We start from the raw sequence: 224,735 nt of genomic DNA on the forward strand, positions 1-224,735 counted from the left end.
ACTACAATCATGTGTACAGCCAACACTGCACGCATGACAGAACTCAAACTAGATCTGGTGATTTGTTTGATTAAAAGTGCACTTTTTGCCTATTTTAGACTTTCTGTTATACTTTAAACTCGGTCAACCATATGGCAAATTTATTGACGACCCTATGGCCTATAGTGACGGGGATACATATGAAAGCCTATATGCTATATTATAGAATTATTCTTACAAATATCTTTGCAATACGTAAACAAAGATTAATCTGCTGTATATAAGTTATTTCTGCTGAATAGATGATCGAACTATATCCTTTAATAAAACACGAAAAAATGTACACAAACCATCGCACGCCAAAATGATGTTCATCGTGCTTTCTGTTATACTGCAAATTAACTAAAAGAGCGAAATATTTTCGTTCTTCCAAGCTAGTCTCCATCGATTGCGCATCTCGGCCTCGTTTCTGTCGATCGCGACGACAAAATTGAACAGGCGAATAACCTACTCCCGTTCAGTTATCGTTAATCAACGAGAAAAATAGTTAAGTAAGCTGAAGCGAATGCCATCTTCCGACAGTCGTAAATCTTTAACTAACTATTCCATTTCGAACTTACAGTTATAACGTGGTTGTGATACGAAAATAAAAACCTTTGCATGCAGTTAACAAGACAATGAACGCTTGTTTAAACATGCAAAGTTAGAAAAATAGGACGGTAGTAAATGGAGTGATTTATTTCATGAATGGGCAGTTTCGTAACTTGTACCGTTGCTGACGGTGCACAATAAAAGAGGAAACAATGTACTGAAGTTTTGATTGTTTTTAAATACTTGAAAACTTTTGTTTAGAAGACTGAATACGTTTAAATCAAGCAATGCTTATTTATCATTGGAATTTGGCTATGTCTCGTTATTGCAATTCTTCATAAAATAATGCTAAGTAAGCAGCAGAGAGAGACGTGCACAAACAGCACTTTGCTTTGCTGCATCTTTTGTCTCATCAGGAAACATTGCGTCCCATTAAATGTATTGGATTTCTTGGCATCAAAATCAATTCTACGCATCGATCTATGCAGCAACTTTCGTAACGCAACCTTAAGCTAGCACGCCAACGTTACGTTTAAATTCGAAATTTGGATGAATCCAATATATTTAGATATCGTTTGAACCTACTTATAACGACTTGTTATTAATTACAGCAACGTAGACAAAAGTGTTACCGCTTTAACTCAATGCGGTTGGTTCAAAGCAGGTTAGCCATGTGCTTTATCTACAAATTGCGTTTTTACTAAACCTTCTACTCTAATTGTTGCGTCTCGATCAACTAACGCTCTCCAACTCTGTTACAGGAAATTAATTCTGCATAGGATGCAATTCTCATGCCTGTACTTTTGACAACAAACGTCATAAGATTATGAATGTGATATGCCCTGCCGTGTGATAAAATAGATGATGTGTTCAAACGCTACTACACTTACAAGGACCTTCAATTAATTTTCGCTAGCAGCGGAAATAGCCAAAACCTAACAATCGGCGTCGGTTGTCGGTTATCTGGTTACTTGTTCAGTTTATAACTTTACACTGGTGACTTGACATGTATTGATTTAAATAATCACGATTTTATTTTAATCTTAACAAACTATTCAAAACTGTTTACAGTCATTTTACTTTTGACTTTTTACAAAATTTTCAAAAACGTTACGCTCATAAAAGTACAACCCTTCGGCTTTGGTACAGACGTCAAATATTGTCTTGAAAAACAAAGTGTAACGGATTTTTGAGCATAATTTCACGTGATGCGCGAAGTAAAACAATTTTTAAAAAAGTGCTACAGCAGTTCTGCGTTTGGGTCAGACATGTTTTTCACAAGCATTATGCTGCTAAAAAATGTGTGTTTCGATTTGATTGGTCGACACGAAATCGTCAGATAAATTTCTACCCATGACAACGCGATCATATGACTCAGAACACGAGGATTGTTCGTAAAACTTTGTATTGTATTCAATTGGTACATATACCAAAAGGTTGTACAACTAGCTTTAGTAAATAGTCCAATGCAAATAGAGAAAAGATTCACTGTGGAACTGCACGAAATTTTTGATTTAAACTCTAGAAGCGCATTTGAACCAATAAGCGTTATCTCTTCTGCAAAAACAGGGTATTTACCCACTACGCTGCCTTTGAGAAGCGTTTTCTTTGGTAAATACCAGCCGCTGTATGAAATCACAAGACATTTCGTCACCGTCACGCACCGCACGTGATCCATTATGACGTAAGCTCAAGACCACTGTTTACTTTTCCAAGAAGCGAGCACATGACAGTGATCAAAATCTTGTACGCTACATTATTTAACTATATGAGACAATTTTAATCGATTACAAAATTCGTTTTTGTTGTAGATATTTAACTTAAGATTTGGGTTTGGCTTTACGATATGCGAAGCAATATTATCTGTAAAATATTATCACTGATAAAAAAATATAACCTACACCTCCTTAACTTATTCTTCTACCTCGACAGCTTATAAGTACTTTTCATTCTACAATTTTATCTTATTTTGCAATGATGGTAAGGAACAACTGAATGAAGAAAGTTAAACCAAACTATCTCGCGAAAAACTGCATAACTTGTAGGAATAAGGCGTCAGCATATTCTGTTCGTTTACTGATAAAGTGATAACCATACGGTGCGAAACCTTATGCTAGTTCGTGCGTTTAACTAAGGGCGTCCTACATCCTATTCTGCTGCAATTTAGACCCTCTAGTCGCCGCATTTAACTTTATGGATGACCGGCACTTCCCGCTGCTTTCCATCTGTAAGCCACAATATTATATAGAATCGATAAGCCACGGTTTTTGTTGACTTGATGAACGCCTGTCAACTCCGTGACCTCTCAAGAAACGCCAAGTTGACCGAAGCGAATTATGAATGAAAATGAAAAACGGCTTGGCCCACTAAGGTTGCACAATTCCCTTGTCACAAAGAATGGTGTTACATAACCACCATAATGATGAGTTACATAATTGTAATAAACAAGAGGTTCTGTTTCACAAATCGAAATTGTTCAGCCAAAAACACACTTTGTAATCATTATAAGTTTTTCCCTTCTGCAATTTACTGTTAGTGCAATATTGAACACGTCCTGTTAAATACTACGTGGTAGCAATGGCTTCGACAATTGCAGTTAAACACATATCTTATTCACTTAATGCTTACAAAAGTTTCGGATAATAATCGTATCATTTATTCTTCAGAGCGTAGGTCGAATCGATAGAATCAGTGACCCTCGTCATACAGTTGCGGACATATTACTTTAGAGTTAGACAAATACGGCCAATCTGCCATCAAAGACCACATACGACAATGTTCCAAGCGCACAACATCAGAAATCAATATAAACAATTTAGTAAAATAAAAAAGTGTGCAACAAATTACGAGGCCAAAACTCACGAAGCTTTAATAATTTAATAAAACAAAGTAACCTACCCCTTCACAAACAGATTTTGGGGAACGAAGCGTCCTATAAAATTTTGAAATTAAATATATGTGCAATTGTACACGGCCGATACATGACTAAACTTTTTGCGGTTCTCGTCCAAACAAAGTTTTGTATAGTCACTAGTGAATTGCAATTTACCCATCGTGTTATATATTATTGAGTACTTTACGTCTTAGATCTTGTTTAAAATCTATTGTTCTTCTGGTAACAAGCCGCAGTTTCCCGCTGTGCTTCAATTACTACTTTTCACCTTTTGTTTATCGTTTTAATCCATTGTTTTCTGGGGATTTTACCCGATGTTTCAAACTGCAGCTCTCAAACTAAGCAGAACACGGGGCGTTTTTGAAGCAAAACGTGTTCTACTGTAGTGTATGCATACTAGTATACGTCTAAATTTCATTGGAGTCAACCTACGCTCTGAGGAAGGATGATTCTATTATTATCGGAAACTATAGTCAACACTGTGTAAATAAAATATCTATATTTAACTGCAATTATAGTAGCAATGCTATTTCGTGGTATATGAAAGACAGTTCATCTCTCCCCACGTTTGATTTTGTTATATCAAACACAACTCAAAGCTAACTTTTAAAATGATTGGCATTCACGTATTCAGTTCTCCACTGTGTGCGCAAATTCAAAACAAATATGGAATAAGAGACAGAAATAAACAACCAAGTTGCGATGGCGGAAGTTTTTTCAAAGTGGGAAAAAGTTTCGCCCTCGGCGCTTTATTGTTCCGCCATCGTTGCACTGGTGTATTTAGGATCGCCTTGAGAGATTCAATTTTTTGAAAGTTTAGTATAGCACGGAAACGGAACCCAGAATTTTGCGCTTTAACGCCTAAAAACGTTTGAAAACGCATCGAAATGAAATGTATTCTCATATCTGTATGTATAGTAGAATAGTAGATGGCAATTTATGACGTACAATTTTGAAACGCCGTATAATCCACTTTTTGTACTTTTTAGAAAAAAATCAGTTAATTTTCTGATGAACAAAGCTTGTATTGCATTGGGCCCTTATTCGTATTCAAGTCATAACGGGTTTTATAATGTATACTCCCTCTCAATGTCTGCCTTAATAAATATGAATAACTTAAGTTTGTTTTTACAACTTGACTACACAGTACACTCCGTATCAACAACGACAATGCTTGATTTTCCTAGTTGGAAGTACAGTAAAGCATTGAAAACTTTTTCTCACCATTTGACAAACAGAATAACAAGCAACCTGCTGTTCTTGAGCTCATTACGTTCTTGTTCTTGACGTCAAAATTGTTCAATACTCAATCCTGATATGAGAATGTTAACTGGAACAAAGAAAACCCTTTATTGTTAACATGCGGAGTCGTTTTCGATTCAATCTAAAAGGTTTAACCATCCTACCATAGCTACCATACTTAATTCAAACGTCAGCTATCAGCTTATCAAACATGTTGATTTTAGATTGCAACGTCATAGCCTTCGCCACTTTCATCTTGATTTGCAACAAGCTTGCCATACCTTTTTGGTAATGACTGATTAAATGCTACAATATTATTCCGATTTTCTTTGGTATAGCCTACTTTACTGCCAAGTGACAACTATTCTGGTCAACTTGCTTTAGGATTTGCCCTCATTTTAACTTCAGCTGTGCTTCCAGTAATCTATTGACTTAACTCGGTCCAGTCAATTTGAAATCTTGTGCACTTCTTTGACACAATATAACTTTTAAAGTGACGAAACAAAAAGAAACCAAAGCTGCACCACAAAAATAAGGAGGGATTCGTTTCTCGCTGTCTGCTTCAACAACGCATTCTCTTGATACAAGATTACTGCAACATTGTAACAAGTTTAACTTTGTTGTAAAGTCACACTACAATGCCAGTGGTGTTGACGTTTTGCATTAGCCTTAATGAAGCCAGTCACTATTCTATAGGAAAAAACATCGTACGCTCGGAACTATTTTTACATTCTTTTTGTGAACTTAATTTAAGTATTATCGCATAGTAACCTAAACCTAGCTAAAATCTACTTTCTAATTTAAGTCTAGCTTCAATTAAAATCTAATAATTTTTGCATATCCACTCTAAAGAGAGGTAAGGTCGCGAGTCGCGACCCCGAATTTAGAAAGCTCTGCCGTAAGTTATGCCATGATGGTCGTATCTCCCTGGTTGTATTTTGTGACAGGCATACGCGTCCATTATCACATCATTATTTATTATCAGCATAGGCTATGCACGATTTCGAATAATGTTATGCTAATAGAAAGAAGAAAACGAAATTAATTACAGATATGTACGCCCTTAAGCAAATTATAAAATATAGGTTTCATAACGGTTTAAAATAATTTCTTGTATTAATATTTTGTTATAAGTTGCTCTTCTTCAGTATATTATTTTCTATTATCTATTTTCTACACTCCAAACGATTAAAGTTTGTCTGCTTAAAATTTAACTTTTGACCAACACAGAAGCCACTGAAATAGAATATTGCTTCCTAAGAATTTAATCTTGTCTTTAGCCTGTAGTTTGCAGTTTGTCTCCAGCAAAAGCTTTAGTTTGTAGTTATAGCAATAGAAATGGTCTGGGTTCGTGGAGAATTCCTTTCGCTCGTAAATATAAGCATAAAATCTGCTTTTGTCCATTTTGAACATTCAATAGAAATTAGAATTTTTATGGACAGTGATTTTTGAATAAATTCTTTCACAAATATAAAAACCAATCCTATAAGAAGTCGAAATAATTGTTTTTGTGACTCAAGTCAAGTCAACCAAAATTTCCACGTTAACACAGTTATTTTCAGCACTTAAACACAGGTCAAGTCTTTCAAAAACTCGCGTCTTTCCATCTCTACAACACAGAAGTTATCAGATCCATGTTGCTTCTTAGTTCTTACATATGAAACGTAACAACTAATATTGAAGCTGTAAATTAACCGTTTGTATAACCGAAATTAGCTTCAATTTAATTTTAAATGATTTAAAAACTTTTATTTTTCGGAAACTATTAACATGTTTTCATTGTAAATGTTAATTTTGAGAAATATGTTTGGAAACACAAATCTTGCCAGTGCTTGACTTTTCAGATTTTTAGATCCAGAAAACAAATGAGATTTTTAAAAGCGGAAAAGCCTTCTACCCGTGTAGATTGCACATATTGCCTAAAATTGGGTTAGCCTAGGAAAAACTCCGTCGGATACAAAAAGTGAAAGCCATACGGTAACAATACATCGACGCTATGATATAGTTCTATTATGCTATTAGAGTATTAGTGGGCTTGATGCTGATAGGCTACTTTGGCTGATCACTTGAAGACAAAAAAGAAATACTTCAAAACGCCTTTTGTTTATCACAGTATCATCTTGTAAAAAAAATGTACACTTTATTGTCTGGTTTATGGAAATACACGTTTCAAAAAGATGAATATTGTATACTGATTTTAGGACTAGACAATGCTGGAAAAACAGTAAGTTTGAAGTTATTGCTTGTATATTTATGTTTGTGCAATAGCCCAGTTTTCTATATATACTGCTAGAATTTCACGTTTGTCAGTAAGCTAGTTGTATCTTGTAGACTTTTGCTATACAATTTAGGCGCTGAAATGGATAGCCCACATTGCAATAAAAATGCAACAATATCCCATTTTTAAAAAGTAGGTTACTTGGCGTTACGTCTGAACGTTAGCGGTCGACGGCCGTTACTAGTGGAGACTTGTGGATAATATTTTACCTTTTGGCAAGCTGGAGCTGTAGTCTACTACTTAAAGCAGGGGTCGGGAACCTTTTTGGCGAAGGAGCCATGAAAGCCACATATTGTTAATTTTATTTCCGTTAGAGCCATATAATATTTTTCAACATTTAATGCAACTAACGTGTGCATTTTTAAGCAAAACCAACTATTTTAGACAACGGTAAATGTCTGAATTTACTCTTTAATAACATGCTAATTACTGTTAATGCGATTTCTGGTGCTGCATGGTACAGAAATTACAAAACTACAAATAACAGAAAAGTTTTATTCGTAACAATTGTGCTAAGAAATGCCAGCTTAGATTTATCTGCAAGCCAGATGCCGTCATCAAAAGAGCCATATCTGGCTCGCGAGCCATAGGTTCCCGACCTCTGACTTAAAGTAATGGTCGGAAAGCTGGGGGTCGCGGCTGAATTTTGAGCTTTTAAGAAAATTATTATGGGCCACATAGCTATATTATATCCTGTGATAAAATAAACTGGGTTGCATAATACTTGAACAGTGTTGTTTCCAATTTCCCTGGGCGTGGACCACTTTAGTAGTTTCTTTGAATAAGGCCGTCATCGAGCTACTTCATCATGTTTATTTATGCGAGCCAGTGAACAGGTTAAGAGGTTCCAAGCTTTATTTTATCAGTATCGATAATACAATGATTTCCAATAAATTTGAAAAACAGAATCTTAATTCTGAACGGCATAATTGACATGTTAATCTTAGGGTACTATCTAAAAAGGAACGAGTGCTAGTGTGATCCCAACTGCTGCATAAAGGCCACGATACAACTTGCAAAATGCAAAACAATGGGTTTGCCAGCATTAAATTGTCGCATAACCGTTTCTGAGTAATAGTAGACAACTCATAACAGTACATTGATAATGCAAGTTTTTTCATTTGTTAACTGTTTATTGATTGCCGGTTATTTCATTTAAAAGCAAACTTGTAAGCAAACGAAAGTGTATTATTAGATTAAAAGTTGACTGAAGATAAATTTTAAACTTTAAGCTGATACTGTCTGTTGCAAAAACAAGATAAATTCACAAAAATTGTCTTTTATCCATATTAATTCCTGCACTATATATGTTTAACATGTAATGCTTTCAATTACTATCGAAAAGAATTTGGGCCATCTCAATAGAAGTTTGCTAACTACTGACCACAACCATTACTTACAACAGCATAATTACTCATTTTTAAAATTTGTGTATTTGTGATATATGTTTATTACATATTTGCTTGACTTCAGACATTTCTTGAGCAAACCAAAACAAAGTTTACCAAGAACCATAAAGGAATGAATTTGAACAAGATAACAACAACTGTTGGATTAAACAGTAAGCACGCCTGGTGGTGTAACTGGAAAGTTTGCAAAGTGATTGAATAATGTTGTTTTTCTTCAAAGAAAATGTGTCGAGCTAAATGCGACTCACTTTAATGTCTTAGTTAGGGGACGAGGTTTGACTTTTCCAAAATGTATGTGCTGATGCTTGATTAGAGCAGTTTTTGTCTGAAATGTTCACTTATCAGCCAAACATTGCAAACTTTCTAGTGTAGATGTAATACAAGTTGCCTAGGGCTGGCCAGGTGAAAAACATAGCACTCAAAAATAAAACTATGATAACTATTTTCACAGTCGGAAAAATTGATGTTGGCGGCGCACGTCTTATGTTTTGGGACCTAGGGGGTCAGGAGGAGCTGCAAAGCTTGTGGGATAAATATTATGCTGAATCACATGGTATCATATATATTGTTGACTCTGTTGACAAAGAAAGATTGCAGGAATCAAAAGTTGCTTATGGTAAAATTTATCAAGTATGATACATATTTAAATCCTTTGCATGAATTCTCATACATGTTAAGTTAAATAATGACTTTGACACTATGGTGCCTTTTGCCTGTTTTTCGTTTTCAGGTCAAAAGTGTTGACTACTTTCAGCCGTGACATTTTAATGGGCATTGCAATGTTCTAAAATCTAAAAACCTTCAGTTGTTTAAACTATGAAATGCCTCAGACATATAAATGTGAATGTAATCACTATGTTTGGATTTGAAATACTGCTGCTTCAACCAATACGGTAACATTTAGAAAATAAATATGCATTATGGCTTTCTCTGATGATTTTAATGTTATTTGCAGATAAGATGCTTCAGAGTGAACACCTCAACACAGTGCCCTTGCTAATATTGGCAAATAAACAAGACATTTCTGGGTGTCTGTCAGTTTTAGACATAAAGCGAGTTTTTCATGACAGCTCAACAAAAATTGGTAGTCGTGATTGTATGATAAGGCCAGTGTCTGCTCTGACAGGGTAAGCTGAAATTAGAAATAACTGTATATGCCTGGGAAGTTTTCAGTTCTTGTAAGTGTCTTTGTACCAGTGCTTCTCACGTTACCTTACCATTACAGCTTTTTGGGTTATACTTGATTACACATACATTAAACATTTATCTCTCTCATTCCCATACCTTAGAATATATATTACTTGTTTATAGACAAGGAGTAAATGAAGGCATAGAGTGGATGGTGAAATGTGTCCAGAGTAATCCATACCGACCTCCCAGGCAAAAGGCAATAACTTGATTTGTCTCAAATGACTTATTTCTGTTCTTTCTGATGCTTCTAGCAGTTGGTAATGGAATGGTTTCTGCTCAGTCTTCATGCACTGCATGAATAATTGTGTTTTTGTGCCTTTACTCCAATTACCTTTTTTTGGGATTTTATATTAAACCCATTCAACTGTGCAATATAACTGCGCTGTATATACACTGGTGTTAGTGTTTTTTTTGTATTTATTACTATCGCATATTGGGTATTTTGTTTAAGATGGAGCTAAATGCTTGCAGGTTTTCTTTTTTTTAAATACAAATATGCTTCTGTAATGATATTTTTTTCTTGAGTTCATGAGAAATATTTTGAGATGGCTTGCAATATTCCTGAATACAAAACTCTTTATATCTGAAGTTCTGAACGCTATGTCAGATGTTTGGTGAATTACCTAATCACATTATGACATACCATACAATGCCAGCGCTTTGGGTGGCAGGTTGAAAATATGGTGGGCTTAGCCTCTTTTAGTAGGCTGGTGGGGTGGGTAAAGCACATTGATAAATGGGTGGGCTATAAATTACTTTTTTGCCTAATTGTTAACCTAAGCTGAAAGTTTTCAATCACACACTACCCTCAAACTAAGCCTGATTTATCAACTAAGCTAACTCCAACTGATATCAACAAATTTGAGCTATTTGATTGTGTGTCCTCCTCCATATTAGCCTAATTATCCTCTAATAACCTATGTGAAACAACTCTAACCGCCGGTGAAATAGACATGTTGCTTTCAATATATTCAGCTAAAATATTATGAAGTTTTGCTCAAGGTCGTTATTGTATTGATTTTTTATTGTCATTTTGTAACACGCAAAGTTAAACTTTCCTAAAAGTGGCAAAAGTTACCTATTTTGAAGTCATCTTTCCATTAGGTAGCGACAAGTGGAACTTTACACCACTTTTGCAGAGGAGGTTAATGGTGTTGGCTTCGAAGTTAGTCAAAGTTATGTGGCTTATCCATTTACAGACAAGCATTATGAGCGACAATTACACAGAAGATCATGATCAATATGAAACTAACTCGTACATCAGTAAAAATATGCTTAGATTAGCAAATATTATGTGTTTGGTATTGTGACGGTTACGTCACGAGTCATGGGTTGTTTTGTAAATGCTGGAATTTTATTTTGGGATCTTGTGATTCAGTTTTTGACCAAACTCGAATTCTCCTTGATGACGTTCAGATAAATTACCTCGCTTGAACTAGTGTGCCATATATATACTGTTGTAATGTTTACAATCCCTCCTTTTACTCTTTCACTTGTTACCAAGAGCAATGTAACATTCAGTTAGCTTTGCCCAAAGTTGAAAGCCTTTGTGTCTGATAATAAATAAAATGGGAACTTTATCATTTAGTAATATGCATAGGCAGAATTTAAGCAACTAACAACATTGTCACGCCGTTTGAGAAATGAGAACTCATATCACGCAGAAAGCAGAAGTAAAACAAGTTATCAATCGTCCTCGTTCATATTGTAAGAATAGTCACCAGTGTACGCGGGCGAATATGTTTGTTGGGTAATACTTCACACAAGTAATACTACAGCGAATCTTTATTGTCATAGTACCAGATTCACGTAAAGGTAGCCTATAACATAGGTCTACAAGCGAACTTTTACATTTTAAACTTTTACAAAATCAAAAGTAGTCGGTCACTTTAATCAGCGTTTAAAACGCTTACTTAATCCAATAACAATATACCCTTTTATGACCGCAATAAATTTAAAATGACCTAAATGGCACTACTTCCATCAAAAGGGCACCTACGCCTTTTTACCTTCCAGCCGATAGACAGTGTTGGTCTTATTGTAAATTTGTTATCCGAGGATCTTATTCTTTTGATTTGATCAAATGATTATAAACACGGACGCCTTTCAAGACAACCATACTTTACTCAGATTTTTTCCCGTTACGAAGCCACAGATCATACAAATGTTTTAAAGATCCGTAATGAGACGCTTTCGATCTTTGGCAGTTATTGTACTGAAGAGGACTTAATAATTTAGTGCAAGCTTTGTCATGGTATACATGAAATATTCCTGGGTCCCTGCTTTTGAAAACGTTGAGTCCATTTTTTATAATATTTTTCACCTAAATAAAAATATATTGTAATGTATAGGCCTACTGTAGCATATAAGCCTAATGTCTATACGTACGCTATATGCTATGTTGAAGTTCAAAGAGTTGTTTGTTATAGGCTACGCACCATTATTTCGTCCTCCAAACCCCAGCCTTGAATATTCAGATCAAATCCTTTTGTTTGTGAAAAATCGCTTTTATAAATAGAAAACATGCCGTAACTAAACTCTCTCCAAAATCCATTCTCTTCATCGAAACTAAAAAATGGTTTATCACTTTTTTCTTCAAAGTTTGTTAACTTTGGATCATGTTGGCTGAAAAATGTCGGATAATAAACTTGATTTCCTTTCACAGTATTTTTGCGCAAGCGTTCTAAAAGCCCAGGCTTAAAAATAAGATCTACGTCGCAAAAGAATAAAATTTCGTTGTCATCTACTACAAACTGAGAAGCCTTTTGCAAGCCAAGTCCTCGAGAAAACACGTCTCTGGTGACGTACACAACTTCTATTCTAGAATGTTGGTAAGACCGGTTGGTATTTTTCACCATTTTTGTGATTTGCTCCTCGAAGGTGGATTTATCTTGATTTGAGTTATAATATTTGGTTGTCCATTGCTGTTCAGTTACATCATCGAAGAAAAGCGAGATAAAAAGATTAACGTTTTGATCAGTTTTCAGAATTGCGGTTTCAAAATGCTTTAGGAACATCTTAAAAGTATTTATTCTTCCACTCAGAGCCATCAAAAAATTGACCCTTGTTTTAGAACGATCGTTCATCACTCTTGAAAATGCAATACTTCTTGGAAAGAATTGCCTACCCAGCATCGACAGAAAAACCTCTTGCTTTCTTCTGTTTTTCAATGTTGCAAGAACCGTACTCGGGAAGTCGTTTGAACTTGTAGGATCAACCGAATGATAAACGTTCATTAAGGTAATATTTAGGGATATTAATTCTCTGTTGGTATAGTGTTTTTGTTTGCCATATTTCAACTTCATTTGATAGGCTAAATGTTCTAGTATCCGTGAAAATAACTTTGTTTTCTTGGAACGTACACGTTGTCTTTCGTAATAAAATCCATTTCCAAGTATTGCATTCCATGTTAGTTGCCTTCTACGTTCCTGGATAAAATTAAACGTGACAAAAGGGCTAACGACAAACAATCTTGATGCAGTTAGGCCATATTACATTTTTCAAGGCAATGAACTGTAGCCTTTACCTTTTCTAAATCAAGTGCTTCCTTTTCTTTTTCGAATCGTATTGCTTTTAGTATAAGAGCCTCCAACTTTCGTTGTTGCACCATTTTCTGGAAAAAATACTGGTAAGTCGGGTCTTTGTTGGCATGAAAGATTATGCCATCGTCTGCGAAACAAAGCATACTTGATGAATAAGGTATATAGGCAAGTTGATATGTTATAACAATGTCGGCTCGGTATAGGGAAACGGTAAGTTATAAGAGCGTCGGACTCGTATTTAAGCGACTTGGTCCACTGTCGCTGTAACACATGTACGCTTTGCACAGATTTTCCTCATTCAGAGGATAAAAAACTAAAATCATGTTCTAGTTCTACCACTGCGAAACAGATTAAAAGTAGTATTAGTCATGATCTCTTGCCTCTTCTTACCAAGACTTTCTCCAGTAATTTCCTTGATGTTTTCTCCATAGGATGACAAAGAGCCACCAAGATTATAGTTTTGATAAAAGAGCCTTTTTCCATCCAATGCGGTTGTGCAGTCAATGCCAGCCACTTCATAAATGCAACGGCTTATTTCAATGTCATCATGTATGGTGTACAAATTTTGTAAACAATGGCCAAGATGAGGTCCAAGTTTCAATAGTAATGACCTTGAAAAAATAGCACCAGGACCACCCTAAAACAAACAAGGAAAACTGACATGCCGTTTGCAAGCTTGCTGTCTTATTAAACAATTCAGCTAAGCAACACACACCAAGCAGAAACTTTTTCCCCACTCGATTAAATCTTCTTTACTTTTCCCGAACCCAGGCTGTCCAATGTACCACGGTTGAGATGAGTTGACTCGATTTAAAAATCTCCTCAGCTTTTGACCGTTTGCGTAAGCATCGTCGTCCAAACGTACAAACCAGTCGTACCTTTAACCAAAAAATATATTCAAATGTTCTTAGAACTAAGTATCAAAAGAAGTGCCGAGTCTTACTTATTGATACGGAAGCTGTGCATGAACTTTAGCATCGAATAAAACTTCTTCGTCGGCGGGTAATCGTGATCGTTCAACCCCGGTAGCTGAATGACTCGGACTCCATCCAAGTAGCCGATGACGTAATTTGACTTCGGATCAAATGTTCCCTTGTTCCCCGCAAATATTTCCACAGTCACATCAGTGTGATTTATCCAAGTAGAGAGTGAAGCAGCAATGCGTGTTGATAATCTTTCCTCAGTTGACATAATTCCTAATTTCGTGCAGTGAGTATAGGAGTTTGAGTGAGGACGAATTGGCAAACTTAGGCAAACACCAGAAAACCATTGTTTGCAATAAAATACAAACGTTGGAATAAAAAACATTTCCAAAAATTAAATCAAGTTTTTTAAACATTGAACCTGATTGTAGGCTAATCGTTAATTTATTCGTCCAGCCTTGGATTTTGAAAACTTGGTTGTGAAATGTAATGTATGCATAATTAAGGTGGATAATTAGGCGTCTGGCCATACCGTATTGATTGCAGTAAATATAGCAGGGGTTGTACACAAAGCTATTAGCCTAATTTCCTAAAGTCTTTTTCAATGTAAGATATTGTTACAGCACTTCCTAAATGGCGGAGGATATTATCACGTTTTGTCATATAATATTTTCTGGCGTATTTCTCCAAATCCTTTGCACAGTTAACGGCTGATGCACCACAGCAGTGCATTTATTAGTTTTTGCAAATAAAAGAATCAGAATATATCGTATAAATGATTGTCCATGCTTTTTGCAACTGCATAAACTGTCTTTAATTTGCTTTCGACTACGGAGTTTCTGAGTGTTTTCGCCTACGGTCGAACTCTCGATCAAGGTAATCTACGGGTGAAATAGTTACTTTAATATAATTGTATACTTACCAATGTATATGCTACTTTCTCTTTCGTTTGTGCGTTGTTTAAAAAACGCAGGAGTATGTGGATAGCTATATTCCTGAACAGAATTTTTACACCGAGTAGCAAATGAATTAAAGACGAACATTCCAATTAAATATCCAAAACTGAGTCCGACAAAAAACTTCAACCTTCAAACCAAAAAAAGTTACTTCATCCCTTTACAAGATTGTACGACATACTCTGGTGAATGGTAAACCCCGTACTTACATTGTCCAAAAGATGCTTGCCAAATACAGCCGCCGTGGGATGCACTTAGCCATTCCTCTACACTCTGAAGCTAGAAGTTTGCACATTAGCAAGTCCTTTTCAAAGGATTCCAGCTCTGCATTCATTTTTGCGTATTAGAACCAGAAAGTATTGGTTTAGTTTTAGTGTTCGATCGTTATGCAATAGTTAGGTTAAAATGTTTAATTAACCATCGAACCCTTTACCTTCTTTTAGAAGTCTTATTCCTGATTTGGTTGAAATGATGGAACAGTTTACGATGTTTCCCTTTTTATTTACAACGTTTCCCGCGGTGCGTTTACGGCTCTCAAACATAGTCTATTGAGTGCAGCGTTACAAATTTCCTTTCTGGGAAAACAGCAGTCGTCTGTCATTCGTGCTAGAGTAATTGCGAACACGTTTCCGCCCTAGTACTTGCGTCCTGTACTCTATAGCACCCGTTTCCAAACTATTTCCATTCCATTCTAATTGTTTCACAAAACTTAAATGTATATAGTTATGCAAATGTATCTGCACAGTGCAGTTTTTTATATCGGGAATTCTTTGTATCAATACAAGGTTTGGAACCATGTACACATTTTGTTTCAACATATCAATCTAAACCAGAGGTTCTTAAACTGGGGTCCGTGGGCTCCTTGGGAGTACGCGAACTAGTTTTAGGGGGTCAATGAAGTATGCAATAACACAGGAGGAGTAGGTTTTTGAAATTGCTACTTTAGGGTTTTAATTTGCATTTTTGTCAGCTTAAATATTGTTAGCATTACACCAGATGTAAATAATTTTTGACTTACTAGAACAGTGGTTCTTAAACTGGGGGGCGCGCCCCCCTTGGGGGGCGTGTAACATTCACAAGGGGGGCGCGAGAGATGACAAACTGTCTATTATATGAGCTATGTCTAAACATGCTTTCTTGACTTTCGCTATAGGTTCATTTTTACAAAAATTTTAAAGTGTGTCACGATGGCAATTGTATTTTTGAAATTTGGATTCTGAAATACGTCAATTGTTACGTCATAATCCTTGGTGTTTCTCCGCATTGAAGCGTATTGTTTTCGTTTACTCATTCACGCACTCCTAGCTCGACTAGTTCTCTTGTGTTCTCTTTTTGCGGTGACCTGTTTTTTCTCACAGCGGGGGGCGGCGTAACAAGAAAAACTTTTACAAATGTATCACTTGTAGAAATAATTAATTTACACTAAATGCATTTTCTTTAGTTTTACAATTATGATGTATACAGGAAGCCAGATGTTTTTGCTACTAACCTGTAAATATCCGATCAGTTTACGACGTATAATTTTCGAGTCATTAACGATTGAAAATTTGTGTGCAGTGTCGGCAACACATAATAAAAATAGTAATGTCAATATTATCAAGTAAAACTTAATTTTAGTATTGATTTAATAACCAGGTATTTTAGTAATTAAACTAATTGTATTGACACAAAATGAGTGGAAAAAAGAGAAAGTATGACCAAAATTATCTGAAGTATGGCTTTATAGATACCACAGTGAACCGAAAAGTCGTACCGCAATGCGTGATATGCTTAGAAAAGCTAAGCAACGACGTTTTGAGACCAAGTCGTTTGCAGCGTCATCTTCATGAATATAAAGACAAAACCTAGGAACAAACTTGACTGTGAAGCCGACCTTAGATGTGCATTATCTTCTACAAAGCATCGAATTAAACGTTAGGTTTACCAAAAACAACTACATCCTTCATATTAATGAAAGTTAATTGAAAATAAATTGTTGTTTTGTTTAATGCCTTTTTATTTTGCAATGAGGTGGGGCGCGAAATTTTTAGGTACCGTCAAGGGGGGCGTGTGCCAAAAAGTTTAAGAACCCCTGTACTAGAAAGAGCTTTTTCTCAGCTTTCTGGCAATATGTGGGGGTTACTGCAGTTGCTTAGCCAGGGTCAATAACAATTTGTCATAATTATCGATAAATGCATAATTCCACCTTAAATTGAAACAATGCTGATGATTTCTAGCTTGGCGTTTCCAGATATTATCGCATTCAATTGTTACGTACGTTTATTACGTCACTTTCCACATTGTTGTTTTTGCCGCTATTTTAACATTGTAAAATTTTATCAGTTGCAGCTAGGCCAACGTTGCTCAACTTATCTAATTTCTGTAAAAATTAGCCTTATATCTAATTAACTTATCATCCCATATCAAGAAATGTCAAAGCAAAGAAAGTGCAGTGAAGAATATATTTCCTTTGGGGTCCACGCAAGCCAAAAATTTTTTTTGGGGTCCGCGCTAAAAAAAGTTTAAGAACCCCTGATCTAAACTTATCCGCAAGCCATAGGTCAACTTTCTTATGGTGTCTGTAAGTCTATAACAACAATAAAACTCTTTAAAATATAATAAACAGTTTCCAAGCGTTACCATTGTCCGTTAACAGGTTGAACTCAAAGTCGTCAAACTCAAATCGCAAGTCAGGTCATTTACGTTTTATGATTCAAGTCAAACAGAGTTATTTGGAAAAATAAACTGTTCATCAAACATGGCAGGTTACTTGTCTTTTTGGTTGTCAATATTTTCCAAGATAGATATTTAGAGAAAATACATTATAAAATTCATTATGACGTTAGTACGATACGGTCCTTACGCGATGCAGTACAAGCTTTTTTATCAGAAAACTTGACAACAGTTCTTGCAAAACATGTATCAAGTAGGTTATACGACGTTACAAAATCGTTGTATCCGGTGTTTCAAAATTGTACGCCATTTATTTCCTGCTTTTTGATTTGTTTAGATAAGTAAAAAGAAAAGGTTTACATTTATGCAGGTTTTGATTAGAATACATTAATGCATAAAAACTGCCTGAATATAGATTTAAATGCATTATAAACAATTGTTTAAAACGTGGTTAGTTATAGGATGGTTGTCATATAGCTTATTACTTTACTTCAAGAAACACTGTGTGTCTTTTGCGGAGCATTAAGAATTTAATTCATGAAACAAATAAAAAGGAAATGCTGTAGGTTTATATTTGATATTCACAATGTTTTTTAGATGTTTGTCTCTATTTATTCGTAAAAAAATACAGTCAGATAAAGACCAATACAGGTAAAGAAAAAGGTTTGCGCAAAACCTGGACGTCTCCCAGGGAGTCCATTTTGAGAAGGACTGGGTTATTCCACTCTCTTCAGCTAAGTTATGGAAGGAAAAGTAAAAACCAATGTGATAAATCAACATGCCAAGTGCCAAGACAGTATTCCATATTCCATTTACGGTTCGTATAAATAGGAGAACACTTTTCAACCCAAGCGTTTTTATGTTGTTTTTGAGGTGTAAAAGCGCAATTTTTGGGAAAGCTTTCCCATTTAGACGGCGTAGGCAAACGAAGGAATTTTAAACCCAGCTTTCAAAGCATTTGCCCCTTCTCTTAACGTAATCCTAAATCGCCACTGCAAAAATAATAGATATACAAACTGCGTTTTAAGGTACACTTCTATGTTTTTGAAAAAAGAAAGAAAAATTTGTTTCATATTAATGTTGAAACATAATAATCAATAAGAACCGACTCAAACCAAGTCAAGTTTTTACCTAGTCTTTATATTGACCAAAATCAAGTCAAATCTCTTATGTAATTTCCTAGATAATTCAAGTCAAGCAACATCTTTTCAAATGTGACTCGAGCCGGAGTCGAGTAAAGTTAAACTGACTCGAATCATTACAACTCTTTTGAACTATAACAACACAGTGTTTCATCTAATAGTTAATCAGCCAGCTACAAGTTTTTATCTATGAAGGTGCATGGAAAAACTATTTATTTAATAACTAAAGCTTACAGCGATCGAGTGCATGAAATGAATTACATCAGTGAAAGAATAACACTTAGAAAGCCATTTCGATCAAGCAAAACATAGCTAAAGATATATTAAAGAAATACAATTTGAAGCAGTAAAATAGCAAGAAACCGTACTGATGCAAACAGCGTTACATATTTGCTGATAACCTTTTGCGTACCAAGTTAAGCTGTAATTTATGTCAAACACAGTGCAATATACAAAATACTACATACTGTTGTACATGGGGCCATCACAATGATTGAAGGAAGTGTACATAATATCAACAGAGAAACAAAAGTTACTTTCATTGCACTGCTTTTAAAGTTTAATTCCACATCGTTAAAAATTAAAACTATTGCAGGGTCAACTGTCAACTTAATCTTTACAATATATAATAATAACTACAATATCGACTACATACAGAAACCCTGGTTAGTAGCACAGTATTCCACTAAACTGAAAGTGTAATAGGCCCTACTACCACAAATAAATGTAGGTAGCCTACATGGTTTTACAAATACAAATAGCGGTTATTTAAATATTTGTTCTATAAATTCAGCCGGGGCTTTAAATTCCAAAAACATTATTACTGCACATCAGAACAGCTTCAAAACTGAGCTTATTCGTTGGATCAGCGTACTTCGTGTAATATGCTAAATGCCCAAAGTATCTATAATAAATATCTTAAAATGAATTGTAAATGCGCCAGCTAGCGTACACGAATACGCTTACTACGCCAAAAATAGTTACAGCACGGATAAAGTTTCTTTTTAGGCAACTCTCTTCATCGTCATCATTAACATCTTCAAGGAGTCTTTTGCAAAATACTTGAGGAGTTACATCTTCCATCGCTAGACAGACAACGTCCGCAACATCTTCGTCCTCTGGATCTTCTTCCGGCTTGGGAGTATTTAGTGTAGACTTTCTGTTGCAAAACATTACCGCCTCACTGGTGGCCCGCAAAAGATGCAATCCTGAAAATACCACAAAGAGAAGAACCTAAAGCCATGTTACACCCACTCAGTAACAAAAGTAACAAAACAAACACAAAACTAACAAGATAAAAAGAGAAAAACATTCAACCAGCGACACATTTACCTCGTCGTTGTCTCACTGGAGCTTTCTGGAGAGACCCAATGGAAGAGCGTTGTGGTCCCATCACAAGTTCCTGTATTGACTCGGAACGATTAAATGACTGATATATCGATTTTTCAGGCTCTAACGAAAATTTTTCGCGTTTGTCTCCGGTTCCAAACCAACTCCATCTTGAGCCAGATGTGGAAGGTTTAGCTATGTCGTCATTTTTTATCTTGAGTTCTGGCGATGATTGTTCTTTCGAAATCTCAACAGCGGTTACTTTCTCACCAACGTTGTTTTCTTTGGCAGATGTTCTAATATTTATCTCACCATTGGCTTTGTGGTCATTTGGTTTCAAAAGATTTCTTGTTAAATCTGAAGACATTGGAAGCTCATGTTGGGGAGGTATCGTTTCTTCCTCTTCCTCAATTCTTTGCTTGAATTCTGATTCAGGTTTCGTTGACTTAATGTTATCTTCAATATCTTCAGAAAGGGATGGAGGTTTTGATTGGCTTTCATCTTTTGTTTTGTCGAGATCACTGTCTGCAAAAGAAGAAATTTCCGACTTGTCGAAATCTTCTGCTGTGATAAGCACTTCCGGTGATTCATCGACGTCGTCAATATGATTTACGTTATCTTTAAAATTCACCTGTAACGATAATTTTCCAACGTCGGCGGCACCATTTAATAAACCAGACAATTCAGTTAATGGTGCTTCATGTAACCCAAACACCTTCTCTTCTTCTCCTGCGACTGAGTCATCTCTTTCTTTGTCATCATCGAACGCATCGATCATGTCACTACCAGAGCTATAAGAGTGGTCAACAAACGTTGCACCAGGTTCAAAACCTTCGTTGTCGTCAAAACTCACAATAAACTGCGACCGAGATAGGAGGGACTCTGTAGAAGTGCTGTCCGTTTCATTCGACGAATCATATTCCTTGTCTACGCCATTCTCCACAGGATGTTTATCAACAATAGAACCCTTTTCTATAAGCGGTAAAAAGAATCCAAACACGTGCTCTTGGGGGACGCTACATGTACGCTTCATTGGTTCGACAATGAACTCATTGTCATCGTGCTCTTGGCCGAGCATTGGTTTGCAAACTAACGTGAAAAATGAGTCGTGTGATGTCGACCGCATAAGTGTACTACCAACTGGTTCTGTCGGAGAATCCAAGAAATTGGTTGAAAAAGATCTTGTCACTGGTATTAATTCTTCTATTGTACATTCTATGAATTGTTTTGAAGTCAATTGATCCTCTCCCGAAACCTGAGTTTTTGGGTATTTCTCATGAATTGCATTTTTTCGGGATCCATTTTCCTTTTGAGCACAGATAGCTGATGATTGATTTTCTTTTGCAACATCTTTCACCTGAATGGAAACAACAGATCGAAAATATTTTTGAGGTTCTAACCATTGTACGGTGGTTTGAGACCTTTCAGTTCTGTCGAAACTGCCAGTTACGTTGGCTACAGTTGTTTTATTGTCTACTATTTTCACAGCGAGTAATGCAGACGAAATTGCATTGTCAACAATGCCCCCGGCAAGCTTGTCCCTCCTGACCGAAACGTCAGTTTCCTGAAGCATTTCTAAAGCGTTTGAAATAATCCTTTTTGCTTCAGTCTCGGCAAAATTGACAATATTGACGCATTTTCTGAAAATTTCAGAAGCGCACCTGTCACAAGCATTTAGTCTTCTTACGCTTGCTTCCACGTCTTGCAAAATCAACTCGCATAAAGTGCAGCTAAACTGAGCAATGTTATTTAGCTGTTTCCCCGTCTCTGCGGCTGTTATGTGGCTCTCAGATGAACTCTTCAGCAACTGAGAACTGCTTTCTTGTAATACATAGTTCACTATGGTCTGTGCCGTTGTGTTGGCGAATGTTTTCAGGGCTTCTATTTTGGGATTTTGCTTATCAAGGCTGAAATTTGATAATGTGCAGTCAGATGATTGAACTTTCCCAGCACGCCGAAAGTATTCCAGGACAAAGGCAACCACTTCCTTCGAGAGACTTTTGGACAGATTACTTAACCGCGAACTTGGTTCCTTGTTATTGATCTCATGATGAGAGAGAACAGAACGCGACTGAATCAGGTTGAATTTATTTGAATATTCGTCGTCGTCCAACTCTAAATTTGTGGGGACAATATGTGTCTGTGTTGCAACATTTGATGCAGAGTCATTTGAAGGTGGAAGTGTTTGACTTTTTTGACTGACAAAAACTGTTAGTTCCGTCTCTGTTTGGGCGGCTTCAGTATTCGAATGGTTGCTGTCGACAAAAGTCTTACAGAATTCAGGTAACTCAACAGCAGCTTGATTTAATTCAGGTAGCTGTACGTTTGAAAGTAAATTAGTGTTTTCAAATAAAACCATTTCTTCGGGTGCCTTTTGCGGGTTAGGGGAATGCACAGACTTAACAGTTATGTTTAATTGTTTGCTTTTAGGTGTAAATGCAATTTGCGAATCTTCTGGTACCGAAAAATCGTCAGAGGAAGACAAGTGAGATTGGACACCAGCATCTGCGTGATCGTTTTCGGGCAATAAAGTTGGCTTACTGTCAGCGATCGAAATCATTACGCTTGTTGGTACTTCAACAACAATATCGTGTTCTTCCGCTTTAGAAATTTCGTCAGTATTATCATCCGACACAGATACAGGTAAGTTCACCTCTCGGCTATCAAGAGAAGTTGGCGAATTTATCTCGTCATGATTTGCATTGAATTCCACGTCAGTCAAAGCTACACTGCCTTTGTCACTTTGAAGCCGAAAGAACTTTCGTTTCTTACCGTCTTCTTTAGAATCTGTATCCGAAAGAGATAATTGCAACTGCAAAGAGGCGTTGCTCACTTGCCGGATAAACTCTTGCTTTGGATTCTCCTTGTCACTGAAATCAAAACTGTCCTGTCGATCAGGGGTGGTGTTGCCACTAGTAGGCAGATCATGCTTCGAACGTAGATAACGTCGAATCGATTCAGGAATTGCGCGAGGCTGACCTAACTTCTCACGATATTTTGAGTACATTGACATGAGATCGGTTGAAGGCTTCTTGGTAAAACTTGAAGAAGACAGCGACCACATGCTTCCACTGTTGCTTCCAGTTAGGTTCAGAGAGTTTGTATAGAGCCAACTTTTCGGACTTGTATATCTAACGCAGGAAAATACAGGCGACTGAGGTTATCTGTTGAACTATGAATGCAAGTTTATCAGCGCCATGCATTTGTTTTTGTGCACAGGGTGACTGCACATTGAAAGAAATTAGAGTTTACGCCACTCTAATCTCTAGTTACTCCAAACATTCAGCAGTTATCTAGCTTGGGCTATAGCACACTTACGAAGTCTTTGCTCTATCTGTAAAGACAAGGTCTGAAGAATCAACATCATCAATGCTATTTTCATCAAAATTGAGCAATAGGTCCAGCGTTATCTTGTAGCAACTGCTGCAGAGTAATAATTGTGACGAGTACCTACGTGAACAAAATATTCATTTAAATCGTATCTCGAAAACTCCATACATCAGAATATGTTTATCGAAATAAGCCTGTATTAGAAACACTTTGTAAATAATTAATTAACCAGTTCGGTGCCCGGTATAGGATCAATTCAACTATGTACTTCGTCTTTCAGCTCATATATGTTTAACTCCCATTAGAAACTCAAGTCTAAGCGAAATCATATTAATTCAGCAAGGTTTCAACCCTCCACAGGTGAGCAATCTGAAAACTTTCTAGCTGTGGGCCTCATATTATTATGGATCATCTATATTCTATAGTACTCTAACTGACTGCATAGTCAATCATGATGGAGTAAACCCTGGGTTTATCGATCGCAAACAAGCATCCATACCTCTTGGAGATGTCGGAAGTGTCAAAATGTTGTCTCCATGCTCTTGGAACTGGTTTCAGGCGCTGACCGGGAAGTGGCCCGACATGAAAAGGTGCGCAACATCCACTACTTCCTCCACCAAAGATTATTCCACTTTTAACTTTTTCGAAGTGAGCGGCACACACCCTGTCGCCTTTTGTCAAATTACATCGCTACATATACAAATTACATCCTATAAGTAATTAAAATATACAACCAAACTTATCCTGAGCTAACACGTAGAATAGTTTAGCCTATGTATATTATAAATAAACTTATTATCATAAGTATCTACCTTCAACAAGCGGGCTTCGGTAATCTCAAATAAATCGTCATCATTATCTTTGCAACAGCACGGGGCGCTGAGGTCAGTGCGATTCTCGCAGAGCGCGCAAATAAAGTCATGGCTACAAAACGAACCGGAAAGATCCATTTTCAAGACATTCGTCTGTATAGCCTACTACTACAAATACCTTACAGCCCTATACACCAAACATAACATATATTTACAAAAATACTTTGTGAAATTCGTCTTTAACAAAAAAAATACATGCCATGTCACATGTATTTTAACCAACACAGCGTTATGATGATATACCTGCAGTAAATTTTATGTGGTAAAACAACATTCAATTGAACTATACCAACTGCACATTTTACTTCGGTTAGCCGAACTTACGAGGTAGTTCTGACGTTTTTGTTGATGTTGCAAAAATTGTTCTCCAAAATGAACTAAAATGATTACACCGATATATTACTTTGTCAATATCACATCAATATCACACGCCTACTGTAATTGTTGACAAACAAACTATTCGTAACTATCCATCACTATACGTATACGTCGTAATACTTAGTTTCGAACAAAATGCCAGGTGTAACCAGTCGTGCTGGTTTGATAAGTCAAAAGCAAACAAGTCAAAGTTTCTATCGCCAGTTGGTGCTTTGTTTGTACTTGTAACAATCAACCCAATGAACCTTAGACTTAGAGAATTGCGCTTTTCCTTACTGAGTTTTCAGAATCTGTAAGAATCCCAATCTTCTAAAATCTCACGGTTCGCAGCCTTTTCCGCCATTATACAGCAACCAAAATAGCATCAATAATGATAGGATAAGCCAAAATATTCACCCAGTGCGTTTTATCGCAACACTTAACCAAGATATGTGGCTACCAAGATAATATCGCCGCTTACTTCTCTGTTAAGCTTAGTACTGTCAACAGCGAGCAGGCTGTTGGCTTGCTACGTTGCTACAAATTACCCTTGGCAACCTAGCCAATTTACCCTGCCACCAGTTATTTATGTTTCACTACATGAAAGCATAAACCCACAGGTGAAATTTACTTTAGCACATTTTATCGGTGCTTAAACTCACGTAATTATCCAGTAATTTAATTGAGCTCGAAAAAATGGTTCTCATTTTAATTTCTAACAACGTATGAAATCTGACACGCGTTTTATATTGAATTAGTTAGCTGGAAATAACTAAATTTGCAACAGTCATGTAATTACATCGCTTGCACACACAAGCAAGCAGGTCACTCACTCCAATACGAGAAAATACCATCGTATCAAGAAACTTTAACTGATATAGGAGGTTCGTTCAAGCAAAAACATATCTGCCAAAGTTGAACAAAAGTCTTCCACAGATATAAACGCATTTGGTACTCTGCTAAAATATTTTGATCGACCCTTCCAGCGAAAACGTGCAAAATAGTTCTTTTGTGCCTTAAAAATAACTTCCCTATGCCATTCGCCATTCTATTGTACTTGTGTTAGACTTGCTGAAGCTTTGAATCAGGACTAAATACATACAGTATTGTATAGCAGCCGCGAATCAGGCGGAAAATAACCTGGTAGAAGTTAATAAATAACTACCAAACCAGTACCCCGTACGACGACTAAACATATTTCTCAAGTGTGGCCTGAGTAAAAAAATTATAACGATTCGATCTGTCTAAAACAGACGCGCTATTATTTACAACGGCCAGATCTACACTGTGATATCAGGTTCTTTAACAACTATTTACAAACTCCAAATCTTGATATTTACAAAATCCTATCGAAGAAACGACTGATATTATTAGCATGGTGGCGTAGGTCAAATGTGAAGCGGCTGTAATACAACTATGAATACAGAGCTAACCGTCACGGACGACAGAAAACGGCAAAATTTGAAAAGGATTCTTGTAGATCTATCATAGAACTTTATTTTAAAATTAAGTTTTATACTATAAAGCCTATATCTTCCATGAAATTTTGCTCCAACTGTCAACACGGGCTTGAAACTTCTGCAAGTCGAGATAACTGCAATGTTTTTAAGACTTGAATGAACTACAGCTTACACGCATATGTAGTGCTTATTCCTAATGGAGGTTTATTTCAACGACTTAAGGCCTGAGGCTAGCATCAGTCCGACTTGACCGATAACGTTGTAGATTGCTGATTAAACGGTTCCCACAAGATGCCAAATCTTTTTGCTCATTTTCAAGAACATGAGGAAGCGCGCCGTAGTTGTTATTTCAGATCGTTCTCCCTCACAAAAAACACTAATCTGGTTAAATTTAATCATGTTTAAAATGTAGTTCGAGGTTAACTTAGCAAGATGTAGTACCGTCCGTGTAAATATTGTAATTAGATAAGGGAACAAGCCACGTGTGTAGTGTGGCGATATCGTTACGAAATTTCTTCCAATTAAAGCAGTTTAATACAAAGTAAATACCACGACAAATAAAACGCGGAGGATTACATTTTTGCGTAAAATAAGCTCACATTACATAAAACACTGAATACCAGCAGACGACAAATTTAACCTTAGCAATCATTTCCACCATGCTGAAAGTTTAATGCAGGCTACGACGCACATCACAATTCAAGACAAGTGGTTAAATGTAAACTGTTTTATGCAAGCATTTTTTTCTTTAATACGTATGCAAGTTGTAGGGTTCAAATTTTGTAGTCTGGATTATGACTAGCTCAATGATACAGGAAGAAAAACAAAGCTAGAAGCTATACAGTTTACATAGAAATCAAGACAAACATTTTCGCGTTTAAACGTATCATGTTGGCGTGCGTAGTTCCCGAAACACGACAGCACACAGAATTTAAAATAGACGTCCGAGTTGTTTACGATGGAAGCGAATCCAAAAGTCGTTTTACGTGTGCCATGACGTCACCTTCAAAGTCACCATGCAATTCCATGACGTCGACCAGTTCGAGCAGTGACTCGCAAACCAAAAATTCATCCTGTTTGAAAAAAATTATGTTAAATTGATCAAATTTTTCTCTTACATTCACAAGAAAATTATCTACCACCTTTTACTTGAGTTTATGTTAATTTTTTAAACCATGATTATAGTAAAATAAGTTAAATTGCAAACCTGAAATTTGTGCAGCATTTTCTCTGCAGTGTCTAGTAACTGATTGTCGCTGTGACGTATATAGGTGGCGAGTCCAGTGCTACCAGCATCCACAGGAACGTGCTACATCAACAAAAAAATGTATCAAAACAAGAAATGGTTTCAAGCGGCATTGTAAAATGTCAAAACCTACCTTAAACAAGATGTTGACTATTAAGTCCACCAAACCAAAGAAAAGAAGGTAAGATTTATAGGCTGAGAATTCCTTTATATCACGATCTGTCAGTCTGCTTATAGCACTGCTTGACTGGTGACGAGCTTGAGCCAGCACCATAATGCGGTCGAGAAACTTGATTCTAATGTATCAAAAAAAGGACGACTTTTACATACAGTTGCTTTGCTATGACGACAGGAAAACAAAATATGGAACAACTTTTCTAGCAATATTATCTATTGAGCGGGCCGAGATTCAAAGTCACCTGTCCTTCTTCCATTTGTTTCTTCCGTGGAAAAACGGGAAGAGGGCGGCGACAAAAAGTGGACCTTCCACTTCATATGCGGAATCAACCCACTTCTCTGATGGGGATGCCAGAAAGTCGCTGATGATTCGCTCCTCACGTGACTGGCTGCGGGTCCTACGTGAAGATAATTAGACTTAGCATTGCATTTGCATTGTGTAATATCAGTTGTACGGTTTGCAGATGAAACAGCAACAGAAAATAAGTTGAGCTACAACCCTTAATTTTTTAATGCCACAATGGAAATTGAAACCCTAAGAAATGTGATGTAATCATCATTTTGTTATTAACCCGCCAGGTTAATATCTAATCGAGGCAACCTATCTAACATACGTGTTAATCACATAGAGGCCTGCATGCATAAGGTATGGGATGAGGTTGATGTTGGATTGTCTTCCCCCACCCCCAGTCTCTTCGCTGAACGATCTCTCGTTAGCAAATCGGAGGAGGAGCAACTTGAGATCGTGCACGTTGCTGTGGAAACCCGGCTCTCGTTGCCCAGTAGCATCTTGGATGTAGGTGTTGTGCCTGTGGAAAAGCAAGAGCCAGTGATGGATTGTTGAGATGTTGAGCTTACAATGGATGTCACGATCAGTGGAACGATTGGATAAAATTTCTCAATTAAAAAACTCAGCAACAATAACTGTCCAAATTCATGATCACAAAAGCGTGTTGTCAATGATTAAGTTGGAGAGATTAAAAAGAACACTTAGGATTGGGTTATTCTGGATGGGCTGACATTAAAGTAGAAAATTTGCTTATGAGCTGCACTTCCTTCTGTAAAAAGTAGTGACGGCGCAGAATCTACAACCAACAAGGACAGTCTGATAACGTTAAAATGTTTATCCAGGAAGTAAGAACTCCATAGGCTGATTTTTGTGTTTACAAAATCTGCCCAATGATATCACTTGTATTTACATATAACGATAAAAGCTTGCGTCGACCTACCTGGCGAGACAAGATGCGAACGCGGCTTCAGGCACCTGCGCCCCCCACAATGGGAGGAGTCCGTTACATTTCGTGCTGGCGTTCTGTAATAATGCAGAATCCCATTCCTCCCTACCACGAGCCATCCTCACCTGAGCAAATCCAACGAATTAAAGTTGAATTCAAGTCACATGTTTAATTATATCCGGGCTTCTGTTTGCTAGGAAATTAGACGACAACAAATGTTCATTAAGATAAGCACCTGACAATTGCTAGAGCACCATTACTCGCAGTCGCAATTTTAACTAGAATATTATGACGACATCGGAATATAAACGACAAACAAGTGAAACACGGACTCACATCCATTACATTTGTTAGTCAGTAGACATAATCTAATAAAACAATAAAACTTACCGCTGACGTATGACATTCGTAATGAACGACATTAAAATGAGAGACGGTCGAGTAGCCTTGTTGCTTCCGTGGCTTATTCTCGTATTCTTCTAGCGGACAACGACGCGTGTAAGTGTAAACACCAAGCACCTGTCGAAAAGGTTGGCAACGTCACAGAATTGATCTTTACTTAACGTCAAAAAATAGCAAGAACTCAAACGAATTACTGACTAGCTTATCATTGGAGGGATAAGAACTGAATTGTTACCTTTTTAGGTTCGAATTTGTAACCTTCCCTGCATATAATGCAAGTTAATCCCGATTCCTCCACGAGTTCTGAGATCTGCTGCAGGATGGTCGACTTTGAGATGACCTAAAAATAGATTGTGACGAAATTATTTGACAATTTGATTTGTGATGAAGCTTGAGCAGAGAACAAACAATAAAACAGTTTTTAAAATATGTCTGAACAGATATTACTGAGACTGTTAGTTTAACGTAAGGACAGACAACGGCGGGTTCTAGCATACCTGGCCTTTATCGTTGGTATGCATTCCAAGGGATCCAAGTTGTTGCTGACGGACAGCCATTGCCTTTCTCTTCTTCTCTGATCTCGTATGTCGTCGGACCTGGGATTGAGCAAACTTTGTTATGACGGAGAACCTGGCTCTACACCCGCAACCTTATTGTAACGTCGAATACAGACATCACGCTCCGCTTAATAAATCTCTCAATATGTGATATTAACCAAGGTCAATTGCAGTTATGACATACAGTTAATCTGCACAAATGATTCCGTTGTTGAGCTAAATACCGGGATTACCGGTGTTGGGCCAAGAGCGCAAACAGTAGCAGCATAATGCTTGTATTCAGTATAAGCCGGAAAAGTATGAAAAAAACTCATTTCAATACGTCTTACCTCGCTGATTTTATTAGCGACATCCGGGTGTCCTTGCAAAGCTTCCAAAACATTTTCCGCATGGGAACCGATACTACCTTCGGAAGATATCTACAACAAACAGGACAAACGTTGGTTGTTGGCCTGAACAGCATAGCGCTCGACGTCAAATTTCATTTGAAAAGATTAAAGGCAATCACCTGTTCCATCCTATGCAGACCAGGTATCGCAGTCTCGGCGACCAGTTCCTGTGTAAACTTATGCTTCGTGCACAGACCGGTCAACATGCGAAGACAATATGGCAAGCCTGGTCGGGTTGTAAAAATTTTCCAATCCTCGGTGTCGAAACTAATGATAAAAGCGGTTTTAAAAGTGATAGGATATTGTTGTATCAGCACAAACACTACAATTTAATGGAATAAGCTATCATTTAGCTAACTGTAGTTGATTTATTGAACAAGGGAATATTACCGAAGTGGCCAAACTTGCTAAATAAAAGAGACATACATGATAAAGCTATTAGGTGGGCCACCCTGGTTTATTATATAACTACATTACTCTACGCACTTTCTGTGTTCTGGTATATGTCTGTTTATATAGGCCAAGGCGTCACGGACGATTCCATTTTTAACAATCAGGTCTTTCAGCTGGTTACCGCTGACGTTAAACTGAATACCGGCTACAATTTCACAGAAGCAATTTAAGTAAATGGTGTCATCGTCAGAATGGCTTTCGTCATACCTGCAACATAAATGGTTTTGTTTTGAACCTCTTTGCACTGATACCTTTCAAAGGAATCTTCTAACATTCCACCATTCATGTTTAAATAAATAAGACAAAAAGATTTTCTCCTTACTTCTCAAAGTTAAGGGCAGATATGAAATGGTCAATCAACATTTGCATTAAGTCGGGGTCACCAAATGACAAGAACGGAATAATTCTGAGAAGACCTTGCAAGATGTTGGTGTGGCTTTGAACGAACTCACTGTCAATCTTAAAGAAACAAACGAGTTCTAGTTATGCAAAAATTTGTACATGATTATTAATTTATTTATTTTCTCCTTTTTACATTAAATGATTCACAAATTAGATTACCTGTTGGAGCAAGAGCACCAATTTCTTTTTATCCCCTGTAAATACATCTACTTCAATTTGATCCTGGTTAGTTTTATCTGCAGAAGCTTCTTCCAGGATGCTCCACATGATTCGGAGGAGCTGATCTATCAGAGATACCCCTTCTTCTCCAGCCTGTAATCCCTGGATAGATTTTTAATTAATTTTTTTCATCAAAGTAACAAAGGCCGTTTTTTCAGCTGTATATAAATTACAGCTGAACAAGCGCTCAGTCGTGAAAAGATCTAAGTGTTGTTTAGTTACACATTCACTCACAAGATTCAATGCCCCCAGTAGAGTATTCAATGTATTTAGATTTGGATGAGCAAGATATTGTCGATTCACTTTCAGCTTGACAGCATGAGAAAGCAATTTTAAAATTACTTCCACAAGCTGTCTTCCATGCACCAGACTCTTCACAGATTCTAGCCTTGACAGCATCACCTGCAAACAGTGTGCAATATGTGGATAAACTCTCATTACAATCTTAGGTTTCTCAAAAATTCTTTTCAGTGACAGCTGACTAGTAAGAAAGATACATCCATAAATTTGTATGAAGTTATGGTTATCAGAAGCCAGAAATCTTTCTGAAAATAACCTATTTATAATTGTGGTAGATACGACTGCTAAGTGCTCATATGATTAACTGCAAAGTGCATTTTAATATACGATGACCAACTCTATATGATGAAAAACTGTAGATGGTGTGTTGACTGTTTCAAATTGGCCTACTGCATGGTACAAAGGGAAAATCATTTCACCAATTTGCACTTTTAAAATCTACAACACAATCGTGCTATTTAATAAAATGATCACATGACAGGTTAAGCAAACAGCTCAGCTGTTAAACCAATAGAGATTTTGCCATCCCTTTCTACCAACGTTTGTCAACCGGCTAAAAAGCAGCAAAACATATTAGAACTAGAAATGATTTTGTAATTCCCGCTGTAGCAAGAGGGAATGCAGCTGTGAGGTGTCTGGTGTAAAAAACCAGCCATTCTATTCACAGTTGTAAAAGTTGACTCATGGGTGCTTGAAAGCATGTCATGAACACATGCTATTTAGAGCACTTAAAAAGAAATAGAAAATTAAAAATCACTACTGAGAAAGGCTCTTTGCATTAACTGTAGAGTGTTTCTATACAAGGCAATAAAATAACTGTATTGAAAAGAAATATTTTGCTGGCTTACAATGCAATTACATACAAATATTAAACACACAGCAGGATATCTGAAGAATGTACAAGGTTCAGTATATTTGGTAGTTAAGAGCAGGAAGGAAGCAGTTGCGTCATGAGTACCATGCTACCTGCTTTACAGTTACCACAGCGCTCATGTTAAGAGTAGGACATGCACAATTGTGATGGTTTTGGCAGGCAGCAATATATAGTTATTAATGTGTGCCTTATCTATTTTCATATAAAATTTGGGTAGGTTACGAAATGAGATATTTACTACAGAAAACATGATGACGTTTCTATTTAGGCTGTATAAAGCATACAGCTACGACTATATTACTTCTGATAAGTTGATAAAGACATTTTCACCGTTTTAATAGTTATGAGCCCAAATATAGTATCATTGGTAAAGCATAGCTGCAGAGTTGTAAAAAACCTTGCACATTTTTTGTTTGGAGTTTATATGAAGTACACATAAAGTGCACGGAAGTGTTCAGCATTACATGCTAGTGATACCTTTGAGAGATGCGGTCGCGGTTACGCAAAAACAGTGTACAGCTACTGCAGCTACTTCCGGCTAAATCTTGTTAAACAAGTTAAGCCTGAAAAAGGTCAATTGAAATGTTCAAGCAGAAAGTGGATTATTGTGTTATATTCATGACAAAATGGATGTGAAAGGAAATGACAAGTGGAAATTACGTAGAATGTTAATAATGATGATTTCTTTGTAGAAAGTAAGTCTTGGCAAATATGTAACTGATATTTTTTATACAAGACGACATGGGAGAAGTTACACCAGTGTGAGTAAAAAGTTGAATTTTGTCTTAATCATTACTAATATATCTGTACAGAGACAATTATAATTATGTTAAGCGCAAATATGTTCCATACTTTATGTTATGTACTGGTAGTTCAAGTCATTAAAACGTTTTTAGAGAATAAAAATTTGACTGATCAAAAAGAAAATATCAGCATTAGCCTGTTTACAGCCCACATATTTTGCCATAATAACACCACAATTTCTTGGCAGGAAACGAAACCAATCGCAATCCTTCACAGCAAAAAGCGGTTTTGTAGACTATGACTATTTAATAAAAGTGGTAGTGGTTGGTGACTCTGGTGTGGGAAAAAGTCAGCTTGTGGCACGATTTACCAGAAATGAGTTTACTACAAACAGTCGGCAAACCATCGGAGTGGAATTTGCAACAAAAACTATTGACGTAAACTGTAGGTTTGCAAGGGAAATTTGTCACCCTCAACTTTTTGTAATAGCGTTTTATCAAACGACTTGTTTGTGAACTCCTTGTTATTTCTACAAAAACATCATAGAATTATTTTGAATGATTCAAAGTTATGTTTTAATTTTTAGCCAAAAAGATTTGCGCCCAGATGTGGGACACAGCAGGAGAAGAAAGATACAGGGCACTAGCATCTGCATATTATCGAGGTGCAGTTGGAGTTCTGCTTGTGTTTGATGTGACAAATGCCAGGTCATTCAAGAACCTTGCTCACTGGCTATCAGAAATAAAAGCATACACTGTGGACACATGTCAGGTAATCCTGATCAAAATAATAATTAATGTTACAGCACAGAAAATGTAAAGCAATTGGCAGAAAATACAAAGCAAAAGTAACTACATGTAAACAAGTTTTGGATCAAAGTTCACCATATTTTTTTTAACACATGTTGACCTATATATTGCCGGTTACTTTCAGATGATACTCGTTGGAAACAAGATCGACCTACAAGGGAATCGAAAGATATCCAACGATCAAGCAAGAGCATTTGCTGACATTAATGACATGCGTTACATGGAAACGTCAGCACTCCAGTGCACGAATGTCGAGGCATCATTCACGTCACTAGTTTCAGACATCTACCAGAACACAATAGCAAACAAGCAAGGAAAAAACACAGTGGTCAACACAACGACGGGCAACAATCGTGGTTTAAGGGTACGAACTGAGGACGGCGTGGCGGCAAGTCGAATAAAAACAAAGTGTTGTTGGGCGATGTAACTCATTGAAAGTTGTTTAAAGACTTTAAAAAGCAATTGGAGTATTTCTTAGATGGAAAAAACTGTGCTGATGGTTAAACACCTGTATTGACATTCACTGTTCATAAATCTCGTTTACTGTTTTCATTACATACACATTTTATTTTATATGAATTGCTTCTGTTTTGTGCAAAAATTGTTTTCAGCGCAATATATGCTTTTTCCATAAACACGTGTGTGTCAGTGTCTGGTTTGCAGGCTTTGTCAGATTTGTGTCTTGAAAATGTCACGCCACACAAAAAATCAATCACGCAAATAGCAAAAAAATATATCTCGTACTGTGAACCAAAATGAAAGGGTGTTCTGTGTATACTGTTACAAAGCAATGTCAACATACTTTTAATGATGGATGATGTATATGACAAGGTGGTTTGGAAAAAATTAAATGGAAACTTAATTGTGTGGTATTTGTTTCAATGGCAAAATATGTTACATCTGCCTAGTAAAATTGGTAAAAGTGCTTTGTCCAGTTAATAATTAAAATTCACAAGCAAGACCCCTATGCGTGCAATCTGAAAACAGAATTAACAAAATTTCATTAATATTGACAATGGTACGAGGATAGAAATTCTAATTACCTCAATTCCACCACATTCACTGAGAACACTGGCAAGTTTGTAAACCTCTTCTTCATCTTGATCGGTTTTGTCAGAATCGAGTCTCTCAACAATATCTTCTGTGGCTTCGCCGAGAAGACCTCGCATTCGATATACGACATGCATCGCATCCTCCTGGATATCGCAACACAGAAATATTATAACAAATTACAACTTTGGAACTTAATGTTAAAACGGCTGGAAAAACAGCATAGCCAACATATTTACTAGAAGCATGGCAGCTCACAATTTATTGTGCACAATGTAGACAATAAACGTGTCTGTTGCTATGCTTAATACACATAACAATAATATTTTATTTCAGCTAAAAGCAAACGTTATTTCACTTACGTTCGCAAAATTGTCAAAAATAGTTATTACCTCATTATGGTTTGGCAGCCAAATTTTCTTGTACACGTCACGTACGGGAAGATCAAGTGCAATAATCTTGTTATTGATAAGCAATTCCATTCCACTGTCATCTTCAAGCAGTGCTATGAGGTCACAATCTGGGAAGAGAAGTAAAGTAACGATAATGACATGAAATAAGCAGAAATTGTAACTTAAATATCGCAAGTATGTATTTGTGTGCCTATTAATGTAATGGATTTTTTTAAGATGGATGAATTTTCATGCGCTGCTGAAAATTAATAAATACCTCGGCAGATTTTGTTTTTCATATCCCTCATAAGAGGACCAAGCCCAGGTTCGTTGGATGAGTACGGATTTCCCACCATTCTCCCCTGAAGGAAGTCTTCCTGGAGTGGATCCTTATCCAGCGAAAGAAAGAATTCACTCGTGTCAGTTTCTTCCTACAAACAAAAAAATAATTAAATATATTTGCCGCTATAACTCACAAGCTATGCACTGTCAATATTTTTCTTTAATATTCATACCACAGGAAAATGTCTCAGGCAAAAGTACAAATGAAATTCAGCAACCACTCACCGGATATATAATATTTGCCAAACGTTCAAATATAAACTGCGGAGTCTTCAGATCGGATAAATCTTGTTTCTTTATTGCCTCGATGCAAACTGCCATGAAAGCACGTGTCTCAGATTCAGTGCCTGAGAGAAGGATTGCTTATTAGATAACAAATTATACTTAACGATGATAAATTGCTTACTAAATGCCTACACCAGAATATTTTTAACTATGTAGGAAGTATCCAAAATCCGTAGAAATATTGAAGTGTTTTCCATAAATTCGTAGATAAATGGAGAGTGTCAATTAAAAAACATTCGTGTTGGTGGAGTTGGTTTAAAGCAATAACAATTTAACTAACATGCTGATGCATGTGGTTCATGTTTACGGTGTTTAATCTAACCCATGCGCTGACTTTATTACAACTCTACAACTTTACATTGTTTATCCATTTACGAGTATGTACAGTGTGTACTATTGTCTGCAGTTGCTTTTAAATACATCTACAAATAAATAATTAAACGAAGCGTGTTAATCGCCACATACCAGTTGTAAGTTCTTCAAGAAGTTCAAGCAGAACCTCTTGGGCTTCGTCAACCAAATTGGTTCGCTGGATAACAAGTCGCCGCAAACTTAGGTAGCTATTCAATACTGTGCCGACAAGACTGCTTTTGTAATGTTGACGGACATGTGATACTTGAACCATTTCCGAAAGAAGCTCTACAGTAAAAATAATCAAAAAAGGTTATAGATAAAACAATACTCAAACAATCATAAAGTGGATTTCTTGAAGCCTCTTCTATCACATCATACTTAAGGTCACAAAAGTTCTTTACCAGTCAATTCTTTGAGTGCGTATCCTTGCTGTAAGTGTAAGTTCAAAGTGGTTTCCTCTAAAACGGCAAGTTTTGCAATTTCCTTCTGAATAAGGGATCCTAAAAGCGGTAAAGCTCCTCTAGCAGCCAAGTAGACCTAGCAAATAAAACAAAACACAAGGGAGTAGTAAACTGTCCTTGCATATGTGCAACTCGTTTGTTTTAGCTAAGCTTACCCTCCACTGCTTTGGTCTGATCTGTTCCTGATAAAGTGCAAGAAACTCAGCTGCAGTTTCACCTACGGCTCCAAGCTCAACAAGGTAACTGGATAAAACGATAGGAAAATTGCAAATATTCTCATACATACTTCTTGTTTATGTATTACCATATTTTTTAATGGGAACAATCTTTGAATGAATAAACAAACCTGGTGAGTAAATCAAGAACTTGTGGTTTACGAGCAGTATTCCGTGAAAGACTGGTAACAACAGCACAAGCTGCCTGACGTACAGATCGTGAGGAAGAACAAAATAACATCGTTCTTAAAAATGAGTTCTTTATGAGTGAAATCTTTTGTGGGGCCTAAAATAAGATGAGTGCTGATGTGAGTTGGTGACAAAATAAATGATAAACATTGGAAAATTTCATTTCGCCGTGTTAAAATGAAAATGTTTGACAAATGCAACACTACCGTTTGCTTTTTCTTAAGCACGGCATTCTTCCATTTTTCAGCATATTTTTCAGCTAAAAATGTTTCATGGACAATTTCCTTTCTTGAGTCTTTCTTCTCAGCAGTACCTGGTGCTGTGTTTCCCAACAAATAATTTTAAAACTTGAAAATATCAAAACTTTAAAGTAAATACTCAGTTCAAAAAAAATTTCAGCAAAACACTACTAATACTGCTTTCAAGCTATTGTTTTCAGCCATAAGTTAAACTACCTTGTGACTTTGCGTTTCTCTGCTTCCATTCGGTGTAGTCATGCTCACTTTCAGACTTCATCCATCCCTTGCTCTGGACAGAGAGGTATGTACTGGACACCAACTGCTCATCTTCACTACCCTTTGGTGACACCTGGAATGTCGAAAATTGGAAGTTGTAAATGGTGTGGGCAAAGAAAGGTCTGGTTTACGTATCAGTACAACTGTATGTTAAAAGCAATAAGGTTCAAGTAACAAATGAAACTTGTTTATTGCCTTACCAATTTTCTCAGCATATGCACACATGGTAAAGTTACATTTTCAACCACGGCAGGTGATCTTATCCGCACGGCTTTTTGGAACAACTGCATAGCTAAACAATTCGACATTAATTAACTATATGAATAACTTTGTATAGTTCTGCATAGTAGTACATCCAGATACCACAACAGCAGTTTCTCGATCCAAGTAGCATACCTGCTCTCAGTCGAAGCTGCCACAAATTGTCACGAACGTTTAACATAAACATCAGTAGCTGCATTTCGCATGCAACTGTAGATGGTGGCAGGTCATCTCCATGGTGACTGATAGCGCCAATGATTCTTGTCAATAACAAATTGTTTAACTGTTCACTCGCAACACGGTTGTTCTTCACAAGCTGACTGATTAAATTCTGCACCTAAAATATAGATCGTGTCATTTTTAAGTAACATGTCATTTTTTAGAATGACAGGTTACTGATACATCACTATCACAGAAAAAGAAATTGACTTACCTGCTTTTTCGCTTTTGTGGTTCCTCGTCTAACATTGAATGCGACTAGCTCAGGGATTATTCCGTTTGATATAAGTAATGGTTTTGCATGTTCATTAGTTGCCAACACTCGCAACAGTGTCAGGCAATGTTGAGCACATGATGATGCACAACCAAAACAATTTGGTGCACTCTGACACCAACTGGATGACGACGATGGAACATGCTGTGAAATTATTTAAATTCATTTTATTCACAGTCTTTAAGAAGGACAGTGTTAATTGTTGTGGTTAAATACCAAGCATAAAATGAACTTTCCCTGGTGTTATTTCGTTAAATAAATTAAATGAATCTTTTATCACTAGTTTTACTCGAATTTTTATGTCCGAGCTAGGTATGCCACTGATGGCAAATTGTTGCCTGCGATCATATTCAACAATTTCGCTGCGGGATGCCAGTACGGTTCTCATGATCCCAGAAAGTTCTTCAAACAGAGTTTTGCACTCCTTGAAATAAACAACATCAACTAACTTATGAACAATCAACAAATTTCATTATCAAATAAGCACTTGATTCACAATCTTGATAACATGATATTTACCTGGCAGTACTTCTTGGCAAGTTGCTGGATGTTGCTGCTAACAGACGTGTTGGGAGATACTGCAGGACCGCCAACTGCGTTGCCAGTGGGCACGGGATGAGCACCCTTGGTTGGAGCTTTCTTAGTTGCAACTGTGATGGTGCTTTCTGTACTCGCAGTAGATGCTTCAGAAGTCTTGTGTGAAATCTATTATTAATAATTATTATTAATTATTATTAATATATTAATGTAAGCGATTGTGTAGCACAGCCCTCTTTAACTTTTCATTCTGTGGTAACCCTTTCAAAAATTTTCCAAGAAAATTATACTGCATACTGACCAGGTTAAATATTACGGGTGTAATAATTGATATTTCACATGGTTCAGACTCATGACTAAAGACATCACTTTTCTTAGCCTAACTAACATAAAATACATTCTTCTTTCTACAAGTACCTTTTGCAACAGTGCTTCCAGATGTGGTTTATGAGCATTAAGTTGGTTGTAAACTGTGTCTGCTTTCTCCAGCAAAGTAACAACAGTTGCAACCATCTTCTTTCTATCCTCATCATTCTCTACACATTGAAACATTTCATGGTCATCATATTGAAAAAATGGCTTCAACAAACACACATTATCAAGTAATCAGCCACATATGACTGTTTATCAGTTCAAAGAAATATAATAATGTTAGTTAAAAGTTGATATGTTAATTGATTCATCAATAGCCAATCTATATATACCAATGGAATCCACAGCACAACATGGACGGGCAGTCACAGATATGTCAAACTTGGCATATTTTGAAAATCCACAAACATTACAAAGAAATGGATCCTTTTCATCATAATTTATGCTCCTGCATTTGTGACACTGAAACACATTCTCGCCGCAATTGCCACAGATACCAGGGTTTGCCTTTCAATGCAATTGATTGACATTATTTACTTTGCTAAATTAATCTTACGCAGGCTGGCCATAATTCATCAATGCTATTGTAAATAACCTGTTATTAATTGTGATGAACAAGTAATGCTTACCAAAACTTATTCTTAAAAGACACCAATTATTGGTTTAACACAAGAAATAATCACCTTTAGAAAATTAGTAAAATAGTTAACATGCTATAGTGGTAACTTGATCAGTGAATCGTTACAAGGCATTACCTGTACAAAACTTGTTGGCATAATATTGCAATGTGAGAAAATAAACCTACCTGCACAGATGCGCTGCAACGTGGACATTGAAGGGTTTCCACCGAAGCAGAAACATTTTCATAGAAATCCGTAAATTCCAACATCAAGTTAGTTGCAACTATAGGTAGTGGCAAATCAAATCTTATTTCCGATTCTCCCTAAATTACGTAAGATTGTTACCGAAGTTTCCAAAAAGAATTGCTAACTATTTATTGAAAAGCACACTGTGTGAAATTTGGTGATAGAAATAATTCAATAAAACTTTGTGTATGTTCAAGTCCTGACTTGTGGCACGGTGACAGATTTCGCACGATGCCACATTGACGGGTTATTCTTCAGATCAACCACTGCTGGCACCTTCTTATTGTTGTAATACAGCACTGCAGTTCTTATCTACAAAAAGCAATCAGGATTAAACACTACATGTTGAAATACAGAAAATATTGAAACAACCACAAAATCAAGGTAAAGTTTGTACTCGAGTGACAGGCACATTCGAAACGATTTTCGTCTTACCATTTTTGTTCTCTTAACATCAGTAACTTTGATTGTGATTTTTTGAATTGTGTAGCTGCCCACCAGCTTCATTATCTGTTGTGTTGTTGTGTATTTCGTGTCTCCTTTGACACTTGCAAGTTTTATGTGGTTGAATGGTAGTTCCGGTTGATTGCACACAAGGCATGGATTGTTTTCAAGATAAAAGCCGTCAAACTGGACATAATCTGCCACAACAACACAATTTCCTTAATGCAATCGCACTAGCTGAGCTTGGTGCAACAATACACAAACATAACCTTTAACAACTATGTAACCAACAAAAAGTAAAAAGGTATGTAGAAAAACGTAGAAATTATGTAGCTTGTGTACAAAATTTACTTCAACTAGAAGTTAGTTTATAGAATCGATATCAAAAAATATCTTGACAAAATATTCTATTTCATTTAAAGCTGGTAATAAGTTTTCGTCGCATTACTTGCAAGTTGACTGTACAAGATAGCATTCTGGTGGTTTGCCAACAAACGATTCTGTTGTTGAAGAACATTGAGAGTAGCATCTGTAAACTTCTTTGCAGCATCCTGCATTAATACAAAAGATTAATTCAGTGTTTCACAAACCACAGGTTGTGGTTTGAGAAACCCAAAATTGACCGAATTTGGGTAGCTTGGATTGTGCTATAGGTTAAGAGTATGATTTGCAATGAAATGGAATATACAGTAGCTATTACTTTTTGAGGTTGCACATAATCTGTCAAACAGTTTGATGAACAAAAAAAGATTGTCAAGAAACTCTGGATTCATTCAATGATGAGTTTAATACTAAACAATATAACTAATTTCAAAAAATTGTATGATTTGTTTGCATACCTGTGAAAGTACATTATTCATAGAAAGATAACCAAGCAAATCAACAAACTGGAAAGCTTTGCGTCCATAAGTGGACACCAGAGGCCATAATGTCCACATCATGTTTAGAAGCCTTTCTTGGACAGCAGGTCCAGTATTTCTGTATTAGTAATAACATTTCATTGCAAGTATTACCAACATTATCTATCCAAATGTTGTACGTTCTGGTTAAAAATTCTACTAAATCGATGTTGATGAATTATTTCACACAAAATGATGTACCTGTAGAGATTAAGAATAAATTCATGTGCACTCCAACGCACAGATGTTGTATTCATTGCCAGTAAGAAGTGCCTAAAAAACTGCTGCAAACAATCATCAGATATTTCATTCAGAACAACCTGAGAAAGCTGCTTTGCCATGCCCACTGAAGACTTTGATTCTTTACCCGAGGTTGGTCTGCTACTGGTGGACATCTTAGCTGGGGGTTTGAATTTCTTGCTTTTATCAGGGGTGACAGAAATGGCACAGTTAAGCAGCTTCAGAGCGTTGGCGGCCACGCTGTCATCAGCACGTACACTGGTGTCAAGCAGAAATGGAAGACATGAAGGATTATTTACGCAATACTTCTGCCAATTTCTGGTGCGATTTTCTGCAATCTCACAGCACTTCTTGATAACTTCAACAAGCTGTATGAGGTCATCATAGGTTAAACTAAAGCCCAGTGCCATCTCACTTCTGCCTGACTCCTTTTCTTTCCATTTACAGAGCTTGTAGCTGTCCTTGATGTAGAAGTCGAGGGCATACATATCCCTCTCTTCTCTGTACTTGTCCTGCAAAAAGTAAAAGACGATAAAAGGATCGACAAGATACCAGCAAATGGAAACTCTTGCTAAGAAATTTCAACGCTAATAACCTTTTGCTAACTTTTCAGCATAAATATTTTCAGTGGAAGTAGCCGTTAACTACATAAAAAGGATAAGGACAATGGACAATACCTTTGATCCGGTCACATAGAGAAGTAGCTTTCGAGCTCTTCGACGAACTAATGATGGCACTCCGGCAAAGAGCATGTATTCTGAAAGGAGTTGCTTCCAGTTTTGGCCAAAGAGACTAGATATGTCAGAACCAACTTCATTAAATTGTTTCCTGACTTGATAAGCAAGGTTTAAAGCCATTTCCGTGATCAGACGCAAATACGGCTCAAATATGGCTCCGGCGTGACTTTGCACAAACTGGCGCAAAAAGAATGGAGCCATGTCGATGGAAGTGTGACTGTGTGCAGTTCTTAAAACACTTGTTGAAACTACAGGGTTCTCCTTTTCTTTTTGCAAATCTGATTCTTTCTTCCAATGGTCTTTGTAAAGTACACTGCAATAGAAATAGTTGTCGTATGTGTTTTTAAATCCTTGAAACTGTTTAGGTAAGCAACATGCCACTGATATGTACAAGATGCAAATTGACGTTTTACAGTTTAAACATTACAGTGATGTCCTTACAGCTATAACCTCAAAACATACCTTAACATGTGGTGGCAAAGGTCCACTAACTTTTCCCGTGTCAAAATGCTAGCTGTAGTCGAATGAAACTTTCCAGAAGATTCAGGAGAATGTTCTGTTTTTTCACTTGTTTCGGCTGTCGAACCGCTTTCGGGCTTTTCTGAATCATCATATGCACACTGGGATTTGGACATCATTACGCTGAGCAACCTCATCATGATCACAAATACCTGGGAGGTTATATGGTGGCAAAAACGTTTACTGATGTTTCGCAATAGAAGACAAGAAAATCATTTATAAAACATCAAAGAAATAAATAAAGGAAAAAATTTTGAAAAATACCTCATGGGATGGTGTTTGCAGAGCGATAGATACATCATCTTGTCCATAACAATCTGTCTTCAAACGAGTGATAATCGTGGTCACAATGTGGCGATGGAGAGCCACATGCAACGCATCATTGTAGTTTAATGTGGTGACAAGCATGGCAATTACCTTGAAATGTGTCACCATTATTATTCAACGCTGGTACTACACAGACAATTGAAAAATTGAAATTACAAAAATTTGTACTAAAAAGATTCTAAAAGTTGCCAAGTTTGTTGAGAGCTATTTCTTCTACCTGAAAAAACGGAATACTTTGTTCCCCTCCTAATTTTTCCACTTCAGCAATGCGAGAAAAGAGATTCTTCAATATGCTAATCCTTAATTCGGCAAGTCTTTCTCTGCCAATCATGTCAGCATTTTGACATCTCGGAGTCGAAGGTCTCGAAATCTCAACGCATGATGATTTTGTTGCTTGCTCAGTTTCTTCTTCTTTGGTGGGCAATGATGAACTTTCATCCAGGGTAGGAGTAGGATTCAGTGAATGGTCACCTGAGTCACTTGCACATGAACTCCCACCATCTGACTGCTGTAGCTCCTGATTGCTGGAGCTTTGCTGTGGGGTTGGTAGAGGTTCTGACCGGGCAACATCCTGTCAGAATATAAGTCACTTGTTAACACTTGACAATTGCAGTAAATCATTTAGAAAAGAACACGCTGTAACTGGGCTTACAATCTACTTTAACACACATACGGAAAATAATGAGCCTCCGTACACTATAAGAGCAATTCATATCACTTTAGATTCAATACAGTTTACCGGATCGTTTTCATGGTGTTGTTGTTGAATCTGTTCATGTTGCAAAGATAAAGCAATCGCATATTCTACCATGGCCTCATCATCAGCATCTGGAGGAAGTAGATTGGAAAAATCCATTCCCATCAGCATCCTTTCAAGATCAGGAGTATCTTGCTCATCCACCTCGACTAAGAAAAAACTTTGAATAAGATTTCAAGAAAAAAAGTCAAACTTTTAAAGGTCATAATTACGTAAAACAAAAAACACCTTCTGCGTGTGGAACTTCAGCAGCCATTGCTCTCATCATATCCATTCTTAGACTTCTTGAAGCTACACTTGGTTGGTTTGAATCATGAGCGGCATCCACACCTGATCCTCCAGCCTGGTTGTTTAGAAGAAGCCGAGAATACTCACTTGCAGCAGATTCGGCAATTGATGCTGCAATATCCTGGAAATTTCAAAAATGCAAAATCTTGTTACATAGTATTTGGTCTGGGTTATTTAGGCAAGAAGCTGGATTCTTAAAGAAGTTAAGGTCACACAGATAAGGAAACTCACCAAAATTGCCGTACATACAAAAGTGTTCACCTGTTGATAGAAGTCTGGATTGTTTTGCATCGCCTCAGAGTCATCAACAAATTGGACATGTTCACCCATCAACTCTTCTTCAACTGACATACCAACATCGTCTGCAGAAAGCACAGCGAGAATGAAGAAACCCAATATTACCGTCCAAGTGTTGCAATGATTAATGAGGGAAATCTTAATGCAGCAATACTTTGAATGATATGAGAACAAACCATTTTCAAGATCTCCAAATTCATCATCGTCATCATCATCGTCATCATCATCGTCATCATCTTCGTCATCATCTTCGTCATCATCATCGTCTTCATCAGGTTCTATGTCACCCATTGTCTCTCCTCCAGCACTTTGACTACTGACATGGGAGCCCGGCCTTTCAGCAGCTGCCTGTGCCACAGACATACCTCGCCCAAAACCAGCAAGCTAGAAAAAATAAATAAAATAAAGCTAGGAAAGCAGTCAAAGAGAGCAACGAGCATACTTAGGCAGGTTATTACTCCCATGCGACATTGTCAGAAGTCCATATTCACTTGTTTCTAAGTTGTTTTTCACTTTTATCAATTTTCATTTCCCTGTTTCTTTATTATCGCCAAACGGGAAAGGTTGGTGGTTCAGTGATTTGTACCTCGGGTGAAATTTATGTAATGTGGTGTGTCTTTTGTTGAGTATTATTTTGTCATAATCGTTTTTGCGCGTTTAATTGCCTTAACATTTTACCGCTAATAAGTTCTCTAATCACTTCCAAATTTCCTTTTTTCTATGCACAAATGAGACACAAGTGCTAAACCTCACAATAATTTAACAATGAATGTATATTAAAATAAGAACAACTGTATGCCATAGTTCGCAGAAAAAAACTTCTAAAACTATTATTTTCTCAAATAAAAACTACAAAATAACCTAGTTTGCAGAAGTAATAAAATACTTAAAAAACTTTAACATTAACAACATAATAACTACAATAATGCTTATTAATCAATACAATTACTGTAGTTACTATGACCGCTTGATATCCTTGCAACAAACAATTTACAAGCTTTAAAAAGTAGTTATCAATTAAAAGTTAAAACACCCACTCGAGGCTGAGATTTGCTTAAAGATTCAGAGTGTGGTGATGCGGAACGAGTGCTAGGTGGAGTGTCAGTCGACTTGCTCGGTCTTCGATGAGTGATGGTGTCATCAGATGATGTATCTGCTGTCATCCTTAGCAGTCTTGTCAACGCGGACTTTGCAGCATAGCTCACTCTCGGATTAGAATGAGTCAACAGGTCAAAGTAAATCCTAACTGATGCGTCCACAGAATCTTGCACAGATGCTGAAATGATGTACAAAAAGTGTCAGCAACAAATAGAACAAAATATAAAAATAGGAATGTCTGGTGAAGTCTTGATTATTATCTTATCTCTCCGGGAATTTGCAATTGTTAAAAATTGCTAGATTGGACAAATGATAAGAAAATACCACGTCTTACCTGAAATAGCGTGAACGATATCAACCAATGCTTTCACTGTCGTCTCTATCCTTGTCAAACCAGGTAGGCAAGAAGGTGCCAGCAATCTACTTCTCGGTTTGTTTCTCAGCAACTTCCAAAATGCTTCAACCATTCGAGTTAGCAGTTTCTCATGGAACAATCTACAAACATTTGATAAAACGGTTCGATAAAATAGACTGGTGTTGCAGAAAGATACTAAGATGATGAAAAAAACTACCCGAAATTTTGCACAGTATCATAAATAAAAGCTACCTTTTATCCTTTTCAACCAATGAATTCACTTCATCTACATTTTCCTCCAAATCAATGATCTGCAAAGCCAAAGAAAAATCACAGTGGTATTCACCATACTGTTTCAGAACTATAACACTAGCAGATGCTTAATGATTATAGAAAAGTACCAAAACCTTGATATCAGTCTTTTCCTTGATAACATCAGTCTCACTGGCCAAATTAAGTGGTCGATGTCGTGCAATATGCGACAAATTAGAGAGCACCCTCTGAAAGCTGTCTTCATCAACAAAAGGTACTGAGATCAATGAAGATCTTCCGAGTGCAGATGGTACCACTTCATTCTTCAATAAAGCAGCAGCATGACCAAGCAACACTCCATCCTAGAATTATGTATCAATAAATCTAAATTACTGGTGTACGAAAAATATTGTAATAGGCATCACCACATTAATACAACACATCAACCACGTAGAGTACATTACATGAATAATACGGAAAAGTGCAATTTAATTAATTGTGCACTACAATACAATATCAATATTACCAGGAATTTGTGGCAAGTTGCTTTTGAAGCAAAAAGCCTCACCATAACATGTTTTACACTTGAGTGAACCTTCTGTGAAAGAGGCTGAACCAGAAGGTCAGAGGTTAAATCAAGGGCAAGTGCTCTAGACTCTGCTCTCACCAAACCCTAAAAAAATACATATTAGCTTTAGTAATTATAATATGCGATTATTACATTTATAGATTTTTGAGCTATCGATGCACAAAGTGATGGACATGGTTCAAATTGATACCGTAAGTTTATCACTGAAAGAGCAGTTCAAGGCTGATAGACAGGCAGAGAGCAATTCATCGGCAGTGCCTGTCAAATATAACACAGTGGAGAAAGTGTCACACAATATTTGAGAAACAAACATCATCACAACTTTGTAAGAGCAAACCATTACTCAGTGTAACTACAGCCATTCCCGCATCATCACTAGAAGCTCCTGATGTAACTGATTCCGTATCGCTTCCTCCACCTCCAGTCTTTGACTTAGATGGACTCTTTTTGCTGGCTGCAGTTTGTGCATTGCTGCTACTTTTACCTGATATCAACAAGTTCAATTGAAAAACGGTCAATATAACAAACTTGGTGATCTATTCTCCAACCCTTTCTGTGGAAACACTTTCTCACCACTCTCTTCTAGAGGCCAGCCAAATGATTCCTTTGTTTTTCCATAAACTTTTATGCTGTCGATGACATTGTAGTCTTCTGGGTCTTCAGAAGGGCCACACAACAGGATAACCTAAAATAACACAAACAAATGAAATAAATAACAGCCACAATACCTTGTACTGCTAACCATGAAATATCTTGGCAAACCTTGGAATGGTGCTTCAGTGATTCAGCTCTGGACAGAGGTATATCGAACCATCGAGGTCGAGAAAGTCGTGGTCCAAGGGAAAAGTATCGCTCTTCAATGCAAAAATATGTTGGTGCTCTCAATCCACTTTGACTGCCAACCAGCACACGAAGACCAGTGATCACCTGTATGGTTATCAACATAAACGATGAAATACTTAAGACTAACACCATTTTTTACGTTGACATGTATAGGAGAAATGCTAATACAACATGGTATTACATGATAGAGGGTAGGGAATTTTACCATGTTTGAATTCTTCTGTTTAATTTCTATACCGAAACGTCGCTTCCCCATCAAATACATTCCTGTCAGAAACGGTAAATATATTTTTTATTACATAGAAATAAACTGAACGTTATTGCTATGCGGTGTTATGTTATTGCTATAGGCATTAGTAGCTTAAGTAGAAATGATTTATGTACTTAAAATACCAACATATATTAGTTAATTAAAACAACAACTACATCATACCCGTGCTGTTAAGTCTATTCTTCATCTGAGCAGAATTATAAACTTCCAACAAATCACCTCCAAATTCAAGGTCATTGTTGTTTATCATTTGGCAGGATTCAAAGAAATCAATTGGAAATTGGACATTTTCATCACTTTCTCTTTCTGCAGCTTTTACAAAACAAATATGGAGCAGGACATTATGCATATGAATAGTACAAGTAGACTTAAAATTTTGCAAAGTTTGTTACAAAATTAAATGTATGGCATCAGTTGAGATGAAAATGAGACAATCCAATAAGATTCTTACCTTTTGACGTTGGCTCAGCGGTTGATTTCATTTGCTTACTGTGACCTATAATAAATGCATTTATTTTTATGACACAATTCTTATGCTTGGTGCTTTTAAAGCGCAACAAAATCAACCACTTCAATTTGGCCTATAACATCGAAAACCGGTCATTAAAATTGCATAGATCATTGAGTTAAATTGAGTTTACCAAAGATATGTGTTGGTTGCAGTTTAGGATTAAGCCAATAACCGGTAGTTTCCGGTGATGCAAGGTATATTCTGAGGGATCCATCTTCACAAAGAACAATAACAGTCGTACGTTCTCCACTCTCATTTGCTCCCGATGATGAGCCATGACGCACAGCAACCAGGTCCTGAACTTTTGACTTGCTAGATGTCAGCTTTGAAAACATAATAAAAATAAATACAATAATTTGCATTTACATGGAAAACTATGTCCTACAATGTGACAGTTCTTTGAAATATGACCATCACTCCGGCAGAATCGTTCAAAGCATTTTAAACATGAAGGAATGCTTCAGTTCATTAAGTTCAACTCACCTTGATCTCTTGCAGTGATATTTTCTCTGGTTCCACCATGATCACAATAGGGCAAGTACTTGTCTGTGCAAAGCAGGTCACGATGCCAGGGTGATTGGTCACCTCTGACCACTCGTACAAGGTATTTGAACTATTTGACCCACTTCGACTCGAACTGTTGGTACTGCCTGATGGCTGTGGAGTAACAAAGATCAAACAGAATAAAATAATGAGTCTATGGCCTAACAATGTACCCAGAAAGTTATGTAGGTTCCACCTTGTAGTCAATGCAAAACATTTTGGTCACACTTTCAAGTGAAGGGTTGAGTGAAGCCGCAAAGTTTCGTCCATTGCTGTAGCTGAAAAACAGCAGCTGCAATGCGTGGGAGTAGTAGACTGATGATCCACCACCAGCAATTTGCCCGTTGCTTTCTTTTAAATGTTCATGGGAGACCTTTAAAAAATTGAAAGCAATATTTTCTACAGAGAAAACAGAGACGGGCAGAAAAGTTTTCCAATCTTTCAAAAATGAAGGTTTAAATGATGAAAAACACATACTGGCAGACTATTGGTCAAATAGAATGTGCCATGCAGTGCCAAGCTTTCATCGTTCAACATCTGTGTGTAAATATGACCAGTTGATGACATAACGATGATGCAGGTATCAGATGGACCCTGAATTCCCCCAATAAATGCAGCATCACGTATCTTCCCAGTAGGGAGCAAAAAATAGAAGCAAGGTGAAAGAATGTCCTGCAAAAAACCAAAATCAACAAATAATTACAAGTACTATCTTGGTAATACTATCAATACCGCCGAGTAGTTGTTCAAAAAATAAGAATTCATTCTCATTTTCCAATATTGCTAAAAACAATTACCGGTACATTATATAATAATCCTTAAGACGCAACAACAACTTCTAAAAAGCAAACCTTAGCCAAATCAAAAATCTTGATAAACTCGGCGGTGACAAGAGCAAGCTGGGTACGTGAAGCTGGCAGCCATACAGCCCTCACTATGTAGTTATTGGTGGCGAGTTGTGGGTGTAAAACGAGGTGCTGGGTGACAGAACCAGAGGGTGCAGAAGCTTGGGGTGATGAAGCAAATGTAAGAACGTGACAGTCTTTGAGACCACAGATGGCAAGTACTTCCTCATTACATGGATTCGCTGTGATAAAAGTACTGGGTCAAATGCCAAGAAAGTTTCTTCAAATGCTGTTGCTTAATTGAATTTGATTAACGGCCTGTGTTTTTCATTATTTAACAATTTTAAAGAAATCTAAATATGTCTGTGGTTAAACTAGATCATACACTCTAGACCAGGGGTGTCAAACTCAATCGCACCAGGGGCCAAAACTCAAAACTTATTTAACGCCGCGGGCCGTAAGGATAAAACTTGATTGAACGTTTCGTGACACGAGTACATGAATTGGAACAGGCAGCGAAACAACAACAAATTTTTGATGATTTTGACGATTTTTGACTGAGCTATTTTTGATTATTCTTCTCATACATCATTATGTTTCATCATCTCCTTGCAAAAGCATTAAAGAATTAACAAACAATAACGAAAAAAGCAGCCCAGATTACAAGCGATAGAATAAATCGATTTGTTCTATCATATAATGGGGCAACTGTTGTGTTGCTGTATTGTGCGATTTGTAATATTCTTGTTTCTTTCTTGAAAAAAGTAAGTTATACTGTACAATGATCTCGCGGGCCAAATTTTATTGTAAAGCGGGCCGGATGTGGCCCGCTTTACAATAAAACTTGGCCCACAATGCTATTTTATACATTGAACTATTTCCGGCCCGCGAGATCATTGTACAGTATAACTTACTTTTTTCAAGCAAGTAACAAGATTACAACAAATCGCACAACACAGCAGAACAACAGTTGCCCCATCATACGATGGAACAAATCGATTTATTCTATCGCTTGTAATCTGGGCTGCTTTTTTCTTTATTGTTTGTTAATTCTTTAATGCTTTTGCAAGGAGATGAATGAAACATAATGATGTAAGAGAAGAATAATCAAAAATAGCTCAGTCAAAAATCGTCAAAAATTTGTTGTTGTTTCGCTGCCTGTTCCAATTCATGTACGCGTGTCATGAAACGTTCAATCAAGTTTTATCCTTACGGCCCGCGGCGTTAAATAAAGTTTGAGTTTTGGCCCCTGGTGCGATTGAGTTTGACACCCCTGCTCTAGACAATGACTGGTGCTCCAGTGGTTAAAACAAATCGTTCGTAAAGCAGATAAAATTGCCAGTACCTGTAATTTTGATAACTGCAAACGGCATAGCAGTGGTGGATAGACGGGTAAGTGTGAGCTTTCTTTTGCTCACATCAGGCTGCTTTAGCAGAGCTGCGAGCTGCAAAAGAGTGACTTTGCCTTTTTCGTGGCTGACAGCTAAATGCTGATGACGACCTTTAAAACAAAATCTCTAAAAAGCAAGGCTCATGGACAAGCTATATAAAAACTATTTTTAAGGCTGTAAAAACTAAAACAAGTCAATTAGAGCATTTCAGGGAACATGGTAAAAATTCAATCAATATAATAGCTACTGCGGGAATTTCTGTGAACTCATCCCTTTCCCAAAGACAAAACCCAGACTGACAATATCTCGACAACAAAAAATTTTGCATTCTCAACCAAAAACATTACGAAAATTTAGGATAGCATCATACAGAATATTGCCAGGTTTGGAAAGTGGTTTTCAAGAAAGTATAATAAACCTGGATTTGCTACCTGCTGATGTAGAAAGACAGCACATGGCGACTCGTCGAATTAAACGAGCGTTGATCAGTTGTCTTATAGTTTGGCCCTGCAAAGATTAGTTTGATTAAGCGTAATGAAATTCTTAAGCTGTCCAGTTTCACTTTCTTAATTCTGCACTGTATCCAAGGCATGAATCAGAAAACTCACAAAGAGGTTCTGAGATTAAACAAGGAACAGTTGATTTAAGCTTTTTGATTATTAGGTTGCTTCATTGCATTGTAGCTAAGCACCATTGCCCAAAAAGCTTCCAATGCTAATATATCTGTTTTTTGTATAGAACCAAATACTTTTGTCTACCATTTGTGGTACCTAATAAATGTGTAACTGCTAACCTGTTCACCACTAAAATTAGCTTTAACATTTTCGAAAGCTCCTTCCTGTGACCCTAATGTTGGCACCATGAGTGTATCAACCAGTATTGTAGTTTTATCTAGTGAATGCAATTCCTCCATTGCCTTTAGTGCTCTCATTGTACTGTTAGCTGCAAAATTTACCAAGTAGGCATATAATATAATATAATATTCTCCAGAACAAGTTGTTATCCTATAACAAACCAAACTAGAGGTAAACAGTCCAAAAAGAAGAAACCTACTTACCGGCATTGAGCTTGTAATGTTCAGTGGCAGCAACACTTCTAATGGCTTGTAGAACTTGTAAGAGAGTCGTAACGACTCCTGTGACTTTCGGTTTGATTTCGACAGTCAAAGACTTTTCAAGTCCCAACATCGCTAACAATTTTTCACGGCTGCCCTCAACTGTTATCAAGCTCCTTGTACGATTCTTGTCAGCTCTTGTGAATTATACAGATACATTGTTAGTTAGTATGATTATTAACTAGGGATAAAAATCAAAAACATAGTATGCATGGTAACATGGGTTACTTTTCTTTTATCTTGATCATATTTTGCAGTCGCTGAGCAGCAATAACTGGAGTTCCTTTGCTTGAGTTTGAAGCCTGCTGCGGTAAAACCAAGTGCTCATGTTATTTCTTGAAGATTGACACAACAAGTAAAATTCAAAGGAAAAGACCAACAATGTGTTAAGTTAAGTATAATAATTAATCAACCATCTTGAAAAATGTCAAAATTTAGCTCGGTGTATTCGAACTACATCTTTTAAGCTTTTTAACTTATAACGACGATGATATAATTTGACTGCTGGTATCAATATGCATTGCCACAAAAAACATCAGTAGACTAAAAAGTGTATGTATTTGCCTGCACATACCTTAACTGACTTTTGGGATGTTGCAGATCCAGATGTACTGGCTGGGATGATAGTGCTTGTGGAGGAGGCAGATGCTGATACAGAGCGAGATGTGTCCGAAAAAGCAGACACTCCAGAAGCTACTTTATCACTGCCGGGAACACGTTTCACCATAGCCTGGAATGGTTGAAAAAACCATGTGGATTACATTGCTCGACTACTACAGATCAACTCATTGCTTAGATATTGCCCACACAAATTTAAGTGGTTTTTAAAGATATCCAAGGTTTAAAAGTGTGACATTATTCTTCTACTTACTCTGCATGATTTATCCTCTTTCGCTCCACAGTCACAGAAAAAAGACCCATATTTTGAGTACGTAAGGTCATGACCTTTGTGACAAACCTTAGCACATACTGTGCACACACCCACTCCGTCAACCATTTCACATGTGTGACAGTGGTACCTGGGATAGAAAAATTACATTAATAAATAAAATGTATTACTTATTATTATTAATGCTTCCTTATATGTAACTTTTGAAAAGTTTTTTTTGTCAATCAATGAATTCTCAATGAAATTCACCAACTTTAAACATACCAATGCTGGTTCATGAATTTCTTCTGGGTGATGGTGTAAGTACAAAGTTTGTTCCACAACCCCTCTTCATCCTGAGCACTTTCATTTTCTTCAGCAGCCATCATGTGAGCGTCTTCATCATCGAATTCAAATTCATGCTCACAGAGTGCTTCCGTGCTCTCATCCAAAATTGAATCTTCTGCAAAAGATTATCCTGCTTTAAACATATAAACTAAAACTTTTTTAAATTTGTCCATGAAAAATTGGTTGTGCTTAATAAGAACGCCAAATTGGTCATAAAACTTTCTTGTGCGCATTATTTTTATACAACACTACCATCATCTGCATCTTGAGAATCTCCCTTTCTCAATGCATTCAAGACATCTTTGATATAATGCAGAAGGGTGCATGATGTTGATAAAGCTCTCGTTATATTGTTCTGCATGCAAACATGAATTAGTGACACAGCAAACACATAATAATGTTTAAGATGCTCTGCAAGTGTAATAAAGGCCTACCTCTGTTTGGGAGTGCATTTTCTGAGCACAATCTTTATCCTTCAAAAGTTCAAGAAGTGCATCAAGCCACCACAGTGCATATGCCATCAACTGGCAGTGTCCACTGCCATCTCGAGCATTTGCCAGTGTAGCGAGGATAGTTACGAAGGTTGGTGAAACCAGCTGTAGAGTTACGCTGGCTGCTTGAGAAGTCATGTCATTAGGCAAGATGGCTTTCATTAACGTCAAGGCCAAAGTTTGTACATTGGAACTAAAATAAAGACAAGACAATACTGTTTTAATCTGAAAAACTTTTCCCTTCCACCAAATCGTCTGAAGCCAGCCAATTTCCATAAAACATAACAAAACAATTTCCCCGAAAACCACCAAATAATCCCAAATAACAACAGCCCAGACACTCAGCTTCCATTAAAAGCCATTGCATACAATCAAGAATGTTTTGGTATTTTACAAATTTCAAGCGTCAAGCAGGAAACTTTTAATCAGTTTTCGAGAAAGTGAGAAACCCCATGTCATCTGTTGTGATATTACTCAGTAATTTTTTTTTTTGCAAAAAAGGAAAGGTAACAATATGAAAAAACATACAGTAACTCCTCAACTTACGAACGAGTTATGTTCCGAACGGCCGTTCGTATGTTGAATTATTCGTAAGTTGTTACTGTACTGTTTTGTAAGCTGTTTTTTTATTTTAAAGACACAAAAATAAAATAAAAACAGGAAACGCAACTGTCTCTATTCGTTACATTGTATTTACATGAATACAGTATACAAGTACAGTATGTTATGGAGTTACAGCGGTCCATCGACGTTAAGTGCGGTCAGAATGGGAGGAAGTGTCTATAGAAAGCATTGGAGATGAAACACTTATGTACAGTATGAAGCCATTGAATTTACGTTTTCTTGAGATTTTCCACAGATTTGACGTTTTCTTGCGGATCATCTCGCTTCTTGAAGAATTGGTTTAGGGAAGTTTGCACTGTTTTTCTTTTCTTCTCATCGTAGATGATGCAATAACATTGGAACGAACCACGGACGCTTGTTGCTACTTTTGAGAATCGCTCAGCATTGGGATCCTGATTCTCAAAAATAGCAAGACCTTTCTCCACAAAATTAAAACCCTCGGCCATTTATTTCATTTCAAATTTCTTTATTTGGAGAAGCTCTTCTTCTTCTTGTCTTTGCATGGTTTCCCATTCCATTAGTTCTTCATTCGTTAATTCTTGTGAGCATGACTCGAACAGCTCTTCGAAGTCCTCTTCTTCCAGGTTAATGTCCAACTTTTAAATATTTCAACAAGATTTTCAAGAATTTTGTTATTCTCGTCTTGCTGAAATTCTTGAAGATTGTTGGCAAACTGTGGACACAAAGCCTTCCAAATACTTTTCACTGTCGTATGAGAAACTTCACGCCATGCAACATCAATGTGTTCGATACAAATGCGGATATTAAATTCTTTCCAAAATTCCGTTAAGGTCATATTAGCATCACCCTCCACTGCGTTCAATGCTTGCTTGTACACATGACGTGTGTAATATTTCTTAAAATTGGCAATAACACCTTGATGCATCGGCTGAAGGAGTGAAGTTGTGTTAGGGGTAGATATACAACCTTCACATCTTAATCAAAATCATCCAAGTGTGGTAGGTGGCCAGGTGCGTTATCTAAGATCAGGAGAATCTTGAAAGGGATTTCCTTTTCCCGGCAATACCTCTTCACCTCAGGTATAAAGTAATGGAAAAAACAGTCCTGAAATAGAACAAGTGTCACCCAAGCATTTTTGTTAGACATCCAACTTACGACAGAACTCTTCGTGATGTTCTTAAATGCCCGATTCTCAGCTCGATAAACTATTGGTGGTTTTAGCTTGAAGTCTGCCGAAGCATTGCCAACCAACATCAATGTCAGCCTATCTTTCGCAGCTTTAAAGCCTGGCATCGTCTTTTCTTCATGGCTAATATACGTTTTCTGTGGCATTTTTTTCCAGAAAAGGCCAGTCTCATCAAGGTTGCAAATTTGTTGGGGAGCATAACCGCCAGTATCGATAATTTGTTTTAGGGTAATAGGGAATTTATTGACAGCCACTTTTTCGATACTTGCTGCTTCATCGGAAACAGAAACATGATGCAATTTTGCTCGTTTCTTGAAGAGCTGAAACCATCTGTAACTTGCAGTAAACGTTTCCTCTTCTGCACCTTCACCAGCTATAGCCTTCAGGTCTTCGAAAAGTGACTTAGCATTTTTCTGAATCAGCACGAAGCTAAGTCTTACACACCGCTGCTACTGGTGCTCCATCCAAAGATTGAGAAGTTTTTCTATTAGCCTTCCTCTTTTCTTGCTATTAATCGTGGACTGCATAGGCACTGCACTTTTGACATGCTCCATGATACGATCTTTGCTCTTGTAAATCGTAGCGATAGTGGAACGATTCATGTTGTAAGAGCTGGCTACATTCACCATTTTTTCACCACTATCAAGCTTCTTTTTTATCAACATTTTTGTTTCCATCGAGATAGCTTGTCGTTTTCTAGCACTACCACTCACATCACTAGCCTTAAGCTTCTTACTATCCATCATTTGTGCACCGCAGAATAAGTTAAAAGAATTGAGTCTAATCAAGAGACAACTCTCAACCAACGTTCGGAAATTCTAGAAAAGTGCATGTGATAATGTTTGCACCCACGTTACTTGGAGCGTAGACAATGGATTTGTGACGTAAAAATATGACTGCTTCATAAATTTAAAACGTTTTGTGAAAGCAGTGGTGAAAGTATGTTTGGTCATCGTGAGTTATTTAAAAAATAAATAACTATTCGCCCATTAGATAGGATCGAACATGTGTGCGTTGCAACAATTTTGATGTGCTTCGATGTTTTTAAGTGTGAATGTTCTTTACTAGATTTGCTTGAATTACTTAAGTAGTTTGATAAAAATTACAATAAAATTTCATTACTTGAACCCAGCACTAGTAGGGTCATACCAGGAAGGGAGTATCTTTCATGCATCAATAAGCATTATGAATGAGCTTCAGCTTGATGATTGGAGGTTTACTACTGTACGCAGTGCACGCGGTTAATATCGTAATGGGTAGGCCTAAATACGAAACTGAATGTTCGTATCTATTAATGTTTGTAAATCGGATGTTCGTAAGTGGAAGAGTTATTGTACTGTAATATTCACAAGTATCACCATATGTCAATAAGCTGGACAGAAAAACCAATTGTAATTACCTTTTTTGGCTGACAAGAAAATTGGAAAGTGTTAGCAATGCAAGGAACATATCATCCTTGACACCATCTCCACTTGGTGAAACCAGGTCCATTTCAAAATTTGCAAGCCAGGCTCGCATTTCTGGCAAGTCAAGATCAAGTGTGCATAGCTGGGCACATACAGGTGCCAGTCGAGCATGACTTTCAGTGCCAGTGTTATTACCTAAAACGGTTAAATTATAAAAGTTTTAGGCCTCTAAGGTGCAAGATAAAAACAACTTTATGATTTAGTATTGTTATAAACTCAGACGTTGATTCAGCGATCTGCATGGCCATATTGCACAGAAATGGGCAGTGACTATTTATTTTAGGAACTGGTTCGCACCTGTTCTGCACAGCTTGGCAATAAACTGCAGCAGGTGATTTGAATACTCCGGAGTGGAAAGTAACCTGTTACTGAGTAGCAAGTCCAAAATCGAGCCGGAGTGATTTCCAACATTACCTACGATAATAGAAAATTTATAAGGTTTGAACAATCTAATCATGTGCCAAATGCAGTACAACCTAAAGTAATATCTTAGGAAAAGTAAGAGTTTCAGTTTATCAAATAAATCATCTCCAACCTTTAAATGAAACATTGTCTTCCTTTGAATCACTTTCTTTTTTGTCAGATCCTTTTTCTTCATTCACTTTCTTCCCGAAGGCATAAAATCGACACAAAGCTCTAAATTTAAAAAAAAAAGAAGCATCAAAAAGTTGCAAATTGCAAGGTTGTATCCTGGTAGGAGAATACTTGGATAATCAGCAATCAATACAGCATCCATGCTGTATTTCAAACAGTCCTCTCACCTTTGCATGCTAGGGTTGGTTAAAGTCTTCTCAAGATAGGCGAGATAGGCATTAGCTACACTTTTTTCGATCAGGCCAGATTTCGGATTAATGTGCTTGGTAAGAATCTCATGTATAGCCTGCACAGTAACAAATAAATGTTTATTGGTAAGATAAAAATCGCAGGCCATTGCATGTCAGATATACATATAACCTATTTAATATATGGTATAGTGTATTTTTAAAGTATGATATGCAATAATATACTATAGTATATATAACATATACATTTACAAGATATTTTACACATAAAACAGCTGTCATAACAATCATTAACAATTAATTGGTTGCACAAAATCACCTTAACAGAATAGAAATTAAGAGTGTCATTATATGCATTGGAGCCGCTGGGTCCACCAGTTGATTTTTCCAGAGCTTTTTTGATTTGGCTGTGACCACCCAGGCATGTCATGTCAGAGAGGAGTGGTACAAGCGTATCGCAAACAAGGCCAGCATTGGCCGATGATGAGTCTCGAACCCAGCAAACAAGATCATCACATAACTGATGCTGGCGAGGGAAACAACAAAGATATTTTGTAACTGTGAGCGGTAGTTTTAGACCAAGATACGATTTAAAACTATTGCTATCAATAAATATTTTTAATCTTGGTGATCACTGTAGCAAACGTAAAAACTGTTTTGATATTTAAATTGGCAATTACCATAGTTACAGTTTTAAATACGCTGCCTCATCAGTCTAATGCATGGTTAACTAAACCTACCAATGGATCTTGTAATAGCATTAGGCTTAAGGTATAATCCTCATCATAATCGCCCATCCCCACACTGCAGAGTGCTTTCAGGTGGATTTCCATCGCTTTGTTAACACTATCATCAGACAACTAAAAAATTACAAACAAAATCAGACAAATTGTGCTGCAAGCATCAACAGAGCAAATACAAAAATGCAGGGAATAACTTGAAAAATTCAAACAATTTTATAAAGTTAATGAAAAGACAATATGATGTATGCTGAAAAAAACAACATTAAATGGCTTCTAAAGCACCTTGTCTTTGATATCTTTGATCTTTTGCCTGCCACTTTCCCATGCAGACAAGACCTTGCTAATGGCAGACGGAATCGGTATCTCAATAGCACCTTCAGTTATCCGAGTTTGTTCGATATTCATGCATGCCAGTAGAGCATCAAGAGCTTTAATAGATGAACCCCCACATGAATCCTTAGGGTCAACTTTCATTGCAAGTTGAAGAATGTGGGACCTTAAAAATTTAGTGGGTGAAGTACATAGTCATGGAGTAGGTTTCATAAGGTTCAATTTGGCCTTAACATATGAATCCTTCACGAAGGAGGTTGTGTTTTTATTACTATTTGTTTGTCAGCCAGTTAGCAAAACTACTCAAAGGCCTGTCGTCCAATTTTTATCAAATCTTCAGGATATCTTAGCAATGAGACAAAATCCGATAAAAATTTAAGCTGCATTTTCCATAACAAGTGGTAGCAATAAGAGGCTTTATCCACATAGTTGCTGATGAAGCAACTACTTTCACTGTGCTCATTGTTACAACTTGGTATAATGACAATAATTTTGCACGCTTAACTTTCAGAAAGAAAAACAATTTAAGTTATACACAGGATAAAGTATAAACAACAAAAAAACATAATTTGTAGTTCATCATAGTAAAATTACCTGCACATGGTTGCATGTTTTGTTACTGCAGAAAGGACAAGAGGCAGCAAAGCACTGGAGAGAGCTGCAGTTGTTTCAGGGTCTGCGGCACTGTCCATTGTTTTGATAAGCTTTGACCAGATGTGACTTTGAGCCAGGGTGGTCGCACATTCCACTACCATCAACTAAACACAAGATATAAACATTTGTTTTAATGCTGGAAGAACCTAGCTATAGCAAGTAAAAGACACAACCAAAACACTTAAGTGGTAATAGAGTTTGTTGGAAATGACATTAGTTTAGCATAGATCATGGGGCCGCAAACAGTTTGTTGGGTCCCACAGTTAAGGTTGCGAGAAATTTTTTAAACTTATTCAGTGTGACAGTATTGCTATCATTTAATCTGCTATCGCTATGTTGCAGTTGCTTCACGTATCTGCCTATAATCCTCACTGCTGGAACAGTTTGACAGTGCTATTTAGGAGGTGTATGTGTGGAAAAATAAGATTTCTCTGATTTTGAACTCTTGCAAAGGGATTTACTATTTAAACCAATCAGAGGGCAGCATGGTTGGTGTTGTTTTTTAGACTTCGGATGACCTAGCAGTTGGCACATTCCAGTTCCAGGTTGAATGCAGAATTTAGATAAAAATTGTCATTAAAAAGGGAGATATGTGTGTGTTTTTAGGCTAGAATATCTACTTTTCATTTTGGGCGTAACGAAAGTTTGGGATATGTGATTTTTTCCATACTTCAGTATGATATAGTCTCAGAGAAACCTAGTTTACAAGCAAACTTTCATCGGGCCCTGTGTGGTGTTTTTCAAGTGATTGCATTTGTATTAATTTTATTGCATAAAGAAATAAGTTCAGAAATTAGCCCCTTTTCAAACACATACGCCTCCTTTAATGTTTTCATGCTCAGAAAACGTTTAGGTCATGAGATTTTAGAACTAGTTTTTGTGGATTACGCCAAAAAATAATTGCTGACCCTTGACATGGAACACAAGGCCTGCATTAGTAGTGTTTATGCATTTTAAGCACCGAAGAGCAAAGTTAAAATTAATGATGATACCATAACTTGTTAGAAACACACCAACCAAATTACCTGCATTGCACTTGGAAAAGAATTATTGTCAGATTTTTCTGCATTAGCGATGAAATGTTTGCTTAGGTAATTTGTGGTTATCGCAACAATCGTCTTCAGTTTAAAATCCTTATCCTGAATGTTTTCATCGACGTTCAATGAGTTGGTTGAGACAAGATGAAGAGAAAATAAGGTCTCTGCAGCACTGCTCTGTGATCCTGATTCAACCCTATGGGCGACAACAAAGCAAAGTGTAACATCTTTTTTCTGCACGAAAACTTGACTCTTAGTCTTGTGCTGTTTTTTCCTTTCTTATGGAAGTAGTATTCATATGAAGTTTCATTAAATATAAATATCTAGACTTACATCTTTTTAAACCCATTAGAAGGCGGCAATGCCTTTGCAAGCCTCCAAGCTAACTGCAGACAATATCTGATAACTTCATGTGATGTTGTTTTGCCCCCATCAGCATCTGTTACAGAAAAAATTGGATAGGAACTTTCCTTCATAAAGAAATGTACTGTGTATAACTGTATATGCCTGTATATGCCATACCTGATTTTTCAGCTTTGCCATTTTTGCTTTCTCTTTTTTTACAGTTTTCAGCGTTTTCAAATGCAATATATGATCCAGCTTCAATGCACTTGATAGCAGATGTATAGAATTGGTTGTAACTATCCAAGTTATGCTGCAGGAGATGCAATGCCTAAAACGTTGAAACCAAGCACTGTTATGTCAATGTTCACAAGGTTGAAAACAGAATTCATTTCTTGAATTTTTTTTGATTTAATCTGTATCTGAAACACTAGCACAAATGCTGTATGCAGCATGGTTTCAAGAAAGATAAAATAACAACTATAACTAAAAGAAAACCATACTGTTTCATCAACAAGACTTTTCTTTGTTTCAAATGGATACATGGACTTAGAACTGAGTTCAAAGAAATGTGACGATTTGCTCTTCACCTAAAAAAGATGAGCAAAACATGTTACAAAAATCGAATTATATACAAAAGCATTCTATTCTAAAATTGGTGAAATGCGGTTCAAATTTTAATCACATATTTGATACTAACTTGATCAGAAGATTTTTCTTTTTCTTTTTCTTTATCAGAACTTGATTTCTTTGTGGAGAAAAATATATAATTTTCCTTGTCTTTTTTCTCAGGGGAGCTGATCTGCACCTTCGAAACACCCTCAAAATACGCAAACTTTTTGACCATGTCGTATTTTTGCCGAGTTGTCATGAAGTTATTTGATGACATCAAACCATGAATAGCGTAGAAATTCCAACGGACCTAACAAAAGCACACACTCAGTAAACTATCAGTTAAAACACGATAAACAAAAGCAGTCACCCCACTTTTGCGATGTTCACAATTTTACACAAGCAGAGCCAGGGTGGCAAAACTAAATGTCCTCTCAAATGCAAAATCACAACGAACTTGTTTTAACAGTTCTTCCGATGGGGAGGAGTAGTGGTGAAGAAGATACTCCAGCAAGAGAATAAGCCTGCTTGTAGATATCGGGTTATTCTTCGGAATCTTATCAACGGACGATGCCACCTACATGAATTGAAGACAATATACGGTTTGACTCTAATCATTATACATGACAAGGTTGGTAGGCGATCAAATATCATCTGTAAATATCACTTCCTATCGCCATACACATTAATGTTATGTAATATGAAATACTTCACAAAGTTTTTTAGTTTATGTATGAAATTTCAAATTACTCTTAAACTATGACACGTGCCTCTAGTTATTGTATAATGTATTAGTTTCAAGAGCCAAATGATTTAAAACAGAATTAACTACAAGATCATAATCATTGCTGCTCACATATTTCAAGAAATTTTCCTTTCCAACATCAGTAAGTGTGTGAAATAAGAACACTGCAAGCTGAAAGACTTCAACTTTAATGTCATCATTGATTTGGAATTCTGTGTTGGTCTATAATATAACCCATTTCGTTAACCCAATATCATACACCATTGATTCACTACTTGGCAGTCTAAATTGTATATTAACACCACATACAACTGCAACCTCTGATGTGGCTAAATGCTAACCTTGTAATAGTCAACAAGAGAGTTCATGAACTCAACGACCTCCGTGTTGTCAGTGTCATCAGCCTTTGCTAATTGTTGTTCTCTAATTATTGTCTGCAAAATAATTCATTACAATATAATAATACATAGTTTTACGCACTTCGCTTTCGAGAAGTATTTTATTACTGAATCAAGTTCAGTAGTGCACGTTACTTTTATTAAATAACTCTACATATATACTTTTGGTTTCGTTGGGTTCAATGGTGGTACTATTTAAATATATATGGCTGTTGATCATGGGTGGCCACAAATCAATATGAACGCCATCAAAAACCATGGCTAATATGACAATCATTTGTTTGCAAACACTTCCAGGCTGTAGCATGATGCAATAGACTTAAAACAAGAATAACTTCATAGTCCAACTGTAGGCTTAAATGTAAGTCGCTGTAATGACTTATTTGTATATTAAAACATGTTTGAATGATTGTTCAAACGTTCAGGTGCAAAAGCCATCATAAATGTTTTAACTTTAGGCTTCAAAACTTTTTTTAAGGATTTGAAACTTTGAATTTCAAAAAAAATGTGCTAAGCTAGGTTATTCCCGGAATACTTAACTATCTAATAAAATATATTTCTATAGACGACCAGCAGTATTTATTGAAAGGCTGTTAATGCTTAATAGTTATACAGATCTTAAAACATACATTATGTGTTTGAGAACTTAAACTGTTTAACACATGAACTGGCCTACTACATTCAGTAATTTTCATAGAAGCTAACATCATCTGAACAGAGTATAAACTTGATTAAGTCATTACTTTGAAATACATGTTGTTTTCAGATAAAACGACCTAGACATAAACAACAGGCAAGAGCAATAGGAAATGACATACATACTGTAAAATAACAAGCATACCATACCATACCATACCAGTGTAAGGTGTAGTTATACAAACACATTCATCTGTTACAGACTAGAACTGTATATATTCCCACAAAACAAAAATGTAAGTGCTGTTACCATGATAAAGCCAATCAGGCTTTAAAATCGTTTGGTTTATTCATAGCAAGCAATTATTACGAACCAGTGCAATACCCCCCACGAGATAATACAACAGATTTAATTTTAGAAAGTTAAAGTTGCCGGTAGTCGTTACGCCAATTTAACCAAACTTGTTAGTTACTAACTTGTGCTAAAACCGACAGAGCCATTGGACCCAGCTTCAGTTTACTACCCTCTTTCAGAGACAGGGGTACTGAGAGTATGATTTTGCCAATATTCTGCCGTCTTTCTGCATTAAATCCACCACAGGCCAATAATTTCTGGATAAGATCCATAAGCACAATACCTGTGTACAATATTTACTGAACAACCAAAATACATAACAAACTTTTAGACAACTAACTGAAGGCCTAAACAATAGACAGTTCCAACATTCTAAAGATTATTTTGGCAAAAGCAGCAAAAGATAACATAATCCAGGCTATTCTAAACTTACTTTCTGTTTCAACAACTATGCCAGCTCCATCCAGCATGGATAGCATAACTGAGAGTTTCTGAAGGAGTTTATCAGTAAGGTGCAGGCAAAAGTAATCTTTGACAAATTCATTATGAGAACAAGCAAAACCATCTGCCAGGAGCTTGAGCACAGCACAACAGTGAAGCATAATCTACAATAGAAGCTTTGATATTTCAACTCTGCCTAGAGGCTAGAAGTACCACATAAATTGTAACATTCTATTGGGCGTAAAGACAAAACTTTTTAAGTAACATTGTACAGTTGACAAATTTACCTCTTTTTCTGATAACAGCGGAAACATATTCTCAAAACAATCCAAATCATTGTGGCCTTTTGTTGCTTTAGACCTGCTCAAAATAGTAATATTAAGTACGAGTCTTCAGTGGTTTCAAGGGAAACTGTTTTGTTCCATTAACCTTACATAGAGGCCAGTGCTGTAACCAAGTCATTTGTTTAAGATTCGAGTCAAGTCAAGTCATTTGGGAAGTTGACTTAAGTCAAGTCGAGTCAAATTACTAATTGGATAAGTCAAGTCAAGTTTAAATATAATGCAAGTCAATAAATTAACAACTAAGATGTAGACTTGCTTTAAGTTTCTTTCCGAGACTTGAGTCAAGTCAAGTCATTTTAAGCATTGACTCGAGTCAAGTCAAGTAATTTAAAAACGTGACTCGGGTCATTACAACACTGATAGAGGCCCTAGTTGGTATACGGTAATATGGCTAATACATTACTTGTTAATTGGTGTATTTGTTTCCAGATATGGTAGTTGAGAAGCAGGAACAATACAGCTCTCTTGTACTGATGCTGAGCCAGCATCGTCGTTGTCTTCATCCCCTTTCATTAAGTCATGCATGAACTCTCCCAAGAGAGAAACCCCCTCTTTTGTATCATCTAAAGAGTAAAACAAAAAACTTTAACAAATGACCAGATGTACGACGATTCATGTTTTGATGTCTATGACAGTTTTTTTGTTGAAGTTAAACCAAATTGATAATAAAATACATCTAACATCATTTTCAAAAACCTGATTCATCTGAATCAACATCCATGCTACATGAGCCATCGTCAGTTGCATCATCGTCGTAATAACCAAATCCATCCTCTTCATCGGTAGAATCACTGGTTACTTTTATAGCTGCAGATAAGTTAGATATATGAAAAGCTAGCTTATGTCATCAAAGTTTGTTTAGGTGGGATTACTCTGCAATGGGTATTGTGTTTTAGTAAAACTAATTGACTTTCACCATCAGTTGTTGTTGTTGTTGTTGTTGTTTTTGCAGTTTTATGATTGTGAACTCTATCACAGCAGCTGTAGGCAAGATTCACCAGCAATTGCACAAGGTCACACTAACAAGTTGAAAAACGAATTACAAAAGTATCACTTTACATCAATGAAATACAAGGCATACAGTTACAAACCAAAGTAACACCGTTTAATAACTTTCGACCTTGCAGGCCTAGAGTTTATAGAGAATGCTAAAGTTACATTAAAAGTTATTTCTTTGAATAACATGACAAACATGAACATTAGGAACAGATTTCTTCCTATGCATTTGACCTCTGTAATCTGGAAACTTCGCTATTCGACTATGACACGAAAATTTAGAAATGGTAATGCCAAATGAATAGAAAAAACACTCCCTAATCTGGATTACAGCAAGTGTGACATATTTTATAATCCATACATCCAGTTTTCATACTTCTCACACTTCAATGTTTGTTAGAAGTGCAGTCATTGAATAATTTTCTAAATTACTTCAACCATTCATTTTTGATACAATAGAATCTTAGTAATAGTTTTTTCCCGTGCCTTAATCTAGTGTAGTCCTAAATACTCTTTTACAGAAATTGATTCAATACAGTTTCGTTCCTTTAAATTTGGCATTTTCTCTAAGTTGGCAAATTTATTTGTTACCTTTTGGTTGTTGACTGAGTCAAGTTCTATTTTATAGAGCTCATCAATAAACTCTGTGAAAAATCTTACTGTAGTATTCTTTCGATTTTAGTTATCCAGATCTCTCACTAAATTGACATTTTTTATGCCATGGTGGGAATTAACGAGGTCTGACTGTGTTATCAAAAAGCAGGTATTTCATCACATAACAAAATTATGTTTTCTACAGTTGCACAGCTTTATGTAAGGCCAAAAACGAAATTGGATAAAAAAACGGAGTGCAGATTTTGAACGCATTTTAAATGCCAGTGCACAGAGTACAAATGGGCAAAGATTTAGTTAATGCACTTTGGTGTGGATAAAACATATCCAAGAAATAATTTACGTAATAATATAACCTACGAAAAATATCGGTAACTATATGATACTTTAGTTATGTAATTATGAAAGTTTTAAAATTATTGTTAGCTATGCGCAACACTAGTCCCAAATGCTGAATTACTTGATGGGAGAGGAGTGTGAACTGGTAAGTGGGGTTGTGTTGAGTAGAAGAGGCAGTCCCATCTTGCTGTTTATTCTGCTTCACGTTCTGTGAGACGGAGTCACATTCCTTCAACAGGTCTTGAAGTTGCTCAACTAACTTAGTGGACAGTGATATCATGAGGGTTGAGCTACAAAAACCATCATGAATTAAATGTATTTAGTTTACTAACCATTAAAAGATGATTTTGCCACCGAGTATCAGGTGTAAATAATTGTAAAGACAAAATCACTGCAAAGTGTATGGTACTACCTACCTAAGTTTTCCTGCTTGCTGTTTGGCCTCCTCCGTTGAGTAAAGTTTATCAATAGCTTCAACACCTCGTAGCAGGTAGTAAGTTGCCACAAGTTGGAAATTATAATCAACTAATCCAGTGAAACGAGCTGATGCCTTTAAAGGGGTCTTCATTGCATCAAAAATGGTAATCTAAAATTTTACGTAAAATCACAATGCTGTAAGAAAACAAAACAAAGAGTTTCACATAACTGCTAAATACAATATGAATTTTTGATCTTACACTATCTTTAACAACATGTGCAGCCGCCACGTCTCTTATTTCTGTGGAGCGATCGGTCACAGTATCTCCTGTAATATGAACAGACATTTAGCAATAAAAGTCAAAATCAATCAAATTCTGATGTTTGAGTAAAAATTATATGCATTCTGACCAAGGTCAATAATAGCAATAGCAACAGCTACACTTATTCCAGCGCAGATACAAGTAAGCATCACATCAGTATGAGCAACCAGCTCATCTTTGTTAAGCAGATCAATAAAGGGAAACTTTGTTGCATCTAATATGAGCTTCATATTGCTTTGGAGGGGTCCAAGTCTACAAAAACAATTGCAAAGATATGAATCAAAACATTTTAAAATATCTATATATATATTTATACATACATATTAATTTATTGAAACAGGACATTGTAAATTGTAATAAATTTATAGAAGTAAAATAGCAAGAGTTTTGATTTTATATCGCTAGCGACTAGCTTCAGAAACAACATACCCATTTTTTACAGCCATAGCATCGTTCATAGACGTAGGCAATACCAGGCTTTTCTGTTCTTTGCAGCCAAAACTATGGCTTGCAGCACGGTGGCGCGCCACATATCTCATCAAATAGGGAAGATGCAGAAACGACTTAAACAGTGAATAACTGGCAGCCAGTTCCTGCAGAGCCCTGATGTTCATAGACTTAAGTTCTTCAGCTACATCTTTACCTTAATTTTTTTAAAGAAAAATATTAATTACGAGTTTATAAATTTAAATAAATACTTCAAGATTAAAGTGGTTTAAAACCTAGACATTCTTTTTAACAACTATGGTAACAAATGAACAGTAATATACATTGTACATAAAAAATTACCAGTGTCTATTAATGATAGTGACACATCATCCGCACAGTCGGTTGACAAAAAAGAGAACATGTCAGCAGCACTGAAAGCATCTTTTTTGTCTGTGGTATCTTGTGTGGTATCATCGGTGCTCTTACTAGCCTTCTCAGTTTGTCCAGCTTTGATAAAGTTAGGATTATTCATTAACTAAACTATTATAGAAATATTGTGGCAAACAATAGCCAACATACGAAAAAAAACTGCAACAGCCTGCTTAAAATAGGATAATGCCCATATAAATCACGTAAATTCACTGCCATTTTCAGCCTAAAACTGCAATTTTAGCATATTAGGCTTGTAATTAAAGTTTTTTTACTTGACCATGAACATATATCTGCACAAACATTGATTTCATACATCTTGCACAGTATTTACTATTCACAGTTCAAGGGTTAAACGTTTCTGAAATTAACATTTCACCATATACTGCATATCACAAGACAAGTCATAATCTTGAATTGCCTGCGATTAAAGTGCATTTATCAACGACTTTTTAGCATGAGCTCAAGACCAGCGTATAAAAACAGTGTCGCAAATTTAACAAAGTTCTTTAACTGCCAAATGACATTGCACTACTTAATTGTGACATCAACAAAAAGACAACTTACAGTGTGGGAACAGAATACCTGGAATCCAACCAAGGCATTACAAACAGTCACAGCAAATGTGTTGAAATGAGGCAACGAATTTAAACATTGAAACATGTTAAATGCTTCCTTTCAAAGAAAACGTTAACATCGTGTCTTTATTTCATTGTAAGTAACCATCCCTTTCATTTTCATATATTAATGCCAGGTCAAAACTCACAGCGTATTAGAACAACAACAAGGTTTACTTTACTTATTTTATGAAAAATGTTAGGCTAATCAAATTAAAGACAGACATCATTTCCAAAACAACGAGTTCAAGCCAAGCGAAACATCGAAAAATTAAACAACCAAAAGGTAAGTTTTAAGTTGTTTATCTCCTAAAAAGCATTCCAGTTACACCTAATGCCAATAATTTGTTCAATACCGCTAACCTACACACAAATATTTTTACAAGCATGATATAAGATAAGTTATTGTGCACCAAAAGTATTCTAATCATGCCGACTGTTAATCATCTTCAGTAATATGTTATATGTGCATTCCTTTCAAGCAAACATAGTTATAGTCTGATTAGCTTTGTTTCGAGGCCAGTAGCATCTGTGTTGTTTACCACTAGTATTTTAATTCAAGTAATATGAAACATTTTATAATGACTATAATGTTTTTTTCAATTCTACCATTAAGTCTACTGACTGTAGGATGGGCTTACATTTATGACTTCAATGTAGGCTTATAAACTGTTTTCTACAATGTTAAACTAGAAAGATACCGAAAAGGGGCATACTTGCTTCAACTGACTTCTTCACTGACATAGGAAGGCTTGCAGATTTTATCATGGCTGTATGAGTGATGACGTCAGAACGATGAAAATCATGCTCTCTACCTGTTTTAGACATACAAAATCTATTAACAAAACAAGCAATACACAAAATAACTACTTGTATATTTAAACATCAACTTGTTGCAGACAATAAAAGAAAGTGTAACTGCCTACTGCCAACAACATAACCAGAAAAATTTTTGTATTTGTATGAAGTCTTCATCTTCATGTAAGAAAACCATACCACACAAGCCTAAAATGATGGTGATGAAATTGTTTAGAGTGACAGCGCATTGAGCCACAGAATGGGAATCATAATTCACAATGCGATCCATGCAGAACTCGAGAATGATGTGACATGCTTCTATAGCTTGCCTGAGATGGTCTCGTGGTACTAAACAATTCATTGATCAAATTTTAAACAGAAAATACATAGAAAATAGATTCTGTTAATAACATGGATTATACCTTGCAGGACATTTTTAAACCCTGGATAATAATTTCATTATATAACATACCGGTACATAACAACTTACTAGCATCAAAATGCTGTGACAATGTATTTCCAGCTAATGCAAGAAAAGACGAGTAGAAACATTCGTGCATTGCACCATGGTCAAATATTTTTTGTTTGCTGAAAAAAAAAAACAATTACATATTCTGAGAGTTATTTGAAAGTTGAAAATATATAATTGCCCACGCTTAACTTAATTTACATTACATTACATTTTGTTGCAGATTTATGATGCACAGAAAACTAGGCAAAAATCCACACCTACCTGTGAATGATAGCTTTAACAACTTCACATGCATCTTTCGTAGAAAACTGTCCAGAGCCACCACTTAGTAGTGGCTGCACTGCTAAATCCCAATCAATCATAATTTGACCATAATAGGTCAAAGAAAACAATGTCAGAATGTGGGAAAATGATAGGCTTATGGCCTCTTATACAGGAAATCAGCATTAAGTTACAGGTAGAATTTAGATGCTTAACTTCGAACAACCTGATTCATGTTTAACATTCACACATTATTAGGTTACATACATCATTTAACCCAGTGGTGTTCAATCTTTCATGGTTTGTGGTCCCCTTACAGTGACCTTCAAAACACGTGGCCCCCTGCTCATCAATAAAAGATGTAGATTGTTGATTGCAAAACTCGTTTTACTTCACTAATGCGTGTGCAGTAACCTTCGCCCGCTAAATTTGCACAACAACCACAAAAACGTGTGTCTTGTTCTGCCTCATCTACCCCTACTACTACACTATAGCTCACTAGTGAAGCATCTGTTCATGGCCCCCGGTTGAGAAACCCTGATTTAGCCTTTCGACTGCCTACAGCAATGAGCTAACTGGTGGTTGGAGATCTGGCCCACCAAAGGTGGCACTTTCTTCGTTCAGAATTCAGGACTTGGACGGCCAGTTAACATTGGAGTGCAGCAAGCACAATGGTATGGTATCATGTAGGCTAGGCCTATTCTTTATCTTCAGACTGAGGAATGCCTTTGCAAGACTTAAATTAGAGGGATGATTCTTCGTTACTCAAATCCCGATTATCCACCTAGCCGATGTGTTATAGGGAGAAGTGTGGTATGTGTTAACGGCATGTTCGCACGAGACTTCTTAACATGCACGCCAAACTTTTTTGGGTCATTCCATTATATGAACATTGGTTGGAGTCATCCTACTTCCTTATTTACTTAAATGGTTCTATTCAATTTTCTAAGATGAATGGTGAAAATCTGACAAAAAATCTGATTAGGCCTAGTTGTTGTCAAGTTATGGGCAAAAACGTATAAAAAAAGCATAGCAATTTAAACATCCATACCAAATGATCAATCATGAACTACAGCGAAGTAATGCAAAACATTAGGTATAAAATCAGCAAACAAAACAAAAAATGATTAAGGTTGCAATTAAAACAAATTTTAGATTAACCCAACAGGTACTCAAACAGCACACCACCTACCACCAGCGCGACTGGAAATGCAAATGCAATGAATCAAGCAAAAATTTCAATCGATTCTGCTGAGAAATCTTACTCGGTGTTTCCACTTTTTTATTTGCTTATATTAACAGGAATATAATCACCTTTACGATGGTATCTAATTTACTTGTCCCGGTTGGCCGGAAATAGTAGTAATTTTGAGCTAATTAACGTGTACTCTAAAATGACGATCCTAGCGCGACACGATAGAAATGCAGTGATTCCAACAAAAACTTTAATCGATTTTGCCAAACAATCTATGATGCTATTACCAATGATGCTAACTTAAGACTACAATTTGCAGTAAAGTTTGTTGTGTAATTTGAAAACTTTCCGACCATGCCCATGAAGCAGTTCTTCTTTGGTCGTTGGATTTTTTTCCAGGATCTTCCCCAGTAGACATATGATAGCTAGTTTCCAGTTTTGTCTGTGTGAGAAAATTTTGCAAAGTATTGTAAGATACGTTTTATTTACCACCAACACTGTTTGATATATAACGTTGTTACCGTTTATATTTCACCACCCTAAGCATTTTACTTCTCATGTTTTCTCTATTAATTATTTTGCCATCTAAGTTTTATTTGTGCACTTGCTTGCACCCCGCCGTTAAGCGTTGTGTGAATTTTACGAGGGGTTCATTTTTAATTAAGATTTGCTCGTGTGCCTCTGTGAAAAGAGTAAAAACATAGTAAACCTTACCTAAATGTTTTGTTGGTGTCGGGGTTCACCGTCACTGTGGCATAAAATCTGACTTGAATTAAGAAAATTTGGTTTGGTGACACTTAATCACGCGACACTTAATCACGCGACGCTTAATCACCGACACATAATCACTAGGACATTTAATCACGCGACTGTTAATCACGCGACACATAATCACTAAGACATTTAATCACGCGACACCTAATCACTAGGACATTTAATCACGCGACATTTAATCACACATTTACAGTATCGTCTACCGTACACACTAGGTAACAATGTCATGCATGGGAAATGTAAGCAACTGCACGAAGATAACTAAAATCTCGCTTGACAGATAACGGTCAACTGTGTCAACACGATGACTGTCATCGTGTTGGTGATATTTCTGGCTAAATATCAAAGAGTTTCTAGCTGGTGGAAGTCAACTTTAAACCAATGTTTTCTGAATTTGACGGTTTAATTTAAATTATCATTAGAATTGTCGCGATACCCATCTATGCGTATATGTGGTGTACTTCGCTTTTGCAAAATTTTGTTTTAAGAAAGGTAATAGGTAAAAAGTTTTTTCTTCACGTCAGAACCGTTTTGATGGTACTTTGATCAAGAGCTTCGGTGACAATAGAATAATGTTACATATTACATAGGTTATACGTAGCAATGCAAAATGACATGTTATTTCCTGATTGGCTAATGTGTTTCTATAAAAACTAAGGTTTGGTTAAAATCTCCCCTTCTTGTCTCTACACATAATATCAGTTTTACCTTCTGGACTGTTCATTACTGAATTGGAGTTATAGTTTTGTTTAAATGTGAAAAGATGATAAAAATGTTTCTAATGTGATACAACTTACTTCGGACAATATAAGAATTAGACTTTATGAAGCTGGTGTTGATTTAAAGAAACATTATAGAGAAAGCCGGCGCAACGGAGTCAAAGACAATTGTCGGGGAGTTCTAAAAGAAAGACTAATAGCCTTTGGCTTTAGGCCAACCTTAAAAGCAATCCACATCGTCATTCCCACAGAGAGATGCACATGAGCTTGAATTACTGAATTTTCCTCACGCTTTTCCGACATCCAAGTGATTATGTGTCGCGTGATTAAATGTCGCGTGAATAAGTATCCAAGTCGCGTGATTAAATGTCCTAGTGATTATGTGTCGCGTGATTAAATGTCCTAGTGATTATGTGTCGCGTGATTAAATGTCCTAGTGATTATGTGTCGGTGATTAAGCGTCGCGTGATTAAGTGTCGCGTGATTAAGTGTCGGTACACCGAAAATTTTTTCCTGTTACATCTGTACATATTCGTGTTTTTGCATAACCTATGTGTTATAAAACTTGTATTTTTCAGGGTATTCGTACGTAATTTCTACTTTACAATTTTTTATACTGATTAAAGTTTACAAAAATATAACTAACACAAACAGTGTGGTATAGATTAATTCTTACTTGCGGATGGAAGCCAAATTTTTAAACAGGAAGAGTACTATATTCTTCTTACATTACATTGCGAGTAGAGTTTTTCGGATATCAACAATACTCATGGTACTATTATATCCCGATATTGCTGTTTTAGCTAATCGGTTAACCGGATAATAAACAATAAACACAAAGCAACCTTTATCCTAATTTCTAGTAAAAAATAATGTGTCGATTGTAAAAACGTTCAAGTGTGACGTAGTTTTGTTATGAAAAACCACATACGGTATGTGTACAAAATTTCACAATTTCTCAATATTTATTTAGTATTATTTTTTTTTTTTAATTTTGTAAATTCAAAAGTGTGCAATCTATCTCAAACAACTTTCTTTAGAAAACCACTTAGTCCTCATATTACAATGCATTTACTTTAAATTATTAAATGCCTGTTAACTGTTAAATTTATAAAATTTTCTACTGTGTATTGTTTGTGACATAACAAAACTTTCAACATTTAACGTCTTGTAGAGAATAGAGAATGAAAAGCTGTAAACTAAGCTTTTAATTAAGTTCAGCATGGAGTCAATCACCACTTTTGTTCTGTTAAACTACCCGTTTCTGAAAACAAAAGAGTTCAAAATTTGCTAAAACGCCATAAAAACGTAAAACGCACTAACAACGTTATGCATTTGTTATCCGGTTAAAATAGAGTCAGTTAAAATAGGCAAACTTTTAACATGTATTTAGTTAGTTAGTTTTAACTGTTATTGATACAAGGGAGGTGGGTCGTAACCAAAAGTGCTCAGTGACTGATAGACTGCCGTTGGTGACGTAATCAATAGCAGCTTAGTTTTTCAACAAAATGAGCGGTTGATGTGAATTTTTTCAAAGAACAGTGTGTCTTGGAAAAGGTTAGAGTATTCTAACCGCACGCAACAATAGAGTCAAATAATATGTAGTAGGCAGCAATGGTACCTGAAGCCTATATTCGTTATCAAGAAGAAATAGGTAGCTGACTTTGATTTTGAATATAAATTACTGTAGCGTATACTTAAGGCTTTATTGAGCTACTTGTAATTTGAAAACACTATTTTGTTTGTTTTCCAGTTTCTTTTAATACAAAATTTTGATACTGTGTCAGATTAACGATAACAATTAAATTGGTAACCGAATCGAACCCGAATATCCATCTTTGGACATTTAATAGCTTAAGCATAATAAAACAGCTCGTATTTGCGATTTCAATTGCTACAATTAAAAAAATATTCCATAATTCCTTCGCTTGCAATAAATTAGTGCAGTATTGATTTCTTCCGTAATTCACCACTTTTCGTAAATTAGTGTTGTGTTCCTCATTCCGTAAATTAATCTTCTCCACGTATATGTTAGCCATGTACTGTATGCTAATTTTCGCATAAGCTTGTCTGCTTTTGGCATACCAATTAGCCTGATTAACCAATCTTGGTTGGCCAATTGTTAATTCAAAAAAAAGTATGGGCCTACTATAGCCTAGTTTAGGGTTATCGTTGGTGTACTATTGGATTTGGAGGTAATGATATCCTACAGCTTCTTAGCTTACCTCTTACATTTTTAGGACACACTAAAAGGTTGAAATGGAAAACAGTGTCTCCCAACTATAGGCTAGGCCTATTGTTTCCGTTTCGGGCTTTTAGCGAGATCCAAATTTGTTTATTTAACGTAAACTTTGCCTGGCATTTTTTTTTGGTTCCAGTAAACAAATGCACAGGCACAACTAGATGTCGTAACAATTTGAGTAGCTGTGCATAACCGCAAGAATGACATAGGCAAAGGAGAACTTGGCTATGATTAGAAATAGCTGACATGATGCTGTTCATATACTGATGTAGAGGTTGGGGTCGTTTTAGGATGTAGAGGTTGATGCCGACAGATGCAGATACAGATGCAGAGTTTATCGGTCTTAGCTTACGTTACGTTATTGACTTAGTTAACCTACTACATTAGTATCTGACTCTATTGTTGCGTGCGGTTAGAATTCTCTAACCTTTCTGATAGCCGAACGTTCGTATTATATTATAACAAATACCGTTTGCCAGAAAAGGCTTTTATTGTAGGTGCTGTACACTTTCTCAATATTACAAATAACCGAGAACACAAGTCATGTGACTGTTTACACGATGTCTACTGATTCAATCACCACAACTACAGTAGTACGGTATTACATATGTCTATAACTTCGCGTCTGTGACTGAGGTTCTGAGGCTCTGAGGGAGTCTCACACAAAAGTTCAAGCTTATAAAACGTGCTGCGATGTGGCGGAAATATATGACAAAAAAGGCATGAACATTTCAAAGCGTGTGAACGTGAAAATCGGTGTGTTTGCAATGCAAATTAAATTTGGTTAAGTTGGAAACAGTTACTTGGAAGCGACCTGGTAACGTACTAAATAAGGAGCTTTCACACGAAGTTATTCGTAGCAAGTTTTCAAATATACCAACGGTAGTTTGCAGTGTTCTGAAAAGGCAAGTTTTAAACTCCATTTACTAGCTGGAAAACTCTTTCATAAGAATGATGTGGCGGGACTGAAAGTTTAAAAACTCCAATTGTTCTGGAAAACACATTTCTACGAAAGACGTAAGGATTTTACAAAAGCGAGCCAAGCCGCCACATTCCTCCCCCGCTACGGAAGGAATAAGATGACAATTAACATGTAACGTACTGAAGGTGGCAATGGCGAGCAAGCACAAACAAAAAACTGAAGTTATATACAAATGAATGAACTGTAACATATGCTTAAAATAACTGATGGTAATATAGCTACATGTTGGAGGGTATCTCCAAGATTAACCGGGCATGCAAAAATTGTTTGAACTGTTCGTATTCCCGGGTTTTGTCCGTAACCCCGTTGGATATATACTTCATCAAGGGGGCCATGTGGAAAGCAGGTGTGGCTGCTACCATGGTAAGGATTTTGCTCATAAACTCAAAATCAGGAACCAGCTGGAACAGTTCATCCAGCTGCTGGAACCAAAGTAGTAGATCCTCAGCCGAAGTGGTTGGCGGCGCAGGAACCGCAAGGGTCGGCATTGTAACGGTTGTTTTAAACGGCCGAAATAGTCTATGTACTGGTTGTAACACCGTAGCTTGTATATCTGCTAGATCAGCGCTCTGGGGCATGGGGGCAGGAGCGCCTTGCTCCCCAGGTCTGACGATCGGCACATACGGCGCGGGAGATGATTGTTGAACCGGTGAATCGGGTGAGTCGGGAATCATCTCAGTAACTGAAGTGATTTCGTCAATTTGAACGTCAGCGGAGGAATCAGATACCGTCGACATACTGAAGTGGTTTTGGCAGCAATGGTAGTGGCAGCAAAGTCTGTGGAGAAACTAAAGGGGTAGAGGGTAAATTTTTTGCAACTGCACCTCCCCCTATTGAGGTGGGTTGAAACAGCTAAACTCATGCACAGGAATAGTTAGCATGCAATAAGGCGGGAAAAGTGAAAACGATACTAGCACAAGAATAAGCTACTAAGCATGCAACGAAGCAAAACGGTTACAAAATCGAAAGCGGCGACAAGGGAAAACGGCAAAATTGTACATGCAAAGGACATTATCGGTATTGAAGCAAGGTGATACACATAGTGAAACTTAAAGTGTGTGGGTGCTCGCGAAATTATCACGAGAAGATGAAGCGGGCGGTGCGTCATCAGCAGATCCGGACGGAGACGGTTCATCACGAGAACGCCGAGGCAAGGGCAGCGGTTGTGGTAGTTGAGGTCTTGCAACCGGCGCCTGCTGTTGGTGGCGCCAAGCGCGGACACGGGATACAAGGGATCTGGCATACTGCAAATGGTGCGGAGACGATCGGATAAACCCGATGGTATGGAAGAGGGCCCACATCATGGCAAGGAGTTGCAGGATGAATATAAGGGCTGAGAGAAATGGATTCGTAATTTGCGACAGAGCAAGGAGTAACGTTTGTTTCGCGGCGTGTGCGAATGTGTCTGCGACGTAGGATCCGTTGATCATAGTTTCATCAGTAGTAGTAGTAAGGCTTGTCATGACATGTCGCATTTGTTCCTTGAGAAGGTTGGCTTCAGACATAGAGCTGAGCAGCGATTGTAGATCAGTAAACGAGTCAGAGTCAGGTAGCTCGTTGAGAATTTTCTCGTAGTCGGGTGCCTTGTAGTTGACGTGTATAGGCGACAAAGGTAAGTTGAGTTGATGCACCTGCACATGTTCGTGCGATAAAGTATAGTTGTGATACAGGACAGTGTGTCCCAGAACTCGGAAGACAAAACTTCTTGCTGGTCGATACGATTCCAGCAGGTGCACTCCCGGTAGGACAATGTTGTCTGAAATGAGTTGGCCGTATTGACTGTGGCCGTTTTGATCGCGATATTTGATGAGAGGACGTTGGCTGAATGCGTTTCGGTACGCAAGTGACGGTAAGACGGTACCGTTGATAGAGTGACATGCTGCTCTGGACATAAAATCTCCAAGGCTGGAACCCATGGTTTGATGTCCAAGAGTAGTAGTGAGTATCTCAGTAGGGAAGATCTTCCCAATTGCTTTGTAGAGTGTGCCAATTAGCTTCGTGAGTTGGCAATGTAGGAACTTGTTCTCTTCGTTGAAGGTAGTGAGAACTTCTGAAATAAGGTCGTCCTGTTGTGTGTCGAAGGTTGCAAAAAGTCGCTCGAATTGAGAGTATGGCGTTCGAAAAGGGGCACGCCTTAGCCGGTTAGGACGAAAAAGAGCGAGTCTGTCGAGCTCTGTACATTGTTGGTAGCGAAAGATAAAGTTGTTGTTGTCGCAGTGAATATGTTTGCCATAGCAGTTTTTCGCACGAGAGGAGCATTTCCTCCAGTGATGTACCGAGATCCCGAGATCAGGTAAGGAAACTCTATATAAGGACGTAGAGTTGTAATGGAGGAGCATCTTGTGAGTCCCGAGAGGCTTGGTTGGTGGGCAGTTGATATGCGAAGGTACTCGCCATATAAACATACGATTGCCCGTTAAGCAGTATCCACGCCCGATTGAGCACGATGCAAGAGATCCAAGAGACGACGTCATTGTGTCCGTGACGTAATCGTAGTAAATTGTAGTGTGAAACAAGAAGTCGTTTGTTACTGTTCCAGAAGCTGAAGTCGGCCAGACAAACTTATAATGGACTGCATTGCGTGTTGAGTACGCCGCAGGATTAGACAGGATCAGCGGTCCATGTGATGAAACGTTGGTTTTATTCCACGACGAACATTCTGGGTTGTACGGTGGGTGTGCGTCAAAGGTGTTGGCCGATTTTTGATAACTCCCAAAAAAGAAGTAAGTAGTGCTCCAGGAAGTAATCTGTGAAGTGCAAACTGTTGCAGGAATCTTCTGGAGATGCAGATCTGGAGCAAACACGGTAGCAGAGCAGTTGTGTATGGAGAAGGGTGTCTGCGTTTGACAATGTATGTCGTCATCAAAGGTATATAACCCGAGAGAATGCGAACGCTGACATAACAGAAATTTCTGTGTATCCGGATGAAGATTCGTCTGAGCGGCGGATGTGAACAAAAAGAAACATGTAAGCAGCAGACAAACGAACATGTTGTGTTGTTTAGTCAGAGAACCGTTTCGGTGGAATGATTTTGCGACCAGTCCGAGAAGTCTTTACAACTTCAGGCGGTTTTATAGAAGCAGGAGCAGTGACAGTAGGTGGTGTCGTTTGCTGTTTCGCTGAAGTAGCGGAGACTGACTGAGGAGCAGGGTGTCGAGTCTGCAAAGAAAAATTTTGTTGATGCGAGGAGGATGATGGTGAGGGAGCATCAATATCAATTGTATAGCTAGGTTTGAGACGGTCGAGTGAGACGCGATCCGGTTTGCCATGACGGGATATTACAAAATATTTTTCGTATCTTTCCAATACTGGAAAAGGACCAACATAAGGGCGTTCTAACGCACGTTTGACATGATCGCATCTAACATAAACGCGGTCACAATGTTTCAAATCCGGATGCACGTAGGACTGCATGAATTTTGTATGAGCGGTCGTTGGAGTAAACTGAAGGTCGTTGATGAAGTCTCGGTAGGCACCGAGGTAGCTGGATGTAGGAACTGCAGAGGTAAGCTTGGAATCAGAAAAGAAACCACCTGGGAGCCGTAAGGTGTGTCCAAAAGCTAACTCAGCAGGTGTACATTTCAAATCCTGGAGATAGCGATTACGCAGGGCCAAGACAATAAAACCTAATTTGTGAAACCAACGTTCAGGTTCGTCTGAACACTTGATGGCGCGCTTGATCTCTGCATTTGCGCGTTCTGTAATTCCATTGGAAGTGGGGTGGTAAGCTGTAGTCAGATTGTGTTGAATACCAAGCGAGCGCATAATTTCTGCCCAAGCGGAACTTATGAAACATGGTCCACGATCACTTGTGAGGATGATTGGAACACCGACCAAGGAACACCAGAGATTAACAAAGTAAGCAGCAACGGTTTCCGTGGTGGCATCAGGGATTGGTATCGCTTGAACGAAACGCGTATATCGGTCAATACATGTAAGGATGTATTTGTAACCATGGGAGGTTGGTAGTGGTCCAATCAAGTCAATTGCAACATCAGAAAATCGTCCGTAGGGAATTTTAAATTTCCCCGGTGCGGTTTTAGTGTGGCGGAAAATTTTTCCTTCCTGGCAGTTTGGGCATTGTTGAACCCAGGTAGCGATTTGTTTACACATCCCTATCCATATAAATCTTTCCTTGATGAGCTTAATTGTGGCTTTTTTTCCAGGATGCGATAAATTATGTAAGTGCAGGAATACTTGACGTTGGAAGGAGGAAGGAACTAGAACACTCTCTGTGTCAGTGGACACGTCACAAAGGATGGTAAGGTCCTTATTGGGCAGCTTGCAGTCCTGGAGTTTGAGTGATGTTGTTGCGGTGCGTAGTCTTTGAATAGCAGGATCATTGGCTTGAGCTTGTGCTATTTTCTCATACTCTAAAGGAGGCGGAACGTCCGAAAGAGTATTAATGTTGGGTGCCGAAGGTTGAGACCTTGACAAGAGGTCCGCCACAACATTGGCAGAGCCTTTGATGTGCTCAATGGTTGTTGTATATTCTGAAACAAACAACAATTGCCGGAACTGTCTTGGAGAGTAATGTTCGGAGAGCTTACTGAGACTTGAAACCAGAGGGAGATGGTCTGTACGCAAAGTGAATTGTCGGCCTGTCAAGAAGTAGCGGAAATGACGTATTGACTTGTAAGCGGCCAACAGCTCTCGGTCAAAGCAACTGTATTTACGTTGAGTAGCGTTCAGCTGTCTTGAAAAGAAGGCCAAAGGAACAAGTTGATTTCCTTGCAATTGCTCTAATGTCGCTCCAATACCGGTCAACGAAGCGTCAACTGTTAGATAAGTTGGAGCATGGAGTTTCGGAAACGCTAAAGTGCTAGCATTTGCAATAGCTTGTTTGCTGCTGGCGAAGGCGCATTCGGCTTCGACATTCCATGTTAAAGGGGCCGCGCGTTTGCTGCGACTGTTCGGAACTAGCTTGTAAAGCGGTTGTAAGGTTGTGGAACAATGCTTCAGAAAGCGAAAATAATAGCAATAAATTCCCAAGTAACGTTTCAGCTGTTTGCAGGTTTGTGGCTGTGGGTAATCAAGAATGGCCTGCACTTTTTCTTGAGTTGGTCGTATACCCTCAGAATTTATGTGATGGCCAAGGTAGTCAAGAGACTCGCGGTTGAATTCACTTTTGTCTAAATTGAGCGTTAAGCCAAATTCCTCAAGTCGTTGAAAAAGCAACTTAAGGTGTTCAAGATGTTCTGATAGGTTACTACTTCCAATGATGATATCATCGAGGTAAGCAAAGATTCCAAGGTGCTGAAGGGGACGTACTACTTCCCCTATTAGTCTGGAAAAGGTCCGTGGGGCGCCCGATAAACCGAATGGGAGTCTTGTGTATTCAAATTGTCCTAGGGGGCAAACAAACGCCGTTTTATGGACATCTTCTGGAGCCACTTTTATTTGATGAAAGGCGTTTTGGAGATCGCATTTAGAGAAGACAGTTTTACCATACAAAACCTCGGAAAAACTATGTAAGAACGGAAGAGGGTAACAGCTGTCGATTGTTTGTTTGTTGACTAATTTATAATCAACGACAAGACGATATTTATTGCCAGAAGAGCCTTTAGGAACGAGCAAGGCCGGACTTCCATAAGGAGAATCACTGTAGCGGATAATTTCTCGCTCCAGCAAGCTGTCAATTTCTTTCTTCAAGATCTGCATTGTTTCTGGGCTATATCGACGTGGACGTGCACGTACAGGAGAACCTGTGGTATGGATGTGGTGAACGATGGAATGCTTCACTGGTTTAACAGCTGACATGGGTTTTTGCAAGTCTGGAAATTGATGTAAAAGGTCTGCAACAGGATCTATCTGGCTGAGAATGGATATGCGAACAGGATCACTTTCAACAGGCTCTAACGTATATTGCTGTTGGTTCGGTACATCTATCAGATGCTTGGCTTTAAGATCCAAAACAAAGTTGTATTCAGTGAGGAAATCCAGCCCCAATATGCAAAAAGGTGTGTCCGCAAGCACAAATTCAAAGGGATAAGAAAAACGAGGATGAAGGGAAACATTAAGTTGTGTAGTGCCATACGTAGTAATTGGCGTGCTGTTAGCAGCGAAAAGCGGTGTTTGCGGTTTGCGGTTTGATACGTCAGCTAAACTAGCGGACAAAAGAGAAGTTGCTGCCGCGCTATCTACATAAAAGTGAATACTATTGGCGTGATCATATACAGTTAACAAGGGGCAGCCTCTTTTTATTGTTGATGCGATCGACGGGACTGACGGGGTTAATGTTGCGTCGATCGCCACGCGTTTTTTGTTGGGCGGGATTGGTTCTCCCACATGCTACAACTTGGGTGACAGCGGCGCGCATCCCTACCGAAGCGGGCGTGGTAATAACATAAGCCATTAGAAGCATCAGACGCGCAAGGGTAATTGCTACGTTGGTAGTCTGGTTTCTGAAATGTGGGGGATGAATGTAAAAAATTATATTTGCGTTGGTTTGCAAAAGAAGAACCATTTTGTCGGCGATTATCTCGATTAAACCCGTTGTTGCTGTATGATTTGTGAAACTGTCCATTGTTTGTGCGTGGTGATCGTTGTTGCCATGCTGAGTTAAATGAATTGCGTTGGTTTGGCGTATTTTGATTTGTGAAATTCGTATTTCTTTGCCCGGAACTCTTAGATTCGTTGTTAGCGTTAGATCGTGTATAGCGCGGTGGTTTAGACAATTGAATTTGCTGTATTTGCGGTTGCATTGGGTAGTCAATGTCATCCGTATCAGTGATGGCAAGGGAAAGGTTGTGCGAAGAAGTTTTTGGTTGTTTAAGCAGCAAGATTTCGTGGGCTCTGCTTGCAAGGTTCTGGAGATCGTGATGTTCCACGCTGGCTAACGCAATTGCGACGTCTGGTGGTAACGCTTTAAGGAATTTAGCACGAATTAGTTTGACGACTGGCGGAGTAAGATTCTCTTGACCTACTGCGCTCATTAATTCGCGCATTAAATGTTTCGGGGACTGATCGTGCAGCGTCAGGTCCGCCAACAAAAAATCTAAATGGTCCTCACGTTTATCAAAGTTTCTCAAGATTTCATTGATCAATATGTCGTAGCAGTTCTGTGCTGACGCCGAAGGTAACCGAAGGAGCGCGAGGTCTTTCGCAGGAATTGCCTCTACCGCCAACAAGTAACGATTAGTTTGAGAAGTGATTTGATAAAGAGAAAATTTATGTTCAAGGTGAGAAATCCACGCTTCGGGATTAAATTTCCAAAAGGTAGGAAGTTTAACGTGTGAAAACAAATCGTTTCGTAAAGTATTGTTCTGTGGTTGCGCGTTTGTTGGTAATTGGTTACTAGTACCCAGACCAGACGGACCAGCAATGCCATTATCGGGAGTATTTGCAGATCCCTCCCCGTTTTCGTTCGACATAGTTGTATTATTAATTGACTCGTTGGAACGGTCGGTTGATCGTGTGCTCATGTGGTATTCTGTCTTAGCTTTGCCAGGCACCGAAGTAACTTTTCGTTGTGTCGGCACAGGTTGTGACATTTATCAAAACCGATAGAAAATGTTTTAGGCGGCGCACCGCAAAAATTGTTCACAATTGAACCAAAAAATACTTTACAACAAGAAACTTTTATTTCAAACTGCAGCACAATGCAGCACAATAAGAATAGCTTAAGCTAATTTAATAAGGTACAAGCCGATGAGCATGCATTTACAAGCTATGGTTGCAAGTAGTTGTATAAAAAGTGAAAAATCCACTTACCAGTGAAGAACGGTTGTGCGAATTGCGAGAGTGTGAGAATTGAAACGCGTCGTTTTTGACACAAGATCGTCAGTGATCACTAGAACGTCGGTGGTTTATTAGAACGTCGAAGCGTCGGGTTGTCAGTAGAACGTCGGGTTGTCACCAGAAATGTCGGTGGTCACTAGAACGTCGGGGTCATCAGAAATGTAGAGGTTGGGGTCGTTTTAGGATGTAGAGGTTGATGCCGACAGATGCAGATACAGATGCAGAGTTTATCGGTCTTAGCTTACGTTACGTTATTGACTTAGTTAACCTACTACATTAGTATCTGACTCTATTGTTGCGTGCGGTTAGAATTCTCTAACCTTTCTGATAGCCGAACGTTCGTATTATATTATAACAAATACCGTTTGCCAGAAAAGGCTTTTATTGTAGGTGCTGTACACTTTCTCAATATTACAAATAACCGAGAACACAAGTCATGTGACTGTTTACACGATGTCTACTGATTCAATCACCACAACTACAGTAGTACGGTATTACATATGTCTATAACTTCGCGTCTGTGACTGAGGTTCTGAGGCTCTGAGGGAGTCTCACACAAAAGTTCAAGCTTATAAAACGTGCTGCGATGTGGCGGAAATATATGACAAAAAAGGCATGAACATTTCAAAGCGTGTGAACGTGAAAATCGGTGTGTTTGCAATGCAAATTAAATTTGGTTAAGTTGGAAACAGTTACTTGGAAGCGACCTGGTAACGTACTAAATAAGGAGCTTTCACACGAAGTTATTCGTAGCAAGTTTTCAAATATACCAACGGTAGTTTGCAGTGTTCTGAAAAGGCAAGTTTTAAACTCCATTTACTAGCTGGAAAACTCTTTCATAAGAATGATGTGGCGGGACTGAAAGTTTAAAAACTCCAATTGTTCTGGAAAACACATTTCTACGAAAGACGTAAGGATTTTACAAAAGCGAGCCAAGCCGCCACACTGATTTGATAAAGATATAGTACTGGTAACACATAATATAGTTTGCTTAGATATAGGCCTACATACTGTGAAACAAAAGTTCAGTTGTTAATGAATAGAATATAAATCAATGCTGCCCACTAAGCAAGTGTATCACACTTATAAAGCGTTAAACGTAAAAAATAAACTGTGTTTCATTTAATTTGTTTGGACGCTTATGAAACAAATCCAATAAATGATAGAATTGCAGAAAATAATCTATTGGTTGAGAAGAGAATAACGAAAAAGACAAGAGAGATAGTAAGGTTAGCATCGAAATATCATGCTGAGATCAGTGTTTGGCGAGATTAGTGGTTACCTTACCAAGTTTGTCTGTGCGTATTTTTTTGATGGATACTCTGTACCACGAGTATATGCATATAATTATTTTCAATTTCATAAAAAGCATTAAATCAATTTTAATGAGACCCATTTGCTATCCATTTTTATGTTATAAAGCTCTTGCTCTCCCAATAGCCAATGAAATTTAATTACTGTATCTAGTGCTTATCTAACAATTTGTAATAACCCAAAAATAGTGTAATTCAAGAAAACCACACAATTCCTGCTTCACATGTGCCCAGTGCAGGTGTTCTATTGTCGTTTTTAGTCTAATGCATAACATGACATCTGGCAATGTGATCGTTGAAATTCGATAAAAATTTTTGTGATAAATTTGTCACCATTCTAACTTTTAATCAGCTCAAGAAGACCATGTCTTTACTGACTCAGTTTAATAATTGATAATTATGCAGAGAGCAAGAAGTGGGTGTATACTGTATATACTATTGTTTCGTTTCTCGTTAGGCAGATTTATGTTTCATAAGGGTAGGTAATGAGAATTGAGGAGATGATAGATGAAATTACATTTAACTGAATATCTTTTCACAGTCTGTCTATTTGCCTTCAACTTCTACTTTACCAAAACCTTTTGTCTATATATGTGTTGATTACTGATTTTACAAATTATAATCTATATATGTTAATGCTATGAATTTGCAATTAATTATGTTCAATATGTTCTTTTCAATTCAGACTCACCCTTAAAATACACATTCATAAAGAATTGCTATCGGTATGATGGAACCAGGAGGTGCAAGCAATAAATTTAATTCATTAGGTGGTTTGCCATTAGGAGGGCAACTTCCAATTGACAAATCTGGTCAGAATGCGCTCAACCCTAGCCAGCCAAAAGGAATGCCTCTTTTACCAGACAATTTACAGCCTGGCTTGGTGAAAAATATGCCTGGTAATTCTAAGCTACCCGATCATCTGGGCATAGGTGGTTTATTTGCTTTTCTATCAGCAGCAAAACCCGAACAACAAGCTGCATTGGTGAGAGGACTTGGTGGAAATGAGTTTTCAAACCTTAATCAAAGAACTCGACCAATTGGTCCACAACCATCCGCATCTGCTGTTTCAAAACCACCTTATGTTGACATGTTAAATAAACAAAGTAAAAGCAATGAATTTCAAATTCACAATGAAGACTTCCCGGCATTACCTGGAGCTGCGGCCATGAATGTCATGAAAGCAGTTTTTCCCGATCAGGACGGAAGAGGAGATGAAGCAGCCGACAAGTTCAACCCTTTGGGAAGTTTACAGCTAGGTGGGCAGATTACAGTGGATAAGTCAAATCAACCATCCGCACAACAAAAAGGCATGCAAGTTCTTCAAGATAACACCATAAAAAATATTCCAAACACCATGTTGATAGACCAGTTTGGCATCGCCGGTCTTTTTGCTTTTATCAAAGCTGCAGAAACTGACCCAACTTTGGTGCATTTAGCACTTGGCAATGACTTAACCACGTTAGGTCTTAATCTAAATTCTCCTGACAACCTGTACCACAGATTTCAGTCACCTTTTTCCAGACAGCCCTGTCGTTTGCAAGATCTAGATTTCTTTGTACCCAGTGAGTACTTGACAAATGCCCATATACGAGATAAGCTTGCACCAATCAAGTTAAATAGATATGGTGAGGATCTTTTGTTCTACGTGTATTACACCAATCCAAATGATGTGCTGCAACTAGCGGCGGCAGCCGAATTATACAACCGAGATTGGAGATTTCACAAGCAGAAACGAATCTGGATCACACGCGCACCAGGAATAGAACCTCGCATGAAAACGAGTACTTATGAGCAAGGTACCTACTATTATTTGGACTGCCAAGAATGGAGAAAAATCGCAAAAGAGTTTCACGTCGAATACGATAAACTTGAAGAGCGTCCTCATTTGCCTAAGCTTATGTCATTGCACTTTCCTGGGAATCACAATTTTGAATAGAAACTTAAACAAATGGGGGTTGAAATTCAGTAAGTATTAAAAAGTGAAGTTTTTGCAATATGTGCTGTGCCTAATATATCTTTGATATATAAGTATAAGTATGAGCATATTGGACTGCTAGTTAAGGTATATATATTTTGTTTTGTTTGCTTACTAGAAAGTACAGTATATATAAAAGTCTGTCAATACACTGGTTTCATGCTGATGTATTTGTTTCTTTCTGACATAAAAGTCAAAAGCAACATTGGCAACCAGTTCGTGTTGAAGGGCATGTTCACTTTCTTTGGCATTCATCTTAACCTGCTAAGTTATTGATATTTATGCATATAACCACTTTTATTATTCATACAATTGAAATTAACTAAAGATTTTTTGCTGTCAAATGGCTTCCAGCCTTTTTAAATATAGCTTATGGAGCTTTACTAAAAAGTAATCCATGAAATTCCATTGTGTATATCTTGAGTGGCTGAAGTTACGCAATATAGGAGTGGTATTTGGCAAATCAAAAATTCACAAGAGCTACTTATTTTGCACTGAAAACAATATGCCTGAAAGCAACAATTATGAAGTGGCAAGTACAAATCATACTAATTGATGGGTGCTTATATTTTGGAAAGTTTTTTACAAAGCTTATGTGTTGGCAACTGATTCCCTAAGAGAAGCTACAAAATTATGATTACAAAAATTTTTCTGTTTACATACATCCTTTCCAAATTTCCTGAATGATTTTAAAGCTTTTTCTTTTTTGGTTGAGCCCTAATATGATCCAAGTTAACTTTTGAATAATCTTCAGTTTAAACACAATCAGCCAGAATTCCAACGAATTTTTATTTTAGTAATCAGAATGTTGTAATTTTGTTGCAACACTATCAGAATCACATACACTAAAAGAAACAGAATAGTAACCAACTTCAACAATATTAAATAGCAATGATGAAATATTGTAGTGGGGTCAATTGCATCTCTTTCTGTCAAACAAAGCTTTTGTTAGAAGTTGTTTTGTAGACGTCATTTTATAAAGGCTGTTGCTCATTAACAGCTTGTAGGAAGTACAATCATATTTAGGTTACAAAAAAAGTTGTTGCTGGTCTTAAAGTTGAAAGCAATTTTTCCAGATTAAATATCACCCTTTCTTGAACATTGAACTGCATGACCTTTACTTGCGTTCAAACCTAAAGTAATTTTTCTCTGTTAAATGCTACTGTTATTGACACTATTACTATACTATACTATTATTATCAATTTTTAACGAATGGCCATAGATCCATATCATTTGCTTTGAGTTTGTAAACTCAACTCTTTTTTGCAATTCTACTTATCTCTTTAACTATATATATATATATACAGGGTTGCCATACCGTCCTTATTTCTAAGATTTGTCCTTATTTTAAAGGTCCGTGTCTTAGAAAATATGTTTGTCCTTTTTTTCTAAGAACTGTCCTTATTTTCACTTGTGTCATTATTTTCGTCCTTATTTTTGTCCTTATTTTTAGGGCAGAGGTTCGTATTTTGGGCATTTTGACACCTTTAGGATACCATTTTGTACCAAAAAGATACCAAAATTAAGAACATGCAGATAGTGTCTTGTCTTTTTTTTAGGAACATTGGTTGCTTTCTCTTGTTGTGCACTTTTTAAGGTGGTATTCGTCTTTCATTTCCTAGTCGTCCTTATTTTTGAGTTGAGAGCGATGGCAGTCCTGTATATATATATAGCTTTTTAACTCAAGTACTGTAATTTAATGGATTCCTTAAACTTTAAGCTTCTATTGTATTATCATAATAAGCATGGTAAAGGCCATACTAACTGCAATTATTTTGCATATGTTTTGTAGGAATACAGCTGCCAGTTTTGTTGATGTTATCGACACTCATGAAGAAAAAAGTGTTTATAAGCCATGTTGTTTTTCACAGGAAGTGGTTAGGAGTTAAGTTTCATGTTGGCATGGTAACAACTTTGCCCTCATGTTTATTTTTGTTGCGGATCATGTTCAGTGAATAATTTTCCAAAACTGGCAAACCAAGTTGGAAAAAACCTTGGACTACTCGCAACTTTTTTAGCAAATATAAAGGAGAAAATAAAAATGATTGCATGATGCATACAGGCTTTAAGATATTTTCTCAAATTGCAAGTTTTTTTTGATCTTATTTGGTTGAAGCTTTACTGCTAAAATGGTTTCATCAGAGTTTATGCTACACATTTACACAAAGTCATTCGACCAAGTTTGAAAAAAATATTAATTTGTTATTAAAGAATACTAATCCAAAGAGATATTATTTCCCCATTTCTATGGTAAGAGAACTTCTTATTATCATCAGCTTCGAGCATGAGCGAATACAAAAATCCTTAGCTCATGTCTGGTTCTTGTTTGTTTCCAACTTGCAGTGAAAGTTTTCTATTTAAAATGTATGTCATGTGCGTTTCTTCTATTTGTTTGCTATTAAAAATCTTTTCCCGTGAATCAATGACTATTTTCAAGCAGAAATACATTCACACAGCTCAAACAAATGACAGAAAATTATATTTTGGAAATAGGTTACTGGTAATTATGCTTCAGAAAACTGAAGGGCAATAATTTCAGAAATTTATCACTTGCGTTGATCAGGCTAGTGGAATTCAAAGAAAGTAGTATATACATACTTACTAAAAGATTATAGTGAAATGGTAAAAAAATTAAACTTATAAAATGTAGTTCTATTATACAGTACAACCAAAATATTAATTGTTTCTGAGATTGGTTTCCGGCATTTTGCGATTGGATTTGATAAAAATTTTGATGTTCTCTTAATTTTTCAGAATTTTTAAATCGTACTACTTTCAAAAATAGTTTGATACTTACCGATTGTCATCTGCAAAATCTAGTCAGTCCAACAATAAATAAACACGAATTTAAAAACTGTTATTGTATTTAGGTGCTATCAATACTTGAAGCTGATGCAAAAACTGCTAAAATGTGCGGTGGGTCATTTATATGTAGGAACGAACATTAAGATTTCATACAGAGCTTGTTGTAATTTCACCATTTTTGGTACTAACTTCCCCACGTTCTATGTCTTTTGCTTTCACTGGTACCTTCATTAAGCGCTTAGAATTAAGGCAGTACTTCTAAAATCTAAACATTTATTGGTTCAGTTCATTCACCATATCAAAGGTTTTCCACATCCAAGCAGACCTTGTGAGTAAAACTTGCTCAAGCACTTGTGCGTTATTGGTGAGATTGCTAAACAAGAAAATAACAATTAAAACAAAACGTAAGACAGTCGTTACTAAGCTATACAATGAAGTAGTAAATATATTAAAAAAGGACGGCGGCCCATTTTAGACACTTTTACGGAAAGCCTTCCAGCATACTCGTTCACCCTTGATTCACAGCTTTGATTTCACTCATCCTGGTGTGAAAAGTTTGTAGCGTTGCCATCATGATCGCTAGGTGGCGACAGGCCACCACGTTGTGTTGCCGAAAAAAGTCTAATATCTGAACCATGCCCATCGTTATATTTTGTGAAGTAATAATAGCCGCCACCTTCGTCATAGTTAAGCCATAATTTTTCGGTTATGCCACTATTTTATGGCAATCATTGTATAACCACCACACATTAGAAAAAATTCTTTCTCCTCTATACATATTGACAACTACTTTTTGATTTAACACCAACTTGTTTTTGGACTTGCCTCTCACTTAAAGGTATGTGGGAATACGGAATAGATTACCTATATCCTTCATAGGCTACCGGTAAGTTTACTCGAGGATATTTTGGTGGTAACTGGTAATTTTGTGGTTAATATTTACTTGTCGGCCACACGAAACATTCTATTCATACTTAATCCAAATATCTGAGTCATTCTTATAGCTTCTTTTGTGGTAACGAAATAAGAATCGCCACCTATGTCATAATTAAACCCTGAATTTGTGTTTTTTTCCGCTTATTTATGGCAATAACTGGTTAACCGCTACATATTACTACAAAATAATTCTCGAGTATTTTTACTAGTAACTACTATAGTACTCTTTGATCTAAAGTCAACTTGTTTATGGACTTACCCTCTAATTCAATTTTTGGATTTCTGAAATTAGGCCTATGTAAGCAGTGGTGTATGGACAATGTTTCCTTGACTTTAGCAAAACAAATACTTGCAATACAAGATTGCAGAATGCGGCCGAAATGATTCGGTTATTTTTTGAAAATATTCGGTTTCGGACCGAATCAAAAAAACGCAACTCGGTACACCCCATGGATGGTGTGCGAAACAAAAAAAGGCAAAGTTTATTTATTATTGGCTGCTGAGCGGGAGGGAGGAATTTTGACAGTGACCGTTGTGACGTGTTGAATGCGCTATTTTTCACGTTGATAATTAATTAATAACCCTCTGGAATCTGGAAATAGTTTTACCACTTTTGCATGATGATTTGGCTTGTATTACCTGGCGTTACTTTACGAAGAAGTCGGTCAGTTTGATTTATCCATTGCCATTATTATTAGGTATAGGCGAGACCGGGATACAGTGAATCACAAATGTTTCCCTCCGTGTTTCTTCAAATAATAAAAAACTTTTCGTAAAACCTTTAATTCTTGTGATATGATAGCATCCAACTTAAATTTTATTTGGCTTTATAGAGAGATCTTCATCGATATTGTTTATTAAAATATTTTATTTTAAAAGCGGAAAACAAATTGATTCAGTATGGAACGATACCAGCACACAGTGAATATGCCATGAATAGGTCTGCATGCACAGTGAATCAAGATTATGGAGTTAGCGTATTTGATGTCATTTTTTTTCTGAAAATGGTGAGACATATCTGTACGGTTATTTCGTTACTATCTCCGACTCCTTTTTATGAAAGTCGCTGGGTAGCAGTACAGCAAAAACTTTAATGGAGAAAAACCCTGACATCATTGCGAAACTGTGGTCTAAATTTTATAAATGGGTTGATGTTAATCTTTATAATATGTCAAGTATACTTTAGATAAAATTACAGTATCTATCTACAAGTAATAGTTGCTGTGATTTTCTCAATACCATTATTCTTCCATTTCTTTGAGACGAAGATTTTAAATATGGTTCAGCATTTTACTCGTTCGATTGAATTAAAAGGTTCTGCTTTGGAGTCTTTCTTAGACTTATTCATAGAGTTGTAGTCGCAGTTTTTGATCGTTTGAACCCTGTTTCAAAACAAGGTATGGTAATTAATTATTGACAAACTGATATGAATTATGTCAAATATTCTTGTTATGTTATGCAACTTTCTGAAATCACATTTTACCTGACCTATGATTGGTTGAACAGAGTTATAAGTCGGGCCGGGCTTTTCGGGTCGGGTTTGGGCCGGATTCGGATTTAAGTTTGAAAAAAAATCGGGCCAGGTCGGGCCTGAATCTATACTCACGTTCTGCCACAGCCACGACAGATTTGTGTCGTAATTTCATTTTCTTTCTACAAATATGCATGCGCGCTTAGTGCTAAAAATCTCTCGCAAATTAGAAAGGATGACAGTCAAAGAACGACATTTAGTAAATTTAGTAAAATTTTAGTAAAATTTACGGTAGTAAAATTAACTTTCGGGTTTCAAATAAATTTTCGAGTTCGAGTCGGGTTCCGGCTTATATTTTCGGGTTCGGGTTAACAATATAAGACTCGTTTACAGCTCTGTGGTGCAACAAGATGTGTTTGCATTTCATCAAAAAGCGCTGGCGTACTGCAGTCTAAGTCAATATCATTAAGGCTACTTATAGTTCGAAGTCTACTCATATTTGACATACCTTGACCTGCAGGAGTTTAACGGTGTTCTCGTTAAGCAATTCGTACCAGTTCCCTGGCAGTATTGCATTGTGTCAACGAATAAATGACGTATATTTCTTAATGTTGCCGATTGTTTACCATCCACAATCCTCTGAGTAGAATCAAACAAGCGAGCGAACTCGTCACAGCGATATTCAAACGTGGTGGAATGGCTGTGTACAGAGCATCTAAAAGACGTAAACAATACGCTAAATTTCGTGGATTTCATTTGATTAAAAACATACAAACGACTCATTCGTGTATAAAAAATACATTATGGCCATTTCGTAAACGCAGATATTACAAAACGGTTTTTGAATATTATATTTTTTAAAGTGTGGTAATATTTCAAGGGCACTTTCTTCAGAAAGAAAACAAACAAACTCACCATATACACTTTGTTTTTACAGCAAAAACATTTCTGTATTTAATTTGTAATGAAATAAGAGTAAGCGCCATAGAAAAACTAGAAATTACGATTAACATTTTTTGCACTATACTATAGCTGAGAAAGTGTACTGTGATATTGAATTAAATTAGTTGCGTTACAAAATTATTCATGTCGTTTATAAAATCGCAATGGGCGACCCTACTGAAATTTTACTTTTCAAAACAAGTGGGGTAGACATACTTTGGTTCCTGCTTTGTTTGTTATAAGACTTGACAAATTTATTGTTGCTGATTAATTATTATAATGTGCATATGAAGCGACCTACGTGTCAGCTCAAACGAATCATATCTAAAGCACACACAAGACGCAAATGCTTTCGCAACTTGAAAAGAAAGTCTTTCGTGGTAACTTTCGTGCATTGAGATGGAATGTATATCAGCAGTGTTGTTAAACACACGACAGGCCACTTCATAAATTTAAGTGAAAAATTTATGATGCATTATATTTCAATGCAAACAGGGTTTCGGCGAGCGCGCGGAATTAATTTCTTTTTTGCGATCGTGGCGAACAAGTCCGTACTTGTCTGCCGCTGGACTGCTATGCATTAAGTCAACTTCGTAAAACCTTTACGGTCGATTACGACGCCTAAAGTTCTTGAAAACACATTCTGCGTCAAGTAGCGCCTCGTGCGCACGTGATCTGGTCCAAGGATCAAATCAAATGTGTACTTATGCAGGTTATTTTGCTTGCGCGGGCGGGTACGCACACAAGTAGCACACCTTGTAAAACTGCTTCGAGTCACCTTGTAACAGACACCGCTTGCTTCTTTAGATTAAAGAATAAACACCAATTAGATTATTAACTACCCACCTGCGCACATCATAAAAAAATCAAAAGACACTTGCACACCAACTACAATTTCTTTGTTCACCAAAGTTGTTACTGATTTACTTTATAACACATCAACTAAAAAATTTCATAAACACTAAAGATGTTGTGAAATTTGTGGAGGCGTCTTCGTTTGCGGTCTTGTGACACTTCAGGAAACGTTTTAGGGGAAAAACGTTATTAACAGTTCATTTCTAATAGGTGGCAGCTTGAATATAGTTTGAAAAAACGTTTAGTGTGGCTTTGAAATAAAGCGAAAGAACAGATTACAAGTAAACCGCAGTTGTGATTTCAATATGCTTTCAAGTTATCCTTGTTTGCTTTCTTATTGTGATCCTTCTGTTTTTAGAGTCCAGGTGATTGCCAGTTATTGTTATTGTAAGTCTCTTGCAACAGGCTTCCTGTAACAGTAACATAACAAGACTGAGTAAACTGGAAGTAGAGGTTCGCGTGCTTGTGATTTAGCAAGCGAAACAATTCTCAGAATCGCCTGAGATTGCTCGATTAATGCAATGAAATTGAAAGTAATTATACGAGCATACAAGGGTGCAAAGGGCTGAAAGCGGACGGTTGTCTGCCGGTTTGAGTTTGTGCCAAGTGCCTGATGGCAATTACGCATTTTGCAAATTTTTATTGTCAGCTTGAAAACTGATACAAACTGTATTTCTTACGTTGTTGCTATGCCATCTTGTGAAATCTATACGTTTTGATGAGGTCGCAAACAAACCTGAAAGTTATAAGGAAACGTGCGTGTCTCCTGTCACTTATGTTATTGCGCTTTGCTATTAATCCCTAAAGGTGAGGCGAGAGATTTAACGCAAATCCTTAAGAAATCCGAGGAGGACGATTAATGGAAATACATGGGCGTTATATCAGATGAATCGTTTCTTAAGTAACGCATTATTGTATTGTTGTAACCAAATAAATCCTGCCAAAAGACAAATAACTTTTCCCATCGCTCGAACAGTGCAGTATTTTCATTTCTCGTAAATCGTATTACGCTACACTGCCGCCGAAAATATTTGCATTGCTGGTAAGGTAGTTTTTTTTTATGACTATATACAACAGAAACTGCAGTTACAAGCAGAAAATTTTACAAAAAAGTTTAGGTTAAATCATAAACAGAAAAAGGTGAAACCAGAAGGGTTAGAAATTTCAAATGGGTGTTAAGCGAATTCAATGGTGGCCTGAAGCGAAGGAAACAAAAATGCTTTGTCAGACTACGATTAAGTATTGTAGACTTATACGCATTTAAATGCCTGTCTACACTCTACCTCTCTCTCAAAATTTGTTTGCGTAACCAGTAAGTTTGTCACTAGCTGTTGAGTGTGCAAAGCTGTAACTTACGCAAGCTATGCAGAGGAGAACATGCCAAATACCGGGCAAGTTGGTACTTGCTCCTTAAAGCAATCTTTTATTAATAAACGTCAACAGCCTATTGTTTATCTGCAGTAAATTAGGTTGATAGATAACTTCGATGCAGTACCCAAGGTGATTAGTCGTGACCTGAAATCTGAATGGTAGGAGATGAAAGTTTTCGCGGCACACCTTCAAAATTTATGATCCGAATAAGTTTTTACACATATTTAGCCACCATATAGTGACAAAAGTTACAGGAAACGGCACTGACTGACATATAACGCGCATTGTTTATAGCTCCAATGGTGCGACTGGCCACAAAAACTGGCATAGATTTTGGCCTATTCAAGTTGACTTCATCGGTTAATGCAGGTTTGTACTTTGCGCCGCTGAAATCGACGAAGCAATACATGAGAACAGTTAGAAGCAACGCGAGATCGGCGAGACCTCCGTGTGAATTGTGCGATTTACGCGTTTTTACAGGAAGCTCTTCTAGAACGAAGTCTCCGGTATGATTTATTTCATCAAAATTACAAAGTTTGAAGCTGTGCAATGTCCAAGATAGCTTTAACATAATGGTTGCAATACTGTATGACAGCGAGTGGAGTTTCGTGCAGTAAACGTTAAACCGTTGCACACCACAGAAAGGAAGTATGCGGGGCAAGTCTAAAATTAATTAGTTGAGTTTCGGGAACTACTTTGGTGTGAGACTTTTATTTATTTGTCTTTTTTTTCACCCACATGCTTAGATGTTTTGCTGCTTGAGACGGAAAGATTACAAGAAAAGCAAACTCCGTTTATTTTTTCTTTAACGTATGCAACCGAAGCTCGTTTGAATAGTCCGTTTTTTATAAGTGAAGATTTTACTTAAAAAATATAAGCCAGACCTAGGATAAAACTTATGCGTAAACTTCAAGATAACTTGAGGTAACCCGTGTTTAAACCAGATATATTTGCATAACAACGACACTTCAGCCTAGGTTATTCAAAGTATAAATCGATGATTTTATAAACAATTTTGATGTTTTTAAGTTAAGTTGCGTTAGGTTATCGACAAGACACTGTGTGTACAGGCGAAAAAACAGTTCGTTGATTTAACAAGGAGGTCCATAAGCACTTAAAACATTTCTTGTGTTCTGAAATACTTAAGTTTTATTTTTGATATAACACACTTAATTGTTAATAACACACATTGCTTAAAACGACAATTTTCGTTAGTGCGCAAAGTACGTTTTGTGCCTGAATAGTAATTGTCTTAACCATATTAATTTCTTGTCATATCTCAATCGGCCCAAGCAAAGTTATAAAGTATATAGCTTCACGATGGTTTGTTGTAAACATAGAATATTACGCAATTTATATTGGAAAATTCAGATTTCTTACATTGCTGATTCAACGTGTACGTAATTTTAGCAGCGCAGTAACTAAACCTGTCATCAATTCTATTGCTAACAAATTCTAAACTTAATTTGTCCGTGAAACTGCCTGATAGAAACTAACAACAGTGAAAATTTTAATAATTTCATTTCGTTCATTGCATTGTTACCCACACTTCTTGAAGGGAAACTATTTAACTTTTTATTTTCAAATTGATCTTCTGAAAGGGTCGGATGCAATGATCTACTGAATAAGCAGTGGGAATGCGCTCGGGATAATAAAAAAGAGAAAAAATTTCTCATGATTTTCATGCGCAGAAATGATACGGTGACGAGAGAAAAAAGTAAACGTTTGATGCTGGAATTATACCACGCGTCGCCGCGTATGAAGAAGTTTGATTGGTTATGACAGAAGCTTGCAACGGAGCGTTTTCCCCTGCCAAAAAGTTTAGTCAAGGCAATACTCAGTCGTTCGTTATAACTGCTTAAAATTTCTGTACGCAAGGGTACGTATAATTTACGGAGTTATGTCAATTACACATGTTGTTGTTACTGAAATGAATTTAAGTCGACGTGTATTTACTTTAATCTAATTGAACTATATTACCTATTTATCTTAATCAGTCTTATTAATTCTGTTTTTCGCAGACGGTGTTTGTAAAATAGTTTTAACGAAAGTGCGAGTGCATGCAATTGCAACGCGTAGTTTTATCCAAACGAAACTGTTGAAAGATGATCTCACCAAGACATCAAAGACCTAAGGACAATTGCGTGGACCAGGAGCATTTGTGCTTGCCTTGCGACAACTTGTCTTTCTCTGAGTCCGCGAAAATGTGGAATGACGACCGAGATCGCGAAATGTCTGGCGAAGCGGTCGATACTTCGGCCGAAACAAACGATGGCTTCTGTTCTGACGATTCTTCGTCGAGAGTGCGTACTGTTGAAGATCTTCGATTCAATGGCGATGTTAACCAACGTGATAGCCCCATTGATTCTGAAAACGTTTTTGGCGATGACGACGGAAAATCGGTGGACATGAACTGCGATGGACCGACGCAAAGTGAAGACGTGTTAACCAAAGCCAAGCGAGCTCGGGTTGAAAATATTGTGACAAACATCAAAGATAAGCCGGGTAAGCTCTCTTCCCATGAGCAACGTCTTAGTTCAAGGTCGTCGACGGAAGATCAAGACAAAGCAGCGGAACAAGGGATTTCAAACCATCCCCAGCCAAGAAAACGAAGAATGAATGAGAAAATTCGAAAGTTACAAGAGGAGGTCGCTTTTCTTCAGAAGGAATACGACTGTGATGTAAGTTTAACTTTGCTTCTCCTATCAAGACATATATTAATAAAAGAATGTTGAAGTTAACGCCGCATCTATTTAAGTGAAAGCCACGGCCGAATTAAGAAGCGTATTTTGTTTGTCACAAACAGTCTCGAGCTCTGAAAATTGATTTGAACCAAATAAATTGTAGGCAGTTGTACTGTTGTATATACTATATAAGCAACTTTTTTAGATTAAACATTACAATAACAATTATACAGAGTTATCAACGCTCGTTTGTTGACACTGAAACTTTACTTTCTGTTCCAATCAAGTTAAACCATTTCTTAAATTTTTGACTTCTATACTCATTACTTCCTGCAGTATAAAACTGTTCAATCGCCTGACCGAAATATCGAAATTCGCGAGGAAGAAGAATGGAACTCAAAGTCGAAACGATTTCGCATTTCAACCAATGCCCAAGCCAGACAGTCCCCGAAGCAGGACAACAGCCAAATAAGCAGCCCTGAGCCGCATTTCAGAGGGGCAATAAACGTGATCGTTCCACAAAATGGCTGCACTAGTCAGTCCGATGAGCGTTTCGCCGTAGGCAAAGCATACGACGTGCTGGTACAGTCCCTGAAGCAAGAACTCTCTTCAGTCCTTGGAATAGTTGTTGAAAATTCGGCTAAGCGGGTTCTCGAAGAATTGCAACTTAGCATTGAGCACAAACAGCGAAATGGTTTTGTTTTTCAAGATGAAACACGTAAAAAAGATACGATCAACGACAATGCTTTCAGCTTTGAAAAGTCGAGAAAGGAAGCAAAAATTGTTAGCCCTGCTGGTAACCCGAGAAGGAACTTGGAAAACCATTCATCCGGCTTCGCTGACAACAGTGCAAGCAACAGTATGTCATTCAAGTTCGGAGTTGTTCTGATAACCCTATGAATGAAAACAGCTTGAAGAAAACTAAAAACGTTCTGTTTTTTTTAGAAGAAGTACAACTGGAACATGGTATGAAAAGTTCTCAAATTAGGTCGGACCAAAACATTTGTGGCTCACGAAGCTCATCGCAAATGTTTTCTAACTTCACGTTTGCTGACGGCCAATTAGACGTAGGATGGAAAAGTGAAGATACAATGAGAAACGATAAGAGAAGGTTATCGACCTCCACGGAGAGCTTAAGGTAAAATTTACCAAATACCGTTTTGTTGATATAGATAGAAGGTTTGTGTTTATTATGAGGGACTCGTTGTATATTTTTTTAGTGTATTGAGAAGTATTTTTGAATATTAATCAAATAGAAATAGTGCGGACAAGAACGACGAGCAGACCGAAGCTTTATCCCTTGTTGTTCGCAAACCTACCGCCAGCACGCCGAACTCTGCTTACTCAACCTCGCCCAACGGAGATTGCTCCTTTATCCCGCTGGATTCAAAATCACAGCACTCTCCTTACCTTCACTTAAGCAGGAAGGAAGCAGACTTCAATCTCTCTCAAGCATCATCGGCATCTTTTAGCCCCGAAAGTCGATCCCCCGAGAGGAACCGAACACCTCCCGCTAGTTTCCTCAACTCAAAAGCGCCTCCACCTTTTAGCCACTCCTTTTTCCGAGATGCCAACCTTTACCCACCAGCCTCAAATGCTTTCAGACATCCGTTACGTCATCACCCGCTGACGTCACCGTACAGGCCCCACGACGCCATTCTTTCACCCACATTAATGAAGCCCCCTCCGTTGCCCTTTTACCCTACCACAAATCAGACCCAATCAGTTTACCCGTTCACCTCCAACCCGCTTCCCTTTCCCATCCCTTCTTTCTCCTCCTTCCATCAAGGAGCTCTTGCCAATGCTCTGGCGGATACCTACGGCAGGTTTCGGGACAATTTCGGACCTGGCATTGCCCGGCCGACCATTTCCACGCGCACGAGCACGAGAGAGAACAAAACCATGGGTAGGATTATTCTTGCACATTTTGAATTTCAATACATCTTTATATAGACATAACTTTGGATCCAAGTGATTTGTTAATGTAGAGACCGTGGTTACAGACTTTCAATGTTGTTTCAGGGTTGCCAAAGGATCGTCACGTGACTAAAGCGGATTCGTCAGATTTTCGAAGTTCAGCGGTCGACGTGAGCCCTTACTCTACTGCTTCGATATCCTTTATGTTGTCGTTAGTCGGACATGTTTTACTTTTAAGGGAGCACTTAGGTCACTCGATCCTTAATTGGTCCGATATCGTTCTATAAAATCGTGCCCTATATTCATTTATGGAACCAAGCATTAGAGTCGCAGAAAAGTTAATTAATTGGGCGACGATGCTTTTAATCGATTAACAAGCATTTTAAGAAATTGATCAAGAATCGTTCTAATCTAGAGAAATCCAACGGTCTCAAACGACAATTTTTATCGGCTTTTCTTTCAAACCGGGTAATATTTGAATGGCACTTATCGTGATTAAGTCACACATGAAACTGATGATGAAGTTAGTCCGATGGACAGTCATAGTCGTAAAAATCAAAGCCCAAAAATCCTAGGACGCATTTTATTAATTACAGTTTTAAATGGAATTTTTATCGCATTATACCATTCAAAAATCTTGCAAATATTGTGACACAATCCACCTAAATTGGAGATAATTTTAGAAAATCTCTGTGGTACCACGTATAGCGAAGTTAATCATATCCTTAATCCCATGAACAGGATGCTCGAAAAATATAAGTGCATGGTGAAAAGCGGAAAGAGTGATATCTCACGTGTGCTGTTGACGATTCACTTGGAAATGGAATGAAAATCGGAAAGGTTCCGCCTTAAAGTGAAAGTATAATCAACGTACAAATATAACAGCAAAAGGCTAATAAAGAACAACTGACTTACATAAGCATCATGCAGTTAGTCTAATATAAAAAATGCACATAAAACCTTTATTTTACGAGCATCGGGGCGAACGACGTATCGCTAATGCACTCAGATACGTCGTCCTAAAGATTTAAAGACGGTTTAATGTGTAACTAGACTTGCAAAATCTTGCAAGTGCTGACGTAGTGGAATATAACGCTGTTGTGGAAGCTTTGATATAAAGGAAGGCTCGCATGATATGAACATATTGCGATTAGATCGCTTAGGTGATCATATTGCGTTCTATAGAGGAGCTGATTGCTTGTTAAAACACAATTGACACGTCGATCTCATCGTAACGGTAATTGACGAAACAGCGAAACCTGTAGGAATTTTTGACGGATTAGTAACCCTATCAAAGGAAGCGAGTGGCTCTAACGCACGACGATTTGACTCTTTGTTGGTATTTACTATTTACGGGAAATTGACATGTGCTCTCTCTAAGTTATTCATGAACATAACGCGCCGCAATTTTCCAAGCTACTACAAATGACTTTTAAATCACGATACATACTGGATAATGGCATAATCGCCTTTACCGTATCTTAGCTCATTTAGTATTTTGTCGCAAAATTTTAATGAAGAAGCATGTGGCGAAACAATTTTGAAGTGCAGAATTTATTAAATGTTGATATTTTTGCCAAATAATCAATTTTTTGTTTCAATTTTTCGTGCCAAATTGGTTTTTGAAATAAATTTAGCATCATACTTAGCATCATTATACGCTCATCCCAATTTTAAGCCATGTGTCATACGTTTGCTGTTTTCTTAACTTTTACCTAAACATCCAGGAAGGTTTAACGCCACAACATCTGAAAAAAGCAAAGCTCATGTTCTTCTACACTCGCTATCCAAGCGCCAATACATTGAAAACCTACTTCAACGACGTCAAGGTATGCGATCATCATTAAGTAATATAGCTGTATTTTAATATTCCAGTTAAACGGCAATGTAGAAATAATTAAAGAAAAGTGGTGGTGATGCGATAAGTAAATGCATAAGGCGATATTTCACTACAATTTGCTCTGCGCATTTATTCGAAACTGAATTTTCTCCAGTTCTCTCGAGCGACTACCTCACAGCTTATCAAGTGGTTCAGCAATTTCCGCGAATTCTATTATATTCAAATGGAGAAGTTCGCGCGCCAGGTTCTCAGCGACGGGCTGACCGACGTCAGCCAAATTCAAGTGACTCGGGATTCAGAACTCTTCCGCGTGCTGAGTTTACATTATAACAAGAGCAACGACTATAGGGTAAGTTTTGCTCTCTGGGTTTTCGGTGCTAATACTATGCGTAACAGCTACTACCAGCATCGATAAAGTGGTAATATAGTGTCTTTGTCCTGTAGCCAGAAACACCAGCACAGTCACGCCCATAATATATTACTTTCAACATGATGAGATAACGTTGTGGCGCTAGTCAACTCTTGCATGTTTCACATTTGGCAAGAGGTTATTTCTGATGACGCATTACAAGAAGACTCATGACGGGTCTAGCAAATGTTTTTAACTTGCTAGATCGGGAATGGCCGTTTCGCATGTCACATTTATTGTTGTCTGCAAAATCGCGTCACGGGATGTCTTGCGTAAATGTGAAGTCGTATACACCTTTGCGCAAGCCCCTATATGCGCAAGTGCGGCCAAACAAGATAGATAAATACATGGTGGCCGGTGGCTGACCACTTTATTTACGCCGACCTCATGCTCTTCCGGCCTTCACAGTACTTTAGATCTGCGAACTCAAAAAGATTAATTGGCCTCTTGCACGTTTAAAGATCCATAATTTTTCTTTTGGTGATACGCTAGCGTCGCTCTTTGATTTGATAGATGAGATCAGTTTCCTATTCATGTATCACTAAATGTGAGGCTGTGTATTTCCACATGCTATAGGTTGAACAGGTTGCGTTAAAAATTTCCAAGTTAACAATTTTCAGTGCAACTGCATGGATGATAAGTCACAGCGTCGAAAGACGCTTTACTTCAAAGCCTCGTTGAACGAGCAATGTTACAGTTACTAATTTCTATGTGTTTCGTTGCTTCGTGTCGTGGTGTATGTAGTTAAGTGGGTGTCAAGGGTCCTGGAGTTGTACAGCAGCAGAAATATCCGCTCTTGATCCGCTTCCCATTCCACAGGAGGCCACTTGTACCAGCCGCTATCTTATCTTCCCCGCCCCTAGCCCAGAAACAGGTGGAGTCGGCAAATAACTTTAAGCCTCTTGAAACCCTACCTAGAGCCGCGATCGCTACAAACTGGAGATATAGAGAAAGACGCACAATCATCTCTCGTCTTTTGTTTTAACAACGTATTATTAGAAGACTTATGTTGAAACAATCGATAACTGAAGCAGTGATCGTGCTTCGAGGGACACTATCGATCGATCGAAAAACGCGACACTTTTCGCATATTACTTATATTTCTTGTTTGTCATCTTCAAAACTCTACATCCGGCATATTCACTTGAAAATCTTAACACGTTACTTCAATTGAAATTTATTCGGGGCTAAACAAGCCCTTGTCTTAAAAACAGCCACTCGTATTTGGAACAGAATGACACGCAAATTCGAAACGTATCCTTCCGCGGTTTAATACAACGTTGTAAAAATCGCTATTAGCACCGCGCACTTGTCAACGGCTACTTGGCCCGTTCGTCTTCAGCATTTGTGTCGCGATGTTACCATTTCTTTCTCTTCATTCAAATACTTAAAGTGCCGTTGATAAGATAGTATTGTATAATCTGTTATGGTTTCTTATTCATATCGCGGTTACATACCGGTTTATGGTCATTTTTTATGATCTTAAATTATTTTACAAAACAAAATATAACCATGGAAATTGGCTTTATTACAGCGTTAACATCCTGACGTTAATGTTATTGGGCTTATACCGATAACTTAAAAGGTGAACTTTGGTAGGTTAAAAGGACTACTTGGTTAATTACTCGCTAGGTCTGACAGACGATGGGTTGTCATTTCCCTAATGCGTCATAAGGCTCATTGCTTACTTTACCCCTCAAGGTCGATAGTGACTATGTGTCCTTAACTACGTGCACAAGCACATGAAAACCTTGTAAGTTTTTTGGTATCCGTTTTATCGCTAAGTTCATTTAAGCGGTTCATCATCCTGCTTCAAGAGACGGGATTTCCTGTAACGACCACTGAACATTGGGGGTCGATCATTTGCCCTTTTCTTCCTTGTAATTCGTTGCTGTTTGTGCTGTAACTATCGCGATTATGACGTTATCATTGCTTGTGCAGTAATTTCAAATCGAGAATAACAAGGCCGCTTACAATGGCAAGCTTCCGGTACATTAGGAATGACCGCGCTCCAGCCAAAAATGCTTTCAAACATAAATTACTCTTTCGAATAATCCTGAATTATAATAAGTTACTTTTGGTGGTGAAGACTTGTTAACTTTCCATCTATTCTCTGACGTTAAACAGTATATATTTACCTTATATCAGTTATTTTCGCTAACACGTTGGACACGTTCGAAATGTTAATTTAATGTACAGTACATGTTTTGGTTGGGAAATTTCTTGAGCGGCGGTCATCATTTCAAAGTTATCGTTCCGCAAGAATTTGTTATGTGAGTAGTTATCTAGGATCTGTAGGTGAATAGAAACTCACACATGCATTCACTGGGCTAAACATTCAGTTGCATTGTTTGTATTGCTTTGTCTTCCTTCTTTTGCCGAACGTCATCGAAGCTACTTGAAAGCACGGAAAGACTTGGAGGTTTTATAGGTGGTGATAATAAATGGAAGGCAGAAAATATCCCTAAGGAAGTTGAAACCATACACCGTTTATGTGCAAGCGTCAAGGAAAGACGCGTGGGCACAAATATTGCGAATACTTTGGTACGAGACTGCTAGCTGTATGAGACATTGTTGTTGATTCTAAAAAGCATATTAACCAAAAACTTAAATTAATTATGCAACTCGCTGGCATAAGGTACGGCGACCGTGCTCGTGCCACTGCTTTGGCGACAAAAACTATTCGTCAGCGGCATTTAACATCGCTTAGGTGACGTTATTAGCGATTAATTCTAGGGCGCTACTACAAGGAAACGTGATATTTTACTCTACAATTTCCCTACAAGTTTATCACGCTCGGGATTGCTGTCTATATGACGATGCGTTATCCAAATTAATCATTTAAAGGCCGACACATTGCTAGAGAATAATGAAGGAAATCACTTTATAGCCGATTTATTTTTTAACATACACTAAAACGTTTTTCTGGTATCATTTAGGCTACTCTGCAAAAATGAAGCCATCAAAAAAATTTACTGTAAAAATCAAACATAGTTACAGATTTAACAAAAACTGCAATAACTGCTACACGAAATAACTTTTTTTTTGTATTTTGGTCTGCCTACAGTAAGCAACCCGATGTCGACATTTTGTCATTCTTGATGTGGAATTTGGAATGCGTTTCTATTCTCAACTCTTACCTGATTTTAAAACAACGTGAAAAAAATTAATTTTCCTTTTCGACATAGAACTCACCCACTCAAACTTCAGTTCAATGTTACGCTTCTCAAATGAAATTCCAAAATCCAAAACAGAAAGATTAAAATGGTGGATAAAAGCTGGTACAAGTATAGATAGGGTACAAGCTGCGTTTCTTGCTGTGACGTCATAAGAGAATACTAAACGTGATCGGGAGAAATGTGCGTCGAGGTCGTTTCCCTGTTTGTTCATCTAGGACTGGGAGGTCTTTTAAGTAAATATTTCATACTAGCATGTGATTGAGGAAAAAACTTAATGGATTATTTATTAGTTTCATTTCTTGTTTTTGATGTTTCGACATGTTCCTTAACCATATTGCGCTTGGTGCCATGCTACACCTTTACTCATAACAACGTTATTTTATGTCAACACTATATGGCAATGCTTTACAAACTGAACATTTCGAAAAAAATTCTACTGCGACGTAAATGCGATTTGTCTGCAACTTTTGACCGTAACTTCTTGCAATATTACACTTAAGCTATAGTTATATAGACGTCATATAGTCATTAATAACAGCAAACTCGTGTAAGAGATGGCATACGTTTCAGGTTCCCGAACAATTCATCAAAGTTTCGCAAAAGAGCCTTCATGAGTTTTTCCTCGCAATACAATGCGGCAAAGACCATGATCCCGCTTGGAAGAAGGTGATCTACAAAGTGATTTGCAAGCTTGATCAAGAAATTCCAGAGCTCTTCAAATCTCCCAACGTTCTTGAGCATTTACATGAGATTTAGGCAGGACTCTATATACTATCATATAGTTGGACCAAATTAAATCATTCTATCATAGGAGCTTTTGATGAATATATTTGTACATTGTCAATACCTTCTCATAGTTGCAATCTTTGTACATGCGCATGTATTTTGTTGCTCTTATCAAACTTTCATGTATATTGCTCTGGCGTTGAACCAGAAGCTGAAATCTATTGGCCTTTATACTGCCCATCTGTTCGTAATCGTACTAATGCAAGCGAGTGTCTTGTGAAGTAGAAATTAAACCTCATCTTTGTAAATATCGTCAATAGTTGCATTTGAAAAATGAATCATAATGCGAGATGTACGAATTTACTCGTCCGATATGCGATCATTTTCCAGATTTTATATAGTTCCAAATATTTACATGAAGAAATATGTATAATGAAACATGAAAAAAAGTGTTTTGCTTGTGCTGCAAACCTTAATTACGTGCAATAATCATCCGGGAAGCTGGCATTTGATATAAAATAAAACAGGTTTACTCGTTGGTGCTTGCTGGACTTTTGGTTTTGGTTTTTTTGTAAGTGCATAATCGTGTTACCCTATATTTATTGTGAGGAAAATACTGCTTAAATAAATGAACGATAACTTATTTTAAATTTATAAAATGAAAATATAGGGTAGAGCCTGCTGGTAGAACCACCTGGCCGTCCTCAGTTTGGTAATGGCAATATTTCGTTTGGCGTTTCCAGTATCCTGGCTGATGGTCTCTAAACTGTCAGATGGTCCCTTTTTGTTATTTCCCTTGTTCTTGAACGAGACAGACATTCAGTTGCTTTGTGGTTTAGCCATTGACAGTTAAAACACGTCGTCGATTTCTCCGTAAGCTGATTTCGCGATTTTTGGTGCCTAGGTTTAGTAGCGATTGGTCTCTCCTCATCAGAGAAACTTTTCTTTCGACCAGGTAGACAAGAAAATTTCTGGAATACGAAGTGGCAAACTGCTTTTTCATCAAAAGCTCTTTCAAGCTGTCGCAGCAGTATTGTTTCGCGTTTATAGTCCAACCAACTAATCAAAATAATTACTTAGGTGTACAATGTGCATGGGCTCTCGCCTGCTTCAGGCTCAGCTTCCCGAAACCTCAGTTAACAACTAAACTGTGTAAAGTTGTATCGTTTCAGCAGCGCCACCTTCAGACAATTATATGTCCAGAGCCTCAGTCTTGCAAAAGCCTCGAGTATAGAAGTCCAGCGTTTTTTCCGGAAATAAGAAGGTTGCCAACGTTTGTTTACGCCTATGTGCCACAGCAATGCAGGCTACCTGTCGAACTTTAGCAGATAGTTATCACGATAGTCCTTGCCATCAACAAAGATAGGTAGGCTAACTTACCGACATTTCGTTTGAGGGTGAGCGGCCCGATCGTTTACCTGACTGCGATTCAGCACTTATCATGGAGCTTTAATTTTCTTCTCCTCTAACCTTATCGTTAGTGGCTCAAGGTCGCGTTTACCTTCCACCCCTATGCGTCACTTTCTTTCAGCTCGTTTAGCTTGAAGTATTCTTGCTTTGTCTTAAGCAGTGCAAACCATCGTTTCTCCCTCTCGTCCACCACCTTCAGCCATTAAAAACTTCAGTCCACTTTTGTTTATCATCTACTGTAACTCTATATGTTTGGCACACTTTTTATTTGCTTACTTTCCGCAGCAACTTGGACGCCATTTTGGTTTATCGACCTCAATAAAAATAGTTTCCGGACGAGCCCCAAAATTTTTACAAGTTGATTACTGAGTGAAGGATTTTTTTGAAAAATCTTTGCTGAATTATATTATTATACCAAGAGCTTGAACACCAGAATCACCCTTTACTCTAGGGAGATCCTGCATCCCACAATTTTATTGCATTTAATGACTGAGTTATGATTAAAAACTTTGCGTTGTGGCAGCCACATCGCTACCACGCGGTGAACTAGTTGCCACCACTTGGACATATCGCTTTAATTGCGTTTGCACTAATTGTATGATTGTATGGCTGGCATTTGTTGATCGTATATACTATATAACTTATATTTGTACATGTTAACTGCTCGTATTCGACAGAGTAGTGCTATAGTATTGCAGCACGACAATACAAGTTGGTTTTTAGCCATCTGCCTTGTTCAATAAAAGTACGCTCGGGACAACTCGTACTAACTAGGAAGAACGTGCACCTTGATAACCTACCGAGCGCCGCAGCGTTAAAACAGAAAAGCTTTTATTCTCACAACAGAACTAGAATGAATGCTACAGTCCAAAAGAAAACCATCGCCTCCGACTTAATTATCACCGATAAGTTTAGGGCAAAACATTAATTATGGTTAGGCAAGGAAAACAGCGTATAAATTAACGTCATTTATCCACAAACTTGTAAGAAGCTCTTTAACTTGCAAGCAAGGCAAATTAAGGAGCCGAAAACCCTTGTAAAAAAGGCCAATTTCCTTCTTTGTCATACAATACAAGTGAAATTGCAATTCCTAACAGGATCCCGCATGGGTGTCCCTGAAATTTTGCGTGTGGTTTTAGTACGGGTATGCCGTAGGCTATTATCTCATAAAATCACATTTCTCCAGCTTTTGCAATAGCCTGTTAAACTCAAGACTACAATTCTTGGCTATAAAGTCGAAATTCATCAATTTTTGCTACATTTTAGGCTAATCTAAATATGCAACCTGGAAGTTTCTTAAGCGCCATTTGGTAGAGTAGTCTTATTCCTACATTGTCCATGCTGGCCTCTGATTGGTCCTGTAGCAGTAGCTTATGCAAACGCCCTAAAGTTTTTAGCACGCCATCTGCTATAGGGAATTCCCAGGCAAAAACAAGCACCGACCGTTCTGACTTTTGATTGGTCTAAGAATTTTTTAAAGGTGACGTTAAAGGCCAGACCAATTAGTTTTACGGTTAATGTTATCAAGAAATTTCTTGATTGAATTATCAAAGAAAAAAAAGAAATTATCAAGCTGGAACCGTGCGAGTGCTTCTGCCTTTACTTGCTGAGAAAACCTATGCGATTGCCATCAGACCATAAAATTTGAGATACAAACGCTGATGCTTACCAATTCTTGACAAATGAAATGATCTATGTGTAAGACACGATATGCTGTGACAGGAAAGAGAAACACAAATAGGCGAGTACATGCAGCAAAAAATTGTTGCCAAAAGCGGTGGTTTACGTGGAATGTCTTGAAGAATATTAACGCCTTGAACTGTGATATAGTTGAACATTTGGCCACGATTAGATTTAGACACATATTCACAGTATCCAAAATAGAAAAAAATATTTTTGTTGCCCATTTTGGAGAAAAAATTCTTGCGACCATATATATTATTCGGAAAAGCGTTTTCGTTTAAAATACAGAAGTCTAGTTTAGGCATTTGATAAGTGACTGCAGTTAACAAACAGCTCATGCAAATAAGCTATGGACGCAACGTATAAAATATATCACTAACACTGTTTGGCAAGGTTAAATAAAGATACACAGGAGCATAATAGGCACAGGATCTGCTTACTACTACATGGATACTGCATTTAAACACGATACAAAAGTGTTGTACACTATGGACAACACAGGCCAAGGCGACGGCAAATGCAACTGGCACACGAAAGTACACATCTATTGAAACGTTAAGTACGACTGAAATCCCTGGGAACCTGGCAAGCAAGTGGGGTAAAATGCTAAACTCGTTGACGAAAAGCATGGCCTTGAAAAGAAAATTTCAATCGGACCTATCTATCTTGTTGCCTCAGACGCTGCTGGTAGGCCGTTTGTTGCTTGTTCAACAACTCTATGACACCGAGAAGTCTTTTCAATGATGACTGAAAGTAGAGAAAAAATAGTAAACTACCACAGAATTACCAATGCAAAGTCAGCTCAAACGTGGTATTTTTATTCCTAATAATTTCCTAACAAGGCACCTCTTTGTTCGAAAGTGCTTGAAGTTCTGATAAATGCTCTTTGCATATTTGATAAAGGGAGGCCAAATCCCTTGTGATATCCAACTTCGCACCATACCGGTCAGCAACGTGCCTCCCGCTTGAAGGCTGTAAATGTAAATCACAGTAAGACCAACCAGAAAAGCTGAATGTCAATGTCAATGTCAAGTACACCAAAGAGGATTAAATGAAACGTTTCAGCGCACGTTTACGTGGCGAATTTGATCACTTGTGGTGATGTATGACTAACCGGAATGTTGCGATTTCCCAGCTCTTCTATAAAGTGGACAATTTTTGGTTTATTTTCCACGATAAAAGAATTGACACCTTCCATGTAGTACTCTTTTGCTCCGAATTCCACAAGGTTAGCGAGATTCTACGATTATTGATAGGTTAATGTTGACAGACAGAAAATATTGACCGGCTTGATAGCGAAAGTGATTGAGAAAACAAAACACATTGATGATACATGAAATTATATACATAGGAGTAAATGCACAACACAAAGGTCGCTCTGTAACCTGTATTGACTTGGCAACAAGCAAGAGACTTCTGGCAGCTGTTGGCGATGGCGTGTCGGAAATCATGTTGAACATCTTAGGATTAATAATGGCGGGGCATATAAGCCGTAAGAACATGAATCCACTAAAGATGATAAAAATCACTAAACTTTCGCAATATCTGTAGCATTATTTTCTACTTGGATACGAGAAGAAATTAATAGTAGCATGCCATTGACACATCACTTTGCCTTTGACACATTAACACATCACTTCATATAACTACACTGAGTAAGTTGTAAGATTGTCGCAAAATACCTTACTACACGCACTTTCACCAAAGGATCATCTGGCCACCTTTGGGATACACAGTGTTGCAGATGGCCAAACACATAACGCAGTTCTTTGGGGAATATCGACTGACTGACGAGGATTGACGCAAGTACCGCCCTGAGATAACCGAGTAAGGTTTCTTTATTTACAGCAATCTCTTTTTCTTCGCCATTTTGTAGTTTTGCTGGATTTAGCTGAAAAAAAAACACTTCTTGTTGATATGGTACCATAATCTTTATCCTCGGACTGAGAATGATTCATCATCACTCGATCCCCGGTTACGGAGCCAGCTTTTGTGCAAGTTCCGATTCACACATATTTTTTATTTGTTTTTTTTTAAATTTTTATTTATTGTATTGCCCGAGTCAGTACCAACAATGAGAGCAAGCGTTGTTAATACATTGCCCAATAGCTTTAAAATAGTAGCGCCACTGGACATCGAATTCATGCCGCATTATTGCTAGCCCAGCGCTCGAACCTGTCCACTTCCGAGCCGACAACGCTACCGGTTGTTTGGATAAAGGGCATCAGAAATGACATTTCAAGTGCTTATAAAAATAATTATTTTTTGGCACAGTTCGGTTCCATAAAGTTTAAACACACATCCAACACTGTTCATTTGACAACAACGATAATGTATTTTTAAGTTCACAATAATATGAGTGAAAGACACGCATCAAACTTAATGCATTTGGAACACGAAGTTAGTTGGAGGTTTCACAACTAATCACTGGGGAGACCAGTTAACTTGGCTGTTAACAGTCTGACCAGTCAACAGTGCATATTTACCAAACTAACCTCACAAGACTGACCACTTTCCACGATTTGTTTGACCACGTCCTTTAAAGCAAGAGAAACAAAGCTAGGGCAGGTTGCTCTCATGTATTGTTCCATGATAGTTGAAGCAAGGGTGGTGGCTCGAAATAAGGTGCCTGGTTCAGAATCTTTGCAGCGTATTTCTCGTTCATTTAAGCTCAAGATTAAATCGGTTTCCTTACAAATAATTTCAGTTTAGATTTAACTAAAATGAAATTATTCCATTTTTCAGATGTAGTGGAAACATCTTACTTTTACTTAGAAAATAAACTCAGGTCAGGAACAGACTCACACTTTTAGACTGGCGAAAAGTTCTTAATAATACGCTGGCAAGCACAGTTCTATCCTGGCCACATACTTGAGCCAATGCACAAACCACAGTCATATCGGTAGTAACAAGCTGCAAGTAAAATGCACAAAAAGCTTATTATAATCATGTTTATGATTAAAAAATGATCAAAAATTTTCAAAAGATGAGGCAACGTGAGACTTACGTCTTTAAGCAAATTGTATTCCTCTGCAGGCATGATAAGTTCATTGCAATACCTTGCACGCACTCGGACAGAACCACAAGAGGTTGATGAGGCGCTCACAATACTTCCAGTGGAAGATGGCACTAAACTATACCTAAGTAAACAAAACTAGACATTATTGCAAAGCTATGACATGTCATAACTTCCAAGCAAAGGTTCAATAACTGTCAGAAGGCCAACGCCTTGCAAAGTCTTTGTTTAAAAACTGTTAGACAAAAATAGTAACAATCTGCAGTTATGCAGGTTATTATTATTCATGCTCGCTAACTGATCAACAACACCATGGGTATGACTAAGTAGGATAGGAAATGCATACGACACAAAGGACAGAGCCTAAAAGTAGTTAATTGAACTACCTCGTTGCAGCAATTAAAAAGAACACACATGGTATAAATAATATCAGAAAAATGGCATCAGACTTCAATATAAGGAACTACTGGTTTGCACTCTTCAAAATACCAAAACTTCATTCAAGCACTCAGCATTTGGACAGCAGGCTGTCGGCATTTACCAAAAAACATACCCATGGCTCCCTACTGCACAATAATATTAGTGGCAACACCAACAACCAATTCTAAGAAATGTTTTTATAATATTGACCAGCACTCCGACAGTAAGTAGACAGCACCATATGCAAACAACCCTATGCCATCTCTACAAGCATATTATTCAAGAAGGGCAGATTCTAACTATTATATTACAATCACAACAATAAACATAATAACAATAGAACCCATGGTAAATGTTTTTTGGTATTATTCATTGCAGTAATATCCTAGATTAGATAAGTTAAAGATGTTTGTTTGAAGACAATCGCATCAAAACTAATCACAAGACTTACCATTCATCGACTGTCTTTCCAGTGCTCAGTTTCCTGAAATGAACGGACACTTCACCGATACTGGAATGTTTTGATCGCTTGGCTGCATTATGCACTCCAACAGTAATGGAATCAACATCAGGTGGAATGTCACTGTATAAGATTAAACAACAACATGAGCTTACAATGAAATTTAAATGAGCACAAACTTTTAATACATGTTACCGTGGACCAGTGAACATAACAGCAGAATTCGATTTCATTAATAAGATGTTCGTAATACCATATATCATACTTATGTCACAAGACCAACAGCCTACTCACTCAAAAATGAACTCTTCTGTCCAAACAGGCTTCAGGCCTTCCTTCACTTTGGTACGTCCAACATGTACTGTGTTTAAAGAGAGAGTACAGTATGGCCTGCACGTTGTCCTGCTGACCAGCTTGTGTGCTGCCTCTATCGTGACATGAAGGCTTCTGACCTGTATTAGTAATGGTGAACAGCAATAAGGCAAAAGTTTTCATCACACTAGAACCATCCACTAGTGATGCACAAAAATTTATAAGTTGGTAAACAAAGTAACACACAAAGTAAAATGGCACAGATGTTGTTGCAACAAAAAACTGTACATAAGCATTACCCAAATGACAAACTACTTGCAATCAAATGCAATCAATGTTAATTGCATAGTAATTCATTCTATGCGGACCGTGAGAATGTAGTACCGTAACTATGGATCAATTACAAGTGCAAATTATACCTCATGATTTAAGAAAAATGATCACATACTGATGAATTAAACACAGCCAAACTTAAAAAACAGACAATAGTTCAATGTATATATATGTATTACAATAACACATTATGTGCTGTTAGTATAATACTATTATATCACTGTTGGCGTAGACTGGCATACATGGATGGATTGGATGCATATCTTTTATGAGTAAGAATTCAAGCCAAAAATGTACCAAATAGGGTACTGGTTTCATTTCTGCCACAAACCATTTTAAACGTGACAATAGTTCACATATTATCACACGCACGTTCATAAGTCACAGAATGTTTGTTTTAGAAACAAATTTTAACATAACTTAATCCGACAAATTACAAGAATGATCGTGATACTAAATATTAAAAACAACCACAGTCTCATTAAGGAACGTGTAGTACAACAATTTAAGCCCTGAAATCACCAGCCATATGGAAAAAGAGGTCTAAAACGGAAATTATGTTCTTAGATATGAGGAACTATTAGGCAAATCCAATAACTAAGAGTGCCCTTTGAAAATGAGTCATTCCACAAAATTGCTGAGAAACAAAAATTTACACAGACGTTTCTAACAAGAACAATCAAAATTTTTTGAAATATGCCCTACCAATGACCATGCACCAACCGGATCCTTATAGTGCCAGTTATGCTACGACTCAATATCTAAACATTCATTAAAAAGTGTGCATATCAGGCTACAATAACCAATAAAGTTAAATGGTATATATATACAACCCGTTTGTCATAACCAAGAGTCACGTAGACTTAAAGCTATGAATTATTCATAACGTGAAAGCTTTTCTCCATTCCTATCTTAAACCTGCCACCAAACAAGCTTATGCAAATACTACCTGACGAGCACTGTTTGGCTTTGGCAGTGGTTGACGATTCGGTTTGGCGCAATTTGCTCGTAGCAATTTCATCCAATCCTGCACATACAAAATATTTGTCTAGTTTAGTTGCAATATATTTTATCTTTGTATTTATCTGATAAAGTTTACCTACAAAAGTTGTAATTTGAATAGCTTAATTGCAATGAAATACGTAAATTAATCACAATAAGGGACATAAAAAAGAAAAGCCAAACATAACCAGCCAAACAACTGAGGCCTAACTAAACCCAACAGGAAACACAAAGCTTTTAAGAATACTAAACAGCTTTGGTGCCGTAAGGGCAGATTGGTGGAGTACTTGAGAGAAACTTGATCAAGCATGTTGCAAATTATTGTATATATAAACTAAAATCGTCAAAGTCAGGCGCATGTAAGAGAGAAAAATGACCAGGCATATATAATGCAAATTCACAGAAAGTCCAACCATATCCTGAAATGGCAGCAACTTCAAGCAGAAATAACACAACAGTGAACACACAAAGTCAGATACACAGCTAACAGTGCACTTGTATTATATAAATAGTGTATACGTGATGGTAGTTTTATTTATCAACTTTAAAAGCCTATAAATAAATTTTATAACAGGTCAGCAGATTGTATGCAACTTTAATTAGGATTTACACATCAGCTGATAAAGTGTAAATGTGTGTTAAAGCTAAAAAGCTGTGTTATTACCTGCGCTACATCTGAAGAGTCAGCACAAAAATATGATGAAGTTACTTCATTGAGGGCCCTGATCACAATTTGAAAACAATGTGGCCTGTAATATAAACAATGTGGTCATTAACAAAAAACAACAACATAGTACAAATTCTTTAATTGCCAATGAAAAGCATGGTGGTATTAAAAGGCAACAAATTTAAGAGAAACAGCAAATTACTTGCTTTCCTGGAAATCAGTCAGTTGGCTGCAACTACTATATAATTATGGTCAACTAACAACCCAATACAAATTTTTCCCAAGTCTATGTCAGCTTGGCCAACATTGATTAATTATCAGCTTTTAACCACATACCGGCCAAAATAGCTTTCATGAACAGGATACACTGCTCCATAGCTGAGGTCAATTAGCCCTTTTGGCTTTGTTTTCTTTTCATGTTCAAAATAATATAAATGCTGCTTTTCTCCATGTAAAACAAAAAACATTGACTTCCATTTTTTCATGTCGTGGCCTCGTTTGCCCATGCCTATCAAAATATTTTAAGCATTAAGTATATTTTCATTGGACTAAGGTTGATGAAGTTAAAAAAGTCATCTTTGTCGAAAGAAAATTGGTGCGGTTACAATGACGCAGGTGGTATAAAAGCTACATGAAGATAGAACCTTGATACCTCAACACGCACAACTCACATGCCGAGACAGCAAAATGAGTATTTCTCCTTAGAAGCATGTGCAATACGTGAAATGTGACACTTCATTACTACATGCAAACACACCCACCTTTCTTGTAAAGTTGTCCTTTCTTCAAAACACCTGGCTCATTTATAATTGCTCTTGAACCAAGCTGATCTGATGCAGTAGCCCTGGACAGTGTTTCATAAATGTCAACATGACACTGCCTACTTATGTCAGCTGTTTTTGGTACCGCCTGTGTAAGAGTTTGCCCTTCCAGAATTTGTTCATGAATATAGTGATCAACTATGTCATCAATGCTTAATATATAAACAATAACAGTTGTGAATATTAAAACACTTGAAATAGTTTAGTAATACCCAAGTCAAACAGACTAATACAACAAGAAGAGGAAGTGAGAATTAATAATTTTCAAAGGTATTTTGCACCAAATAACGTAACAAGATTACCTTCAAGGCATGCATGCCTGTAAAAAAATTCAGTTTTACACTGGTTTTATTCAAAACATATGAAAGAAAAAAATCAAAAAGCCAACCTTTCATATGAACGACCACCCATTTCAAATCTGTTATAGCTCTTGCGATGAATTTTAAATCGCTGTATTTTGTTTTTCGTGAAGAAATAAAGGACATAATCACCAGGAGTAGAATCACTTTCCCGAATCAAGTAACTTCCATTGCGATTAACTACACAATGTAAACAATACATATACATCAATTTATGATAAGTCACAAACCCTGGGAAATTGTATACGTGTAAGCACGTCAACAAACATGCAACGAGCCTAACTAGCAACGTTTAGAAATAATGATTAATGTCAATAAAATTAGCTTCAACTAATTATAATAAGTTAAGTAGTAGCTGCAAATGCAGCTTTACGTCAACTACCAATAATGTGAAACAAACATCTCTGCAATGGAAGGTACTTAATAAAACAACTTCAACCATAAATGAGGTAAACACGATTCACATAGGCCCTCACATATAAGAGATTGTACTTGGTGGTAATCTCATTAAAATATTTATCATTTATCACCAAACAATTTCAGCTGACGAATAGTGGAAAAATAAAAATAAGAACTTCTTAAAGTAACTTCTTTAAGACCACAAGAACAAACCATACGGTATGTACATTAAACCAATCAAAAAATTAGTGGTTACCAATTTCTGATAGTTTTGCTATTAGTCATACCGAACGCTAGTTAAAAAAATATTTAGATTTTCAGTAAAACTAGCACAACAACACTAAAAAAGACTGTCCAATGATTACATCACAAAGAGAAATATTGAATCTTTAACCTGCAGACAATAAATTATAAGCTTCTTCTTTGCTGATGTTAGCATGAAACCATTCTTTTCCTTCGTGTGGGTCTATATCCCTTGCCACATCACGAACCAAATCTAAGAAAAACCAATGAGAATGGTGGGCATGTAAACCAAAACAAACATCAAGGGACTAGGCTACAAGCTTTCACTCTATGAAACTGCCTTATAAAACTTGGATATGAAAGAGCTGCAAATTGTTACTGCCGAAATTTTAGATGTTAAACATACAAAATATACAAGTCATATTATGAGCAATAAAGCTCACCTCTAAACACACATCCACTTTCATTTGTTCTTAGTGAAGTCACCCACAGCCACTTGCCATCCATCCATTCATTATGAACAATAAAGATATCGTCTTTTTCGAACCTGCAAGATTATAAATATGTCAACTATACATTATGGTTCATAAATCACTAAACATATACGGATATTGTAAAGTAAAACTTCTAAGTTTCCAAACAATTCGAAATTAAGTAGGAAAATTCACCGCTTGTAAAATCTAACAATTACTTCTCTTTTGGGTAACGGTAAATACACTAATGTCATAGCATGTAATAACACGATAAAACTGCAGTTTAACTCACGAAATCTCATCATTATCAGCATCTGGATATCTTTGGTATGGCAGAATTGCTTGGACTCTTCTTCTATCATCAACGGGCTCAGGTGGAGCGACCGTTTGTTGCAACACTTCACCCTAAAAAATATAAATTGGTCACCTCTAACAAAAGAAAAACATGCTTTATGAATTCTCAAAGAATTTAAAATGAAACAAAAACTAGTGAGCTTTTCATTGCAACTATCCAAGATATTTTAATTTAAAAGTTACCTCAAGCAGACAAGATCTAAACATGTAGTATGCAACTAGCTGTTCTAGCGATTCAAATTGTCGCCCTCCAATGTAGAAATCCCCACAGACAGAAACAATCCTACCAACCAAAGACCCTAATATTAATCCAGACAGACTCAGACTATTGACTGAGTTATATATATTGACCTTTGATAGCATCAAAATTATGAACTTCTAGAAAAATCAAGCCTTTGGCTTACCGAAAATGGGTTGTTCCACTATTTTCACTCAGGAATGAAAGTACATAGGAGCCGGACTTACGTTCACTCTCTCGGACAAGAAAACATCCCGGTACATTAACTTCAAGCAGTCGTTCTTCTGCAATTCGTCGATCTAATTTTCCATGATACCAACTAAAAATATTACTTATCATTATTACAAAGAATGCTGAAATACATAACCAAATAACTTTATTCAATTCAGTATAATACGGAGACAACATTCAGTCCAGGATGCGTAGTTCTATTACTGGAATAATAGTAAACTTACCACTGTTGTGGTGGTATATCCAGATGATCACCGTCCACAGAAAACTCATGACTTCCACTCATCATGGCAACTAGTTCATCTTCATGTACTTCATGGTCAAAAGACCCTTCACCATCGTCAAAGTTATCACTTCCAATACTACTGTGCCACTAAGTACACAATGATACAATTGTAGCTTTGTATCAAATTTAGACTTGACAGGACATTAAAGTGTCTAATGTAATTATTTACTAATTTTAATGACTAATCATTCAACTTATGAATTTGTAAGATCATATATATCGTTGACATACCAAATCACAGTATACAGGAATAACACTCCATGTGTTACAGAGTAAGTTATCAATAAAAAAAGTAGTAAACTACGATATACTTAAGATGTATTACAGATTATTATGACATAACATAGTTTTACCTGGCTATACTGTGCTGTAGCCATTTGGTTGTACTGTGATGATCCAATCTGGTCATACTGAGATTCCATTTGATTATACTGTGAAGCCATCATACCGTGTGGCATGCTTGAAGATTCTTCTAATGCTAATTACTATTGCACTTAATAGTATATAAGTTAAACATCACTTATATGCTTACTTCAAGCAAGATTTGCTTATATCGCATCAAACAACATTTTGCTTTAGTTTACTACTAAAATAAGTTCTATAATGTGAGTGCAATCTAAAAACAAATAGATTGAAGTAGAGGCTACTAGGCTAACAAGTAGGTGCGAACAGACAATCTTAAATCTTTCAATTGCCTATCTTCCAAACAGGAAAAAAGCACATTATAAGTTAAGGTTATAAATGAAGTTAAGTTAAAGTTAAGTTATTAATGTTAAGGTGACTAAAAGCTCATTTGTTACTTCAACAATAATAAAAATTCTACCAAAACACATTCAATGAAATAAAGTGAAAAACAAAAGCTCATTGTCACAAATACTGTGGTAAAACAGCAATTTTAAGCTTATATCTGTATCTAAATTATTTTTGTAATGTGTACTGGTAAATATTCTATTTTTTTCTGCAGTTACACGGCCAAAATAGGCCACAAGAAATACAGTCCAATAAACAGACATTACACATCCATACCTTTACCCTTAAAGAATATATCTTTAAAATATTGTTGCAGTATGGTGATTTGCAATCTGTATTTTTTATAAATCCATTCTTTCCTAAATGTACAACTATTTATTAAAACTTGCTTCACTAGGCAGCTAATAAGCTCTGTAGTAGCTTATTTGGCTCTGTGGTGTATCCGGTTAATTAGAAGTGTTGACTTGCAGCTGCCTATAAGCCTAAAGTATTCAGGTTTGATACCTCTCAGCACTATACTGTTGTCGACACGCTGTACAATGACTTGTGGGCAAAGCATTAACAAAACACTCTTGTTTCAGGTCTGTGGTTTTGTGAGGTGCCATACTGTCACTAAAATGCTGACTTCTCAGTGGAAAACAGGAAACAGGTGCACATGATTTATTTCCTCATTTAAATTTGAACACCTATAGCCTATTTATAAGTTAATCGACTATAACAATATAAGCTCAAGACTATAATAAAATATTGCCAAAACTGCACAGCATAAATAGTGTAAATATAGTGTAGTGCAGCTTCTAACACAACAAATTCAACTCTTTGCATATTTGCACACCTCGATTTTCTGGCATTGCACTCATGAAATTTTGTCAAATATTATCATACGAATAAAAAATATAAATATTACCATTAAAAAATACGGTGCATTTTAGAGAAATAAACATGAAGACGACGAAATTCAACATCTATGCTGCATGCCGATGTCTAACCCACAATGAACTGCAGCCTACATCGACAGCCTTCCAGAATAAAGCAAAACCGCAATTCCCATAAAAACTCAAATAAATTCATTGATGGATTTGAGAAATTGTTCAACAGCGCGGGCTAGTGGCCAGTACGAAATTGTAAGAAAGCTGTGATGTATTTGTAAAATGAACAAAACGAACGTTATGTCTTACAGTAGCCATATCCCATATTTTATTATTTAGTAGGACATGGACACAAGCTAATGGTATACGTAATCCCAAACAAGTAAACTTTGTGTGGAGCCCCAAACCCTATTTGACCAGTAGGAACATGAGACATGAAGTCAGATGCAAGTTGCTTGTTTTTTTTTTCTTCACAGCGTTTTGTACACGATTCTTCGTTATAAATCTACATTTTCAAGTGAGCTAACACCAACAGACTACAGGCAGCAGAGCCATAATCACTTGAGGCAGTAACTCGACTCAAGACCGACTCGAATCATTTTTTCAAAATTTTTGACTGGAGTTTTTTTCTCAAAAATTAGCCTACCTAAAAAATTTAACTTCACTCGAGTAAATATTTGAAATGGCTCTGTAATCTGTTGCGGACATTAAGTAGGCCTACCATACGTCCTCTTTTAGGAGGATTTGTCTTCTTTTTTCAAGAAAAGTGAATGGTCCTCCGAGGACGCTCAAAAATGCCCAAATGTCTTCTTTTTTCGCATTTCGAGTTAGTTGCTTATACTTTCAACAAAACTTTTAGGCGAGACGTTGTATTTATTTCCAAAAAATTACTGTAGCCATGAAACATGATGAATTGCTGGTTTAAAAAATGTTTTCCAACAAATTGCCCTACCAGCCCTACCTTTTTGATTGTTATTGCAAACATTGTTCGACGTTCTCTGTAACATTTGGGCCTTTTAACATGCGAGGATCTGTCGCAATTTTTCTGGCACGAGTTCGAACTTAACAGACCGTAAAGAAAGTACCGCTAGTCGTTTCGACAAGTTCGTGGTTTTACATGCGCGCATGTTGAGTTAAGTTCAAACTTGGGGTCTGTTAAGTTCAAACTTGCGCCAGAAAAATTGCAACAGAACCTCACATGTAACAAGGCCCATTAATAAAGCAAAGATGTGAGTTTTGTAGGCCTAGCCTACTATTAGTGTTACTTAGGGCTACCATATATCCTCTTTTCTAAAGAAAAATGAATTGTGCTCAAAGTATAGCCTACTGAAAAATGTCAAAATGTCCTCTTTTTTGCATTTTGTGCTTTCTTGCTTATATTTTCAACACAATTATATTTTTATGTGACTTTTTGGGTTCCACGACAATTAACCGTGGGAAATTGACCGCGAACAAACTCACCGAGGACAACTGACCGGGGGACAACTGACCGTGACGTAAATTTACCTAGAACCAACTGACCTTAAATCATATTATTACTTTAATCATATAATTTGAATAAACAACAATGCTAATATGCGTAAAAAATAAAAATAAAATGCGTAGCGTTTGATTTGTGTCGCCGGCCAATTTGTTGCCGGTCATGCAGTTGACCACGACCAATTGTCGCCGGTGAATTTGTTCACGGTCAATTGACGTGATCCCGACTTTTTGGCATGAGGCCTTTAAGTCAAGTGACATTTCGGCGACAGCATGAGGTCTAACCATTTTTGTTATCATTGTTTTGATTTAGACAACCATAAAAGCTAAATAAAGCTAAGCAATAACGCCAAAGAAATATACTGTGTTTTCTGATGAACTGCGGCAAAAGTATCCTTGTTTCAGAAAAGGGCGTAATGATTTTGAAGCTGAATGCATTACTTGTGCATATGCGTATAGTTATCCAAAAACATGTGATAAATTCTTTAAACGTAAAACTCTATTTGCATTGTACTAGCTGGCGAAATTGTCCTCTTTTTAGGCGATGAAAATATGGTAGGCCTACATTAAGCCAATATTTTGTATGCTGGCTAGTGCTAGCTAATTTGCCCTTGGTGACTTGGTGCAAACTTTGTATTTAAATTCGCTGTACCTTGATCGTTTCTCCTCCATTCCACGATCTATTACCATTTTACGGTTCTTACTTCTTACTAACTGCGGAAAACGAAGCAAATTTTGAAAAATTTTAAACGTATTTTTGTTGACATCAAAAACAGTAGCCTATTATTGCTTTTTGTATGGCTTGGTTTCTTATTCGTAAGCTTATATAAATTGACTTGATTTGACGTTTTATTTTCCAAATATCTTGATTTGACTGGAGTAACTTCTTTCAAAACAGGCTTCTCGACTTGACTTGAATTTTAAAAGGTCAATGACTTGACTTGAATTGCGACTCGAATTTAATGAGTTGGTTTGTGAGAATGAGTTATCTGGAAGGCAGCAGTTAATTGCATTTGAGGTGGAGCTTGATTTATTGCTTGTGAAGGACATCAGGTATGTAATTACAGAAGATGCAATGTTCCAAAACAACCACAATAGCTCGCCTATGCAATATAATCAACTTTGCACAAGAAACATACAAGGCGAAAGTAGCAAGCAAGGCACCCCATCCGTCTACTTTCCGCCCATTAAAATGGTCCAGAGTTCGGGAATATTTTCCCAGTGTAATGGTTGAAAGTATGCTTTTCTTACCCTAGAGTAAGACATATGCCTTTTGAATGGGGAGAATTTTACTTCGGCACAAGTATGGTTTGTGAACCCCATTCGTCTATTTTTCCGCCCATTAAAATGGACCTGCTTTCAGCAATGGGGTTTCCCACAAACCATATTTCTGCCGAAGTAAACATCTCCCCATTCCAAATGCATATTTAGATCTTACTCTAGGGTAAGAAAGGCATACTTCCTGCCATTCGAATGGGAAAATATTACCGCATTTCTAACCATTTCAATGGGCGGAAAGCAGATGAATCGGGTGAGCAAGGAGTGATATGAATGTCTAATCGTTGGTAAGCGATCGAGGTAAGAAGGTTATAAATGTGATGCTGTCACTATCGGCTTTTTCGGTATTTTACACATTTAAAACCAATTAGGTTTTGAATAAAGTTATTTTTCCGTGAAGATTAGCCAATACTGGCTACACAAAGCATCAGACAAGAGTCTCAAATGGATCAAATTATTTCTATTATTGTCAGCAAGCCCATTTGCAATCTGGTTTCAGTTTTAAAGGAGAATAATTTATTTTGTCAGAAAGATAAGTTTATAGTTCACTGGTACGTAGGCTACAGGTTTTAATACTATACATTGGGCTGCTAAGTCTTCCATTTGCTAATATTTAGTTTTTAGCTTAAAGAATATTTTAGTTTAGTGTCTAGGCCTATATTCTATAATAAGTTCATTGCAATATGTTGTGATCATGTTTTCATGATCATGACTTTATTTCAAGCAAAGTGGTTTTAATTTCTTTTCTAAAATATTAGTTTCGACAAACTTTCTTCTAATTTGTCGTCCGTGATTTAATTTTGTTGTTTTTGGACTTTTTTCTAACGTCTGTCCTCGTGTCATGACTTCCGAAAAGGTCACAATATAATAGCCTACACTTCAAAGCATGAGAAGCAAGAACGCACGAACTTTGCTTTCATTTTTGGTGGTTCGGTTTTAGATGCATTATATTTTATACTTCTTGCAAGCTATAACTTCTATTTTATAGTTATTTTTTGCAGCCATCGCTATACGTACAATATGTATTTCAAATAGGCTATAATACATTACACATGGCATTAATTTGGATATTGTGTATTTTCTGGACATCTACCTTAGGTAAGTAGCTTAAGCAAAGTAGCCTATATAAGGTCAGTCATTGCCAAGAGATGTAAAACATATAATTGGTGATATGCAGATGTTTGTAAGAAAGTACATAGGCCCAGTATAGTATAGGCTATAGGCTATGCGGTATAGCCATGGGCACAAGCGAAAGAAAAACCGAACGTTATTTTGCACGTATAAGCTATGTCTTGCTTTGTCACTTCGCACGTTATTAGTCTGTGTCGCCGAATAGAAGTCTTTTTTTGACTTAAAACTTACTTTCTATTGTATATCCGCTGGGAATCTGTATTTGCTCTTTGCTGGAGTGCTGGTTATCGTGTCAGAATTTTTCCAGTAGAACACATGATTTCAGTTTGTTTAGTGCGTTGAATTTTAGCCGAAAACAGATTGCTTAAAACACTTAAGTGTAACAAAATTACAGTATTGGAAGTCGTGTTTATATAGACCTGTCAAAGTGTTTGCCTTTGCTACAAAGGATTTGAAGAATGATTTAAAGTTTCTGCTTAAATGAAAAATAGTTTCAAATAGGCCTATTTCAAATCACGATTTTCGTGATTTGTTTAATAAACCGTGTTTTGCATAGTTTAGTTTGCGAAATAACTGCTTGTACAACAATTTATGAAATTCAATATTGTTTTCTGTGCAGGCAGCGGTAATTGCACTAATAACAACGACTCGCCAGATTATCGTGGAGATTATTCGCCGTCTAATTGTAATGGTTCCAACGAACGACCATTGACGCCTTGGACGGAGAACAAGACCCAACCGAGAATCGCTTCCACCATTTCTGATTTGTCTTACCAAACGTCTAATTCATTCTTTGTCAGTACGATTCCAACTATAGCTCATTCCATCAATGCTTCGTCAACATATAATGATCATTTTCCCTGCACCAGCTCGTTCTTGTCGGATATTATACTTTGCTTGGAAAGGCTGTCAGAGGTTTACGCTAGGAAATTTTATAAGTCAAATGTGACCTCAGCACACATAATTACTATAAACGAAAATGTGACCTTAGAATATCATTACCTAAATTTCCAAAATCATACCGAAACTGGACTTCAAATGGTTTTTGTTGATTCGGAGAGAGATCAGGACCAAAGTGTTATTTTATCAGAATCGACTCTACAAGCTTTAAATGCCAGTGAAGGTCTCATTATGGTCGTCCATGGAAAAATGTCACAATCACATTTTCTACAACCCAAGATTTTGAAAACTGAAAAGCAAAAAACGAGCGATTTTACTGAAAATATGATAGTTTCTGATACGATCATTATCAGTGTCTTTGTGTTGAAAAATACATCGGCAGAAGATATTTCTCCTCTTCAAAAACACTCAGTTGCTGTTGAGTACACCGTTACTGTGCAGTCCAATTTCGTGAAAGATTTGTGGGATCAAGGAAGAAAAATTATCACCGATGAGCTAGACTATGCATGTGTCTTCTACGACACAAACCTATCCGACTGGTCGACCTTTGGTTGTGAAGTATTGTCGTCCAGTGGGAACAATTTGCAGAAAACATGCAGCTGCAACCATACAACTGCATTTTCCATAATGCTTACCGTACGAAGTATTAAAATACCGGCAAGCTTGCAGTTAACAACCAGGATTTTAGAAGCGGTCTCAATCCTTGCGTTAGCTATAACCAGTGCAACAGTTGTAGGTTTTAGAAAAGTTTTGCCTGTTGAAAGATTTGTGACGGAAATTGGCATATCAGCGTCGCTTATGTTCATGCACATCTTTTTCTTGATGGGCGATATTGCTGTGGCCGTTCAAATGGACATAAATTCAACAACTTTTTGTGAAATTTCTGCTGTTGCTGCCCAGTATTTCACCATATGTACTGTTGCGTGGATGCTTAGTGAAAGTGTTATTTTGTTCATGAAAACCCGAAAATCAGTGATGAAGTTTAACGGTAAATCGTTAACGACGAAACTGTTAATATCCGGATGGATTATCCCCTTTTTGTATGTTGCTGTTTGTGCGATTGCTGGTTTTATGACTGATAGCTACATGCGGAATGTAGCAGGTGAAATTCACAGCAGTATAAGTTGTATTGGTCCCGAACAAAAATATTACGATCAATGCTGGATAAGCAAGGATATGTCCCCTTCGATTATTGTACCCGTCGGACTGATTCTGACCATAAATACTGGAATATTAATATCCGTTGTTTGGGTCGTAAGAAATCTGTCGTTGACCGCTAAAAACCTTCAACCTCGCCATATGACAAAAAGGAAAACAAGCTTGTTTAGTAAACAGTCAGAAAATGTTGCTGCTTTGCGTGGTGCTCTCCTTCTGCTACCAGTCATGGGAATAACTTGGGTGCTTGGGTTTCTGGTCAACATTCCACGAGCCGAAGTGGTATTGGCGTCAATTCATGGCGTTATTAATGGCTTGCAGGGCTTATTTGTTTTGATAATTTTTTGCATTAAAAATAAGGAAATGCGTAAAGCTGCGATTCGCTTAAAAGAAAATATGAGTAGAGATCTGACATAACATGTTATTTGCTTAATTTTTATCTGACGCAGTTGCTCGTCTTCACAGTTCAGCGATACAGATGTGTTTTGTGTTAGATAATTTTATACGAAAAGGTCCAGAAGACTCAATGGAGAGGGATGGGCGTGTTGAAACTTTCTGGCCCAACCTTTACTTATCTCTCATATGTTTGCAACATCTCCCATATGATGACAACACAATATATAACATCGTTATCACATTGATAAAGATTTACATGTTGATTTAACCAAAATTTTGAGAATACAATCAGATGACTTGAATAAAATGTTTTATTTTTTAGTACAAAGTACATGTATTACTTACCAATTTTTAAGTGTTTGTTGCGTAATTTTTTTATTAGATATATCCTTTTGCACGAGCGAGCTTGTTATTATGAAGTATTTAAAAATACAAACAAAGTTACGAGTTCTTGCCAGCATCTACAGTGTCGAACTGTCGATGCGTGCTACCACGGATGTAACAAGACCCAGGTTCAATTGGACTGGCCCTGATGAACAGTTCCAAATTCGGGTAATAGGCCTTTAACCATAACAAGTCAAATAAAAAATGGTTGTCCATTGGAACATGCGCAAAAAACAAGCTCGGTAACCGGGGCTCGAGCGGTGAGGAATCATCGCCGAGTTTAAGTCGTGCAAAAAACTTTCATCACACTTCAGACTGTGAAAAATTATACCAATTATTCCTGCTGAGGTGATATTTCCATATATATAGGGTTATTTATTTGCGTGGTGACTAACGTATACACGTTTCTTTCGTTTAGACAGGATGTCAGACATTGATCGTGTTTTGGTTTTTAATATAAAACAACAGAATTCGGTTGAGCATCAAGAAGCGAGATTTTATTTATGGCAGCAGAAGAATACCAACAAATTGCAAACGAACTAAGGGCGTAATGGCGAATGACATCGAAACTATAAACGTAAAAAACTGCACTTCAGTTTTCGAACGTACCTATACAATGCCGTATAATGCTGAATAATAGGCAAGTGTTGCCAATGTACTAGTTAAATCACGTTATATAAATGTGCGCATAAGAAATAAATGTACTGCTTTCTCCGTTTTCAAACAGGAATAGGCTTAGACAAAAAGTTGCAACGAAAGATATTGCTATAACAAAACTTAGCAAATAATGCTGCATTAAAGAACCCAATTGGCGATAAGCTTTCATTGCGATGATATAAACAAAAAATCGAGTTAGTCCATTAGCCTTACAGCTATTTTTACGACCACTAAAGCAAAGCAATGTCACGATGCTGCAATATAAAATTGAGAAAAAGCGTACGTTAAATCGTCTTTAAAAATAACTGTGTATGCAATAAGCACAACGAAGCACATGCTTTTCATCTGTAAATATTTTTAGGCATTTCCTGCACTTAAAATCGGAAATATGTTCATAAAAACTGCAGCCCAAATACAAAGACAAAATAATACAAACATGCACGATTTCTGAACTATAGAGTAGAGATGGAAAAGTAAATACGCGTAGCAAAACATATAAAGCAAAGATGTTAAAAGAAAGCCTATTCTCAAATTAACGGGACTGATGACAAGCAATACCTACAAAAACCCTGGAACATTAGCATTCAATTATACAAGATCAACAGATGATCGCCCACTAAAATCGAGCTGCACCACAGCACAAGGCAAAACTACAGAAATATTTGCAGGTCGTTTTCACAATTCTGGAATGCATCGCTATTGAACAATTAGGATACACAAAAAATTAAAAATTAAGGAAAAATCAAGCAGCATAAAGACGAGTACATTGGCAAAAATGTAATGCTATGTCGGGGCAGAAATGAAAATTGTAATCGAATTAATTAGGTTGGAAGCTTGATTGTTAATTTTGGGCCTTTGTTTCGAAAACTTCCGCTCTTCGGAGCGCTTCCTAGTGGTTGTGCACTCTGCACACTAGGTTGGGAATGTGACGTACCTACCTTCCGTACTACATGACCGTCGTCATCCATTGCTGACGTGTCAGATTCGCCTGCAACACAGTATCACCGAATTATAACTGAACATTTTGAAAATCAAGCGATGGAAAGATTTAAAATATCCATTTTATTCAGTTTTGCAAATGTAGTTAAACAGTCAAGGGCGGCTTAACAATGCATAGGCCTATTATTTGTTTGCCACCGAGTTTTCCGATTTGGGAGACTACTTGACTCAATCTTAAACACTCGTCTACATCCGGTAACAGCCTGTCAATATTTAGATTAAGATAGCGTTTTGTTATTACAAAGGTTGCACCAGCTACCACTGAAATATATGGGCGCTAGAAACAGCAGCGTGCTTCGAGCTTTTCCGCTTAAAACGGCAACAGTAAGTGCGCCAAAGTGTTTCGAAGACAGACTTTAAACGAATTCCTAAAATCGGTCGGGAAATAAAAATCCTTAACCCTGAAATGGCCCGTGATTTTCCGCAGATAATATCACTAACTGCCTGCTATATTAATCACCTACGAAACGCAATCATATACATAGATCACTCCATCTAAAAGTGGAACAGAAAAGGCTCATACTGACCCGATTCGGTATCATGTATCCCGTCCGCCGAGGTGGCTGACAATGCGCTGTTGAGAGATTGTCGACTTGACACTGGTGTTAGTCCTGGAATGTCAGCCATGAAGATCGTCATAAAGGCATCGATGGATTTGACGATAATGGAGGCATTTTCCAACGACGCGACCTGTTTAAACCATCGCGTTATGAAAAAGTGAAAGTTAAATATATTTATGGTTAAAATTCAAGCTACTGACCTTTGCAAATGGACTTGTAAATCTCCACATACCACCAAATCCGATGCCTAATCGAAATAGCGTTGATAAAAAGGCGCATAATGACATTGATAAAATAACTACAAACTATAATAATGGCAAAACATCTTGGCAATGGTTTTGCTGTTGTTACTTTCAGCTTTACCATGAATTTTAGTTGTAAAACATACTTTTGATCACACAATACTCGGATATAGTTTAGGATTAACAAGTCACATCATTTACTTTGCAAGTAAGACCGGTGCCTGTGGGTTTGGTCCGGCTCTTTATATAAGAGTGCGTTGTGCACAACCAACTGAACATGCGACAATATCAAAGTATCTTCGCAATGGAGAAGGACGTTGTTTATTTTATTGTCAATGAGGCTGTACCTGAATAGTGATAAACACGACTTTAGACTTTACAATGAAACGGGTGAAAGTTTCAAAAACAACATAAAACATTAACTTGAAACCGATGTTATCAATAATAATGTCCTTTCCATTAGTAGATGTGTCAAGGTTGAAGACAGAATTACTTACACTATAGGAAATACAGCAGGAAAAGCGACGCTGGCTTGCGCAATATATTCGTAAACGACATGCACATCCGCATTGGTCGGGGTTTGCTTGACTTGGGACGCAAGAAGTGACAAAAGCAGAGCCTATGAAAAATAAAACTTCATGACACGTTTCTAATTTACTATGTGTTTCTATGGATCTCGTTTGGAATTCACTATGTTGAATGGTTAAGTTTAAGTTTTTTAGTAAGAGTTTAGAAATTTGGTTTTATAGTTCTATGAAGTTTTCTATTATACCTGGGACTTCTGATCCAGTATTTCGTCATCTAACAAAACATTATTGGTAGGGTCGATGGAATGTTTACGTCTTGAAGACCTCACAGATGATGATGTAGCGTGTGAGCCGCTGCTTGTGCTACTATCAGAGTCGAGTGACCCTTCGCCGACCTAAGCATGTACAATTTGTACATCGGCTCCGATTACCATAAAAACTGTGGTTCAAAAGTTAAAAATCTATTTGTGTTTTGTTGATTATCTTTAGTTCTGATAAAATTTCTATCTGCACTGGGTAAACCAAAATGTCTACGCAATGCAATCTCAACTCGAAATAAAAATAAATAACTTCATTCGCACCTTTCTCAGCTTTGGAGGTGTCGTGCCGCAGTCTTTGTCTGGACGTTTCGATAACTTCATGGTAGCTTTCTTGTCTGGAAAAAACATGGCTTTTATTTCAGAGTCACGAAAACGTATAACTATCCGGTTTTAAAAAAAGTGGTCCAGCTTCTTACCAAGAGAACGTCGGCTTTCACAGCTAACGTTCGCGGTCCTGTGTGTAACGAAAGGTGCTACTTGATCTTCCGGAATACAGTTCTGTAAACTGAAATAAGACGAAACATTCACGCATCTGCGTGTGGCCGTTTCCATAAATAAGTTACAACATATTGCAAAACAAATAACTTTTATTGAAAAAATTTTACAAATTAGTAAAAATTAGTTTTTTGTAAACATGAAGTTTTCAATGAACATTTTTTATCGGTGAAAATGGTCCTTAAACATTTGTCCTGACATGCCTATGAGACGTTTTTCTATGAGTGTACAGGGATATAATAAAACTTTAAAGCTAAAAAAAAATTGTTATGATCTTATTTGCTTCACATGCAAAAAGCCTAATATCATTGCCACATAGCAGAAGCTGATTGATTCTGACATCATAAATCGTGCAGGAGGAATAAAACCTAAAGGCTAGACAACAGTCAAAATATGCTGCATGATATATCGAATTACTGTGATAGTTTTGTGGAATTTCATTGGGATTGGACAGAAAATGGAAGCCCACTAACAAGTCTGTGCGCTACCTTCGCGATGAATGACTTCCACTGTCCGAATTGGTCTCAAGGTCGTCCACCTGACCTAGTCCAATTTGTCCCGAGGTTATCCCTGCGGGACGTGGACCGTTGGAAACTTTTGACGACGATGAAGAGTTGTGGCTGGCGATAGAAGAAGATTCTGACTTCTTACGGGAGACACAATGCCGTTTGACTTCCACGCTTACTGGGAGAAGAGCTGTAAAAAGAGATACAGCTGATAAAGAGAAATTTCATGCGCAACCTAACACGCAAAAACATTTATATAACCAATTCTTCGTTGGACTCATTTTTCTCATTTGTCATTTTTGTCATCATACCGGCAAGATACGGTACACTGTCCGGGTTCACTTCGTACTTGTGACAGGACCTATATCTTGCGACCAGTTCGAGCGAAAATTCCAGAACCCGAATGACGCGGGCGACTACAACCGAATCGGAATGGCGGAAACCTTGTCAAAAGAAAAGTGAAAGATAATTAAATTGTACATTTTTATTCGTTAACCAGCGTCAGTGACTTCACCGCGAGTCATTTACCTTTAATGAGGTGGATGACGAACGCGTAGTGGAAATTTGATTTGAAATCGATGTTAACAGCAACGTCAAGTTGTTGAAAACAAGCTTCAACACTTGCCCTACAATGCATCAACACAGCCGACGGCGCCTGCAAGTGTATACAAAACGTAACACACGTCATCTCCGGTAAACTTTGAATTCAACCCAATGCAGACAAGACGTCAGTAAACGTTTTCTATCTATACAACAGTGTTTACTGCATATCTTTGAAAATGGTCCGTTTCTTGTCCCGACCCTTGTTTCCGACTGGAAACATCGAAACTACTCAATTGTAGTAATTTACTGATTTGTTAATGCTATTCCCAAACTAAGTGAAGCTTTTGTAATATATTATTATTTATTTTTCTACCTCGCGTGTAGTGAAATAACTCCGATCTTATAGGAATATAAGTACGACTGTTGACTGCTCTTTTCAAAATGTTAGTGGTTATAGAAGTAGATCAAACGAGCGGCTGACCCTTTAACTATACAGTGTGTAATAAAAAGATGTCTGATTTCGTCGATACCTGCAAGATAAAGGCGCCCATCTCGTGCAAGTGATGAAGATTCTGCTCCACCAGCGCGACTCCCGAAGAATAGAGCTTCTCCTCGTTCAGCTGCATTGCACAGATTCCGATCCAAAAAAAGATGCAGTGGAATTCGTGGTTCTGTGTGTGAAGGAGTATTTTAAACATTGTTGAAGCCAATCGGACGAAACCTCGTCTTTATGGCATGGCTGATTGGTTAAAATCTCACTTACAGCACTCAGAATATGTTGAAGTCTGGTCAGACAGATAATGGTTGCTTCAAAGAGAACAGGGTCGGCATTGCATTCCAAAGACTGTTGCGTAAAAATACATTGCTGGGACACTTCACAAACCCAAGCCAAAGAAAAAATGTACTACTGTACGTAGCACTAAAACAAAACGGAATTCTTACGCACCCTTCCCATTATTTCGAAAATTTGCTTTATCTGACGTTTTGAAACCCTTTTACTGATGCATCCCATGACGACCAAGGCGCGAGGTTGAAGGGATGGATTGTACTGGAAAGCAAACTTCTGCGTCAGTTCTTGCCAGTCGTACAACCAGTCAGCTGCTGGCATATGCTTGGCGCAAGCCTGAATGCACAGTGATGGAATACGTTTGTGTGGGAAACTTTAAGGTGTTTATTAGTTACCAATCATAGGCTTTAGTCGCGTTTTGACGCTATGAAAATATTATAATTAAAAATATTTTTAACAAAATATTGAATTATCAATTATTAATCAAAAAGGCATTGAGCATATCATATGTCATTGTGTATACAGTTTTCAATTATTACATACGAGCTGTACAAGGTATTAATATTGTTAACATAATTGATAACTTTCTCAAGCTAACCTCCATTACTTCAAGCAATGCGTCTACGACCTCATCAAGAAAGCTGAGGTTGACGAGGTCATCGGCAACGCTCGAAGAGGTCGCCGCAACTGTGCTGGAATCTTGTGGTGGCATATCTGAAACAGAAGGCCGACCTGGATATTACAATCATCATTGCTTTCTTTGAAAATATTGACTGCTAAAATAGACAAATTCAATACCTTGTACAAAGGACTCTGGCTTAAAAGCAGTGTCTGCTGCTGATTTGACATTTGGGATGCCGAAAAACTGGTAAAACTTCGGCAAGTCAAAACCAGTCAAACTCAAGCGCAAAATCCTCTGTGTGTCGTCTGAAAGGGATAGTAAAGAAGTGAAGTCAATTAAAAGCAAAAGGGTAATTCAGTTGATCCAAAAGCAACAGTCTAACAGTTGATCTCTCCAACTATGAAAATAAGAGTTTAGTTATCATTTGCCTTGAAACTCCAGCTGGCGACAAGTGAGCAACGAATGAATAATGTTGATGACCAGGCCGTGGATTGACGCTCTCAATGAAGCAGGTCCGGTTGAAAGGAGAAGAGAGACCAAATGGAAGAGGTAAGGCAAGTGAGTTGCAACATCCAAGTTGTTGTTAAAGGACAGCATGAGAAGATACCTGGAAAACGCAGATGAAACTAAGATTATCCTGAAGAGTAAGCAAAACCTAACATCCTTATCATAAATATACTATGGTTGCAACCAGGCATAATAACATCAAACACAACGGTCAACTGGGGGAAAATAATAACATCAAACAATAACATCAGTTTGTGTCATAATTGTTCCTAAGTAATGCAGCAATTTGTAAACTAGCAATTGTCAATCAGTGCTTTTCACAAAGTGTAAATTCCTTTCCCATTGCCCTGATTAAGCTAACCTGAATAGGTTAATGAAACGTTGGCAAATAAAAAGTTCTTTATTTCACCAGTTGAGCCTTGTATTTGACCCTTATAGTATAACATCCACATTTATCAAGCAAAAACTGTACCTGGCCAGAATGGCTATTTCATCCCAATTTTTATGTTTCTCCAAAGTCGGGGTCGGTCGAAGGGAAGTTTTGTCCACAATATGACACAAGCGATTTATGATTTTGCTCGAAACCAACTTCATGTTATTGGCTGCTAATGCTACAGAGGTATCAGCCATCACTTCAGCCTGGCCGAACAAAACTGATGTTGAAAGATTATTTAAAGGAACTTTCTCTTCTAAACGATGGAGATAACAAATAACTATATTGTTTTTCGTACGTACCACCGAAAGGTTAGTTTTTATGAGAGAAAAAGTTACACAAATATAAGAAAACAACCACCCATACCCAAGGCAAACACATATTAAAAATATATATGCACAGAATAAGAAACACGGCTGTAACAAAAATTACAAAAAACCAAACCTTCACGGAGCCAAGACCTCCTTGTGAGCTTGTCTCAATGAACGATTCCAGAATCATGTCGATCAAGCCAGACATCTTGCCAAGATTGCCCCAGATTTTGGTCTGAACACTTGGATAGAAGTTCTTCTCTGCTATCGTGAGTTCAATAAGTTGCCCAATAATGGCTTTAACCTTCACAAAATTTATCAAAGCATTAAAATGTACAGTTCATATGGTGCAATTAGAAATCTATACAAGATAAGATAAAGGTACTGCAACTTACCTTGCTACGTTTTGTTTCATCTGCATTCGAAAATGCTGGAAGATTAAACAACCAGGGCTCCATGTATTCAAGGCATAAATTCTTGAGTTTATCACTGGACGAACAAAACCCTGAGAACATAATTTTCTACTTGTAAATACACAGAATTAATAAATTAATAGAAAAAATCATATATCACCAAAAAAAATTGCTAATAATTAAATTGTTATATCAAACTATTGCACATAGTACAACAAGTGCTGTATTTGCAAAACCTGAAACATTATTAAAAAAATGTTAACTGAAACAAAGTGTTAAAAAATAAAGAGGGAGACTTTCGACAAAGTAACGAGTTTGGACAAGTGAGGCTAAAAAAGATAAGAGAAATATGCAATAATTACACCATTGTCTTAACTTTACAATTAAAAAATCAGCATGGTAAAATTAAAGAAAAGCAATACATACATCGAAAACTAATCACAGGATTTAACAGGAAATCCAAAAATTTTAATTTTAATAAAAATGATGAACCGAAACATGTCAGTTTTTGTAAATACAGCATACATATACCTACAGTTGTTGTACTATTTGCAACAGTTTGGAATAACAAATCAATTTTCACTATTCCCAAATCAAACGACGATTTTTTTTAGCTAGAAATACGATGAATCCATGCATAATTACCTGCGATGCATTCTTTCAAGAATTCAAGCGTTAGGTGACTTTCATTTTTAGCCAGTGTGTTGCTAATTGAAACAATAAACAACGTGTTGTTCGCCGGAATGCACAAACCTTCAGACTCACATAAACGACCTTCCAGTTGAAGATAAAATGACTTGGTAAGGCAGCATAAGAGGTTGTAGGCTGACAAACGAACCATTGGATGAGAGCAACCTAACAAAAATCAATTACATTTAATAACTAAATTGCGTTGAGAAATTACCAATAATATTTCAAAAATGAAGTCATAACTTTACCGATTGCTAAAGCTGATAATTTTGCGAATGAGTTTAGACCAGAGACGTGCAACATACGGCCCGCGGTACCTATTTATGCGGCCCGCTTCCCGCACAGACTTCATCAAGTAGGCCGTTATATATAAATACTTTTAATGGTTGTGTAGCCCTCAGCATCCTTACACTTGTACGTTGTGGCCCTTTGCTATAAATAGTTGCTCGCCTCTGGTTTAGACCAAACAAAACATTTTCTTGGACTGACCAAAGTTTAGTAGTGCCATGTTCAGCAACGTCCCCGGGACATCTTTTGCACTTATCTTATGGTGGGTTGAAATCTCTGGTTGTGGCTGGGTTAGCTCCCACCTTGCCCTAATATGACGAATATCCTGAAATAGAAAAAGGTGGTTCAATAAGTGAATTTCATTCAGGCTTTCTAGATGCAAACATAATGATTGTATACAACTTGATGTTGATATGACCTTGATTTTTGATATTCTTAGTGTAATTACAATAACATAAATGTCACATCATCCCCGTACTAAATAGTAACAATAGTAATACAACAAGACAATTACTTCTAATATTTTAGATGCTTCTGGATGGGTAAATAGCAACACACTGTTTCCAACAGAAATGGTGAATCCAAACGAAGCACTTTCTTCGGATGGGTGTATAAGTTCAATTTCGTTTGAGTAGTATATGTCATTCAAAATGACATCATAACCAAGCACCTAAAACCATTGATTTGTATTGCTTATAATATTGCTCATATACTTGCTAGTATCACAAAAACAGGACATGAGAAAAACGTTCAGAAAAACAACTTTAACATGTCTGGAAATTTATAATAACCCAGTGAAGTGGAGAAAACTAGTGAGAGGCATTAAACATACTGTGTCCTATATATAAGTATGAAAAAAAAGTAAAACGGAATGTTTCAGGTCATAATTTGACTTCCAAAAAATTATAACCAGTTTTTTAAAACACCTTAGTTCTTTCCACCATTGTAATCTGTACTGCCTTGCTTCCAACTTTGATATGAACCTTCGTATTGCCCGAGCTGATGAGAGAAAGGTTTGATTACAATATTTATAACTCAAAAACATAAAACGTTTCAAAAAGTTGAATGCAAACATTAACCGGAAAGCATTGCAGTATACTGTCAGGTCTTCATCAAGACCTCGTGTAGCTGAAGGAATTTTCTGACGATCTAGTTCAATAAATTTTTGGAGTTCCGATAACTCTTCAATAAATTGAATCCTGAAAAAAATGATAAAAATCCAATAATATGACTGTCTTCTTAGCACACAATTGTACTTTAAAACTTTCTGGTGGCTTTACTAAAATTGTTTCAGTTCTGTTACAAGTTAAGTTATTTCTGAATTAGGTAAATTGGATAAATTACTCTATCATATAGAAAATTGCTCGGATGGAAAGTCTGTGTTTCACTTGAAAAAGGATATTTTGATTATATTATGTTATTCACCAAAACACAAGATCAAAAATTTACCAAATCTTAAATATGATATTAATAATTTTCTCTTGAAAACACGCAGAAACCAATAATGTCGGAAGCAATCGATAATCACCCCTTATGTTCTTTGATAAGATTAAAAGTAGACTCATTGTATTTGACATATTCCCTAAACCATGTATTGGGATTGTAGATGTATGTGTTGTCCAAGTTTTTGTAGATAGTTTGAGGGTAAACAACTAACCAGTTGGATAGAAGGCGTAAGCTGCAAAAAGTAACTTTTACAAATGATTGCACACATAATTACACTTAAGATGTGAAACTGGCAAAAGGCCAGTATGTTTTACCACAATTCAATTATTGTACTGTCTAGGTTGTAAACATACTTAGTTTCAAAGACCGTAATGCTGCTACCTGTTTTTTTGGCTGACATGGGTCAAATCAACGATGATGTCAAATTTTCTGGCGGAATAGGGCTTCAGTGCTTGCAATATATAAAACATGAGAATATCTTCTCTTATATTTGCAGCTACATATCTTCGTGCAATGTAGTAGAACACCGGATAGCCCATCTTGGATCTACCAAACTAAATTATAAAACAACTTAGTAAATTTATGAGCACAAACTCGCACTAGTAATTTCATTTACAGTACATAACCTGGTAAAATATGTTCAGTCCTTTGACCATCTTGTACTCCTCAGAGTCGGCTGCTTTCCGTTTGGTCATTAATTCTTCAAACTTGCAAGGGGTTATGTTCTGCCCGGTGATGCGCGTCTCTAACACAGGTCTGTTTGAAATTTGTCAATGTGAGCAAGACAAAACTAATATATTATATAATTTTGTTTGGGCAGAGCTAGACCTTACATATTTACCAAGTGGTTGAAGTGGACAAACGCAGGTATAAACATTTTATTGCAAAACCATAATTTTTTTCAATAAAATGTTTATACCTGCTTTTGTGGCTCTCATTGTAATCACTTGGTATGAAATATATTATACATCAGCTGCATGCATAAATCAAAGAAACAAATTTATTTTACTATAATAACTAAAATTTTGACCTTAAAATTAATACTACCTTAAAACAAAAGAATTAATAAGAAAATCAATAAGTAACTATAAAGTGACTGTTCCAATACACTGGCCACAGTTAAATACGAAATTATTAACCTCTCACTTGTAAGTCACTTTACTAACCTTGTATATTCAGGCGGACCAAGGTAAGCAAGCAGGGTAACCATTTTATCAAATGGACGACGACCTACAGCTTTTGCATTTCTAACAAAAACAAAACTGTTTATACTTGAAGAATAATGCAAAATAGAGATCTAAGAGCTTTTTCAGCAAGAGCATCAGATGTTGTGCTAATGGTAAATTAATAAGTAGAGCACAACAGTTTAACTTTGTTTATGATTATGAAACAGCAAACTGGTACTAAAGATCTTGACCGTAGAAATCTTTATGTTGCCGATTCTTATAGTTCCAATTCTTTCAAAATACCTGCTCTTTGCAAGAAATTTTCCTATTTTCTCCTGATCATTCCATAGCAGTCTGTGAAGTGCTGCTACATTAGTATCATTCATGTATGAAGTGTTGTGAACTATGTTTTCAGAACTTGAACACTCTGGTGTTGAAATTTGCATAAAAAATCTGAAAACAAATAAAAATCTGAAATTAGAAGGTTGTAATTAAAATGTCTTCAACCACAATGCGTGACAAACCAGACTAGCTTATGTATATATTTTTAATAATAACCATAGACACGCCAATAATTCACGTATTTTGTTCTACTTACTGCTGGCAAATATCAAATCTTGCCCTAACAAAATCATTAAAGTGTTTCATGTGTTCCTCTTTGGTAAAAAGTACATGATTGGCAATATTCTGCATTATCTAAATAAAGAAACATTGTATTTTCAATAATTTTAAAAACGTCGCAATGTTCTCAGTCGGTTATATATCTAATCTATGCTATACAAGCTACAAACCTTGCACATAAATTTAAATGCTTTGGCTAGGTTAGGTGGTGGCCTCTTGTCACATAAACCACAGTCATAGGGTGTAGCGATGGCAGGGTTTAGAAAACGCAGGAAGACAGCACTGGCAACAGCACCTGTTCCGCTGTCATGAAATCGTTGAGACACTACTTGGTAGAGGCAGTGACATACACTTTTCAACTGAGGCGGAAATCTAAATTTGTCAATAGATTTTGCCCACATTAGTCAAACTTAAAAATGTTATCCTTAATTAACTATCAATTTAATTATTATTACTGTATGATTAATTTTCTCAACTGTTGATAAAGTATTACTAAATACAGTATATGCTGTAAAAGTTTTAATATACTATAGACAATCAATATTAAAGTATAAAATTTCTAATTAAACATCCCTCTCAAATCTAAATCATTTGATGTTTTGTAATATGACCAAGAAAGCCGCAGCGATGTTTTCTACCATTTCTGCTCTCTTGTTGATTTAGTGTACAAGTTGTAACTCCAATGTATCGCCTCCAATATTAGGATATTAAATTGTTGTGACTGATTAAACTTACTTGTCAGTAGATGTCATAATCCTGCTGAAAAATCTTTCAGTCAACTTCTGTAAATTCGCTCTGCACTGCATAATATCAACACCAGGTGGTATCCTTTTCTGGTCAACCTGAAAAAAATTGCAACAATTTATAATAAATAGTAATTTTTCAATATTCTGGATTATTTGGAGTTAAATCTTACATCATACTGCAATGAAGCTACTTCAGGTGTGAGACTCCAAGCCATTAAAGGTTCCATCAAATTATGCAGGTAACTGGCTCCATAGACTTTGAAGCAGAAAGTCATTATCTTACTTGCGAGTGAATTGCCGCGAAACAAGGTCTGCACACTATCTGCTTCTTCGACCTGTTGTAAAGAAAATTGAAGAAAGTTTAGTTTCAAGATGGAGTTCCAAGTCTTGAGATTACATTAATTATGCAGTACGAAACATATTGGCAATGTTTCCAGATTAAAAAGAATCGTTTGAAATGAAACACCATCAATTTTAAGAACATTTTGGCTGTTTTATCTATCCTCCGAATTACAAGTCGCTCCAAGCATTATTTACCACAGTATAAAACAGAAATTAAACAAACAAACCTCTTTTGTGAACATATTCCAAAGAAGTTGATACAACAAGTGTTTTGCATCAAATAATGTTACGAATACACGCGCAAGTTCATCCTACAAATATACAAACGCTAAAGTTGAGAAAAACAAAAATATATGTAGCCAGTGACAAATAAGTGCAATGCCATATATGGATATTACTAAACCAAATACAAATTAAACGGGTTAATGTGACTGGCTATAAATAAAGACAAGAATAAAACAACAAAATTGTGTACCGCGTATGTTGTATGCACAACACTAGCTAGTCCATTAGCAATAGGAAGTTCACCATTGTCTCCCATCATGGTGACCAACTCAACCAAGCGCTCGAATCTTTCTGCGAGAACTGAATCGCCGAGGCTGTTAAAACCACATGTGCCTTGTTGCAGGATCTTAATGAGAACTTCTAAAAAAGCAGCTCTGGTCTGAACATCGTTGTGATAGGCAAGACCTTTGAAGTGAAATACTTGAAGTCAGAACGACAACCACTGCTAGCAATTGTTGGTGATTATCACTGTACATTAAGTAATTGTTTTCACTGATCATTGCTAACATGTTTTAGTTATTTTTTACAGGCAACTTTAAAAGAAATGATTAACTTACTCATTGCATGTACCAATCCATATTCGATATTCGCACTAAGCAAATTGGACATAGCAAGTATTAAAGCGTCACGTAGTGCTATTGTTTGATGAGTGTTTAGGATATCATCTTCAATAATGTCACTATCAGTGAACTCATCTCTACACTCGCCCAGTAATTTCATAAACAAAGTAAAATACCTAGATGCAATAATAGTTAATTAGTAGGCTAACTACATTTGCTGCACTTTATACAGACATGTTGCACAATTACCACAGGACATAATGTTAATGATAGAATAACTCACTTGAGAAAGAGCTGTGATTTTGCATGAGGCACATCTCCTCCATCTCCTTCATCCGGATGCAGAGGGAGTCCATTGAGCAGCATACCAACCGCTACAGTAGCTGATTCATCAAGATCTCTTTCACCATTTGAAAGTAAAAAATTAATACCAGAACCATAAAAAAACACTTAAAACATACTCTGCAAAGTGAAATGCTTCACATCAAGCAATCAGCAAAGGATTAAATTTGCACCTGAAGTCAGATTTATGAAGGCTCACTGTTTGACTCGATGTCATCATCCAATCAGTCAGATGCTCAACAAGCTTATTGCGAAATTGTATTTCAGAGAGAAAAAATAAATCGTTCTTGCGATTCATCATCTATTGTAAACATAGGAGCAAATAAATAAAATGCTTCTGACAGAGAGATAGTTGAATAAAATAAGATCTTTGAATATAGAAGCAATCTGTGTTGGTTTCATGGTTGTTGAATGGTAACCACACATACCTCTGCAACCATTTTGCAAAACTTGATCCTTAGTTGCACAGCAAAGTTAGGATTACTGCCACTAGTGTGTCTAACATATCTGCAAATCAAATGCTCCAAAAAATAATAATGTCATAATAGGATTCATAATAAAAGTCACAAACTTCAAAGCAAAAAATGCAGTTTAACCAAATTCTTTAAAAACTATTTTAGTCACATGCAACTCAAAACAGTAAAATAATTATTAGCACAGCTGAACCATGTACCGAACTATAAGCAGCACCGTTGACTCAATACTTTCTTCACTTAGGTAATCTGCATCCATTTCAGAACAGTGCTCAAATATACTTTTCAGGACAGAAATGATATACTGAATGAAAAGGTCATTGTTCATGTTCAGTTGAATCTGCTACAAACATAACATTCCATAAGAAATTAAGCATAAAAGGTTAACTTTGACAATTAACATGTAATAACAATTAAAATGTAATAAAATATTCATAAAACAGTAACCCTACAATTATGGATCGAAATCTATGATTTTGCTTTTCAGATTATTATTATTATTATTGTTATTGGTTATGACGTAAAATTACGCACTGTACGTTTTTTCTATGACCCTGAAACTTGGTACGAAGGTGTCTAAGTTCGAACTCTCGGTCAATATCATTGATTGGGTCTACTCGTGTATTCTATCGTGCTCTAGTGGCAAAAATTGAATACGTATGACTGCGATTTCACGTATTTTGCACACAGAACCTATCTGACGAGATGTAACTTTTCGAATCATCTTCGGTAGAAAAATCTTAACACTTCACCCTCTAGTGTAGAAAAACGGAATCGCCAACTCGAAGATTTAAAATTTTTTTAGAACGAATGTTTTAGCATGTGTGAGATCGAAACCTTGCACATAGAAGCGGATGAGCACGATCTATGGCCTGGTGCAAGCATTTCCGGCTCGGTGATGCACTTCGCCCTCTAGTGGCAAAAAAACTTAAACTTTTACGACAAGCCATATCTTTGTACTGTGTGCAGCTTTGGACTCAAAACCTAGAGGGTGTGAGCACATTGACGTTTTTAAAACATTTCTTTTTGTGTGGTATGCTTTGTAACTTTGCACATTAAAGCGTATGACCAAGATCCTTCACCATGAGGACGAATTACTGGAGGAGTTTATCATTTCGCCCTCTAGTGACCGAAATGTAAAATTACGAATAACTTTAAATCAGTTAGTTTCTTTGCACTGAATTTGATGATGGTACTTGACAATGACTGGATGAATGAGTCTCATTGCACTGTCAATGATAAGAACGCACTCTAGTGGTGAGAAAGGGTTTATAGAATAAAATTACTTCTGGGAGGATCTCTTGGGATGTGTACTTTTCTTGTCTTGCAGACCGTTTGTTTGGGCAATAACTTTATTTCAGATCAAGGTTTAAATGTTTTTTATGGTTGATATTTTTCTCCGATTTCGATCCATATGGAGATTGGCTCAATCTCTTGTTTACATTTTGTAGTTATGACTGAGTATCATCATGCCCGTCATTTAAACATGACTGGCAGTGTTTAATTCAAGAAGTCACTCAAAATATAGAGGTAAACAATAGCTACTTACATGACCCGAGGAGGAAAATAAAGTGCTTTTGAGAAGAAGGTTGATTTGCTGGAACAAAGTTGGATATAAAGCAGGATGCAGACTTACTCCCAAGAGATCCCTATCATATTAACATTAATACAAAAAAGTTGTATGAAAACGTCTGAAAAATATTAAGTTTTTCTGTATTAAATACTCTGAATGTTATATTCTATGTTACCTGATGGCGTCATTGATGTCCTGTTTCCGGGTGTTACAGTTGCCCAATAAGGTAAGAAGATTGTTTATAAATTTGTTGACGTGGGTGACAGACACGGTATTCTTCCCATTAAAATTCTTGTCAGGAAAGATATGATCACTGGCACCACCTACTGGTGTAGAGGTGGCACTGGATGATAAAGCAGAACTGGTGCTGATGCGTCTATCACCAGCAAGATTATTGGTGCCAGTAGCACTAAAGAAGATGCAGGTAAATAGGTCAAATAAGATGGCTACACTGGTATTAATGACAAGAATTCATTCACAAATGATAATTGCAAAACATAACACATATGTATTGCCAATGGTATGGGTAATTAATAATTATGGATAATCATCTGTATGACGTCTATCATAGCAAAACAAAAATTAACAAATAGGTCCAGATAACATTAGTCATATACATGCGCTGAACAAAATTGTCTTAATGTCTTACATCTGAGTTTCAGTTATTTTGATACAAACACCACCCAAAGCACACAGAAATCTTGTCATGTTCACCCAGTCCAAAACATCTTGCTAAAAAACGTGAAATAAAATAGCTCATGAATAATTGTTTATACATAGTGCCTTTATCAACACAAAATGAATGCCATTTAGAATAAACATAAGTTAAGCAATAAACATGGGCACTTTATCTATCAGGTTAGCATGTGAACTTGTTAATTACTATATTTGTGTAGTTTAATGTTGGTACCATCATTTTCCTTTGGAATTATTGGCGAAGTTATATCCTAACTGTATTTCATTAAACAGGTTTTTGTAACACTGTATTATACCAGTGAGATAACATCTTAGGCATGTATTGATTCTTCCCACCTTTGTAATAATTGACTTCCTTGATCCCTGCTTTAGTGCAGTTGGGCTTTCTCCTGCACTGGAAGAACATGCTGCATCTTCACGATTTTGCTTCAAGCTGAGCCAGAGGGAGATTCTTTTTTCCCATTTTTCCCTCAAATCTTCCCACGTCTGTGTTAAGGTTTAACAAAAAACTCATCCGCTTTTGAAGGAGAATAATTTCTATATGAAATTTTACCAAAGTCGATGAAGAATTAATGCTTATTGTTTTTACCTCTAAACAGGCTGGGGAGAATTTTTGAACATGAAGCAAAATGCTGGTGACTTTTTCCTGAATTGTTTTATTGCCTGAGAGCGTCATGGCAGCCATTGCCAGGTTCTGGTACAACTCACAATTCTCATGATGTGATCGAGTTCCAAAGTAGTCATCACGTGTGCACCTAAATCAAAGAGAAAACAGACAGTGACCTGGTAAAGTTTTTGAAACTTTTTCTACAATGTGAATTTTAAAAAGTTTCCAGGTAGTTGAACATAACAGTCAATTTGCCTTAATTCAAATTCTTCATGCAAGAACTGAAAGCAGGAGAGGGCCAACAACACTACATCTGTATCAGAATTCCACAAATGTCCCAATAGAGTGACTTCTAGCTTGACCTATAAAAACATAAAAGATATTGACTCATAGCAAATTATGTCCATCACAATCTAATGAATAATAAATTATACAAAAAGCAAACATTCCATGCAATTTAAAAAGATATAAAAATAACATTTCTCAGTATATTATGTTTAATGAATTAAATAAATACCTGTGCCTTTTTTACAGCTTCAGATTTTTGGCTGTAATTCATCTTATCAGGATTTTGAATGAAAAAATCCACACGGCATGCAAGTATTTCTTGTATCCATTTTAATGCATGAGAAGAAATTTCAGGTGATGTGGTCATCTGGTTCATCAACAATTTCTCACACACAAACTCCAACATTGAAGAACTGTAATACAATATGAAATCTATTAAAAGAGGAATACTAAAAAAACATATATAAAGCACAGTTTTGACAAGGTACATATAACTTTATATCTTCAAAATAGATCTACACATTACACATGTATGGATTCTAAAAATAAACAGTTGCCAAAATAAAATCTTTGCCACTTAAATTTAATAACAATATCGCATAATTGCAAAATTTCTGTGGGATAATCTCTTCACAACTCGACTGTAGAATAAAAGAAAACAAAAAACGTTAATGGCAATCATCAAATAAGCTCAAAAAAAGTCTGATTTAAACAAAGTTGCCCACCTGACTTGGGTGAAGGTATGCATGAGTGATTCCGGATTCCACAGCGGTATTACTTGGGGGTTATGCAAGCTTAGTAATGCATTCAAGCTTTCGAAAGAAAGCTGGATACTTGCATTGCTTTGCACTGTAAACAAGGACACCAGCAGCTTGAAAAACTGTGTTACTTCACTGTGAATTTGTGCATTTGTAGTGCCAAGATTCTAATAAAAGAAATGCACACAATGTGCAAACACAATTAAATTAAACAAAACAAATCCATTGAATAAGGTATTGAACACTTTCATGATAATGTTAAACATCATTATTGATCTTGTAATGTGACAACTCACAGATATTAAGCAGAACATATTATAAGACTGCACTGTACCTTCAAAAGTATAGAAGGGTGTCCCTGAATAAGCTGTATTATTACTTGAAGTAAATCCTTGTTGTTTGGTTGTTCATCTTGGGTCCTCTTTAGTCCAACATTCATTCGTTCCATTTTCTCACGCAGCAGCGACTAAAAAAGAAGTCTATAGATGTAACATGTAAGTTGTTATTAAAAAACCTCTGACTTGCTTTACTACCTGACTACTTCGAGGTGACGAGTATGGATGCCCCTGAACTTTAGTGACACAGTCATGAAATATCTTTCGAATGTCTGAGCCATACACGTAAAGTTGATCAATGTGAGGCCACCAATCCAAACATGGCTAAACAGTAGGCAATTGTTATTAATAAGAAATGTTACTCACTTTCTTCCATTAAAGAGCCTGCTTTGGGAAGCAGTTGACATGTTTGCAAGTCCTGGTTAAATGTCTAAATAAATATCGGCAGTATCTTTGAGAAACTGCATCCTTGTTACATCTTACCTGGGTAGAAATGCAATGCAGGGCTTGCACGAAAACCATTTTGAGATGAACACTGGAATTGCTTGAAGCGCATAATCTAGCAAGATTATCCTTGTTTGGATACAAGCGAAAAGATGAAACAAAACATTCGATCAGTGGCTTTTGATCACAAGTCTTGGAGAAGTATTTCAATCCATTCTCAAACAAATAAGTCTGAAAATGTATTTCTGGTGCCTTGTTACTTTGTTTCAAATAAACCAAAACACTAGTTTTGTTATTTGGGTAGGCCTATTTAACAGTTAAGTGTTAAGCAAAAGTGAACACTGAGAAAATATCAGTCAAAAAGTTTGAATCAACCTGAAGGTCTGGCAAAAATCCATTGACTAACTTATGCAGAGAGTGGGGATTATTGTTTCGTGGCTTGATGCACGAAGCAGCCTTCAGCAAACGTATGTATGAATCAGAGCAATTTTCATGGATATGGCGACCGACAACCGTCTTCCTCAATTGAATGAAAAGTTCATGCTAGAATGATAAAATAAATCTCAAAGAAAATGATTGAAAATAAATATAAGTATTTTTGTTTTATTTGCTTTACTATTTTTCTTTTACTTCTGGCTTCCTTGTAGTACTATAAACAGGAAGAGATTGAAACTTGATAAAGTAGCTTAACTTTACCTACCTTTGATGATTTAGCATTTTCAGTTCCATCAGCAACTTGTCTTAGAATATCCTACCAACAAAAAACAGATGACTTACTCAAAAGTAAAACCAAAGTGGTAGATACAAAATAGAAGTCAGTAAACACACACACGCATACAAGAAACAGCTTACAGGGCAAAAAATTAGTAAAGTTGTTTGCAGGGGCCAGCATGACGCAGCCTTCTTTTTCGAACCATCAGTAAACATGTCCAAAAGATCAAAAAGTTTTTCAGCTGCTGACGAAAGCTGCATAATCTTGTTTTGTTGATCTTCTTGTGACATTGTCTGCAACACACACAACAACATTAAATATGTTAAAGAGCCAGTAAAATTGGAATTCAAACAATTTGTCTGGTTGTAATATGAAAACCTTAAAATACAGACTGTTTAAAAAATGCACAAATTTATATACCTTAGAATGTGGGCATTTTTTTGAAAATTAAATGTATATAAGGGTTTCCTTTAAAGCAATCCCCAATGGACAGAGAAAATAATTCTGTGTAAACAGAATAACATATCATGCTTTTAATGTTGCTAATCCCCACTTTATAATGCCCGCAGGGCAGACTTATTTTCAAAGTTTTACCATGACCTAGAATGAAGATTAGCCAAACAGTGTGCCAAATGCCAAATGAAAACACATGCATAAAATCACTGTATATTCATACTTTATTTATTTAACTTGAAACGGCACTCAGACCTGCAATAGCTGGTTACTGGTTTCTTGTTGTTCTTGAGAGGAAATAGTTGAAACAGTTTCTGTGTTGAACAAAATGCTGAGTTCTGCTGGATATGAGCTAAGCCAGTTCCACAAAGTCTGAAACAAAAACTTACAATACTTATTCTAGAACCCATCCAATGAAAGCATAGAGTTGATATGCACAGTATCATTTAAAGGGATCAAGACTCAAAAGAGATAAGTGTGTAGCTGTGATATTAACATGCATCAAACAATGCTTACATGGTATGACATATAAGAAAACGATATATTATGTCGTGTTTCTACTATAACATAGTTGTACATACATTAAATTACAATGTAAAAATTATGTTATACTGCATGTGTTTCTCACGCCTTTTTCTGAATCACTCAATAAAAATGGTTTGCATGGATATTAGTAGTATATTTTCCCGTACAATATTTTAAGAGAAAATGGAAGAAACATAGACTTCAAAAGAGCCATAATAATTATTATGTTCTGTGCCCAATGCTGAATAATTTCACACACTGAGCTAGTAATTTGCTAACAAACCTAATATCATTTATTCATAGTTTTTACAAAGCCTCTTCTGAGACCAATCACAAACTAACATATTTATAAGTTACAACTGCATGACATGCAGTTGCACAGTTAGTTGTTATGCTATGTATTATTTGATATTATAAAATTTTCTAACATTAAAAGTTAACATAGGATGACATGACAGCACCTTTTCTAAGCTGGACAACAAAACATTCTGCACTGATTTCCGAAGGTTGCGAAATCGATGCACAATATCTGCACAAGAAACATTAATGACAAAATCAGTTCTTATTTGTGTTCATGTGCGTAAAGTTTCATTGATATGTTCAATGAAAGCGAGTTTGTGACATATCCTAAATTAAATTACATGAAAGTAACAAGGTATATCATTCTAAAACAAAACTATGTCATCATAGTACAAATACAAATGCCAAGATGTACCTTCTAGTAGTTTTGTAATTCTGGACAAATCAATGTAAATATGTTGGAGTAAATCCAAGTCACTCAAGTCAGCAAGATCGTCCATATTCAGATCGTGAATCCTATATAAAATCCGCCAAGAATTCAAATTAAAAACTGCAAACTATGCAGGCACATTTTGTGGTGACTTAATATGATGTACCGTACCTTGTGGATATCCGGCTGAATACAACATTGAAATTGTTCTGGCTTATGCAATATAATACTCGTGATGCTGATGCTTGTAATTGTGTGAGCACAGGCTTGTCATTAAGAGGTTGATGAAGTAGCTAAATACAAAACAGAAGATAATGAATATAGTTCTTGCATTCATTTTGGTTGTCTTTGGTAATAGGATTGTACCTGACATATCTCAGGCAAAAGCTGCTTCATCAAATTAGAATCATCTTGCAAAGTTGAGTCTTTCTGTGGAAAGTACCACAAACAGAAAACACTTTTATTACAATAAGTACAAGCAAAATTGACTATTCCAGCACGATTTTGCTGTAGAATCTTTTGTGGCCCTTTTAGTATTTTCTACTAATACGGGAGAAAAGAATCTGCTATAGTGAGATGGCAATATTCTGTCACCATACAGTTTGTTAGTATGGTTGATCGTTCCATTGCCTACAACCACCAAACAAACCATTTAAATTAATTTTAACACTTACAGTTGTAATGCATTTTTCCAGCAGATCTAAAACAATTATTTGAGCAGCATACAGCCTGTGTTCCTGTCTCTCACCATAAATCCTCTGAAAATTTAAATGTCAAGCAGATTAAAATGTGTGTTGATAGACAAAAGATTAGTTTAGACTTAGAGAAAAGCAAACTGTCAATATTTTGATTGTGTGAGTGGATTTTATTTTACATGGTGCTATGGAAGTTGAAACTGAAGGAGATAGCTAACACAAAATTGACAATAAATGACTGCACAATGATTAAAAAACACGATTTTCATCAACTTTAATAGATATGACAACATGACAGTAACAAACCTAATTACTCAGAAAAACACAACATATGTACCATGTATACACAACAAAAGTCTTACAATGCTAAACAACTTTTTTAAGCTGTTTGTGAGACCACTTATAATTGTTGCACAGTCAGTTTGACTGGTTGTTATGAGGCATTCTTTGTGCTTTTCAAATTGGCCAGACAATGATGCATTTTGAGTCACTGTAGCAGCAAGCTGCAAAAACATTTCCTCATGTATAATCAATCTTCCAAATATCTTCACACATTTTTTATTATATCATTACATATCTAAATTATTATTACTGAATATTGTATGTGCTACCCACCAGTTTGTCAAAGCGAGACAAAACTGCAGAAATCCACTCTCTGGGTCGATGGTTGGCCATATTTCCAACTAAAAAGGGCTGCAGAGATTTTTAATGACTAAAATGCATCTTTATCTTATAATTACTCCCTATAGGCGATAGCCTATCAGCATGCCTGATAAACTTGATATTTCTTCTAAACGCTCGCAAAAGTACCAGTATCTTTACCTATTTTTAGCAAAAACACTTCTGTAACAAAAACTAAAAGTGCTTGAAAAATATAAAATAAAACTTTTGTTGGCCTAATGGGACTGGCACAGAGTCAGGACCCAAGATGGAAACAACACCATTACACATGCACACACGAAAGTCAACTCACTCATCAACGTGCACGCCGAACTTTTTCATCCTGACGCTAATTTATAATAAACAAGCAAGGAAAAGTCAGTTATTTGAATGTTAATGAATAAACAAAGAATTGACGTTCACTGAACGCCAAAATTTGAGTTTTTATACCCACGACTTTTCGTCAAAAACTGCTGCAGTTTTCAGTTCAGTCTTGTAATTATAGTACCTAGCAGGCCACTTTGGATTAGGCCAAGCTTGGATACTTGGTGGCGGCCCGTATTTACCAGTCATCTTTTTGAGTCGAGTCAAGTCGATTTGATTTGTAATACAAGTCAGTTTAAGCTGTTACTCGGACAGTCGGGTCCAGTCAATGCATTTAACTTCGAATTTTCTCTGACGTCACACTATGCGTTGCGTACTTGCATTAAATTGTATTGTATTACAGTATTTGTATTGTTGTCTGAACCGTGTTAACCAAATTTTAAAGTAAAACAAGAAACAGGATATAGTTAGGCACTCTTAAGGTTAACTTTATATTTTTCGACACGAGCTTCTTCAGGACAGTACACCTGAAGAAGCAAGCTTATGCTTGCGAAAGCTCGTGTTGAAAAATATAAAGTATTTGTATTGAAATGTTAATTTCTCATCATTGTCCGTGGGGGAACGAAAAAATGAAACGCTCACCGGTCATTTGGTTATAGCGTGATAAAATAACAATTTCACCTGCAGACAATGAGTGGGAAAAAACAGCAAAGCCCGAAGGCTTAAAACGTGCAAGAATAATGTAACCAAATAATAAAAATGAATAATTGTTATGGTTAGCACGGCCACTACACCCAAATTGGTTTTCATAAAACGGGGGCGCGGAAAATGGCAGCATGGAAAATGACGGCAATCAGTGTTTCCGTTCAAAATGGCAAAAATATATGGGCTTATGTTGCATACGTAAAATTATAATACATGTGTAATAATTAATTATTTGCGATACATGTATCAGTCATATAATATATTATAAAACGCATTTACAAACTTCGCAGGGACTGAAGAATAATATGAAGAGGGACTGGAGGAAAGCGACGAATAGCCAGCCAGATGTTCCAACCTCGTCCGAAAACCCCAGTCAACTTGTCAGCAATGAACCACTCTTCGTAGTTTGTACTGCGAAAGGGACAATATCGTGCTATTGCCCTGTGGACATGCACGATTTTTCCAAGATTGCATTGACCGCATAGAGGAGAACTAATCTTTTTGTCCCATCTGGATATCGCGATTCTATTCTGTACTTAATGTATTTTAAGTGAACACTTATTTTTATTTCATGTTAAGAGTTTTTGCGTTATGGTTTGCTTTGTTTGTAAAGTAAAATGGTCCCAAATTGGGAGGTTTAGAATTACTTTCGCTATTATCTTCATAAAGTTACAGACAGCAAATTTTAAATACAGATAGTGCGTTTATAGCATACATCAAATTGATTATCAGGAAACTTTATTTAAATGCAAATTTAAGGTGGTTGTACACATAATAAGATTTGATGTGCGTATTAACGTACGTAAGCATCATGACCTTGGAACTTAGGTATAGAACCAAAGAGCAACTAAGCTAACACTAGTTTAGCCAACACTAAAAAACAGTGAGCCACTTTGTAGCTTGCAATCAATCCTTTTTCCGGCAGCTTGAGATAGCTATCCAATTTTTTGGTTAATCTAGTGAAGAGAGGTTTTGCCCAACAGTCTCTTCAGATATTTATGCTATAATTAAGTACAGCAAAACCGCAAAAAAATTACTATGCGCTAACTTCTTTTGCCAGATATTTGGTTTCCTGCTATCGCAAACACAGACAAAAGATTTGGATTTGCTTAGTATTGTGGTCAAGTAGGCTATTACGGTATGTCTAAGTTGTTTGAACCATAAGTAGCTGATATGAAACTATCTATGTTCAAAGTAGCTAATTTATATTCTAACAGAAACTTGCCGAAGAGTAGTGCAAACAATCAATTTTTCTGTTGGGCAAATGAATTAGTTAGGCTATTTGCGGCAATAATATGCATTGTTGGATTAATTTGTTGTTTGTGTCGGTCATGTTGCTTCCACTGTTAGTTAGAAGTGATCTTAGTCTCGGATCATGCAGTTTAAATTGTGATCAGGAAACAACTTCAAGCAGTTATACCCCAGTATATGAGCAAGGTCGAACTGGCAAAGCTGGAGCGAAAGGTGATAGGGGCGAAAAGGGTAACAAAGGAGACCAAGCGGAAGTCTGTGAATGTCAGGACATCACAGAACTAACTCGTAAATTGGATCAATTGCAAAGTAAGTGAAAAAGCAGGAATAGCACTTGAAATTGGACACTAACTAAACTTTAATCTTACTGTTAAAATTAAGTTTAAAAACTAGCCTATTTAGTCGCGTCCGATGAAATGGAAGATATTCTTGTGTTCAGGATATTTTAACTTTTATAACTTTGAGCTCTTAACATGTTGTCGAAAAAGCTTTTTTACTATAAGTTAGTATCTGTCATAACAAATGAATGTGGTATTCGTTATTCTTATAATATATCACATTCAACAACTACCATGTCATTACAGAAGCGCTCTCTTCAAACTCTTGTGAAGACGTCTTCCCTCGATACAAGTCGGATACTGGAGGAGTTTACAAAATTTATCCATTTGCTGGTGGCAGAGACGGAATTTCAGTTTATTGCGATTTTGTGACTGACGGAGGCAATTGGCTGGTATTCGCAAGCATCGGCAACCTACAACAGGCACTCAAAGTCTGAAATTTGTTGCTCTTTTCAGGTTTTTCAAAAACGAAAAGACGGTTCAGTGAATTTTTATCGCAACTGGACCGACTACGTTCAAGGATTTGGAAAGCTAGACGGAGAATTTTGGCTTGGTATTATAAATTGACTTTTGGTTTCCAAATGGATAAAAAAGTACACAATGCTTTATTTGCACAAACATGTCGAATTTCTCTGCTTGCATCGAAGTCTTAAAAAGTTATTTTGCTAACTGATGTAGGTCTGGATAACATTCATGAATTGACTAAAAATGGTGATTACGAAATGAGAGTTGATATGGAGGACTTCGACGGGAACACGAGATACGCCTTGTATAGGTACTTATTCTGTATTTTGTTCTATTTAACGCAGGTTATGCAAATTTGGTCTGCTGCTTTAAATGCCGAAATCGCAAAATTAAAAAACTCGGTACATAATAATATTTGGTGCGGTTTGTTGTTTGAAGCGGGAGTATACCAGCCAAAACATTTTTAAACATGTCATTAAAAAAGTTTTAAGACAGAAAGAAAAGTCAGATACAGTCATGTCGACTTAACATATCATATTCATAACTAAATCTAATCATATTAGTTCCACTAAAACAGTCTTAGCTTGCTTCGTAATGTTCAAAAATGTACGCCGACAGCTAATATAACCTAAATGATTAAGTAATAACAAGAATATCATTTTTGATTTAACCAACCTTTGAAAAACATTTTGCAGGAATTTTGCTGTACTAGAAGGAAGCAACTACACACTAACAATTGGAGATTACAGGGGAGATGCGGGTTAGATTTTCATTTTAGCTGTGCAAATCAAAATGCAAAACTTCCAACCGACCTTCTTGGTTATAACTTATATTGCTTTCAAGGTGACGGTATGTCTGGGCGTCAAAATGGAATGCGATTTTCGACGTTTGATAGAGATCAAGATATTTGGAGTAGGAATTGTGCGGAGAGCTACAAAGGTGGTTGGTGGTATGATAAGTGCCATATCGCAAATCCAAACGGCCGCTATTTGGGTGGAGATCATGAGTCTTTTGCCGATGGAATAAACTGGCACCCTTGGCTAGGTTATAACTACTCTTTGAAAAGATTCGAAATGAAATTGAGAAAAAAGTAGAGTTTTTTACCCGTTGAGTGATTGCTGCGCAATGCTTTTTGTGAATATCTTTTTGATGGTTGTATGAACGGCTTTTAGTTTACATTAACATATACAATTTGCTTCGCTATATAATGTATAATTTGCTAGGCCTATATATATACGTAGGCCAAAAAGCGAATGCCTAAGCCTATATAATGCTGTATAAGTTATACTGAATTGCATATCTGAGCTGAGTTTTAGAACCCAAATGCGTATTTGTGTATAATAAAATCTTTTTCCAAGTTATTGCTACGATGTGCCTGATAAACCCTATAATTGCTACCATTGCAAACGATATATTACCTGAGTAAACTTTTGGCTAATATTTCTGACTATGCGCAATAAAATCAAAAGCTCATTTTAAACGTAGTATGGCATTGGTATATGCCAAACTTGTACATCCTCACTTAATGTGGTTAACGTTTCCCATGTTTCTTACATACAGTTACGTGTTTGCAGATGAAGTTTATTACATGCTACTCTTAGTTACGTGGTCATCTAATTCTAAACCTAATTAGTCTTACATAAAAATTAAAAAAGTAACTGAATAAGTAACCAGGAAAACGATAACCATAGCTTAACGTTTTTAGATAATGTAGTGCACGCTTCTAATCGTCCAACTTTTACAAGCAAATTCTTCATCGTAAATTTAAAAAGCTATTCACGTATTAAAAGTGTTGAACAACTTTGTTTAGGCTATAAGGTGAGGTAACAACCAAGCATCAACGAAACATATTCAAGAGATTTGGCTGCATTGCTCACATATGACATCGCTGATTACGGCCGAATCTTACAACTCTTAACCTCTATGCTACAAGCTTAGATATGAGTATAAATGTTCAATGCTAGGAGCATACGGTCGCAAAAACAAAACCCATCTTGACTATTCATTCAAATTCTTCACATACATCACAGACCATTATGAGGCTTTTATAGAACAAGAAAGAAAAAAGACCATGACAAATACTATACGGCAGGGGTCGGCAACCTTCTGCGCACTGCGGACCCGTTTAAAACCGATTTTTTTTGCGGACCGGCCTTCAAAAAAACACAAATGTTCATTAAGTTGAATTTATTGAAGCTCATAGAAGTGGGAATTTCAATGAGAACCTTGAGCCTGTTTCGCCAAACGAGACGCTCCCGCCTAGGAATTATGTTACTCAATGACACTGGTAATGTATACCTCACGTCCAGTCTGTTTCACGGCTTCGTCTTTGTAGCTGCCGACCACTGCTATACGGTGTTTTGCACAAATAATAGAAACAAATTTATGAAAAGAGCAGTCTAAAATTTTATTTCATTCATTCATTCATTCAAATATTGTTTTATCATGTATGATTGTCTATTATATAGACCAGGGTTTCCCAAACTTCTTTGCTTGCGACCCCTTTCAAACTTCTGAAGTTTTCCGCGACCCTTCACGTTTAAATTGATTAGCAGTGCGAAATATACATTAGTCATTAGTGACATTTATTGAGATGCAAAGACTGAATTCAAGCAACCAGTACTCAAAGCCTACTTACTACTTTACACATAGCCTATGTAGGCTATACTGGAAACAAAAAAGCACACACATTTATTCAGTGTGATTGGTGCGACTGCTTTCTGCTACAAAGCAAGTCCAGCCGTGGCTCAATATATGTTAATGCTGGTCTCAAGGCGGTTTCAATGTTGATTAGGCTGGAACGATATTTTGTTTTGATTGTATTTTGTACTTCGTGTAAAATTGGTATACGCTTTGCGACCCCTGAAGTTCGTTACGCGACCCCTTGCGGGGTCGCGACCCCCAGTTTGGGAAGCCCTGATATAGACTATAGAGTATCTTCTTATTTCAACAATATTCCTTGGTTTGTAACCTTGATGTGGAAATGCGTTTGTAATCTTTGCTTTAAATCGGAGCAGATAATGCCGAGCGAGCAAAGCGATGTTGACAGGAGGTGAATTCAGCCTTTCTGCTCACGTATAGAAATTAATTATCAATCCAGTTGCAATCGTATTTTCTCATTTTTATATGTTTTGAAGTAAATGAAATAAAATTTATCAAATTCATAGTTTGACATTGTGTGTTGTTCCCAAAAAATCGGATACCGTTTTGAACACATGACGTGGACTATAAAAATATAATAACCAGCACACTCTCAATCAACACTTCCCTGTATATACAGTAGGAACATGTACATTGATTATGCAGTATGCCATCATTGTTTTTAAGGAAATGCTAACAAGGGCTGACGCCAGCAAAATAAACGAGATTGTTTTCCTTTCAGTTGTTTGCTGCCGCTAACAAACAGTTTTTACTCTCAGATTACTCGAAACGATTGAACTAAAAATTTCTTTAAGAGTTTATAAAAGATGTATAGATGTCACTTCTTAAACTGTTTATAGGCATAAAGCGGTCACGTGTTAAAATTTTGTTCAATTACATTGTTAAAATTTAATGTGCAATGATTTACAATTATTGAAGTTGATTAACATTGATTAATGAAGAAGTTTAGTTTGTAAAAGATGTATTTATGAGCATCAGTTAAACAAAAATAAAACGGTATGAGTTCTTTCTCACAATTTTGCCAGGTTTGAAGTTCCTCCAAACCCAAGAAACTGGGAAAAGTTTTTGCGTAAACAGATTTTTATGCGTCCTTTTTGTGGGCGTGTACCAATGTTTCTGTCTTAACGGAAGCTTCTTAGCAGATTTCGTACAACTATTTTTAGTTACAAAAAGTTACTGTTTAATAGGGTTAAACACTTCCTATAAACTTACATTGAAAAACAAATAACTGTTTACAACAACGTTATACTGGAAAAAATTAGAAGTTAGAAGAAACTTAAGTGACAATTTAAATCAGCCAGTTTATAAAGATTTGCTAAGAAATGGTGTTAATTTGAAATTTGAAACAATTTAAACTCATGCAGCAACCATTTGCATCAAAAGTAACAGCGTTTGTGCACTCCTGGGCAGCATGTCAAACATACAAAGAGACTGGTGTAGCCTACACCCTACAGTGAATCACAAATGTTTATTTTCGAGTTTCCTCGAATACTGATTTTCGTAGAATATTGAATTCTTGTGATATAATTGCATCATTTGTGTTTAATTCTATATTTGAATTTAGAGAGAGAATTTTAAGCAGTTTGTTTATTAGGATATTTCGGACAAAAATTGATTTTTTATGGACTGGTATGATACATGTAAGTTGTGAATCAAAACGAGATTATTATTGGTTTTTGATAGCAACACAAATAGTTTCTTATTATTATAAACAATCATGGCAACGTTTCAAACTGAAAAATCTTCCAGACATAAAACAAGTAACAGGTGACCCACAGGAATTGCGAACAAGTAACCAAAGGAACCGGTAATCATGTCTTTACGCCGGTATTTGGTATATGGTGCTTTCGTTGAATATCGAGCATTACAAATGCAATAACGTAAAACTTGCATTCTAATCGCCCATAGTTAATAATTTTTTCTAAAACTGAAGTTAAGATGTTTACTTGAAGTTTTAACATTTATTTGTCCTTGCTCATCAGCATTTTTATGTATTGGATTTTTGTTGAAGGTAAGCATTTCACAAAGCTTTATTTATAATTGAATCAACTTCTGAAAATTTTCAATAACGATAAAAAAAGAAACCAATACAAACCATCGTCCTCCTCTAATACCCTTGAAAACAAAGAAAAGTTGAAAATTACTGCTATTTTCTATTTTAGCAAAAACTATATACGAATTCTTGTCTTGTTTGTTTGAATACAAACTGTACTGTCCTTGCTCATATTCTGCAGACATCGGGGCATTGTGGTTTTGAGCTTGGGTGATTTTTCAAGTGATGCATGATTTATTCTTTAGTGTACAGTACGTATGCTTATTGCATTGAAGTTTTCATTCAAAACAATGCTGTTTGTCGAAGTTTAAGTTTGTAATAATATCGTTTTTAGACGTTAACGTTGGTAATGCTAGCCACTGTATTGATAACCGCAGTGACAATTATTGGTTTATACAAAAATTCAAAATCATGACAATGGTAGGCTTAATCGAAACTTTTATCTGAAAACACAAAGACGTTTTACTTTATTGTAACAATCAACTTGTTGTTAAAAAAAAATCGGACTGAAAGAACGATTGAAATAGTGTTCGGCTGTGGGTCCCATAACCTATTATTATAGGCCGCAGCTATAAACTGATGCAAATGAGACACTTGTGCTTAAATTTTCTACAAATCTTGGCACAAAAATATTTTAGCGTTGATTAAACTACATTAACAACATACTTGACCTGGGACAGACTTGTATTTACCCCTGCCTCAATGCCACCCCTGCCCCTGCCTAGCTACGGGCCTACGAATCAGATGTAACAAATGAGGTCCTTCAGGGAAAGCCTACATCAGAGCTTTTCTGCTATTTTTACGCAAAAGAAGTTGTCATTTTGTCAGTTAATGTTATAACGGGATACTGGTAGTGTTAACAATGAGTCTTTTTAACGCAATTTAATGCAATTGTGTTATAAGTTATTTCAAGTCATTATTATGAAATTTAAAAAAAGATGTCATGCCATGTGAGAAAAAAAAACTTTTTACCAAAAGAATTTGGTTTGTTTACTAAAAATTACAGCATTCATAACCATATATAGGCCTAAGTTAAATTTATGTTAGGCATAAACGCTCAAAATTTGAGGCTCCCAGCATGTCGCAGCGAGGAAGGCAATATCCGATGTCCTAATCATACTAAATGTATCCGAAGATAGAGCGTCCGAGATGGTAATCCAGGTTGTCCTGGAGGTGTCGAAGACTTACTTGGTATATGTATTTCTTGTTTTGTTATTAGCTTTTAAATAAATGTCCTCATGGGACCACACTAAAAGCAAAAAACTTTTGTAAGCAAAAGCACTACGTATTAGCGAGCTGTATAGTTGCAATGTTTTCCCCGAATTTGCATTTAAATTTAAACAAACAATGTTGTAGTAATTGATTTTACAATATCTTTCAATTCTTTCCGTATATAAAGTAGTAGCCTAACGGAAATGAAAACTATCCTACATTATGCTAGTACGTAAACCACATCCACCTTGGCTATACAAATAAATTTAACAGTATATGAGTAGATCCTTGACAGTGTAAAAACTTGCTTCCCCCTGCTACGCTGAAAAGTACCAGCACAAACGCAAAGTTTACATAGCTCACTCTTCATTCCGATACATGGAGTTCTCGATGGAGTAGCAAATTGCAAGAATCAGTCTGATAAATGTCCTGATACTTACTTACAAAACAGTGCGGTATCCTCCCTATCTTATAAATATATTAATATATCTTATAAAATCGACATTCTTAAACGTCCTCATTTGGATTATGGCCATTTCTGCTTTGTCGGGCAACACTGTCCTGGCTGGAAATACAACAAAACAGCTTGTTTCTAATTCAAATCGACATGGTGTGAATAAGTTTCCAACGCTGCCTATTGTCAACCGTCTTTTTGACGGTTTGAACAACCACTTTACAGCAATTGGTACAAGTCGGAACAGCTTCTTAGCGAAAATTTTCCAGAACAAGCACTTAAAGTTGAAGGATATTTTGGATATCATAGTTCCAGTGGACTTTGTATTTCGAAATTTTATAAATCTCAAGGTGAATATGGCAACATTAATCCGCTTACGTCAGCAATCATTTTATTCAACTTTATAGCAATGATGTACATAATGGGAACGTACATAACGATATACAAACATGCAAAAGCTCCAGGACCACAGAGAAACATAACTGACAAGAAGTTAAAACAACTGAGAAAAATGCAAAAAAAATCGCAATGCTGATCGCCATGGACATGTGTTGTTGGTTGCCTATTTGCATAATGACCTTTATCTGCATGTCTGGTGTTTCCCTTCCTCCCATTGCATATGCTGTATCCGCCATTATTCTACTTCCAATCAACAGTTCTCTCGATCCGATCATTTATGCCAATTGGGAGGAATGCTGTACCAATTCTTTGCAAGAAAGCTGTCATCGTTTATCGCCGACTTCAAGCTCTTTGTGGAAACAAGTCCCCTTCTTCAGAAACTACTCCCAAAGAAACCAAAACTAAGAAAGCTACATACGTGAAAACTACAGCGATCTGAAACATCTGTGAATCCTGAGCAATATCTCGTCTCGATTATTTCCATTTTCAGAATATATCGATGTATTATCTTTACAGCAATAACTGATTATGTAAATGGTGTTTGTGTTCAATCTTTTAATATCTTTTTTAAAGGTTGAGCGTTTATCGACTTTTCTCGTAACCATATATTGTTTACAAGATCGTTATAGCAAATTGAGACTGTCATTGACCTATGTCTTCAAGCCATTTGCTTCAAGCTTTCTTTCAGCTCTGCAGCTTTACGTAATGTTAAGACCGTTGTTGGTCAACAACGACGCTCCAAAAATATTGCATTGTCATAGCAGCTCCTTAGAAATGTGTTTTACGAAATTTTTTGTGTCGTGATAATCTGTGTATTTTGTTGTACATTTTATATCAACGTAAACACTGATAGTTATCAAATGATGATATGACATCAATGATAGTTATATGTATATTTATTTGTGTTTAATTGCACTATACAAAATATATTTGACTACAACCTTATATTCTATCTATAGTAATCTAGTGCTACACTATGTTTAAGAATTTAGATAAATGCGTACAAGCCAATTACCTGATTGTTACTTCTGATTATGCACTCAAATGCAAGTCTACAGTGTATTTTACAAGTCTGAAGGTATGCATTTGGTAAATTTGCGTTAATCGTGCTTCCTTTTGCCAATGAAGTCGGGCTCCATGAATATGGAATAACTAACATTATTTGGTGGTCTGCAGAGTGCAATCACGCCATTGCAATATCAGCTGATATCACGTACACAACTTGACTTTGTCACTGCGAGCCTTGAGTAAACATCTAGAACTAATACGATACAGTCACGTAAGCGCGACCCTACTTGACTATACTCGTAACGAACACATACACGTACATGAGGCCTGACAACAAAAGCAGACAATGACTCTTCTACTGTAGTTTGTCAGACACAATAGAAGTAACGACAACGTTATCAAAAGCTGTCTCATACAATAATAAAGTTTTGTTTCGACATGGACAATTCCGTTGTTTTTTCTGCCTATGTAGGAAGCTGACTGTCGTGAATAGCTATTGGTGCTCGTGCCTAGTTTTATGAGTTTTGAGTGTAGTTCTAATAGGGCTTAAGTGGCACAAATTTACTTGGCATTGATTGACTAAAGTTTCGACGAGATCAAATAATGCTCTGCCAATACGTTTGATATAAAACTTACATGGAAGAAGTAAAGTAGCCTATGGTGACCATTAACCAGATGCAGTCATGTGACCAAAATGCTTTTCTAATTTCCCGGAAATTGCACAATAAAGCTCAAATTCCTCGAAAAAGTGCAATTAATTACATGATTTTTATGTCAATAGAAAGCTCTCCTTTCTAAAATAGTATTGCTGTACTAGTACTAATATTGCTTCTTAAGTGCCAAGTATGAATCGCCCGCGGCGAACCACCGACGAAAATTCCATAGTTTTGAAAACAAAAGTCAAGGATCTGGAAGATGAAGTGACCAAATTAAAACGGGTAGGTTTTGGACAATGGTGTGTAGCTATAGACAGCGCAAATAATTGCGCAAACTTGAAAAGTGTTTAAAATCTTTAAATGTATTCTGTAATAACGAAAAACTTTAATGTAGATATTTTGTCTATTTTGCTATCACAGGCAGGGCTTATAGGTCTATGCAAGTGATGCAACTGCATTGGGCTCAGCGCTTTTCGATGTTCGCGTTGCTTAGCACCAAAACAAACAAATAGCCTAAGCTTTTATTTTCATAATCTTAGAGTTAGTTTTCAGTTTTATCGAAAGACGACATTCCGGTGAAAACATATCATGAAGCAAAGCTTTGCTGATTTGCACAAAACTGTTGTTTGGTTTTGCGTTATTATTATTGTTTGTTTTTTTTTCTTCGCTATCTTTCTATTTCTTTTTGTCTGTTCTTTTTCGCTTAATCTCGGAGAACTACTAGTTCTCCGGGAGATCTAGAGTTTTTCGGAGAACGTGGCCACTTCTCAGCAGTGCAGCTCTAACAAGGCCACTTACGGTGTGTTCTCGCTGGGTATTACCTAAGCCCTAAGTGTTTTGTATAGCTACGCTGGTTGGGTGCCAAGTGCGCTGATCAGCATCGGGACGATTTGGACTTTCATATTCCAGATTCTAGATATTTCTGGTCGTAGGTCTTGATATTAGGGGATTTTTTTGTTATTTTTTTCTCGTGTGTTTCAGTCGTCTGGGACCGCGACGCCGATTACCGTACTGGAGGATTTTCGTTTTGTCGTTGTCCGTAACTGTGTCAGGTTTATGCATCCAAGGTCTTCTGTCAATTGCGATGTTATAGTGTTTTGCAGAGATCTCGATGGATGACTGTCGCGACTTGGTTGTGTCATTTTAGGTACTATGTTTGTGCGATCCTCTGGCAGCTGGTGGAAAAAATGGGATGCTGTTTCATCTTTCTACTTGCATATACGGCACGTTGGATAGTGTGATACATTGAACAACTTTGTTTTGTAGCACTGGGTGTTTAACACTTGATTTTGGGCTGCTATCAAGAGTTCTTCCGTTTCTCTCTTGAGTGTAATACGCTGTTTCAATCAGTTGCAATCCATGTCGCGGTTTTCCGTTTGTTGTGGGAACTATTCATGTAGAACTTTCTGCTTTTAAATGTTAACCACTTCTTCTATGCGTTGTTTCTTCCACTCTAGGACACCAATATCGGGCTTGGCGTACAGGTTACCTAGCCTTGTTGCTAGGGTCGCCTCCCTGTTTTTCATTTTAGAGATATTCAGCTAGGCTTCATTCTTCTATTCTTATGATAGTGTCTGTGTTATGAGGTCCTCTTCCATCTTGGTTGCGACTGACGTAGAGGCGATGGACGTCGGCTTTTGGGTGAAGAGCGTCCTCTAACGTTAGCGTCTTTCTGGTTATTCATTCAAGATGTCGTAGTTACTCGTTTGCCCTGGGAATTACTCCATCCGTTTAGTTTACTACTGGTACTGCATAGGCATTGATTGCTTTGAATCCTGTATTTTCGAGTAAGTTTTGATTTGAGAACTTGGCGCAGTTTGTTCCGATATTCCTGTGCAATTGTCTTCTTCACGTCTGCTTCCATGTTCTTATGATGCTGTTATTATTATTATTATTATTATTATTATTATTCATATTAATATTAAATACAGTTATTTAAAAGCAGCAGAGTTCCCGCCTTCAAGCATAAGGTTTTGCATTGGGCCTCGCGCTGGCTTGGGCCGGTCCTGAACGCAGAGCCCGCTTTTTCTAATACTTTTTGTTCTTTTATGGATGCAGAGATTAGAAGACTTAAGGAAGGCAAAAAGCAACATGATCGTGAAACGTGAGAGAGAAGTTGTACAAGTGGGACAACCTAACCTGGGTAGACCGGTTGGTGTGGAGACGTCGAAGTATAAAGAACTGGAAGCAAAGCTGAACGAATCCGAAACGAAGAAAGCACAAGCGGAGAAAGAAGTACGGGACTTAAAGGATGAATTGGCGCAGGCGGTGAAGGACAGAGATAGCTGGAATCGAAAACACGACGCTTTGAAGAAACAGTTAGCTGAAATACAGGAACAGCATCAGAAGGAGCTTGAGAAGGTGAACACGATTTCGCGGGAAAATGGAGCGAGAGCAGACGACGTGTCGGAGGAACTAAGGAGACTCCGGGATAAACTGGAAATAAAAGCGATGCAGGAAGAACACAAAACAAAAGAAAATTAGTAAATATATTGACATTTTCCACAAAACACTACAAAATAAATAGTATTTTAAACTGTCTTACTGATGCCCGTTAAAATACTTACTATTGCATCTTGGATAAAATTCTTTTGCTATTTCCTATAGTGACAGGGAGGGATACATAAATGACTTGATCAAAGAAAATGCCATCCTAAAAAACAAAGTGGAATCAATGTTGATAGAGCTCAACGAAAAAGAAGTTAGATGGTTACGGGCTAGAGACGAATTGAAGCAAAAGGTATTTCAAATTATAGCCTACTGTTTTAGACGTGTAGTGCTCTATCTTTCTGGAAGGTAGCCTACAGCTTCAATCTGTTCAACAAACTGAACTGCCAACTAATTATTCGTTTTTTACATCTTTTCTTATGCGTTAGATTCAGGAGAAATTTGATGAAAAATATGCAAAGTGGATGGCAGAAACCGATAGGAGGATGGAAGATCTACGTCAGCAAAACCTTCTTCTGAAGAGTTGTCTTTCGAAAGGTCTTCCACAGGATCAAAAGTCAGTGCAGTCTTCAAAGTCAAACGCTCCAGAGGGATGACTTCACAATGAACTTCTGTCGCGCAATTTATCCTAGAATGTGTTTGTGCAGTTCAAAGTGACCTAGCACTGCAGCCGGCACCACCAGTGCGGTCATGTTTTCTCGTTTGTTGATGTTTTTTTTTTCATTTAACCATTTGATAGTGTGCGCCCTCCTGTTATGAACTTAACCTATGAGCAATAAAAACTTTGCTGCGAAAACGTAGTGAACACCACTCAACATCGTTATCAAGTTGTCTTTCGAATCTTTCAGCAAGTTTGAATATTTCTCACTACTGTTACACGAGACACAAATGAAATTCTGAATATCGTTTACATCATCTGATCGACACATATCGCAATAAACTCTAAATTTCTAAAGAAATAAAAGGTAAAGTATCAGACTCTTTTCCATGCAACGATAAAGTAGAAAATAGAATAGAAAAACGAAACAAAAAAAACGGACGGGAAAACACTACAGCCTGTATAAAAATATGTCTAATTTTCACTACAGCTACACAATGTGGATTTGTCGACCACTACGGTAATCACAGTAAATGCAACAATTAGTTTTGAGAAAAAGTCCACGTCGTCTGTCATTAGAGCAGGCAGCAATATTTGGAAAAAAACTTTGTTAAGTAGGCGTATTGGAAAAACTGTAGAAGCAAAAGAAGCTGTGCAGTTTGAAAATCTGAAATCTAGAAAAGCGTGTGCTACAAATAAATACGCCACAGGCAAATACTTTGAAGACACTTTGTATAACAACATAGCACGTCTCGATTGAGTTTTACGTTCACAGTAGCACAAACAGGCTGTCAGATTTCTTTTCACACAACTAATCATCGCTTGTTCAGTGTTTTGGACTGTAAAAACAAATGCGGCCGACTCGCCAAGGATGAAAATCTACGATATCTACCCTATTGCTCAGGATTGAAAAGGCATAAAACAGACCACGTCTTAAGGGTTATTTAGTGATATATAGTAGCCAACAACTTCTACACAACAAAGAGTATGGATAGCTACAACGAGTTAAGGCAGGCAGCTAATTTTTCAGCTAACTTGATGGAAGTCTAAAATTCTTACTGCATTAACTAAAGGAACTTTATACGCTGGGTTTCGAATCATTCAACCGAGCCTACTGGGTTTAAATTATTGATGATTAAAATTTTCTTCATGTAAAAAAAAATTTCTTTTTAATTACATAAGTTTTGATATTTTGCCGCCACAAAAAATTAGGTCGTTGAAGCCAGTGTTTCTGCATTCGCTACTTCCTAAGATTTGAAGACATTCAACAAGTGAAGACTTCACTTGGGGTAGCGGAGATGATGCTGAATATTCTCCAGTTTGCGAATGTATTCGTTTAGAGACGGGTCTGATTCAGCAGGGTGGGAGCTGTAAAGCATCATGCCGTTAAAAAGCAGTCTTTTTACAGTTTTGTTGGTAATTTTGACCGAAAGGGTGAATATTTATTACATCAAGAAACATACCGGTCCATGGCGGAGTATGAAGTCGATGCAGTCGGCGAGTAACGTTGAATTTCTCCGTTCACCGAACCAAAAGAATAATCGCGGTCGTAGGCGCCCCGATATCCAGTAGAGCGCGGAACAGCCGACGTATATGGGGAGGTAGAGGCTTTATAGCGATCTGATGATGTGTCGTGTGACGGAGGCTCACCGGAATATCTGCGCAGATATGAAAACATTTTATTCAAATGTCGAGACTACTGATATACGGAAGAATGTAGCATAAATAAAGAGCAGTCGGCAAGCCCGAAGATTGTCCTTTTCCCTCATAAGAAAACGATTTAAATCCAGTCAGCACCAGCAACAGCATGTTGAGGCCGGTCCAAGGTCTATGCAGAACTCTTTAACTCCGGTCTAGAACTCAAACTTTCTGATGGTCAATACGAATCGTTTCACCTTAGTGGTCAGAAAGGCGTTCGTTTTAAAGTTAACGGGTAAAAATGGCTGAATTTTATCATAGCTCGAAAGATAACCACTGTCGTTCTGGTCCGTTTCACCGCTAAATAGTTCATAGAGCTTAAGGCCGTATGCAAAACCGGTTCTAAAGTGACTTGTAGCTGAAGTCGTGACATATTTTCTTGAAAGAACGAACCACCGAAGCCTCTTAAGCGCAGTGACAACTTGCAACTACACTATTCAGATCGAAATTAACTCAGTTGATTTAATTCTCATAACAACGCTATGCTTCACCTGTTGTGGTAGTAACTGACGAGGTGATGATCATGGCCACGTGATGAACCCGGGCGGTGGGTAATAGAATCGTTGATATGGGGTGACGGGGTACGGGATATGGAATGCGGGTAAGGGGACAGAGACTCTGTACGACGGCCGGAGTTTACACCTGAAATTAAATAAGCGGTGACATGAAAACATTGAATCTTCTAGCATTTGTCACCACTTCGCTAAAAAATGAGCTTAAAAATTTGAAGAAAGTTTACCATTGGCAGAAGTTGAGGGTTGTGCTGGTGGACCGTGTTTACTTTGTATAGCTGCTGACACCGTATGGTTGGCACGCTTCCACTTGCGGACCAAAAACTTGAGCCTAATCAAACAAGATATGTGTGAAAAGGTCATCATTTTGTAAAGTTTTCTACCGATAATATCCTCGCTGAGACACATTTCGATGATATGGCGACATATGCTTGATGGTATCGACGCAACTGGAAATGACGTAACAGCAAACGCCGCTGTTACCAAAGTTGGACTAAGGCTGACCTGCAAACAGCAATGACCACCCTCACAGCGCTTCGGAACCGAGTGAAAGCTACCGATCTATTCGTTACTGTTCCGCGCAGCGCGTCATTGCTCGGGTATGCTCCCATGCGAGCAATCAAAGCCAACGTTGCTTCTTCACAATCCTGAAAAGGTGTTGCAGAAATGCAGTAAGTAATTTGAACATTTCAACAAAATACACGACGAAATGGATTTAAACTTGATGGCAGGTAACTTGATCAAAGAAAATTTTGTGGTATTAACTTTACCTGGAAACCACCGAGCAGAAGCAAGAGATATTTCTTTTGGTAAATGAGAGACTTCTTGAAACTTTCTGCTCGCAGATAGCGGGTGTAGATCTTGTGCATTTTTGCAGCCATCTTTTGTTGGCTCTGAGTGAAAGAATATAACAGTTTTTCCTGGGTAAGTTACGTGCGTTATGTGTACGTAGCTCCGTTAACAGCAACAATATTTGCAACATATCTATCAGATTTTAAAGCCGGTTTTACCGCTTCTGCTGTCGATCCATCGTCACACTTTAATTTTTTATCTCTTTTAAGAGCGGCCACTTCATCTTTTAACTCTCTGACTTCCTTAGCTGCATCTGCTGCATATTCAGACAACTCCGCGTTTTGCTGGAGGAGTTTATCGTTAAATTCAATAGGACGAACACTAGAATGAAGGCTTCCCTGAAAAGTATATGACTGTTATGACTATAAGTCAAGCACTACATGTTTATTTTGTATACGAAATCAAGCATGATACAGAAACGTAAATACAAACGGCACGCAAAAAAAATGAAAATAAGCTAGATACCCTTTCCGGGAGCGATATATTGGAGTACAAATCCTTTAACTCTCCCTGCATGTCTTGTAAGGAGCGCTTCAAAGACTCGATACGTTCACCGTCGGTTGACAGCAGAGAGTTAAATGGAGAAATTTGATCCCTCGGTGATGGACGATGTGGTGTTCGGTCAGTCATGTTCTGTGCAAATGAATTAATGTTCGAAGTCATTGCAACATTGTTAAAAAGTTTAAACCAGTTTTAGCTGACTAATGATCGTTGTCCTGCTTGCATTCGATTCTGAAAAAGTAGAATTACTTGTAATTTTGATGCTTCTAACTGTAGTCTTTGTCGGAGCGACTCCAACTGCCTTCTATTAGTGAGAAGAGCGTCTTGAACATCCGGAGGTGTAGACATCCTTTCCCTCTCCTTTAAAAGCTCCCTGTGTTTGTTTTCAAGATCTTGGATATTCTGGTGCACCTCCTGGTTGCGAAGCTGTAAAAAAGTCAGTAATGTAAAATCACAGCAAGTTGAAAAGTTAAAAAGGCAAACCAAAAAATTTGTCTGCAGTCAAAAAATGGTCGTTTGATTAAAAACGTTATACCCGTTCTGCTTCCAAAACAGATTGAAGGTCCGTTCTTGCTTTTCTCTCTCTGGTTATTGCTTCATCATGTGCCACTTTCTCTTTCTGGAGCTTCTTGTTTAGTGTAGCCTGTTCGTCTTCTGCACGATTAATTGCGTCTTCTCTTTCCTGCTCCGCAACCTCCACTCTATTCTGGATACGTTCTGTTTCTCGTTTGGCGTCCTCTGCAAATATTTCGGTATCCTATTAAGCTGGTAAAGTTTGTAAATTGCTAAAAAGAATGACCACTGGGCACTGGTCAACAGCCCTCACCCAGAATAGTTTGAAGATCCGCAACTGTGGCACGATCGTGCTCCCTAGCCTCTGCAGACATCTTGCGTTGATTCTCCAGCTCTTCCCTTGCATGACGAGCATGGGTGACCTCCTGTTCCAAAGCAGCACGAAGTTCCAAACATCTTCCCTGCTCAGCCTGCACAGCAGCTGTCAAATCTTCGCACCTAGTTAAGCAGTTTCATTAAATGTGAAAACTCATATGTACGCAACAATGTTAATTTCTCAATATGATATAATTTGCCAGGTAGTCACTACAAACAATCAAGTTGACAAAGACAAACCATATAAAACGGCAAAAGACAAAACATTTAGCTAAACACTCTATTTACAGCATCTGTCATTCTACTTACTCATCCCAAAAGTCGCTATTTGCAAGTAAAAAGTGGTAGCATTATATCACCAAAGAAAGAGTGCTTGTTTTAAATTTGTATTCAAGTATCTTAGTCACTTAGCATTGCAAAGTAAGACTGTACCTTAAAAATGAAGTATACTTACTTGTTTTTAAGTTGAACCACTTCATTATACGATGCTGCTCTTTCAGAAGCCAGCTCTTGATGAAGTTGAGTGACATTACGACGTTCTGTTTCAACTGCGCTCACCGCTTCCTGACGACGTTTCTCTTCAACACCGAGTGCCTCCTGCAACTCCTAAATTTTAATTGAAGATTGGTTAGTTAAATCATACTAACCACACTCGTTAGTTTTCTTAGTTGTGTTTCCACAAATAAACAGTTAAGGTGTGTCGAAAAGTGCTTCGTCGGTTGCAATACTTTAAATTATTTTTATAATGCTAACTGTGATAGTCTTCTGGTTATGCGCTCTCAGCCTCTCCATCCTCTCTGTCTCATCTTTTCTATCTTCTTCATCTTTTATCTTCTCTTCTTCAAGGTGCTTCATTTTTTCCTCAGCAAAAGTCAACTCTCCATTGGCTGCATCCAACTGTGACCTAAGAAAGAAGAAATAGTTATAAACAAAGCAGATCTTACAGAAGTAATTAGCATCAATATCGTGTGCTCATCGCTATGTTGTAGATACCTCAATTTATCAATTTGCTCATGAGAATTCTTGTTTGCATTACTAGTCTCCTGGCTTAATGCTGCCATTTCAGATGACAACTCCAGGGTACGCTCCCGTTCTCGCTGAAGAGCAGGAACAAGATTTTGTGATCTCTGTTTCTCGCTTTCAAGTGATGTACGAAGATCATCTGTGATTGCCTCCTCCTGTTGAACCTTAGACTTCAAGCACTCAACTGCAAGGTACAGAAGTTTTACTAAGCAATGCATAAAAGACCAAACATAAACATTGCATTTTCTGTATATACATTCCACATAATTCATAAATATTGTCTTATTTAAAATATGCATTTAAAGAAAACACTCACGTTGACTTTGCAGTGAGTTCAAAGTCTGACGACTGAGCTCTTCTGCCATCTTGTGTTGCTCTTGCAGTTGCTTTATTCGATCATAAGCCTGAAAGTCAAAGAAAAACGAAGATAAAATAAACTATCTCACAGAGACAATCATGAAGCATGGCATACTCAAGCTTTCCAACCTGGTCTAATTTCTCTTTTCTTTCTGCTCTTAGTTGCTTGACGTCTTGAACGAGCTGATCACGATCTGCTGTCAGGAGGCGTTCAAGTTCACTTCGTTGTGTTACATCCTGTGAATAAATTGCAAATTGATAAAAAAATTTAGATTGGTTTTCGTTGTTTGTTGACTGTCATTCGCCATTAGTTGGAGTCAACTTGCATTTATTATTTCATCCATGTTAACGGCATGCAAAAGTATAAGACAGGCTTGTTCACTGAATACATCTGAAGAATTTGCATGATTGCAATTTCCGCATATTTATGAACAAAAGAAAAATAACAACATAAAGAGAATGAGTAAGATAGTAAGCATGGAAAACATATCAGCATTTCAACATAAAATTGTTAACATTGAAGAAAGAATGTTGCGGCACATTACATAATGATACAAAGATGGTTTGCGGATAATAATTCAATCAGCATTAGCTGGTAAAACGTTGAAACTTGTCATTTTTAAGGACGTAAAACACTTGTGTTAAGTGACATCATGCATAAATAGGTCATGCGCGACACGATCGCCTAACCCTGAATGATGTGCTCGTAACGAATGACATCAGACGTCTGATCTCGTGACGTAATCGCAACAATTCTGAAGTGAAGGCAAGATCCCACACTCGAGTGCACAATGACGTCTGGGTGTAGTTTTGCTAAAACCCCGGACATTATACATAATGTGTGATTCATGCGGATTGTTATGTAAGCAGCAGAAAAAATTCAGCACTCACAGCAGAACAACACAGCGTGATGTGCCAGGTTAAATGAAACTATACATGACTTATTTTACAACAAAAGCAATCTTCTTACGCCAAAAAAAAATCACTACAAAAGTTCGACAGTACCAATGAGACTCTCATAAACTACAGCAAAGCTGTAAAAACAGACAATAATCTTGGTACAAGCGCATAGGGAACTATAGAGATACACAACTAAATCACTAAACGTTGTCAAGATAATTCAGTTTGTGTTTGAGGGTATTATAAGACATGCGCGAGAAAAAACATTGAACCAAGCTAACCTGACTACGAATTTTTCTTTCCAGCGCTTCTAAGCGAGATGCAGCTCCAAGTTCACTTTTCTTTTCTGCCTCTGCACGAGCTTCGATGACACTAGCTTGCAGTTCAGCCAATAGCGCCCGTCTTTCACGTTCAAACAAATCAGCAACAGCACGTAGCAAGTCTCCCCGCCACTTCAGGCTTTCGTCATCTTCAGAAGATTGCTTAAACACGAAAGAAAGATTTACTAAACATGGGTGAAACTTGGTATTTGCATCCGGTGAGTTATAATCAAATTATTGTACTAAAATAAAACATTAATGTGAAAAAAGTTGTTAAAACTTGTGTTTTTTATACAGCTCTTTCTTTTCCGTTTTTATTTAGCTAAGCGTTACGATGAAACAATAGTCACAACTGTCTTTATTGCCGATGATGCATACGAATAAAAGCTAAATAATAAAAACACTTAACTTACAGCTGCTTCAGAAGCGGTTTGGGTAAGTAATTCTTTTAGAGCTTGGATGGCATCAAGTAGAGCCAGTTTTTCGCTTTCCCACGCCCTTTTTAAACCATCGACATCAACATAGTCTTTCAAGTCCGACTCTCCACTAACAAAGTTACAGAAAACTTATTGTAGCTGTATATTACTGCCGGTACGACGATTAATCGAGAGTTAATTTATGACAAAGTAGTACTCGTGTGAGGTCTCTATAAAATGCTCATTTACACTTAGTGCATACTTTGTATCCACAGACGAACTATCTTGATGTTCTTTGAGGAACTGGAGTTCTGACAAGGATAAAACCTGAACACCTTCATTATGCAGTCGGGATAATAAATGCTGTAAACATAGATGGAATATATAAGAGAGAACCGTACAATAAATGCTAATTTAGTCACCACAATGTGTTTAGACAAGCTTAACACACAGAACGTATTTTTTATAAATTCATATTTTTCCATGACAAGCTACCTGCAGACGAGAGGAAATTTCAGCTTCTTTAGTTGGGGAACTGGACAGTGAACTGGACAAGTCTTCTACCACAACAGGAGCATTTTCAGGTGCCTGGGTGGCAGCAGTCAGCTGTTCGATTAAGTTCTTGTCTAGTTTATCAGCATGATCAAGTTCAGCAGTTAATTGATGGGCCAGTTCACCGTCACCTATATCAACATACAAGTTTAGGATTATTGTTACTTATCCAAGAAAATTGGTAAAACAGAACATGTACAATAACATTTATAATGGTTGTAATTTTCTAATTGATGCAGTATTCAGCATGTTTGATGTCTTATGAAGAGTCGTATTGAATCAAGCTACTGTGCAATATAAAATTATAAAAGTTTAACCGACAACAATTTTAATCCGAGATCTTTTAATAATTTGTGCTAACATGATTGAAAGGCAAGGCATACCATTGATAGATTCAGAGAGAATTTCTGACATCTCCTTGCGATGTTTCTCTTGAAGTCGAAGCAATTTCTCCTCGTCCAATTGCTCCTGCTGTTTCACAGCCTTCGCAACTGCTTCCTCCAATTCAAGAGTGTACTTTTTCTGGAAGATAGTTGTAAAATTAATAACTTGGCCTCATTGTAAGGAAAACAAGCAAACAATCTCATTTCAACCTGCATTTCCTCCATCTTTATTTGATGTTCTTTTTTCACCTCCTCCATCTTCTCCTCAAGTTCTTCATTTGACGATTTACTATCTGTTGATGGCAGACGAACCTTCAAAACATGAGTTGCGTGAGGTGAAACTTAGTTGCCGAAATAAGTTGCTAAATTCCAACAGATCGGGTTTTTAAAAATCATGTGCATTCTCATATATATGAACGTTCTCTCATGAAAACGAGCGAACTAAAGTTCTTGAAAACCGCACGTAGACATCACGCCGTGATAATAATAGAAGACAGTAACCAAAGAAAAGGCGGAAAACAAAATGCTTAACGAGATAAGCACCAGAGCAGAAAACCTACCACAAGAGTTTAAAGAGAACAAATAAAGGAGCAAAACGGGTAAAACGAGATAGCAAAAGAGAGCAGATAAGAGAGCAGAAAACGCAACACGAAAAAGCACTGTAATTGTACAACGCATGAATTATGAAAATTCATTTTATAGTTAGTTATCTAGCCAGTTAACGGTAACAAATATGCGAAATAATTAACATAGAATCTAAATAATTAATTGCATTCGCGTTACAAGCAACTTACAGGGGCATGAATACCTTTTAATACGTTCGTTTACCCTTCGGAAGTCTTAGTGTCTCATTAACCGAATAACGGGAGACATTGAAACACTAACTTAGTTCTCCCGGTCAGTGGAATTTTGAATTGCTTTGAAACAGGAGACCTTAATCGAGAGTAAATTTCATCTATTCAAGGGTAAATTTGCTAATTTAACAAGTTGAAACGATTAAAATGAATTGGAAGCCTTGTATTTTGTTATTAGCAATGCAGTTATACACTAGATAATTGACATTAATTTTCATGTAGTTAAAGGATGGAATGGGTTCCATTTGATTCTTTCCTCTGAAAGTGAGTTTCCTACTACAGCGCACAACGCGCTAGTTTTCGATTGTTCAGTCTTGTAACAACAGTCTACCTCTATTCTGTGTTCTGAAACCAGTAATCGTTTCGTTGTGGATCAATAATAAATTAATAATATGTCAATATTGAAAACATTGATAGTTTAGTTTTGGTACTGTGATGCTTAACTAGTCTATAAGTGGTTAATAAACGCCCTTATCAATGGAGTCAGACTAACGTACAATCGATCAAGCAATAATTAATAACAAATAACTTTAACAAGAACACGCTTAGTTACCACAGTGTCTTTAACGTAAAGCGGTTGCTTAAATCACACGAAGAAATTGGTTTCATGTTTAGACTTTTTATAAAATGCAGGTGCAACCGTATTCTGCAGACTAACTGGGAAAATAGTTCAATTACAAAAGTGACGTAATTTAAGTAGTTACCGGCTGCATATCAGTGGACTGTTGTAAAACTTCAACAGCAATCACAGGTTCGACCGGTGAGGCCTGAAAACTTGCTTCTAGTTGTGATAAATCAAGTTTGAGTTGCTTTTCAAGTTCACCAACTTCACGTTCATGTTGTAAGCTCAAATTATTGCATTCATCAGTATGGGCCTAGGTTTAAGATAACATTAGAAGTACGAATGCAGAACTCATAAATGCATAACTTTTCCATAATTTTTGGTAAATTACTTTACTACATCAGTGCGAACAACTGGATCAGTGTTATTTTGTACCCGTTTTTCACATTACAATGGATTGTTTTTCAGAAAGAATAACTTTTTAGAAATTAATATTGAACCTGTTTCATGGTTTCAATTTCCATCTCCAGTTCTTCAGTTTTGAAAGTGAGATTATTTATTTCTTCTCTCAAAGTCTCATTTTCCTCAATAAGCCTAGCAACCTCCACACTTTCCTCTTCATGATGAGGATGAAAAGAAAGAATCTGATGAAGAAATAAAAAAGTTTCTTAGACCTGATAACTTCCTTTTAATAACGATTCAAGAATTTCAAGTTTCCTGTAAAATCTGCAACTACTTTATCCGAAAATACTAATCCAACGATTCCTCATGATTCCAGAAAATATATCAAACAAAGCAAAACCCAACAACAGATTCACTATAATCAGCTATTACAATTTAAGAATTAGAACAGTAACAAATTCATGTAGAGGTTTATCTGCTGTATACAATGTAACCAGTAAATTACACTGTAAATAGCAAAACAACAATTGCTACTGACACATTAAGCATACTTATGTGGTTTAAGTGGTTATTGGAAAAACTGAACAAGCTGGCACTTTCAATACATAATCAATACTCAAATAAAGTTCTTCTACATAAATAACATGTCTCTGTGAGCTGTAAGGATATTTATGTGTCCCAGTACCTCTTCTGTGTGTTCTTTCTGCATCAAGGTTTCTCCACTGCCATCGGATGGCACAGTAAGTGAATCTGGTAATTGTCCATCCATTTCATGTTGGAGTTGCACTCTAGTGCTTTCTAACTCGCCTGTCACTCTGTTCAACTCCACCTATGAAAATTTTGTTGTAGGATTATGATGATAACTGAAATGATGTAAGATTTACAGTGGGCTGCGCTATACAAGACAAATGTGATTTAAAATAGACTGGAAAAGTTGATCGATCGCTTAAAATAAGCCAACCATTAGTCAAGTAATAAACTGGAGAAACAAATCACTTGTAGCATGTTTCTTGCGTTTGCGGTTTCTTCTGCCACAACTTGAACACTGTGCAAAGCATCTGTTGCCTCTTGCACTTGACTTTCTAGGAGAGCAGTTTTTTCCTGGACCTGTCACAAGTAAATAACATGAGGGTGATCCGTATATTTGTTAACTCATACTAATAAAATAGTAACTATGTTATGTTAGTATGATCGAGGCTTTAAGGAGTGTTTATGCTGAAATTTTGCGATGACTATGATTTTGTTGGACTTCTACGTGATGGTTAAATTGACCATTGGCCAATCAGAGGCCAGCATGACAGGTGTTGTTTTTCAGTGTGGGAATTACCCTGGAAAAAGGAGCGTTAAAGACTTTCAGGTCCGCATGCTGAGGTTAGCCTAAATTGTAGGTGAAAATTGATGAAATTTGACTTTTTTGGCCCAAAATTGCAGTCTTGACTTTAACATTCTATTGCAGAAGTTATGTGATTTTTTTAGGATTTTATTAAATATTAGCCTAAGGCATATTAAAGTGACATACAAAATTTCAGGGAACCCCATTTGGGATTTTTTGGTTAATTACAATTTTAGTAATTTCACTTCACTAATAAAATAAACAAAGAAATTAGGCATTTTTACAAGCATATACAAGGCCTTAAATCATGTCAAACCAATTTATATTTCCCAAGATTACCTCTTTAAGTTTGGCATCTTTTTCTTCGACACCAAATTCAAGTTTCTCAACCTTGGCCAAACTGTTTTGGATTTTATCTTCGAAACCTTTCCGCTCTTGTTCAAGTTTGTGATTATCATCAAGCAATGAGGCACATTCTCGTTGAATATCGTCCAACTGCTTTGACATGCGACTGCAGTCCTGCAAAATTTGACATACTTAGCAACTCAACTCTAATATCCTTGGCCCTCTAATTTCTAACACACATTGTATCAAGGGAGCTTTGAACTGATCAAAAAACAAATATACAATAAAAATCAAAAATGAAAACGCTGAAAGATTTTTACTTCACGAGCAGCAGCAGCTTGGCTAGTGGCAACTTCTAACTCTTCCTTAATTCTGTTCACCTCCTCCTGCACAGAAGGATGCTCAAAAACATCATCTGGATGAGCAAATTTGTATTCTTCAAATTCATTTTTGATCTCATCACATCTAAATTGCATATGTTCATGTAGTTAACATGTGCATACCGATATTGACAAATATTGACAAAAGCATTAAGTATTCATTAAAGGAGGTCTTTGTCAATTAATATCTGCTAACCTTTCCTTCAACGTGGACTCCATCGCTACGTTAGCTTCATTAACTTCTTGTAAGTGCTTCAGCTCACTGCAATTGAACAGGATATGTTGTCTGGTGTAGATGCAGTTTTCAGACTCAAGAAAAACAATATTACAATTCTTACTTTTCTTTCTGTTCAATTAGATGATCTCGATCACTGATTTCCTTCTCTTTTGCATCAAGTAAAAATTTCAGCTCCTCCACATCAGTTGTCTGATCATCACCGTGTTCCTCAGTAAATGACTTCTCAGGAGCATCAGGATGATCAGACATGGATGAAACTGATGAGGAATCAAGTGATGATGCCTTTTCAGAAGCATCTATTGAGGCATTGCTTTCTTCAGTTGCAGTATTTCCGTCCTGTTCTGTGTGAGAACTTGTGTCAACTTCCTCCTCTTCTTTGCTACAAACAGAAAACCTTTCTTCTTTCTCACCCAAGTTTATGCATTCAGCATCCTGGAATTATAAACAAATTGCACAATAATTTTAACTTGCTACTGCGCTATAGTGTAAACCAAAGATCAAGTCAACAAAATTTGAAAAATTGTTTAGATAATGTTCCACTGATATCTTGGTAATTAAAAACATAAGATGCAAGTCTGCTGAATGTGGAAAATGGTGCCAATTAAATCAAAACTGCAAAGCTGGGAAATGAAAAAATTAACTACTATTTGTGTTCTCATTATTAAGGCATTTTTGGTGAACAAAAAACATTAAAATTGCTTGAAAAAAGCAGGAAATAGCAAGATATTTTACAGCAATAACTAAAATAGCTTTTGTTAAATACTAAAAGTAATGAGCAAATATGCAAAAAAAGTCTAATCGATTGCTACAAAGACTCAATGATAACTTAAAGCCCGTAAAAATTGACGCCCCAGGGCAGGTTTAAATAGCTGCACCACACACACACACACAACAACCGTATGATACCAGCAGAGAGCTACAACTTATCAGATTTTACAACAAAAAATTTGAAGGTCGTTACTTATGATTTGAAAATCAATCTACAAAAATTTCTGCATATTCTACTTCTGGTGTGCTACATGCTCCTAAGTTCTAATTAAATCTAAAAATCTGTAACTTTACACGTCTACATAAATAATAACATAGCAACATACAAATGATGGCGTATCAAATAAAATTTAATATCGGGTTTATATCGAACACATCATCAAGCACACTGACATAAAGATACAAACTAAGACAGTTAGTATCACTGCAAACATCAACACAGAAAAAAAATAATGGACGAATTTCACAGTGCAGATTACTGCGTATGGTAGTGTAATTATGATAGTTTTGGGCAAATGGTAAACCTTTTAAACCACAATGTGATATCAAACATAAAATAGCGATTTGAAAATTTGCATGCTCAAACCAATTTGCACAAAACCCAGCTATTGGCACTATTTAAATACATAATATCAGTGTCATTTAATAAAATAGCAAGCATTGTATTGGCAGCAAACTTGGAAGCAACATGCAAAAACAATCAAAAGTAAATTGCAACTTTACGACAATGCACTCTGCAGACGGTCTTGGTAGCAACAGACTGGCCACTTATAATCCGGACCTTTTTCACTTCTGTTTTAATTTCTTTCACTCGATGAGGGCTTACCTTCTCAACTTTAATTGTGCTGTCATTTTTGTCTTCCTTCTCATCACCTTGCATCCGGATTCGAACATCCGGCTCTTGCAGCTCATGCTTTAACTTGGCAACCTATTAAAAACAGAATGGTTACATCTTGTTGCTCAAAGGGCAACTCCAATACAGTTTGTAACTGTAGGTTACAGAAGTCAGGAGATTATTAACTTGAGATAGAGACTGAGCTATTAAACTTTGAAAATGTGGTACCTGCTTCAATAATGTGTCAACTTGTGCTTTGTTGGCACTGATATCATGTTCAAGACGATGAATGACAGCATCACGCTGCATAACATGTTCATCTTTCTCTTCAAGTATACGACTGAGCACACCTGCTCCATGAGTTTTAAGCTCTTCTTCGATTTCGTCAAGTTTTTCTACATAATCATGTTATATTGATAAGAAATGACCAAGCCAATTTAAACCAGACACTGGAAGTAGATTCACCATCCCACACTGAATATTAAATTCAGCAAATCCGCTACTTATTACATATATAGTACTATAATATTTCAAACTGAGTTATATTACATGAGGTACATTTATACTTACCTCTTATTATGTTGGAACCTTTCACAGATTTTCCATCAACTATAACTTCGGAACCAATGTTATTATTATGGGTAAGTGTTAGGGATGCATTTAAGCTATATTGTGTATTAGAAGACTCTTCATCATCACTTGAACTTGAAGATGAGGAAATATTTTCCTTTTCTTTTTCAAGTCTCTCTTGCAAATCACGTATCTTCTCCTTGGTGCTGGCTGGGATGTTGAAAACATCAATTTTCGCAATTAAATCTTCAGCTTGTTTTCGCAAAACATCCAATTGCTCTTGGAGGTTTGCATTCTCCTCCTCTAGAGACTGGATTTTGAGATTATTGTCTTGCTGTATCAAATCATGCACTGTGAGATCCACTTCATGGATTCCAGTGTCACCAGCATCTGATGGGGATTCATCTTTAGAAACCTCCACCACTTCTGGAGGAACCATGCTATCGACTTTACTAAGAGCTTCCTGAAGTTGCTCTTCAGTGATGCGAAGGTGATCTTTGAGTTCCTCATTCTCCTTAGCAAGCTCACGCGCTCGAGTTTGCAAAGATAAGAGCAACCCCTTCATAAAGATTTTGGAGTTTATGATTACTCAAAATAATATCTAAATATGGGATATTTCTCAACCTTATCTCGACTTATCTTATGACAGGCAGATTAATATATGCGAGTACTACCTGCGAGGAATCTTCATCACCAACGTCACTCCTCAGAAGCATCACCTGCTGACGAAGTTCATCAATTTCGGCATTCTTTTCATCTAGTAAACGATGAGATAAAGCTTCCAGTTGTTCTGACTGTGTTACTGGAGCGGTTTCCAGGTGAGAATCATTAGGTTTTAGTTGGAGGTTATCCACATGATTCTGCATAAAATATACAAAATAATGAATTTAATATTAATACAACTGGATACAAATAAATTTGTTGAAAGTGAAAGTAAAGAAAAATGTTTGCATAAAATGCCAAAAGTTACTGATAGGTAAGCAGCCATTAAAAAATCCTTGTTAAGTTCTCAAAATACAGTTTAAAAAAAAATCTGCATGACCAGACATATTCTTCAGAAAATACACTAGTTATCAGCAATTGGTGACTTATAGGCTCGACAATAATACCTTCAGTTTGCTGTTTTCAGATTCAATTTGCTCAATATTTTGCCGAAGTTTTTCTATCAGCTCTTCCTTTTCAAGAATTTGTGTGTGAAGACTGTTTTGCTGCTCTACTAAGTTTTCGATCTGGACAAAAACATTAAAATGTGGCAAAAACTAAACAACTTGGTTAAAATAATGTTTTAAAATCACAAAAACCAAAGTAATTTCACATTAAGTTTCAAGGATACTTGGTTAACACAAATGAAATGAATACTAAACACAAATATGCGTTTAAAGCTCCTACCTCCATATCTTTAGCTTCCAATTCTTCTTTTTCTTTTTCCTGAAGTCTCCGTAACTCGGCTTCTGCTCTTTCAAGAGCAATAACAATATCTTCATCAATGCCATGACGATAACGATCCAGTTGACCCTCAAGAGCAGAAATGCGAAGCATGTTTGCGTACAGCTCCTGCTGGAGTACCTCCTGTTGTCTCTGGGATTCTTCCAACTCCAGTTGTAAAGACGCTGCTTGAGATTTTGCAGTTTCCAGCTAAATAAGACAAAGATTGGCAAAACATATTTACAAATCACAACCATGGTTTGCAAAATTTTTCAGTCCATGAGAAGGGAAAAATTTTGTAATTGCAAATAATTGCATTGGTAAATAGAAACTAAGTTACATAAAATGAACTTTAACACATTAACTTACCTCATCCCTAGAAAGACGTTCTCTCAGTTGTTTTATAGTATCTTCTTTTTCCTCAATCTTCCTCTTCAATTTTTCCACTTCTTCAACAGTTTCATCGCGAAGCTGCTGAGAAAGATCAAGATCTTCCTCCAAATAAGCCACCTGTGTTTTGTTTCATAAATAAATAGCATCTTCAAAACTGGTAGAAGTAACTTTAGGCTAATTGTTTGCTTAGGCCAAAGTTTGTTTCCATCAGAATTATGGTAGAGTTTGAGTTAAAATGCGAAAGCGTTTAAAAAAAAAAGTTTGTTAGCTCAAAGCAAGTTAGTAACACTACAAACGTAAAACAATTACAAAATAGTTTTACAATTACAATAATTGGTAAAAAATGATTAAAATATTAAACACATGATGAATGATCAACAAGAATGATCGATTTGTGTTCATGTTTTGACATAGTCACATACTGTGACAACAATACAAACTGAAAAATATATAATTTGCGAAGAAAAAACAGTTGTGGCATCATGGTCAGACCGTACCGACATGCATGTGTTTAAAAACATTTATTATTCCTAGTTAAATAAATGCTATTGTCCTTTTGAATTAAGAGATTGTAAAACTTACATTTTCCTCATCTTTTTCCACCTTACTTTTGTTCTTACTAGCAAACCAACAAACTGCATGTGCTGCTGTAGTTGCTGAAAGCATTCCTAACATTTGCACATTCTGATCCACTTGTGACGTATTCTCTATATGAAGCTAAACATACATCTATTGTATTTAACATCAATTCAGTAGAATTAAGAAGAATTGAAGTATTCATTTTCAATGCTTATGAGACAGTTTATCTGATTATAATCTGCTATTTGGTCACTTATATATTACATCAATGCATGAACTGTCAAAAGCAGCAGCTGAACAAAGCTAACTGCAACGAAGCAATGCTCAACTTTAACTTAATTAATACAACCTCCCCCCTAGAGACAGGGAGTAGTCTGGATGATAAGCTCATCTTGCCTGGTCAACTTACAATCTGCAGTGCAATTTTTCCTGGTTGCAAAACCTACCTGGGCTTTGAAACTAAATTATGATAACTTTGCTCATATTTTGGACTCTGTCAACATTATCTGGCCAAAGTAAGATCATTTTAAAATAAGTGTTGGTTATAAGCAAAAGAGTCTGCGTAAGTGTGAGTAATCACAACTGCAAGAGGTGCTAACACCAGCTTTTCAACACTTCCTTATTATTATTATTATTATTAGTGGTCTTGTTAGATAGATTTATACAAGTTAGATTCAAGCAATATGGTACCAATGTGTGTCATCACATGATGCAACAGGCAATGAAGTGATATTATGGTAAGTTAAATAAATGCATTGACTACTAGCATGCAAGTCATGCATTACAACAGCCACCTTTAACTGGTTAGGATCATTGCCAGAAAGACTTAAACTTCTTCTCTGTGGGACCAAGAAGCAAGTATTAGGTAGGAGTTTAAATATGATACGATATAAAACAAAAGTTAAATGTAGCGTGACGTAGACATTTGCCATAACATACTTGTTCAATGCTCATACTCCAAGACAATTACAGCACCAAGACAAAATTCACAAAAATATAATGAAAAGCAAAACAAAGAAAGACAAACAAAAATTTTGAAAAGCAAGCTCAATCCACCATATAAATGTGCAGCATTAAACCGACAGGAAAATACGTTTTCAAACATATCATGCGATACCTTATCAGCCAGCATCGATCCCGATCTTGCTGAATCTCGAGCTTGATCAACTTCGTTTCTCATGGCCTCCATTTCCTTCTCAAACTGATCTCGCTCAAATTCACGATCTATCGATAACTGAGCAGTGAAACGACTGCCTGATTCAGTTCTCTTACGCAAAGCTTCAACCTTCATTCCATAAAAATAACATATTATTGTTTGAGGTTACATAGTTCAAAAAATATCATAATAATTTTGTATTTTGGAACAACAGATCTACACAAAATGCTTAGTTAAAACAATGCTAGTGATAAGCTAAAATAGCAACAGATAACAAATTGCACCTCTATAAAAGGCACAATACCAACCTGAGTATTGAGATCATCAATTTGAGCTAAATATGCAGTTTCTTTTTCTTCTGTTGCCCTGGTAACTTGTTCCACAGCATCTTCAAGATGATGAGCAGCATTCTCTAATCGAGATTTCTCTTCATCATGACGTTCTATCAACATCTGCTTCTCATTGGCAAGCTCTTCTGTTGCCCGCAGCAAATCTTTAGATAAAAGTCCCAACATCAATAACCAATGATACACTTCAACAAAAAAGGAGTCAAACACCTTTAGGAATGGAAATATTTATGGGTATATGGCACAAAATCTATCCAGGTCCATTTATTCTATGACATTTAATTTTCATTTTATTCTTGGAATAATTTTTACTTAATTCCGTTTCATCTCTGCCATCCTTGAGGGCTTCTTTTTGTTTCTTCAGGAGAGATCTTTCATCTTCCAGTTTGACAAGTTCCTTTCGCAATTGATGCTCTTTTTCCTGAATATCTCCAGATGCTTCAGTCAGTTTTGAAAAAGCTTCATTTTGCTCAGAGATAGCAACCTCTAGCTCAGTGATTCGATCTGTTAAATATTTAAGCATTTACTGTGACACGCAACTGCAACAGTTATAGTAGACCATATTCTTCATAGCATTATGCAGTTGGATATACATTTACATTAATTTAATGACGGATAATAACACTTTCATAATCATAAAACATATATTTAATAAACATCACTGTCCCATGATACTATGGACGCCTTAGCAACCTTCTGCATGCTGCAATTGTTCCTGAAGTTCAGCTTTTTCATTTGTTACATCTTCATCCTTTTGCTTAGCTTCTATCGCTTTTTCAAGTTCATCACCGAGAATTGTCTGAGCTTGCTGTGCAGTGTTTAACTGAAAATAATCAATTGCTGAGTCATGCCAGGAGTTTTAATATTTGTTCCAAAAATTCTTTTAAATATTTTTGTAGGCTTGGTGCAGTGGTTTGCTAAAATCCCTTCAGGTTTATTTTAAATCTGAACAGACCTTCTGTAAAAAGTCAACAATCCATTCTCCATTCACAAGCCAAGTTAAACATTTGGCTGAGTCAATTGAAGCAATCCTAATTTCGTAACTATTGGTGCAATCCATTTATTAAGGCCTTACTATTTATTTCATTTTCTCTAATAAAAAGGTTAGTGATTTTGTCTTCAGTTATCAAGAATGCACTCTTGCAGTGCTGCTCATAAATCAGCTAAATTTATTAAAATAGCCCGACACCAAACGTAAGAGTCCATAAAACAATAAAAGTTACAGCTACATTATGCGATAACCCTCAGGGTAAATCAACTGCCAAAACATGAGGATTTTAACTTAATAAGATGCACCAACAACAAACAAAACATAACTTTTAGCCTGAGGCAAATGCTTACTAGTAGGAGCATAGAAAATATCAGTTAAACTGACATTTACCATTATTTGAAAATGCAGACAGCAAAGATATAAGAAACCTTTTATTTTCAAAATTTATCTACAAAGAGCCACTTCATGAACTTCATGAAGTTGTTGTAGCATTGCTGTATATCAGGGGTTCTTAAACTTTTTGGCACACGCCCCCCTTGACGGTACCTAAATATTTCGCGCCCCACCTCATTGCAAAATAAAAAACCTCATTAAATAATACAACAAATTATTTTCAATTAACTTTCATTAATGTGAAGGATGTAGTTGTTTTTGGGAAACCAAACGTTTAATTCGAGGCTTTGTAGAAGATAATGCACATCTTAGGTCGGCTTCACAGCCAAGTTTGTTCCTAGGTTTTTGTCTTTATATTCATGAAGATGACGCTGCAAACGACTTGGTCTCAAAACGTCGTTGCTTAGCTTTTCTGAGCATATCACGCATTGCGGTACAACTTTTCCGTGCACTATGGTATCTATAAAGCCATACTTCAGATAATTTTGGTCATACTTTCTCTTTTTTTCACTCATTTTGTGTCAATATTATTATTTTGTGTCAATAATTAGTTTAATTACTAAAATACCTGGTTATAAAATCAATACTAAATTTAAGTTTTACTTCATTTTACGGTTTTAATATTGGCTGACGTTGGTTTTACCCTATTTAAACCGGGTGCGCGACATTACTATTTTTATTATGTGTGGCCGACACTGCACACATATTTTCAATCGTTAATGACTCAAAAATTATACGTCGTAAACTGATCGGATATTTACAGGTTAGTAGTAAAAACATCTGAAAACAGCTACCTGTACACATTGTAATTGTAACACCAAAGAAAATGCATTTAGTGTAAATTAAGTATTCCTACAAGTGATACATTTGTAAAAGTTTTTCTTGTTACAATGTGAAACAAACTTTAGCAGCCTAATAAGAAATATTTCGATATCAGGGACAAAAATGATGATATTTGACAAACCTGCTTTATGCTGTTCTCTAGCATGTCTAAGAGCCTCTCTGTAGCTTGCTTGACACGATTGCCAGCGCCAGTGACAATATCTCTTGCGACCGGATCCAGTTCCGGTCCGGTAAACATAGATTCGGCCAACCTCTGCGACAGGTCCAACCCTTCGTCAACAAAACTTCCACTTAAACTGGTATTTAGAGGTGTGTTTGTTGCATCGGTATCACCACCTGCATAGAGCAATACAAGTGTTGTGTAGATAAGAGTAAATAACTAATTGCTGTTCTTGCACCTAATAACTATGATGAGTTATATTGAGAGTGGTGAAAAGTTTTATTGCAAACAATACATATGCATAACACAGTATTAGTAATGTGGCTATAAATAATATTTCAAAGTTGAAATGATTTTTCAGAAAACTACTCGTTTCACAATTGTACCATACCATCATTAGAGCTTGACTGAGCTAGACTAGGCTGAGCATCTGGTTCTGCGCCTGTAATCGGAAGATTTTCCAGTCTTTGTGCAATCACTTCTTCACATCGCTGATTTGTTTGGACCAGATCAGAGAGGATTTTCAGAAGTTGCTCATTGCATGCATTAGAGCTATCTCTGTTTATGCAGGCACAGTGTCAAAAGTAAGGTAATACATCATGACTTATAACAGCTCATATTTTCAATGTTTTTCACATTTTTTACCACATCAATATTGTGAACAAATAACTGTCATCAGCAAGCAAAAATTAAAAGTATTGATGGACATTTCTTTTACCTTTCCTTGTTCATTCTTTCAAGGTCATCTCGAAGAAGTTTGAGCAGGTTTTCACCTTCCTGGGCTTCCCGCTCATGTCGTTCTGTCAGTTGGTTATGTTGCTGCTCCAGACTATCCAACGCTGCTGTCTTATGTTTAATTTCGGCTTGAAGTTCCTGAATACGTTTTATTATAGAAAGTAAGCAAATAACATCAGCCTTAACATCTCTATTGCATACTAACTTGGCTGGGATTAATGTTGAAACATGCAAACAAAATTCTTAGGATAACAGAAACAGGAAGCACATAGTACAGTATTCAACAAACAAGTTTTACAAATAGTTACTTTCGTATTTGTTTGCAAAGCAGACTCCAGCTAATGGTATAAATAAACAAATAATTATTAAACTAAAACAAATCATCAAGCTAACTTAAGCTATATGTGCATACAATGAAAAGTTATCTATATAATCATTGCCAACTTGTCCACAATAATATTTGAAACTTGGAAAATCCCCATATACACCTCATTTTACAGCAAAAGAAATAACTTAATAGTAGCTTAAATGTGGAAAAACTTACAATGATGTTGTCATCTTTATTGCGAGCATCATCCTGAACACTTTCTATTTCTGCTTCATATTCAGCTCGTTCAAACTCGATACGTGTGGTGAGATCTTTGTATTCCTCTCTTGCAGCATTCAGTGCTTCTGATAGCTTTTTAGTGATTAACAAAAACCTAATTAATTACTAATCTACAAATGATAGGCCAACTAACTTGTTGCTAATTGCTAAGTAGATGAGATGAAAACTATGTTTGTGAGTGAACCAGTCAGCACAGGGTGATCCAAGACTGCCAGCATGAAGGGCAACATTAAGGTTAAAGAGAACATTGCGATCCGTAAATAGGGAAACTCCAATGTTAGCAAAGGACTGAGTTTACTATTTGGATCGACTTCATGCTTTACTGCACAACTAATAACGCACTCCTTGATACTTAGTACTTGTTTGCATGTATGTCTTGCCACACAATGCCGTGACGTTAGCCATACGAAGGTATTAACACCCCATAATAATCACATTTTGACTTGCACTTCAATGATGTGCGACTTATCTCAGGCTGTGGCTTATGCAACCCCTTTAAATAAAACACAGGTGTTTTTTACTATAACAATTGCGGATTTTGAACTGCAAAACATTTGCGACCGCACTAAATCTGTCCGGGGGCTGCATGTGTCAGGGTTTGGACCACCCTGAGTCAGCACATGTACGGTAATATGATAAAATAATACATTAAAAGCGGACAATGTTTGATACAACCAATTTAAGTAAAACCTCAGGTAAAAATATTTCAACTCACTTCTTCAAGTTTTCCTTCATAAGTTTCACTTTCTTCTTTTCTTCCCTCCTCCCAGGCTTGCATCTTCATCTTGTACTCTTCGATAACTGCTTCAAGCTCTTTCTGCCTTTCTTTTGTTTCTTCAAGCTCAGATTTGAGTCCATCAGCAAGCTGGAGCTCTGTCTCGAGCTCAGAAAGTCTTTCTGCCATTTTCTACATTATTTTATTTTGTTAGTATGTGTGCAACTCAACCTAACAGGACCAAATAAATTGAACTGTGCTGTTTTATAGCATTTTTCTCAGTCAAACTATTAGCACAAGTGCATACTCTACAGCCATGACTAAGTAACAAACATAAAACAAACTCCTCTTTGGGTTTGTTGAGTTACAAAAGAGCACGTTATAACTTGGCTGAAAAGCAAACATTGAAAAGTTAATTTGGAAATAGGAACACAGTAGTTGATATAATCTACATAAAGCAGATTAGCTACTTAAAACAAACAAATGGTTGTTCAAAACTAACCCATTTATTCAAATATTGAGGAATTGATGTGTAAGTAAGAGTAGAAAGACAATTGAAAAAGCAAAGAAAGACAGTTAGAGTGAGCAAGTGTTAGTTGATAGTAAGTAAATACAATGTTGACTGAAGACAAACATTTAAAAAAGCAGCAAATTTGTTTTGCTACGCTAATAGTAGATCACATTGGACAAAGTATATAAAAATTCAAAAATCAAAGCAAGGCCAATGTCAATCAAAAAACATACGAGTAACTTTGAAGACTTATACCAACAACGTCAGTTCTATTAGTAGTAAAAAACAATTATATTTTCCTTTATCATTCAGTAATTGAGGAGATGAGAAATGTCAAACTATCCAGAGTACACTAGAACTGCCTATTTTGTTCGCCCCTACAGTACATTTAACAGAAAAGTGAAGACTACTTATATATTTGCTTACAAACTAGCTGTTTAACTTGGAAGTGCCAATGAACTATGAGAATAACGTTTTGTGCGTGATTGGATGCTACACAGGTGAATTTGCACCACAGTGGCAATGCAATAGTCTGAGTGTTGCATTAAATAAATCCAAAAAAAGAAAAGTCGCACAGCTTATACTGTAGTTGCATTAAAAGTCATACAAAAAACCTTTACCCTTTCTATACCCTTTACACACCTGTGTTTCAGCTATTCCAGTTTCACTTGTTTTAGCCAAGGCTTCACCAAATTGCTTTTGTAAATCATCAAACTCTTTCTGCTGTAATTCTTGTATCTTTTGCATGCTTGCTTTATGGTCTCCATCTTGCTTTTGAATTTCCTTGAGTTTTATTGTATTCATGAAAAATAACATGTAAAACAGATAGTACTTATGCTGGACGACTGTAAGTGCTATGATGTTTTGTTTTGTGTTTAATGAATTCAGTCAGTCTATTAATATGTGGACTAGAAATCGTGACTAATGTTCGGTTTTTTATTAAAGAAAAATGAATTTGTTTTATTTTGGAGTTTTTACTCTTTTACATATCACTAACCTCTTCAATTTGTTGTAGTTGAAGATCATGCTCATTTTGGATTCGTTTCACATCATTTGCATGGTTTTCTTCCTCTTCTTTTAATCGGGCATCCAGTTCTTCCTGGCTTATTTTTTGAGAGAGTTCCTCCATCAACTTTGCCACTTCTTCTTCATGCTCTGCTTCAAGTGCATCGATCTTCTTCTGTAAAGCGATCAAGCCATCACGTAAACGTGTCTCTTCTTCCTTGTGTTCCAGAATCATTTTCTCCAATTCTTCCTTGTGTAAGTTTTCAAGATTTGCAGTGACTTCCTGTAAATGTTATATCAGTGCTCAAAAGGAGCCATATCTTAGCTATGAACAGCTCCTTAATGTTATGGATTTTTTATATCTAACTACTGAGAGCACATGCACGATACCTGGAACTTTATCATATGCTGATTCACAAGGTTTGTTTTTAAATCAGAGAGTTCTTCATCTTTTGAAGTCTGTAACCTTTCAAGCTGCAGCAAGAGCTGTTTCTGCATTACATCAAGCAATGTTTGTTCCAATTATAATAAAATATGAAACTTTAAGATGTCACATAAAGCACAATTAAAACTTGAAAACTTGTCTAAACTTACATTAGCTTCATCAAATTTCTGTTTTTCTTCATCGACTTCAACAAGTTTTGTCGCCACAACTTTCATCTGCACAATAAATACTTTGAAATATGAAACACCAGACAACCGGCATACTATGGTACATGACAGTGATAAAGATAGTTCAAAACCATGAAAACAGCACACAAAGTAATTTGTATGCTCTATTGATGGCAACGTGTTACCTCTTCATTATGGGAACCAATAAGATCTTTCTTCTCTGCTTCATGTTTTTGAAGTAGACCCAACTGCATCAACTGGATCCGGTTATCAATTTCCTGCTCCTTGGATTCAGCTTCATCCTTGTGTTGTGATGTGAACTGTGCAAGTCTCTCTTCATGGAGCTTCATAAATTCCTCCTGAGCCTGAGAATAATAAAATACGGACTTTACTAGAACCAGTAAGATACTACACACACTGAAGCGTCGAAAATATGTTTTGCAATTTACCTGCTGAAATATAAGAGCTTGTTTCTGCAAAGCATTCTCCTGCTTCTCATCATACTCCCTCTGCAACTCCATTCTCATTGTTTCCATCTCGTCTCTGTTTTGTGAGGAAAGTGCCCTGCATCAGGTAATTGTGCTCAGTAACAAGGAAGATGTGAAATAATTTGAAATAAAACATTGCGAAAGTCTGACTACATCAATGTGTGGACAATTATATACATGTAACCAGAACCTGAATTTAACTTTAGAATAACATATTGCATATTTCCTCCAGTCAATTTTTAAAAATACCTCAATCGTTCGTGGCTTCCACTATCCAGAGAATCTGTCAACTCTTTATATTTGTTTTTTGCCTCTTCCAGGTCATCTTTCAGTTTTCCTATGTCTGCCTCCAACTCTTCTCTTCTGAGGATCCAGGAGTTTTGAGAATCCTCTTGCTGATCTGTTATTTTTTGTATTTTGGAATTCATTTCTTCCTGTAATCTCGTGAGCTCCTCCTGATGTTTCGATGAAGCCTTCTTCAATGCGTCCTATCAAACGTCAAGACTAGATTAAATTAAAAATTCATTTTTACAAGCAAAATTATGGTAAATTTGCATCTCTCTATAATAGAAAAGCATAAAAAGACATGAGGCTTTAATTAAAATACAACAACATTACTGAAAACAATCTGTAGTATAAAATACTTGGTAGACCAACTTCAACAAATTCTCAAAGCTTTCCTCTTTCACAGGCAAAATAATATCTAAATGTTGAATAAACTAATTTGATGGCAATGAGACAAATATGTTGAAGAGGTGGGCTGAATCAGGCCAGCTAGCTTTGTGTTAGGCATAAGTATAGATAGTAAGTTGCACATGAGTATGTAGTAAATACATAACACAAACAATATTGAAACAAACCTGTTTTTGTTCGTGCAGTTCCGACATGACAGCTGCAATGCGCAATTCAAGAGAGGACGACAGTTCATCAGCTTGATGAGAAAGCTCTGTAAAAACATTAAAAGTCAAACAAACATAAAACTAAGCTGCTACAGAGCAGTCAATCATCAACAATATAAACCTTGCTCATGGTCTTTTTGTGACTTTACTAGTTTTTCATTTGATTCAAGTTGCATCTCGTGCTTTAATGATTCCTTTTCAGCATCAAAATCTTTCCTCAGCTGAGCACGAAGAGCAGCAGATTCCTCCTCCACCTGAATACCATTAAGTTCTTTAGAAATGAATTTTGAACTCATGAACTAAATAAAACAAGTATATTTTCTACTACTACTTCTATTATAAATGGACATTTTCTATTATTGTTTGGGTAATTCACTATAAAAAGATAAGCATTTTAAGGTAAGGTTGTGATATAATAAATAAGATAACTCATTGTGTAAATAAGATCACTCTCAACATAAATCAATTAATTATTTAACACTTTAGAAGGATGGCACAGAAATTGATTTAGTTTAAACTGTGAAGATTTTGTGCAAAACATGATACCTGTGCAGCAGTGTCAGATGCACATTGCAAACGCAGCTGTGTAAGTTCAGTTCTGTGTGATTCTTTCAATTTCTCAATCACTTGATCATGCACACGCTGCAAATCTTCATGAGCTGTTATTACAAAAATGAAATATAGAATGATACAATTACAAGCAAGTTGGAAAATTTTCAAATCTAAAAAAATTTTAAATTTCAAGAAATCATGTAGATGGCAAGCCGTAACTGAATTACATTTAACCAAGGAACAATACAGTTCAAGTTACATTTTTTGATTTAATTAATTAAAAAAATAGTAACAAACAGTCTAAATATAAATAGTAACAAGCTAAGTCATATGAAATTACAATAAAAAATAAATATTTGTAAAAGAAAACTGCATTTAAATTACGATACTAAACATTAAAGCAACCTTCTTCCAATCTCTTCTCTTGTTCTTGGAGTGAATGGAGTCTTTCATCTTCCTTTGTTTTAATCAGCTCTTCCAAAGTGGTATCATGCTCATCAATAAGCTTTCTTATAGCATCTTCGTGTGCATTCTTCAGCCTGCAATAGAAATAAGTTTATTAATGTGATGACATTGTTAATATAAATGCTAATGTTTTTACACAACATGAGTACATTAATTTAACCAACACTTTTCAACAACAACAGTTTCCCTAGAAAAGCTTAAAAATCTTTCTAAAACAAATCACTCACTCTTTAATTTCGATTTTAAGTTCATCAACTTTATGCTGAAGTGATGTCAAGTCTTCATCCTGTTCTTCCTCTTGTGAGGAATCCTCAGAGGAGGAGGAAGAAGCGGAATCAGAGGAGGAGGAAGAAGAGGAATCTTCAGATTGTGCAGGTTCAGGAACTTCTTGATCTTTTTCCTCAGCAGCCTCCTCATGTTCAAGGGCTTGGCTGAGTGGCTCACTGAGTCCCGAAATATCAGAAATTCGAGTCAGGGTCATGGCACTGAAGTGGTGAGAAAACATGCATCATGCAACATTCATGCAATTCACATGATGTTTCACATGATTCTGGTTAGCAGCATTAGTTAGCAGTGACAACCTTACACCAAGGCCAAGTGAAGGAGTGAAGCTTTAAGTGCACCAAACAAAAACATGTTTTCAAAAGTCTTTCAAAACAAAATTGTTTTATTATAATGGCAATATTCGTCAACAAGTCTTTTTGTTTTTGTTGAGCAAAAGTTTATTAACATACAATCGCCCATGCAATGACTAAACATTGCATTAAGAGCCTACACACCAACACGGAGTAAATAACTTATTTAACATACAAGGGCAAGGCAATCAACATGCTGTACATACCTACGATAATCTTTGTTGAGGGCAACTACATTGCTCGAGTCATAGTCGGACAATGCTGACAATGATCGCATTGGGGAGGATTCAAGCTGCACTGAAGACCTGGTTACCTCTTCTAACTTCTCTCTACTTTCACTTAAATCCTGGAGAAGCTGCTCCACCCGTTCCTGGTAACTTTTTGTTTCCTCTTCGTGTTCCGACCTGCGAGGAGAAAATACAAATCTTTCAAGATCAGCTGAGATTAAAAGAAATTGATAATAATTTAATTAATGCAACAAATAAAGACACCTGAGTTTTTCCAGCTCCTGCTTTCTTTCATCAAGCAATTGCTCCTTTTCTTGTGAAAATTCCTCCCGTAGCTTTTCCATGTCCTCGAGAGCAGTTGTACGCGCTAGCAACTGCTTTTTCAAATCCTGCAAATACCAATAATTGGTAAAAGACATTTGTGAAACTCAATTAATTGACTACAAAGTAAAGAGTCATAAGTTGCCTGAAGATCATCTCTGGATGTTCGAAGTGAGTCGATTTCAATTTGCATGGTATTGATCTTCTCCTGATTACCAGTTTGAAGATGATCAATTTCTTCCTGCAATCTTGCAGTTTCAGAGCCATGCAGAGATGCAAGCCTTTTCTGGCTCTCTAAAATGTTGTGAAAAAGTTGAAGGCGTGAATAATTATTGGTAATGACTCATGGCAACTGGACATATTCCAACAACTAACCTTCCGCTTGTTGGAAGATTTGATCTCGCTCAGTCTGAAGTACAAGTAATTCTTCTTTTAGGGAAGTTACAAAATGTTCATTCTCTTCCTGGAACTTCCGATTGTTTTCCTTCTCCTCTTCTAAAGCAGTGTCACTTGCTTGGAGTCGATTTTTGTAATCTTGCTCCAAGTCTTCAATGTCACTTTCCAGTTTTTCTTGCAAATGTTTCATCTATTTTTTTTAGCAACTCATTAATCAATGCATTCAACACTGTGCTTTATATAATATATAATCACAAAAAAATATAAGTTTGTGTAAAATTTAAAAACTGAAGTTTGCAAAAAAACAAAAAGCATATGATATTAATAAATCAGAAAAAGTAATTAACCTCATTTTTAAGAACGCTATTAAGCTCATGTGTTTGCACTAATTCATCTTTGAGCTTTTCATTAAGTTTGCCTGAATTTGATGACTTGTCCTCCTCTGCTCTTCTCACCTCTTCAATCTCAGCCTACAAACATGTTGCTATTTTAGTAACAAGCTTCACTGCAAGTTAAAAAGCTAACTGCAAAATACGCATGTACAGATGAAAACTATTGAAAGCAGACATATAACAAATAATTCATACCTCCAGTTTGCTGAGAGCTTCAGCGTGCTCGTCAGCCATCGCATCTTGTGATGTCTCAAATTCCATCTTCAATGACTCAAGAGTAGACTCCAGTTCTAACTTTTGTGCCAACAATGCCTCAGCATGTAAGCCTTGCTGTTGTTCCAACTCACGGCTGATAGAATCTATAGAAAGATTTTTCAGAATCCATGGCAGGATCAGATTTCCTTTATTCCATGAAACTGGGCTTCCAAATGCTTCAGATGTTGTCTACTGATCAATTATGGAGGCACGCTGCTTACCTTTTAGTTGTCTTTTATGCTCTTCTTTCAACTGATTTATGATTTCTTGGTGCTTTTCTTCCAATTCAGTTTGAGCAAGATCACTTTCCTGTTCCAGACTTCTTTGCAAGCTGCCAAGCTCATTTTCAAGGACATTATTAAACTCTTCCTGAAAATAAATAAAAATGAGATGTTTGCAAACATTTACTTTAGCATATTTTCACATAACATCAGTATCCATAATATAATACATAAAATTGTATGCTTCACATAAAGACAACCTTCAATTCAATTCTCAGTCGTTCTTCAGCCATTTGTTTTATTTCTGCAGCTTCCACTTTCAAAGAATTTATCTCTTGTTTTTGCTTCTCAGCCAGTTTCTCAAGGACTTCCTGGTGATCTTCTTGTAAGCGTGAAACCTCCCTATCTCTGGTCCTCTCATGAACCTACATAACATTATGATTTAAATTACTTAGGGATAAAAAGATTATCTTTGATTAGAAAATGTGCATTTCAGTTGCAATTAAACAAACTTTCAATGATAAGCTGGTCATGCAACAATGCAATAATTTATTTTATATGGTGTAGCAACTGTTAATGTTGTTCACCAACTGAATATCTGCAAACCAAACTTAACAATTTTAAATTTTGGAATAACTGCAATTTAAATGTAGACAAGAGCGTAAAAAATATGTCAGGAGTGATAGCCTGATAGCTTTTAAATAATTTACATCTTTCACAGTCTCCAACTGCTCCTTTCTCTCCTCCTCGAAGGATTGTTTCGCAACGTCCAATTGCTTTTCCATTTCACGTTTTAACTCATCCATCTAAACAAAATGTAAGTAATGTAAGACGTATGCCAAAGCAAACATAATGATAAGTATGCAAGGTTACTATAATAAGCAAGATTGCAAAAGTTAATCCCTTTCAAACTTCAATGTTTGAACAGTCAGAAATTACATTTTAAGGTTACGAAAATCTTCAAACTTAAAAGTTAGTGGGCAATACTGTGGGAAGAAAAACGCTGATAGGAAACTACTAAAAGTTACTAACATGAATGCAAAGCGCAAAACATAAATCAAACCTGTGGACAACTAGCTAAGCAATGATAACAAAAGTCCTTACTTTATGAATGAAATTTATGCACATTGCATAACATTTGCAGCATTTTTGTGCAGCGCTAATTGCATGAGAATGTCTATTGCGAGATACGACATCATTTACTTGATGCAAGCAATCTGAAACAGGAGAAATACTGCCAGAACCAGGACCATCATCCAAGTGACAGATGCAACAACAAGAATCTTGATCTGAACCAGAATCCCCCGAATGTGAAATGTTTAAATTTTTTTCAAATGTGCCAGTGCCAGATAAGCCTGGACCGTATTTAATGAGACGAAGCTCACTTTTTTGCATTTTTGAGATGACGCGTATGCATTCACATGCTGGGCATCGACTGACTTCTGTTTTGGCTCCAGAGGATTGCGAACTTTCAAGCAGTGAAGAAAGAGGACTGGTGGTACAATTGAAAAGATCCATTTGGGAAAAATTTTCTTTTACTAAACTATGAGAAGGAAGACAACAAACTACATACACTTCCTTTCATCATGTAGCAAACGCAGGATCAAAGAAATGAAAGTAAATCAAGTTAAAACCATTAATAGACTTTAAAATACTACATAAAACTGACTTTTGTTTAATAAATGCTAACTGTGGCGACAAGTGCTTCAGCTGAAATTGCTGATATTTGAATTTAAGAAATTTGTTTCTCAAATTGAAATCCCTCTGAGCCCACTTGCAAAATCTATATCAACTGTTCTACCAAATGCACACATCTTTGTGACAGAGAAAGTTGGCATTATCCATACAATAGGCTCCAAACATAGCTACCTAAACACTTGAAAATGCAATTTGGAAAGAACACTGCCCTTTAATTTCTAGACACCTCTTATAAATGACTGAGTTTCTACAGCTTTTTATAAATAATTTAGTTTGTGCTGAACAAGTGTATTTTGCATACTAAATGATGCATGATAACTTGAAAAACTCATCTAAAATTAATACTGCATTAAAACACATTGGGTAACGATGGCAGAGTAAACATTATGCCTGCACTTCAATTTGTTATCAGTATTGTTGTAGTTTTACATTTAATTTCATTGCATTGTTGAAAAAATATTAAATAAAATAAGGTTTGTTGCAACAGAACAATGCAAACAGTGTGCTGCAGTATTTAAGTCTGACAAGCTTGAAATTAAGCAAACAAAAATAATATAATAGACCGAATGCCAAACTTATATCAGAAGTCTACCGCCGAACAGCTTGTGCTACTACCTATGTATATGCATTTTTTGTTAAATACAGACATGCTGATTCAAAAAGTTTACAATGCACTGCTCTGAAGTATTAAGCCTTCTTCCTGATGGCACTTATGTACATGACCAAATTTGAACCTTGCTATGTTTCTAAATACATGTAGAGGTAAAGCAAAAAAGATAGATTGGTAAAAAACCAGCAAGGAAATTAAATGTTGCTTACACTTGATTATTGGAAGTATTGGTATTATTTTTATTCACGTCACATGTCCGAATTTTAATTTATCAATAACTAAATCCTTATATCTGTACTTTCCATGGTCAATTTTTTTCATGTTGGCAAGATTTTAAATATTCAACATTGTTACAAAACCAACAAAATACCTGTCTGTGGTGTTGGGAATGCAAATTTTTCAGCTCCTCAGAATGTTCATTTTTCAACATTTTCATGTCATCTTCCTTCTTATTTTTTTCTTGCTCAATGGATGCTGTAAGCCCATCGTTTTCGGCTTGAAGATGTTCAAGGTGATGAAGATGCTAGAAAAAAATTTATCATAAAAACATTTAAGGAAGTCTAGATTAAAAAATAAATCGGTATGTACTAATGTTTAACAATAATGATCATGGTACTTTTTAAACATTACAAATTAAATATTAGGTTTATTAATTTAAGCTAATCTAAAAAAATTACTATTTATTATTATTAAAACCAATTCCAACATTACAAAATCAAAATCATCCCAATATTAGCATCAACCATTCATAAAAATATAAGCTCATAGTTTTTCTATATCCTACATAATGTTATAGGTAAATTGATTTACTTCATTTATTGTGCATTGCAGGTCTTCTTTCTCTTTAGTAGTTGATTTTAAAAGTTCATCATAGTCTTCCTCTTTCTGTTTGAGAAGATTGTCAAGCTCATCGCAGTTGTGCTCAAACTGTGATTTTTCATTAGTCTAGAACCAAACAAAAATCACTTTCAGTATCATAAACAAATACAAAACACCATGCTTTAAGAAAGGTTCAAAGTTTGCAAATATGTAAAATGCTATGACATATTTCAATTACATACCATCTTAGCAATGGTGTTTTGGCATCGTTCAATTTCATCTCGAAGCTGCCGACTTTGCTTCTCTGTGTCTTCTAAACGTCGACTTGTTTCTGCCAATTCAGTTTGGTATGACAACACTTCGTCTTCGAGATCCTGTGCAGGAAAAGAAACAAATGATGCCATTTTATAAGGCTTACAATAAAAACGATCAGAGAAAAAATTGCATACCATATATCATAATGCAATACTAGATAATAAGTTATATAACTTCTGCAGTACCTTTACTTGTTTCTTGGAAGCAGCACCTTCTTTCAGTCGTAACTGTGATTGCTTCATCTGCTGACGCAGAGTATCTCTTTCTTCTTCAAGCTGGGCAAGCTGTTTGCTAAATGATGCTTGAATTTCTGAACTCACTAAAAACACAAAAATTAAAAAATTGCAATAAAACTTTAGAGCTTCAAAATTTTAGGATAATTATAATGAAAAATAAATAATAGCACAAACACACAATTTCCAAAAAAATTATGTTGTTAAACATTCAACAGCTACAATATGCGTAACCTGTGTCAGACATTTCCAATTTGTGTTCCAGATCTTCACACACTAATCTTTCTTCCTGAAGCTTGGTTTCATACTCATCAACACTATTAACCAACTGTTGGTTTAACTGTATGACCTGCAATTTTACAAAACATTCCATATTACTTATTGTTTTTATGCACCATCTTTAGCTGATCAGTTCAAAGTTCTGTTTTCATGGTACATGCATGAAAAACAAGTGAATGCAGTTTTAAATTGCCATTACAAATGAACAAAGTAGAATTCTAAAGTTTGTTTTTTAGACTTCCAGGAATGAAACTAAAATTTCCAATGTTTTAGTAACCTATTTGCAAATAAGGCAATGAAAATCCTGAGTATACTGAGTTATATACATAACTATTATTGTCACAAAATGCAAGATTACGAATACTTTTATGACCAACTTTCAAGTTACTGGCACCCTAAACTACAGAAATTTCGTCTAAGCCTAAATGTAAGGTTGAGGATATAAAACATGTGCAAATGACACATATACACAATATACATGAGCAAATTGAACTATTTTGTCTAAGAATGTAATGTTGAGAAAAATTGTTGATCTTGTAATTAAAATACTCTTGGTACATTTACCAAGGAATATTGCCTTGCAAATTGTGCAGTTTTGGAAGCCTAACATTAATCGTAAGTCCAGCCTGTGTTAGAACACTTACAAGTGTTTCTAAAGTGGTCACCCTAAACCAAACTGTGCATTGACCAATCCTTATACAAGGCAACTAAGACACGGCCCTATCGTTCAGGTATTAAAGATGTTTTAAGCACCTTACGATTTTTGTCAATTTTGCATGTTCGTCTAATTAAGCCCACTTGGTTAAGATTAATGTTACATGATGAGCCATTATTTAAGTGTTCTGTAAAAAATGCTTACAGTTGCCGATACTATAAATGTACATAAAGTTGTTTTCCGTTGAGATATATTTACTTTAACAAGTCTGGTTAATAATAAACAAAACGTTTGACATACTTAAATGATTCACACCTGTTGTCAGACATAACATAAAGTAAAATATTACTGCAACACTGTTACGTCTTTCACTTAATTACTAATGCAAGCACAGCATAGGACTCACTCAATGTTGCTTCATGTATTTTGTGGTGCATGTAGCCTTTTTTGCAAAACATGGTACACAAAATTATATATATACAGTTTTTGATAACTGCAATGATAGTGCCATTAATAACCAACCTTGTCTTACGATCACTTCACTTAATTACTGGTACATTGCTACTCTCCATCTTTATCTAAGTATCATTTGATCAGTTACTGCAATGCATGTTTGAGGCTTCCGATTTTTGAATCTTATAATTTGAGAAACCAGGCGGTTGGATTGCAAAGAAATTAAAATTTTACTTCACTTTCAAAAATAAAACTGCCACAGGTATTATTTATATAATAGTAATGGGAAATTGTCAAGATTGGTACAAATAATTGGAATAACTATCCATTTTTTGAGAATCAGCGTTGAAAATTTTTTTACGTAAAATCTATGATTCTTAAAAATAACTCATTGACCCGGTAAGACAGTTTCCAGTAGCTAATTATATGTTTAGTCTGTTCATAAGCTAATTGAAAAGAACCATAATAAATGCCAAAATGTAACCAAGATACAGTATAATCAACGTATCACACGTAACTTATGTAGTTAATCATCGTTGCGTTATTTTTTTTCTTTACATAACCCTATGCTTTAATTATGTCAGCTACAGCACTTGCAATAGCCGCATTTAGTAGTTAGTAACTACAATCGTGAGATAAGTTCCATTTTGGTATCTACAGTATAATGTTTCCTCAAGTCTAAAAGGCTACGAATAGGAAACATGTCAAAATCATAGTTCTTTGTTGGTATGACCTATGTTATTATGTATATAAAGTATATAGTATGTTTATACTTTCATAAATCAACTAGAAAGTATGTAACTTTTTTACTTCTTTGTCATGATTTTTCTTCAATCTATCAATGTCACGATATGCTGTCTCAAGCTGGGATTGAAGCAATGCAACCTGTTCTCTGTAGACTTGCAAATCTTCTAAACCAAATGAACCAACAGATGCCTCAGATTTTTGCTCCATCTATATAATACCAGAACAGATTTCTTACAAAAAATGTCTTAATCAAAAATAATAAACATCTATATATTAAAATGCATAGGTCTATACCAAAGGTCTACGCAAACATTTGCGTACTACAATCAATGTAGTCAGGTATCAAAATACAATTATTTAGCATGTATCTTTTCAATAAAAACTATCTGAACAACAAATAATAATCTTTGTAAACTATAGCTAACTTCACAATGTATGCAACGTTTGATATACCTATTTACTTTTGCTTTCTATAGCAATGATGCAGTTGGTCAGACTTTTTAGTGCAATTGCTATTCAGCTGCAGCCAAAAAGACATTTATATACATTAAACAGCTATGATACATTAAATGACACTGAAAAAGTAGCAGTATAAATTTTTATGCTCTGCAAATAGGGATCCAACCTATGGAATGCTTGATTTTTAGTAAAATTCTTAAGTAAAGAATTTGAATCACAACAGTCAAAATTTGAAGAGTGTTTTTACAAGTGAGATCAACAGGCTTATAACAACAGTGGTTGAAAGTTATCTCTTTGTGCCCTGGCTTGAGTGTTGACATTTATGGAACGTTGGGCAGAAAGAGAGAGCATTCAAAAATTACAATATTTTAGGGATAATCTCTTGTTGAAAGATGATTCCGATTTATTACGCTTTTACAGTTCAACACTTAATTTCAGCTATCTAGTAAGCAGATAAGACACCTTGACATAAAAGTAAATAGCAAAATAATAAGATATAATCACTTTTCGCACATTATTTACTATTTTTCGTTAAGGGCCATTGGTCAAAAAGTAGCTATGGGTTTATAATATATATACACACCTAAAATTAAATGAAATAATGCAAGTGTAAGTGGACATATGCGTTTAGAATAAAAAACTGTAAGGTATCATAATTCTTAAATTAAATCAAGCATAATGTGTAATGTTATGTATGTATATTTTTAGTATATTATGCAATTGTGTCCTGGTTTATTGAATACATAACCACACCCTCAAAAATCACTTAGAAGTTATGCTTACAGCTTAGCCTAAGGCATGCTAAAAACATAATTTATTACGCAGAAAAAATTAATCTAAATTGCAAGCATATGATACAGACCAACTCAAGCAAATCCTTGCAACAGAAGAGTAAAATAAAATGAATATGTACAAGAAAAAATCCACTAGTAACAAATTACTCCTTTAGGCTATATGCTCAACAACGCATACATACTTTTTGTAGAATTATGTTCGTATGTTATTCACTAGTAATTACGAGTATGAGTAGTGGTAGAAGGATATCAATTGTCTGAATTAAGACGTAGTACTAATTTGTCATGCAAAGAAGATGAAATAGGAGAAGATATGGATACATATATAAATAAGTGTGATTGCTTGTTATGCAAGTAAGCCAAGGGATCACAAATCAGTGCAGCTTCAGTGTAAACAGAATTCATATATTTGAAAAGAATGTCATTGACTAGTAGTAGTACACACTATACTAACAATGAAGGCAGCTAGTTTACAAACTCGTCTGTATAATAGGATGGGTAAAAGTAACCTCTTAATTGACATTTATCTCATCACAACTACTATAACATTCCTAAACAAGAGCTTTTAAAAACAACTAACCTAAATACAAACACATTGGTAACCACTAACAACATAGTTGAGGATGAATAACCAGGACAATACAATTGAAAAGTGTGTATCAAACTTTTTTATCAACAAGTCAGCATAATAGCACACACATGGTTAAAGAGATTGTTGGTGTGAAAGGGAATTGCTTGCTTTTTTATTGACATACAGACATGGTTGTGAAACCCAATCAGGCGCAACCAATTCATTGATTGAAGCTGGGACCAGTAAATTTAAATGTATGGATTAAGAGAGCAATTTAAACAGAAAACAATCACGTTTACAACTGTTACAATCCCTTTGTTAAAATGGTAACAAACTGATTGATACATTAAACACCTATTGATCTATATATAACACATGCTAATGTTGAAATTTTTTTAAGACTTTTAAATCATTAACTATGAATATGCTTTACCTCTTTGAATTTTCTTCTTTCGTCTTCTAAAGCAATTTGGTGTTCCCGTTTTATAGCAGCTATTTGCAAGCCATGTTCTTCCTCAAGCTGGGCTTGCAGTGATTGCTTCTCTTGTTCCAACTGAACTTGAAGAGAGCGAACCGCACCTATATATACAACAAGAACAACTAAACATATATCACCCACCACTGATCTACAGCATGCTTGAATACTGTTAAAGACAGCTTGTAAAAACCTAAACAACTTGTGAAAAATTATCTTACTTAATTATGTAACCAAAAGCACAATATTATGAAATGCATATATACTGCTTTAACAACCTATTATGATGACTTAACGCAAGCCTTCTACAAAAGAGCTTACCACTTAAATTTTCTTCAGTGGTAGCCAAAAGACTTTGACTTTTATCTAGTTCGGATCGCAATGAGCGACATTTTTCTGCTGCATCTCCAGCTTCCATATTCTTCTCCTCTAACTGCCTAGACATTTGGTTGAGGGTTTTTTCTTGCCTTGCAATGGCTTCTTGGCAAGTATCAAGTTTCACTCTAGTCTCAGTCAGCTCCGCAACAACCTAAAGTTTATTACAAAATACTTGCTTGCACTTGGTGGACATATAATATAACAGTTATTTTAAATATGAAAAGATATAAGTTATGCTAACATGCTTTAAAATTAAACATAGTAAACTATAGTGTCTAATCTCAGCTTTACAACGAGATTATCGTTTCATGTAACACTTGGTTGCTGTCTCCAAACAAACCTGGCTTTGTTCACTACCAGTGTCAATAACAGTGCCCGTAGTCTTTATTAACTGCTGTTGCATTTGTCGAATATACTCCGCTGTATTAGACACATTGTCTCGAAGGTCTTTGTATACAAGATCTTCCTTACGGATACTTTTTTCCAAGAGAGCTTCATCTAAAACAAAAAGTCAGCGTGGTCAGACAACAAAAATGGTACTTGCACATAATTATAACAAATAATCTCTCTTATCTATTATAACAGGGCTGGCCAACCCGCGGCTCGCGAGCCCCATGCGGCTCTTTGCCCGGTATTATGCGGCTCTTTCGTTCATATTGAACCTCCGAAAGAGAGCACATTTTACCCATTTTAGGCGGATAAATAATACAGAAAAGTAATCTCTACTGGCTAATGGTCAATTGATATTTGCTAAATAATGACTGATTACATCAGATTTCGACCCAGAATAAAGATGATGAAACTGAAACAATATCTGATGCAGTATTATGACATAATAAGAAACAGCGTCATAAATCATAATGTTTATGATGTGGCTCTTTGCGGTTAAAACAGTAAGAAGTGAGGCTCTTAGTCTCTGACTGGTTGGCCACCCCTGTATTATATAATCTGACAATACCAGGAAAACAATATTTAACATGGAGTAACGCAAGATTTCTGTAACAATAAATAACAATGTATATACTTCTGTCATGCAGCTCTTTGTTTTCCAAAGTCAGCTTTTGTAGAGCAACTTGTTGATCAGAGACAGTTAATTCTAGTTCTTGAATTTTTTCAACAGCGGTTAATTTCAGAGTGTAACCAAGTTCCTCCTATTGAAAACAATGAGCATAGCTTAAATTTTAAATGGAGGAGCATTGGACTTTATATTGTGTAAAATATATACATAAAAAGCATTTATTTGTGGTTGCTGACTGAAACAAGCCATTTCATACAAGCAATGGGTGAAGAATTTATTCAGTGTGTAGCTACATCCTTTATAATAATAAACACTCGTAGTAAAAACCACCTCTGTAGAGATATCATCAGCTGTGGTTGAGGAACGGTCAGTGTCATCGGAGGGCGTAAGAGCTCGATCAGTGCTATCATCTCCAGTTTGAACTGCTATGCTATCTCCAGCACCAACTTCATCAGACTGGGACCCTAAATGCATAATTATATACAGTAGATAAAAAATAGACTTGTTTTTGTTTTTGATGACATATACACTAAACCAAAGCTTTGCTTGACTATCACATAATTAATTTCTACATCTTACAAAAAACGTATTTTCATGTTTCATTATATATATATATATATATATATGGTATGTTACGGGTACTGTTTCATTTGCCTAAAATTTATATTATTATTTTGAAAAAATAGCAATTGCTATCGTTTCAATACGTTTTTATACAAACAAAACAATAATTTTAAATCTAGGCAAAGCAAAAGTGCAATGTTCATACTTGGCGTTGAAGCAGCAGTATCATTCCCCTTTCTCTTTTTCGAAGTTGACGATCGCTTTTTACGAAAACTTGCAAGCTAAACATTCATATATACAACACATTACAGTATGGATGCACAAGACTCATCAAAATGTATGCTAAACTGTTTCTTGTTCACTGCTACTCCTATGTACAATTAAAAAGCAAGGCAAAGCTAGGGTCTATCAGCTGGTTTGCATCCATTTGGGACACCTATGATTTTTAAAAGTAAAAATGCAATTGGCTTGGTGTAAACAAGAAACTCTTTCACTGACGTGTTACAAACGCCTTCTAATCTAGATTATTACATAATTATTTTCATATTTTACCCTAAAATTTATTTTCACCAACTGTATCCACATATTGAACCCACTTTTGGCATTTTGCAGCCATGTCAGCTTGTTTGGGCACTATTTAAATACAATGATCATGCTTCCTACGTTTGTTTTAGTGTATTTTGTCACCAGATGGAAGCAGGTCTTTATTTTATGTTAAAAACTATTTACTGTAAAGTAATATATTTAAGTAAAATTTACATCCAAAGGGTTAGGCTAAAACTTGAAAAGATCTGATAAAGTTTGAAAAGTAGATAAAATAAATAAACAAAAATAAATGGGGAGCATGCAAAACGTTCTAAACTTTTCTTTGACAGTCAGAGTTTTTTCTCTGTTTAAGATGACTTTTTAAGGAGGCTAATAGCTAGGATTTTATTTGAGCTAGAAATATGAAATCTAGCAGGTGCAATCAAGAGGAACAGTGTTTTGACGCGTTACAAAAAATGTTTCCATAGTGGGCATATAGAGTTTAAACTTCAACGTAAAGTTGCAAGGACAAACGAAGCAAGTTGGGCAAGAACAAGTTTACATTATGCTAACAAATGCAAAAAAAACATTTGCAATAATTTCACCTTTGCCTTTCCAGCTTCCAGTTTTTTCTTCCGCTCTTCGTCATCCATACGTACGTCCGTGAAATTTAACAACCAAAACACATTCAACAAAAATGTACTTTCAGTAACAGCAGCAATAACTTTCTGACTTTGTTTTGTATACTATATTATAGGCAATCTGAGAACAATATACTGAAACAAACAAATAAATAACAACTTGAGAGACGTTCACTTTCCAGATTGGAAAGCATGGCACTTTCTGACGAGATCTCGAGGTGCAGGATGGTCAAAATTGGAGTGACCAGGCAGCCAGGTGCAGGACAGCTAAAATCGGGGTGCACTGAATGAAAAGTGGTGCATATTGCAGTCTGGTAGGCAAAACGCAGAAACTGTAGGTTTCATTTTTCAGAGGTAAATGTAAGATTTTCTAGTGCAGCAAGCAAAAGTTTATTAAAAAATCTTGAGGGTGCAGTTTCCATGCTTTCCACTATAGCAATTTTTAAGTTAAGAATCTGAATCATGGTAAGGTTTTGCTGTTTCAAAATCCACGTGGACAAGGCATGTGCATGCAAATAGCAGTTCTAACTAACTTCTATCCAAAATGCGCTATTGTAGACCAGATTGGAAAGTTTGTTGTTTCTTGGTGAAATATCCCCTGTGCAACAAGATGAAACAATAGCCATTATTATTAAATTCTATCTCCCGCACATGCCCTCCCGGAAAACTTGTATGATGTGCCGGATTTCTCTGGCACAGAATGTTGGCTTCTGCGCCAGTTTTCCAAAGCAGAATTGCCGTTCCGCCCTACATTATATAAGTATTATTTTGGTGTGGCGCATGTTTTGCAGGGTCTAGTATACAAGTGCACAACCACAGAATACTTTTGTATAGTAGACCTCAGCTACTCGAATTGTATGCTGATCTACAGTAGCATAGAAATTGTACCTAACCCTAACCATATATGCTGCAGATATGTTACTAAAGTTACACAAAATTCTGCTAATTCAGTTAGCTAAGACAAACCGTTATCAAAACCTACACAGTTACCGACAATCGTGTAAATACCAAGATGATGGATTTAAATTCTCACGTCTTTTGCGCCAATGTAGATTTGCAAACACAACAGAAACGCAAAACAGAACTACTCAACCATGACAAAAGTTCGTTGGGCGATTGGCCGTTATTTCTACAACGATTCCTTTTCTGATAAATTGAGTTGTCATACACTGATTGCAGCTATTGTTACCATTGGTAAGGTAAGGATGAAGTGCAAGTAAATTTATATTTAATCTGTAATTCAAACCTAATTATTTTTATGTTAAGTTTAAGCTCAGCCCATGTCATGATTCACGAATTCCATCCATATTTTTCAAAGATTTGGTCGCTAATGTGGTGAGCCGTGGGCTCCCGGACCGAGGAGTCCGCCAACAAAACTTGGCGATGTTTTCTCGAAATGATTTCTATTTTCGTATACATACGTAGATTACAACGGCGAAAATTTTGAAACGTCGCATATAACGATTTTGTAGATAGCTCTTTACTCGTTTGGTATATGATTTTCTACAGGTAATAGCTGATAAGGAGTCGCAAACAAGAAAATACAATAAACGAAAAGAAATGAAAACGCCTCTGGCCCAAAATCTCTGATTCGTAAAGGGGACCGTGGCCCTCGCTAAATACGCTAGTACACTTGCAATACTAATTGTTTAAAATAGATTAAATTGATTCACTTTCTATGCAAGTAAATTTAGTGCTGTTGTAGCCTAATTAAAGTATGGCTGTTAGGTCACGAGTCATGGGTTGTTTTATAAATGCTGAAATTTGATTTTGGGATCTTGTGATTCAGTTGTTGACCAAACTTAAATTCTCGTTAATGACGTACAGTTAAATAACGCAACCTTGAGCAGGTGTGACTGCTATATATGTACTGATGTAGCCTAATGTTTGCAATCTTTCTCTTTCCTTTTCACTTGTTATTACTGCGCAATGTAACAGCAGTAAGCTTTGCCCAAAATCGTAAGCTTTTGTGTCTGACAATAAATAAAAATGGGAATTTTATCATTTAGTAATATCTATAGACAGAATTTACGCAACTAACAGCAATAGTCACACCGTTTGAAAAAAGGGAACTCATACCATCGTAGCAGAAGCAAAACAAGTTATCAATCTTCATCTGTACCTCGCTCATAAAGCAACAACAGCCGCCAGAGTAGTCGTCCTTTATGGCAGAGATGTTTGTTGCGGAAAACATCAAGCAAGTAATACAACAACGAATCAGTATTTGTCATAAATTAAAGGTTTAAAATCATTGTCAGCAGGTTACGTTTTCACTGAACATAGTTGTTGTTCTTTGTCGGCTGCATTCCAAAAGTTGGTAGCTTATAAGTTTTGGTAAACTTTGTTTTGGTATTTCCGCAACAACAAAATAAACATCTGATTAAATATAGGTACTGTTTAACTTCCAGGGGACCGCCTTTACTGCGAGAAAAAAACTATAAAACCACGTGCAGATGACAATTAGGCCTAGTTCGGTTTTCTCAAAACTAGTTGGCGAGTTGCGATTGTCAAAAATCCAAAACGGCAAAATATTCACCTTTTAGTCTATAGTTCTATACACTTGCTTTTGTCCTAACCACAACAGTGGTAATTCAAAATTACTGCATCAAGTAAACATCGTCATAGCCTTTGTTACATTCATTTAGTTCTTCGTTTACTATCATGCTCATGCCACTTGCTTGGACAATATTCACTGTTTTGCTTGCTTGCTCATTGCTTTGGCGCCCATAGAGATTGATAAACTAGTCTAGTTCGACATAACAAAGCCGTAACCCAAAATATATCTAAAAAACACAGCAAGCATCTACACTATTTAGCCAGAATCTTCCGCAGAGTTGGATCAATTGTAATTGAGCTGAATGTAATTAATTACATTTTTCATGTAATTGAAGCATTTTTATTTTGTGTAATTGTAACTCTGATGCCAAATGCTGACAATTTGTATTACTAAAAAAATACCTGTATGAAAACGATATCCCCAAAAAAGGACATTTTAAAGTGTCCTCTGAGGTCAACCAAATCGTTATGAAAAAGGACAAATCCTCTATAAAAAAATTCTATAGTAGCACTAAATTAAAATCCTGTACGTATCAACCAGGGTGTCGAACCGGAAATGAACCTTTTAACCGGTTTGAGTTTTATGAAAACCGAACCAGAAACCAATATAATAAATTTGTCTGAACCTAAACGATTAAACACTACGCGAAAAAAAAACCGAACGAACGAATCGAGCCTTTCGTAGTTGCAACCACTTTTTCAGTACAATAATTTCATCCATTAGTAAACGTGTTTCTTTTGCTTATTTGAAAACGTGGAAAACCTTACTTACTATCTACTCATGATAAAATTCCTTGAGCTAACGAATTGCTACTTGGACAGGGTAGCTAAAGAAATTTAAAAAATGATTAGCTTGCTGAACCTAAACCAAGAGCGGAATGAATGTGTGCACCCAATGTAGGCTAAACCTGAACCGGATAATTAAAATTTTATAACGCCTAAACCGGAGCGAAACCATCTTCCATTCCGAGTCCGACTCCTTCCCTGGTATTAACTCCTTGCCACGTTTTTTCATTTGTTGGTTGCATGTGAGCATATTTGCGTTCTACGATACTGTAAAGGTTAACTCAATAGTTTAAATCGACATAATTGAGAAATAGCTATTTTGTTTCTTGCAATGCATCAATTTTAAACGATTTTCTAAAATTATTTGGCAGATTGATATGTCATATGTGTAATCGCATAAATAGTTTCAAAAAACCAGGCTGGATATGTTTATAATAAACATGTAACAGCGCATACCATACCAGCTATAATGTCCATTTTCTGCGATTTCACTAAGCATGATTTGGTATAAACATTTACGTTTTAGTCTTCCACAAGATGTATTTAGTCCACAGTTTAGGAACAGGTATTGGTATCCTATCGTTTGGGAGGCTACTGTTGTTAATTATGGAATTGTAATCAATTGGTGTTTCACAAGTGCTTCATAACAACCAAATCACTTTAAAAGCATTTTGCCATACAATGATCTCATGGGATAAATAATGGAAGTCCAAAATTTGATACAGTGTATGGTTTATGTATCTATTTCCAAAATGGCAAAACTGACAACACATTATGCTTTATTCCACTTCCTATGTACATTGTTATCTTCGATGCCCAAATTCACAACCAGTGGCATAATAACAAAGACTTCTATGGCAATAATTTTCCTAATCAAATAGATTGTTCTCATATTTGCAACCAAATAATATATGAACAAATTAATTTTGTTCAAGAACCTAAAATTACGGTAGCTTGTGAGTAAACCAACAAAATTACTGCACAACATCTTACATATTTAATAAATTCAAATTATCAAATCACGAAAAAGAAAGTACAACTTGAAAACACAATAGTATTTAAAGGAACAAATTTCTGAGACTGAAATTTTTCCATAGAAGAAATGTTACAATACAAATTTCATTCCTTAAACAAACATGTGGGTCATTCTGTTTCTGTGAGATAATAATACCGGTCACCTTAAAAATACTTCCATTTAAAAAATATTGATAATTTAAGACTTCTTATACTAATAAAACCTAACATTTTTATAAGAAACCACGAAAACATACCACATTGGTCATTTTCTAGAAATAGACATTAAAGCCACCAATTTATAAATCTCTATAACCCATTATTTCACAACTCAATCAATGATTGCATGCTCAAGCTTAATTTGATGCAAGGGTAGTCCTGCATCTATCTGCCTTGCTTATGATATCCACCAAGGTAACCACCATGGTAACCACTTCGATTTCCTTGGAATCCCCGTCCACTTTGATTTCCTTGATACCCTCGCCCACTCTGTTTTCCATGAAACCCTCGTCCACTTTGATTTCCTTGATACCCTCGTCCACTTTGATTTCCTTGATACCCTCGTCCACTTTGATTTCCTTGATACCCTCGTCCACTTTGATTTCCTTGATACCCTCGTCCACTTTGATATCCAGCTCCAGAACGATTGTTCTGGTAGTTGGAGTTGCCAGACCGACCCTGATAACCTTGACCTCCTGATCGGTTTGATTGAAAATTCGTACGATTTCCTTGGTAGTTGGAGTCTTGCCTGTATGATTGAAAGCCACCGCCACCAACCTTTGCCTCTAATATTCTTTCATTAATTTCAACTAAAGTTGAAACTTTTTCCGATAGCTGCATAGCCATATTCTGTAGACGAGTAGGTTCAGTACGATGAAGAACTAAACTTGAGGATGGTTCATCCCACGATGCAGCTAGCTCCTCGTTGATGATAAGTTTGCTCACTATTTGGTGACAAGCAGGTCTGTCTAATCCAAACATAGAGGACAGCCAATTCAGACTGATATTGTCATAGAACTGACTGTATGTAAACAGGTAAGTACAGAGTGACTCTTCCCGTATCTTCATCTCTAGCATAGATCTAACAGCATTGCTGTTTGAGAAAAGGTTCCAAACTTTGTTATTCATTTTATCGTTAATAATAAATTTCAAACAGGTTTCACAGTCTCCCATCTTCAGTGCCTTAGCTGCAGCAACTACATGTTCCCTCATATTCTCCGGTGGTCCTAATAGCGACTGTCTCTCACTGACACGTAACTGATGATGAAACTGTTTGGATATCATCCGCCTTCTTGCATCAAACTCATGTGCTGCAATGTACGGGATTTCCAACAGCATAGCTGATACCAAGTATACACATTCCAATAGCTCTAGATTGATGTGCATATGGAAGGGAATTTGACGACGCTTTTCCACTTTCTCTTGTTCAGGTGTGATCCTTTCTCCCTGTCTTTGCAAAAGTAAACCTTGAGCAAGAAGTTCTTTTGCTCTCCCCGTAGACTGTATATCCACTAGAGCATGATGTGCTTCCTTCATCAATCCTCTCCTAAATGCACACAAACCAAGTTGAACCATGGTTCTGTTGTAAATTATACGAGTTGGAATATCAGCAAGATCAATCATTTCTTGAAGATGGGACATCAACATAAGGTCGCGTGCTTCATACCACCGATCATGCAAGGAATGGTGGTAAATGTGATGGAGAATAGCCCTGGTTCGAATACGATCAGTGGAATCTTTGGCATAGATGTACTGGCAAAATTGTTTCATCATTGTAGAAGGATCTTCCACTTCTTCATCAACTTCATCGCCTTTGTCTTCACTTGCTGCAGCTTTTCCTTTGACAATAGCCTTGTGATCATATTTGTAGTAGACATATTCAATGAGCAATATATATGCATTGCATATGTTTTGCGAGGATCCAATGTATTCCACATACTTTTTCAGTTTTTTGATAACATTTACAACATTAACTTCTTCACGTAAATGTTTCACGTACTCAGTTGAATGAGCATCAGAATGTTGAAGGATTTTGATGTATTCGCTGTGTAGTTTTTCTACCAGCGTGACAGGGCTCCCGCTAATGCGAAAACCAGCTTCCTTGTCACTGACATTTTCAGATTCAACAGCTATATGCTCGGCAACAACAATGTCTGGGTTATCAAGAAGCAAATCAATGACTTCTTCGACATAACCAAGTACGTCATTCCAGGGTTCAGGTTTCATGCAATCCAATATTTTAGAGTTGTAGTCAAACAGTCCAGCAATGAGATCAAAGGTGAGACGAATAGTCATCGCAATTCCAAGTTTATTATCTTCTGCCACTTGTCTCAACTGTTTAAGAAGTTCCACTTGGTCTTTGCGAATAGTAGATCTTCTCCCACGATTAATTGTAATTTCATTGAGCTTATTCATCACAACCTCATGAGTAATTTCCGTATCTTTTTCAAATAAGGTCACCTTTGCTTTTCCAAATCCTCTGACTTGCTCCCATTCCTCATTGTCTTCTTCTTTCTTCTTTTTCGTGTCACGAGGTTCTTTTCCACGATCTTTTCTCTTGGACTTTTCATCAGCATCATCCTTGACGGTCTTTTTCAAAAAATAATCAGCAGTGAGTTGTCTACCACCAATACCACCTTCATCCGACTCATCGGAGGACTCACTGGTGTCAGATGGCCAATCATCGTCGTCGTCATCATCATCATCATCATTAGCAGCCATTGGTATATTTGCTGGTTTGAGAGGTTTATCTAGAAACATTTTTGCTTTGTCTGATTTGTCAGGGCTTGGCAAACTTTCTGGTACGGCCTGCTCTTTTTCATCTACGTCAGGATTTTCACGATAATCAGTAACTTCTTTTTCAAAATCACGCAGGTATTTGCGAATCTTTTGCCTCAAAGTGCCATGGGCTTTAGAATTGGGTTTGCTCATTTTCTTTCGCGCCTCTTTATCTTGCCATAGTTCATTCACATAATCTTCAGTTTCAACAAGTATCTTGATGTAAAAACGTGGAATGCCCTCTTTCAGGATAACAGCTTTTGATTTATTATAAAACTTGGTGATGTTCTCAAACTCATCCAGTAGTTTAGACATATCCCGAATCTTCTTTACATTCTGCATTAACTTAATGATGTCTTTTAAGCCCTCCCAGCATTTTTCCTTAGCACTGAGCACAACATGAGTAGTTTCTTCTTCATCTTCACTGAGCAGAAATCGCTTTTGTGAGATTGCCTTTGAGCGTGTGGAAGTTACTGGCACATCGTCATCAGAAGAAGTTTCATCAGTATCACTGCTAGATTCAGCAGCATAAAATTTAGACATTGTTAAATAAGTAAGGTAGTTCCCTAAAACAAATTGAGATACCTGCTCAACGATAAGATGATATTTATAAAATTACATTACTCAATGGAAGTCATTCAAAGAGCAACCCAAATATTACGTTTAACTACGCATTCATTATCGATATTTGACAAAAAAGACTCAAAGCAAATATTGTCATCAAAAATATACTAAGCAAAAAGCAACCTCAAGGACAAAGCGATCTTAAACGAGCAGCTCCACTGAAATATCATCGGAAAACTGAGAAATACAACAAACATCCTGTTATAAAAGCCCACCACTCTTGTCGTTTACACTATTATGCTCTTAGAATCCATCATTTTTGTTGTTTACATACTTCTACCACACAATGACACACTTAGGCAATATTTCCAAATAACTGCAAGAACTGTACACATGGTAAAGACCAAATTGCTAGTACAAAAAACATTTCCCAGAATATTAGCTACAGAGAAAACGTCATTTCATTCAAAATGAAACTGAACTATTCTCAAAAGCACTACCTTTGATTCAATAATATTTACAGATAAAATAAAAGTTGTGAAATATTTTTGTGAGTTCTGGAAAACTGCAAGTATTAAAGTTGTACAACTTGTTGTGGAATTGCCTTGTTTCATGCAGATTTTGAGGAAACCCTAAAAATAACTATTTCACAAACATATGGCATGCACAAAAATACGATACATGCATTAATATTCCTGGATGCCTCATAAACTAATTTATTAACATAGTTTGTAAATGCACTACATGTAATATCTGGACAAATAAGAGTTTCAAGTTATGATGAGCACTGCAAAATAAAATCCTCATAGAATTTTCAAAAATTTACATGACTTCAGCTTTAGATGGTTCATCGAAGTTATCGGTTAAATCAGGAACATCCTCATCATCATCATTCTCAACGTTGTCTGGAATTTCCTGGATATTGGGAGTAGTAAGATTTGATCTTGGAGCACTTGACGCCAGCTTTTTCAAGTTGCTTATATCTTCTGTCCCTAATTGATTTAAAATGTTCGGTAACATTTCCGTGATTTGCTTGTTTTCAGCGTGGCCAGTAACAGCGAAAGTATTGGCTGATGGAGATGCCTGTACTTTAGGATTGTTGAAATGGATTACACTTCCATCATCCTTGATCATGTTTACTTCTTCAATGCCAGGAATGTTGTTTACTGAGAGTTTCTTCAGGGCACCTTGAAGCTTTTTATCATCAGTAGTAGCTGTTCGGTACACAACCTTGCGCTTTCTTCGAGCAGTACCCTTTCCACCAATGCGAACTTGTTGTTGCAATTTATTCAACTTATCTTTATTCATTGTAACGGTAATGTATTATCTGCAACCTACAGTTTATGTTGCAAAGCTAGTTTTTAACAATAGCTGAAAAATTTAAAAGTATTTAAAAGCTAAAATGTCTGACCGGAGTTGATAAAGCAATTTAAAAATAGGTCGTAATTAGTCTGGTTGCTTTTTTACTAAAAAAAATGTCGTTCTTCATTTAAATAATTGCCGTAAACAGTATAAATATTATACAAAATAAGTTTTTGATAAAACTCTCAAGTACCACAACCAAAGATCAATTATTTTGCATGCAGAATTTCTATATACAATACTGTGAACAACAACAAATAAAACCTTTTTATGCGCATCAATACAGTCAGTGGTGGTGGTGTGTTGCAACACACCCCTGAAGGAGTTGAGCTGTTTTTATTGTAATGCTATTATCCCTCTCTTATCGCCATTGATAATATTAATTACAATTATAAAATGAAAAAGAGCAAACTGTCAGTTATTATTGTCATCAGATTCAGTGTAATAAGGTCGAGATGACAAAACAACAGATGATCCCAATTGGCACTATCAACTGGGCAATAAAGCAACATTGACCAGGAACAAAGGAATGTCCTTTATTTATTGGCATGTTGGCAATGTATAACATTGATTTTGTGCTTGTTTTGATTAATCTCCTGTTCGAAACAGTGCAACAACAGGAATGTGCACGTTCCTTTCCCGTACAATTCCTAGCTTTGATTATTTGGATCAAAGATACAACCTCATCATTTCATATAGCGCTCAAAAATTTTTGCGTAACATTTGAAATGAAAACAGACTTGTCATACGTCAGAATTAGATGTGACTGAAAGAAAGATTTGACGAAATACGTGTAAAATGTTTCACACCAAGTACGCCTATAAAGGAGTTTTGGCATATTAAAACCATTAACTTAACATAACTTGAAAGCAAAGCTCTAGCAACTGCAGGCCACGAACAATAATCTTTACAAAAAAAGAAGAAATCCTTTTTGCAGACATTTCGAGTTTTGCTCAACTCTTATCAATGCGACAAAGAACGTCTGTGTTTTACCAAAAAAAAATTTCTGTTTTACTTATTAATTAATTCCTTGGAAGTTAAACCATAGATTTTTTCTAATGTAGATTTATGACATCAAATAACATGCAATAATGGAAAGAAAAAAGTGATTAAGCCTAGTACGTTTAAAACTTGCATCAAATTAGTGATGGTATTAAATTGCAGATAACAGCTAATATTGTCAGATGTCCACAAAACCTATAGCCACTTTGCCAACTATGCAAAGCACTCTGTAAAAAGCTACAAACTATTTTGTCATTTTCAGTGAATGCCTTTTCTTTGGCATATTAACACGGTTAAACAACAATTACCAAATGACCAATAAATATTTTAAAAACAAAAATATGCCAGGGTGCCATAGCACATTGTTTTTTTGTCTTGGGCACCTTAAAACCCTCTAGATCAGTGGTTCTCAAACTTTTTTAAAAGAAAGTATGCAACGGTCTCCTAGCAATTTTTTAAACGCCTCATGGTCCCTTAAACAATCAACACAAAACAACACGTTGGTTATTATGGTATCATTGTGACGGGTGTACCTGCTTCTGTGCAACCAGTTCGGCTACGTTTGGTTCCGTTTTAGACAACGAAACCCTAATATCGTGAATCACATTCAACCGGTTTCGAGCTTTTGGCTTGATAGCAAGTAGTGCCTTTTTTTGGAAGGTGCTTCGCGGTCCCAGAAAATTGTCTCGCGGACCACAGTTTGTGAACCACTGCTCTAGATCAGCAGTTTTGCAAGTTCAGGTGGGAAATAATTAACACTTATAATGTATCTTTTTATACACAAAAATCACTCATGAAAGAAGTTTTGTATTACATAAACACATATTATACACCACAGATTATTGTTTAATATGCATTTTGCAGAATTGATGTTAACAAAATTCGATTATATATTATTAAGCTCTGTGTTATCTTGTATTTGTGGTACGCAGCAGATATGTAATAATGACTTCATTACAACAGATTTGTTAAATTGAGGTGTTCGATTAGTTACATTCTGTTATGTTTAGAAGAGAAGATTACATAAGCTTTAGCCAAAAAATTGTTACAACCAAACAGGGAAAATTTGGGTTTGGTAGTTGGCGTAAATGGGAAAACGGATGATAAAGGTTAAGAACCACTGCTATAAATGAAAACGAGCCAAACATGTTTTTAAACTTTTGTTCTGCTAATACACTATGCATTCATTGTATTACTTGCACAAGTTTGGTACAACAGAGAGACAAAAATCATCGACGTGTTCAGACAATAATATTGATATTGCCTTCATTGTTTGTTATCATGCAGAGATTTTCTTTTGCTTATCCCTAAAACTTATTGGGCAAGATTGTATATTGAAATACGATGTATTTTAATTTGTACAACGTATTTTATTTAACAAAATACTTTGATTGTTCGATTGTATTTTCCTATTTAGGTCATGTTTAAAACGTTAAAGTTAAATAGATTAATTCTATTCTGTAACAGCTAAAATTAAACTTACAAAAAAAACTTAAACTTGGATTTATATTGCTGTGAGAAATTAAAAAAAATTTTTGTTTAATATTCTTCTAAATGTGACATCAGTAAACATCGTGCACTCTGCAAACGATGTTTTTTGTTTTCTGCCGTAGGTTACCGCGTTGTATACAATTTGCAATGGTTATGTTTCAAATGTACTATTTTTCGTACCGCATCGTTTATTTTTCCCCATTAACTGTGAGGAGCAACATGTATGATGCTAACCTCATTATAGACTGGTCAAATAAGAAATGCACAGAATACATACATTAAATTTTGAAAGTTTCCTTAAGCTTCAAGGATTCATCGGCAGTAAAAAAAACAAGCTAAAAACCTTCGAGAAATTAGTTCCATCGTTAATTATAAGATAATACTTATGCTCCAATCACAGAATTATTTCTAGCGCTGCCCTTCCCTGAGAATCATTGAAGATAGCAACTACAAAAGAACCCGTTATTTTCACGAAGACAAGAAAAAATATTTTATTTTACGAGAAATGTAAATTTTTGTCCTGGTCGTTGAACATTGATACTGATGGTTTTAATTCAAAATAATTCTTTAAGTTAAGTTAAGTTAAAGCAAAGTTTAAAATAATCAACTAGAAGTAAATACAAACCAAATTATAACATTTAAATGCACCATACGCAAACTCTTACTCATACTAGGATAGGCTAGCCAATTGGCGAAAAACTTCATATAACGCGAAGTAAAACGTGAATAAAACAGCTTCTACTGATCACACAGCCATGGTTTTTATATCATTAGAAGCAAAATTTTATTCTCCATATTATACTTTAAAAACGTAATTTTTAATCAATATCTTTGAGGTGGTAGCAAAAGTTGCACCAACACTTTTTGTACCAGTGTGCGAATGCAAAAAACATGAATTTCACACTTATTTAAGCTAGTTTTATTGTTTTCTGATTGGTTAATTTTACTTAAGTAGACATCAAATATTCATTAAGCCTGAAGCCCTGCCAAACTTTTGTCATAAAAAAGGCATTTTTCAGAAATAAACATACGTATAGTAAGTTATGTATGTCTCAAATAGTAAGTATTGTATACTGATTCTAAGCAAAGGCGCCTTTTAATCGTATCGTATAATTTTTGCCATTGACTGTAAGGAACGAAAAGTAAGGTGCTATTCTTGTTAGAGCATACTCAAGCAATATATGATAAATATTTTTTCTAGCCATAATACATATATTTGACATATATGTATTATGGTCTATATCAGCGGTTCCCAAACTTTTCTAAAAATTTTGCCTGGCGGACCCTTTGAAATTATTTTGAAATTTCGTGGCTTTATAAAAATCAAAGAATGGTATAGGAAAATTGCAAAAACCACACAAATGAAAGAAAAAGCAAAAACTATCAAATACGATAAGCGTTTAATAGGATGGGTGCACTTGTTTTGCTGCAATTAACTCATCAATGTTTGGTTTGGTTTTGAATAGCGCAAGTCTCATGTCGTGTACTATATCCTCCCTCTAAAACTGCTTCAAAGCTTTAAAGACTAATTCTCATTGCGGATCCTCTGAAACTGCTTTACGACCCCAGTTTGGGAACCGCTGGTCTATATGGGTCTATACCGTATTCCGCACATAACAAAATATTAAGACCAGGTTAAAAGAAAACGAGCCAAATTCAAGACATCGAAGAAATCATAAGTAGCGAATCATTTTATTTACTGCTAAAGAACATCGGAAACTTTAGATAAAAGAACATCCAAATCCACAACCGTCAATCAATGTTCAACATCGACGTGCAATCCGAGCAACAGGACAGGAACCAATTTCTTGCCTTAGTACGAAATTTAGCTTTTTTTGAGTACGGTGTGTTTGTCTTGATGGAAAAAAAGGATAATTTGTAGGTAGAAACTTGAAAATTGGACTGTTAACATATAAGGGCTTTAAAATGTTGCATACGAAATTTCATTTAGAAATATGGCAAAATTTCGCTTACTGGGTATTTTTGCATATTGGCTAGCCTACCCTATGCTGCTGACCACATAATGTGACTTCTTATTGAACAATCCAGTGTGTAGGATTGCCACTGATAAATTGATAAGTTATTGCAAAATAACAACTAGTCAACATATTTTCAGATTTTTTGTTTATCACATATAGGAATTCATATGCAACTTATCTGAATTAAATTTTTACAAACCAATGGCCAAAACGTTTGTAATTTTAAGTGGGTCAACATTTCCATTGTTAAGTATAGGTGATCGAAAAAATCTTGCCGCCCAGACAGCAACTCGAAAAGGGTCTATGGTGGTGTGGTGTAAACCCCAATTCTTTGGTTATTTATTATAAAATGGCTTTCAAACAACTCGTTTTCTCTGTTTATTATAAATTTACGTGAAGATAAAAAGTTCGGCAGTCACTTTGACAAATCTCGTGCGAGCAGGTGTCACACGTTCCATTGTGGCCTATAAGTCTAATTGCTTTATATACCAATGACTTTTGCATCAGACAGGCTATTCAAAACCACCACTAGCAAAATAAGTCAGCTAGAACTATACGAGAAAATTGTTTCGTATATTTCAGGATTTTTTAAAAGATAATTCGTTAATCTATCTGTGTCGGTACGGTATACCGGTATAACAGAAAATTAATGGACTAGATAAGCGTGATCCAGTGTTGACTGCATTTTAACATCGGGGTTGGTCACTTTGGCTTGAATGCAAGAACCATTTTAACAAATTAGCTTAATAAAGTCCATTCCCGAACATTCAAAACTATCAAAAATCCCCAACCTTAACACAGCCTGATAACGACATTCATCTCGTCCAATTTTCCAAGAGCAACCGCGTGTAACTGGCGTGTGATAAAAGAACGGACACTCAACTGAATGAGCGTTTGGTAATAAAAACCTGCAATTTTGGATAAACAATGTATGTTATATTAACATTCATAGTGTATGTGTTAAGTTAGACAGACGTCGAAAAGGATTCTAAGTGTCATACTACATTATCTATCTATTATTAAGTTAAATCGTTTCCTTTACAAAATTGTAAGTTATTGGTATTTTTTCAATAGGGGAGTATATAATGAATGATGAAGGTGTACCTGCTAGATTTTATTCTTTGGCTCAAAATTATTACATCATAATATTCTTTGCCAAACGTGTTCATAAACAATACAGATTTTAATTACCGTTACTCTTACTAAAACTGAATTTCATTCACGGACTTTCAACGCCTTGCGAAAATGTCGCAAGATAGCCTATATACAAAAGTTGATAATTACGTAGCGATTGGGTTCGCTTGTCACTTGATAATATCTAAAGAGACGCGACCGACTCACACCTCGGTATATATTTAACAATGCTCGTGTATATAGGCTACACTGTTAAGCTGTGTAGACTTTGCGTTTGTAGTGCCTCTTTAAAGTGACAGAGGCAAGCGAGACGCTAAGTTTTTTTTGAGAACTTTCCCACCATGCCAACGAAACAATTCTCTTTTGGTCGTTAGGTTATTTCAAGGACCTTCCACTGTTGGCATATCATACCTGGATATATATTTGCTATACAATATACACATTTTAGAACACCCGATTCGTCAAGGATTAGCCCACAGAAAAGGGAAAGAGGAACGCACGGATTAGCCATTTGTATGAGGTAACGGTAATAATTCCATCATTTAAAGTAATCGTTGTAAGGCTAATCGTATGTCGAATGAGTTATCCAACCAAACGACTGTGGCTGGTCATTGTACGGTACGATTTGATGGTGTAGGCTACTGAGATCTAGGCTATAGCGATATGTATGGATAAGGTTTGTATAGTTGGTCTTTTGTGGAACATTTTTTATAATTAGACCGACTTTATCAACTTAAATTAAAATGATGCCGTTAAATTCGCTAATAAGTTAGAATTTGAGTACAATTGAAAGCTAGCATTTTTATTTTATTAGCAATCACCGCATTCAATTAGCATTGCTTAATATATTCACTTATGGCAGCCAATAATATAGTCCCAATAAAAATTGCTCGTTGTAAAGGTTAAAAGCCAGATGCAGATATAACGATGACCGCAGAATGTCATTACGTGTATAAAATAACACCAACATGTACAGTAAGAAACATTGAGCGGAGTCATTCAAAAATTTTACTGTGCTATGTAAATAGGCCTAATTATAAATTTAGACATTTTCGTATGGGTGAGGCTAGGTTTTAAAGGTACCATCGTAAAGGTAAAGAAATTTTTTTTAATATGGGTGAACAAAAAAGCCGGAGACACTGGGCTCGATTTTTTAGCAGACTCGCTCAAAGTTTCAATTGAATCTACAATATAAAACATGATGATATTCCGTCGCGCAGATAGCGAATCGATCTAGTAACTGTTAATTATGCAGTAATTAAAGGTTGTTTTAACTGCAACAGTTTACAGTTTTTTGATATGTTTAACATTTTATTCCTTACAATTTACGGTGTTTAGCTTATAGTTCATGCTTTACCAGTTGTTTGAATAAATGTTGCTTTGCTTCGTGTTGCTTTTTTGTTGTTTTGAGATTTACCATCTTGTTAGGATTCTGGAAGAATGACGGTATGGTGATAATTCTGACTCTTGAAGGGGCGTGCTCATCCCAGCTTCACAGGCGGCTACAAAACCAAACTGGTGCGATACAGAAATGTGACTCCAATGAAACCGTCCTTTATTCGGCGACGCTAGAGAGGGTAGAAACTCGGTTTCTTTTACAGAATCTGCGAGTACGAAAAACACACATACCGCAAACAAGACACTGATCACTGTTACGTAACTAATTACACAACAAAGGTGGTAGTGTACGCTACAAATCTTCCCCGGTTTGAAGCGTCCGTGAGTTAAATCGTCCTTGGGTTGAATCAACCTGGAACCTTTTTTAAACAATTACGTTTTTAAAGTTAGTTAATCTTGCTTAGACCTTACCACCAACCTCGACAATGATACAATATGAAATTTTAAAAACGATATCGTTAAATTGTCCTATGTCTGTCAGTCAATCAAGCGAACCATGTGGTCCAAATGAACCAAGCGGTCCAATCGACCTTATCGGTCAGGCCGGTGCTTAGATCAGGTTTAGGCCAAGAGAACCTGTCAGACTGTCAGTACTTTAAATTTTTCTTGGCATTTTGTAAACGAATCGTCAGCGTAAATTACAGATTCTGTTTAGTTCTATTAATGGCCTTTGGTCTGAGTTTAAACAGCACAAACTTAAAAGCAAAATGGATATGGTATAAGTTAGACTACATTAACTCTTTTCTGCTTGATTCAAGTCCCTGCCCGCTGTGGAATTGCCCCCAAGTTGGTCTAATAGGCTCAGAACATTTTCAAATGATAATAACTTAAGTGATTGGGCTGTCAAGCTGAATTTTTATGATTTTTACCAGAAAATCTTTAGCTTAACAATGATTGAAATATTGTTATTGATTGACATAGTCTTTTGTAGAGTAGCAAAGTCAGGTCTAGGTTTACATAGTTTTGGGCTGCCACTATTTCACCGGAAAAAATCGTGCATTTAAAGCAATTTTTCATCGTTTTTTTGTAAACCTAACTTAGATATTACAACACTGTAACCTAAACTGAACCTAAATCTACCTTCTAATGTAAATCTAACTCCAATAAAACCTTAACTGGCTAAAATCAACTTTTTGCATTGCCTTTCTCCTAACTTAACCACTTATCTTAAACCAGAGGCTGCGTGACCTACATACGGTGAAATAATCACTTCAATAGCGTTGTCATAATTAACATTTCAATGCATGTTCAGATTTTATAAAGTTAGGCCTAGCTTTATTTGAAAAAAATTGCGTATAGGCCTAACCGCTCCAAAAGATTACAGTAAGAACACTCTCACAGCTGGATAAAAAATTGAGGGTTCGCATTGGTACATTACGGTAGCCTAAAACAATATCCACTGTTCCTAATGGGTCACGTTGAAAATAAAAAAGTATATAGCTTCTCTTTTTTTATTTACGAAGTGGCTATTTCACTGGCATTCGTTCACCTAAGTTGCAGAATCACAGTACGATGACCAGCAGACTTTCGCTAATGGGTTTATCACTCTCGTTTTATACGGCGAAAAGAAGGCATTGCGGTGATTAACGTTGTAGCTTGTATGCTAGTGGTCTCGTTTCGATTCTTGCCGTTTTTTAATTTCATTTTTTGTTCAAATTTATTTTTAATTTAATTTTGGCCTAGTCATGAGAACTAGGGTCGAAGAGG

General features: G+C 36.4%; 16 protein-coding genes and 1 long non-coding RNA gene across 35 annotated transcripts; 7 read left to right on the forward strand and 10 right to left on the reverse strand.

Moving 5' to 3' along the window:
• The first annotated feature begins 6,573 nt into the window (after positions 1-6,573).
• Positions 6,574-10,171, forward strand: LOC143446164 (ADP-ribosylation factor-related protein 1-like). Its single transcript, XM_076945685.1, has 6 exons — positions 6,574-6,682; positions 6,819-6,929; positions 8,457-8,544; positions 8,844-9,008; positions 9,348-9,519; positions 9,704-10,171. The coding sequence occupies exons 2-6, from the start codon at positions 6,837-6,839 to the stop codon at positions 9,789-9,791; spliced, it is 606 nt and encodes a 201-aa protein (XP_076801800.1). The 5' UTR covers positions 6,574-6,682; positions 6,819-6,836; the 3' UTR covers positions 9,792-10,171.
• Positions 10,172-11,353: 1,182 nt separating this feature from the next.
• Positions 11,354-15,565, reverse strand: LOC143446163 (chondroitin sulfate synthase 3-like). Its single transcript, XM_076945684.1, has 9 exons — positions 15,438-15,565; positions 15,214-15,328; positions 14,971-15,134; positions 14,069-14,321; positions 13,841-14,003; positions 13,516-13,762; positions 13,110-13,252; positions 12,022-13,011; positions 11,354-11,906 (listed from the first exon to the last, which is right to left on the reverse strand). Exons 1-9 carry the CDS (start codon positions 15,544-15,546, stop codon positions 11,706-11,708), a joined length of 2,385 nt encoding a protein of 794 aa, XP_076801799.1. The 5' UTR covers positions 15,547-15,565; the 3' UTR covers positions 11,354-11,705.
• A 3,319-nt stretch (positions 15,566-18,884) lies between these two features.
• Positions 18,885-24,451, reverse strand: LOC143446663 (uncharacterized). Of its 2 annotated transcripts, none has more exons than XM_076946408.1 (5): positions 24,270-24,451; positions 23,957-24,147; positions 23,446-23,577; positions 20,131-23,258; positions 18,885-20,006 (listed from the first exon to the last, which is right to left on the reverse strand). In XM_076946408.1, the coding sequence occupies exons 1-5, from the start codon at positions 24,405-24,407 to the stop codon at positions 19,717-19,719; spliced, it is 3,879 nt and encodes a 1,292-aa protein (XP_076802523.1). In that variant the 5' UTR covers positions 24,408-24,451; the 3' UTR covers positions 18,885-19,716. The 2 variants fall into 2 exon arrangements, with proteins under 2 accessions (XP_076802523.1, XP_076802524.1); XM_076946409.1 differs by lacking the exon at positions 18,885-20,006 and having other exon boundaries at positions 20,334-20,652; positions 20,759-23,258.
• A 2,206-nt stretch (positions 24,452-26,657) lies between these two features.
• Positions 26,658-70,887, reverse strand: LOC143446798 (E3 ubiquitin-protein ligase UBR4-like). Of its 4 annotated transcripts, none has more exons than XM_076946604.1 (105): positions 70,662-70,887; positions 70,419-70,516; positions 70,127-70,276; positions 69,847-69,945; positions 68,445-68,591; positions 68,085-68,298; positions 67,744-67,907; positions 67,593-67,660; positions 67,332-67,501; positions 67,037-67,205; positions 65,885-65,987; positions 65,665-65,775; positions 65,372-65,531; positions 64,912-64,984; positions 64,617-64,788; positions 64,306-64,466; positions 63,136-63,228; positions 62,906-63,016; positions 62,507-62,626; positions 62,138-62,359; positions 61,941-62,027; positions 61,618-61,768; positions 61,429-61,534; positions 61,084-61,291; positions 59,999-60,162; positions 59,357-59,570; positions 59,072-59,191; positions 58,651-58,857; positions 58,311-58,429; positions 58,085-58,185; positions 57,847-57,963; positions 57,483-57,684; positions 54,256-54,505; positions 54,074-54,176; positions 53,759-53,936; positions 53,477-53,624; positions 53,180-53,335; positions 52,834-52,907; positions 52,549-52,742; positions 52,285-52,433; positions 51,923-51,998; positions 51,446-51,601; positions 50,107-50,342; positions 49,733-49,927; positions 49,452-49,628; positions 49,196-49,369; positions 48,843-49,035; positions 48,653-48,697; positions 48,364-48,513; positions 48,136-48,197; positions 47,850-48,014; positions 47,661-47,772; positions 47,425-47,571; positions 47,278-47,345; positions 47,025-47,171; positions 46,654-46,860; positions 46,499-46,557; positions 46,226-46,386; positions 45,831-46,069; positions 44,970-45,177; positions 44,758-44,858; positions 44,437-44,617; positions 44,191-44,357; positions 43,669-44,022; positions 43,389-43,541; positions 43,068-43,276; positions 42,546-42,918; positions 41,830-42,380; positions 41,569-41,707; positions 41,178-41,280; positions 40,721-40,926; positions 40,490-40,597; positions 40,225-40,362; positions 39,752-39,926; positions 39,465-39,583; positions 39,030-39,215; positions 38,800-38,934; positions 38,451-38,654; positions 38,153-38,354; positions 37,957-38,048; positions 37,697-37,829; positions 37,448-37,560; positions 37,184-37,338; positions 36,993-37,080; positions 36,778-36,913; positions 36,488-36,661; positions 35,963-36,084; positions 35,673-35,826; positions 35,396-35,523; positions 34,997-35,149; positions 31,461-31,628; positions 31,167-31,328; positions 30,928-31,064; positions 30,639-30,812; positions 30,272-30,419; positions 30,093-30,182; positions 29,704-29,802; positions 29,442-29,546; positions 29,195-29,323; positions 28,799-28,929; positions 28,184-28,378; positions 27,812-27,967; positions 27,526-27,688; positions 27,354-27,455; positions 26,658-27,219 (listed from the first exon to the last, which is right to left on the reverse strand). In XM_076946604.1, exons 1-105 carry the CDS (start codon positions 70,760-70,762, stop codon positions 27,100-27,102), a joined length of 16,062 nt encoding a protein of 5,353 aa, XP_076802719.1. In that variant the 5' UTR covers positions 70,763-70,887; the 3' UTR covers positions 26,658-27,099. The 4 variants fall into 4 exon arrangements, with proteins under 4 accessions (XP_076802719.1, XP_076802721.1, XP_076802720.1 ...); XM_076946606.1 differs by having other exon boundaries at positions 48,364-48,507; positions 52,834-52,910; XM_076946605.1 differs by having other exon boundaries at positions 47,431-47,571; positions 52,834-52,910.
• LOC143446799 (uncharacterized) lies at positions 32,951-34,588 on the forward strand. Its single transcript, XM_076946607.1, has 4 exons — positions 32,951-33,161; positions 33,392-33,588; positions 33,731-33,915; positions 34,078-34,588. Exons 1-4 carry the CDS (start codon positions 33,142-33,144, stop codon positions 34,378-34,380), a joined length of 705 nt encoding a protein of 234 aa, XP_076802722.1. The 5' UTR covers positions 32,951-33,141; the 3' UTR covers positions 34,381-34,588.
• Positions 70,888-75,871: 4,984 nt separating the features above from the next.
• LOC143445409 (uncharacterized) lies at positions 75,872-85,237 on the reverse strand. Of its 2 annotated transcripts, none has more exons than XM_076944491.1 (2): positions 84,287-85,237; positions 75,872-77,350 (listed from the first exon to the last, which is right to left on the reverse strand). In XM_076944491.1, exon 2 carries the CDS (start codon positions 77,308-77,310, stop codon positions 76,792-76,794), a length of 519 nt encoding a protein of 172 aa, XP_076800606.1. In that variant the 5' UTR covers positions 77,311-77,350; positions 84,287-85,237; the 3' UTR covers positions 75,872-76,791. The 2 variants fall into 2 exon arrangements, with proteins under 2 accessions (XP_076800606.1, XP_076800605.1); XM_076944490.1 differs by having other exon boundaries at positions 75,872-77,361.
• A 1,040-nt stretch (positions 85,238-86,277) lies between these two features.
• On the forward strand, positions 86,278-90,024 carry LOC143445408 (CCR4-NOT transcription complex subunit 2-like). The gene is made up of 2 exons (XM_076944489.1): positions 86,278-87,594; positions 89,398-90,024. Exon 1 carries the CDS (start codon positions 86,354-86,356, stop codon positions 87,563-87,565), a length of 1,212 nt encoding a protein of 403 aa, XP_076800604.1. The 5' UTR covers positions 86,278-86,353; the 3' UTR covers positions 87,566-87,594; positions 89,398-90,024.
• LOC143445410 (uncharacterized) lies at positions 88,421-91,803 on the reverse strand. 3 transcript variants are annotated; one of them, XR_013113820.1, is made up of 4 exons: positions 91,606-91,803; positions 90,915-91,038; positions 90,705-90,783; positions 88,421-88,737 (listed from the first exon to the last, which is right to left on the reverse strand). It is a non-coding gene; the product is annotated as an uncharacterized LOC143445410 (long non-coding RNA). The 3 variants fall into 3 exon arrangements; XR_013113818.1 differs by lacking the exon at positions 88,421-88,737 and adding an exon at positions 90,452-90,635 and having other exon boundaries at positions 90,923-91,038; XR_013113819.1 differs by lacking the exon at positions 90,915-91,038.
• Positions 91,804-97,711: 5,908 nt separating this feature from the next.
• On the forward strand, positions 97,712-107,278 carry LOC143446657 (uncharacterized). Of its 3 annotated transcripts, none has more exons than XM_076946400.1 (9): positions 97,712-97,864; positions 98,007-98,666; positions 99,006-99,528; positions 99,615-99,807; positions 99,926-100,575; positions 100,692-100,756; positions 102,314-102,415; positions 102,581-102,775; positions 106,585-107,278. In XM_076946400.1, exons 2-9 carry the CDS (start codon positions 98,091-98,093, stop codon positions 106,768-106,770), a joined length of 2,490 nt encoding a protein of 829 aa, XP_076802515.1. In that variant the 5' UTR covers positions 97,712-97,864; positions 98,007-98,090; the 3' UTR covers positions 106,771-107,278. The 3 variants fall into 3 exon arrangements, with proteins under 3 accessions (XP_076802515.1, XP_076802513.1, XP_076802514.1); XM_076946398.1 differs by having other exon boundaries at positions 97,713-97,864; positions 100,692-100,780; positions 102,308-102,415; XM_076946399.1 differs by having other exon boundaries at positions 97,713-97,864; positions 99,618-99,807; positions 100,692-100,780; positions 102,308-102,415.
• A 2,515-nt stretch (positions 107,279-109,793) lies between these two features.
• On the reverse strand, positions 109,794-121,214 carry LOC143446026 (ras GTPase-activating protein 1-like). Of its 2 annotated transcripts, XM_076945471.1 has the most exons (22): positions 119,801-121,210; positions 119,386-119,534; positions 119,097-119,249; positions 118,876-118,975; positions 118,631-118,743; positions 118,309-118,412; positions 118,017-118,118; positions 117,253-117,403; positions 116,805-117,016; positions 116,380-116,551; positions 116,041-116,125; positions 115,324-115,401; positions 114,024-114,181; positions 113,721-113,852; positions 112,841-112,973; positions 112,639-112,746; positions 112,329-112,523; positions 111,516-111,724; positions 111,219-111,342; positions 110,948-111,073; positions 110,680-110,805; positions 109,794-110,580 (listed from the first exon to the last, which is right to left on the reverse strand). In XM_076945471.1, the coding sequence occupies exons 1-22, from the start codon at positions 119,903-119,905 to the stop codon at positions 110,491-110,493; spliced, it is 2,925 nt and encodes a 974-aa protein (XP_076801586.1). In that variant the 5' UTR covers positions 119,906-121,210; the 3' UTR covers positions 109,794-110,490. The 2 variants fall into 2 exon arrangements, 1 of the variants encoding a protein (XP_076801586.1); XR_013113881.1 differs by lacking the exons at positions 109,794-110,580; positions 110,680-110,805 and having other exon boundaries at positions 111,530-111,724; positions 119,801-121,214.
• Positions 121,215-124,131: 2,917 nt separating this feature from the next.
• LOC143447211 (adhesion G-protein coupled receptor G2-like) lies at positions 124,132-127,849 on the forward strand. Its single transcript, XM_076947197.1, has 2 exons — positions 124,132-124,921; positions 125,574-127,849. The coding sequence occupies exons 1-2, from the start codon at positions 124,876-124,878 to the stop codon at positions 127,424-127,426; spliced, it is 1,899 nt and encodes a 632-aa protein (XP_076803312.1). The 5' UTR covers positions 124,132-124,875; the 3' UTR covers positions 127,427-127,849.
• Positions 127,850-128,264: 415 nt separating this feature from the next.
• Positions 128,265-151,376, reverse strand: LOC143445417 (neurofibromin-like). Of its 4 annotated transcripts, none has more exons than XM_076944504.1 (63): positions 151,102-151,376; positions 150,849-150,989; positions 150,466-150,549; positions 150,158-150,220; positions 149,963-150,084; positions 149,777-149,877; positions 149,523-149,590; positions 148,792-148,908; positions 148,224-148,376; positions 148,072-148,122; positions 147,747-147,914; positions 147,411-147,602; positions 147,126-147,251; positions 146,927-147,058; positions 146,560-146,759; positions 146,064-146,247; positions 145,802-145,908; positions 145,529-145,694; positions 145,276-145,425; positions 144,893-144,975; positions 144,419-144,652; positions 144,220-144,319; positions 142,871-143,010; positions 142,626-142,704; positions 142,371-142,498; positions 142,139-142,255; positions 141,853-142,031; positions 141,486-141,700; positions 141,238-141,321; positions 140,839-141,003; positions 140,658-140,764; positions 140,093-140,294; positions 139,900-139,997; positions 139,605-139,754; positions 139,302-139,382; positions 138,762-138,891; positions 138,517-138,689; positions 138,218-138,367; positions 137,769-137,888; positions 137,616-137,688; positions 137,204-137,359; positions 136,891-137,014; positions 136,357-136,566; positions 135,694-135,803; positions 135,432-135,602; positions 135,027-135,193; positions 134,476-134,654; positions 134,224-134,352; positions 134,024-134,157; positions 133,585-133,761; positions 133,402-133,482; positions 133,169-133,309; positions 132,624-132,750; positions 132,407-132,538; positions 132,078-132,285; positions 131,511-131,599; positions 131,356-131,429; positions 131,020-131,169; positions 130,745-130,866; positions 130,449-130,594; positions 130,206-130,252; positions 129,973-130,135; positions 128,265-129,434 (listed from the first exon to the last, which is right to left on the reverse strand). In XM_076944504.1, exons 1-63 carry the CDS (start codon positions 151,159-151,161, stop codon positions 129,268-129,270), a joined length of 8,397 nt encoding a protein of 2,798 aa, XP_076800619.1. In that variant the 5' UTR covers positions 151,162-151,376; the 3' UTR covers positions 128,265-129,267. The 4 variants fall into 4 exon arrangements, with proteins under 4 accessions (XP_076800619.1, XP_076800620.1, XP_076800618.1 ...); XM_076944505.1 differs by having other exon boundaries at positions 134,024-134,139; positions 142,871-143,013; XM_076944503.1 differs by having other exon boundaries at positions 142,871-143,013.
• A 1,937-nt stretch (positions 151,377-153,313) lies between these two features.
• Positions 153,314-155,472, forward strand: LOC143446733 (microfibril-associated glycoprotein 4-like). The gene is made up of 6 exons (XM_076946502.1): positions 153,314-153,735; positions 154,011-154,156; positions 154,221-154,317; positions 154,443-154,539; positions 154,925-154,989; positions 155,073-155,472. Exons 1-6 carry the CDS (start codon positions 153,471-153,473, stop codon positions 155,321-155,323), a joined length of 921 nt encoding a protein of 306 aa, XP_076802617.1. The 5' UTR covers positions 153,314-153,470; the 3' UTR covers positions 155,324-155,472.
• A 7,312-nt stretch (positions 155,473-162,784) lies between these two features.
• Positions 162,785-165,930, forward strand: LOC143446734 (uncharacterized). 2 transcript variants are annotated; one of them, XM_076946504.1, is made up of 4 exons: positions 162,785-162,954; positions 164,731-165,155; positions 165,280-165,412; positions 165,549-165,930. In XM_076946504.1, exons 1-4 carry the CDS (start codon positions 162,862-162,864, stop codon positions 165,714-165,716), a joined length of 819 nt encoding a protein of 272 aa, XP_076802619.1. In that variant the 5' UTR covers positions 162,785-162,861; the 3' UTR covers positions 165,717-165,930. The 2 variants fall into 2 exon arrangements, with proteins under 2 accessions (XP_076802619.1, XP_076802620.1); XM_076946505.1 differs by lacking the exon at positions 162,785-162,954 and adding an exon at positions 162,961-164,459.
• A 10-nt stretch (positions 165,931-165,940) lies between these two features.
• On the reverse strand, positions 165,941-207,869 carry LOC143446732 (uncharacterized). Of its 5 annotated transcripts, none has more exons than XM_076946498.1 (82): positions 206,929-207,869; positions 206,004-206,079; positions 205,565-205,698; positions 205,241-205,367; positions 204,557-204,714; positions 204,160-204,367; positions 203,797-203,942; positions 201,603-201,746; positions 199,640-199,754; positions 199,358-199,491; positions 199,100-199,231; positions 198,849-198,983; positions 198,409-198,561; positions 196,441-196,536; positions 195,991-196,155; positions 195,731-195,878; positions 195,450-195,613; positions 195,210-195,332; positions 194,842-195,052; positions 194,612-194,760; positions 194,410-194,534; positions 194,125-194,322; positions 193,511-193,726; positions 193,224-193,357; positions 192,813-192,925; positions 192,388-192,520; positions 192,228-192,313; positions 191,617-191,855; positions 191,329-191,443; positions 191,065-191,244; positions 190,862-190,927; positions 190,658-190,759; positions 190,260-190,550; positions 189,905-190,045; positions 188,752-188,943; positions 187,974-188,108; positions 187,413-187,567; positions 187,086-187,252; positions 186,656-186,870; positions 185,001-185,130; positions 184,620-184,811; positions 184,269-184,453; positions 183,922-184,089; positions 183,599-183,643; positions 182,202-182,342; positions 181,797-182,042; positions 181,517-181,636; positions 181,082-181,267; positions 180,408-180,966; positions 180,066-180,232; positions 179,829-179,930; positions 178,335-178,666; positions 178,193-178,258; positions 177,937-178,081; positions 177,611-177,790; positions 176,935-177,045; positions 176,624-176,767; positions 176,037-176,180; positions 175,679-175,849; positions 174,331-174,432; positions 174,121-174,259; positions 173,681-173,868; positions 173,448-173,548; positions 173,183-173,315; positions 172,731-172,931; positions 172,240-172,362; positions 171,679-171,786; positions 171,509-171,596; positions 171,163-171,376; positions 170,923-171,073; positions 170,624-170,775; positions 170,108-170,292; positions 169,817-170,019; positions 169,531-169,707; positions 169,246-169,413; positions 168,939-169,118; positions 168,699-168,821; positions 168,433-168,575; positions 168,156-168,259; positions 167,908-168,058; positions 167,182-167,376; positions 165,941-167,086 (listed from the first exon to the last, which is right to left on the reverse strand). In XM_076946498.1, exons 1-82 carry the CDS (start codon positions 206,974-206,976, stop codon positions 166,999-167,001), a joined length of 12,720 nt encoding a protein of 4,239 aa, XP_076802613.1. In that variant the 5' UTR covers positions 206,977-207,869; the 3' UTR covers positions 165,941-166,998. The 5 variants fall into 5 exon arrangements, with proteins under 5 accessions (XP_076802613.1, XP_076802612.1, XP_076802614.1 ...); XM_076946497.1 differs by having other exon boundaries at positions 193,511-193,768; XM_076946499.1 differs by lacking the exon at positions 183,599-183,643 and having other exon boundaries at positions 193,511-193,768; positions 206,929-207,868.
• Positions 207,870-211,068: 3,199 nt separating this feature from the next.
• LOC143445294 (eukaryotic translation initiation factor 3 subunit C-like) lies at positions 211,069-214,641 on the reverse strand. The gene has a single exon (XM_076944301.1). The coding sequence runs from the start codon at positions 214,639-214,641 to the stop codon at positions 211,705-211,707; it is 2,937 nt and encodes a 978-aa protein (XP_076800416.1). The 3' UTR covers positions 211,069-211,704.
• A 42-nt stretch (positions 214,642-214,683) lies between these two features.
• Positions 214,684-216,051, reverse strand: LOC143445295 (transcription factor BTF3 homolog 4-like). Its single transcript, XM_076944302.1, has one exon. The coding sequence runs from the start codon at positions 215,968-215,970 to the stop codon at positions 215,485-215,487; it is 486 nt and encodes a 161-aa protein (XP_076800417.1). The 5' UTR covers positions 215,971-216,051; the 3' UTR covers positions 214,684-215,484.
• Positions 216,052-224,735: the final 8,684 nt, after the last annotated feature.

This window comes from Clavelina lepadiformis, chromosome 2 (genome assembly GCF_947623445.1).
Source record: "Clavelina lepadiformis chromosome 2, kaClaLepa1.1, whole genome shotgun sequence".
In the NCBI taxonomy this organism is placed as follows: domain Eukaryota; kingdom Metazoa; phylum Chordata; class Ascidiacea; order Aplousobranchia; family Clavelinidae; genus Clavelina; species Clavelina lepadiformis.

What these genes read in the sequence shown, in the direction of transcription:
- LOC143446164 (XM_076945685.1), top strand. Translation starts at nt 6,837, where the DNA reads ATGTACACTTTATTGTCTGGTTTATGGAAATACACGTTTCAAAAAGAT. An exon ending in TAGACAATGCTGGAAAAACA is followed by an intron (nt 6,930 to 8,456) that starts GTAAGTTTGAAG and finishes GCTTGACTTCAG; the next exon opens with ACATTTCTTGAGCAAACCAA. An exon ending in AACAACTGTTGGATTAAACA is followed by an intron (nt 8,545 to 8,843) that starts GTAAGCACGCCT and finishes CTATTTTCACAG; the next exon opens with TCGGAAAAATTGATGTTGGC.
- LOC143446163 (XM_076945684.1), bottom strand. Translation starts at nt 15,546, where the DNA reads ATGTTTGAGAGCCGTAAACGCACCGCGGGAAACGTTGTAAATAAAAAG. An exon ending in AATTACTGGAGAAAGTCTTG is followed by an intron (nt 13,253 to 13,515) that starts GTAAGAAGAGGC and finishes TTTGTTTCGCAG; the next exon opens with ACGATGGCATAATCTTTCAT. An exon ending in AAGCACTTGATTTAGAAAAG is followed by an intron (nt 13,012 to 13,109) that starts GTAAAGGCTACA and finishes AATTTTATCCAG; the next exon opens with GAACGTAGAAGGCAACTAAC.
- LOC143446663 (XM_076946408.1), bottom strand. Translation starts at nt 24,407, where the DNA reads ATGGATCTTTCCGGTTCGTTTTGTAGCCATGACTTTATTTGCGCGCTC. An exon ending in ACTTCCGACATCTCCAAGAG is followed by an intron (nt 23,578 to 23,956) that starts GTATGGATGCTT and finishes TTGTTCACGTAG; the next exon opens with GTACTCGTCACAATTATTAC. An exon ending in TCCAGTGAGACAACGACGAG is followed by an intron (nt 20,007 to 20,130) that starts GTAAATGTGTCG and finishes TGGTATTTTCAG; the next exon opens with GATTGCATCTTTTGCGGGCC.
- LOC143446799 (XM_076946607.1), top strand. Translation starts at nt 33,142, where the DNA reads ATGGGAGAAGTTACACCAGT. An exon ending in ATGGGAGAAGTTACACCAGT is followed by an intron (nt 33,162 to 33,391) that starts GTGAGTAAAAAG and finishes ATTTCTTGGCAG; the next exon opens with GAAACGAAACCAATCGCAAT. An exon ending in AAAAACTATTGACGTAAACT is followed by an intron (nt 33,589 to 33,730) that starts GTAGGTTTGCAA and finishes TTTAATTTTTAG; the next exon opens with CCAAAAAGATTTGCGCCCAG.
- LOC143446798 (XM_076946603.1), bottom strand. Translation starts at nt 70,762, where the DNA reads ATGATTGATTGGGATTTAGCAGTGCAGCCACTACTAAGTGGTGGCTCT. An exon ending in CGGAAGAACTGTTAAAACAA is followed by an intron (nt 62,360 to 62,506) that starts GTTCGTTGTGAT and finishes TGCTTTTGTTAG; the next exon opens with GTCCGTTGGAATTTCTACGC. An exon ending in GCTCGGACATAAAAATTCGA is followed by an intron (nt 38,655 to 38,799) that starts GTAAAACTAGTG and finishes ATAATTTCACAG; the next exon opens with CATGTTCCATCGTCGTCATC.
- LOC143445409 (XM_076944491.1), bottom strand. Translation starts at nt 77,310, where the DNA reads ATGTCGACGGTATCTGATTCCTCCGCTGACGTTCAAATTGACGAAATC.
- LOC143445408 (XM_076944489.1), top strand. Translation starts at nt 86,354, where the DNA reads ATGATGGAACCAGGAGGTGCAAGCAATAAATTTAATTCATTAGGTGGT.
- LOC143446657 (XM_076946398.1), top strand. Translation starts at nt 98,091, where the DNA reads ATGATCTCACCAAGACATCAAAGACCTAAGGACAATTGCGTGGACCAG. An exon ending in AGAAGGAATACGACTGTGAT is followed by an intron (nt 98,667 to 99,005) that starts GTAAGTTTAACT and finishes TACTTCCTGCAG; the next exon opens with TATAAAACTGTTCAATCGCC. An exon ending in ACCTCCACGGAGAGCTTAAG is followed by an intron (nt 99,808 to 99,925) that starts GTAAAATTTACC and finishes TTAATCAAATAG; the next exon opens with AAATAGTGCGGACAAGAACG.
- LOC143446026 (XM_076945471.1), bottom strand. Translation starts at nt 119,905, where the DNA reads ATGCCACACGGTATGATGGCTTCACAGTATAATCAAATGGAATCTCAG. An exon ending in AGGACAACTTTACAAGAAAG is followed by an intron (nt 116,552 to 116,804) that starts GTGGGTGTGTTT and finishes ATATTTTGATAG; the next exon opens with GCATGGGCAAACGAGGCCAC. An exon ending in GGAAAGACAGTCGATGAATG is followed by an intron (nt 112,974 to 113,720) that starts GTAAGTCTTGTG and finishes TTGTTTACTTAG; the next exon opens with GTATAGTTTAGTGCCATCTT.
- LOC143447211 (XM_076947197.1), top strand. Translation starts at nt 124,876, where the DNA reads ATGGCATTAATTTGGATATTGTGTATTTTCTGGACATCTACCTTAG. An exon ending in TTTCTGGACATCTACCTTAG is followed by an intron (nt 124,922 to 125,573) that starts GTAAGTAGCTTA and finishes TTTTCTGTGCAG; the next exon opens with GCAGCGGTAATTGCACTAAT.
- LOC143445417 (XM_076944503.1), bottom strand. Translation starts at nt 151,161, where the DNA reads ATGGCCAACCATCGACCCAGAGAGTGGATTTCTGCAGTTTTGTCTCGC. An exon ending in CCAGTAACCAGCTATTGCAG is followed by an intron (nt 148,377 to 148,791) that starts GTCTGAGTGCCG and finishes TGTGTGTTGCAG; the next exon opens with ACAATGTCACAAGAAGATCA. An exon ending in CAGTGTACCGTATCTTGCCG is followed by an intron (nt 132,286 to 132,406) that starts GTATGATGACAA and finishes CTCTTTTTACAG; the next exon opens with CTCTTCTCCCAGTAAGCGTG.
- LOC143446733 (XM_076946502.1), top strand. Translation starts at nt 153,471, where the DNA reads ATGCATTGTTGGATTAATTTGTTGTTTGTGTCGGTCATGTTGCTTCCA. An exon ending in TAAATTGGATCAATTGCAAA is followed by an intron (nt 153,736 to 154,010) that starts GTAAGTGAAAAA and finishes ATGTCATTACAG; the next exon opens with AAGCGCTCTCTTCAAACTCT. An exon ending in AGACGGAGAATTTTGGCTTG is followed by an intron (nt 154,318 to 154,442) that starts GTATTATAAATT and finishes TAACTGATGTAG; the next exon opens with GTCTGGATAACATTCATGAA.
- LOC143446734 (XM_076946504.1), top strand. Translation starts at nt 162,862, where the DNA reads ATGAATCGCCCGCGGCGAACCACCGACGAAAATTCCATAGTTTTGAAA. An exon ending in CACAAAACAAAAGAAAATTA is followed by an intron (nt 165,156 to 165,279) that starts GTAAATATATTG and finishes TATTTCCTATAG; the next exon opens with TGACAGGGAGGGATACATAA. An exon ending in GAGACGAATTGAAGCAAAAG is followed by an intron (nt 165,413 to 165,548) that starts GTATTTCAAATT and finishes CTTATGCGTTAG; the next exon opens with ATTCAGGAGAAATTTGATGA.
- LOC143446732 (XM_076946497.1), bottom strand. Translation starts at nt 206,976, where the DNA reads ATGGATGACGAAGAGCGGAAGAAAAAACTGGAAGCTGGAAAGGCAAAG. An exon ending in CTGATGATATCTCTACAGAG is followed by an intron (nt 205,368 to 205,564) that starts GTGGTTTTTACT and finishes TGTTTTCAATAG; the next exon opens with GAGGAACTTGGTTACACTCT. An exon ending in CTGTTTTGGAAGCAGAACGG is followed by an intron (nt 169,708 to 169,816) that starts GTATAACGTTTT and finishes ACTTTTTTACAG; the next exon opens with CTTCGCAACCAGGAGGTGCA.
- LOC143445294 (XM_076944301.1), bottom strand. Translation starts at nt 214,641, where the DNA reads ATGTCTAAATTTTATGCTGCTGAATCTAGCAGTGATACTGATGAAACT.
- LOC143445295 (XM_076944302.1), bottom strand. Translation starts at nt 215,970, where the DNA reads ATGAATAAAGATAAGTTGAATAAATTGCAACAACAAGTTCGCATTGGT.